This window comes from Hemitrygon akajei, chromosome 6 (genome assembly GCF_048418815.1).
Source record: "Hemitrygon akajei chromosome 6, sHemAka1.3, whole genome shotgun sequence".
In the NCBI taxonomy this organism is placed as follows: domain Eukaryota; kingdom Metazoa; phylum Chordata; class Chondrichthyes; order Myliobatiformes; family Dasyatidae; genus Hemitrygon; species Hemitrygon akajei.
The window spans coordinates 97,981,227-98,198,713 of NC_133129.1; the positions used below are offsets into that span (position 1 = coordinate 97,981,227).

Below are 217,487 nucleotides of genomic sequence, written 5' to 3' on the forward strand. Positions count from 1 at the left end.
GCCTTCATAAACATTATTTTAGAGAATATGTGAAAAGCTAATAAAAAGAGGGTATTTGTCCATGGGTTTCTTAATAGTTTTGATAACGTTATATGGAAAATTATAGACTATGAATTTTGAAGAATCTGACTGAGGCTGTGGGAAACTGGCTGTTTGGTGTCAGCGTTAGATCTCAGTTAAAGCTGATGAAATGTATCCATTTTCCTTCCACAAGCCAAATTAATCCAAAGGGAAAAATTCAGCCAGTTTGTAGCCATTGGACAATGGACTGCCTGCCATTCACTTAGCAGTTTTTCTAATGAATTGAGTCCTTCATATTAAGTAACATATGCCCTTTGTTGTAAAGGATCAATGTACCAACTCTACATGATGTGGCCTCTGTGCAGGTGATTTAATTACTTTAATGACAGCCATTATACTGTGTATACAAGAATATAATGAGGTGAGTTTCCTGTACTATAAACATCTGGCATACATCCCACTCCTGTTAATTGGACAGTGTGTGCTATATTCACAGCCAGTTACACAACCTGTTGTAGTTTTTCAAATCATGGAATCTTGCAGTAGTCATAAACACAATATTTTGTAGATGCCAGAAATCTTGAGCAACACACACAAAATGCTGGATGAACTCAGCAGGTCAGGCAGCATCTACAGAGAGGAATAAACAATTGATATTTTGGGTCAAGATCTTTTATCAGAACTGGAAAGGAAATGGGAAGAAACCAGAATGAGAAAGTAGAGGGAGGGGAAGGAGTACAAGCTGGCAGGTGAGTGCCTAGTCAAATTCAGGGAGCAGTAAGAGAGGGTCTCACTGAACTTGCATTGAAGAGAAGTTTACACTTTTTCCAGATAGGCATATCTCAAAGATACTTTGCAGAAGAGCAGCAAATCAAAAACATGAGATTTTGCAGATGGTGGCAATCTTGAGCAAAACACAAAATGTGAGAGGATCAAGTTGCATCTATGGAGAGGAATAAACGGTTGATGTTTTGGGTTGAGATGCTTCATCAGGACTGGAAAGGAAGGGGGAAGAAGCCAAAATTTAAAAAAAGGTGGGAGGAAAAGTATACACGCTGGCAAGTGAATGGGATGATTGGGGTGTTGGAATATCCCACTGCAAGATTACCATTTGGAAAACCGTGTACCTCACTAGGTAACGATCATGATGAAGAGATTGTGGAGGTATTAGTAATGATCTTTCAAGAATCATTGGACTCAGGCATGGTTTTGAAGGATGGGAATATTGTAAATGTCACTCCACTCTTCAAGAAAGGAGGGAGACAGAATAAAGGAAATTATAGGCCAGTTAGTCTGACCTCAGTGGTTGGGAAGATATTGGAGTTGATTGTTGAGGATGTTGGTTTCATGGTAATTGGAGGGACATGATAAAATAGACCAAAGTCAGCAAGGTAAGAGGCTATGTGGAAATATACAGGAAATATACTAGCATGGGTAGAGTATTGGCTAATTGGCGGAAGGTAAAGAGTGGGAATAAAGGGAGCCTTTTCTGATTGGCTGCTGGTGACTAGTGGTTTTCCGCAGGGGTCAGTGTTGGGACCACTTCTTTTTACCTTGCATGTCAATGATTTGGATAATGGAATTGATGGCTTTGTAGCCAAGTTTGTGGACAATATGAAGATACACGGAAGGCCAGGTTGGGTTAAGGAAGCAGGGGGACTGCAAGGGGACAAGACAGATTAGGGAAATGGACAAAGAAGTGGCAAATGGAATACAGTTTCAGGAAGTGTATGGTTATGCACTTTGATAGAAGGAATAAAAGTACAGACTACTTTCTAAACAGGGATAAAATTCAATAACCCAAGATGCAAAGAGACTTTGGAATCTTTGTTCAGGATTCCCTAAATATTAGTGCATGGGTTGAGTCTGTGGTGAGGAAAGCAGAAGCAATGTTAGCATTCATTTCAAAAGGACTAGAATATAAAACTAAGGATGTAATGCTGAGGCTTTACAAGGCACTGGTGAGCCTCACGGAGTATTTTGAGCAGTTTTAGGCCCTTATTTAAGAAAGGATGTGCTAAAATTGGAGAAGGTTCACAAGAATGATTCCAGGAATGAAAGGCTTATCGTATGAGGAGCATTTGATAGCTCTGGGCCTTTACTTGCTAGAATTTAGAAGAAGGGGAGGGGTGGAATCTCATTCAAACCTATCAAAAGACCTAGATAGAGTGGATGTGGAGAGGATGTTTCCTATGGTGGGGGACTCTAGGTCCAGAGGGCACAACCTTAAAATAGAGGGCCATCCTTTTAGAGTGGAGGTGAGGAGAAATTTCTTAACCAGAGCATGATAAATGTGTGGAATTCATTGCCACAGGCAGTTGTGGAGGCCAGGTTATTGGGTATACAATGCAGAGGTTGAGGCTGAATCAAAGATGGTGATGAATCAGCATGTAGGAGGGAGAGTGAAATTCATAACAACAACCTCTCACTCAATGTCATCAAGACCAAGGAGCTGATTATAGGATTGAGGAGAAGGAAGCCAGAAGTCCATGAGCCAGTCCTCATCAGAAGATCAAAGGTGGAGAGAGTTAGCAACTTTAAATTCCTAGATGTCATTATTTCAGAGACATGTCCCGGGCTCAGCACGTAAGTGCAATTATGATGAAAGCACAATTGTGCCTCTACTTTCTTAGGAGTTTGCCATTTACCACATCTACATGAAACACTGTCACAAGAAAGTAGCTTCCATCATCAGGAACTCCCACCACCCAGACATGCTCTCTTGCTGCTGCAACTAGAAAGGAGGTACAAGAGTCTCTGGACTTATGCCACCAGATTCAGGAACAGTTATTTCCCCTCGACCATCAAGTTCTTGAACCAAAGGGGGTAACTTCACTCAACTTCCGAGGACTCATCAACTCATTTTCTCAATATTTATTGCCTATTTATTTACTATTATTGTTTCTTCTTTTTGTATTTGCTGCAAAAAAACAAATTTCATGACATATGTGAGTGATGATAAACCTGATTCTGATATGTTTCTCTATTGTGGACCGAGAGTGGGAAAGGGGCAGGGGGAGAGGAATAATGGTTAGGAAAAGGGAAAAGGAGAGGGGAGGAAGTGGGAAGCATCAGAAAGACATTCTGTTGATCAATACACCAATTGTTTGGAATCAAATTGACTTAACTATGAGTCCCAGGGCTGGGTGTGTCTGCACCTGGGACCCACACGGTGCCCCTGGCACTCCTCCTCCTCTGCCACCTGTCCCACACCCCTCTTGTAGTGCTTCACCCTTGCTATTCCCAATATCCTTTACTCCTGCCAGGTTTACAAACTCACTGTCAACTCCATATTGACAAATACTGCACTGTGCAAAAGTCTTAGGCATCCAAGCTTTCTATCTGTCTATGTGTGTGTGTGTATATATACACACACACACACTCTCTCTCTCACACACACACACACACACACACACACACACACACACACACACACACACACACACATTTATATTGTGTGTGTGTGTGCCTAAGACTTTTCACAGTTCTATAAGTTTGCTGACACCACTGGGTTCAGAAACAGTTATTACCCCTCAACTATTAAGCTCCTGAACATGTGTGGTATAACTTCACTGACCTGAACACTGAATTGATCACTAAACATAACCTATGGACTTGCTTTCAAGGAGTCTACAACTCGTGTTATTTATTTATTTTTGTATTTGCAGTTTGCCGCCTTTTGCACATTGGTTGCTTGTCAGTCTTCATGTGTAGTTTTTCACTGATTCTATTGTATTTCTTTGTTCTGCTGTGAATGCCTGAAAGAAAGGCCTATAGTACAATACACAAACTTGAATAATACATTTACTTTGAACTTTGATTAGGGGAGAGTTAAGGGAAAGGAAGTTACACAATGGTGGGAATTGCTGTTCATGTCAATGGTTGAGGCAGATTAAAATTAAATCTAAACAAATGGTAATCCATGCACAGAGCCAAAAGAGATGGGAGAGACCGTAAATAGATGTTTTCCACCTGTATTTATTTGGAATATAGACACAGTGTCTATTGAAATGAGGCAAAGGAACAGTGAGGTTTATGAATACAGATTACAGAGAAGTAGGTGTTGCTGTCTTGAGGGTACTTAGGGTGGATAAATGCCCAGGGCCTGACAAGGGGTTCCCTCAAACCCTATGGGAGGCAAGTGCAGAGACTGCAGGGGCCCTAGCAGAGATATTTAACTCATCCTTAGTGACTGGTGAGGTACTGGAGGATAGCTAATGTTGTTCCACTGTGCAGAAAGTCTATAAAAAAGCCCCAGAAACTATAGGCCGGCGACACTGTCATTAGTAGTGGGAACATTATTGGAAGGTTTTCTGAGGGGCCTGATGTATGAGTATTTGGACAGACATTGACTGATTAGAGATAGTCAGCATAGCTTTCTGCATGGTAGGTTGACTCTATACAATTTTCTAAAGTTTTTCTGAAGAAGGTGCCAGGAAAATTGATTAAGGCAGGATAGTGGATATTGTCTACCTGGACTTTAGTAAGGCATTTGACAAGATTCCTGCATGGGAGGTTGATCAAGAAGGTTCAGTCGCTCAGCATTCAAGATGAGGTAGTAAATTGAATTAGACGTTGACTTTGTGGGATAAGCCAGAAAGTGGTAGTAGGTGGTTATCTTTCTGACTGGAGGCCACAGGGATTGGTGCTGGGTCCTTGTTGTTTGTCATCTATATCAATGATCTGGATGATAATGTGGTTAACTGGATCAGCAAATTTGCAGATGACACCAAGATAATGGGTGTAGTGGACAGTGAGGAAGGGTATCATGGCTTGCAATGAGATCTGGACCAGCTGGAAAAATGGGCTGAAAATGGGCAGATGGAATTTAATGCAGACAAGTGTGAGGTGTTGCACATCAGTTGGACTAACCAGGGTAGGTCTTACACAGTGAATGGTAGGACACTGAGGAATGTAGTAAAACAAAGGGATCTGGGAATACAGATCCATAATTCATTGAAAGTGGTGTCACAGGTAGATAGGGTCATAAATAAAGTTTTTAGCACATTGGCCTTCATAAATCAAGTATTGAGCACAGGAGATGGGATGTTATGTTGAAGTTGTATAAGACATTGGTGAGGCCTAACTTTAAGTATCGTGTGCAGTTTTGAACACCTACTTAAATCTTGCAACACAGAAGATTGAGGGGTGATTTGATAGAGATATATATAGACTGGTATAGATAGGATAGATAGGGTAAGTACGAGCAGGCTTTTTTCACTAAGGTTGGGTGAGACTACAACTAGAGGTCATGAATTAAGGGGGAAAGGCAAAAAGTTTAAGGAGAACATGTGGGGAAACCTCTTCACTCAATGAGTCGTGAAAGTGTGGAACGAGCTGCCAGCGCAAGTGGTGCACACATACTCAATTTTGGGTAGGTACATGGATGGCAGAGGTATGGAGGGCTATGGTCCAGGTGCAGGTTGATGGGACTAGGCATTTTAAATGGTTCGACATAGTCTAGATAAGTCAAAGGGCATATTTCTATGCTGTGCTTTTCTATGAATCTAAATGCTTGAAGAGTTGTAACCTATAGGATTACAACAAAAGCAGGGATGTGAAATTCTATGACTGGGGTATGTTATCTAATTGATTGTGCCTTATCACACCTTGGATTTCACTGGTTAGTACACCTGACCATGGAAGTTATTGTACCAATAGAAGTTGAGAAATATGTTATACTCCCTTAGCACATTCAAAACAATTGTATTTTATAATTTTTAAAAATTTGAGATACAGTGCAGAACAGGTCCTTCTGGCTCAATGACCTATTTAACACTAGCACAGGACAACTTACAATGGCCAATTAACCTACTAACCAGTACATCTTTGGAAAGAAACTATAGCACCTGGAGGAAACCCACATGGTCACGGAGAGAACGTACAAACTCCTTATGGAGTCCTTCCTTACAGAAACTCCTTCTTTGGTGCTGGAATTGAACTGCAGAATGCCCTGAGCTTGTACTAACCACTGTGCTACCCCGGCACCTTCTGTTGTTTGAGATTACATGGTGTAATTGTTATAGAGAGTGGATTCATTATTTTGAATGAACATTACTTTATTTGGCTATTATTGGTGAATGTCACTGGGGATACACCAGTTCCCCTTTACGCTGCTAACTTTCCAAGCCCACATGGTCATGCACCTGGGTCTGCTTAGTCACTATGATACTTGAACTTTGCAATTTGTTTAAATTCAAGTCACACCAGCTTTATTTTTTCTCAACAGCTGCAATTTTGGAATTTCAGAACTTAAATATTTTTAACTGATGAAAATAATCTGTAGGTGGCCTTCCTTGCTCAAAAATCTATTTTAATAATAAGTTTCTGACAAATTTGTTGATAATTGTCAAAATATGTGAATGAAATAGCTAAATACTTTTTCTTTCATAAACTAAGAAGTTAATTTAAAACTAATCATAATGGAAGAGTGTACAATATATTACTTCACATAAACACAAGAGATGAAGGGCCTCAGCCTGAAACGCCCTCCATATTTACCTCAAACGGTTTAAATTGTTTAAAAAGTTTTACTATTTTGTGTCATTGCATGGTACACTTTTGGTGGCAGGGTGGAGATAAGTTTCTACCAAAGGAGGTGTAAGATGCTCCTTCCTTCCGTTAGCCTGCAGGTCACCCTTGGGCGAGGTGTAACATCTGCTTAGCTCCCTGATTAGGGTCACATAAGGCCATGGGAGCAGCCGGTGCAGATCACAAGTCCTGGTTATGTGACCACTAACGCCAGGCAGAGAATCTCTGAAGGGTATTAATAATGGCTGGGGTCACCCGTCTTAGAAAGACACTGCCCAGAAGGCAATGGCAGACCACTTCAGCAGAAAAATTTGCCAAGAACAATCATGGTCATCATTATGCCTACATCATACAGCATGGCACATGATGATGATGCTTTCCTGACTGTGAAAGTTGTCGGCCTGAATTCTAATTCAGACTCTTGAACAACAACATGGATTTTGGCGTTCCCAGTGAAGCACTGAGGGAATTCTGCACCATCTGAAATATCTTTACATGAAATAAGCCCTTGTAATTTATTATTGTCACATATAGTAAGAACTTTGTTTTGCATGTTGTCCATTGAGGTAGTACAATGGAAAAGTAAAACAGAATGCAGAATATAGTATCACAGTTAGAGGAAGTGCAGACAGACATTAAAGTGTAAGGGCCATGATGAAGTAGATTGTGAGGTTCAAAGTCCATCTTATCATACAAGGGTCTAACAATAGAAGCTGTTCTTGAACCTGGTAGTACATGCTTTCAAGCTTTTGTATATTTTGCCAATAGGAGAGGAGAGAAGACAAAATGTCTGGGGTGCATGGGTTTTTTTATAAGGGTGGCTGTTTTACTAAGGCAGTGAGAAGTGTCTACCCAGTTCATAGAGGGGAGAGTGGTTTTTGTGATATGCTGAGCTGTGTCCACAACTCACTGCAGTTCCTTCACAATTATATAACAATTATAAATAAATCTCAGCATATTTTGTAAAAACAATATATAAGTCCTAACTAATGTCAACCCCTCCCCTAACAACAGTTATTGCTACAACAGAAAAGGTCAGAATCAGGCCAGGCCATTTGGCCCATTGAGTCTGCTCCACCTGTTCATCATGGCTGTTTTACTTTCCCTTTCAACTCCTTTCTCCCTGTAACCTTTGATGCTCTTACTAATCAAGACCCTATCAACCTCCGCCTTTAATATACCAAATGACTTCGCCTCTAGCTGTCCATGGCTATGAATTCCAGACTCAACACTCTCTGGCTAAAGAAATTCCTCCTCACCTGTGTTCTTCTATTCTGAGGCACTGCTCTCTGGTCCTAGACTCCCCCACTATAGGAACCATCCTCTCTATGTCCACTCCATCTAGGCCTTCCAATATTTGTTAAGTTTCAATGGGATTCCCCCTCATTCTTCTAAATACTAGTGAGTACAGGCCAAGAGTCATCACATTAATCCTTTCTTTCCCAGGTTCATTCTTGTGGATCTCATCTGAGCCATCTCCTATGCCAGCACGTCCTTTCTTAGATATGGGACACAAAACTGCTCTCAATATAAGTTTCATTATACAGCCTTTTGTTTGATTTTTCTATTTTAAAAATCAGTTAATTCGAAGTAGAAAGTATGGCTTGTGGATATTTTCAGATATTATTTGGAGTTGAGAAAATTGCACAATTGACAATGCTTCATTTGTGGGTGATGAGCCATGACAGTGTTTTCAGGATTGGGCAGAAGCAGTGTTTAGATTTTCAGTGAAGTGTATTTTACACAGAGCAGTACAGCATTGGGCAGGCTATTTGGCCCACAATGTTGTGCCCATCTTGATACCAATTTATACTAAATGCCTTCTTCCTGTGTATCATCCATAGCTCTCCATTGCCCTCATATTCATGTGCTTATCTAAAAGCCTCTTTAACTCCACCAAACTACCTGGAGTCAGGGCTTTATGCTTTGGCTCTTGTTAAGGTCACCCATACCAAACAGGTCAAGGGTAGAAGCCAGACTAAGAGTGGTCCACTGGTCCTCTAGGTTTGGGGGTTCAGTTCAGGGCTAACAACCCTGACTGGTCAAAATTTAAATTGTTACAGAAACGGCAATGACGAATCCTTCCACATTTGTGCATGACTGACCCTAAAGCACACCCGGGGTACAACAGAGATAGAGAAAATTCATTGTTGCCTTAAACACCAGCGGTGTTAACGGGCAAAAAGTACGTACCCTTGAGCCAGTGCAGATTTCAACCACTATATGGTAGTAGTGGGATTTCAACTCCAATCATTCTCCTTAGAACCATTGTAGTGGCAACATCCACCTTTGGCATGTTCCATACCTCAGAACACTGCAGGACCCAGTCTTGGATAATACCTTACTCTGGAATAATAGTGAGTTTTGAACCATTTATCTTTTTTTTTGTACATTGCATATTGGCGTTTGTCAGTCTTTGATTGTTAAGTATATTTTTCCATAAAATTATTATTATGAAACCATTCAACACATCTAAACAGAGCATTTTCACAGAAGCAGCACCCATCATCAGGGACCCCTATCAGCCAAGACATGCTCTCTTCTTGCTGCTGCCATCAGGAAGAAGGTACAGGATCTTCAGGATTCACATTACCAGGTTCAAGATTTCTTTTTTATTCCTGTATTTGCCAGCAAGAAAATGATTTTCAAGTGGTATATGTTAACATTTACATATGTACATTAATAATAAATCTACTTTGAATCTTCTACTAAAAATTAGCCTTATTTGTCACATGTACATTGAAACATGCAGTGAAATGTGCCATATTTTGCCAGCACAGCCCAAGGGGGCAGCCTGCAAGAGTAGCCATATTTCTAGTACCATTATAGCATAGCCACACCTTACTAACACTGACTTGGACTATGGGAGGAAACTGGAGCACCTGGAGGAAACCCAGACAGCCATAGGAGAATGTACAAAGTCCTTAAAGACAGTGGTGAGAATTGAACCCAGATTGACGATCATGGGCACTGTCAAGCAAATGCCCTATCCCTACATTACCATGACTTCCAATGAGTTTATAGTTTTCCAAGTATCTGAGCGTGCCTTACCTGACTTTTTTAGTAGAGGCACTCTCAGGAAGGGTAGAGGGATTGTGGTAGTACAGGTGACATCAGATAGTGTGCAGAGCAGCAAATTTACCACATGCAGTTAAGGAGGGTCTTTCATACCATCAGTTAAGCATGGTGCTTATTTGATGGCTTTCAAAGTTCAAAGTAAATTCATTATCAAAATACATACGTCACCATATACAACCAAGATTCATTTTTTGTGAGCATACTCTGTAAATCTATAGAATAGTTACCATAATGGAATCAGTGAACAACTGCCATACTAGAGTGTTCAGAGTGCAGAATACATAAACTGCACAAATGCAAAACAAAAGAGAAACAATAATATAAATAAGCAATAAATGTAGAGAACATGAGATGAAGAGTTTTTGAAAGTGAGTCCATAGGTTGTGGGAACATTTTAATGATAGGGCAAGTGAAGTTAACTCCTTTGGTTTGATGGATGGTTGAGGGGATGTAACTGCGATGGTGCGAGACCTGAGGCTCCAGTACCACCTTCCTGAAGACAGCAGTGAGAAGAGAGCATGGCCTGAGTGGTGGGGGTCCCTGTTGGTCAAATGCTGCTTTCCTTTGACAATCCTTAGTGTAGATGCGCTCAATGGTTGGGAGGGCACTACCTGCGATGGACTGAGCCATATCCACTACTTTTTGTCGAATTTTCTGTTCAAGGGCATTGGTGTTTCCATACCAGGCTGTGATGTAGCCAGTCAATATACTCTCTTTAGTGATCAGACAATCGCTGTTAACTACCAGTCAGCGCCATACCGCTATCTCCTGTGGAAATCCAATGACATTTTGGGTTGACCGCTGTTGGATTTATCTCAAAGCTACTTTCTTTTAGATAACATATTTTACAAGTCAGGTTAAGAGAATGCAGATGATGTAAACCTCGATGAAGGGTCTCGGCCCGAAATATTGTCTATTCATAGGAGATGGGTGACACCACCTTCCCTGAGTGAATGAATGGCTCACGCATCCAACTCCTGTTGTCAAGTGAACAAAGATTGTTGACGTTGTTCCTCCTTTGCAAAGATGACACCTGGCTGCATGAAAAAAAATCAACATCACAGAACACCAATGGGATATGTGACTTGGTGTTCCGCCAATTTCTTATTTTGGTTCGATTCTCCCGTCAGCTCCGCGGCTGCGCCAAACGGCTGTTGAGGTTTCCCGCGCCTTTTTTTTGATGCCTTTCCCCCGCGCGCGCAGAATATATATATATAAAGCATATAAAATAAAAAATACGACCTGCCGACAGTTAACGTTGCCAGGCAGAGAATAGTTAACGAAAAAAAAATAAAGTGTTTGTTGAGGGGAGGGGTGGGCGGGAGTTGTTGTACGGTTGCTATGGTGTCTGGCGCGCCGCTCGAACGGTTGGCGGGCGGTTTGGACGCGAGAGGTTATTGGCGCTCACGTGGTGCTGAGTGCCCGGCTCTAACGGTTGGCCGGTGGTTTGGGCGCCATTTTCAAACCCGGGGTTTGGTGGTGGTAGTTGGGGGGTGAGGGGTAGGGAGAGGGGAGGGAGTCGGTTGTTGTTGTTGTTTCTGCTGCCATTTTCAGTCTAGGGTGTGAGGAGGGGAGGTGATGGTCAGTTGTTGACGTGGGTGTTGCTGTCGCGCCATTTTCCAGCGCGGGGTGAGGGGAGGTGCTTGCTGTTGTTGGGGGCCGCCGACTCCCATGATGCAGAGCGCGCGGCTCTAACGGTTGGCTGGCGGTTTGGGCGCCATTTTCAAGCGGAGGGAGGAGGTGAGTGAGAGGATTTTTCACCGAATATTTTTTAATGATTTTTTTTCTCTCTCCCTTCTTCTTCTTCCTCCTCCCGTCCTTTTCCCCTCCCGCTCTCTTCCTCTTCTCTTTGGTCTCCCAACAAATTCCACCTCCTCTTTCTTTTAATCCGTTTTCTGAAGCCCCAGAAGACAAATGACCATATAATAATCTCAAATATTGAAATTAAACGTCTCCTGACCCTCTGTCTCTCCCCTTCTTTCGTTTAAGGAATTCTGGTATTTTGAGTTTAATTACATTCTTCTAAACGAACTTACTCTGAATAGGAGGCTGGGGTTTTTTTCTTTAGTTATAAGTTTAGATTAAGTTTCACATCCAGGATTTTTCCCCCATAAATGTTGCGATACTAAACTAAGATTTGGTGTGAGGAGGAGGATTATTGAAGGGAATTGAATGGATGGCGTTGTGTGCCTTTTGATTTTAATCTTTTTGACTGCACACACGGTATATAGAATTCAATGTTTAGTTTGCAAGTAGATCTTTTGAAGGAAAGAATTGTCAATATTTCACCGACGGCAGGATGGGGCAAAGTAAATTGGGAAACTTTAGACCCGCACATAATTTTACAGCGGATTCGCAGTTAATTCCCACTGTTATATCCTGACAGGCAGAAAGTCCAGCCATTAGTGAAAGATATTCCACAAATCGGTAGTTATTTAAAAGCTCTGCGTGAGAGCGGCATTTGTATGGCTGATCTACCTATTAAAATATCCTAATTCTTTAATGTGATGGATTTTATAACCGGATCTTTTATTTACAATTGATGCTTAGTTCGCGGGTGAAATTGAATTCGTTACATTTCTTTGTAATACAATCCAAAACATTTTGTTTTTTTTTAATATCGTTCAGCGATTAAAAAAAACATAAAATATTGCCGCCAATTTTGTGTATTCTTGTACCAGAGTCCTGACGTTCCCCAAAAGAATTGGAGGGAAGAATTAACTCGATTTTTTTTAGTTGATCTTGAGCATACGTTACATTTAACTCAAATAGTTATTTTAAACCTAATTGAGTAATCAACATTAAATACTAAACACAATGTAGAACAATTTTTCAAAGAATAATAAATATATTTATTTACAAATTAATTTTCTTCAGAACTGGGGAGCAAAACAGTTGCTTTTAAAACTGATATTTAATTGAATTCCTTTAGATAAAATTATGCAGTTTTGAAAATGTGCAAAGATCTATTTTATAATTGTATTTATAACTGGTATCTAAATTACAGAACTTGGAATCAAAATTGGTGCATTATCAAAACTTTATGGGTTTATAATTTGGGTTAGTTATGCGAACCTTTTAAAATTTGGAATAAGAAGTAAAAGAAATTTGTAAATGTAGACAGTGAAAGTCAGATTCAGGTTTGTTTTCACTGATATTTTGTGAAATTTGTAGTTTTGTGGCAGCAGCTTAGTTAAAAAAGACATTACTAAATGAATAAGTAAATTTTTTGGCAAGGGAAGAATAGTGAGGCAGTGTTCATGGATCGTTGAGAAATCTGATGGCAGAGGGGAAGAAGTTGATCCTGAATCATTGTCAGTCTTGTGTACCTCCCCCCTCGGTAGTAATGACAGGAGGGCGTGTGCCCGGTGGGATACCGCCTTCTTGAGGCACCTCCTTTTGAAGATGCCTTCGATGGTGGAGAGTGATGTGACCATTGCATAAATTTTTAAACCGATTTTAAAATGGTGCTTTGTTTTGTATTTTTGTCTAATTTAGAATAAATTGCATTTGGTGATTGGGTCAGCAAAACGTGTGTTAATTTCTCTGCAGCAATCTACATGATGTTGTTTGTGAATGTCGTGACAAATAATTGAATTTTTTAGTTCACTTTTATTTTTTAAATTTATGAGCAATTACGTTTTCAGGAATGTAATGAAATGGTAGGTAGGTTACTTTAAAAAAAAGTGCATGAAATTGTAAAGTAGATATAGATTAATTAGCTTGCCGGTAGTGAAGATTATGTATGTTTTAAGTTTTTTGTTACTAAACTACAATTAAGATTGAGCAGCACATTCACAAATTGTCGCAAATTGCTCGGCTTCCAGTCTGATCAGTACACTGACAAAACGTTACCGAACAATTTTTGAGGCTATATACAATCTATTCATACTGTACAGAGGGTATGTTTTAAGTATTGACAAGTCCTGATTAAAGGAAAATTATTGGTTTCTGAACCCATATCTTCCCTGTATGACTTAGTACTTATGAGCTATTGCACACTGTACCAAACATTTGTTAGTATTTTCTGTTAATCTGATTAAAAAATGAAGGGTTTTATTCAAATACCAAAAGAAGCCTTTCATATCAGCATTTTTTAAATAATGGCATTTTGTGTGAAATTTTAATCACGATGCACTTTCTCATTTTCAGGCTTTTTACTCCCATGCAAAATTAGTCTCTTTACATAGGAATCAATGGGTTTATGGATTGAAAATTATCAACTTTCAAGAGCACCAAGTACAGATAAATTGATGAAAATTATTTATTACCTATAGTGTGTGTTGATTTTAGATACAAAAGTTAAGTATGGCAAGTCTGATATTGGAAGTTCTGTGCATACAGTGTATGAACCTAGAGCAGTATAATACAACACAGGAACAGATCCTTCAGCCCACAATGTCTGTGCTAAGCATGATGCCAAATTAAACTAATCCATTCTGCCTGTAAGTGATCCATAATAGCCCCATTCTCTGAATTTGCATGAGTATTTAAAAAATCTCTTGAACATCATTATTGTAACTGCATCTATTACTACTTCTGGCAGCTCCCAGTTTAAAAAAAATACCCCGCGCATCTCCTTTAAACTTTTCCCCTCAACTTAAAGCAATGCACTCTAGTATTTGACCTTTCTATCCTAAGAGGAAAAAAAAAGATTTTTGACTGTTTACCCTATCTATGCCTCTCATCAACTTTTATCAGGTCTCCCCTCAGCCTCTGCCAGTCCTAAACAATCCTAGTTTATACAATTTCTCCTTGTAGCTCATATCCTCTAATCCAGGTAGCACCCCACTAAACTTCTTCTGCCCCCCCTCCCCACCCTCCAAACTGTATTAGGGCAACCAGAACTGTATTCCAAATATGGCCTAATCAAAACTTTTTACAATAGCATCATGACTTCCTGATTCTTGTACTCTACGCCACGTGTGATGAAGGTAAGCATGCGATACATCTTTACCACTCTATCCTCTTGCGGGGAGGGGGCTATAGACCCAGACCCCAAGAGTGGGGATAAAGGGATCCTATTCTGGCTGGCTGCTGGTTACCAGTGGAGTTTCAAGGTGGTCGGCATTGGAACCGCTGCTTTTTACGATGTATGTTAATGATGTGGACTATGGGATTAATGGATTTGCAGCTAAATTTGTCGATGATACAAAGATAGGTGGAGGAGCGGGTAGTGTTGAGGGAACAAAGAGCCTGCAGAGAGACTTAGATATTTTAGGGGAATGAGCAAAGAAGTGGCAAATGAAATGCAATGTTGGCTAGTGTATGGTCATGCACTTTGGTGGAAGAAATAAATAGGTAGACTATTTAGATGGTGAGAGAATTCAAAATGCAGAGATGCAAAGGGACTTGGGAGTCCTTGTGTAGGGTGCCCTAAAGGTTAACCGCCAGGTTGAGTCATGGTGAAAAAGGCAAATGCAATGTTGGCATTCATTTCTAGAGGTATAGAATATAAGAGCAGGGATGTGATGTTGAGTCTCTATGAGGCACTTGTGAGACCACACTTGTGTGCAGCTTTGGGCTCTTTATTTTAGAAAGGACATACTGACATTGGAGAGGGCTCAGAGAAGATTCATGAGAATGATTCCAGGAATGAAAGGGTTACAGTATGAGGAATGTCTGGCAGCTCTTGGGCTATATTTCCTGGAGTTCAGGAGAATGAGAGGGAGATCTCATAGAAACTTTCCGAACATTAAAATGCCTGAACAAATTAGATGTGGCAAAGTTATTTCCCATGATATGGGAGTCTAGGACAAGAGGGCATGACTTAAGGTTTGAAGAATGTCCATTTAGAACAGAGATGCGGAGAAATTACTTTAGTCAGAGGATGATAAATCTGTGGAATTTGTTGCCACGAGTGGCTGTGGAGGCCAAATCATTGGGTGCATTTAAGGCAGAGATAGGTTCTTGATTAGCCATCAAAGGGTATGGAGAAGGCAGGGATGTGGGGTGACAGGAAGAATTGGATCAGCCCATGATTGAATGACAGAGTAGACTCGATGGGCTGAGTGGCCTACTGCTAATATATCTTATGGTCTTATGATTCATCTGTACATGTTTGTGTTTGTTAAGGTTCGGACAGGCGAAAAGAGATGCATCATTTTACATCAGCTGTTGCCAGAGGAATATGTTACATTTTTTAAAAATTAGTTTCTTTTGTTTAAATTATTCCAGTGATATTCAGTTGGTTGTCTGCAGTACCAAAGATTGTGTAATCAACTATTGCAGTGCAGGTCCTTAAGTGTAGTTGAGTACTTGGAATCTGTGTTGCTAAGAAGAGGGTGCAGTCACTGTGATTTGAGCTGCCTTGGTGTGTCATTTGACCTATAGTACACGGAGAATGATCTGATGGGTGTTTGTAAACAGCATCTGTTGCTGGATTATGCATGCTGGAGTAATATAAAAATAAACGTTTGCATCTTTATATTACAAAAGACTGTAGGTCTGATCGTCACATTATAGGAAAGACGATTATACTGGAGAGTTAGAGAAACTTTGCCAGTATGTTGTCTGGAATGGATCATTTCATCTGTGAGGAGGGACTGGATAGGCAGGGTTTGCTTTGTGGCAGAGTAGTGTGGCTGAAGTTCTGATTGTCATAGAGTGATACACGGAAGCAGGCACTTCAGCCCAACTGTTCATGCTGACCACACCTCTCTACACATCCACTCTACGTAGGCCTTCCAATCTTTGATAAATTTCAATGCGATTTCCACACACCACCCCCAAAATTCTTCTAAACACCAGTGAACCGTCAAATGTTCCTGAAGAAGGGTCTTGGCCCAAAACATGGACTGTGTATATTCACTTTCATAGATGCTGCCTGACTTGAGTTTCTCCAGTATTTTGTGTGTGTTGCTTATTATATGTTGACCCTTTCATTCTCATGAACTTCTCTAGGCTTTCCCCAATGCCATTGCATTTTTTCTTAGTAAGGGGCCCAAAACTGCTCACAATACTCCAAGTGAGGCCTAACCAGTGCCTCAGAATTACATCCTTTTTTATTCTAGTACTTTTGAAACAAATGTGAACATTGTATTTTCTTTGCCTGGCATTGACTCAACCTGCAAATTAACCTTTAAGGAATCCTTCACTAGGACTCCCAAATCCCAGCCATCACCCTCTGCTTATCATTGAGCCAGTTCTGAATACGTCTTGCTAGTACCCCCCTGAAACCCATGCAACCTAATCTTCCACATCCTCCTGCCATGCAGGACCTTGTCAAAGGCCTTACTAAAGTCTATGAAGGTATACACGGCCCTAACTTTATCTCTACCCTTCAGAAAAACTCTAAAAGCTTGTCAGACAGGACCTCTCCAGCACAAAACCATACTATTTATTCCTGATCTGGTCTTGATGATTCAAGTGATTCATTCCAGTAACCTTCCTACAACTGAGGTCAAGCTCACTGGCCCATCCTGTCCTTGCTATCTGTGGTGAACTACATATACCTGTCTGGACACGCCCCCTGATGACTGCTCCTGTGGCTCCTCCCACAGACCCCTGTATAAAGGTGATGGAGGTCTGAGCCCGGCCTCTCAGTCTCCAGGATGTAGTATGGTGGTCACTCACTGCTCGTTCCTTCTTCCAGTCAATAAAAGCCGATACCTCGCTTTTATGTCTCAGAGTGAGATATTGATGGTGCATCACTATCCTTATGCACCGAAGCATTCGGGCTCTCACGACCAGACTATAACAGTTTCTTCCCCCAAGCTATCAGACGCCTCAACACCCAGAGCCTGGACTGACACCTTACTGCCCTATTGTCCTGTTTATTATTTATTGTAATGCCTGCACTGTTTTGTGCACTTTATGCAGTCCTGGGTAGGTCTGTAGTCTAGTGTAGTTGTGTGTTGTTTTTTTCTCTGTGTTGTTTTTTACGTAGTTCAGTCTAGTTTTTGCACTGTCATGTAACACCATGGTCCTGAAAAATGTTGTCACATTTTTACTATGTACTGTACACAGCGGTTATGGTCGAAATGACAATAAAAGTGACTTGATTTGAATAATGGAAGAACATTAGTCTTCTGAACTTCACCGGTGGCTAACGATGAAGCCAATATCTCTACAAAGGCCTCTGCAATTTCTTCCTTGGCTTCTTGTCACATAGTGTTGGGGGGTGCACTTGATCAGGTCCTGGGAATAGACATATGCAAAGTTATGACATATATACACTCAGTGGTCTTTCTATTAGGTGGTCATTAATGCAGATATTTAATCAGTTAATTATGTGGCAGCTATTCAATGTATAAAAGCATGCAGACATGGTCAAGAGGTTCAGTTGTTGTTCAGACCAAACATCAGACTGAAGAAGTGATGTTGGTACCAGATGGTGTGGTTTGAGTATCTTGGAAACTGCTGATCTCCTGGGATTTTCATGCAGTCTCTAGAGTTTACAGAGAATGGTCTGAAAAATTTAAAAAAACATCCTGTGAGCAGTATTTCTGTGGGCAAAAATGCTTTGTTAATGAGAGAGGTCAGAGAAGATTGGCCAGACTGGTTCAAGCTGATTGGAAGGTGACTAACTCAAATGACCTTGCACTACAACAGTGGTGTGCAGAAGAGCATCTCAGAACGTACAGCACGTCGTACCTTGAAGTGGATGGGCTACAGCAGCAGAAGACCACATCGGATTTCATTCCTGTACCTACTGAGTATATATGCAAATATTAGTAGAAAGTAATATTTTTTTCCCATGACATTGTTGTCCAAGACCAGAAGGCATCAATTTAAGCTGAGACACAAGATGGGATCTGATTAAAAAAGTGTTCACTTGGAGGGTGGTTGCAATCTGGAAAGTATGGTGGCAGTTCTCAAAAGACTTAAGAACTGGATAAACACTTAAACTGCTGGGGCTCAAGTACTGGAATAGTTTAGATATGTATGTATTTTCTGATACTTGTTTTGTGCCCCAATTCTGGGACTGAGTGAAAACTGCCCATGACCGATCACATAAAATATTTTCAGTTTCCATAAAGCTTGTGTATATTTCAGATCACTTTGCTTTCTGTTTGAGAAATCATAAGTGTTTTGACTTTACTAACAGTTGGAAAATGTATGCCATTGCTTAAGGAGGCAATTTAGCAGCATCCATGAAAATCATTGTATTGGTAACTGATTAAATAGATCTAGTTTGGTTTATTTCTTTGGATTACATATGGCACATTTGGTCCACTTGCCCATTAGCTATGTCTCTTGAGTGGGAAGCTGTTCATTTGCAAATGGCCACAAATGCACTTTGCTCGCTAATTTGCATTGAGGAATAAATAGCAGGTTTTAAAATTTACTTTAGTATGAATTTGTATCAAAATCATAGGTATTTTATTTCCTTGATTGCTTTAACTTCTAGAACTAAAGTTTTTATGTAGTTCTACAGTTTGGACCGGTTCTAGTGGGTTTATGTACACATGATTTTAGAAATCAAACTGGATACATCTAATAATTTGAGTGATGTCTCTTCCTGGTCTTGTACATATCCTACAGATTACCCCCACTCCCCTGTAGGGGTCATTGCACTTTAGTTTGCTGAAGTTGCAAAGTGAGAGTATTTTTCTACTATCCACCTGTGTTCATTTTACATTGAGTGTAATGCTACTTTGTTGTAACTCAGGAAAATGCTGCAGAGACTAGGTTTATAATTTCTTTTCTTTTTCAATCTTTATTATTATTAATATCAACATAATAAGATTAATACATAGATAATGGGATTACAAACATACACATTTCAACTGAACATGAAAGAATACATAAGCAATAGTTACAATATAAATGAGTATTCCCAAATCATGGACGATACAAGTAACATATAAACAAAGCAAACCTAGGTATATCATAATATATATATTAAAAAAAACAAAAAAGAGAAAAAGAAAAAAAAATTATGCAAGAAAAACTAATCTAACAATCTAATAACTAATAAGGAAAAAAACGAAAAAAGAAAAAAGGGGAAAAAAAGAAAAAAACAGGGCTGTTTATAATATCTAACAAGAATACAAAATCATCAGTGTCGTCAACTCCGATCCTCTCAATATATATAAAGTCAAAACTGGAAAAACAAATAGGCTTGGAACAGGGTCACATTACATCATATGAAAATATTGAATAAATGGTCTCCATATCTTTTCAAATTTAATAGAAGTATCAAATACAACACTTCTAATTTTTTCTAAATTTAGACATAACATAGTTTGAGAAAACCAATGAAATACGGTAGGAGGATTAATTTCTTTCCAATTCAACAAAATAGATCTAGCCATTAATGTAAGAAATGCAATCATTCGACAAGCAGAAGAGGATAAATGGACTGAGTCCATCATTGGTAAACCAAAAATTGCAGTAATTGGATGAGGTTGTAAATCAATGTTCAATACCGTGGAAATAATATCAAAAATGTCTTTCCAATATTTTTAAAAAAGCGGACAAGACCAAAACATATGAGTTAAAGACGCTATCTCAGAATGACATCTGTCACAAATAGGATTTATATAGGAGGTTTATAATGTTTTTAACTGCTGTTCTAGCAGTCAGGAATTGGACTGGTTAGGATCAGACCAAACCATGACAAAAATACCACAAGATTTGCGCACAGAAATAAGTTGATATTTATATCAGAACGGGAGAAAATTGTGAATTTGAGGCATTTATGTACTTTAAATATTGAAGTATAAGTAGAGCAGTAGAATGTAATAATTTTAAGATAATCAGTGTTGTTAGAAATCTTGATTGAAGCTGACTTCCAAACTAATTAGTTGAATGCCTGTGAAACTGCTTTGCATTGTTTATTCTTTGTATCTCTTAATTTTCATTTCTTTTGATCTGTATGATATTTGCCATTGTTGATAAAGGACTGCTTGTTAAGATCATTCACCAGGGTCAAACTGGCTAATACAAAATAGAATCGAACCTGCAGATTTTGAAATTTTATCATTTTCTATCCAATTATCTTGCAGCGTCCACTTTTTCTATAGTTCTCAGCTTTTAACAGTGTCCAGGGTTGAACCATGCCACACTACGCCCATTTAAATATTTTATTGAAGTATGGGAACTGACTGGAAATGCCCATCCATCTAGACAGGATGTACTCATCACATTCTTTGAGGTATGGTCATTGTTCATCATACACTGAGATTCTCACAACCAAGTTATGTTGCTTTTCCATTGTTATTTGTCAACTGATAGGTACATCTTGTTAGCACAGATGCAGGACATTACTTTCTGCTACAAATAAGCTTTTATCTTTTTGAGACACTTATTACATTTTTGTTGAGCAGTCTCAAAATGTTTGTGAGTATTGTTCCTAAAGATTATGTTGTTTACAAACATTGCTTCACACAAAGCTGGGATGGTCAAATTCAAATTTTGTAGTGTAAGCATGCATAACTACAGGCACTCAAATTCAACTGTTTAAATGCTTTCTTATTTAGCTTACCACCCTACTTCGAATCAGTCCAATATCTTGTTATCCTATCTTATCTCCCTATTTACATTAGCTTCCTGTACTCCACCCAATAAGAGATAATTGGTGGATTAATTTGCCATTGTAAATAGATGCTGGCCTGTTTCTGTTGTGTATAACTTGAATCCTAATGCAGCATTTGAAAAAGAAAGTTAATATTTTACAGTTATTCATTTAAAATGTGCTTAATTTGAAGTGGACAAATCTAGTGGTTTTCTTTTAACGTAAGTAGTACAGTAGTATGGCTGATCCTGTGCCTCTTTATTTTGCTGTACGATCTTCTGGTTTCCTCATTTTTATACTGCTTAAAAAACCTACCTTGGCCTTGAATATGGCTGAACATCCACAGTTAGAGAACTGCAGCATCTCTGAAGTGGTTGACTCCTTTCTCCTGACTCTAAATCTCTAATTTTTGATTCTTCGATCACTGAAAGCTGTTGTCTATTTTTGAGTCTCCAAATCAAGCTGCTTGTTACCAGCCTCCATCTAATGACTGCATGATATTTTCTGTCACAGTAATTGGTCTTTATAGTATTTTCTGTCTTCTGGGATGATTAATGATTGTGAGTACAATGCATCATACTTGACATTGCCTTTCAGGGTTAATGATCATGGATTCTTCAAACTATATAAAGCAGAGTGTAGATTTCTAATTCCATTCTCTTCTATCGCCCCTCACTTTTTAAGCTCTGTTTCAGGGAATTAAAACCACCTGAAGTCCAGAGTGATGTCATAACCTTTGCATGACTGCATTGGGAAATGTGGAAAATCAAAGTCTGACACCAGCCATGTATATATTTGATGCATTAACATTTATATGTAGGTTATATTGTCATAGGAAACTTTCACTATTGATTTCCAAAGTTAGACAATAGAAAGTAGGTGCAGGAGTAGGCCATTCAGTCCTTCTAGCCAGCACCGCCAAGTTAAAATGTTAGCAGCCACATTTCTCTGTTACAGCTGTAGGAGGCATTTGGGTTTTCTATTTTAATCTGAGCAATGAGACATCATAGTCCTTATTGCTCTGCCTTGTGGTTTTGTATTATACTTCTGAAAATTGACAATTTTCAAGGACTAAAATATTGTTGCTCTAGGTAAGGTTTTAAATCAAACAAAATTGTTTTATAATATTCAATGTCAGAATGTCTTTGTTACCTTAGTTTATTTCTTTGTGAGTTAAATGGCTTTTGTTATTATTAGGCAGAAGTGTAATTCATTTAGCTGGTATTGGATTTTGAGGATTCAACAGCACTGTTTTCAGGTGAAGTATAGGAATTATTTTCAAGCTTCCAGAAATTCATGCTTAATATTTTCACAATAATTTGCAGGAAAACCTTGTCCAGGGTAAAAGAGTGTGAAGAAACAAGTTTATTTTTTGTTTTTTTTAATCTTGTCGGAACATGTTTCATATATCTTGCTTTTTAGAAATGATGAATCTAAGGGTGAATAAAGTCATTCACTTTTTAAACTTTTTTGTAAATAAACAGAACCTCCTGAAATAAGTTCTAAGTCTGTACTTTTGGCATATAAGGATTTTCATTATCAACTCCAGCAATGATTTGATTTGGCAAGTTATGTGGATTATAATTTTGAGTTTTTAAAAAAGATTATTTTGCAAAGAAATAGTCTCAAAGACAGTTTTGTTTTCTTGATTTATAGAATAATTCTTGAGAGATTTCAAGTGCACAGTTGGTTGAAAATGGCATCACATGTAGACAGGGTGGTGAAAAAGGCAATTGGCATGCTGAACTTTATCAGTAAAGTCAGTGTAGGAGTTGGGACGTTATGTTGCAGTTGTACAGGGTTTTCAGTGAGGCTGCACTTGGAGTCGTGTACAATTTTGATTATGGGAAAGATGGTTAAATTGGAAAGAGTGCAGAAAAGATTTGCGAGGATGTTGCCAGACTAGAGGGTCTGAGTTATAGGGGGAGATTGGCCAGGCTTCCTTGGAAAGTAGGGATGTGAGTGGTGTCCTTATGGGAAATGCTTAAAATTAAGAGGTAGATGGTAACAATCTTTTCGCTAGGGTAGGGGAGATCAAAACTAAGGAGCATATATTTAGGTGAGAAGGGAAAGATTTAAAAGGCAACCTTTTCATGCGGAGGTTGGTGTGTACATGGGCCGAGAAGTAATTAAGACAGTACAATAGTATTAGGAAGCGCTGGAAGGGTATACAGAAGGGCAGGGCTTTGAGGGATACATGTATGAAATTGGAACTAGCTGGGTGGGCACTGTGCTTAGCATTGACTTGTTGGGTCGAAGTGCCTGTATTCATGTTGTATTGCTCTATGACTAAAGCTAATGTCCTCCATAAAACCTGACAAATGGTGTCTCAACTGCAGAAAAATATTCCAAGTTGTTTCAGTGGACTGAGTGTGGAAGGCTGTCATAGATTAGAGCTTGTTAACTTGGAGTTTAAGTGGGATCTTAAAAGATGAGGGAAGGCAGTAAGGTTTTTGGGTCAAATAGGTTCATGCCACTAAAGGAGAGGAAAAAAGGGGATACTAAAGAGCTCATTTTCACTTATGCTTCCATTATATTTTCACCCATTTGTGGTCAGGATATGTGAAGGTCCTGAAAGCAAGAGGGTAGAATTATAAATGACTGTACAATAAATGTGGTTTGGTGGTGAAATTGCTGAAGATTATGGAGATGCTAGTTTGGAGATTCAGCTTCAGATTAAGTGGGAAGCCAAGGTGATGTATTATCCAGTTTAACTTGTGCTATTTACCAGTGAGGAGATGGAATTGACAGGAGTTTATTTTAAAAGCAAATATGGTTGAAGTTTAGCTCAATCGTGTGTGAATTTTTGACCATTTTATTGCAAGTGCATGCTGTGTCAGAGGAAGCGTTTATGGTATTTCAAAAGATCTTGCTATTTCTGAATAACCAATTGCTTGATAGTATGTATTTCACAGCTGTGCTAAAACAACTTGACTTATGAGCAGAAAAATGACATTTCTAGAAGCAGGTGACAACTAATTATTGTATTTTTCCTTTGTTTCTGAGCTGATCAGATGGAGGTGAGTGACATTAGAAGCACTGAAATCATAAATTGGACAGCTAGGAAAAATGATTTTTGACAATTGTAATTTAGCCATGCAGTATATCTCCACTTGAGAATTTTAGTAGGTAGTTACTGAGTGATGCCAGAACAAGATTGCGTAGTCAGCTTGCTGAGTGATGATTTTGGAAGCTCTGTCAGCTCTTTTCAGTTCTTTACAACTGGAGAATATTTGGTTTCTTGTACACTCCATGTCAGTAACTGGACAGCTAAGAACACACTTAGTCCTTTTAGTAACTTAACCATAATTCTTCATTTGTTGCATTAATCTTTGTATTATGCTGTTGAACTGTATCTATTACCTACTTGCCCATTTTACCTCCTGTAATTTCATTTACACGTGAGAGGGCTTTTTAGTTTCCTATCAGAAATGCTTATGTCTTGATTGTGCCATGTTCTATTTCTGGCATAAATCTATTTTAAATTGTAATTTTTATTTTAGTTTGTCGATTTTGTAGCCCATGAAAATCAGAAGTTTCATATTTATTTTGTGGAAACATTTGGTATGTTATGAAATAGTATTGTAACTATAGGTCTTGTGAGATACAATTTTAATGGAATTGCTTTTAACTAGAATTTCAATTGAAAATGTGAGTGGGAGAATTTTTCATGGATTTATCATGAAACACAACTGTAGGACAATTTGATTATTGAAATCAGATGTAGATTTTTTTTGAGTTAAAACAGTGATACTTCCTTTAATTTTCATTAGTTTGACCAGAACAATTTGAACAAAGAATCATACTTGTATAGAAATAGTGTTCATGATATTGGGCATGGTAGCAAGCTGAGACATCAGTTTCTTTACTTTTTTGTGCTATTTGCTTCTCACTACTATATTAATAGTCTTGTTGAGTAGGAAAGTGTGGTTGAGGTGTTGGGGTGCTTAGGGAGAGAAAGAAATGTTATGCTTCACTATCTCTGATGTAAAAAGACATGTAGCTTAAATTGTTTGCCAAATTGAAAATGTCAAATTTCTAATCTTAAGTAATATTTAGAAGCTTAAAATGGTAATATTTAATTTGCTTAATTTGGCTTGATCCTTGTCGGAAGATGATGCTAATCTTTGCAGTGACTTTGACTTTCCATGAGATATTCAATGGATCTGAGATTGTCTGATGTTACTACAGATTTAATATGATGCTGATAATTTGGATTCATGAATTGCTGCAGGGAGGGACATATTTGGTATAATTGAACAATGGCAAGGTCCTCTTTGAGCTACGAGGCGGGTAGACTGATCCATTTCAAACGGTATTCGTATCCCACAATGATAGATAAAACACAGGACCTGATCCTGGTCACATAATGTCTGGTAGCTAATGAGATGATTCTCTTAGTGCTGCATCTAAAAAGCACGATTGTCCGTAAGGAGTTGTTTGGAAATGATTTCCTAAGAGCGCCTTTTTTGGTATCTTTTGTACAAAATTAGCACATGGTCCACATGATCAAAAATATGACCAAGCTAACATGAAAAGTAGTTTCAGTCAAGTTAACAAAATGCTTTGGGTATACAAAGGTATTAAAGATATTCCTTTAATACATTTTGTTAACTTGACTGAACCTACTTTCAGTTCAAAGTTGCAAGTAAAATTACCTTGATATTCATTTTCCTGCGGGCATTTACAGGAAAATAAAGAAATGCAGTAGAATATATGAAAAACTACATAAACAAAGATCGGAAAATGGAAAAGTAGTTGCATTCAAGTTAACAAAATGCTTTAAGTTTTTAGAGTTCACTTGTCAGATTCATTAAAATCTCAGTGGAAATTTAATCTAATATCTCCTATTTCACTCCCATGTCATCTTGCCTTTTTATGGATAACTGGGTATATTTTCTATTTTTTTGAGGCACTTGGTACATCATCTAAACTCCCGCAATATTGGTATTAAGACGTGGAATGAATGAGATCCCAACCTTGATTATTATTTTATTTTGGCCTAATTTTCTATGTAATATAACAGTTCTTGATTATCACTTCTGAATTTCAAGCTGAAATTATAGTTTTTGTTTGCATCATTGTTTTATTCTTCAACTCAACTAAACTAGAGCAAGTGAACCTAATTTTACTGTAAATGCAAAATGCTGGAGGAATTAAGGAGTTCAGGCAGCATAAGCCCGATTAAGAAGTTGGGAGGGCAAGTGAGGGGGTGGGAGTACAAGATGGTACATGAATGTGACCATTTTATATTCTATGGAACCTCACCCTCTCACACTTGCTGTCTCGCCTGCCCCTCTCACTCAATTGGAGGATCTAGTTGTAGAGGGAGGTGCAGAGGCCTGGGTTCTGTAGCTTTTCAAAATGTTTTTGAATACTCCCACCAGTTGGTTGGCAAAGTTTTTCAGAACTTTACCAGGTACTCCATCCTGCTGCCTTGTGAGGGTTCACCCTCTCTAAAGGGGAAGAAGCTGTTCCTGAATCACTGTGTGTGTGCTTTCAGGCTTTTGTATCTCCTTATTGACAGTAACAGAAGAGGACATGGCCTGAGTGGTGGGGATCCTTAATGATGGACGCTGTCTTCCTAAGGCACCGCTCCTTGAAGATTTCTTGGATACTGTGGATCCTGATACCCATGATAGAGCTGACTAATTTTAAAGTTTCTACAACTTATTTTGATCTTGTGCAGTAGCTTCCAACCCCCCCCCCCCCACCCCCAATACCAGATGGCAACGTAGCCAGTCAGAATGCTCTCCGTGGTACATTTGTAGAAGTTTTCGAGTGTTTTAGTTGACAAGCCAAATCTCCTTAAACTCCTAATGAAATATAGTCGCTGTCTTGACTTCTTTACAGTTGCATCAATATCTTGAGTCCAGGTTAAGTCCTCAGAGATACTGACACCTAGGAACTTAAAATTGCTCTTTCTCTCCACTTCTGATCCCTCTGAGGATTGGTTTCTGTCCCTTGTGTTGCCTTTCCTGAAATCCCCAATCAGCTCTTTGGTCTTGCTGATGTTAAGTGCAAGGTTGTTGCTGCGATGTCACTCAACTAACTGGTGTATGTTGCTCCTGTACGCCCTTTCGTCACTATCTGAAATTCTACCATCAATGGTTGTATCATCAGAAATTTATAAATACTGTTAGAGCCACACAGTCAAGGGTGTGGAGAGAGTAGAGCAGTGGGCTAAGCACATATCCCTGTGGAGTGCCATTGTTTATTGTCAGTGAGGTGGAGATCTTATTTTCAATCTGCACAGATTGTGGACTTATGGTTAGGAAGTTGAGGATCCAGTTGCAGAGGGTGGTACAGAGACCTAGGTTCTGTAGCTTTTCGAAGTGTCTTTGAATACTCCTGCCAGTTGGTTGGCAAAGCGTTTCAGAGCCTTGGGTACTCCACTGAGTCCTGCTGCCTTGCAAGGGTTCACCCTTTGACAGCCTCTGAGACAGATCACAGGGTCATCGAATGCTGCAGGGATCCTCATAGCTTTGGTTTTATTCTACCTTTCAAAGCGAGTATAAAAGGAGCTTGTCTGGTAGTGAAGCATCACTGCCAGTCATGATGTTGGATTTTGCTTTATAGGAAGTAATGGCCTGCAAACCCTGCCAGAGTTGACGTGCATTTGATGTTGCCTCTAACCTCTACCGGAATTCTTGGCTCTTGAAATAGCCCTCTGCAAGTCATACCTGGTTTTCTAATACAGATCTGGATTGCCACACTTAAATGCCACAGATCTAGCCCTCAGCAGACTACAAACCTCTTGGTTCATCCATGGCTTTTGGTTTGAAATGTACAGCAAGTTTTCGCAGGCACGCACTCATCAACACAGGTTTTAATGAAGTCGGTGACAACTGTAGCGTACTCATCCAGGCTCAAAAATGACTTCCTAAACACAGTCCAGTCCACTTATTCAAAGCAGTCCTATAAGCACTCCTGTGCCTCCCTGGTCCACATCTTACTAGTCCTCAGTACTGCTGCTGCAGTCTTCTGTCTTTGCCTGTACTCAGGGAGTACAAGTGCAGCCAGAGGTGATCAGGCTTGCTAAAGTGTGGGATAGCATGGAAGACACTCTTGAACTTGGTGTAACAGTGGTCCAGTGTGTTATTTCCTTTGGTATTATAGAAGATTTGTTGTTAATTATTTATTGACTTTATCAAGCTGGCCTGGTTAAAATCATGATGAGGAAGGTATCGGAATGTGCTGTTTCTTGCCTGTTGATTACAGTGTTCAGTTCGTCTAGAGCCTGTTTGACATTAGCCTGAAGTGGAATGTACACCACTAACAAAAAGATCGCTGAAATCTCGTGGCAGGTAGAATGGCCGGCACTTAATTGTGAGGTGTTCTAGGTCCTGTGAGCTATATTAGGATATTGCCAACACATTAGTATGCCACAAGGAGTTGATCATGAGGCATACAACTCCACCCCTGCTTTTGAGAGACTTGACCAACCTACCTTGATGGTGTATTGTGAACCCGTCTATTTGAATTTTGCGTCTGGCACGGAAGGGGTTAACCAAGATTCTGTAAAACAAAGGATGCATGTGTTCCTAATTTCCCTGTGATATAGCACCTTAGCTCTAAGATCGTCAGTTTTATTTACCAGTGACTACGTTTGCCAGCAAGATTGGGAGTTGAAAACCTCTTTTTATTTTAGACACACCATCAGATCAGCACACTGACCCTTCTTTCGCTAGTGTCTTCTTAAAGGGGCAGTGTGCCAGCCACAGTCCAGACTATTTCCATTGCTTTTAAGCAGCGACAGATTGTTCAATCGCATTAGAACTTCACTGACTGTACACATCGTAAATTCAGTTATGGTTCTCAGCCGTAGGAGACTACAGGAGAATATTTGATGTTATCCATCATTCTCAATGAGACCTTTCAATGTTAGGGTTGTCCCTAATAGTGGCCTATAAAATTGAGGTGAACAATCGGGTAGCTAGTAAGAAATCTTTCCTCAAGGTGGGGGTGTCTAAGACTAGGTTAAAGGTGTGAATTAAATGTTTAGAGGGGTTCGAGGAAGACTTCCACCCAAAGATTAAAAGGACAGAAGATTGTGGAGGCAGGTAACCTCACAACTCTTAAGTAGTATCTGAAGAGCATTGTATCACTGAGGTATAGTAGACTACTAATTGATGAAAATGGCATTCATACAGACATACTTGATAGTCAATATAGACAAAGGACCAGTTTGAGTTGTATGACACTAGCTTTATGTGCATTTGTCCACGTATCAGTGTAATATTTGTAAATACAGAGATTTGCTTTGTCATATGTATACTGAAACATGCAGTGAAATGCATTGTTTGTGTCAACAACCAACACAGTCGGAGATGTGCTGGTGTCTGCCTGCAAGTGTTGCCATGCTTATGGCAGCAGCATAGCATACCCACAACTTACTAACCCTACCATGTATGTCTTTGGGGAAAATGGGAGGAAATCAAAGCACCCAGAGGAAACTCATGTAATCACAGACAGAACATACTGTTATAGCCAATAATTCCTAAACTACTTGAAAGAAAAACATGGGAGAGCCCAGGATAACTTGTGTATGTTTAGTTTTACTTAGTGAGGCGCACATCTGTGATGATGGTGGTGGAATGACTTATGCCATTCACGTACTCTTATGTTTAACCCATAACGAATTGCACTGGACAACAGATTTGGCTGCCTAAATACTTTTGGCTGTATCTTATGGATTTTGGGGTGCTGAAAATCACCATGAAACTTCCCTCTCACACATCAGTTTTTTTAAAAAAAAAATTGCCTATATTTGTTATTTAAATTCATTATTCAAGTTAATTAAAATGTTGCCCACAATGTAAGCTGAAAAGTTTTCTATCTTGTCCAGACATGCCTGGGCGTGCTTAGGCAGGACAGATTTTAGAAAGGTTGCAGAAACATTGCACATACACTGTTGTCTTGCATTGCGTTTACATGTATATTTGCAACCATGTTGATGTGCATATACGTGTACCATATTGTGTGTACTTATTATAATAAAGTAATTATATTTTCAGGAGTATTTGTGATAGTAAAATAATCTTGCAATATTACAACAGCTGTGATACTTCCTGTTGTGTCTGTAGCAAGTATACACTTGTCCAATCCCAAAGATTGAGCATGAATCCTCTTATTAAGAAAGCCTATAGGCTCTACTTTGGGTGTAAATTTGATGACCAAGAGAAAGCCTGGACTCCTTGTATTTGTTACAGGACATGCGCTGTTGATCTTAGAAGTTGACTCAGAGGTACTTGGATTCAATGCTGTTCCCAGTCCCGATGACATGGCGAGAGCAGAAGAATGCTACTTATGTCTGACCAATGTGTTTGGTTTCTCCACTAAAAAATAAATCCACTGAATACCCCAGTCTTCCTTCAGGCATGAGGCCTGTGCTATATGACGATAGTCTTCTAGTACTGAAGCCACCAGAGACATTGAGTCTAGAGGAGGCGGACGAAGATGTCATGATGCACAAGCCAAGAAAGGGAAACAACACTGATACAGATATTGAACCCTTTATGTCGAGTGAGACTCATCTGACAACTCACTCTGAGTTAAATGACCTTATCAGAGACTTGGGTTTGTCAAAAGCATAAACTGAATTACTGGGTTCAAGACTAGGATGGAATCTACTGTCACCAGGCAGAAAACCTTTCATGAAAGAGTTTGATATATGAGACAGATGTTTCTCAGAATAACTGATGCCAAGATTTAGGAAAGTATTTTTGTTGCTCCACAATTCAAGCAGGTCATCAATGACAGGCAATTCGAAGAATTTATCGTGGGACTGGAGAAAATCGCGAGGAAGGCATGCGAGGATGCTGTTGAAAATTTTCTTGGCAACAACAAGAGCACCAAGCTACATGCCCCTGGTTGACAACATGCTTCAAGCATACAAAACCAACACACAATCACTGAGGTTTCATTTTCTGTATTCTCATTTAGACTTCTTCCCTGCAAATCTTGCCGCTTGTCAGAGACAAGCAAGCTGAAAGGTTTCTCCAGGACACTGGAGACTCCAGACATGGAGAAATGGTATCAGGGCAACTGAAATCCATCAGTGCTGGCTGATTGTTGGACACTTAAGAAGCTTCAGTCACTGAGTATAAACGAAAATCGTTGACGAAGCGTTTTTAGCTTGGTTGAACGATTGCAAAGCATCAGCACTGTTATGCAGTTAAGTACATTATATTCAATAAAAGTTAATTTCTTACTTCTCCAAATTCTTGCATGATACAAGTAGTCTGAAATTATATTTGTGTTCAGCTTCAAGTGGTCTGTTAGAACCAAAAAAAATTCTGAGCAAGAAACACTTTCTAAAAACATTGCTGACCAGTGTAAGTGGGCAATGAATACTTCAAACAATATATTTACCATATCCCTCAAATATTACTAAAATATGAAATACACAACGTAGCTATAAATACCCTGCTTAGCTATAAACTCCAACTCAACTTACACTGCTGTATATAATGCAACTACTATATGGACATCCATATACAGTAGCATAGTAAATTTTAGACTGTCCCATTCAAGCCTAAAGATTTTAGAACATAAGACCATGAGATAGGAGCAGAATTAGGCTATTTGGCCCATTGAGTCTGCTCTGCCATTTCATCATGACAGATCTATTTTCCCTCTCAACCCCATTCTCCTGCCTTCTGCTCATAGACGTTCATGCCCTGACTAATCAAAAACCTGTCAACCTCTACTTTAAATACACCCAATTATCTGGCCTCCACAGCTGCCATTGGCAACAACTTCCACAGATTTTCCACCTTCTGGCTAAAATTCCTCCTCATCGCCGCTCTAAATGGGCATTTCTCTTTTATGAGACTGTATCCTCTTGTCCAAGACTACCCACTATAGGAACTATTCTCCATATCCACTCTATCTAGACCTTTCGTCATTTGATAGGTTTCAGTGACATTCTCTCCCTCATTCCTCTAAATTCCAACGAGTACAGTCCCAGAGCCATCAAATGTTCCTCATAAGATAACCCTTTCATTCCTGGAATCATTCTGATGAACATCCTCAGAACCATCTCCAATGTCAGCACCTCCCTTCTTAGATAATGGGCTCAAAATACTCCCAATTGAGGCCTCACCAGTACCTTACAAAGCCTCAGCATTACATCCTTGCTTTTATATTCTAGTTCTCTTGAAACAAATGCTAACATTGCATTTGTCTTCCTCACTACTGACTCAACCTGCAAGTTAACCTGTAGGGAATCCTGCACAAGGACTCTGGTCCCTTTGCACTTATGAGTTGTTAAATTTTCTGCCTGATTAGAAAATGCTTTTATTTTTTCTACCACTTTGCATGACCATACACTTCCCTACATTGTATCCAATCTTCCTGTTCTTTACCCATTCTCTTAATCTGTCCTGGTACGTCGACTGTACGTTTTTCTACAGATGCTGTCTGGCTTGCTGGGTTCCTTCAGCATTTTGTGTGTGTTGCTTGGATTTCCAGCATCTGCAAATTTTCTTTTGTAAGTACTTCTATAGCCTCCTTGCTTCCTCAACACTACCTTTCCCTCCACCAATCTTTGTATTGTCTGCAACTTAGCCCCAAAACCATCAATTCTGTCATCCGAATCATTGACATACAATGTAAAAAGAAACTGTTCCAACACTGACCCCTGTGGAACACCACTAGTCAATGGCAGTCAACCAGAAAAGGCTCCTTTTATTCCCACTCTTCAGCTCCTGCCAATCAGCCAACCCTCTATCCACGGTAGTATCTTTCCTATAATATCATGGGCACTTATCTTGTTAAGCAGCCTCAAGTGCAGCACCATGTCAAAGGCCTTCTGAAAATCCAAGTACACAAAAACACTTAATTTCCTTTGACTATCCTGGTTGTTATTTCTTCAAAGAATTACAACAGATTTGTCAGGCAAGACTTTACTTCAAACAATCCATGCTGACTAGGCATATTTTTTATCATGTGCCTCCAAGTACCCCGAAACCTCAACTCCAACATCTTCCCCAGCACTGAGGTCAGGCTAACTGGCATTATAATTTCCCTTCTCCCTCCTTCCTTCTTGAAGAGTGGAGTAATATTTGCAATGTACAGAACTCTGGAACTATGCCAGAATCTATTGATTCTTGAAAGATCATTACTAATGCCTTCACTGTCTCTTTACCTACCTCTTTCTGAACCCTGAGGTATACTCCATCTGAACCAGGTGACTCACCTACCTTCAGACCTTTCAGCTTCCCAAGCACATTCTCCCTAGTAACAGCAATTGCACTCACCTTCTGCTATTCTCAAACTTCCAGTATACTGCTAGTGTCTTCCACAGTGATTAGTGATGACTGATGCAAAATACTTATTTAGTTTGTCTGCCATTTCCTTGACCCCCTCTCTATCTCTCCAGAGTCATTTTCCAGAGGTCTTGTCTCTCTTTTACTCTTCATATATCTGAACAAACTTTTGGCATCCTCTTTGATATTATTGGCTAACTTACATATTTCTTTTCCCTCTTTATGCCTATTATAGCTGTCTTCTGTTGGCTTTAAAAAGCTTCACAATCCTCTATGTTCCCACTAATTTTTTTCCCTATTATATGCCCTCTTTTTTCCTTTTATTATGTTTTTGACTTCCCTTGTCAGGCATGCCTTTGGAATACTACTTCCTTAGGATGTATCTATCTGGGTCTTATGAATTTCTTCCAGAAGCTCCAGCCGTTGTTGTTCTGCCACCGTCCTTTTAGTGTCCCCTTGCAATCAACTTCAGTCAGCTTCTCTGTCATGTCTCTAAAATGTTACTTTACTCCACTGTAATATTGACACATCTGACTTTGGCCTCTCTCTTTCAAATTGCATGGTAAATTCTATCATGATTCCTGTCTCCTAAGGGTTCCTTTACCTTAAGCTCCCTAATCAAATCTGGTTAATTACACAGCACTCAATCTAAATGTGCCTTTTCACCAGTGGGCTCAACCATTAGAGGTTCTAAAAAGCCATCTCTTAGGCATTCTAGAAATTGTCTCTCAGGATTTAGCACCAACCTGATTTTCCCAATCTACCTACATATTGAAGTCCTCCATGACTATTGTAACATTTTCCTTTTGTCATGCATGTTCTATTTTCTGCTGTAATTTGTGGCTCACATCAGAATCAGGTTTATTATCACCAACATGTGATGTGAAATTTGTTAACTTAGCAACAGCAGCTTAATGCGATACATTATCTAGCAGAGAGAGAATAATAAATAAAATAAAACATAATAGCAAATAAATAAGTAAATCAATTATGTATATTGAATAGATTTTTTAAAAATGTGCAAAAACAGAAATACTGTACCTGGCTACTGTTTGGAGGCCTGCATATAACTCCCATCAGAGTCCTTTTTTCTTAACTCTACCTGCAAGAATTCTACATCTTCTGATCTTATTGCACCTCTTTCAAAGGTACATTTAATACCAAAGAGATGTATACAATATACATCCTGAAATACTTTTTCTTCGTAACCATCCACGAAAACAGAGGTGCCCCCAAAGAATGGACGACAGTTAAATGTTAAAACCCCAACCTCCCCTCCCAGCTCCTCTCCCTCTTGTGCGTAAGCAGCAGCAAGCAACAATCCCCCTTCCCACCCGCCATCACCCCCACCGGCAAAAAAAAAAAAGCATTGACACCCGCCATTGAGCACTCAAGCGTGAGCAAGGCAACAGCAAAGGCACAGACTTGCAGTACTCCAAAGACTACATTGTTCACCCGGCATTTGATCTACCACAGGCGCTCTCTCTCCCTAATAAGGGAGAAAGAGATGTCTCAGTTTCACAGCGAGAGGGGAGACATAACAAACAACTTGCTGGTTTATGATGTTAAAAGTCCGTTGCATTGCTTTATCCGAGCTCTGTGCCCAAAGATCTTGGGTCTCTGGGCACACAGCCAGATATCTTCTGTCTCCAACGACACACTGATCCTCTGCAGAGGCACCAACCTCAAGTTTCCCTCCTGTCTCCAGAGCCATGAGATCCCAGGCCTCCGAAAGCAAGCGGAGCTGTTAGGCCGAGCCCCTGGCGTGCTGAACAATGGCTAGTTGTGAAGCGCTGAGAGGGGTCCCATTCCTGCAAAAAACCGTAGTCAGCATGTAACTCTGGGTCAGGGTCTTCAAAGGAACTCTGAAAGGGAAATATAGAGATATTGAAGATGGAAATAGAGCTGTTTCTGAAGCTGCAAGCAAAGGTGTCGCCATTAGGCACCATTAACCTGCCTGAGCTTCACCTTTTCAGGATTTCTAAGGATTTGATTTCATTTATTAGCAACAGAGCCACTCTATCCCCTCTGCCGACCCGCTTGTCCTTTCAATACTTCATGTATCCTTGGATGTTAAACTCCCAACTACAATCTTCTTCTATCCAAGACTCAGTGATTCCCATAACATCATACGTAGCAGTCTCAAGCTGTGCTACAAGATCTACCTCATTCCGACTATTGCGTGAATTCAAACATAACATCTTCAGTCCTGTATGTGTCACCTTTTCAATTTTTGTCCCCATCTTACATTGCAACTGATCCCATGGACTACAATTTTGCTTTATCATCTGCCTGTTCTTCCTGACGTCTCACAGCACGTTGCATCTAATTGTATACTAACTGCCCCATTTTCAGCTCTATCACTCTGGTTCCCACCCCCCCCCCCCCGCCCACAGTCAAATTAGTTTCAACCCTCCCCAACAGCTCTAGCAAAAGTGCCCATAATGGTATTGGTTCCCCTTATGTTCAGGTGGAACCCATCCCTTTTGTACAGGTCATACCTTCCGCAGAACAAATCCCAATGATTCAGAAATCTGAACATAACATCAAGAGTAGGAGTAGGCCATCTGGCCCATCAAACCTGTTCCGCCATTCAATAAGATCTTTTGCTGATCTGACCATGGACTCATCTCCACCTACCTGCCTTTTCCCCATAACTCTTAATTCCTCTACTATGCAAAAATCTATCCAAACTTGTTTTAAATTTACTGAGGTAGCCTCTACTGCTTCATTGGGCAGAGAATTCCACAGATTCACCATTCTCTGGGACAAGCAATTCCTTCTCATCTCTGTCCTAAATTTACATCCCCCAACCTTGAAGCTATGCCCCTAGTTCTAGTCTCACCTACCGGTGGAAACAACTTCACTGCCTCTATCTGATATATTCCTTTCATAATTTTATATGTTTCTATAAAATCTCCTCTAATCCTTTCTAATTCCAGTGAGTACAGTCCCAGGTGACTCAATCTTCTCATAGTCTAACCCCCTCATCTCTGGAATCAACCTAATGAACCTCCTCTGCACCGCCTCCAAGCCAGTATATCCTTCCTCCAGTAAGGAGACCAGAACAGCACACAGTACCCCAGATGTGGCGTCACAAGTACCCTATACAGTTGCAGCATAACCTCCCTGTTGTTAAGTTCAATCCCTCTAGCAATGAAGGCCAACATTCCATTTGCCTTCTTGATAGGCTGCTGCACCTGCAAACCAGCCTTTTGTGATTCATGCAGAAGCACTCCCAAGTCCTTATGCACAGCAGCAAGCTGCAATCTTTTACCATTTAAATAATAATCTGATTTTCCATTTTTTCTTCCTAAGTGGATGACCTTGCATTTACCAACATTGTACTCCATCTGTCAGACTCTTGCTCACTCACTTAATCTATCTATATCTCTCTGAAGACTCTCTGTATCCTCTGCACAATTTGCTTTTCCACTCAATTTAGTGTCATCAGCAAACTTAGATACACTGCACTCAGCCCACTTTTCCAGATCATTAATGTATATCATGAAGGGATGAGGCAAGAACTAGCAAGAGTAAATTGGAAACAGATGTTCAAGGGTGCAAGCACAGAAGTAATGTGGAGGAAGTTTAGGGACCACTTGTGCTGGGTTCAGGATAGGTTTGTCCCACTGAGACGAGGAAAAAATGGTAGGAAAAGGGAACAGTGGCTGATGAACCATGTGAGGCAACTTGTCAAGAGAAAGAAGGAAGCATATGTTAGATATAAAAAGCAGGAGGGGCTCATGAGAAATATAGGGTAGCCAGGAAGGAGCTTAAGAAAGGACTTAGGAGAGCTCAAAGGGGACATGAGAAGGTCTTGGAATGTAGGATTAAGGAGAACCCCAAGGCGTTCTATGCGTATGTGAGGAACAGAAGGATGACAAGAATGAAGGTGGGGCCACTAAAGGATAAAGAAGGCAACATGTGCCTGGAGGTGGAGGAGGTTGGGGAGGTCCTAAATGAATACTTTGCTTCAGTATTCACAAGTGACAAAGACCTTGATCAGGGTGAGGTTGAAATAGAACAGGCCTGTGTGATGGAAAATGTGGAGATTAAGGGAGAAGTAGTGTTGGATCTTCTTAAAAACATTTAAGATTGATAAGTCCCCAGGGCCTGATGTGATGTACCCCAATGAGAAGTGAGAGAAGAGATTGCTGGAGCAGCAGCTATGATCTTTGAATCCTCTTTGGCTGCAGGGAAGGTGCCAATGGATTGGAGAATGGCAAATGTAGTTCCCTTGTTTAAAAAAGATAATAGGGAGAATCCTGGGAACTATAGACTGGTGAGTCTTACGTCGGTGGTCTGCAAATTATTGGAAAGGATTCTTAAGGAAAGGATCTAAGCATTTGGAGAAGTACAGTCTACTCAAGGATAATCAGCATGGCTTTGTGAAGGGAAGGTCGTGCCTCACGAGCCTAATTGAGTTTTTTGAAGAGGTGACAAAAGGAATTGATGAGGATAGGGCAGTAGATGTGGTCTACTTGGATTTTAGCAAGGCATTTGACAAGGTACCCCATGAGAGACTCATCCAGAAAGTCGTGAGGCATTGGATCAATGGAACCTTGGCTGTTTGGTTAAAAAATTGGCTTACAGGAAGAAAGATGAGGGTAGTAGTGGAAGGGAAGTATTCCGCCTGGAGGTTGGTGACTAGTGGAGTGCCGCAAGGATCTGTCCTGGGACCACTGCTCTTTGTGATTTTTATAAATGACCTGGATGAAGAGGCGGAAAGATGGGTGAGTAAGTTTACGGATGACACGAAAATTGGAGGAGTTGTGAATGGAGCTGTAGGTTGTCGAAGGTTTCAAGAGGATATAGACAGGATGCCGAGTTGGGCAGAAAAGTGGCAGATGGAGTTCAATCCGAAAGTATGAGGTGATGCATTTTGGAAGGACAAACCAGAAGGCTGAGCACAGGGTTAATGGTCAGTTACTTAAGAGTGTGGATGAACAGAGGGACCTTGGGGTTCAAATCCATACATCCCTCGAGATCGCTGCACGGGTTGATAGGGTAGTTAAGAAGGCCTATGGGACGCTAGGCTTCATTAACGGGGGATTGAGTTCAAGTGTAGAGAGGTCATGTTGCAACTCTACAAATCTCTGGTGCGACCGCACTTATAGAGTATTGTGTTCAGTTCTGGTCACCTCATTATAGGAAGGATGTAGAAGCTATGGAGAGGGTGTAGAGGAGATTTACCAGGATGTTGCCTGGTTTGGAAAACAAGTCTTATGAGGCAAGGTTAGCAGAGCTGGGACTTTTCTCTTTGGTCGTAGAAGGATGAGAGGGGACTTGATAGAGGTCTACAAGATTATGAGAGGTATAGATAGGGTGAATAGTCAGTACCTGTTTCCCAGGGCACGAATACAAACACCAGAGGGCATATGTACAAAGTTAAGGGAGGGAAGTTTAGGGGAGACATCAGGGGTAAGTTTTTACACAGAGGGTTGTGGGTGCCTAGAATGACTTGCTAGGATGGTGGTGGAGGCTAAAACATTAGGGGTATTTAAGAGCCTCTTGGACAGGCACATGGATGAAAGAAAAATAGAGGGTTATGGGGTAGTGTGGGTTTAGTACTTTTTTTAAGGAATATATGGGTCGGCACAACATCGAGGGCTAAGGGCCTGTACTGTGCTGTAGTATTCTAGTGTCATGTCCAGTCCCTATACATCTCCATTCCCATCAGGAAGGCCTCAAAGCTCTCTGTTTCTTTCTGGACGCCAAACCCAACCAGTTCCCCTCTACCACTGCTCTCCTCCGCCTAGCGGATCTTGTCCTCACTCTAAATAATTTCTCCTTTGGCTCCTCCACTTCCCTCAAACAAAAGGTGTAGCCATGGGCACTCGCATGGGTTGCTTGTCCTCTTCCTCCAAAGGAAAGGGCTACCTTTCCTCCACTGTCAACACTGCCTTCAACTGCAACTCTTCCATTTCACGCTCGCCTGCTCTCACCCCATTCTCCCGTGCCCCCCCAAACCAGTGAAAGGGTTCCTCTTGTCCTCACCTACCATTCCACCAGCCTCCGCGTCCAGCACAAAATTCTCTGCAGCTTCTGCCATCTCCAATGTGATCCCATCACCAAGCACATCTTTCCCTTACCCTCACTTTCTGCTTTCTGCAGGGATCTCTCCCTATGCGACTCCCTTGTCCATTCATCCCTCCCCAAGCAGAGCAAGTGCTACACCTGCCCCTACATTTCCTTCCTGATTTCCATTCAGGGCCTCAAACGATCCTTCCAGGTGAAGCGACACTTCACCTGTGAGTCTGTTGGGTTCAAATGCTGTATGCTCCTAGTATGGCCTCCTTTATATCAGTGCAATGAGATGTAGGTAGGGAGACCATTTCACCAATCACCTATGCTCTGTCTGCTAGAAAAAGCAGGATCTTCCAGAGCCCACCCATTTTAGTTCCACTTCTCATTCCCACTCCGATATGCCTGTCCATGGTCTTCTCCACTGATGTGATGAGACACGGTTAGGTTGGAGGAACAACACCTCATGTTCTGTCTGGTAGCTTTCAATCTGATAGCATGAATATTGATCTCTTAAACTTCTGGTAATGTCTGTACCCATCTCTTTTTCCCTCTCTCACCTTATCTCCTTGCCCTGCCCATCACCTCCCTCTGGTACTCCTCCCTCCTTTCTTCCATAACCTTCTGTCCTCTTCCATCAGACTGTCCCTTCTCCAGCCCTGTATCTCTTTCACCAATCAACTTCCCAGCTCTTGACTTCGTCCCTCCCCTTCCTGGTTTCACCTATCACCTTGCGTTTCTCTCTCCCCTTCTCTCTTTCCCTCCTCCCCCATCTTTTAAATCTACTCAGGTTTTTTTTTTCCAGTCCTGCTGAATGATCTCAGCCTGAAATGTTGACTGGATGCTACCTGGTCTGCTGAGTTCCTCCAGCATCTTGTGTGTGTTCCAGCATCTGCAGATTTTCTCTTGTTTGTGATCATGAACGGTTACAGACCCAGTACTGACCCCTGTGGCAAGCCGCTCACCACTCACTGATTGCCAACCAGAGAAACACCCATGTACCCCAATTCTCCGTTTTCTATAGGTTAATCAATTCTCTATACATGTTAATACATCACCCCCCAACTCTTGTCTTATGGATAAATCTTTTATGTGGCACCTTATCAAATACCTTCTGGAAATCCATGTAAGTAACATCCCTCTATCCACTGCATTTATTATATCCTCAAAGAACTCCAGTAAGTTTGTCAAACAGGACATGCCTTTGCTGAATCCATGCTGCATCTGCCTGATGGATCGACAGACGCCTTGCTATTTCTTCCTTAATGATAGCTTCAAGCATTTTCCCAACTACAGATGTTAAACTAATTGAGCATAAAAAGAGAGCATAAAATTTTGGCATATAGTTACATCCTTTTTTTGAACAGTGGTGTGACATTCACCTTCCAATCTGCCAGGATCTACTCAGAGTCCAGAGAATTTGGAAAATTATCACCAAAGCCTCAACTATAACCTCTGTTATTTTTCTCAGTACCCTGGGATGAATTACATCAGGACCAGGCCCACAAGTTTGCTCAGCACTGCCTCCTTAGTGATAGCTATTGTATCAAGGTCCTCACCTCCCATCGCATCCATAATAACTCTTTTCAGTATGTTAGACGTGTCCACCACCATGAAAACTGACACAAAATAGCCATTCAAAGCGTCAGCTATTTCCTCATTACCCAATTTCAACCCCACTTCTTGTCCTCCAAGGGACCTACGTTCACTGTGGCCACCCTTTCCTGCTTTATATAATTATAAAAACTTATGATCCATTTTTATATTTTGTAATATATCTTTTCATAATATATCTTCCCTTTCTTTATTGCTCGCTTAGTGGTTCTTTGTTGCTTTTTAAAGTTTCCACAATCTTCTAGTTTCCCACTACTCTTGGCAACTTTGTACGCATAGCTTTTAGTTTGATGCCTTCTTTATTTCCTTAGTTATCCATGTCTGGCTCTCCCTACCCTTATTGTCCTTTTAACTGAAATATACTCTTGTTGAGCACCATTAAAAATCTCTTTGGAAGTCTTGCACTGTTCCTCACTAGTCCCACTATATATCTGTGTTCCCAGTCTACCCTATCCAATTTCTCCTTCATCCTGTTGTCTCCCTTGTTTAGGCATAATACACTGGTTTCAGATCGAACTAAAGATAAAGCTCTGCCCCCTGCACCAGTTCCTCAGCCGCGTATTCATCTGCCAAATCATCCAATTCTTATTCTCATTGGCGGGTGACACTGGGAACTATCCAGCGATTACTACCCCGCAGTTCCTGCTTTTCAGCTTTTTACTTAACTCCCTAAATTCTTTTCAGGACCTCCTCCCTTTTCCTACCTATGTCATTGGTACCAATATGAACCAAGACTGCTCACCCTCTCCCTTTAGAATGCCATGGACTCGATCTGAGATGTCCCTGGTTCCGGCACCTGGGAAGCAATATGCCTTCTGGGTGTCTCTTTCATGCCAATGGAACCTCATGCCTACTCCTCTAACTATGGAATTCCTTATCATTACTGCTGTCCTCTTCTCTCCCCTTCCCTTCTGAGCCATAGTGCTAGACTCAGTGCCAGAGACCTGGTCACTACAGCTTCCCCTGGTAGGTCAAACCACCCCCCCCCCCCCCCCCCCCCCCCCCCCCCACCAAACAGAATCTAAAACCATATTACTAGTTATTGAGGGGAATGGCTACAGGGGTATTTTGCACTGGCTACCCATTTCTTCCTCTCCTGACAGTCACCCAGGTAGCTGCCTCCTGCAATAGAATATTCCTGTAGCTCCTACCTATCACCACCTCAATTTTCCATATGAGCTAAAGGTCATTGAGCAGCAGCTTGGTGCACCTGGTGCAGATGTGGTTTTCTAGGAAGCTGGATTTCTCCCAGAACTCCCACATCTCACACAAAGAATGTAACACAGTCCCTGGAGCCATTTTCACTGACTAACTGATGAATGAATAATCAGTAACTTACCTCGCCAAAGCCTCTCCGCTCTAACTCTGATCTATTCCAACAATCCAATCACCGTGGAGGATTTCTTACTCTTGTGGGATAACATCTTTCCTGACAAGGGGGTCACTCTGCTGGGTAGGAGAGACTTGTGGCAGTGAAATCTCGGGGTCTAAGGTCTCGTCCATGGAGGTTGTAGGAGTGGACTCTGGGACTGCAGGAAGCGGTTCTGACAGCTCTGGACACATTTTATCTGTAACAATTGACTACTGTCCTCATCTAATTCATGTGTCATCTCTGATCACATCAAATGCAATCCCCACCATGTAGGAGGATTGTCCAATTCTGTCCGTAATGTTTCGGAGTACCCAATTTTGATCACCTCTGTAGGCTTTTGCCAGGGCTGCTTGTCCAGGGGTGAAACATCTAACCTAGTTTGAGGAGCCCTCCATTTGCCTCAGCTGTTACTCCTGCATACTCCTGAGATTGAGTTTGAGGAGACCCAAGTGTGAATGCAAGGGATGACCCAGGAACAGCATAACTGGTGAGTTGGTTGTGGTATGTGCTGTACTGCAATTTGCAAGGAAGAAATTGGCCAGCTTTTAATTCGTGTGTTCTGCTGACATTACTCACAGTACTTTCTTTTGACTGGACAAACCTTTCCGCCAAGCCATTTGTAGTTGGGTGGTATGGTGCAGATGTAATATGCCTTATCCATTCATGTTCAGGAATGACAAACTATTCCGCAACAAACTGGTCCATTGTCACTGACTAAGTGTTCTGGAACACCAGTCCTTGAAAAGAGGCTTCTCACCACATTAACAGGGTGCAAGGCTGTAGTGGATGGTATTGGGAGCACTTTTGGCCACTTTGTAGCTGCATCCATCCACTACTACCAAAAAAATTTGTGTCTGGGAATGGTCTGGCAAAATCCACATCAATCCTCTGCCAAGGCAATGCAGACCAATGCTTAGAGAGGTGCTGTTCTTGGCATCTTCTGGATGTTTTAGCATCCCAAACGTTCAAGTTTTGAGCCAACACTTTGATTTTGACTATGCCTAGATGACCAGCAAGGAGCTCCTTCAACACTTTAACTTTCAACTTGGATGGTACAACTCTCAAACTCCACATAAGACTTCAGGAGAGCACGGAGTTACCACTCTCTGCTGAACATCTCTACATCTCCTAGGAGATCATTAAGAGCACCAAATTTATTGGTGTTCACCTGGCGGAGAGTCTCATCTGGTCCCTCAACACCAGCTCCATAGCCAAGAAAGCCCAGCAGCATCTCTACTTTCTGCGAAGGCTGAGAAAAGTCCTTCTCCCACCCCCGCCCCCCCCCCCCATCCTCATCACGTTTTATAGAGGATGTATCGAGAGTATCCTGAGCAGCTGCATTACTGCCTGGTTCAGAAATTGCACCCTCAGATCGTAAGACCCTGTAGCGGATAGTGAGGTCAGCCGAAGGGATCATCGAGGTCTCTCTTCCCGCCATTACGGATGTTTACACCATACGCTGCACCCGCAAAGCTAACAGCATTGTGAAGGACCCCATGCACCCCTCATACAAACTCTTCTCCCTCCTGCCATCTGGCAAAAGGTACCGAAGCATTCGGGCTCTCACGACCAGGCTGTGTAACAGTTTCTTGCCCCAAGCCATTAGACTCCTCAATTCCCAGAGTCTAGTCTAGTCTTGTCTATCTGTCTGTCTCTCTCGCTCTCTCTCCCTCTCCCCCTTTCTTTCTCTCTCCCCCTCTCACTCTCTCACACCCCTACCTCCACTCCACTCCCTTTGCAATTTTTGCTCATTTCTTTCTCAATTCCTGCTAAAACATTGTTTACATTTACATCATTTATTATATTGTAAATTGCTCTTTACTGTGCCTGTTGTCTTGTTTATTAGTTATTGTACTTTCTTGCACTGTTTTATGCACTTTATGTAGTCCCGTGTAGGTCTCAAGTCTAATGTCGTTTTGTGTTGTTTCATGTAACACCATGGTCCTGGAGGAGCATTGTTTCATTTTTACTGTGTACCATAACCAGCAGTTATGGTTGAAATGACAATAAAAGCGACTTGACTGGACTTGATAAGTCAATCCCTGTCAAGGGCAAGTTCATCTTGGCATTGGTAAGAATGAGTGAATTGAAATTTCAGCTATGCATTGCAGCCATTTTGTGTGGCCATATAGACCTGAGACTGTAGGGTTCCCTGTATTAGATAGACTTCCTATTTACATTAGGGAAAATGTGTCACGAATGTCCTCATTTGTAAATTTTTTGGGTACTTCCTTTTCCAAGTGTAAATGAGACAATCAGCATTTCCATGATTAATTGTCCTCTTGAATTTGATCTTAATTGTGTCCCCCAACAAATAGAACTTATCTCTGCATTCCGTGGTGCTTTTGATGGAACACCTTTCTGTGGGTTGAAAATGAACACGTGGCTGATAATCAGTAATGAGGTTAAACTCTCATCTATACCAGTTGAAACATTTTCACCCCAAACCAGACTCAAGGCCTCTGTCAATTGGTCCATAATTTTTCTCTACATCGGTAAGGGAACGTGATGCAAAGGCTATAGGGTGTTCACTGTATCATTCATAACATGTGACATGACTGCACCTATACCAAGGGTGAGGCATCACAGGCAAGCTTCACTGGACAATGTGGATCATAATGTGTGAGTACAGTGCCTAATGTCATCATTTGCTTTACCTCTTGGAAAGCCACCTCACATTGCTTGTGTTTCCTCAGCACACTTGTGTAATCCTTGTGCATCAATGGTGTGACCACTTGTTACGTTGTGGTTTGAACCTATCTTCTAATTTTTTTTTAACGTAGCTTTGAGATTTTGGAGATGTTCCTTATCATCCTTACAGCTAACACTGAGTGCCTGGGCAACCATGCAGCATCTGGTCCATAACTTTCTGCTGGAGTGCAGGTGCAGATGCTACTCCCAAAAATAAGCCTATGATAGCAAAAAAGCCGTTTGTGAGTGTTTATGGTGAGAAACACTTTGGACTCTTATTTCGTCTCCATCTGTAGGTAGGCCTCAGCTAAGTCCACTTTGCTGAAGTGTTTTTCCCCCCCAGAAAGGTTTGGAAAGATAATCCTCTATCCTGGGCAGACGGTATCCTGGCTTGCTAGTGACCTTAAGATCACCAAAGATCCTGACAGATCTATTCTTGGCTACTGGTACCCCTGATGTTTCCCATGGGCTCCACTAAACACTGGAATGATTTCCTTCAACTTCCATGCAGCTTAGCTCGCTGGCTACTTTATCATTTATGGTATAAAGAACCAGATGGGCTTTTGTAAAACTTGGGTGTGGTATTTTCAGTTAACCATATTTTTTTCACTTGATATATTTGTATTTTCCAATGACATCCTTGCTGTGGTTATCATCCAATACCTTAATTTGTTTTAGTCGGCTCTATTGCAGGGGATGAGGCATGCAAATTGTGGATGGATCTTCAATCAAGTTGTAGTTGTCTCAGTCAATCACTGCCCCACACAATGCCCTCTTGTTTTTACCACATACAAACCCAATGTGGCTTGTTGTTGTATTTCACTCTTATAAATGTCATTCCCACAGCAGTTATCTTTTCTCCTGTATAAGTTCTTAGTTGGATATACCAGGATCACCAGTAGCCAAGGAGAATGGATCAGGACATATGAAGGGTCTCATCCAGAAACGTTGACTATAGATGCTGCCTGGACTGCTGAGTTCCTCCAGCATTTTGTGTGTTGCTTGTTTTGTGTTAGTTTTTTATTGTAAACCTCAAGGCTATAAGGCTGTGTCACTCTTATCATTATCAGAGTTTTCATCAATAGCATGCAGATTAGAGCTCTTTTTGAAACTAGAACTTGACTTTTTATCTTTATCTCTTCCTTGTGCAGACCATTTTGTCTGCCTGACATGTTCTTAGTATATGTCCTACTTTGCATTCTTTGAAAATTTCACCTTTAAACCTGCATTGGTCTGGTGTATGGGAGTCCTGCCACAATGGTAACACAATTTGTTTTTCTAGGCAGGTTTTTGTTTAGATGTTACAATTTTGTTCATGCTTACTTCCATTCCTGACTGCAGCTCTATTGCATCTCTGGTTTTGGTTTCCTTTGAAACAACAATTTTAACTACTTTTTTAAATGTGAGATGTGCTTTAGTTAGTAGTTTTTTAATGTCTCCCTTCAAGATTATAAAAACTAAATGACCTTTCTGTGCATCATTAAGCCCATCACTGAACTGACAATGCTTAGACAATTTCTTCAATTCAGCCACAAATGCTGAAATGAACTCCCTTTCCTTTTGGTTTCGCTTATGAAACCTAGAACATTCTGCAATCAACAATGGTTTTGGTTCTAAATGTTCCTGCATCATGTTCATGATATCACCAAAGCTAATTTCAGCTGGTTTATTTATAGCAGTCAAACTTCTAAGCAAGCTATATGCTCTTCCACCAACTGCACTTACCAAAACTTGCACTTGTTTCTCATTGGCTATTTCATTTGCTTAAAAATACTGTTCAATTCGTTCAGTATACATCAGCCTGTTATCTTTTGTGCAATTGAATGTGTCTATCTGTCTGATGTAGCCAGCCATTTTTACATTTTAAATGTATCATGATTGCCTGGTACTCACTGTTTATGAAGCAGTGAATTTTGTCTATTTTCTGCTATATTTTTTAACTCTACCATCTTCACTGCGCTTCAACAGGGTAGGTAGTCATCTCGGTTTTGTTTTAAGAATTCCTCGTTGCACTGTTCTGTTTTGCAACGCCAAAACTAATCGAAAGAAAAACACAGGAGTGCTTGGGATAACTTGTGCAAGTTTAGTTTTACTTTGTGTGGTGCTTAAATATGGCATGGTGGCGTAATGACACATGCCATTTACGTGCGTATAGCCCATAATGAATTATTTAAATAAAGAATGCTTAAACATTTACAATATTACTTGAATATTACTGAAATATTAAATACACAACATGTACAGACTCCTTTCTGCCATTGACATAACTTGCAACTGGATAACATGTGAGAGATGCACAAACAACTAAATTTTAAATCAGTTATCCTTGTATGAGTTGTTCTGATCAAAAAAGTTTTATTTGCTCTATGAACGAATGTCTGACGACATAATCTGAAAGTGATTCGCTGTGAGTAGTTAAGATATATTGTTAGGATGTACTCAGTTCCTACAATCTTGTTCATCATTATTACAAAAATGTTGATTATGTGCCAGTAGTGTGGTTGTAGGTGCTGTTATTTAAATAGGCAGGTTTGGTGGCCTTTAATTGCCTTCAGTTACAGTACATTCTTTGACACTCTCTGATGGAACTGGAGGTGAGTTGAGAGTCCTCTACAGTCCAACCTTTTATGGTCAGAAATGTGGTATAAATTTTTACATTTAAGTTTCAAAATTTTTCATAAAGTTATTTTCAAAATTAGAACCCTATTGTAAAATTTCCTTACTTATTCTGCAGGACATGTTGACAAATTAGAAGCTATCAGCCCACCATTGTTTAGAAGATAATGTGTTTGATAAGGTATGCTAAATAGTTGTCACTACTTTCAGGTTGCCTGCCTGTCTGGATGCATTAAACTGGAGAAAGAGCAAATAAAAAGCAAAGGAATAATTAATTTTTTTATAGTTGTAGATTGTGGGTTAGAATGAGAATTAAAAAAAATATATATTAGCAAAGTATGCTTCTGTAATCCTGGTTGATTAATTTAAAAACTTTATCAAAGTTTATTTTGACATTTTGCTTGGAGATTTATTCTTATCATTATGATCTATAAAATAGCCATTTTACAGTTCAAATGGTGAACTGATTGGCATTGTAGTTTAAACTGTACAGAACAATGTGTTGTTTTGCAGGGCTGTGTTCTGAAATCGTGAATTAGCACCAAGACTAAAACAGGCCTGCAAAAATATTTCTATTTGAGTCCTTCTGGTATTGAGTAACTGTGCTTTGGTGCTTTAAAGTGGTGGCTAGCTAAGAAGAAATTCAGGAAAGTAAGTGACTTCTCAAGTTGAGTAGTAGTTTTTACTTTTGTCTTGTGGCACTGAGAGCTTGGAGCTCATTTGTTATCAAAAATTTAACATCAAGTATGTTTATTTTACTTCCCACATTGTCAAAGTCATACTGTAACAGCAATTAGTAAGATTAAAGAAAAGTACTAATACACTGTGGTGTCAATTCTCTGAATATATGGATAGTCATTAACATTGCTATATTTCAATGAGTTACAAATCATATTTGTATGATTTCATCAAATTTGCCTTCCAGTTTATGCAGAATTAGATATTTGGATGCTACCTGAGGTAAGAATATTGATCTGAACTTCAGGAAGTATTCAATGTTCCTTGAATTTTTTGCTACAAACTTCTTTATGGAGCTGATGAGAGCTCTGGTTACTGATTTAGCCAAATGCTTCTGTGATGTGTGAAACCCTCTCACTGGGCTTGTATGCTAACTCTGCTAACAGTCACGTGACTCAGCAGTGAGAAGTCCACGTTTCACAAACAGTATACATCTAGGGTCGGTATGATTTGGGGTTCAACCAAACAGGAAAGTTGGGATGTTCCAATTAACAGTACCTCAATTTGAATGAATGCCGTGTAATTCTGTATAGGCAGTATTTACTAGTCGCCAAGAAATGACGCCATAAAATTATAAAGAAAGTACATTTACCAATCAACTTTATCAAACAGTTATTAAGAGAAAGAAAAAAAATAAACAAAAGGGCTCGTTACAGTTAGACCTGTCTAAATATGCACATGACCATTGGAGCTCATCTCTTCCAAACATTGGGTATAACCGTTACTCACTGTGCTGCATTCTCATCACCAATCACTGGTAGAGCTTTCCATCTTGGACTTTGTCTCCTTGCAATCGCATCTTTCCGTTGGAATGAATCCTACGGGTGTCTCTCCCGTTTTTTTTCCCCTTTATTGTAACTCCCGCCAAAAGGTCAAGAACCCCACAACTGTCTGTCATAAATTTCTCTCCATCCAGCTCTCTAGAATTTTCTCCCAATCCCACTATCCTGATTGGTAGACACAACATTCCTAAGTTGAACAAGATGGCCCTTTATATTTAGTCGAAACCAAAGCATTCTACCAGTAGGAGACATTGTTTTTACAGACACCTTCTAAAATGAAATACCTCACAGCATAGCAGTAGAAATCTTAACAAGGGCATTAGATGTGTTAATAAGAAAATGCTTATAATGAAAACATAAGAAGGTCATCAATTTTAGTTGTTAACTCTGTTTCCTTCTCCCCAAGAACTGCCTGACTTGCTGTGCATAAATAACATTTTCTGTTTTATTTCAGATTCATAATCTCTGCAATATTTTAGTATTGGAATTCGCTGTTGGATTATGTTTTCCTGGAGTGGGGCTTGAATCCAGTCTGATTTGGAATACAGTGGATTCCGGTTAATTGGGACACATCAAGACCAGTACATTTTGGCCCAACTGAACAGCTGCCCCAAATAGCTAAAGTTTCATGGAAATAGTTAAAAAGGTATATATAAAAAAAACTACCAGTTAACTGAGTAACAAATTATGTATTTAAATGAAATACTGTACGAATTGGAACATTATCAATACTGCTACAGTCCTATAAAACTGTATTAGATCCTAATGGTTATTGATGGAGGAATTGAGCATACGCTGCTGCGTTCTTTTGATTAACTGTAAATGAATAAAATCAGTGCAGATACTTCATCTAGATAATGGACTATCTTCATACAGTGCTCTGAGTAATTTTGTTCTGCAAATCTTCATTTTCATTGTTGATACCTTCAGATACTACATAGTTCCTAACTTGTTGAAATAGCAAAATAGTTTCATTTTTACTCCTGGCTGTTTCTGGCATCCTGAAGCCTGAATGCTTGAAACCACAGTGAGCAAAATAGTTCTGAATTGTCTTGCTGCATATTCCCCGCCAACTATCAGTGACGAAAATAACTGCTACTTGAACACAAGCAACTGATGGTATTGAAAAGCAGTTTGCTCTAGGCATGGTGTAGTAAGGACCACACTAATGCACACATCTGATGCTAGACGGAAACTGACAACAGTCTCTTGCCTCAATTAGGTGGCAGTGTCCCAAATAAAGGGAATCCCTGCTATTTTCTCGATTTGTTTTTGTTCTTTATAAGTTATCCCAAATAAACGGCTGCTCTAATTAACCCATGCCTAATTAACAGGAATCCACTGTTACTTTGCATTTGTTAGAAGAGGTGACTTTACTTTGGTGTGACTAACACATTTTTTAATGCTTTGGGTCTGTATTTTCATATAATGAATCCTGGTTATATTGAAAGGGGGCTTTTAAAGAATTGATGCCAAAAACCTATGGGTGGAAAGTGCAATTTGTTCAGATGTCAATGACATTCTGAATGTAGGGTTCAACAGTGGCAACAGTACCAATAATTCTGTACTTACTGCATTTGAGGCATGTACTTTTTCTCTATTGAACTACAGTTAACGGCCAGTGGGGCAGTTACAGGAACGTTGAGTGAGTGCTCTCACCAAGCACAGGATTTAGCTTCTGTGTTGGGCATTGGGTCAAAATGAAGTAAGAGATTTTTAAAGAAGAAACTGAGATATTGTTTCCAAATTGGTGCAAAACATGTTCTTTTAAACATTTCCTGAAAGGAGCTCTGAATATGAAATTGTGCAATTATTCTTGTTCTCAAATTCACAGGCAATGAGTTTTGGGTTGAAGCTGTGTTGGTAGTGTTCAGGCTGGCCGTTGTTGAACATTTACACTGTTCAATCTGTTCCACAAAACAAGACTATCTGCTTTTTGTTAGTGTAATTGAAAAGTTTCTTCATTCTCCAAAATCCACCAATACTGATTACTTTTGTGAATGTAGGGAAAACTTCAATTAGCCATAAGTGCCTTCACATTGAGCAGAGCTTTCATAATCCTGTATTAAATTGGTGGGGGCCTGTTATGCTGGTTTCCAGCTGGCACATGTCAGTGATAATAAACCTGATTCTGATTCTGATGGATGCTGCTTTCTTGTGGCAGTACAGTACTCTTTTTAAATGTACTTGATGGTGGGGAGAGCTTGGGGTTTTCCTTAATCGTATTTGGCAAGGCCTTCTTATGTCCCTTTACAGTTTTTCTAAATTCTTTCTTAAGCTCCTTCTTGGATGACCTTGATAGAGCTGCCCTATGTTGCTCTTTCCATCTACCATCAGATCTTTAGAACCATAGAACATTACAACACAGAAACAGGCCTTTTGGTCCTTCTTGGCTGTGCCGAACCATTTTTCTGCCTAGTCCCACTGACCTGCACCTGGGCCATATCCCTCCAAACCCCTCTCATCCATATATATACCTGTCCAAGTTTTTCTTAAATGTCAAAAGTGAGCCCGCATTCACCACTTCATCTGGCAGCTTATTCCACACTCCCACCACTCTTTGCGTGAAGAAGCCCCCCCAATGTTCCCTTTAAACTTTTCCCCCTTCACCCTTAACCCATGACCTCTGGTTTTTTTCTCCCCTAGCCTCAGTGGAAAAAGCCTGCTTGCATTCACTCTATCTATACCCATCATAATTTTATACACCTCTATCAAATCACCCCTCATTCTCCTACGCTCCAGGGAATAAAGTGCTAACCTATTCAACCTTTCTCTGTAACTCACTTTCTCAAGTCCCGGCAATGTCCTTGTAAACCTTCTCTGCACTCTTTCAACCTTATTACCTTCCTGTAATTAGGTGACCAAAATTGCACACAATACTCCAAATTCAGTCTCACCAATGTCTTATACAACCTCACCATTACATTCCAACTCTAATACTCAATACTTTGATTTATAAAGGCCAATGTACCAAAAGCTTTCTTTACAACCCTATCTACTTGTGAAGCCACTTTTAGGGAATTATGTACCTGTACTCCCAGATCCCTCTGTTCTACTGCACTCCTCAGTGTCCTACCATTTACCTTGTATGTTCTACCTTGGTTTGACCTTCTGAAGTGCAATAACTCACACTTGTCCGCATTAAACTCCATCTGCCATTTTTCAGCCCATTCCTCCAACTGGTCCAAATCCCTCTGCAAGCTTTGAAAACCTTCCTCACTGTCCACTACACCTCCAATCTTTGTATCATCAGCATATTTGCTGATCCAATTTACCACATTATCATCCAGATCATTGATATAGATGACAAATAACAATGGACCCAGCACTGATCCCTGTGGCACACCACTAGTCACTGGCCTCCACTCAGAGTAGCAATCCTCCACTACCACTCTCTGGCTTCTTCCATTGAGCCAATGTCTAATCCAATTTACTACCTCTCTATGTATACCTAGCGACTGAATCTTTCTAACTAACCTCCCATACGGGACCTTGTCAAAGGCCTTACTGAAGTCCATGTATACAACATCCACTGCCTTCCCTTCATCCACTTTCCTGGTAACTTCCTCGAAAAACTCTAATAGATTGGTCAAACATGACCTGCCATGCACAAAGCCATGCTGACTTTTTCTAATAAGTCCCTGTCTATCCAAATACTTGTAGATCCTATCTCTTAGTATTCCTTCCAATAATTTACCTACTACTGATGTCAAACTTACCAGCCTATAATTTCCTGGCTTACTTTTTGAGCCTTTTTTAAACAACAGAACTACATGAGCTATCCTCCAATCCTCTGGCACCTGACCCATGGATATCGACATTTTAAATATTTCTGCCAGGGCCCCTGCAATTTCAACACTAGTCTCTTTCAAGGTCCAAGGGAATACCCTGTCAGGTCCTGGGGATTTATTTACTCTGATTTGCCTCAAGACAGCAAGCACCTCCTCCTCTTTAATCTGTGTAAGTTCCATGACCTCCGTACTTGTTTGCCTTGTTTCCATAGACTCCATTCCAGTTTTCTTAGTAAATACAGAATCAAAAAACCCATTTAATATCTCTCCCATTTCTTTTGGTTCCATACATAGCCGACCACTCTGATCTTCAAGAGGACCAATTTTATCCCTTACTATCCTTTTGCTCTTAACATACCTGTAGAAGCTCTTAGGATTATCCTTCACCCTGACTGCCAAAGCAACCTCATGTCTTCTTTTAGCCCTCCTGATTTCTTTCTTAAGTATTTTCTTACTCTTTTTATACTCCTCAAGCATCTTATTTCCTCCCTGTTGCCTATACATCTCTCTCTTCTTCATCAGAGTTCCAATATCCCTCGAGAACCAAGGTTCCTTATTCTTTTTCATTTTGCCTTTAACCCTGACCGTAACATGCAAACTCTGCACTCTCAAAATTTCTCCTTTGAAGGCCTCCCATTTAGGTTATGGATCTTCTGCTGGACTTGAAGCAGTTCCAAAGCAGCTGAAGGATTTTTTTCCCTAGAGGCAAGGTGGATTTTAAAACAAAGAACACTATTTATTTTATTAGTCCTACTGGAAAATACCTTCATAGATGTTAATTATATTAAACACCTGGTAGGTAGAGTTGGGAGTGGAATTGTAATCTGGAAAAGTGGGAGGGGAAAAGAAAGGTGTGAAATTGAAGAAGTTACAATGAGGGATGAGGGAAGCCCCTCCAAGTAGCTGCCTCTCTTGACTACTTCTTCACACCCATGATTTGTTATAATTCCTCATGACTATTACCATCAGCATGGCTGGTCAGTAAGGAAATGCCCAGCAAAGATAGATTGGCTTTTGTCATCAGAACTGAGATCACATAGATGACTTGGATGTGAGGAGGGTGCTGTAAAGGTATGGAAAACAGACGGCATAGAGGACCAGAGGAGTGGAAAGGGCTTGGGGTTCATGGGCTAGTCAATATAACTGTTTCAGCACAAGATGTTCCTGTACCTCCACATCGTTTTAGATGAAATAGAAAGCAATACAGTGAGAAAGTAAAGACAGCTGCATCCTGCTCAGAATGTTAAAGAACATGCCTTTATCAAATCGTTCTCAGTTCACTGACAATACAGCAATCTTAACTTGAAATCTAGCAGAACATAACCAGTTAATGCTTATTAAAGTTGGAGCAGAGTACTTTTGATGTACTATATTGAACTCCATTGTCAGATAAATCTCATCTCTTCAGATAATGCATTGAGATTGTTACATCCATCTGAGAGAACAGATGGAACCTTCAATTAATATTTGAAACTTGGCACTCAGTCCTAGAGTATCAGCCAAGATTGTGCTGGGGTGGGGCTTGAACAAGTAACAATTGATTTTAAAATACTATCACTACATCATAGGCTAACACCTTTGAAAGACAAGTTACCTGTTTTGCTGAAGCCTTTTGCTTTGCCCTCAGGGTACAAAAATAGAAATTAAAGTTTGTATGTGTTTAACTTTTGGTTGTATCTTGGAAGTTTTGCTGCTGTAATAATCTGTTAAAATCTTCATTTTGGGGTTTAAAAGTTTACACCACATAGTTTTGTCCTTGGCAAGAACAATCCTGTTACACTGATTTCTCCTAGTCAGCTTTGTCAAAAGTGGGAAATATTACTTTTGAGATGCAGGCAATGCTTCAACAGCTTTCTAACAAAATAGTTGCTAATGCTTGCTTGTTTTGCTTCTGAAGGTGACAACTGGCGACTGGATATAAAATAGTTTCCGTAATGGATATGTATCAGCATGTCTGTTCTCAAGTCCAATACTGTTAGATCCTCTCTGCACTGCCTAAAATGCATCCGCTGTAAATTCAGAACACTTCTGAATTCATCAGTGCACCAGCCATCTCGTGGCAATGAATTTGTCATTTAATGGTGAAATTGGACTAGATTTGCACTGAATCTGACTGAGTCTGAAATGGTCTTTTCACAAAGAATTCTTCAAAGCAGATGACAGATGAGGTTTAGGAACTTATTATAATACAGAAAGAGCATTTTAATTAGTTCAGCCCCCCAGTTTTTCCCTCCATTGCACCATAGAATTTTCTTTTTCAAGTGTTAATTCAATTCCTCTTTGAAAGTTAAGACGGAATCTTCCAATTCCTGCAATGCATTTTAATATAATCACTCACTGTATCAGCAAAACCCAGTTTCATGTTAACCTACGGGCGATCATCATATTGTCCTCTAATTTATAATGTTCTTTCCTGTGTAAACAGGTTCTGCTTACTTGCTCCAGTTCAGGGTGGCAAATCTTTTTGAGAGTGTGAGCCCGAATTGGCAATAATCTTCTAAAGAATTTTCTCTTGTGCTATGGTAATTTTAAGTAGAGATCATCATCGATTGATGAACTAGTAACAATAATTATGGACTTAAAAGAAAAAAAGATGAGAATCCTCTGCATTTGTATGCATTTATTATTAAAGTATGAGACTGAAATAAATGAAACATTTTAGAAAAGTAGTTCAAAATTATTAATATTAATCTTTTAAAAATACAATTGAAAAATAAAATCATTTCTGTCTTGTTATTGTAACTGTTTCCTGTCCAAATACTGATGTGTATACCAGGTCTATGAGGATTTCGAAACTTATCATCCATGTTTTCTCTCAACCACCTAGCTGGCACCAAGCCGGTGTGAGACGTTTCCTGTGAAATCATCTCACTCTCTCTTGTGTTGTAAAAGATCATTTGGCAGTAAAGTTAATCATTATATATCTTTTCATTATGAGTGGCATTTAGCGAATCAAGTGGTAGCATTGCATGATGTGTGCCAAGAAATTTTTTTGCATGTGCTATGGATTCGCCAAGCATGTTACTCTCATAAATCTGAAGACCTCTCCATCATTCTGTATTGGTGTTGAACCACATAGTACAAGATCAAATCTATCTGAAGTATTAGTGAAATTCACTTGGTTAGCCACTTCCCTTACCCTGATCCACTGTAGGTTCTGTCTCCATTTCTTCCATAGCTTTACTTAAAGCTAACAATAAGTATTTATAAACACAGGAGATTCTGCAGATGCTGGAAATACAGAGCAACACACACAAAAGGCTGGAGGAACTCAGCAGATCAGGCAGCATATATGGAAATGAATAAACAGACAATGTTTCAGGCCAAGACCCTTCTTTAGGACTGGGAAGGACCATGGCGAAAGGGAAGAAGGAGGGGCACTCGGAGTGGTGATAGGCAGGTGAGGAGAAGAGATAAGAGGCCAGAGTGGGGAACAGAAAAAGAGAAGGGGAGGCAAAAAAAATTACTGGAAGAAGAAATTGATGTTAATGCCATTAGGTTGGAGGCTACTCAGATGGAATATGAGGTGTAGATGGGTGGGTGTAGCACTTTGCTTGCATGGATATATGCCAGGAGGAAGATTAGTGGGGAGAGATGTATTGATAAGGGAGTTCTGGAACAAGTGATCCCTGTGGAGAGTGGGGAGGGAAGGTAAAGATGTGTTTGTTGGTAGGATCTATAGAGTTGGCAGAAGTTGCAGAAAATAATGTGTTGAATGTGGAGGCTCATGGGGTGGTAGATAAGTGCAAGGAATTCTCTCCCTGTTAAGGTAGCAAGAAGATGGGGTTAGTGCGGATGTTTGGGAAGTGGAAGAGATATGGGGGAAGGCAGTGTCAATGGTGAAGGATGCAAAACCCCGTTCTTCGAAGGAGGACATCTCCTATGTCCTGGAATGGGAACGGATGCAGCGGAGACAAAGGAACTGGGAAAAGGGACATTTTTATATTTTTACAGGGACACGGTGGGAAGAGGTATAGTAAAGATGGCCATTTGATGTTGGTAAATAGTTTGTCTCCAAAGTGGGAGGTAGAGAGATCGAGAAAGGGGAGGGAGTTGTCAGAAATGGACCAAGTGAATTTGAGGGCAGAGTGGAAGTTGGAGACAGTTGATAAAATTGAACTCTGCATGGGTGCATGAATCAGCACCAATGCAGTTTGTGAATGTAACGCAGGAAGAATTGGAGAGCATTACTATCGAAGACTCGGAACATGGGCTCTTCTATATAGCCAACGGAAAAACAGTTATAGCTGGGACCCATGTGGGTCAGAAGAAATTGTTGAAGGTGAGGACCACTTCTGCAAGATGGAGGAGGGTGGTAGTGGATGGTAACTAGCTGGGTCTTTTGTTGAGAAAGAAGTGGAGAGCTGGGAGTTAGAAGTGTATAGGGACTGGTCATCCATGATGAAAATGAGGACGTCTAGGCCAGGGAATTGAATATCACTGAGGTGATTGAGGGCATGTGAAGTGTTCAGATGTACATGGGAAGGGACTGAACAAAAGGGAATAGAATGGAGTCTAGGTATGCAGACATGAGTTCAATGGGACAGGAGCAGGCAGAAACAATGGATAGTCAGGTTTGTGTATATTGAGTTGGAGGTAGAAAAGTAGTTGCAGGGTAAGGGAGCTATGAGTTTGGTGGCAGTGGATGGGAGTTCTCTAGAATTGATGAGGTTAATAATAGTGTCAGAGATAATTTTCTGATGGTCTGGAGTGCGGTTCTTTTCAAGGGGTAGGTAAGAGATTAGTCCGCCACAGTGACTATTTGCAGAATAAGAAATGGAATATGAGGCACTTGTTTGACGGTGATGTTCCATTTAGGGCCGTGACTTCCGCTGTTTAGAAGCTGGGTATAGTTTCATTGATGGGTATCAAGCAAAGTAATATTGGAGAGTATTTGTAACAGGCATTTCATCAGTTTAATCAGGTTGTGTAAAACATCCTTGGTGACACTGGAAAGCCATCATACACCACATAGTGTAGTTAAAGGTAGTGTGTAGTAAATTATCTTATCTCAACAGTTGTATTTTCAAAAACATTTGTGATAAGAGACTTGCAAGTCTAATTTTAAAATATAATCAAAAAGCAATTAACAGAGTGGAATATTTGTACAATGGTTTGATTTTCTTTGTAAGTTCAGATTGCACCCTGGCAGGTGGAGATGCCCTACCTACACTTCACCTTAAGTGCTTGTCTCTTCTCACCACTAAATACAGAAGCAATGACAGTTGGGCTTTGGATTTAGATGCACAGTTGAGTTAACACATGTAACAAAGAAGAAGAAAATGATATATCTTTAAAATATGCTGCTCCTAAAAATTTAGGTGGTCTTACCGGAACTTTAGTCAGAGTGGTGTTATGACATGTTATGCCATAAATCAAAGAGCAGATCATACAAGATGACTTTGTGTGATGCCACATTTCAAAATAGGGGTGGGGGAAACACATTTGTCATTTTCTACTAACCTTGCAATTTCTATGCATTGTTCATTCATCTCCTTCACCTTATTATGCCTTACTTCACTTGTTTGGTCCACTCACCTTAGTCCTGATGAAGGGTCTTGGCCTGAAATGTCAATTGTTTATTTTTCCTGTAGATGCTGCTCCTGCTGAGTTCCTCCATTTATACTACTACTGCTCAATTCCTGGGTAGTGATCCAGGTGTTAATATTGTCCAAAGCATCAATTACTCTAATTTTGTGTTCTATTTCCTGAAAATGGGAAAGGTAACTGAACCAGTCAGCATTGCCTCATGGTGCCATTTCTGTTTTTGTACATTTTTTGGGACACTACATTAATTTGATACCAATGGCAACTGGCAATTGTTTTGCTTTCCAGTTCTATTGGCAAGCTAGGTTGTCAAGCACTAGCACTCTTTCCTGAATTAATTTTACTGAGTCAACAATGGAAAGTTCATGAAGCTACTTCTATTCTGTTTTGAATACCAGGCCTGTCAATAAGTGCCTTGGTGGTTGGGGGGTGGGGGAGAAGGGACATGTATACAACAAATTATTCTTTTAATGGTCTCAGTAGAATAACTTTGATGTGAAGTTGAAAGCTATCCATTTGGCCATTTTTTTTTACACAAAGCATAAATGCAAATAAAATGACAAAGTTCAGATGATTTTTTTTCACCATATTTCATTTTAACCTATGAACACCAACAGATAGCCATCTGCTAATAAACAGATAACTTTATTAGGTGGACTATTTTGGACCCATTTTTCCCCTAAATGTGCACAAATTTACCATATTTTAATCATTCAGATGAAGGTAAAGGGGTGGCATTTAGCAGTTGGAGTGCAATGCCTTATAGTGCGAGAGATAACCAGATGGGCTTTAATTCCCGCTGCTGTCTGTAGCACTGTGATCATCTGTTGCCAGAAAGATTGTGTTTGAAGTATAGAAGTTGTATAGGAATTAATGAGACCACCTCTGCAGTATGTCAACAGGTCTAATCTTATTTAAGGAAGGATATTAATGCATTGGCAGCAGTTCAAAGTATGTTTACCTAATTAACACCTGAAATTATGGGATGTGATTTGAGGAAAGATGGGACAAATTGGGCTTGCATGTGCTTGATTTTGGAAGAGTGGTGGCTTGATTGAAAGTACAAATTCTGAGAGAATCTTGACAGAGGATGTTGGATATGGAGAGGATTTTTGTCTTCTGGAAGTATTTAGAACAGGAGAACTTGGTGGGGTGGTGTGGAAATGGTGGAGAGGTCATTATTTATAAGTAATTGATGACCCATTTAAAACAGGAGATATTTTTCTGAGTGTTGTAAGTCTTTAGAACTCTGTTCCTCAAAGAGCAGTCTGAGTGTTTTAAGGCAGAGGTAGACAGTTTCATGAGTAAGCAGTTGAAATGTGAGCTCAAATGGAGGAGAATGTGTAATTGAGGTTGCATTGAGATCAACATTGGAGATATTAAATCAGTGGTACAAGTTTGTGGGGTTGCGTGGCTGCACTTGCTTCTAATTTCGATGTGGATATATTTGAGATGATCCTGTTTCCTGTATGGACAGGCAGTTATTCAATACTCGGTGAAATGCAAGTTATTGAAAAGAGAGACTGCAGCTTAGATTTTCAGCTTTAACATATTGAATAAGTCTTAATCAAAATGACAGTAGTCTGTTGCATTAACAAATTGGCAACTGCTGTACTTAATGTAGCTGTAAATGTTTTGCATAGTACACTATCAAAACCTGTGCAACACACACAAAATGCTGGTGGAACGCTGCAGACCAGGCAGCAGGGTCTCAGCCCGAAAAGTTGACTGTACTTATTCCTATAGATGCTGCCTGGTCTGCTGCGTTCCACCAGCATTTTGTGTGTATTGCTTGAATTTCCAGCATCTGTAGATTTCCTCGTGTTTGTGTACCAAAACCTTTAGTATACTTGGGCTATTAGAAGTAAAGGCCTTGTTTAAGTTTGCACATATATTGTCAGCAATTGATGGCGATGTGGTAGGAACTATGAATAAAACATGAGAGCAAAACACATTGTCCTTTAAAGGTTCATCAGCTGTGTTGTAAGTTTGACATCTATTGGGGTGTCACTGCAGCAGATCCCGAATCATTGCTTTGCAGAGTTTTTACAGTTTTATATTTTGCTTGAAGATAGTTGCAGAATTTGTATGTTGGGGTCCAATGACAATAATGCAATATTTACAAAAACATCTTTTTGAGGTATTATTTACTGGACTTGAATTTTGCATTTTGTTTGAAACAATTTTCTGTTATGCAATTTTGAGCTTTGCTTCTATGACTTGTTTGTTTTCAGTCAAAGGAGATTAGCAGCTTGAAATATTAATTCAACTTCTGTCACCAGATGCTGCTTGACCTGCTTTTGAGTGTTTTCTATTTTTATTTCAAATTCGCAGCATCTGCAATATTTCGTGTTTATCATTAGATTTTCTGTCAGAAATTATCTGTTTCTTCTTTCATTGAATAACCTAAGCTTCATCCCAAACTTATGAAGTGGAAAACTTAACTTTCATTTTAGCCTTGTGAATCAAGTAACCCAACAACACGCATATAGAAAACCATCAATTTATATGGAATGTGCAAAATCTGTTTGAAAATACTAAGAATCCTCCACCTAGTAGCCATTAGGTCTTTGGCAATTTAATCTGTGTGCAAACCTTAGTCATTAGCATTTCACTTTGTCCTTGGCTATCCTTTGTGACACAAAAGTGGTTTCTTTTGTGCCTAATTTCAACAAGCTTTACTTGCATATCAAAGTAGTGTTAGTTCTTACCGAAATGTCCCATGGGCTGAAGTTTCTGTTCTTAGTAAAGATCACCTCTTGAAATTTTCCTTCATTTCATTTGGTATGATTGAGATGCATCCAATTTCAACATGCATTTTTTGGAGAAGATATAGGAGCAATGTTTCCTGTTGTTACTCCTACAATTGTTTTTGGATGATTAAAACAGTGAAGGAGATGGTAATTTTGAAATTTTGGTACATGGTGAATGTAGGATATTTAGAAATAATGGTGCAAGTTGGTAAGTTACAGAAAAAATCTACAGCACCTTGTTTGCCTGTTGAATAGTTGGGTTTGTTTTATCTTAATTTCTGTTCCTCTTCTCTTCTTACACGGTCCCTCAGAATTGAGGATGACTTGCTTCCACTCCAGTTCTGGGGGTTCTGAGGTGGCATATGAGGCAGACTACTGCAGATGGGCAGGTGGTACTTGAAGAGATGAGTGGGTGGATGTTGTAGTGCCTTGCTGTTTATATTCAGCTTTGGTGTACTCCTGACAGGCAAACATGAAGTTTTCAGTACAAAACCAAATGCCACTCTTCCACTCTGAACTTTCATGATGGGGCAGGGATTCCTAGGATTCAGTAGAGATGTTGTATTGTTTCAGAGAGGTTTTGAGGACACCTTTGATTTTTATTTCACTATCATCTGCTTGGTAATCTATTTTCAAGATAGATTTCAGAATAGATCTCAGGGACTGCTATCTGATGTGCAAGCATTGAGTCTGTTAAGTGTAATTAAAGCTGCATTGCTGGGAATATTTACCTCGGAGAGGAAGCTCTAAATTTTACATCCTTTCGTGGATTTGGAGGATTTTTCAGAGATAACGTTAGTGATGTCTTTCAGGATCAGCGCAACTTTAATGTACCATTATGCTAAGTTCCTGTTTTTTTTTAGAAACTAAAACCTACAGCACAAAACAGGCCCTTTGGCCCACAAAGCTGCGCTGAACATGTCCTTACTTTGAAATTACCTAAGGTTACCCATAGCCCTCTGTTTTTCTGAGCTCCATGTACCAACTCTTTTTAAGGAAGACAGACAGGAACTTTTCCTTGGATAACTAAATGTGTAAATATAAGTAAAGCTGCTGGCAGTAAAGCAAAGACTGCAGTGAAATGTAGCTATCAAACTCTTGGTGGATCGATCAGAGCTACAAGTTACAGCTTGTCAAACCACACAAAATCTGGACCCAAGGTCTGTCTTCCCACCCAGCTAGATCCACACACTGGCTGCAGATGGACCATGTTCCTGACCCATGCTTTGGGCACATACTGACTGTTGATATTTTACTATTTGACAGCACAAGATGTCAAATGCAATCCATCTAATGGCAAACCGGAGTCACTGGGCATTATAGGGGAGACCTTAGGAGCAATACACTATATTTAGCATGATTCCCAGTAGTACACTGCCAAACTCAAATTCACGATGGTAAGCCAGCAGAGTAGAAGGACTTGCTGTAAATGTTACAATATAATGCTTCACTCCAGAAGGAAATTCACCACTTCTACACTATTAGATTCCACTATTTTGTCTGCATTCATACTTAACTGGCAGGTTGTTGTATGTTCCCGAGATGTTAACCTTGAAAGCTTGAGAGATTTTTTTGTGTAAGTTATTATTACTTGCCATTCATTTGTCATGTTATGTAGTGCAGTATGGTGGAAGGTAGATTATCATAGTTTGGACTATCTTGCTAAGAATGAAATGTAGATGACGACCTAGATTGTTGAAATGTCTGGAGAAGAAATACTTCAATGGTTTCAAGTTGTTTTTATGTTATTGCATTTGAAGTTTGTTTCTTGTAATTCAATTTCTAAAGTGAAAAACTACTGTGAGTGGAGTTCATCATGCCAAGCAATAGTTATCATCTGTAGGGGTTGCCTTGACATTCAAGAGGGATTTTGTTTCACTATCTCACCTAAAGCAAAAGAAACGTTTACACATGATCACTTGTCAACTTTCCCTTTTCTGTTGTTTTCCACCTTAAGTCAGCTAATTGCCTTTAATTTGCTGAGGTGGGCCTTAATTTTCAAGCACAATTGATTTTATGGGGATTATTCCTGTGGGATTTTAAAGAATCCCCTGATTCTGTAATTGCTAAATTTACAATGTAAGACCACTTCAAATGCTTCCATCTTGCGCAAAGGCAACTTCAGTTGGTTTACCAATTCTTCCAGCACTTAAAATATTAAAACATATTTTAGATTTAGTATACCATGAGGTAGTGGATAAGTAGTCTATTTACAAAACTTGTCTATTATCCCACTCTTGAAAGTTTTCCTTCTCTATTCCTGCTTTCATAAAATATCCATCATTTGTTTTCTCTACTGTGGTTTCCAAGCAAATGCAGCCAACATATTTTTCTTTACAATGCAGTTTTTGTTCTGAAACAGGCTAGAAAACTAACTTTTCAAAATTGAATTTGCTTTCCTTTCATTAGGTAAAGCTTTAAGTTTGTTGTGTAACAAATAGCCTTTTAACCTGTTAAGGGCAAACTGATGGTTTGTTCAACTTGGGACTGTATTAATATGTTCTTCAGATGGCTGAAACATACCTGCTCAATGTGATGCCACTGATCAAAGTTCATTCTGAAGCTAGTTACACTTGAGGTTGTCGCACCTAGATAGAAGGCAGACTGTGAGAATAAATAAATAATTAACAGTTCCCATTTAACACCTGTTATCCTCCATGAGAGGAATTGACTTCAATTTCAACATATTTTTGTATACTACATGATCTTGTGTATACTGCACAAGATCATGGCTGAACCATATAATTTTGAAAAGATATTCTGGTTATCTGAAGGTGAAGGTAGACAATGCTTCTCTGAACCAAATGTAGAGAGTGTACCTTTAACAAAGTTAGTTCTTCATTTTTCTTTTTTCTGAAGTGTATTCCATAGCTAACCATTCAGCAAAGAAGAGGGAGGCCTGTTTCTGAAATGTCCTTTCACACTAAGTTGCACGCCATATATGCTACAATAACTATGTCATTTGAAGCAGTTTGCCTTGAAAGAAGAAACTTGTTTGTAATCATCTTCGGTCACTCACTTCACTTATCATTCTCTGGCAAGGGTTGATCATTTTTAGTGTGTTTAGATGGTCACAACATATTGCTTTTGTTTGCAGGAGCATTTTAGACCACACTAGGTGTCCAGAAAGATTTGGTTCAGATGGGCAAAGTCATCTGTGAAAGTGGCAATAGAGAATATGGCTGAGATTTGTCGACTAGATGCAGGATTATCTTAGATGAAGTTTTTAAATTGTTTTTGGAGTTTGGAAGTTGACAACTGAATTCAGAATGGTAGAATTCCTTAAACTAATTTTAATATTCACCATTGTTAAGATGAGAGTGTAGAGAAATGGAGAGTTGAGATTACTCATTCCTTTACTCCCTGGAGAAACCAAGATCTCAAGGTCAGGTTGACTTTTGCAGTTCCAAATGACCACTGACAGAATGATACTGGCAGTGGTTTCAGACCAGCTCAGTTCCTGCTCCCCTTTCCCTATCAGCTGGTGTCAACTAAATTGGTTGCATGAAACCAATACTGAATAAGAAAAATTGGATTTATGTTGTTTTTCTAGAAAACTCTCGCGTTGGACGAGCTTTCACAATGAAAACCATGCTTTTTTGTTAAACAAAAATGAAGTTAACTGATGACAGAAGGTGGCATCCTAGCAGAAATGTTGCAACATGTTTGAACAGAACTGATAACCAGAATCAAATTTGGAAATGCAGCATTTGTTTGTTTTGTAAAATGGTGGGTGTATGTTCAGAGCTCAGTCCTATCACTGGCTATTCTCTGTCTTGACTTCATTTGATTTCAAAAGTAGGCTTGCGGAGCTGATTGTGATCTGGTGTTCCCAGTTTCTTTGTTAGTTTTTGGTCTGTTTGCTTTTGGTTGAACATAAAGGTGCTCGGCTCAGTTCTAGTCCATATTTCTGGGGTTGTTCCTTGGTGTACTAAAAACAAATGCATATAGTTCTGGTGTTGGAGAGCTTTTAAAATGACCATGTTCCATTGCATTTTTCCCTGTTGCATTAGTTTATGATTGTATAGGAAGAGCACTGTTTTCTTTTGAACGTAGAAAGCCCTTAGTGTTAGGCACCTTCTGGTGGTTTTGTGTTGTGCTAATTTGTTTGTCAATGTTTGGGTAAAAAGGGGTAGGGTGTGCAGTCAACCGACTCTGTCTCCCCTTGATTCAGGGGAAAAAAGTAGTTTTGCATTGGCAGCAGCAGATTCACCAAGCAGCATGGTGCCACTGCTTATTTTAACACCATTTTACAGGGGGGGAGAATTAGAAAAAATAAAACAAAAGCAATAAAGTAAGCATTTGATTGCACATATTTTCTAAATATGGTGAGAAAAAAGAAAGCAGATGTTTAAAAATTGACCCTGTGCCAAGGAGCTACAGAGGAAGAAAATCTAGGTCGGCAGTTTGCTGTACTAACCAGGATAGCAGCCACTTGGCAAGGTTACAAGGCAGTCAGAGACGTTAGCTTTGGCGCAATTTTAAAACATGCAAATACAAATTTTTTATTCTTTAACAACAAATCCCCCAGACTTGAGATTTTGCACATGTTTTCATTAAGCATAGAGGCTTGCACAGAATTTTTTTCAGATTTTTCCTTGCTCTAGAAAATGTGCAATTTGAGTGTAGAAAGTTGCGCAGGGGGAACTGAGCAGTCTTTTTTTTCACCCTTTACAATTGCTCAGAGGTTGAGCTAAGGATTTTAGGTAGGAAGGTTTCTGGGGGGCGAATCAGGAACAAAAAAAGGTTCGAATTTGCCAGGTAGACTTTTCCGAGGTGGGGAAAATGCTTTTCAATGATTTTTGGCTTTGAAATGTTGGAGCTCGACGAGGTTACAGGCAGAGTGAGTTGTTTTTTATATCAGAGTCTTTTGGTAGTGGTCACAGTGCATGCTCAGGGCCATCCGCATCAGGCTTTTAGAAAGGGGTAAAAAGGCTATTTTCGGGTTCGAAAATAATTTATTTTTGTCATGTTTATAATTTTTGAAGCTTAAAGTAGATTATCTGTACAAAAAGAAGTATAATTTTTCACCAATTTATAATTTTTCAGGCTTTTTCGAATCCTCACTGTTTTTGCACCCTTACTGTGCAGCCTGATGCAACTCACTAGCTCCATGGCTGCTGACGTTTGAGGATTTTTTTCCCGAAAATATTCAGAATAATTCATAGGGGGTTTATTGTAGCAGAATGATAAAACATAGCATTTGGAAGGGGAAAGTATACTTTTTAATGTAGAATTTCTTTCTAAGGACTCCTTCAGGGGAAGAAAGCTTTATTAGTGAAAAAACGTGTTTAATTTTCGTTCAATTAAATTATAATGAAAATACCTTTTAGGTGTATTAATAAAATCAGTTAGAATCGTAACCTTAATAAAGGCCTAAACTGGAGTTTTTTTTAAAAATGAGAATAATTGGGAACTGACTAATACAAGGCATAAATAAGTGGGAAAAATTTTAGATTTGTATGTAAGGGAAGTGAAAGTTTAAGATTGATTATTAAATATCACTTTTTTGAAAAGTAGATTAACATTAGACATCAGCTAAAAATTAGAGAAATTACTTTGGGGCGTGGCAGTTCTTTAGATACTGCATTATAACTTAGAATTGTGTTGCAGGTTAATTTTAATGAGTATTTTTGTCCGAATTACTTGCGTAATTTAAATATTAGCTGTTTTTGGGAATAACTGAAAGTTTTTTTCCCTTCGATTTAGTATATTTGTCTGTCCTCTCCAGAAAGACTTGTTTTCAGTGCATTTTTCGTATTTAATTTTAACCAACAATATAAAAACGAATGAATATTTATAGTCGCCTGGCCAATTGTAACTTAACGTTCTTTTTTGAGGCGTTTATTTGAGGCTATGTTTTTGGCTTGAGTGTTGGATGCATAAAGTGACTTATGATAAGGCAGACATTTGCTGAACCGCCATTTTGTCTGAAGCAGCAGATCTGCCAGGTTCAGCAGACCTCTGGCTCTACCCTGTTAGTGCACAAGATTAGTACGTTGTTTTAAAAAGTCGTATTTTTAAATTTATAAATTTTTTGCCAATTTTTTTTAATCCTCTAAGTTGCTCGTGTCTTTTTCCTCCTTGTTTCGTTATTGGGGTATTTTTCATATTAATGCAATTTGTTTTGAATAGAAAAATTGTTCGATTGATCGATTAGTGTTGTTAAATAACTATGTTAAATCTATTTGCTTTTTTATTACTCTGTTTCAGTAGCTGACGTGGTATTTGTGTGGCTGGTTTGTATTGTCAACTAATGCACAATGTTTAAACTTTATTTTAACCTTAATTTCGGACTTCTGAATTTTAAATCGCATTTGGGTGACAAGATGACTGAAAATTAATAGCTGCTTTTCTTTCTTCTTCTTAGTATTCTTCCTCATACTTCAGTGTATTTGAAAATGCAGGTGGGTTCCTTCTATCTTTCTCTTATTAGTAATTTGAAATTAAATTGCAAAATATTTAACAATTTTCAAAACTACCTTTTTTATATTTGCTTTTATTATAAAACTCGTTTTGTTATCATTGTAAGTCCTGGATCATTCTCCAGTGCAATTTTCCCTTTAGAATTGACATCTATTGTTGCTCCTATATGTTAATTACTTAAGTAATAATTGCTTAATCCCAAACCTGTTGCTAAACTTGATCAATTATATCTTTCTTTTGATTTCAATCTGTGATTCATAAATTTTAACTGAGTGCTCATCTAAACCGAAAGCTTTAAGTCCATATGAATATTCATCCACTGTTCTCTTTGGACACTTAAAGAATTTAAAAGCAGACTTTTAAACTACATCCTAAAAACAACTTTCTGGGGAGACAAAAGTCCAGAGCTTCTGATAACTGTCCTGCTCCTGAAGGGTGGTGCTTGAAGCAATGGTTTCATCAGTTGATACTGCATTTGACAAATAATTGTCTGCATTTAAAAGAATTCATGAAGTCTAGACTTTCATTGAAATGCCTGAAGTGTATCTGAAAGAGTTGTTCTCTCAGAAATCAATTTATCTGAATGCAACAGATACTAGGAGCATTATTTGGGTCTCAAGACCACTGAAAAAGAACAGCACCTTCCACCTGATAATAAGAATCTGTCATTACCCATTGATTTATTTTGGATGAATCCTATTCACTAATCATTAGAGTTCTGAGTTTGATGAGATGTTGACATTTGCTTAATGACAGCCTTCGATCCCAATCGTTGACATCTCATTACTAGCACAAGCATTGCTCAATCTCTCACTCTGCATCAAAAGGGCATTTTGTATGGTGTATGCATCATAAAATGTGTGCCTGCATGCATCACTCTGTTCTTTTACAGTCCTTCAGCATGAGTGTGACAACTCTTGGGCTCTCAGCTTCATCAACTATTGATTGCTGTACAGGGAGCAGGCAGGTTCATCTGCAAGGTGGAGGATTTTGGATTACTTTGAATCAATGCCCCTCCATGTAATTTGACCTTTGCTTAAATTGTAGCATTTTAGAGTGTAGAAATTCTGAAGGGTATTGTATTCACAATTTGTTTTCTCTCTATTATGTTACATCTTAGATGAAAACCCCTAAAACAACCCACAGAGGGGGAAAATATGAACCAAAGTCCTACCTGGTAAAGCTGGCAGTTGGGAATGGAAAGTAATCAGAGTACAAGAGAAATAGGGTGATTTTCTGAACTGCAGAGTATTTGGGAATGTTCGGATAAGGACATTCCTAGTATAGTGAAGATATGCGGAATGTGAGATTGATAATTTTCTCAACAGTGCTTTTGCAATAATGTTTTAAGCAGTTATTCAAGTATTCATATCTCCTCCCGTTTGACCATGTAGTACCTGTAGCAGTTCGCACAGTATCTGATTCCTTTTGAGTGAATCTTCAAAATTTGTAACATTTACTTTGTTGCTTAAATTGTGTTTCTGGAAGCCAAATAATTCATATTAAGTTGTTATGTCTCTTTAAAAAGACAATGTTGTTCTTCCCATTAATTAAACTCTCTCTGGATCAGTTGTGGAAGGTTTATCGGCATTCAGCATCCTGATCACACGGAAATTTCGTTGCCAAGATCTTGCGGCCAAGATACAAGTAGCTTCCATCAAAGTATCCATGTTGGGGTTATGTACTCTTCATCAAATGGTGAAGAACTTGTTTTATGGTCAACATTTAGATGCTGTTCTAAGGAAGCTTCACAAGACTTATGATGTTTGTATATTTTAAATGCTATACAATTTAGGTCTGTGCTTATAGATGCCAGCTTAAATCCCCTGAACTAGATTTTATTCTAATTTTCTGTTGAAAGATATCAACACTTCAAATTTGTTTCCTTTTGATTTAAGTCAGACAAGCAGTTTGACACTCTTGCCAGTTGTCACGAAGTTTATTCAAGAGGGATCATTTTAACAAAATGGGCTTACATAATCATATCTTCAGTGAGCAAAAAATTCAAGATCTGAATTGATCTTCATGATAATAAATCACCTTACCTGAAATCTGACTGTTCAGTCACTAAATCATCTTACCTGAAATCTGAGTGTTCAGTCACTGCAAAATCATCTTACCTGAAATCTGAGTGTTCCATCACTACTAAATCATCTTACCTGAAATCTGACTGTTCAGTCACTATTAAATCACTTTATCTGAAATCGGAGTGTTATGTTATTATACTAAATCTATGGAATTGGGTAGCCATTGATGGTTTACTGTAGTTGCCACGAGTGAACATCTTGGGTACATACTGATATTTTTAATATATACTCTTAAACATACTCTAAATACATAGAGCTCATCTGGTTCTGGAGTAAGAACTTATTTGCTCTGTCTATTTCACCTTCTAATTCTTTTGGTACTGTTGTTAGTTTACCGAGCAAATGAGCCAATTGAAGTTTTCTTGGCTACAATGACATGAGCATTACAAACATAGACTGACTTTTCCTTAGATTTTGTTCTTATTTTTCTTATCCTCAACTCCAGTCCCTACTGGTGTTTTGTATATCTTATCCAAAACACACAATTGAGTTTTAAATGTCTTTACATTGATAACTGCTAGGATTGGTAACAGTCATGAATCTCTATAGTGAGGCATATCAAAGTACTACCACCTTGTACACTCTGTACTTTTCTGTGGAGCTGAATTTAAATTAAATGAATCACTTATCCAAAAAAGTTAATTCCACATCTGTATGTCAATAATTGTGCTTTCTTTATAACCTGTGGAATGTCTTTAAAGGAGATGGATTTTTTTAGGAACAGGAAAATAACAGTTATTAAGTCAAGCAACATCGCCATTGATGAACCTGCTTTCATAATAGTTTCTCTTACTTACCCTGGGAAGTAACATGATTGTCTCTAACATTGTCCATATTATCATTTGTTTCCATGGATTTTTCCCAAGTTATAACAGGCAGCATAAGATGAGGTAGTCCACCGTCTGCAGTGAAAGAAGAATCATACTTCGACACCCCATCTCTTCCTTTTCACTCCTATCCTTAAATCTGCATGGGATCTGCTTGGAGGATTGCTGTTGCTTTAGAATATTGAGCTTTGGGTGAACATGAGAAAATGAGACTTGGTCATTTTTACCTTGTGTGCCTCGTTTATTTCAACTATTTGCTCAGGTTAGGTTTATCCCTCCCTTCAAATGCTTGACAGCTGCATTCTACTAAATTACAGTAAATCAAAAGTAATAATTATTACTGAAGAGTTTACATTTGCAGTCTCTCCTTTTCATTAGAGAACAAGTTGTGTAGCAAAAAAATTCTTTCTTGTGTTAGAATGAGTTCCTGATCTCTTGAATAGAGTCTTGTGGTAAACCACTATTCATCAAATGGCAATTCAATCCACTTTCAACTGCAAGAGTGTTTCAGGGTAAGTAAATGTTTATTTTTTAAAGACTATGTTAAATCCAGCCCATTAGGTCTACTTTCTCAGTAAAAAAAAAATGCACAACTTTTTTTGGCATAACTGACAGATTTATTTCAGATCATTTTTCTCTTTAAACAGTCAAGTTCAGTTTTCTACACATAGCATACCTACAGTACATGGTCATTTGATTCCTGAAATTATCGTCTTTTTCAACACAAGAAAATAGGGAAGAACTTTTTCCAGGTGACCCTGTGCACTTAATGAATTTCTGAATATAGATCCAAGTTATTTCGTTATTAAATTTTTATACTAAGTTTTGTAGTGGAAATTTATTTATCTATGTTCGAAGCCACTTCCCTCATTTTGCCATCTGCGTGTGGCCAAAATCCTTGAGACTGTATGTACAGATTTGAGGAAATGTGATTATTTGAAATATTTTTTGATATGTCTCTAGCCATCGGTGGTTTAGTAAATCCACCCAGTCTTTTTATTTGGAAGTTGTGCAGCCACATCAAGGAGGAGGTGAAGAAGGAACCAGGTTATACTTTTGTGGTATGTGTATATCCTGTATAAAGATGGTTGAGTCACTGTTTGTTAAGACTCAGGACTAGAAGAACATTATTTTGGCTGTTGTGTAAATCTTATATCTGAAAACTGAAACTCAACTTTGCAAATAAATGAGTATGTCCTCCTTTTCCTCAGCTTCAGGGTGAGAATTCTAGTCGTAGATGAAAGATTTCCTTTTCAGGTGTCCATGGATCTGCTGTTCTGAAATGCAGTGCCAGAAGAAGGAATATTATTGTTATACAGTCAACTGACCAGAGATTGGGGCTAACGAATCATTAAAAGATACCAGTCTAAAACTTGGTCAAAAATTTTCTTGTAGATTATGAGAGCTGGGCCCTGAGGATCATAGCTCTAAGTAAAATGTCTGCATTGAATTAATTGGAATTCACATTTTAAGGTAACATTTGCCAATCTAAAAACATTGCAATGGTTTGCTTGATTTTCAAGTTTTTATTTTGCAAATTTGAACCATATCTGTGCTTTGGCTTCAGTGTAGCAATTTATTACACTTTTAGGTCTTTACCAGACACTTCACTTTGCTTCATTTTGAAGAGTCTTTGAACCCTTTCTCCTGAAGATTTAAAATGTTACTGACAATATTTATTATAACACAATGTCCTTTGAACTGACACAATTTTCATTGTGTTTATTGATTGGTCAGTGAGCCTCAAGCACTGTATGAAACAACTTGTATTGAGAAAAAAATATTTTTGTAGAATATAAATTTTTTTAAAGAGAAAATCCATTTGGTGGTTTTAACTTGATCATAGAACTTTTAACAAGCTTCATTCCTTGCTATTATATGGGCTGAAGCAAGAATTTATACATCTATCTCTGGTATCATTTCTTCATGGACTGCAAAGTTACTAGAATAGCAGCCCCATGTTGCAGAGCGAACATGAAAGAGAACATAAGGTATTGGTTCCTTTTCTTTCCTCTAGTGCAGTTCTTCACAATCCAGGGCAAGACACAAACTGTGAGAGACATTAATGTCATACGTGCACATATTGGATGTTCCATGTGTAAGCTTCCTCTTCTCCTTTCCCAGACTCTCCTACTAATTTCACAATCAAGCATAAACATTTCACAAAATGCTGTGAATACTTAACACCTTCTACTGAGGGAGGAACAGATATTCGTCAATAATTTCTCCTTGATAGTGTCTGGTCATTTTTTAGCTAATTAATTGCAATAGTAGCAAAGTTATCATCTTCACATTCTCTCTTCCTAAGTTCCTTAGACTGTTTAACTATTGTGCTTGCTATTTTCTCTTCATGTCTATCTTTTGCTGCAGTTAATGAGTTATTGTCTGTATTAAAATCTTACTGCTTTTCTCCATGACTTGAATTTGTATGGCGACTTAACCTTCTGTATTAACTGAATCCTTCAGTGTATTCTTCACTTTCATCTATTATACAGGATTAGTGGAAATTTACTTGCATTCTTCTTTCCTATTTTCCCATTTTCTTCATACCAACTAAACTTCATTTTCCACTCAGGAGTGAAACTTTTTTCACCTTGATACAAATTCCATTACATCTCTTTGTTTGCCTGCTGTTCTGAATGATGTTTAGAGCTACAATTGCCTCCTATAAGTTTCCCGACTCCCACTAATTATATCTAACCTGGTAAAATTAATTTGAAATCTGCAGGTAAAATGTCTGATGGATCTTGAATTTGTGTACTTTGGTAATTGGCTACCAGATCTTTGAAACATTTATTCTCTTTCCAAATTAAGTTTCCTAATGTACAAAAAATTACCTGATAAACTTGAAATTACTAAATTCCCAGTTGTATCATGTTCTCCACATGACATTCCTATTATATAGACTTCTGCATTTGTTTCTTTCCTCTGCTGCCTTCAATGATGTGGCTGATAATGTTATAGTATATCAATCACTGAAAACTCAGCCCTCTCCCCACGCCTTGGTTTTGAGGTTGATTGGATCATCACTCTGCATTTTACTATGTTAAAAGTGCAATCAGGTGAAGCAAGTGGTTAGGAAGGCAAAGGATGTATTGCCCTTTCTTGAAAGGGTTTGGAAATTACAAATGGGGAAGTATTGTTACAATTGTACTGGGTGTTGGTGAGGGTACATTTGAGTAGTGTGTGCAGTTTTGGTCTCAATAGTTAAGGAAGTAGGATAGGAGACAGAACAAGAGTGATTCAATAGGCTAATTTATGTGCCGAGTGTGTTCTATTACAAGTGGTATATAAAAACAAAGTATTTTGAACTTTGAACAGGTGGCTAAAAATAATTGAATCTGTGTGCTACAAGAAGAAAGAGAGGTTATGTTATTGAAACATAGGATTTTGAAGGAACATGACAAGGCACATATATGGAAATGTTTCCCACTAGTCCCACTAGTGGAAACTAGTGAATTCCAAGATGAGGATGTGATCAGAGATTTTGTCACAATATGAATGGTAGATCCCTGGAACTCTCTATCCCAGAAGTTTGAAGGCTAGATCATTGGAGACATTTAAAAAGACAGGTACATAAAAACAGCAGAGAACTGGGGGCTGTGGGGAAATGACACCAAACAAGAGTTGAGATCTGGGACAGATGGGTTATGATTGTATTGAATGGCAGGGCTGGTGTAAGGGTCTGGATGGCCAACACCACCTCCCTACTTTTAGAGAAAATAAGTATAGTATAAACAAGGTCAGCCTTTTAATTCCAACCACTTTCCTGAATATCATAGCAGATTCTTTGATTATTGCTTGATGATAAGCTGAACATTCTCCATTCTTGCTTCAATAGCATATTTGTAATTCTTCTTGCCTCTGTCCCACTCTTCCTGCAGCTTGATCAGAAGCTTGATCCCTGGCAGACCTCCAGTTTCCCACTAGTCCTATCACTGGGGATGCACCCACCTACATCTAATCTATTTTATCTAAAACCTTGCTTATCTCTATTAGCTAGCTATCGGCAACAAATCCATTTCAATATACAGTAGTTATCTTCATACCAGTATGACCTTTAACAAAGCTGTAATGCCAGACAGTTTCCTGGACTCAACATTCAGCTTTTCTAAATAAAAGTGTGATTCTGTTAATTAACTACTGATTACTATCACTTTGAACATTTGACTGTAACAGCTTTTTCCTATAGTGTCAGCTTTTCTACCCCCCCCCCCCCCCCAATCTGCTTTCCTTACTGTTGAATTCTGTTTCTTTGTATGAATTTGTTTCTAAATGACCTGTAGGTCTCATGATGCAATTTTTTAAGGCATTGTTAATAATTTATGATCTCTTTTCCATCTTCTCTCCTTCTGTACTTCATACAAATTTTTCTACTTTGTTTAGCAGCCATTTTGGGGTCCTGGCAGTCTCCTTAGCAATGCATTCCAGGCAGAGCTTTTTCTTTACTCATTTCCTGTTCAACTGTACCTTCATTTCATGAAAACTTACTGTTGCCTTCATTGTCGAACAAGGTCTGTTTGGTGACTGACGGTCATTAAAAAGGAGAACATAAACCATCTCTCAAGAAGGGTGGTTTATGGTTGCAGTAGTTGTTGAGATTTAGTTTGTATTACTTCAGTTATCCTTTTAAATGCAGAGTGCCTTCCAGATTGTGCTGTAGGGTGTGACCAGCTCATGTCTGGAAGCAACTTCCACTTGCAAGGATGTCAAAAATTACTTCTTTTTGACTTGGAAAGGCTTGATGATCCACCTTCCATACACTATAATCCAGTCCATGGGGAGTGGTTTGTAGGAAGGCAGCAATCTGAACACCATTCTTTTAATTTGTAGTTATTCTCAAAATACTGATGAAGTGTCTGAAACTAATGAAATTTATTTCACCAATGACCAGATGTTTGGTTTGGAACTTGAGCAATTTGTGCTCAGGCACTGTTTCACTGGAAATTGCCTGTTCACTGGAAATACTCAGGTCACTGTTTTAATTCTCCAAAGAGTATTCTATCTGAGGCAAAGCAAAGGGAATTTTACAACCTGATAATGTCTACCTCTGCTTCAGTGATTGATTTTGCCCTTTTTGGTTGAAGCTGTTGTGCGTCACTGTTGATCTTAAGACAATTGAGATTTATGTTTTGAACATGTAGCATAGATAATCAGTGAAGACTTGGCCTAAAATATGTTCATCCTCCAAATACTTTTAGCTGACTCTTTTATGGCCAGCAGTGACCTGGAATTAAAGTATAAAATTATGACAGTATAGATGAGGTAGAAACGGGGGAACTAATTCCCACGGCACAGGTTCTAAAGCTAGTGGTTCAGGTTTAGGGTAAAGGGTAAGAGTTTAGAGGGAATCAAAGGAAGAACTTTTTCCATCCAGGATATGGTTGGAAACTGGTGCACACTCCCTCAGTAGGTGGTGAACATTTGAAATGAATGAATTATGAAGGTATAGAAGACCTGGTGATGGGATAGATGTAAATGAGTGTTTGCTGGTCAGTATGGACATGGTCCTCTGTAGGGCCTTTCTCTGGCCTCCTCCTTTGACTATGACTCTAAACTTTGGGGAAACATGTTGTTATTGTCTGTTTTGTTCCCTTTTGCCTCAGCACTGAAAATGTCAATCATACTATTGAATTCTTTTTATTTGCCATTCAATATATCTTTGACAAAGAGCATATTTTAGATGGCTTTTAACATGGGTAAAAATAGGGTAATCTAGAATTTGGAAAGTCCATCTAAGTCTCTGCTGTTTCCAGAGTCTCCTGAGAAAAGTGAAATGGTGATTTAAAGGGATCCTTCTTAATGGAGAGGAGTAAAGTGAGAATAGTGCAATGGATTCTAATCACTCAGATTTTTGCCACTTGTGGAACATTGATCTTTTTTTTGTACATAGCAAAAATTGTTGTTCATACTTCACCCATTGGTGATGACATAATTAAAGTTTGATGCAGTTGTGTCTGATTATTTCCTCCTTTAAAAATGCTTGCTGAGATGCTGGTGATTCTCTGGGTCCAAATGTTTGAAACAAATTTCACCCAAGTTTGAAATGTTGGAATTTAGCTTAAGGTGGTCTGTTGATGCACAAGCAGCGAGGTTTGTATATTTTGCCTTGGATTCTCCTCAACGTTGATCTTTTTAGGCTCAAAATTGATTATTTTAACTACTCAGATTTTGGATTGCCCCCTTTCCCTCTTTCAATCTAAGAAAATAGAACACCTAGCTCATGTTTGTTGGGAATATGGGAGAACTGAAAACTGTTCGTGTCCTTGATTGCTTCATATTTTACAGAGGGCTTGAATGAGAAGCAAAGCAAAGTGGATTGAAGTTTATATTCCTTTCAAAGGATTTGTTAATTGTTCTCATGAATAACATGCTTATTGTAACCAGTTTGATTCCCTGAATATATTCTTGGATTTTTGATTAAAAATTTCTATCCAATATATCATTCATTGACAAAGAGCATCTCATACATGGCATTTAACTTAAGTAAAGGGAAGAATCATTGAGAATTTGGAAAGATAATGGTTTTCTTTGGAGTCGCGTATATGGCATTAAGCACAGTGAGTAGTGTGTTCTCTTTTCCCTGTATGTTCCTAGAAAGATCCTGCAGTTACTGCTGCTACAGATCCATGGACAATTCTGTTCATGCTATAGACAAAGCTCTAGTGCTTGCTCGTTCAAATTAATCTAAAGGTGCATATCATCAACCAAAACATTACAGATATCCTTTTTCCTGGGTGAAAATAGTTAATATGAAGGGGAATAATTTTAAGGTGATTGGAAGAAAGTATTGGGGGGGGGGGGGTCGCTGTCAAAGGGGATTTATTTATTTATTTACACAGTGGTAGGTGTGTGGAATACATAGCCAGGGCTAGATACGTTAGGGACATTTAAGAAACTCTTAGCTAGGCAGATGGATGAAAGGAAAATGGAAGGCCATTTTTCTGCATCTATATTTATTTGGAAGAAAGAAACAATAACTATAGCACTGAGACAAATAAGTAGTGAAAACATGGGCTGTATCTGAATTATGGAAGAGGAAGTGTGGATGTGACAAGGTGTCACCTCGGAACTTGTCAGAGGCTAGTGCAGAAACTGCAGCAGCCTTATCAGAGATATTTAAGTCTGGCAAGTGAGGTACTGATGAACATAGTTCTGTTCAAGAAAGGATCTAAGAATAAGATTGGAAATTATAGGACAGTGATCTTAATATCAGTCAGAGTTAAGTTATTGGAAGATTTTCTAAGGGACAGGATAGGACTGGGCCTGATTAACAATAGTCAATGAGGCTTTGTGCATGGTAGGTAACGTCTAACAATCTTAGAGAGGAGGTTACCAAGAAGGTTGATGAAGCAGTAGATGTTTTTTATGTAGACTTGAGCAAGGCCCTTGATAAAAGTCCCACGTGAGAGGGTGGTCCAGAAGATTAAGTCACTTGACATTCAGGATGAAGATGTCAGAGTGATAGTAGATGGTTGCCTCTGACTAGACTAGTAGTGTGTCGCAGGGACCAGTGCTGAGTTCGTTAGTGTTTATCATCAATGTTAATGATTTAGACAGTGAACAGTAGGGCACTGAGGACTGCAGTAGACAGAGGGATCTGGAAATATAGACCCAAAGTTTCTTGAAAGTGGCATCACTTGTAGGTAGTAGGTAAAGAGAGCTTTTAGCACATTGGATTTCATAAATCAAAGTACTGAGTACAGGAGCTGGGATGTTTTGTTGAAGTTGTCATAAGATGTTGGTGAGGCTTAATCTGGAATATTGTATTGTCACTTACCTACTGGAAAGAGATCAATCAGCTTGAATGAGTGCAGAGAAAATTTACAAGGATATTTCCCGAGTTGCAGGTGAAAGTTGACTAGATTAGAACTTTACTCCCTAGAGTGCAGGAGAATGAAGGGAGATCTTATAGAGGTGTACAGAATTATGAAGGGTATAGATAGGATGAATGCAAGCAGGCTTTTCCCCTCGATGGGTGAGACTAGAACTAGAGGTTAAGCGTGAAATATTTAAGAAGGACCTGAGGGGGGGTCTTTTTCACTCAGAGGGTAGTGTGACTGTTGAACAAGCTGTCAACCGAAGTGGTGGATGCCGGCTCAGTTGGGAAGCTTGGATAGGTACATCGATAAGAGGGGAATAGAAAGTTAGGGTCTGGGTGAGGTAGATGGGACTGAGCAGAGGACCAGATTGACATGCACTGGATAGCTGAAGGCCTTGTCTGTGCTGTAGTACTCTGTGACTCTCTGATAAAATGTATTATACTGTATATCCAGAATCTTCCTCAAAACAGTGGCCGAGTGCAAAACATTGGAAAGGGAATGGGGGTTGGTGGGGAATAAAGGGCGAATGTGTATCAGAGATAGTTCACTTTGAGTTTAGGGAGAAATGATGGGATTGACACATGTCCTAAATGAAAATAGTCTCATGGAAGGAGCAGAAAGTATTATTGGTCTATTTCTTAAAAAGTTCCATTGAAATGAGAATAGGGAGCTCAAGTAAGGCTCAAACTTGTCCATGCTACAGACTTATAACAAGGTTCCTGGAAATGATGTTGAGAATGTGAGCTGCTATTTACTGAAAATAAAAATACCACAAAGTGTAGTGTAAGTCACTTCAGAGTGCACTTGTTCTATATTTTATGTATAGCATGCTTCAGCTTTGTAGCTAGTAATTTAAGTAAATATAACTTTCTGATAAATTGCTGCCTCCAGGCCTCAATTAATCAGACACAATACTGAGAGGTTTACAGTGTTCCATCGCTGTTATGAATTGTTTCCAATATTATTTGCAAATACAACACTTAACTTCAATTCCTATTGCAGAAAAGGGTACAAATATTAAGTCCCTTTCTTCTGATATGAGCAGTATCAAGGTGTTGTGTTACATGTTCATCTGGGTGACAGTGTAATTCTGAGCTCAAAGTATACACCTCGTGGTGTGCAAGTAATAACTAAAAGGATTGTGTACTTTTCTATTTTCTGTGTTTCACAATCTGGTATCAAGGAACATGTTTGTATGTTTACAAAAAAGTCCACTTTAGTATTTTCAGAATACCTGGTACAACTTTTAAATCTTGGTTGTTAAGATGAGCTATCTCTGGTCAGTCTCATGTTTGTCCTGAGCATGATCTTTTATTTAAAATCTTTCTTTTAAGACACTGCAGCTTTTTGCCAGGGCATCCTATTGTAGGTCTGTTCTACTACAGGGTCTTTATTAATTCTAAGTTGTAACTTGTTTGAAGTTACAATGTTTTCAGTTTGAAGTGCGTAACTATGGCTCAGTATACACGATAGATTAAGTCGCCAGGTCCCTCAAATTTCACATTTGTTGGGGATAATAAACCTAGTTCTAATTCTTATTCCTTGCTCTTCTGTATGTTCATTGCCTCAGTTTCTCATGGATCCTCATAAATTAATCAACCGTTAACTACTTGTAATCTTACCAGCAGCCTGGTTCTGGATGTTCAGCTCTTTACCTCCTGGCTACAGGATGTTATGTCCACTGTGTTTTCCAGTGATTCTATAACTTTGTAATTTTCCATGAGCTATTCAGACCATCCCAATCATCTTTGGTATTCACGTTCTTATATGGTAGGTTGATGGGACTGTGGGCAAGGTAGTGAACTCTATCTAATGGAATTTCGCCTGAGTTTGCATCAGTAAATCGATCAGTATTTTTTTTAATGCCAATTTGCTTTTCATTTATAATCACCCCAGTAGAATTAGAATGGCTGATGTTACCTGTAGGCCAAACAAAATAACCCAAAGATGAATATGTGGCTTAGATAAGAGATGTAATTGAGTTTAATTTGGAAGACTGAAAGGGACGTCAACTGTACAATAATGAATTGCATCAGATAATGTTTTCATTTTTTATTTAGAACTACCTGGGCTTATCAAAGCCCTCTAATTTTCTGAGCTACATGTGGCTGTCAGGAGTCTCTTAAAAGACCCTATCGTATCCACCTCCACCACCGTCACCGGCAGCCCATTCCAAACACTCACCACTCTGTGTAAAAAAAAAACAAACAAAAAAAAAACACCCCTGACATCTCCTCTGTACCTACTTCCACGCACCTTAAATCTGTACCCTCTCATGCTAGCCGTTTCAGCCCTAGGGAAAAAGCCTCTGACTATCCACTTGATCAATGCCTCTCATCATCTTGTACACCTCTATCAGGTCACTTCTCGTCATCCTTTGCTCCAAGGACAAAAGGCCGCGTTCACTCGACCTATTCTCATAAGGCATACTCCCCAATCCAGGCAATATCCTTGTAAGTCTCCTCCGCACCCTTTCTATCGTTTCCACGTCCTTCCTGTAGTGAGGCGAACAGAAGTGAGAAGAGTACTCCAAGTGGGGTCTGACTAGGGTCTTATATAGCTTGTAACATTACCTCTCAGCTCTTAAACTCAATCCCACGATTGATGAAGGCCAATGCACCGTATGCTTTCTTAACCACAGAGTCAATCTGCGTAGCAGCTTTGAATGTCCTATGGACTCGGTCCCCAAGATCCCACTGATCCTCTAGATAGCCAAGAGTCTTACCATTAATACTATATTCTGCCATCATATTTGACCAACCAAAATTAACCACCTCACACTTATCTGGGTTGAACTCCATCTGCCACTTCACAGCCCAGTTTTGCATCCTATCAATGTCCCGCTGTAACCTCTGATAGCCCTCCACAACACCCCCAACCTTTGTGTCATCAGCAAATTTGCTAACCCATCCCTAATCCAGGTCATTTATAAAGATCACAAAGAGTAGGGGTCCCAGAACAGATCCCTGAGGCACACCACTGGTCACCAACCTCCATGCAAAATAAGACCCATCTACAACTACTCCCTGCCTTTAGGCAAGCCAATTCTGGATCCCCAAAGCAATGTCCCCTTGGATCCCATGCCTCCTTACTTTCTCAATAAGGCTTGCATGGAGTACCTTGTCAAATGCCGTGTTGAACTCTTGCTGATTTTTTGTTTCACGATGGACCTCAGTGCTGATATTTCTGGTCTGTAAATTGAATAAACAGTACTGGAGAATGGTTTATCAATTTTCAGAATAACATTAACAAATCTCAGCTTCAGTTCTGAATATAGTGCAGAAAGTTTCTGAAGGGTAGGCGTAAGTTTTGTTAAATCCAGGTAGTTCTCCTTTCATGGTTGCTTGTTGCAATTGATAGAACCATGGGTTGTTCACCACCCCAACTCACTACATTAGAATAATTAATTTTTTTTTGTACCATTGCTATTTGGAGCAATAAAATTTCGGCTTCTCAAGAACTCAGAATTGCAAAGATATTACAGAGACTGGCATGACTCTAGAGGGTTCTGAATACAAAACCTTTGCCAACTTAAGTGCCCAAGTAGATCAGCAAACAACTGTGCTGTATGTGCACTAGCTCACACAGAAAGTAAAAAGTCATAAGACAGTGAAAAACTTTTCAGCAGCAAACGGACTGAGCTAGAAGCAAACTTGGGCAATGATAAAGAGCAAACGAAGCCATGATATGGAGAATATCCGCTGCATCATTTTTAATTGTCATGGGTGGAAGGTTGGAAATATATCCTTGGGTCAGATACACTGCTGAGATTGCAGTCTACTTAAACATCATAGTTGCTAGAGGCAGAGATGATCAATTGGTGATCAAGGAATGGGTTTGCAGTGAGAACACAAAAACGATGGCTTTGAACTTAATATTTGGCCTGAAGTGAGCTTATTAGTAGTGTATGTTGGACAGCTGCTACAGAAGGATGGTGATGAATTAGAGAAGTGTGCCATCTCTGCGTGTGTACAAGTATATGCTCTGATTTTGTGATGAGGTAAGAAATTGTGGAGAGGCTGAGGATTGATCTTTAGAAATAATGATCAAGTGAACAGATCAACCACTGGAGGGAATCCTCTGGATTGAACTATAGTGATTCCATTACTGTTGATGAAATTAATTGTTACAGAGGTCGTCCAAGTTGTGAATGTCAGTGCTAAGACAATGAGATGCCCACGTTAAGGAAACTGGAGGGCAACATTGTAGAAGCTGTTTAGAAAATAGCCATAAAGTATGAATATATGGTGTATAGTATCACATAGTTTGCAAAGTAACATTGAAGAGTTCATATGAACAGTCTATTTTTTCTGTAATGTTCTATGATATTGATACGCAGCAGCCCCTCCGGACACTGGATTGAGGATTACCAAACGTTATGTGGTTTTTCTTGTGTGGTCTGTTTTGTCGTGTGCTTTTTTTGTGATATCATTCCAGAGAACGTTGTCTTATTTTTTAACTGCATTGCATTTGTGGTTTCTAAATGACAATAATCTGAATCTGAATCTGATTCCTCCACAGAAAGATCACAAGGTCATAACCTCAGTAACAATTTAAAGTAGGTTGTGCAAAGCTTTTAAGAAATTGTCCAAATGACCTGTGCTGTTTAGTAAAATGATTGCTGACTTGGATGATTTCAGCTTTGGATACTTTCTGTAAATCCTTGATCTCCCTACAGGCCAAAAATTTATCCTGATCTTATCTACATGGTGTACTTGAATGAAAATTTCAAAGGTTCATTAACATTTGAGAGAAGAATTTCCTCATCCGTCTTAAATTAATGAACCCTTGTTTTGAAACTACACCCCACAGTTCTAGATGTTCTCCTCCTCTCAAGTTATTTGTCAAACACTCAAATCTCAAGTGTTTCTCTAAGGTAGCATCTCATATTAAATTCCATTGTTTAGAGTTCCAATGGTGTTTGCCATCACCTTCCTCCAATGACATTCTCTGCACTGCCTTTTTGGCAAGTGCATTCTTCCTTAAATAAATTAAGATCTGATTGGATAGTTGGTAACTAATCATAAAGAATCAATATTATTGGACATGATAACTGATAATATTTTCTCTATACTGGAATATAGAGCAAACTGTCCACTGCTGCATTTATTGTTGCATTTTTCCACATCAACTAGACTGTGCTGCCTGAAGCTGGGACCTTGTGTACCTTGTGGATTCTGACTTGCTGACATCCAGAACTTCCTGTGACATTAGGAAGCTCTTTAGATGGATACTACTACTATGTGATTTGACAACCTTATCTGAACTGATGAGAAATACTGGAGGGATTGCAGTGTACTCTAAAGTCGCAGCTCACATAATATTAAAACAAGTAGTTTGTTGATTCATTTCATTCCTGTCACTGATTTCTAAGCAGTAACAGGAATGGTTCAGGAATTGCACTGTCTTGGATCGCAAGACCTTGCAGTGGATAGCGAGGTCAGCTGAGAAGATCATCGGGATCTCTTTTCCTGCTATTACAGACATTTATACCACACACTGCACCCGCAAAGCCAACAGTATTGTGAAGTACCCCACGCACCCCTCACACAAACTCTTCTTTCTCCTGCCATCTGGCGAAAGGTACCGAAGCATTCGTGCTCTCATGACCAGACTGTGCAACAGTTTCTTCCCCCAAGCCATCAGACTCCTCAATACTCAGAGTCTAGACTGACATCTACATCATTTATTATTATATTGTAATTTGTCCTCTACTGTGCCTATTGTCTTGTTTATTAATTATTGTACTGTTCTGCACTGTTTTGTGCACTTTATGTAGTCCTGTGCAGGTCTGTAGTCTAGTGCAGTTTTTATGTTGTTTTACATAACATAGAAATATAGAAAACCTACAGCACAATACAGGCCCTTCGGCCCACAAGGTTGTGCCGAACATGTCTCTACCCTAGAAATTACTAGTCTTACCTATAGCCCTCTATTTTTCTAAGCTCCATGTACCTATCCAAAAGTCTTTTAAGAGTCTAGTGTAGTCTTGTGCTGTCTCACATAGTCTAGTGTAGTTTTGTATTGTTTCATGTAGCACCAGGGTCCTGGAGGAACGTTGTTTCGTTTTTACTGTGTACTGTACCAGCAGTTTATGGTCGAAATAACAATAAACTTGACTAACCCAATGCCAAACATCCCTACTACTTTCCATTGTGCGGTGAAGGTAGTCTTCTCTTCAACTCTTGCCAGCTGTGAGTATTGTGGCTCCATCAGGTTTTTTTATGTTGTGCTTGATGAACTTGTCAGCAAATGCAAAAGGCATATTGTCTTTTTGCCTGCTATCAGATACTGAAGGCAGATGTATTCCCTGTGGCTGTCTAGACAGTCATTGTGTTCCAACCCCATCAGTTTAATACACTAGGCAAGTCTTCCAGCCAGCCTTCAAGATCTCTGTGAACATTGTCTTGTGTTTAATTTGTATTGTATTTAAGATTAATCTTCAATATTATTTGGGCAAAGGGTCAAAAATTAATAATTTCACTAAGTTTATATCAAGTCTTGAGTGTATGTGGAAAATTACTGAAACGTGGGACAGATTTTATAATAGTGCTGTTGTCAAAATTGTTGAATTATTTGTCACACTTTTCATTCTGTTCTGCCTGCATTTTAGCATTGAGCTCACCAGATTACCACCAGTAAATCTGATTTTGATTATTTTGCATTTATCCCAAATATTTTGAAAATTGTAGCATATTTATTTGCTGTTTCTATTTTAAATGTACTCAAATAGAACATCTGTGGAAGAAGTTTGTTTTTGCCCCTTTTCATTTGGCTGCTCTTAACCCTCTTAACCACTATAAACAAATGAGATACTTTCCTGTGTTACTACCAACCAGCTGTCAGGGGTTGGGGTAACTCACCATATGTTTTTGTGTGTGTCATGTGAGAACTGTCTTGGGTAGAGTTATCCAATCATCATGAAACAAATGCACTAAGGCTGCTGTTTAAGTTCTCTCACACTGAGGTAAACTTTGTACTACCCAAAATCTGTCTATAGATAGGCTTTCATCAGTCTTACCCGACCTGTGCACGACAATACATTAAACACCTGAATTCCTGTTCATCAGTACAGCTTGCACAAGTACACCCTCCAACAATCATTGTATCCATTGCTAGCACCCTTACTCCCCAACCCTCCTTTAATTGGAGCAGCCACTGTTTCTCAGGTTAAGTGTCAACTAAATGTTGTTTAGGGTTTGAAATGGCATAGTACCAAGACAAATGTGTGAAATTAAAACTTCAAGTACAGATTGGTAATGTTCTAGTGGAATGGCAAGGTAGGATAAAGAGCTTAATGCTATTCCTATCATATTGCTTGTAACACATTCTGCACTCAACCCTCAGCTTACCTTACTACACCCTGGGAGATGCTACCATTAGCTTCCTTAAGTAAATGAAGACCTGAAGATGCTGAAATCTAAAACAAAGATGGTACACTAGCAGAGCAGTTAAATTCAATTTAACTGTTCAATTAATTAAATTCCCCCACTGTCTGTAGGGAGTTTGTATGTTCTCCCTGTGATTGTGGGGATTTCCTCCAGTTTCCTCCCACTTTGGGTTAGTTGATCATTTAGTCACATAGGTGTAATTGGGTGGCATGTGCTTGTTAAGCTGGATGGGCCTGTTGCCCTGCTGTATCTCTAAATAACTGAAAAGATTCACATTGCTGGAAAGGCCACACCTATGGGAAGAGAAAGAGAGTTGTGTTTTGGGTCTGAGACCCTTTGTCAGAACACTCTGTGATGCTCTTCCCACAGATGTGGCCTGACCTGTTGACTATTTGCTACATTTTCAGTTTCTGTGTTACCTTCTTCAACCTGAGAGAAATTTGGTTAACAATTCAGATTTTAACTCTGTGTAGTAGCCCCTGCTTCCTATACGTGGAAAGCATTGCTCCTTTGACTCCAGATTTTAAATATAATTGAAAAGAAAATACTGTGATATTTGGCTATCTGATCTGGAGCAATGTTCTTTGACTACAAACCAGAATGAATTGCGATGAACTCAACAGTTGCCAGTAAGGACCACATCTGTCTTCCATCAACACACCCTGAAATAGTTGTCCCAATCATCTGCAGGCCTCATATCTTTGAACCCAAGATAGATTCCCACGGCCTCATATCTAAGAAAGGATTGTTTTGTCATTGGAGAATGTTCAAAGGAGGTTTACGGGAATGATGGCAGGAATGAAAGGCTTAACATATGAAGAGAGTTTGATCCAGAATTTAGAAGAAAAGGGGGATATTTCCCTGAAACCTACTGAATCGATGGAGTGGATGTGGAGAATATGTTTCTAATGATGGGAGAGTCTAGGACTGGAGAGCGCAACCTCAAAATAGAATGTCCCTTCAACCAGGGCTGTCTGAGTCAGAGCAAGATGCTGTTGAGTGGTGTTATATAGGCAATATGTGGTTGTTGGTCCACAGCCATTGGTGAGGAGAGCACGTTTGCAGCCAGGAGTTATTCTTTTTGATTCTGTCTTAGGGAAGCTCAGCAGAGATGGAGTTAGACTTTTATAATTTAAAGTGTGCCTTTCAAATTATGTCGTTGGTTTAATATGAGCTATTTGGGTAATAGAGAAGAGGCTCACTGTCTGCTTGTATGTCGTGATGCAGTGTATTTGAATACATTATTCAAAGGTGTGAGTATTGCCTGCAAGGCCAAAATTTATGCCCGCCTTTAATTGCAAATGAAATTAAACATTTGCAACTGTCAGTGAGCATCTCCACTTCTGATGCAGCAGAAAACTTCAGTAGTGATGCCCTGAAGTTGGAATGAGTGACCGACCGCTGACAACAGCAATTTTCCACTGTTCAAGGTATAATTCCAGCCACAGTGTTTTCTCCCACATGACTAGTTTTATCTCACTTTGCCTCTGGAATTCATCTCTCTAGTCTATGTTGAACTAATTTTTAACTTTTCTTTTGCTGCTTTAGAAAGGCTTTGAGTAAGTTCATGATCACCACGTCTTCATAGATAAACCAAGGTGATTTGCCTGTCAACCCAGGTCACCTCTGGGTGGATTGGAGTTTCATCTGGCAGAAGACTTGATGTCATTCAACACTTTCATCCTTCAGGGCGCACTGTGATGCTTATTGATAATACTGCAAACAAAAATAATTAAAAGACTGCATTCTATATTGACTTAACTGTTCCATATAATGGTGACGGCAAAACTTGAAAAACATGGTAAAAGATTTCAGTTTCTTTGTTTTGCACTGGAGTTTGGGAATTGTTTGTGGCACCTGAATAAAATGTGTAGACACCTTAAGAAAGTTAGGATGGCTCATTGATAATTGGCTTGTACAAAGTGGAGGCTGCACAGTCTGTTTCTGTATTGTATTGCTGAATTCATCTATCTTAAACTGCAGGCCATTCCATCTCATGAGGTGATGACTGCAATTTCATTTCCATCATTTCAACTAATAGTACTTCTTGAAATAAGATATGGAGAAACCTGTTCAAAGAAAATTTGTATGACATTAATGGTGTGTGTGCCTGGAGTGAACCCTTTACGAAGCTACTGAGCTCATTTAAATACCTGGTACAGCTGTACCTGTAGTGATGGTTTTATTGGTGAAGACTGCTAGATTTTATTCAACCCCCTTACAACGTGTGTATTACTCTGAAATATGCCATTCACACATGCAGATCTATGAATTCAATAACCAGGGTTCCAGATTGGCTTATTTTTAATATTTGTCCTTAATATAGTTAAGGTAACCCTTGATTAATATGGCCACTTTATCAAATTCTGTAGGCAAATGTTCAGCACTGATGAGCTTTTAAATGGAAACTATTCATGCAGCATTCTTTCTGGCTAGCATTACAGACTTGTGTAATGCTGCAGTTAGTACTTAGAGGGTTTGGAAACCTTTACAAGTAGGCAGATCAGTCTAGTTTTTGTACTGTGTCATGTAACATCATGGTCCTGAAAAACGTCTCATTTTTACTATGTACTGTACCAGCAATTATGATCAAAATGACAATAAAAGTGACAACTTCATTAATCTGTCTGTGGATGGTTTACATGCTGGTGAAAGCATTTGAACTTGTATCATCCCAGATCCTTTGAAGGGAGGATTGGTTGGAGGAGGAAAGTGGAAATTCTAATGAACCAGTTGGCCAAATTTATTTCACTGTTGTCTGCTCAACATCACAGCCATGTTCATAAAAGAATCTAAACAAGATTCCCTATAGAGTGCCGAAATTCATATACATGCTGCGATCAACTGTCACTGATATCTTCTTTGGGTCATGAAGAACCTTACTCCATGGCCGCCAGGTTGGTGTAGCGGTTGATGCAATGCTATTACAGCTCAGTGTCAGAATTTTGACTTCAATTCCTGCGTCATCTGTAATCCGATCCCCATGGAATGTGTGGGTTTTTCCAGGTGCTCCAGTTTTTTCCCACAGTCCAAAGACGTACCAGATAGCAGGATAATTGGTTGTTGAAAATTGTTCCTTGATCGAGCTAGGATTAAATTGGTGATTGCTGGAAGGGCCTACTCTGCACTGTATCTCTAAAATAAAAATGACAGAAAATCAATGGTTTCCTGTTGGCAGATACCCTGGTGGCTTTGGAATTTCTGGGTGGAAGAGATTTCACAGAAAGTTATGGTATTCTTATTTAAAGAACATAAATTTAACTTGTTGATCCATAATAGTCTAAAGGTTCACATTATGTTCTTTTTTGAAGTTTTTGTGTTGCCGTAAGAAACCTGTACAGCTCTTGAGCCTGTTTATGTAATTGTAAGCTTATGCATGCAAGTATACATTTAATGAATACTTACTGTTAAACTTGAGATGTGCTGTCATGCCTTCTGTGCTCTGGTGCACTTCTAATCCTCTATCAGGTTGGATTAATTTGTCATCATTTCAATTACGTGATAATATTTTATAGAAACAAGATAGCTATGGAGTAGTTGACAGAAGTAGCAAGATCCAGACCTACTCACTTCCTGTTCTATTAGAGACTGTATAATCTCAGTATGATATAGAACTACTTAATTCTATGTGTAAAATAAAATCTTGGAATTTCACCCATTAATCTAATTTGCACTCTTATTCCTCTATGGTGAAAATACATCTTAATCTAGATCTGTGATCATGTTGCTAAATTGTATGCCAGTGGACCAAGTGATCTCTCCAGCCTTTCATAAGTTCTCCAAACTGTCTGCTTGTTTTATACCTGGAAGTCCACTGTACAGAATGAATGTGTTGTATTATGTATTTCCTAACGCTTCCTTGTCACTGGCTCAAAGCAGGAAATTAGAGCAATGGAGGTAAAGTGAAAGCAATTAGAACTGTGAGGGACTAGAAGGGGCTTGAAAATGTATCACCAGTCTTCACCCAACCATTCTGATTAACCTAACAGACCTTTTTTTAAGGATAATTATTTTGATGCTATCTTCTTGTGATGGAAATGAATAATTTCCTTCCCGTGTTTGTTTTCCAGGTTGGTGGTGTCGGTGCAGGGACTGAGCTAACCTCTTCTCATGAAGGGTTTGAAGCTGCTTTCCAGATTAGTGGGGACATTCTGCTCAACTGCAGTAAGTAAAGTATAAATGACTTTCATATCCAGGTGGTCAAAATTTGTAGGCAGTAGTCAGCAAATCACAGGCACACTGTTTTCATTTTGAGATTGTATAGACAGAGTTGTTCCTTTCCCAATTCTGGTCAAATTATATCATGACTTTTCTTCCTGTTTTCTGAGAATGTCTGCATTTCTCACTATTGAGAGATAGAGAAAGGAACAGAAACACCTGAGGTAAAGAAAAAGGCATGTCATGCAACAGTCTGTTCTTGTACAATTTGCTTCCTGGTTCACAACTTCTAGACTCTTGATACCACCTTGAGATCCTTTGCAGTGTCCTTATTGCTGATTTGAGAACAGACCAGAAAATTAATTTGTAAGCACAAAGAATGGAATATTTGAAGGTGGGTTGGTTAACCAAACAAATTGGCTAAGAAGCTATATAAATTGCTGAGCTGCACTGTTCCCTCATTACAGTTACTCCAGATTACTGCCAGTAAACAGATCTCCCGTCCAGATTGGGTGTGGGTCAGTCAGGCAGGGTCCTAGCATTTCCTTGTTTCAGATTCCCTCATTTCTCATGGGAATTTAACAGAGTCCCTCTCCATTTCAGGTAATGAATTTTGTAGAATACAGACTGTATTGTAACCCATTTCAAAATAAAATTACTAATGTAGACTGATGCCTCTGCCATAATTTGTGAAATAGGATTATAAAATAAAATGATAAGAAAAATTAGCATTATAAGATTAGTTTTATGTGTCACATATACATTGAAACATCTTGTTTGTGTTAATGACCAACATGGTGTGAGGATGTGCTGGGGTGCCATGCTTCTGGCACCAACATAGCATGCCCATAACTTACTAACCCTAACCTGCCTTTGTAATGTGGGAGGAAACCAGAGCACACAGAGGAAACCCACATGTTCACAGGGAGAACACTAATGGCTATGCAGCAGTGCTTTCCTTAAATCATCTACTCAAATTTTTCCTGCAATTCCTGCTGCGGGTGTTGAAAGTAATGTTCATTTGTGCCTGGGATTGACAAATACACTGCTGATTTAAATTATTAAACTTATGTTTAAAGTTGAGGGAAGGGGTTATATCAGAGCAGTAGTATTTTTTTAATTGGGCCTGCTAATTTGCTATAAAGAAGTTAGGCAGCACAAATAACAGCACTCTTGACTTGTAATAGACATCTCCCAGCTACATAGAGGTTAATGAGAAATAATTATCATTCAGTGAACTGTTACTAAATGTTATTTTCCCTCTTAATTTCAGAGTGATCCGCTTGTAAAGCGAATTTCTGGATTCTCAGTCTCTGCATATCCTTCATCCTAAAGTACCTGCATTCATCACAGCAGCACATCATGGTTTGCATGCTTGTACTAAATATCCAAACCATTGTGTGCTGTTATGGGGAGTGCAGGAAAATCTGTTGAAGAGTGGGGCTAAAAGGCAGTTTTGGGGGTTTGTACAGACTGGCTATGCTTACCATCTTACAAATGTCTCTTCCTAATTTTCTTACTACCTAGTTTTAAAAAAAAGACTTCCCAGTTATAAACGTTATGAATTACGCTGCTCAGGAATCTACATCACATTGAATTTTCTCTCACGTTTAGACTTCCTTTCTCCCTCATTCCACATTTCCCTCTTAATTTTTAACCTTTTAGTATCACCAGCAAATTTATTTGCTGCTTCTTACACTTACTTTGTTCTCCTTTACACTCGTATACTAAAAATAACATTAAATCTTGAATCTAAATTAAATAATGTTGAATCTTGGCACCTTTTAATTATTGTTAAATTCTTCTTGTATTGACAGTAAAAATCTGTACAAACATTTATTCTTTAACTCATTCTTTATTAGCATTTCATCTCCACGGACTGCCTTCATTTTTGTCATGTTTTCAGAACCCATAAATAACATTAAACATAATCTTTGTGTCTTCTATCTGTGCTAGATTTAAAAATAATTGGATCTCTAATTTAGCCAGAATAATTTCTAATCAATCTTGATTCTCACTGCAATCTTTGATAATTTGGCAAGCTCCATATTCTAGTTTCTATGCCTCCGTTGTACTATTCCAGTAAAATTTCTCTGGGAGTGCAATAATGAAAGGCCATTATAATTGTAATCCACATAGGGAATGAAACACTGGAATTCACGAGGCATGATTTTACCTTTGAATCTGACAGTGCCTGTATTGATGCTGTCTCTGGTAACACAAGAGAGCAGCTGTTTCTTGTAGTAGAAGAGTTTGTTCATCCTCAACCCTGTCCTCAATCCCTCTCCTGCTGGTCCTGTGTTACTGAGTGTGTTCAGTGCACTCATGGTGTGCGATTTGCATTTAGTCAATAAATTATTCTCTAATCTCACCTTTAATTTTGAGATGACTAGAATGTGATTTGCTTGTGTCTCGTCATTCTGTCAGAAAATGATTTTCAATATATGTGTCATAAAATTTGCAAAAAGGCAGAGTATACCCAACTGCATGTATGCGTTTCCTGCTCCTTAACCCTTTGGCCATTTTCTGTGATGTGCTCAACAACTGGAGTCAGAAGTTCGAAACTACGAGCACAAGCCCCACTGTTTTCACAGTAACAATCTGTGAGCTCCTAGTCAAAGCCTTAGGAGAAGGGTTAAGAATAAAGGACTATTTGTTGAAAATGAAAGGGGAAGGATGGTTTCACTTGACAAATCAAGTGCTTGCAGTATAAATTTGTCCCACGACTGTTTTGAAGTTACTGGCTAGAAATAGCTTCAGTGCCCATGTGAAAAATTTACATGATTCTGTGAGTAGGACTACAGTACACTGGACAGTTATATCGCTGTCTGTATTATTTGCTTCTCCTCCCATTCCATCTGAGTCTTTGTATGAAAATGATGTACAAGAGAATAAAACTGGCAAGTACTTTCACCCGTCATATTTTCAACAAAGTCATGGTGTGCAGAAGTGTGAAAAAAACCCAGTGAGATATTAGAAAGGGCCACCCAGAGTTAGAAGGTGCACGTCATGCATGAGATCCGTCTGCCCACAGAAAGTAACCACTGTCTTCTACCACATTCTGCCTAACAGTTGGTCAATCATAGATTTTGTAAACTGCCTGTGGAAGGATAATTCTCTTTGAAAGTTTTGCTCTGCTCTTAGAGGTAGTGCTGCTGGGTGTGGAGTTGTAGTGCACTTAATGTGGTTGGTGTGTATCATCTGCAGTGCTATATATAAATACACACCTTCCATCGTCTATGCAGCATGTGCTGCTCTCATTTTAATTTCACTCTGAAGAGCTTCCAGATCTGCACAACATTATAAACACAAGCTAATGCCAAGATGGAGACACAGAGCTACAGGATACAATATGTAAGTAAATTTTTAGGTTTATGTAGTGCCCACTGACTTGTGTGACTTTCATAAGAGATGTCTTAAGTTTGCAACTTGGCTCTCATGTGAGTGATGTGTGGTTTTTGCTATACTGCAATTAGCTTAAAACTTTGACCAGGTATCTGATCTGCAGTCGAAAACAACAAATTACTTAACAGCTTCAAACATCACTAGAGTGGCTGTGCAGTCAACAATGCAGGAGGTGAGAGATGGCTTTATCACTAAGTTGGATCTCAAGGTGATTGGCAATTAAAAGAGAATACAACTTTTCCTGGTATACTTTATCAGAAAATTGTGATGCAAAATATTCCAATATTTTAGCACAATTGCCATTTGCAAAGAGATAATTTTCAGTCTTGAATTAATCATTTTGCTCCTTCTTTACTAGTCAAAACCCATCAAATACAAGTGTGTGTGTCTGTCTATATTAACACAAGGTAGACTGGAACTTGTGGTTCAAGTGAGATCTTTAATTTTATGCACACACGGACATGCACGTGTGTATACACACACACACCCCATCCCCCACCTCCATCCCACACTTCATAAATGAACTGCTCACATCCAGACTGCAGTTTTAGTTCGCATCTGATTTCTAATTGTTTGGAAAGTTGAGGAGAAATCCAATGTGATATATTTTAGACTAAGTAAGCTGTGTGCTCATAAATTTTAATGACTTACTGATTGGTTACATTCAGAGTAACGAATCCAGTGCAATTCCCTGTTTTTTTTAATGTGGTGAACATTTTAATGTGTGTGTATAATACACTTGAACAAATGATTTTAAAGTTTCAAGCTTATGCAGTGACCTCTGTGGTCAGATCTTTGGGTGTGGGATTCCGAGGTGCTGGATAAAGGAATGTACTGTCGACTCTGCTTTAGCAGCACATAAATATTGGTAGGTTCCAACCATTTTGCCAATATTGTGTGTGCTGCTCCAATATGGTCTGACGCAAGCAGCAGATCGCCTGGTGAATGTGACAACACTACTTGCCTCCTCAGTGTTGCTGTAAGATTCTTTTCATGTGAAAAATATAAACTGTAATGAGCTTGATATGAAAAATAAAAGCCTTTAATAAGAATGATGATCCTGGTTTTCATTTGGGTTGATTTACAGTTCTTCAAATTCTTTGTGCTTGCTTTGAGACCTGTCAGAGCAGTGCACTGGTTATTTTAGGGACTTTGGCATCAATGCAGATGAGATTTTAAAAAAGTACTATTAGCATTTATCATTTCTGAGTGTCTCACATTATTGCCTTTCAATACACACTCACCTAGACACATCTATTTCCTGCCAGCTTCTGCCATCTTCCTTTCCAATCCTGATCAACGATCTTGACCTGAAATGTTAACTTCATCCCCCTCCATAGATGCTGCCTAACCTGCTGAGTTCCTCCAGCATTTTGTGTGTGTTGCTCAAATTTCTAGCATCTGCAGAATCACCACTATTAATTTAGAGGTTAAGAGTTTGAATGTCCACTGGCCTTAGAAAAATGTGACCTAGAAATCTTGATTAAGTTGAATGTCTGAAACCTGCCATCCAGTTTGTTACACAACCACTGAGACACACATGCAAATTACCTTCCCCATCCTGACCACTCACTCCTTCATGTCATTTCAGAAAATCCAAAGGAAATGATGCCTCTTGAATAGACAGATACTCACTACTGCCATTGGGAAATTACTGTGATGCTGGGATCCATTGATCCTGCAACTTCCTGCAGTGTCTGTCCACTGAGTCTGCGTCAGCTCCAGTGGACAGCAATGGTCCTAATGAATTTCAGGTTTTTAAAAAATTGAGTTATTTTTAATATATTGATCTGCACTGTTTTAAATGTTATAGTGTTAAGTATGGTTATTTTTAATAGCTCTTTGATTTTTTTTTAACAATTCTGTATGACATTCAAATCTCTCCAGCAGTATATCTGGGTTGTGTCTAACTGGCAGTCAAAGTATTCTGATGGTGGAGATTTTCAGCAGGAAAGCCCTTTACAGAACAGGGCCTCACAATCATGTCAGTGTTGCTGGTAAGTGTGGGCAAAAGAGGGAATGAACTGAGCTCCCCCTTAAGACAAAATGTACTGAATAATCCCACTAAAAAGTATTAGCCATGTGTTGTACTTTGTCATAACTTTCCTTCAAGCTTTTATGGCACTGAACTGTATCTCCTTATTTACCTTCAAAGCCCTTGATGATGTTGAGTTCATCATATTGCTTCAGCTTCTCTATTTTGATGGAAGTTTTCCTACAATACTAATACATATTCTGATAAGCAACATACACAAAATGCTGGTGGAACACAGCAGGCCAGGCAGCATCCATAGGGAGAAGCACTGTCGACGTTTCGGGCCGAGACCCTTCGTCAGGACTAACAGAAAGGAAAGATAGTAAGAGATTTGAAAGTAGGAGGGGGAGGGGAAAATGTGAAATGGTAGAAGACCGGAAGGGGTGTGGGAGGAAATGAGTACACCCAGTGAAAGTTGTGGAGAGAATGCGCAAATTCCACACGGGCAGCACCTGATATATGGATTGAACAAACCTGCGTTTCCGAGACATTAATGCCTGCTGTAAAACTACTGCTCCATAGGAGAATTTCCACTGGGTTTTGGTGAAGGAGCATCTAATTTATATATTCTGGCCTCATCCCTGTCTTTCTGTCCTCACCTGTAAGGTGTCTGCATCTTTCCATTTCAGGACTCTTTAATTATCCGTTAACTGTTCCAGCACAGTGTCCAATTTCAAAAATCCCTCCCTGCACCTCTTATTTCCTACCCCACCTTAAACCTCAGGTTTACCACTATAGTTTGTCGGCTGCTGGGAAATAGCTTGGGAGGCATTGCTTGTTAAGTATGCAGTGTAAATAAAATATTAGCCTCTGACTGTACATGTATACAGCCAAACAGAAATATATTCCTCCAAATTACAAAACATATCATGCATGGCACATAAATCAAAATATTACCACTAATGAGTTAATAAAACACAACTCAAAATGCATGTAGTGCACTGCACAGGCAAACAGCTTGCTGCCCTAGTGACGAGCCTTCAGTGGTGGCTGGATATTTGTTAGCTTTGTCCTTCAGCCTGTAAGACTGTTAACCAGTCTGGCAGCCCTAGTCCTGATGCTTTTATACCTCCTTCCTGAGGTAATGGGTCAAAGAAATTATGAAATGGGTGGTAGGGATCCTCAAAGATGTTTCAGGCTCTTTGTCTGCAACACTCATGGTAAACATAATAAATAAGCATAGAGGAGAGAGAATCCAATGATCCTCTCAGCTGACTTTACTATCCTCTAAGGTGTTTTGCATCCTCTGTACCACACAATGCTGGAGCCATATAGGACACTTGCTGCGATGGTGCCCCTGAATTGATAAGAGTGGGAGCAATGAGACTTGCAAGCCTCAATCTTCTCAAAGTGTAGATGCTGCAGTGCCTTCTTGACTAGTGAGGAGCTGTGGGTTCAGGTCCACACCAAGGTAACTTGCTCTTCATGGCAGAGCCATTGATGAGAAGTGGAGAGTGGTCAATCTGAGCCTTTCTGAAATTCACAATGAGTTAGATTGATCCTGGAGTAGGTTAAGTGGTCAGCACAACATTGTGGGCTGAAGGGCCTGTACTGTGCTGCAATGTTCTATGTAAGCTCTATCTCTTTTGGATTGTTGTTCCCACACCATTTGGCAAGCTGCTCTACCTCCTCTCTGTATGCTGACTCATTGTTGCGATGAGGCCCATCGCTGTAGTATCATTAAAGAACCTGATGGTGGCTTTAACTGAATCTGGCATGCAGGTCTGAGTTGGCAGCAGGCTGAGCACTCAGTCCTGTGGGCTACCAGGCACTCAGTGTGATGGAGCTTGAAATGTTGCTGTCAGCTTAGACTAAATGGGGTCTTAACCATCAAGAAGTCCAAGATCCAGTTATAGAGAAGGTTGTTGAGTCCCAATGGGGACAGTTTACCCACTGGCCCCTGAGGGATGATCGTATTAAATGTCCAACTGAAGTTGATGAATAATGCCTGGTATATAAGGCATTGATTTCGATGTGGGGCAGGATGGAATGGAAGGTTGAGGCTATGGCATCAATGGACCAGTTTGAGAGAAAGGTGAACAGTAAAGAGTCTAGTGTAGCTGAAAGGTGGGATTTTATAAAATCCATTACTGTACTAGCCACTCAAAGCACTTTATGGTTGTTGTAGTCAATGCTGCTGGGCAGTAATCGTTTAGACCAGTTACCATAGCTCTCTTGGGCACTAGAATGATGGAGGCTGTCCTGAACCCTGCAAGGACAGTGGATTGTTTCATGTTAAAGATGTCCATTAAGACCTCTGTTGACTGGGCTGTACAATCCCTCAGCACCTGATCAGGTATGTTGTGTGGCCCTGCAGCTTTGTGTGGATTTACCCTAGCTAAGGTCCTCCACCTTGGCTTCAGCCAGACAGAGTGCCTGTTCCTCAGGGGGTGAAGGGGCTTTCCTCAACATCACATCATTCAATGTGTCAAATCATGCAAAGAAGGCATTCAGCCTATCTGGAAGACTGCTCTGCTTTGCTCTGGTATTTTCAGACCTGTCATGTAGACCAGGGGTTCCCAATCTGGGTCCACAGACCCTTTGGTTAATACTAAGGCTCCATGAAATAAAAAAAAAGTTGGGAACCCCTGGCCCACATACTTTCCTGCAACACTTTGAAAACTACATTTAGTTCACATTTCTTCATTGTTATCCAATCACCTTGCCCGTATTTCAGTATCACCTCAAAAATTTGAAAACCTGAATATGAAAGTGACTTCTGAGGTACCAGCGTCCTGCTCTAAAGAAGCAACCATTATCACTTTTTGCCTTGTAGACAACTCCTTTGGTGTTGGTAAGCAGGCAAGAGAATGACATGATCATGGTTATTTCCATTCTCGCAGTTCCTGTCAAAACTTGTGCTTATTTTTAGCTCTTTGATGTACTGCAGAGAAAGTTATTGATCAGGCAACACTGGTGCTATGAAAAATCACAACATTGAATCCATAGCACAGACCTATTGTACACTGAGATTGTAAACTGATCTACTCTTGGCATTTTCCCTAAATTGCAGTCCTGAGAGAGGTTGCTGAAGAGGTAACGGATGCATCTTTGAAGAATCACTTGATTTTGGCATGGTCCCAGAAGACTGGAAGATTGCTAATGTCATTCCACTCTTTAAGAAGGGAGGAAGGCAAAAGAAAGGAAATTATAGGCCAGTTAGCCTAACCTCAGTGGTTGGGAATGTGTTGGAGTCTATTATTCAGGATGAGGTTTCAGGGTACTTGGAGACTAATGATAAAACAAGTCAAAGTCAGCATTGTTTTTGTAAAGGGTAATCTTGCCTGACAAATCTATTGGAGTTCTTTGAGGAAGCAACAAGCAGGGTGGACAAAGCAGAGGCAGTAGATTTCATTTACTTGGGATTTTCAGAAGGCTTTTGATAAGGTGCCACACAAGGCTGCTTTACAAAATAAAATCGTATGAAGTTACAGGATACTGGCATGGATAGGGGAATGGCTGACAGGAGGCAGCAAGTGGGAATAAAAGGGGTCTTTTCTGGTTGACTGCTGGTGGCTAGTGGTGTTCCTCAGGGGTCAGTATTGGGACCGTTGCTTTTCATACTGTTTGTCAATGATTTAGATAACGGAATTGATGGCTGTGGCAAAGTTTGCAGATGATACAAAGATAGGCGGAGGGGTAAGTAATGCTGAGGAAGCAATGCAATTGCAGCAGGACTAAGGCAAATTGGAAGAATGGGCAAAAAAGTGGCAGATAGAATACGGTGTTGGAAAATGTATAAGGAACAATAGTGTGCACTATTACCTAAATGGGTAGAAGGTTCAAACATCAGAGGTGCAGAGAAACTTGGGAGTCATCGTGCAAGACTCTTGGAAGGTTAATTTACAGGTTGTGTCTGTGGTAAAGAGGGCAAATGCAATGTTGCCATTTATTTCAAGAGGAATTATATATAAAAGCAAGGAGATAATGCTGAGCCTTTATAAGACACTAGTCAGGCCACACTTATTGTCACATTTTGGATGTGTTATTGGAGTCAGTCCAGATGAGGTTCACAAGGATGATTCTGGGAATGAACAGGTTAACATACGAGGAGTGTACTCGCTGGAATTTAGAAAAATATGCGGGGATCTCATTGAAACCTATTGAATTTGAAAGGTGGATGTAGAGGATGTAGAGAGGATATTTCCTATGGTGGGGGTATCCAGAACTAGAGGGCACAGCCTCAAAATTGAGGGATGACCCTTTAGAACTTTTTTTAGCCAGAGCATAGTAAATTTGTGGAATGCTCTGCCACAGTCTGTGCTGGAGGCCAAGTCTGTGGGTATGCTTAAGGTGGATGTTGATAATTTAATGATTGGTCAAGGCATTAAAGGATATGGTGAAGAAGGCAGTATGGGGATGAGTGGGATCTGGGATCAGCCATAATAGAATGGGGGAAGCACACTGAACACTGGAGTAACAAACATTTACCTGTTGTCGTAGGCTCAATATTCATGTGGGCGTTCCTGTTGAGCTCCCCCCAAAATAACCAAATACAGAGCAAACAAGCTGAACAAGGTGCTTAAGCTAGAAGTGGGCAATACACACAAAATATTGGAGGGACTCAGTGTCCGAGTGTGTGTGAGAGCTGTATACTGGGAGGTACATTGTGTTTGTAATGGCTTCTGTACAACCGAGTTGGCGAGACCCAGGACAGCAAAACATTGAAATACATGGGCTTCCAGATAATGTAGTCACTGTTAATTGCTCCTGGTGTTGAGGTACATGATAGTTGATGGGAATATGGTACGAGTAAAATGATATTTGTGTAAATGGGTTGTTGATGTGGCCTCTGCTTCCATGCTGTAAATCTGGCACTAATCAGTAAAATTACCTGGGTGACATCTCCCCAATAGGCACATCCACAATACAGTCGCTGCAGGCCTGAGCTCTCCAAAAATGATTTTAACATTCAATTGGAGACAATAAAACCAGCAAAAAAAGGGATGTCTGACAGCAGTTCCTGCACTGTGGGAATTGCAATATGTAACGTCAACAGAAAGGGGAGTATTGGTAAGAGATGTTACAGATGGAGAATTCCAATTGAGGAAAGACTTTAGTTCAATTGTTTCTGAAAGTTTGGAGACAAAAGAGAGGTTTAATCTTGATGCCTAACTCATGAAATTGAGGAAAGATGAAAAGGGAGGCCAGTGACTTTGAGGAAGTAACTTAGGGAATGATTAAAGAGAAATTAACATTTTTTTTCCACCCATTGAGTAGCAGGGTCCGACAGAAAGCCTAACACTTTAAAAAAAAAAATCCCCATATATACAGTGCCTATAAAAAGTATCCACTCCCTTTGCAAGTTTTAATGTTTTACAACATTGAATCACAGTGGATCTAATTTGGCTTTTTTTGATACTGATCAACAGAAAAAGACTCTTCCATGTCAAAGTAAAATCTCTAAAGTGATCTAAATTAATTATACAAAATTAATATTATATTAATATTATTTTATAAATTATTATTATACAAAATAATTGATTGCATAAGTATTCACCCCCTCTCATATGACACCTCAAATCATCGCTTGTGCAGGTAATTGGTTTTAAAAGTCACATAATTAGTTAAATGGGAATCTGGGAGACCTATGTTCTGTCAATGTGCTTCAAGTTATTGTATTCAAGATACACCTGTATCTGGAAAGTCCAACTGCTGGTGAGTCAGTATCCTGGCAAAAACTACATCACGAAGACAAAAGAACACTCCAAGCAACTCTGCGAAAAGATTATTGAAAAGCACAAGTTGGAGATGATACAAGAAAATTTCCAGGTCACTGAATATCCCTTATTCCTTGTTAAATCAATCATCAAGAAATGGGGAAAAAAATGGTACAGCTGTAAATCTGCCTAGAGCAGGCTGTCCTCAAAAACTGAGTGGCCATGCAAGATGGTGACTAGTGAGGGAGGTCACCAAGAGACCTATGACAACTGTGGAGGAGTTACAAGCTTCAGTGGCTGAGATGGGGGAGACTGTGCATACAACTATTACCCGGGTGTTTCATCAGTGGCAGCTTTATAGAAGAATGGCTAAGAGAAAGCCACTGTCGGAAAAAAAATGCACATGAAATCTCGGCTAGAGTTTGCCAGAAGGCACGTGGGAAACTCTGAAGTCAGCTGGAACAAGATTCTATGGTCTAATGAAACCAAAATTGAGCCTTTTAGCCATCAGACTAAACACTATGTTTGGCATATGCCAAGCTCTACACATCATCAAAAACACCCCATCCTTGCCATGAAGCATGGTGGCAGCTGAATTGTGTTGTGGGGATGCAGCAGGCCCTGGAAAACTTGTGAAGGTAGAGGGTAAAATGAATGCAGCAAAATACAGGGAAATAATGGAAGAAAACTTGATGCAGTCTGCAAGAGAACTGCACCTTGGAAGAAGATTTGTTTTCCAGCAAGGTAACAACCCCAAGCATAAATCCAAAGCTACATAGGAATAAAAACAACAAAGTTAATGTACTGGAATGGCCAAGTCAGAGTCCAGACCTCAATCCAATTGAGAATTTGTGGTTCACTCATGATCCCCATGCAATCTGACAGAGCTTGAACAGTTTTGTAAAGAACAGGGAATAATTGCAGTGTCCAAATGAGCAAAGCTGATAGAGACCTATCCACACAGACTCAAGGCTGTAATTGCCATGAAAAGTGCATCTACTAAATACTGCCTTGAAGGGGTAAGTAATTACACAGTCATTTTGTGTTTAATAATAGTAATAAATTTAGACCGATTTGTAGAAATTTTTCACTTTGACTGTTAATCAGTGTAAAAAAAAAAGCCATATTAAATCCACTGTGATTCAATGTTGTAAAACATGAAAACTTACAATGGGAGGAGTGAATACTTTTTATAGGCACTGTAAGTATTTGAGTTGTGATCTACAGCTGTTGAGAAGTGGGCCCTTACTCAATGGGAGATTGTTTGTCCAAATTTCCTAAATTTGAGCTAAACATGTTTTAATGTACAACTGTTCTGTCCCATTCTTGCTCCCTGCCAAACTTCAGAGAGATTAAACTTTCTTTTCATATAATTTTCCTTTCCTAAATTGCCTCTAGAATACAAAGAATAAATAGATAAATATCAAGTTCACATTTACCATCAAACTCAAAACTTTTCCATGAAGGCAAATTCATATAGTGTCCACTTTATTAGGCACCTCACGTACCTTAAAAAAGAAGTTGCCATGGAAGTATGTTCATGGTTTTTACTCTGTGGCTATCCACGTTCCAGGTTGTCTGTTCAGAGATGCTCTTCTGCACACCACTGTTGTACCAAATGGTTATTTGAGTTACTATCATCTTCCTGTCACCTTGAACCAGTCTGGCCATTCTCCTCTGACTTCTCTCATTAACTAGGCTTTTTTGTCCACAGAACTGCAGCTCACTGGATTTTTTTTTTGTTTCTTGTATGTATCATTGCTGATAAACTCCAGAAACTGTTGTGCATGGAAATCCCATGAGAGCAGCAGTTTCTGAAATACTTAAACCACCCTGACTGGCACCAACAATTATTTTGTGGTCAAAATCACATAGATCACATTTCTTTCCCATTCTGATATTCGGTCTGAACAAGTGAACCTCTTTGACCATGTCTGTGTGCTTTAATGCATTGAGTTGCTGCCACCTGATTGTAGCTCGAGTTTTGTTGAGTAGCTCAGCTGCACCTGCAATAAGTGGTGCTCAGAGGCCAACCATTTTAATTCCTATCCCCAGTCCCATTCTGACATGTTGGCCCATAACCACCCCTTCTGCCAGTGTAAGGCTGACCTCAGGTTGGAAGAGCAACACCTCATATTCGGACTGGGTAGCCTCCAACCTGATGGCATGATCATCAATTTCTTCAACTTCTAGTAATTTTTTCCCTCCCCTTCCCTCTTATTCAATTCCTCACTCTAGCCTCTTTCCCCTGATCAGTCTCCTCCTCCTTTCTTCCAAGGTCCATTCTCTCCTATCAGATTTCTCTTTCTTCAGCCCTTTGCCTTTGCCATCTAACATTCTCCAAGCTTCTTATTTCATTCCCCTACCCACCCACCTGGCTTCACCTATTACCTTCCAGCTTGTCCTCCTTCTCCCTACCCCCCATCTTATTCTGGCATCTCCCCCCTTCCTTTCCAGCCCTGATGAATTCTCTCTGCCTGAAATGTCAACAGTTTATATATTTCCATAGATGATGCCTGACCTGCTGAGTTCCTCAATGACTTCCACAGAATCTCTTGTGTTCACGAAAATGTTGCTCAAACTGAAAGCCTTGTGTCATAAGGAAAAGCTGAATAAACTGGGATATGGACCAAATACAGGTAAATGGGACTAGCTCAGGAGGGGACGTTGGTTGGTAGGCCATATAACTATGTCAATGTGTGTCTTCCCAGTTTACCATGGGAAACTTGGTAGGAATATGTTGTGCACAGTAGTTCCATACAGCAGCCTTAGGTTCACAGACTCCCAAAAATACTAGAGGAACTTAGCATGTTAGGCAGCACCTGTGGAAGGAATTCTACAGTTGAAATGTTAGGTCTCGCCCCCTTCAGAGATATAAAGAGGTGGGAATAACAGAAGAGGTTGGGAGGTGATAGGTAAATGTTGTAAATGGTAGAATCTGACAGGAGAGGAAGCTGAGGCAAGCAACCAAGTGAGGGAGATGGGGAGGGCAGATGAAATGGGTGAAGGAGGGAAAGAAATGAGGTAATGTTGGCATGGGAGAGAGGTGGAGTGGGTTACCTGAAATTGGAGAACTTAAGTGTTTGGTTGTACAATATCCAGATAGAATTTGAGGTGCTGTTCCTTTAGTGCTCACCCTAGCAGTGGAGGAGGCTGAGAACAATTAGGTCAGTATGTGGATGGGGTTTCCTCCTCATCTCTATTTCCAGCAGTCCTGACAAGTTTGTATACTGTGCATGGGTGGAATGTGGAAGGTCTGGTATTGCAATGGGATACTCCTCAACTTCTAGCTGCACTTCAGTTCTGCACTCCTGATTTTTGGGAGGGGAAGACCTGGTCAAGAACAATGCCCCCCCCCCCCCCCCCAAGTCAGTCAACAACTGGGCCAGGGGAAAGTAGGTATTCACTGGTACAGGGGATAGTGGGGATTCCTGTCCTACTTGTTTACCTCTCTGCAGATTGGAGAGGAACAGAACCATCTATTGTGATCAGTGGGCACTGCAGAGGCTGTGCTATGTCCAGGTTACTACAGTCATTTTAATTTTGCCCTTGAAACAAAATCCACACAAAACAGAAGTCTTGGAATAAAGGTCAAAAACTGATCAGATATAGAAAAACCTTTCTGTATCATTACACAATTGTGGTACTAATGCAATGCTGTGATGGTCCCACTCTGAGTACTAATGCAATGCTGTGATGGGAGCAGGTGTGCCCATCCCTGTGTAATGCTCCCATGGGCAAATATAGTAAGGGTAACCTGCACTGACTCTGCAGTGGTGACCTCAGCCACCACATCTCCCTTTACGGCCAATGGTGCTGATTCATCTGTACAGTAGGACCCACCGCAGCTAGGGTACCTGTGCTTGCTGGCTGATTTCCTGAGCACAACTTCTGTAACAAAAAAAATCTTTAATGATGACAGTGATACAGTTCCACAGGAACAAAAACACATTTTTCTCTTTTCATAAAAGCAGAACGAAAGGTGCATAAAAAGAATTTTAAATAATGCAGTAAGTCATAACTGTATTCATTGTGATACCGCTGGCATTAAGGAGGGGGAGAAATAGAAAAGACCTAACTGGTCAGAGAGCGTGGTGTTGGACATAGGCACGATTGAGAGCAACTTCAACTCGGACGCCTCCTTGGCTGCAGATATCGAGGACAAAGATGAAAAGCATCTTCTCCAGGCCGGCCACAGGTCTGAGAATGTCACCTGTCAAAGTGCAAATGAAGAATTTGGACTTCAAATAAAAACTGTCAAGACTCCTTTCCACTTGATGTGTCATTTGGATTTTACAAAGTGTTCCCTGAATTAAGAACTTAAAGACTCTCACCAGAAACTTCACATACTACCCTCTGGCAATTTAGCCAGTCTTGCTTTTGTGCAAATTACTTTGTTTTCTACCTGGGTATGTTGAAGCCAAATGTACACTCTGGCAACAATAACCTGTATTTTATACCGAACCTTTACTCTGTTTGAGCGTTTGCAAATCCACACAAGGAAATAGGAGCGCAGGTGATCAGGTTTTACGGATCATCCCAAAGGAGGAGAAGGTGCAGACAATTAGGGAGGGGTTGCCTGGGTTGAGTCATTTTGTGTCTAGGCTAACAAACCTGGAATTGTTAAACTTGGGGGCGGTTGAGAAGCCAGAACAGGAGTGGTGTTGGAATTAGAAAATGGGGTATTCCTAGTGAAATTGAAAACTGGAGATTTCTTTAATTTTTTTACCTTTCTGGGATGGGAGACAGTACAAATTAGTCAATACAGCCAGTAAAGTAGAACAGCTAGCATGCTTGGGATTTTGGTGCCAGACCATTGGATGGTACTCCCTATTAATACATCAATATACTTTGCCCTGCATCTAGTAACATTGAAATCAATATTATAATAACTCTTCTAGCTGAACTGGGGCCTCAGAATGTGTGTAGACAGGGATCAAGGGAACCATGACTCTGAGCTGAAATTCTGGCACCAATGACCCATTTTCTAGTCTTCAATTACCCGCCCCCCCGAACTCCCCAGACACCCTGCTCTGGATCGTTTGTTTCATTGCCAACTGCCAATGAGACATTGACTTGACTTCACTACTCCTCTAATTCCAACCTGACTCAGTTTTATCCCCCCCACACCCCGGTTCAGTCGCTCTTGATCTTTTCAATGAATTCAAGTTCCCTGGTTCACTAAGGATGTCCAGTCCTTATACACCTTCACCCACCACGAAGACCTCAAAGCTTTCTGTTTCTTTCTGGACACCAGACCCAACCAGCGCCCCTCCACCACCACTCACCTCAGTCTAGCAGAACTTATCCTCACTCTCAATAATTTTTCCTTTGGTTCCTCCCACTTTGTTCAAACAAAAGGTGTAGCCGTGGACATTCGCGTGGGTCCCAGCTATGCCTGCCTGTTTCTTGGCTATGTGGAACAGTCTATGTTCAAAGCCTACACTGGTGTCACTCCCCCACTTTTCCTACACTACATCAACAACTGCATTGGTGCTGCTTCCTGCACCCATGCTGAGCTCTTCAATTTCAAGTTTGCCTCCAACTTCCGCCCTGCCCTCAAATTTACCTGGTCCATTTCTGACACCTCCCCTTTCTCAATCTCTCTCTCTCTCTCTTCCCCACCCCCCCACCCCCTGCCCTATCTCTGGAGACAGCTTATCTGCTGATGTCTATTTTAAACCCACTTTGACTCACACAGCTACCTGGACTATACCTCTTTCCACCCTGTTGCTTGTAAAGACGCCTTCCCCTTCTCTCAATTCCTCTGCCTCCACCACATCGCTCTCAGGATGAGGCTTTTCATTCCAGAATGAAGGAGATGACTTTCTTCAAAGAAAGGGGCCTCCATTCCTGCATCATCAATGCTGCCCTCAACTACATCTCTTCCATTTCATACATGTCTACCCTCACCCCATCCTCCCACCACCCTACCAGGGATAGGGTTCCTCTTGTCCTCACCTACCACCCTACCAGCCTTTCTGTCCAGCACATAAATCTCCATAACTTCTGCCACCTCTAATGGCATCCCACCTCCAAACACATCTTTCCCTTCCTCCCACTTTCAGCGTTCCACAGAGATCAGAATCAGAATCAGACTTTAATCGCCAAGTACCTATGCGCATACAAGGAATTTACTTCCGGCAGATGTTGTTTCTCTGCTCATAACAATAATAATGATAAATATAAATGAAAAAATAGATTATACATACAAGTAGTGCAATCCAAGTAATAGTTAGCCGACAGTTAACTCCCTAACAGATCACTCCCTAAGTGACTCCCATGTCTATTCATCCATCCCCACTGATCTCCCTCCTGGCACTTAAAATTGCAAGTGGAACAAGTGCTTCATCTGCCCCTACACCTCCTCCCTTACTACCATTCAGGGCCCTAAACAGTCCTTCTAGGTGAGGCAACACTTCACTTGAGAGTCTGCTGGGATCATCTACCGTATCTGGAGCTCCCATTGTGGCCTCCTGTGTATTGGTGAAACCCGACATAGATTGGGAGACTGCCTCATCGAGCACCTTTGCTCCATCTGCCAGAAAAAGCAGGATCTCCCAGTGGCCACCCATTTGAATTCCACTTCCCAATCCCATACTGACATGTCAGTCTGTGGTGTCCTCTACTGTCACGGTGAGGCCACACTCAGGTTGGAGGAGCAACACCTTATATTCTGTCTAGGTTGCCTCCAACCTGATGGCATGAATATCAATTTATCGAACTTCTGGTATACCTCTCTCCCTCCCCCCCCCCCCCACCCCTTTCACCATACTCCATCCCCTTCTCCCTCAATCACTTTATCATCTTGCTTGCCCATTGCCTCCCTCTGGTGCTCCTCACCTCTTTTCTTTCTTTCATGGCCTTCTGTCCACTCCAATTCAATTCCACCTTCCCCAGCCCTGTATCTCTCTACTAATCAATTTCCCAGCTCTTCATCCTTTGCCCATCTAGGTTTCACCCATCACCTTATGCTTCTTTCTCCCTTCCCCCCACCTTCTAACTCTGACTCCTCATTGTTTTTTTTCTAGTCCTGCTGAAGGGCCTCAGCTTGAAATGTCGACTGTACTCTTTTTAATTGATGCTGAATTCCTCCGGCATTTTGTGTGTGTTGCTTAAACTGAACTGCAGTCTGCTTGGTAAGTCAATGCAACAAACAGCGCAAGGCTGCCCTCGTCTGGTCACAAAGTACAGTGGCAAATATCAGACCTCCTGCTGCTCTCAGTTCGAGTTGTAACTGTATAGACTCGGTTGCCTCAGGAAAAAAACACTACCACCACAGAAAACTACAAGATTATTCAGTTGCCCAGACTGACGCACAGAAGAATTTTGCATCTGCAGGCGCATCTGAAAGTCAGGACCAGTAACTAAAAATGACAAACAAACTTGGCAAATTCATAAATTTGGAGGAGGAAGAAACGAAAAGCTTAGTTGTACAGGATTTTTGAGGCAAATATTGGAGGGGGATTTCAGGGGAAAGGACAGAGGAGTAGGAGGATACAGTGATGGAGAAAGATGAAAAGAGGGAGGAGTCTCACAGAGCAGAAACTCCATGCAAACTCTCATTTCTGTGTGGTTAATTTTCTTAATGTTCTTAGCTCCCAAATGTAGGGACTGGGACAAAGTTTTGGTGAGTAGTTGGGGTTGTATTTAAGAAGGGTAAGTGCTTCCTGAAAGGAAGATGAGAGCTGGAGGAAAAATTTACCTGGAGGCTGCGAGGAGCTCTCTTCACTGTCTGTGTCGATACATCCAGACGGTATCCCTCCATGAGCTAAAGCAGAGATAAGAGTTTTGTCATGCTTGGCACTGCACATGTCTTGGTGGTCTAATCCGGGAACGGTGGAGAGAAAGACCGCATCTAAAGACAGCTCTCGATTTAGTCCTGGAAGGTGATAGAAAGAAAAAAAAGCCATGAGATTTCTATTCAGCTTTCCAATTCCTCATTTCATGTTGTCTTAAGATAAGAATCTGCCTGTTGACAAGATTCTACAGGGGATCTGAGTAGGGTTCCCCATAGGAAAGATACAGAGATTGGCTCAGTTACTGTTTTCTCGATCCTTCAGTGAGAGCATCAGGAACTGTTGGGATGGTGATTATGTCCCTACAGTTAAAATGTCTTCCAGCACGTACCCAGTAAATGAAATCTGTAGAGCTGCTCCAAGGTACTAGAAAAAGTTAACTGTCTGTCCAAACAGTTTGACAAATAGACCTGACTCACTTGTTCAACAACTGAACTATTCAGATAGGCACCATCCAATGATGTGAACCGAGGGAAAAACATCAGATAGCAGGGAAGCGAGCTACCCTGAACTGAATGACTTCACCCCAGAGTACTGGGGAATTCATAGAGAAAGCCATCATGTAAAGGCCTCTTGGTCCCTGAAGCCTGCCTGCCATTCAGTATCATCATAGCTGACGTATTCTAGACCATTGCTCATGTGCCAGTTGCTACAGTCCTAAATTCCCCAATCTTTCAAAATGATGACTTCTTTAAATACCTGAAAGGTCCAGCTTCTACAACCATCTGGGACAGAGAATTCCAGAGATTCACCTCCTAATCTCATAAAACAATGAACAGCACAGCAAAGGCCCTTTGGCCCATGATGTTGTACCAACCTGTATAAACCATAATCAATCTAAATCTACCCTCCTACAAAGCCCATAACCCTCCATTTTTTTATATCCCTATGCCTATCTAAAAGGCTCTTAATGTTATAGCCTCTACAACCAGTCATGGTGGTGTGATCCAGGCACTCACCACTCTAAAAAAAAACACCTTCCTGATGTTTCCCCTAAACTTACCTCCATACAGCTTAAACAGATATCCTCCGGTATTAGCCTTTGCACCCAGGGAAAATGGTGCTGGCTGTCCATTCTATCTATGCTTCTCCTAATCTTATACACCTCTATTAAGTTTCCTATCAGCCTCCTTCACTCCAAAAAATCCCTAGCTCGCTCAACCTTTACTTATAAGACATGTTCTCTAATTCAGGCAACATCATTTGAAAATCTCTTAAGCACCATCTTTAGAAGCCTTAGAGCTTCCACATCCTTCCTATTATGAGGCAATCAGAACTTAGCACAATACTCTAAATGAGGTCCAACCAAAGTTTTATAGATCTGTAACATTACCTCGCGCCTGTTGAACTCAATCCTCTCCCTCAATGTTGCAAAAACAAAGGAGCTGGTTGTGCATTACAGGAGGATCTCACAAGATCTGTACACACCAGTTGTGTGGTAAAAAAGGCACAACAGCGCCTCTTTTACCTCATTTGGTATGGGTCCCCAAATCCTAAGAACTTTCTATAGGGGCACAATTGAAAGCATCCTGACTAGCTGCATCACTGCCTGGTATGGGAACTGTACCTCTCTTATTCGCAAGACTTTGCAGAACAGCCTGGTGCATCTGTAGTTGTGAACTTCCCATGTTTCAGGACATTTACAAAGACGGGTGTGAAAAAAGGGCCCGGAGGATCATTGGGGACCCGAGTCACCTCAACCACAATCTATTCCATCTGCTACCAACTGGGAAACGGTGCCGCAGCATAAAAGCCAGGACCAACAGGCTCCAGGACAGCTTCTTCCACCAGGTCGTCAGACTGATTAACTCATGCTGATTTGAGTGTATTTTTATGTTACATTGACTGTTCAATTTATTATAAATTACTATGATTGCACTTTGAGATGGAGATGTAACAAAGATTTTTACTCATGTATGTGAAGGTTGTAAGAAACAACATCATTTCATTCATTCATCCCCCCCCCAACTAATGAAGGCCAACACTCATTAAGTACTTGTGTAGCAATTTGAGGTCTCTATGGACGTGGACCCCAATGTCTCTCTGTTCCTCCACACTAAGTATCCTGTGATTAACCTTGCACTCTGCCTTCAAGTTCAATCTTCTGAAGCATATCACAACACACTTCTCTGTCCAACTCTGCTTTCTAGATCCTGTGACGACCTTTTACAGTATCCACAACCTCTAACTCATCCTCTACTTCCCCATCCAAGTCATTTATACAAATCACAAAGAGTAGGGTCCCAGAACAGATCCCTGCAGAAGTGATCCCTTTAGTCACCGACTTCCAAGCAGAATATGCTCCATCTGGTACCACCTTCTACCTCTGTGAGCAAGTCCACAGAGTTTCCATGGATCCCATGCCACTTGACTTTCTGATGAATAGTCCATCGTTCTACCTTCATCAATTTGTTTTGTCACTTCCTCAAAAAACTCAATTAGGCTCTTGAGGCACAACCTACCCCTCAAAGAGCCTTTCAGACTATGCTTCTTCAAATGCTCATAAATCCTATCTCTAAGAATCCTCTCTGTTAGTTTGCCCCCACTGATGTAAGACTCATTAGTATATACTTCCTAGGGTTATCCCTATTTATCTTTCTTGAATAACAGAACAACATTTGCCAATCTCTAGTCTTTTGGTACTACTACTGTGGCCAGGGAGGACACAAAGGTTATTGTCAACACCACTGTGATCTCTTCCCTTGTTTTCCGTAGTAACCTGATGTATACTCTGCCTAGTTCCAGGGACTTATCTATCCTGATGTTTTTTCAGAAGCTTTAACACTGGTTCTTTCATAACCTCCACATGCTTTAGCACGTTAGCCTTTTCTTTGCTGTGCTCACACTCACCAAAGTCCCACTCCCTGGTGAATACTGACGCAAAGTATTCACTTAGGATCTTCCCTACCTCCTCTGACCCTTTTATTCCTGATCAGTCCTACCCTCACTCTAATCACCTTCCTGTTTTTCATGTATGTGTAGAACATCTTGGAGTTTTCCTTAATCCCACTTGTGCCTTTTCATGTGTCTTTCCAGTTCTCCTTAAGTTCCTTCCTGGCTACCTTATAATGCTCAAGAAACCTGTCTGATTTTTAAATTTCTAAACCTTCAGTGTGATTGCTTCTTCTTTCTCTCGTCTACCATGGTTCTTTCATCCTACCATCCTTCTCTGTTCAACGGGTCAAACCTATCCAGAACCCCATGCAAGTGCTCCCTAAACATCCATACTTCTTTGGTGCATTTCTTTATGCCTCCTTGTCCAAGAGTTTCCAACTAGTGGAACTATCCTGTCATGCTTCCCCTAAGGATCATGAATGTTGCAATACAATTGTCCATCATTCTTCTAAACTCCAAAGAATACAAATCTCATTTCTTCAGTTGTTCCTTAATAGTGTAACTCTCAACCGAGGAGGCTGTCTTATCCTGTGCACTAGCGTTTTGTTGTGAGGTGTGTTATCTAATGCCTTCTGAAAACCCATATAACATCACTACTCCTCATTTCTGCCCCATCCACTGCCCTATTCCTCACTATCCTATGAAAATCCCACTCTAAATGCATTGTTCTACTTTTCACAGAGTCTCATTTTCTCTGCCACAACTTGTACTCTCAAGTTAGGCACTAACAAAATAGACACTACGCTTGGTCCTCCCATTCTCCGTACCAATCCAAACCAACAAACTCTGTGGGAGGAACTCCGCTGGTAATGCAGCATCTATGGGAAGAAACGAGCTCTTGAGGTTTACGGACTGAGGCAGGGTTTTGCCACACAACACTGGCAGTTCCTTTCTGTCCACAGGCATGCTGAGTTCCTTCAGGAGATAGTTTGTTGCTCCAGATTCTGGCAACTTATGCCTCCAATCACAGCCTGATCTCAATGGAGCCCAAAACAACACCTCTGCATGCTCTTTCCTAACACTTATGTACATCTGGGACATATTCTCTTCTCATTACCACCACCAGGGAGGAGGTAGAGGAGTCCACACAACATTTTAGGAACAGGTTCTTCCTCTCTCCAATCAGATTTCTATACACTCTATGAACCCATTAACACTCTCATTATTCTTCTCTCTTTTCACACTACTTAAAAAATTCTATTATGCCTTAATTATGTCTTGCACTGTACTGCTGCAGCAAAACAACAACATTCATGACATATGCCAGTGATAATAAACCTGATTCTGACTGTGGACTTGTTAGTGTTAGCATTGAAGCTTTATAAGGCACTGGCGAGGCCTCAATGGGAGTATTGTAAGAAGTTTTGGACCCCTTATCTAAAAAAGGACGTGCTGACATTGGAGAGGGTTCAAAGGATTCCGGGAATGGTAGGCTTATCATATGAGGAGCACTCAATGGAATTTGGAAGAATGAGGGGGGATCTCATTGAAACCTATCAAATATTGAAAGGCCCCAATAGAATGTGGAGAGGATGTTTCTTATGGTGTGGGAGTCTAAGACCAGAGGACACTGCCTCATAATAGAGATATGCCCATTTGGAACGGAGATGAGGAGCAATTTCTTTTAGTGCTAATTTGTGGAACTTGTTGCCACAGATGGCTACAGAAGCCAAATAATGGGTATATTTAAGGTGGAGGTTGATAGATTCTTGATTAGTCAGGGTATGAAGGATTACAGGGAGGAGGCAGGAGAATGGGGTGGAGAGTGAAATGGATCAGTCATGATGAAATGGTGGAGCTGACTTGATGGTCTAATTCTGCTCCTATATCTTATGGTTTATGCTCTCAAAATATTGTCAAACCCCAAAGTTTTCCAGATGTCATCTCCGAAGTTGCTTTACCTAAAATGGTCACAGTGTAGTAACCATGACAACACGCCAGCTCACATTGTGCCAGCTTCTTTCCAAGATTAGCCTGCACTCCAGTGAATTTGGCCGGCTGAAGAGCAAAGGTATGCAGAAGCAAGGTCTTGTCCCTGAGGCGGAAGTTTCGAGCCACCATCTGTGCGACATCCCCGGTGTGGGCAAGATGCTCCAGTTGCCATGGACCACCGATCTGAGACGAGCTGGGCACTACATCACTGGATGTCACCCGTATCTCATCAGAGTCTGTGTAGAACTCCTGGCAAGCCCTGAGAAAACTAACCTCTGTAAGAAAGGAAAGCAGATAGTAGTTATGTTGGTGTCACTCATTTCAAGTTCAAGAATACTGTCAGCTGATTATAGATATATATGTTCTTTCTGACCACAGTGCACCCACAATACATGTATCACACACAGCACATAAAACACAATATTACCACAAATAAGTAATAAAATATAATTCAAATAGCTCACTTTCCTAGTGATGAGACCTTGGTGGTGGCAGGGTATTTGTCAGTCTCACAACCTGAGAGAAGTCTGGCAGTCTGATCCCTCTGTACCTCCTTCCTCATGGTATTGGGTCCAAGAGATTATGGGATGGATGGTAGGGATCCTCAACAGTCCTGGTAAATATCACAAATAGAGCTAGGGGAGAGGGAGATCTTGGTGATCTTCTCGGCAGTTTTTACTATACTCTGTCGGGTCTTGCAGCCTATATATCACAAAATGACGCAGCCAGACAGGACACTCTTGATGATGCTCCTATAGAAAGTTGTTAGAATTCCAGTAATGCCCACCCCACCTCCCACCATTCCCATTCTCCTCTTTCACCTTATCTCCTTACTTCCCATTGCCTTCCTCTTGGTGCTCCTCCCCCTTTACTTTCTTCCATGGCCTTCTGTGCTCTCCTATCAGATACCCCCTTCTCCAGACCTGTATCTCTTTCACAATTCAACTTCCCAACTTTTAGTTCACTCTTCCCCATCTCCCATCACCCTGTGGTTCTTCTTTCTCTCCCCCCACCTTCTTATTCCGACTCATCTTTTTCTCCAGCCCTGCTGAAGGGTTTCAGCCTGAAACATCCACTGTACTCTTTTCCATAGATGCTGCCTGGCCTGCTGAATTCCTCAAGCATATTGTGTGTTTCCTCAAAAGATAATTGGCAGGTCAGCTTTTTTGAACTTTGCTCCTAAATTATGGAACTCAATACCTAAACCTATAATATAATAATAAGTACTTTATTGATCCCAAGTGCGAAATTATTGTTACAGCAACATTTAAAAACACACTAAGCAGTGTGCAGACTTAACGAAAAATAATGTGAATAATAATATACACAATAATTTCACAAAATAATAAAGCAGAGACTATTGTACTATAACGTCTGTTCTGTCACACAGAGGTGAACTGTTGTGTATGCTGATTGCATTTGGTAGGAAAGATTTTCTGTAACGATCCTTGTGACAGCGGAGCTGAATGAGTCTGTTCGAAAGGGGGCTCTGCTGCTTATTCAGTAGGTCGTGGAGAGGATGTGCCTGATTGTCCATGATGGATAACAGTTTGTTCAGTGACTCCTCTCCACCACTAACCCAAAAGAGTCCGGGTTGTAGCCAAGGAAGGATCCAGCCTTATTAATGAGTTTATTTTGCATTTTGCTTCCCCAGAACTAATGCTGCTCCCCCAACATAAAGCCGTAAAGAAGACTGCACCCGCTACATCAGACAGGTAAAAGATCTCCAACTTCCTGCTGCACACATTGAAGGATCTCATCTTCCTGAGAAAATAGAGTCAGCTCATCCCCTTCTTGTAAACAGCCTTGGTGTTGGTTTTCCAGTCAAGTCTGGTGTCGAGGTGAACGGACAAGTATTTGTACTCCTCAACCTGGGAGCAACCTCTTCTCCCAGAATGTATAGAAGACTCGTCACAGTCCTCATCCTCCTAAAACCAATCACCATATCCCTGGTTTTGGCCACATTCAGGAGCAGGTGATTCCTCCCGCACCACTCCACAAACTTGTCCACCAGCCCTCTGTACTCCAACTCCTGCCTGTCTCTGATACACTGCAAGGTCATCAGAGAACCTCTGCAAGTGACAAGACTCAGAGTTGTACCGAAAGTCTGAGTGTTCAGTGTGAACAGGAACAGAGACAGGACAGTCTGACACTTTTAAATGCTACTCAAAACCAATTTAACCTTGCTTTTAACTAATATCTTTTTTGTCTTTTATTTTCATGTTTGCACTTTATCCAATTGTAAAGCAATTTGAACTACATAGTTTGTATGAAAATGCTCTATAAATAAATAATATTTATTATTGATTTAAATGGAGAATGGTCAGCCTGTGCCTTCCTGAAGTCCACAATTTTCTCTCGTCTTGTCCACATTGAGACTTAGGTGGTTGTTCTTGCACCATCTGACAAGCCTCTCTACCTCCTCTCTGTATGAGGCCAACCACTGTTGAATCATCAGTGAACTTGATGCACTTTGAGCTGGATCCGGCAGTACAGTCATGAGCTAGCAGTGAGCTGAGTACACAACACCGGGGCCACAGTGCTCAGTGTGATGGAGCTTCAGATATTGCTGCCAACTCAGACTGACTGGAGTCTTTCTGTCAGCAAGTCCAAAGTCCAGTGACAGAGAGGGGTACTGTCCCATTTTACCCACCAGCCTCTGAGGGATGATTGTGTTAAATCGTGGTGTCTGAGGCATCGTTTTCTAGGTGGGACAGGGCAGAATGAGGCTGAGGCTAGGGCATCATCAGTGGCTTCAGCAGTAGGCAAACTGGAAAGACTCCCATGTAGGTGGGATTTTACATGATCCATTACCAGCTGCTCAAAGCACATCACGCTCGTTGGTATCAGTGCCACTGGGCAGTAATCATTTAGACAAGTTACTGTTGCTCTCTTGGGCACCAGAATGATGGTGGCTACCTTGAAGGCTGCAGGGACTGTGGACTGATGCAAAGAGATACTAAAGATGTCTGTTAAGACCTCTGTTAGCTGGGCCGTACAATCCCTCAGCAGTGGCCAGACAGGGTTCCTGTTCCTCAGGATGTCACATCATTCAAGTGGTCAAACCATACATAGAAAGCATTCAGCCTATCAGGAAAGGAGGTATCACTGTCGTTGACACACAGGGTGGACTTGTAATCAGTAATGGTTTGTATGCTTAGCAACATGTGCCATGCGTCTCTGGTGTCACAAAGATGTTTGTGAATTTTCTGTAAGTACTTTCGCTTTGCTTTCCTGATGGCACAGGAGAGTTCAGCTCGTTGACCTCAGAGTCACCTTATCCCCTGATCAGAAGGCAGCACCCCAATCCTTAAACAATGCATGGAACTCTACAGTCAGCCATGGTTTCTGATTTGCCCTGGCAGTGTCGTGTTTAATCACAGTAATGTCCTTACTACATTTTCCTATGTAGTCACCGATCCTGCATATTCATCATTGCTGATCTAATGAGAGTAGGTAGCAGCTTCCCTAAATATGCTCCAGTTTGTGCTTTTGAAACAAGTCCTGCAGAGCTGAGGTGGCATCTGCTGCTGGGTCCTGATCTCACTGTAAATGGGTGGTCTGTATGCAGGGGTTAGCAAAATGGACATGTGGTCTGAGTATCCCAGGTGAAAGTCAGGGGCAGCCTTGCGGGCTCCATGAATGCTGGTGTATATATACAGACCAGGTCTAATATTTTCTCTCCTCTGGTTGGCATGATGGTAGAACTTTGGCAGGACTGTTTTTAAGTTGACATGACTGAAGTCACCAGCAACAATGAAGAAACCACTGGGGTGATTAGTTTGGATGTCACAGCTCCTGTAGCATTAGTACAGGGTGGGGTTGGGGTGGGGAAGAAGGTTGGAATCACATTCTGGAGCATGCTTTGATCAGCATGTCCTTGGCATCAGATACTGTGGTATGAACAATCATTCCTTGGAGCACCAAGGTAAAGGTGTCATTAATCTGCAACTGGAAGGAATGCCATACAGTTGAACAGGAAAATGCTCTCCATGTCAAATTGAACCTTGCAACCTTTGAAAGAAAAATGGAGGGCAATGTGGGAGGGAAGGGTTAGATTGAACTTGGAGCGGGTTAAAGGGTCAGCACAACATCCTGGGCCGAATGTACTGTTCTATGTTCTAAACAGGCAGTGGAAAGGTTTAGTGTACTTATGACATGGTCATCTCCATATTGATTAGGCGACTGCTTTGGAGAACACAGCCATTTACTCTGCAATGGCAGCCAAACCTTTTGGTGTCTGCCACTTTAATTCTCCATAATGCACATAAAACGCTGGAGGAACTCAGCAGGTCAGGCAGCATATATAGAGAGAAATTTCAGGCCAAGCCCCTCCCTGCCTCACAGTTTCTAGGATTTTCTGGCCTTTTTGTGTTCAAGATTTAACATATGAGAAGCCCTGGGGACTGTGTAATTGACTACACAGAGTCATGGAGTTATGCAGCACAGAAACATGCCCTAGGGCCCAAGTAATCTGTCTGAGCCAGTCTCATTTGCCCCCTAGCCAATTCTGTGTACTTGTTCATGTAACTGTAACCACCTCTACATGTGGTGAAGGGTGGGGCTACAGAGCAGCTGCAGTCAGAGGGGATGAGCTTAATTTGGTATAATGGCTGGCACAGACACAGAGTGCCAAGGGACCTGTTCCTACACTGTACTGTTCACTGGGTGCGGTGACCAGTTAGCTGTGTGTATACAAACCTTGGTCAGGGCTTACACGGCCTTCTGTGATTTTCACGCCTGTGCGTGTTAGAGAAGCAGGCTCTTCTTCGCTGCTTGATTCTGTGCCTTTTACGAGCCTAGATTAAAAGCAGAACAATCATACCAGGGCCACGGGAGACAGTGGGTCACAGTCAGGAGGGGGGAAGAGTCAGGTACTAGAGAGTACCTCTGTGACTGTACCCCTTGACAATAAATACTCCTGTTTGAGTACTGTTTGGGGGGGTGGGTAACAGCCTACCTGGGGGAAGCTGCAGTGGCCGTACCTCTGGCACAGAGTCTGGCCCTGTGGCTCAGAAGGGTAGGGAAGGGAAGAGGAAGGCAGTAGTGATAGGGGACTCTATAGTTAGGGGGTCAGACAGGCAATTCTGTGGACGCAGGAAAGAAATTTGGATGATTGTTTGTCTCCTAGGTGCCAGGGTCCGGAATGTTTTGGACCGCATCCAAGATATCCTGCGGTGGGAGGGAGAAAAGCCTGAGGCCACGGTACATATTGGTACCAATGACATAGGTAGGAAAAGGGAAGAAGTCCTGAAAAAAAATCTCAGGATTACTGCCTGTGCCGTGCAACAGTGAGAATAGGAATAGGATGATGTGGAGGATAAATGCGTGGCTGAGGGATTGGAGCAGGGGTCAGGGATTCAGATTTCTGGATCATTGGGACCTCTTTTGGGGCAGGTGTGACCTGTATAAAAAGGATGGGTTGCACTTGAATCCCAGGGGGACCAATATCCTGGCGGGGAGGTTTGCAAAGGCTGTTGGGGAGAGTTTAAACTAGAATTGTTGGGGGGGTGAGAACCGAACTGAAGAGACTGGAGAAGAGGAGGTTAGCTCACAAATAGAGAAAGCCTGTAGACAGTGCGAGAGGGAGGATAGGCAGGTGATAGAGAAGGGACTGAAGGTTTGAGATACATCTATTTTAACACAAGGAGTGTTGTCAACAAAGCGGATGAGCTTAGAGCGTGAATCAGTACTTGGAGATATGATGTGGTGGCCATTACAGAGACGTGGATGGCTCAGGGACAGGAATGGTTACTTTAAGTGCTGGGTTTTAGATGTTTCAGAAAGAACAGGGAGGGAAGCAAAAGAGGCACTGTTGATCAGAGATAGTGTCACAGCTGCAGAAAAGGTGGACGCCATGGAGGGATTGTCTACAGAGTCTCTGGTGGAGGTTAGGAACAGGAAGGGGTCAATAACTTTACTGGGTGTTTTTTATAAGCCGCCCAATAGTAACAGGGATATTGAGGAGCAGATAGGGAAACAGATCCTGGAAAGGTGTAATAATAAGAGTTGTCATGATGAGAGATTTGAATTTCCCAAATATCAATTGGCATCTCCCTAGAGCAAGGAGTTTAGATGGGGTGGAGTTTGTTAAGTGTGTTCAGGAAGGTTTCCTGACACAATATGTAGATAAGCCTACAAGAGGAGAATCTGTACTTGATCTGGTATTGGGAAATGAACCTGGTCAGGTGTCAGATCTCTCAGTGGGAGAGCATTTTGGAGATAGTGATCACAATTCTGTCTCCTTTACAAAAGCATTGGAGAGAGATAGAAACAGACAAGTTAGAAAAGTGTTTAATTGGAGTAAGGGGGAATTATGAGGCTATCAGGCAGGAAAATGGAGGCTTAAATTGCAAACAGAAGTTCTCAGGGAAAAGTACATAAGAAATGTGGCAAATATTCAGGGGATATTTGTGTGGAGTTCTGCATAGGTACATTCCAATGAGACAGGAAAGTTACGGTAGGGTACAGGAACCGTGGTGTACAAAAGCTGTAATAAATCTAGACAAGAAGAAAAGCATACAAAAGGTTTAGAGAGCTAGATAATGTTAGAGATCTAGAAGATTATAAGGCTAATAGAAAGGAGCTTAAGAAGGAAATTAGGAGAGCCAGAAGGGGCCATTAGACGGCCTTGGCGGGCGTGATTAAGGCAAACCCCATGGCATTCTACAAGTACGTGAAGAGCAAGAGGATAAGACGTGAAAGAATAGACCTATCAAGTGTGACAGTGGGATAGTGTGTATGGAACCAGAGGAAATAGCAGAGGTACTTAATGAATATTTTACTTCAGTATTCACTATGGAAAAGGATCCTAGTGATTGTAGTGATGATTTGCAGCAGACTGAAAAGCTTGAGCATGTAGATATTAAGAAAGAGGATGTGCTGGAGCTTTTGGAAGGCATCAATTTGGATAAGTCGCTGGGACCGGATGAGATGTACCCCAGGCTACTGTGGGAGGCGAGGAAGGAGATTGCTGAGCCTCTGGCGATGATCTTTGCATCATCAATGGGGATGGGAGAGTTTCTGGAGGATTGGAGGGTTGCAAATGTTGTTCCTTTATTCAAGAAAGGGAGTAGAGATAGCCCAGGAAATTATAGACCAGTGAGTCTTACCTCAGTGGTTGGTAAGTTGATGGAGAAGATCCTGAGAGGCAGGATTTATGAATGTTTGGAGAGATATAATATGATTAGGAGTAGCCAGCATGGCTTTGTCAAGGGCAGGTCATGCCTTACGAGCCTGACTGAATTTTTTGAGGATGTGACTAAATATATTAATGAAGGAAGAGCAGTAGATGTACTGTATATGAATTTCAGCAAGGCATTTGATAAAGTACCCCATGCAAGGCTTATTGAGAAAGTAAAGAGGCATGGGATCCAAGGGGACATTGCTTTGAGGATCCAGAACTGGCTTGCCCACAGAAGGCAAAGAGTGGTTGTAGATGGGTCATATTCTGCATGGAGGTCGGTCACCAGTGGGATGCCTCAGGGATCTGTTCTGGGACCCTTACTCTTCATGATTTTTATAAATGACCTGGATGAGGAAGTGGAGGGATGGATTAGTAAGTTTGCTGATGACACAAAGGTTGGAGGTGTTGTGGATAGTGTGGAGGGCTGTCAGAGGTTACAGCGGGATATTGATAGGATGCAAAACTGGGCTGAGAAGTGGCAGATGGAGTTCAACACAGATAAGTGTGAAGTGGTTCATTTTGGTAGGTCAAGTATGATGGCAGAATATAGTATTAATGGTAAGACTCTTGGCAGTTTGGAGGATCAGAGGGATCTTGGGGTCTGAGTCTATAGGACACTCAAAGCAGCTGCGCAGGTTGACAGTGTGGTTAAGAAGGTGTATGGGGTATTGGTCTTCATCAATTGTGGAATTGAATTTAAGAGCCGAGAGGTAATGTTACAGCTATATAGGACACTGGCCAGACCCCACTTGGAGTACTGTGCTCAGTTCTGGTTGCCTCACTATAGGAAGGATGTGAAAACTGTAGAAAGGGTGCAGAGGAGATTTACAAGGATTTTGCCTGGACTGGGGAGCATGCCTTATGAAAATAGGTTGAGTGAACTCAGCCTTTTCTCCTTGGAGCAACAGAGGATGAGAGGTGACCTGATAGAGGTGTACAAGATGATGAGAGGCATTGATAGTCAGAGCCTTTTTCCCAGGGTTGAAATGGTTGCCACATGAGGACACAGGTTTAATATGCTGGGGAGTAGGTACAGAGGAGATGTCAGGGGTAAGTTTTTTACTCAGAGAGTGGTGAGTGCATGGAATGGGCTGCCGGCAATGGTGGTGGAGGCAGATAGGACAGGGTCTTTTAAGAGAGGTACATGGAGCTTAGAAAAATAGAGGGCTATAGGTAAGCCTAGTAATTTCTAAGGTAGGGACATGCTAGGCACAACTTTGTGGGCCGAAGGGCCTGTATTGTGCTGTAGGTTTTCTATGTTTCTAATTACGTGACACCAGACAGCGATTGTTCACAGGGAGGGGTGCAAGGACCTGAATCACGTGGCGAGACTTCCAGGGAACAATACAGCACAGGAGAGGGCCTTGAACCCGTTATGTCTTTATTACAAAGGGAATTGAGTACAAGAGCAAGGAAATCCTCTTGCATTTGTACAGAGCCCTGGTGAGACCACACCTGGAGTATTGTGTACAGTTTTGGTCTCCAGGGTTAAGGAAGGACATCCTGGCTGTAGAGGAAGTGCAGCGTAGATTCACGAGGTTAATTCCTGGGATGTCTGGACTGCCTTACGCAGAGAGGTTAGAGAGACTGGGCTTGTACACACTGGAATTAAGGAGATTGAGAGGGGATTTGATTGAAACATATAAGATTATTAAGGGATTGGACAAGATAGAGGCAGGAAATATGTTCCAGATGCTGGGAGAGTCCAGTACCAGAGGGCATGGTTTGAGAATAAGGGGTAGGTCATTTAGACAATAGACAATAGGTCCAGAAGTAGACTATTTGGCCCTTCGAGCCTGCACCGCCATTTTGAGATCATGGCTGATCAACTACTATCAATACCCAGTTCCTGCCTTGTCCCCATATCCCTTGATTCCCCTATCCATAAGATACCTATCTAGCTCCTTCTTGAAAGCATCCAGAGAATTGGCCTCCACTACCTTCCGAGGCAGTGCATTCCAGACCCCCACAACTCTCTGGGAGAAGAAGTTTTTCCTTAACTCTATCCTAAATGACCTACCCCTTATTCTCAAACCATGCCCTCTGGTACTGGACTCCCCCAGCATCTGGAACATATTTCCTGCCTCTATCTTGTCCAATCCCTTAATAATCTTATATGTTTCAATCAAATCCCCTCTCAATCTCCTTAATTCCAGCGTGTACAAGCCCAGTCTCTCTAACCTCTCTGCGTAAGACAGTCCAGACATCCCAGGAATTAACCTCGTGAATCTACGCTGCACTTCCTCTACAGCCAGGATGTCCTTCCTTAACCCTGGAGACCAAAACTGTACACAATACTCCAGGTGTGGTCTCACCAGGGCTCTGTACAAATGCAAGAGGATTTCCTTGCTCTTGTACTCAATTCCCTTTGTAATAAAGGCCAACATTCCATTAGCCTTCTTCACTGCCTGTTGCACTTGCTCATTCACCTTCAGTGACTGATGAACAAGGACTCCTAGATCTCTTTGTATTTCTCCCTTACCTAACTCTACACCGTTCAGATAATAATCTGCCTTCCTGTTCTTACTCCCAAAGTGGATAACCTCACACTTATTCACATTAAACGTCATCAGCCAAGTATCTGCCCACTCACCCAGCCTATCCAAGTCACCCTGAATTCTCCTAACATCCTCATCACATGTCACAGTGCCCCCCAGCTTAGTATCATCAGCAAACTTGCTGATGTTATTCTCAATGCCTTCATCTAAATTGTTGACAGAGTTAAGGAAAAAACTTCTTCTCCCAGAGAGTTGTGGGGGTCTGGAATGCACTGTCTTGGAAGGTAGTAGAGGCCAATTCTCTGGATGCTTTCAAGAAGGAGCTAGATAGGTATCTTATGGATAAGGGAATCAAGGGATATGGGGACAAGGCAGGAACCGGGTATTGATAGTAGTTGATCAGCCATGATCTCAAAATGGCGGTGCAGGCTCGAAGGGCCGAATGGTCTACTTCTGCACCTATTGTCTATTGTCTCCCACTATCCCACCAAATCCCTACTGACCTGCCCAGCACATCACACAAACCACTCCTGATTCCAGATGAATGGTCTCTTCCCAAAACATAAACTCTTTACTCTCCTCCATACATACTGCTTGACTTGCTGAGTACCTCCAGTATTTTGTGTGTGCTACACAAACCAGCCTCCCATCCTTCGACTCCATCTACACATCTCACTGCCTCAGGAAAGCAGCCAACATAAACAAGGACCCCTCCCACACTGGACATTCTCTCTTCTTCCCCCTCCCATCGGGCAGAAGATGCAAAAGTCTGAAAGCCTGTTTGCCATTCAATAAGATAGTGGCTGATCTCACCGTGGACTCAGTTTCACCTACCTGACTTTCCCCCATAAACCTTAATTCCCCTGCTATGCAAAAATCTATCTGTGTCTTAGCTCTCTACTGTTTCCCTGGGTAGAGAGTTCCACTGATCCACTACTCTGTGGGAAAAGCAGTTCCTCATCTCCATCCTATATCTACTCCCTTGAATCTTGAGGTTACGTCCCCAAATTCTGGTCTCGCCTACCAAAAGGAAAAAACCTTCCTGCCTTTGTCTTTTTGATTCCTTTCATAATTTTAAATATTTCTATAAGATCCCTCTCATTCTTCTACATTGCAGCAAGTATTGTCCCAGATGACTCAATATCTCCTCATAGGCTAACTCCCTCATTCTTGGAATCAATCTCATAAACTTGCTCAGCAGCACCTCCAAAGCCAGTTTATCTTTTCTCAAATAAGGAAACCAAAACTGCACAGAGTACTTTAGGTGTAGCCTCACCACAACTTGTACAGTTGAAGCATAATCCCCCAGCTCTTATATTCAATCCCTCTAGCAATGAAGGCCAACATTCCAGTTCCCCTTTTTGATAACTTATTGTACCTGCAAACCAGCCTTTTGTGATTCATGCACAAACACTCCCAAGTCCCTCTGCACAACAACATGTGACAATTTTTCACTGTTTACATAATCTGAACTATTTTTCCTTCCAAAGTGGATGACCTCACATTTACCGACATTGTACTCCATCTGCCTGACCCTTGCCCACTCACTTAACCTATCTATGTCTTCTCATGCTCTGCACAATCTACCATTCCTTTCCATGCTTTTTGATTGTTCTTTTTTGTCTTGTGTTACGGAAAATGATCTAGCACTCTACTGTGTCCAGAGAGCTGTCTCGTGGAGAAGACCAGAGATGGGACGCGGGGTCATGAACGACCTTATTTCGAAGCATCGAAGAATGTAGAGGGGGGGGGGGGGGGGGGTCAGCGATCGCTCTCAATGGAGGCCACAGTTAGTAGCTGGGTCAGCAGCATTCAGATCGAGTGTGGTGGTTGCTCTTCATGGAAGGACTGAGTTTGTGCAGCTGCTCTCTTCGAATGCTGACGGGAAGATGTCTTCGATATTCTGAGATTTATGTGATTATTGTGATCGTTGCACCATACTTTATATTGGTCTCCTCATTCTTTTTGGCATTTTCTTTCTTGTGGCCAATACGTTAGTTTTTGTGAGAAGGAGAGGCTGAAGATTTGGGGTCTGTTCTTGTTGGTGTTATTCTGTATGGGTTTCTTTTCTTGGGGTTGGGATTTGATGTTATTGTCAGTTTTTTTCTGTAGGGAGGGGTGGGAATTGATGTCTTTTCTTTCAACAACTTTTTGTATTTCGTGGCTATCTGGAGAAGACGAATATCAGAGTTGTATTGTACATGCATACTTTGACAATAAAATGAACCTCTGAATCTTTGAATTTAGTCAACATCAAACTTCGATATGCTACACTTGTTCCCCTCTTCCAAATCATTAAAGTATATCGTAAACAGTTGTGGGCTCAGCACCAGCACCTGCGGCACTCCGTTCACTACTGATTGCCAACCAGAGAAACATACACTTATCCCACTCTGTCTTCTGATTGGTTAACCAATCCTCTATCCATGTTCAAACATCACCACCCATTCCATGCATCCTGATCTTGTGGATAAGTCTTTTATGTGGCATCTTATTGAAAACCTTCTGAAAATCCAAGTATACATTATCTATACACTGCGCTCACTATATCCTCACATAACTCCAGTAAGTTTGTGAAGCAGGACCTGCCCTTTCTGAATTCATGCTGTGCCTGCTTGATAAAGACCACTTTTGCAACTACTAACAATAAATTAACTTTTTGCCCATATCTTTTTTTCAACAGTGATGTAACTTTCCCTGTCTTTGAATCTGCAGGGACCTGCCCAGAATCCTCTACTATAACTTCTACCATTTCTTTCTGATGGAATGCATTCCATCAGGGCCAGGAGTCTTGTCTATCTTTAGGCCCACTGGTTCAATCAGCATTGCCTCTTTCCTGTTAGCAGATGCATCGAAGTCCTCACCTCTCGTAACAGATCCATTAACACCACTCTTTGGTATGTTAGACGTGTCCTCGACAGGGAAACTGATACATAATAGTCATTCAAAGCCTCAGCCATTTCCACATGACCCCTTCTCATCTTCCAAGGAAACCACATCTACTTTAGCCATGTTTCTCCTCTTAATATTGTTACAAGAAGTTTTATTATCTGTTTTTATACTTTGTGTTGGCCTACTTTCATAATCTATCTTCCCTTTCCTTATTGCTTGCTTTTCAAAGATTTCCGAATCTTCCAGTTTCCCACTGCTCCTGGCAACTTTGTATGCATGTGCTTTTGGTTTGATTCCTTCCTTTATTTCCTTAGTTATTCAAAACTGCTCTCCCCACCCCTGCTGCCTTTTGCTTTTAACTGGAATATACTTTTGTTGAGCAGTGTGAAATTTCTTTGTAAGTCTTCCACTGCTCCTCAAATGTCTCACCATATAGCCTGTGTTCCCAGTCTACACTGGCCAGCTTCTCACTCATCCCATTGTAGTCTCCCTTATTTAAGCATAATGCACTGGTTTTAGATTGAACTGGTGGACCCTCCATTTGTATGAGAAGTTCAGTCATACCATGACCACTCTACAAGATTATTTATTTAAACTGTCTCATTGCGCAGGACCAGACCTAAGGTAGCATTTTCCCTTGCAGATTCACTAATATGCTGTTCAAGAAAGCTATCATAGATACGCTCTATGAAGTCTTCCTCGAGACTGCCCCGACCAATTTAATTCACCCAATCTATGTGCAAGTTAAAGTCCCCATGACAACTGCGGGTTCATTTTCATGAGCATCAGAATCAGGTTTAATATCACTGACATAATGTCAAAATTTGCTTTTTGTGGCAACACTGTAGTACATGATAATAAAAACTATAAATTACAATAAGTATACATAATAAAATACAATTAAATTCAATTAAGTAGTGCAAGAGAGAGGAGAAAAAATACTGAGGGAGTGTTCATGGGTTCGTTGTCCATTCAGAAATCTGGTGGCAGAGAGGAAGAAGCTGTTCCTGAAATTGTTTGTGTCTTCAGACTCCTAAATTCTTGGTTTGTTACCTGTGGCTTATAGAGAACTCCCAACAATCTTTTTTACTTAACTATTCCTAATCTCTACCCAGATGGATTCAGCATTCTGCTCCTTAGATCTTATATCATCTCACAATCGCCCTGATTCAATCCTTAAGAGCACTACCCCATCTCTCTAATCTTCCTGCCTATCTGATATCCCATATTATCTGATACACTTGGATATTTAACTCCCAATCATCCCGACCAGCAATGTTTCTGTAACGAGCACTAAATCATATCCTCTACACAGTTTTATGCCAAAAGTTCGCTGAGCTTATTTCAGATTCAATGGACCTTCACATCAAGTGCACTTACACTCATTGTCCCTTTAAAACCTAGTAATATTTGTGTCCTTTGCATTTGACTTTTCTGTACTCCACTTTTTTTTCCTAACTTTTGCTTTGGTCTCTGCATTGCTTCTGTCTTTCTTTCTGCCTAGATTCCCATTCCCCTGCCATATTAGTTTAAACCCTCCCCAACAGCATGAGCAAGCAATCCCCAAGGAAATTAATCCCAGTCTTGCCCCAGGTGTAGACTATCTAGTTTGTATCGGTCCCACCTCCCCCAGAACCGGTTCTAATGTCCCAACAATATGAAACCCTCCCTCTTGCACCACTGCTCAACACACATATTCACGGGATTCAGTAAAGCCCTTCCAACCATTGAGCACCATTCCTGCAATGCTGTTGCAGGAAGCCATCACCAAAGATCCCCATCACCCAGGCCACGTTCTCTTCTCACTGGTCCCATCAGGTAGAAGGTACAAGAGCCTCAGGACTTGCCACCACAAACTGTTAATACTTCTCAACCATCAGGCTCTTGATCAACAGGGGATAACTGCACTCAATTGCCCCATCATTGAAATGTCCCCACAACTAACGATCTCACTTTTAGGGACTCTTTTTTATCTTATGTTCTTGTTATTTATCGCTTTTTAATTACATTTGCATTTGAACAGTTTGTAATCTTCTGCACTCTGGTTGATCTTTCATTGATCAATAGTTGAGGTTACTATTCAATGGATTTGCTGAGAATGCCCGCAGGAAAATGAATCTCAGGGTTGTATGTGGTTATATTTATATATATATATATATTTTTTTTTTCAAGTAAAATTTATTATCAGAGTACGTACATGTCACCTCATACAACCCTGAGATTCTTTTCCTGTGGGCATACTTAGCAAATCTATAGAACAGCAACTGTAAACAAACCGTGCAAATGTAGATATAAGTAAATAGCAATAAATAATGAGCATGAAATAACAATATAAGAGAGTCCTTAAATGAGTGTAGCTATACCCTTTTGTTGAAAAGCATGATGGTTGAGAGGTACTAAGTGCTTGAACCTGGTGGAGTGAGTCCTGAGGCTCTTGTACCTTCTACCTGATGGCAGCAGTGAGAAAAGAGCATGGCCTGGGTGGTGAGGATCCTCGATGATGGGTGCTGCTTTTCTACGGCGATGTTTCATGTAGATGTGCTCAATGGTTGGGAGGGTTTTATCCGTGATGTACTGGGCCGAATCCACTACCTTTTGTAGGATTTTCCGTTCAAAGGCATTGGTGCTCCCATACCAGGCCATAATGCAGCCAGTCAGCACACTTCCCACCCTATAGAAGTTTGCCAAGGGTTTTGATGACATGCCAAATCTCTGCAGACTCCTGAGGAAGTAGAAGCGCAGTTGTGCTTTCTTTGCAATTATATTTATATGATGGGTCCAGGACAGGACTTCTGAGATAGTGACTCCCAGGAATTTAAAGTTACTGGCCCTCTCCACCTCTGATGATTACTGGCTCATGGACCCCTAGATTCCCTCTCCTGAAGTTTACAATCAGTTCCTCGTTCTTAATGACATTGAGTGGTTGTTATTATACCACTCAGCCAAGTTTTCAATCACTCTCTTGTATGCTGATTCATCACCCCATTTGTTATAGTCCACAACAGTGGTGTCACCAGCAAACTTGTAAATGGTGTTGGAGCTGTACTTAGCCACACAGTCTCAGTCTCGGTGTAAAGTAAGTAGAGCAGGGGGCTAAGCACACATTCCTATGGTGCTCCTGTGCTGATGGAGATTGTGGAGATGTTTTGCCAATCTGAACTGACTGGGGCCTACAAGTGAGGAAATCCAGGATCCAATTGCACAAGTGGGTATTGAGGGCTAAGTCTTGGAGCTTACCGATTCGTTTTGAGCGGGTGATTGTGCTAAATGCCACGCTGTAAGCAATAAAGAGCATTCTGTTGTATGCACCTTTGCCGTCTAGATGTTCTAGGGTTGTGTGAAGAGCCAACAAGATAACATCTGCTGTAGACCTATTGCTTCTGTAGGCAAATTGGAGTGGATCCAAGTCGCCACTCAGACAGGAGCTGAAATGCTTCATTATCAGCCTCTCAAAAGACTTCATCACTGTGGATGTAAGGGCCATTGGACACTCGTCATTTAGACAGGTTACCCCAGGCTCTTCTTGGGCACCTGTATGATTGAAGGGGGTACCGCACACTGCCAGAGCAAGAGATTGAAGATATCTGTGAATACACTAGCCAGTTGGTCGGCACAGGCCTTCAGTACTCGGCCAGGTACTCTGTCCGGCCTGGTTGCTTTCCTTGGATTTACTCTCTTGAAGGCAGCCTGCATGTCATCTTCAGATACTGAGACCAACTGAACATCGGGAGATATGGGAGTACTCAATGGTTCTGCCTTGTTCTAGTGATCAAAGTGAGCATAGAAGGAATTGAGCTCATCAGGAAGTGAAACTCTGCTGCCCCCATATCACAAAATTTAACTTTGTAGGAGGTTATGGCATTCAAACCCTACCACAGCTGTTGAGCATCCCTCGTTGATTCTAGAGTCTAGTCCAGGATCTCCACTTCGCCTGTGAGATGGCTTTCTGGAGATCATACCTGCACCTCTTGTAACATTCTTGATCTCTAGGCTTCAATGCCTCTGATCTAGCTCTCAGCAGATCCCAGATTTCATTGTTCATCCAGGGCTCCTGACTGGGGAAATCTCACAAAGACACACTCATCCACAGCTGTTTTAATAAAATCTGCCATGACCCTGGTGTATTCATTCAGGACCTCAGATGACTTCTTGAACACGGCTCAGTCCACTGGCTCAAGGTAATCCTGTAACCGTTCCTCTGCCTCCCGTGACCACCTCTTAGCTGTCCTCATCTCTGGAGCCTTGCTCTTCAGGCTGTTTGTATACAGGTAGTAGAAGTACAGCCAAATGATCCGACTTACCAAAATGTGGTTTCAAGAAGAATGATAGGCATTCCTTATCATAGTGTAGCAGTGGACTAGAGTGTTGGGATCTCTGGTGCAACAGGTTACCTGGTGGTGATAATTGGGCAGGGTTATTTTCAGACAGGCCTGGTTAAATTTGACCATAATTTGAAATGCGTTGGGATGAGGTGTTTCTTGTTTACCACAACATTGTGCACTTTTGTGAGTGCTTGCTTATAATCGGCAGCCGGTGGTACGTAAACCGCAGTCAGGAACGTGGATGAGAACTCCGGAGGCAAGTAGAATGGTCTACATTTAGTCGTTAGTTGTTCTAAGTTAGGGGAACAAGAAGTTGACAGAACCCCAGTGTCTGGGCACCAATGAGAATTGACTAAAAAGCATACACTGCCAGTCTTTCCTTACCAGAGATCATGGGTCGATCCATTCTGAAAATCGTAAAACCTTCTGGCTGTATCACTGCTTCCAGTGTACCTGCATTTAACCAAGTTTCAGAGCAACAAACAATTGAGATTTGTTTCATCTGCCTCAAATACAGCAGCCTTGCCCTGAGATCATCAATCTTGCTTTCCACCGACTACATACTCACCAACAGGATACTAAGTAGGGGAGGCCTCATCCCTCTGCGCTTCAGCCTGGTTTGAATTCTGCCTCTGCTGTGTTTTCAGCCACGGCATTGACCCTTACAGGCGGCATGCTTAACTGCTCTGCAGTTAACTGTTGAATGTGAGATCTGAAGATCAGTGATGTAAATTCGTAGTCCATTGTTAAGAGGAAATTTACATGCTACAGACTGCAGTGAAAGTAATTCAAAAGGTGTATATTTAAGCAAAGTGGAAAACTGATACAATTTCTTGTAGCCCACAGAAAGTCGCCGATGTACACTGGCACCATCTTGCAACTTTGTACTTCGATAATAAAATTTACTTTTAACTTTAAATGCTAACTGTGCTCCTATTCCTACTCTGACTAGCCCATGGTAAAGGTAGCAATCCTAAGATTATTACCTTTGAGGTCAATTTATCTCCTACCTCTCTAAACTCTGCTTACAGAAACTCATCCTGCTTTTTTCCTACATCACTGGTACCTACATGTGTCGAGAATCGGCTGATCGCCACCCTGCAGCCACTCCAAAATTCCAACTCTTACAACCAGGAATCAAACACCGTATGACCCCTGAACTGCACTTTCTCTGTAACACGATATTCTTCTTTCTATTTTCCTTCTTTATCACCTCAATGGATGTATGTAAGGCAATAAAAGGATCCTTTTCTGGTTGGCTGCCAGTGACTAGTGGTGTTCTGCAGGGATCAATTTTGGAAGTGCTTCTTTTTATGCTGGATATCAATGATTGAGATAATGGAATAGATGACTTGTTGCCAACTTTGCAGATGATGTGAAGATTGTTGGAGGGGCAAGAAGTGTTGAGGGAACAAATAGGATGCAGTAGGACTTAAACAGATTAGGAGAGTAGGCAAGAATATGGCAAATGAAATACAATGTTGGAAAATGCACTTTGGTAGAAGAAATACATACGCAGACTATTTTCTAAATGGGAAGAAAATCCAAAATACTGAGATGAAAAGGGACTTAAGAGTCCTTGTGCAGAACACCCTGAAGGTTAACTTGCAAGTTGAGTTGGTGGTGAGAAAGGGAAATGCAATGTTAGCATTCATTTCAAGTCGTCTAGAATACAAGAGCAAGGGTGTGATGCTGAGGCACTAGTGAGGCCGCATCTTGAATATTGTGAACATTTCTAGGCTCCTCATCTAAGAAAAGATGTACTAGCATTGGAGAGGGTTCAGAGGAGGTACACAGGATGATTCTGGGAATGAAAGGGTTATCAAACATTTGATAACTCTGGCTCTGTACTCGCTGGAATATAGAAGGATGAGGTGGGATCTCATTGAAACCTTTTGAATGTTGAAAGGCCTAGACAGAGTAGATGTGGAAAGGATATTCCCCATGGCACGGGAGTCTAGGACAGGAGTCATTTAAAACAGAGATGAGGGAAAATTTCTTTAGCAGGAGGGTGGTGAATTTGTGGAATTTATTACTGCAGGCAGTTGTGGAGACCAGGTTGTTGGGTGTATTTAAGGCAGAGCTTTATAGATTCTTGATTGGACACGGCATCAAAGATTATAGAAGGCCAGGGAGTGGGGCTGAGGAGGGAAAAAGAAGGATCAACCATCAACAGATTCTACTCCAATGTCTAATGACCTTATAATCTGTTTGGACGGCAGGCAAACAAAAGTTTTTCACTATGCCTCCTTATCAGTGACAATAATAAACCAATTACCAAAATTTTCCATTACAAGAAGGTATCTAATCCAGCGAATGCTTGGCTGACCTGACCTAGGATATTTTTACCTTAGCAAAGATTCTACACCCTCTAGAGCTGGGGTCCATGGACTCCTTGCTTAATGGTATTGGTTCATGGTATCTCTGCTCTGGAGAGATGGGAGTTCATTTCCTCAAGGCAGTGACAGAGAGGGACAGCTAAAAGGGGAAGTGGATGCCCAGGATGCCATGGAGGGAGTAGAGGCTGATACAAAGAATGAGGCTGTGGGGAAGTTAACGTTACCTTGGTCGAGCTTGTCTTTTCCTGCGGGTTACTCTTTTCCTTGTTTTTCTTTTTCGCAGTGGTGAGGCCACTCTTTTTCTCTGCGAAGTTCTGGTTAAACAAAAACTTCAGATTATTAATGTGGTTTCACTTACAACACTTGTACTGGACAATCCTCCCTGCTTCATTATACTGCAATACATTCCCATTCAGTATCTCAGATATCTGCCCCTTCTCTGTCCATGCATCTCCCGCCACCCAAAACCATGCAATGCTTTACCTTCCCAGAGGCTTGATGTCACCGATAACACTCCTTATCCAAGGCTTGTCGGAAAATTGCCAGTGAACAGTTGTTCTGTGACAGCACAGTTGCTTAGGGAACGATGGGGCTTCTAGGATCTAATCCCTTGTTTGTCAATGGTATTAGTCCCGGCAAAGTGAAGGGCTCAGGGCAAATGGTGGATATTTTACCCCCAATCTTCTCCAGTGATTACCATCTCCCACTCTGTCCCAAGGGGTTCATGTCAGCCTAGGCTGAGATGTCTACTACAGACAAACAGGCTTCCAACTCTCAAGCATAAGAAATGACCTGTTGTGATCAGGTGAGTTGATCCCAAGAAAACACAGAAGGTCTCCCGACAACACGCACAAAATGCTGGAGGAGCTCAGCAGACCAGGCAGCATCTGTGGAAAAGAGTCAACAGTCGACGTTTCGGGCTGAGACCCTTCATTAGAACTGGAGAAAAAAGATGAGAAGTCAGAGTAAGAAGGTAAAGGGAGGGGAGGAAGAAGAACAAGGCAGTAGGTGAAGGTGAAAGGGCGAGAGGGAGGGGTGAAGTGAAGAGTAAGGAAGTTAATTGGTGATAAAGGGCTGGAGAAGGGGGAATCTGTTAGGAGAGGAGAGAAGACCATGAAAGAAAGGGAAGGAGGAGAAGCATCAGACGGAAGTGATGGGCAGGAAAGGGAACGGGAAGTGGAATTAAAATGGGTGGTCACTAGGAGATCGGGCTTTTACTGGCGGATGGAGTGTAGGTGCTTGGGTATACCTCAGGTCTCACCAATATACAGAAAGCCACACCGACAGCGCTGAATACAGTGCCACCTCACCTGAAGGACTGTTTGGGGTCCTGAATGGTAGTGAGGGAAGAGGTGTAGGGGCAGGTGTAGCACTTATTCTGCTTGCAAGAATAAGTGGCAGGAGGGAGATCAATGTGGAGGAACAAATGGATAAGGGAATCGCATAGGGAGCGATCCCTGTGGAAAGCAGAGTGGGGGCAGGGAGTGGAAAAGACGTGCATGATGGTGGGACCCCAACGACAGAGCGAGAAGCTGCTCCTCTGACCGACAATTGGACTTTATATGGACGTTGAATGAAAAATCTCCCAGCACCTCCCACAAATCAGCTCCTGTGGCTTTCCTCTGGAAGCTCTAGACTCTTTTCAAACCTCAAAGATATGTGGGGTCAGAGGGCAAATTGCCCCTATTGTGTGGGTGAGGGGTAGGACCTGTGTGGAGTCGGTGGGAAATGTGGAGAGAGTAACAAGATAGTTGTCAAGGCTTTGGAGAGGACACAGAGGAGTTTTACCTGGATGCTCCTGGATTACAGGAGGAAATTTTGGACAGGAGGAAAGTTTGGACAAGCTTGGTTTGTTTTCTCTGGAGCAGCAGTGGCTAGAGGTTTATAACATGAAGACACAGAAGTGTGTTTTATCCCAGGCATTTAATATGAGAGAGGGATAAGTTTTTTTTAGTGGTGGGTCTGTGGATTGTGCTGCCTGGAGCAGTGGCAAAGGCAAATTCAATCGGGGTGTTTAAAAGGCTCTTAGTAGATACATGAACATGAAGTAAACAGAAGGATATGGACATTGAGTAGACAGAAAGAATCAGCTTAGTTGGGTATTTGATTACTAATTTGAATAGTTTGACATGACAATGAGGTCCTTGTTCCTGTGCCATACTGTTCTGTGTTCTAACAGACATTAACGTAAGATTAGTGTAAGTGGGTTGATGTGGACTCCTATGACTTTATGAGTAAGAACAGGTACTGACATCTAACTTGTAACATTCAGCAACACACACAAAATGCTGGAGGAACTCGGCAAGTCAGGCAGCATCTATGGAGGAAGTAAAACAGTTGACGTTTTAAGCCAAGACCCTATGTTAGGACTGGAAGGGAAGGGGGCAAAAACCAGAGTAAGAAGATGGGGGGAGGGGAAGGAGTACAACCTGGTAGGTGATAGGTGAGACCAACTGAAGGGAAGGTGAATAATAACAACATGAGACATTGGGGCAGAATTAGGTCATTTGGCTCATAGAGTCTGGTCCATCATTTCATCATGACAGATCCATTTCCCTCTCAGCCCCAACTCCTGCTTTCTCCTCCCACAAATCCCTTCATGCACTGACCAATCAAGAATCTCTCAACCTTTGCCTTAAATATATGTAAAGATCTGGCCTCCACAGCTGTCTGTGGCAAAGAATTCCACAGATTCACCACTCCCTGGCTAAAGAAATTCCTCCTCATTTTCTTTCTACTCTACTCTGGTCTTAGACTACCCCACCAAAGAAAACAACCTCTGCAGATCCACTCTATCAAGGCCTTTCACTATTTGATATGTTTCAATGAGGTCATCTGATTCTTCTGAATTCCAGTGAATACAGGCCCCAGAGCCATCTTCATATGACAAGCTATTCAATCCCGGAATCATTTTTGTGAACCTCCTTTGAACCCTCTCCAGTTTCAGCACATACTTTCTAAGATAAGGGGCCCAAAGCTGCACACAATACTCCAGTGAGGCCTCACCAGTGCTTTATAAGGTCTCAACATTACATCCTTGCTTTTATATCCTAGTCCTCTTGAAATGAATGCTAACATTGCATTTGCTTTCCTCACCACAGACTCAATCTGTAAATTAACATTTAGGGAATCCTGCATAAGGACTCCAAAGTCCCTCTGTGCCTCAGTTTTTTGAAAATTTTCTCTCCATGTAAAAAATAGTCAACCTTTTCATTTCTTCTACCAAAGTGCATGACCGCACACTTCCTGACTGTATTCCATCTGCCATTTTTTTGCCCATCCTTCTAATCTAAGTCCTTCTGTAGCCTCTCTACTTCCTCAAAACTACCTGCCTCTCCAGTTATCTTCATGTCGTCTGCAAACTTTACAATTAAGCCATCAATTCCATCATCCAAATCACTGACATATAACATAAAAAGAATTGGTCCCAACACACACTCCTGTGGAACACCACTAGTCACCAGCAGCCAACCAGAAAAGGCTCCTGTTATTCCCACCCTTTGCCTCCTGCCAATCAGCCACTGTTTTATCCATGCTAGAATCTTCTCTGTAATACCATAGGCTCATAGCTTGTTAAGCTACCTCATTCTGAAAATCCACAATATCAACTGATACTCCTGCTTGCTATTTCTTCAAAGAATTTCAAAAGATTTGTCCACGCTGACTACAGCCTATTTTACCATGTGCCTCCAAGTACCCTGAGAGCTCATCCTTAATAATCAACTCCAACATCTTCCCAACCACTAAGGTCAAACTAAATGGCCTATAGCTTTTCTTTCTTCTGCCCCTCTCCCTTCTTGAAGAGTGGAGTGACATTTGCAATTTTCTTGTCTTCTGGAACCATTCCAGAATCCAATGATTCTTGAAAGATCATTACTAATACCTCCACAATCTCTTCAGCCACCTTTAGAACCCTGGGGTGGACACCATCTGGCCCAGGTGACTTATCTGTCTTCAGACCTTTCAGTTTCCCAAGAACCTTCTCTCTAGATATGATAACTTCACACAATTCATGATCCCTGACATCTGGAACTTCCAACAACTACTAGTGTTTTCCACAGTGAAGACTGATGCAAAATACTTACTCAATTCATCCACAATTTTATTGTCCCCCATTATACCTCTCCAGCATCATTTTCCAACAGTCCAATATTCACTCTCACCTCTCTTTTACACTTTAAATATTTGAAGAAACTTTTGGTATCCTCTTTAATATTGGCTACCTTTCTTTTGTATTCCATCTTTAACTTCTTATTGACCTTTTTAGTTGTCTTTTGAAAGCTTCCCAATCCTCTAACTTCCCACTAATTTTTGTTTTATTATAGACAATAGACAATAGGTGCAGAAGTAGACCATTCGGCCCTTCGAGCCTGCACCGCCATTTTGAGATCATGGCTGATCAACTACTATCAATACCCGGTTCCTGCCTTGTCCCCATATCCCTTGATTCCCCTATCCATAAGATACCTATCTAGCTCCTTCTTGAAAGCATCCAGAGAATTGGCCTCCACTACCTTCCGAGGCAGTGCATTCCAGACCCCCACAACTCTCTGGGAGAAGAAGTTTTTCCTTAACTCTATCCTAAATGACCTACCCCTTATTCTCAAACCATGCCCTCTGGTACTGGACTCCCCCAGCATCTGGAACATATTTCCTGCCTCTATCTTGTCCAATCCCTTAATAATCTTATATGTTTCAATCAGATCCCCTCTCAATCTCCTTAATTCCAGCATGTACAAGCCCAGTCTCTCTAACCTCTCTGCGTAAGACAGTCCAGACATCCCAGGAATTAACCTCGTGAATCTACGCTACACTTCCTCTACAGCCAGGATGTCCTTCCTTAATCCTGGAGACCAAAACTGTACACAGTACTCCAGGTGTGGTCTCATCAGGGCTCTGTACAAATGCAAGAGGATTTCCTTGCTCTTGTACTCAATTCCCTTTGTAATAAAGGCCAACATTCCATTAGCCTTCTTCACTGCCTGCTGCACTTGCTCATTCACCTTCAGTGACTGATGAACAAGGACTCCTAGATCTCTTTGTATTTCTCCCTTACCTAACTCTACACCATTCAGATAATAATCTGCCTTCCTGTTCTTACTCCCAAAGTGGATAACCTCACACTTATGCACATTAAACGTCATCTGCCAAGTATCTGCCCACTCACCCAGCCTATCCAAGTCACCCTGAATTCTCCTAACATCCTCATCACATGTCACACTGCCACCCAGCTTAGTATCATCAGCAAATTTGCTGATGTTATTTTCAATGCCTTCATCCAAATCGTTGACGTAAATTGTAAACAGCTGTGGTCCCAATACTGAGCCCTGTGGCACCCCACTAGTCACCACCTGCCATTCCGAGAAACACCCATTCACTGCTACCCTTTGCTTTCTATCTGCCAACCAATTTGCTATCCATGTCAATGTCTTCCCCCCGATGCCCTGAGCTTTGATTTTACCCACCAATCTCCTATGTGGGACCTTCTGAAAATCGAGGTACACTACATCCACTGGATCTCCCCCGTCTAACTTCCTGGTTACATCCTCGAAAAACTCCAACAGATTAGTCAAGCATGATTTACCCTTGGTAAATCCATGCTGGCTCGGCCCAATCCTATCACTGCTATCTAGATATGCCACTATTTCATCCTTAATAATGGACTCTAGCATCTTCCCCACCACCGATGTCAGGCTGACAGGTCGATAGTTCTGTTTTCTCCCTCCCTCCTTTCTTAAAAAGTGGGATAACATTAGCCATTCTCCAATCCTCAGGAACTGATCCTGAATCTAAGGAACATTGGAAAATGATTACCAATGCATCCGCAATTTCCAGGGCCACCTCCTTTAGTACCCCAGGATGCAGACCATCTGGACCTGGGGATTTGTCAGCCTTCAGTCCCATCAGTCTACTCATCACTGTTTCCTTCCTAGTGTCAATCTGTTTCATTTCCTCTGTTACCCTATGTCCTTGGCCCATCCATACATCTGGGAGATTGCTTGTGTCTTCCTTAGTGAAAACAGATCTAAAGTACTCAATAAATTCTTCTGCCATTTCTCTGTTTCCCATAACAATTTCACCCAATTCATTCTTCAAGGGCCCAACATTGTTCTTAACTATCTTCTTTCTCTTCACATACCTAAAAAAGCTTTTGCTATCTTCCTTTATATTCCTGGCTAGCTTGCGTTCGTACCTCATTTTTTCTCCCTGTATTGTCTTTTTAGTTAAGTTCTGTTGTTCCTTAAAAACTTCCCAATCATCTGTCCTCCCACTCACCTTAGCTCTGTCATACTTCCTTTTTTTTTAATGCTATGCAATCTCTGACTTCCTTTGTCAACCACTGTGGCCCCTTTCCCCCCTTTGAATTCTTCCTTCTTTGGGGGATGAACTGATTTTGCACCTTGTGCATTATTCCCAAGATTATTATATACCCTCTTTTTGGTACTTATGTTGGCTTTGACCTCTCTTGTTAGCCACAGTTGTGTCATCTTTCCTTTAGAATACTTCTTCCTCTTTGGAATGTACATATCCTGTGCCTTCTGATTGCTTCCATAAATTCCAGCTGTTGCTGCTCTGCCGTATACCTGCCAATACTCTTTTCCAATCAATGCTGGCCAACTCCTCTCCTGCGCCTCTGTAATTCCCTTTAGTCCACTGTAATACTGATATATCTAGCTTTAGCTTCTCCTTCTCAACTTTGAGCGTGAATCCAATCATACCATGATCACTTGCCCCAAACGGTTCCTTTACCTTAAAGTCTCCAATCAATTCTTGTTCATTGCACAACAGCCAATCCAGAATAGCTGATCCCCTAGCTGCTCTAAAAGGCCATCTCATAGGTCCTCTAGAAATTCCAGCACCAACCTGATTTTACTTGCATATTGAAGTCCCCCATGACTATTGTAACACTGCCCTTTTCGCATGCATTTTCTATCTCCTGTTGTAATTTGTAGGCCACATCCTTACTACTGTTTGGGGTCTGTATACAATTCCCATCAGGGTCCTTTTAACCTTGCAGTTCCTTAACTCTATCCACAAATGATTCATCACCTTCCAACCTTATGTCACTTCTTTCTAATGATTTGATTTCATTTTTTACCAACAGAGCAATGCTGTCCCCTCTGCATTCCCGCCTGTCCTTTCAATATAATGTGTATCCTTGGACATTAAGGTCCCAGCTATAATCTTTCAGCCATTATTCAGTGATGCCTATAACACCATACATGTCAATCTGTAACTGTGCTGCAAGTTTATGTGAGATACGGCTTGACTTGCCAAGTTCCTCCAGCATTTTCTGTGTGCTGCTCAAGGTTTCCAGCATCTGCAGAATCTCTTGTTTATGAAAAGTAACACTAACTCTCTTTAGGCATCTCTCCAGAAATGAAAGCTCACCTTATGACAGGGATCACAGGGCTGTGGCTCCTTCCAGTGCTCTGGAAGGAAAGGTTGCCTTCGACTGAATTGCCAGTATAGGCCCTCTCCCTTGTACTGCTGGTTTCATCGGGGTTGAAGACAAGAACCTCCTGAAAGCAAGAACCGGACAAGCTGGCAGTTACAAACAAACTTCACATAAACACGTACCTGGAATGAGTTATTTGAGCCACACCAGATCTGGACAATTTGGAGCTTCTAGATCTTTCACATTCATTTACTTAGAGCAGTGATTATGAACGGGGGCATTAAGGGAAATAGAAGTCGTTGGGGGGTGCTCAAGATTCTTTGTAGGGTGGGGGTAAGCAGCACTCTTACTTGAGGCATGAAACCTGATTGATTGTTTGTAGAGCAGGCCGTCCAAAAAAAGGATGAGGTACTGGACGAACCATAGCTCTGCAGGTGGTGAGCACTCATCGTCACAACGTGTCTGAAACAGCAATCTCATCCAACCTCACTGACCAAACAGACATTGGGGATGCATCAATTAGCAACCAGGGTGCCCAACAGTTCCCCTTGACTCGCGGCATGGAACAAGTCAGTGCAATTTAACAGTTGGTAAGTCAAGTACACCCTCTCAACTTTATCTACAGATCTATGGAAAACAGGTCGTGCAATGATACAGCGATGGCCGAAACCAAATGGTGAAATAAAGCCAATCAGTGAACCTGCCGATCCCAAGGATTCCTTTTGAGGTGTTCAAAGTGACCTCGGCTTCATATCTGCGGTCAAGAACTATCTTTGGGGACAATGAGATTTAACGTGCTTGGTCAATTGCGCCAACTGGAATAGTATAAAGGTAGCTTGCTCTATCCCGACTAGCATTCAGATTCCAATCTGAATCACTGTCAACATCAACTTCGCTGTTGTGATTGTCTTCATCTTTGCATCAGTGTTCCTTTGCATGCCGCTACCATTGTTGCATCTGTGTCAACTTGCTGCCGTCATCATCATCTGTTAGGCACTACCAGTTGATTCTTTTTAAAAATTTTAATTTAGCCCTGTTACTGATGACGTGATCTCTATGTGTCCGAAAGGCAGTGAAGCCTTGAGTTCTAATCGTGCTAAGGAACTACAAAAAGTGTGTCAATACAATGTTACACACCTGGTTTTATCCTGTTCGCGTCAGATCAGCGATACCCATTGTGTCTGATCTGTAATACTGTACTGTCTAATGAAGCCATGAAACCATCAGAATTGCAGGAACACTTCAGTAAAAACCACCCTGAAAAGGCTATTTATGGTATTACTCGGTTCCAGAAGATGAAAGAAGCATTTGAAAAGCGTTGCACACTTGAGTCATTTGCCAGGAAAGCTAAAAATGACCTTGACAGTGGTCTCATTGCTTCTTATATTTCCAAAATGATAGCAAAGTAAGACAAATTTCATTCTATTTATGGAAGATTAATAATACCTGCTGTTTCAAAAGTGCTCACCACTGTTCTCAAAATGGGTACCAGGTATTTTAAAATTAATTCCTTTGGTAATAACTTTGTAGCTCATCAACTTGACAGAATGACTATCAACAATGCACAGAGCTACAAAAAATAGAATTTAGGATACAACTGGATGAGTCAGCTGTGCAAGACAAGAGGGCATTGCTAATGGAATATGTATGGTTTAGCAAAAAGGGAAATGTTTATGAAAAGATTCTCTTTTGTAAAATATTAAAAACAAGTATCAATGGAGAATCAATGACAAGCTCAAAACGTATATTGAAGATAAAAGTATTGTGATTAGGAACATCATTTCTTGCGCAACAGATGGAGCGCCATATATGACAGGTCGCCATACTGGTTTAGATGAATTTATGAAAAAGAAATTCCAAGTCTGTTTGCAATCCATTGTGTAATTCATCATCAACATCTCGCAGCCAAAAACCTGGCCTTTGTAGAAGACTGCTCTTCATTGTATTTCTATCCTCCTACCTTGTTGAAAGAGGCTTCAGTGCAGAGAACCACATACTCACAAAAAACAGAAACCACTTGGACATTGTTACGCATGAGGACTTGAGGCTTTTGCCGTCACAACTTCACCCAGATATTTCAACACTTGCTAAAGACCATCAAGCTCAAGCATTACTTTGATATCGAAGCTGCAGTACAATGCACAGGTACTGAGCAAGCTGAGTTTAAAGGCAAATAAAAATTGAAAACAGAATCACTTTTCTCATGTTAACATATGTTAGACGTATTTTTACACTACGGAAAGTATACTGTGCCTAAGAGGGGTGTTGGTAAGTATGAGGGTACTTTGGGGGGCGTGGCTAAAAGAGGTGGGTAAACACCGATTTAGAGACACAGACGGTTTTTGGAATATGGGAGGAAACTGGAGCCTTTCTGTCCCAATGAGCCCACACCACCTGATTAACCCATTTGACCAATTACCCTATACGTCTTTGGAATATGGGAGCAAACTGGAGCACCCGCAGGAATCCTACAGGGTCGCAGGGAGAACCTATGAACTCTTTACAGACAGTGGCGGGAATTGAACCTGCATTGCTGGTTCTGGAATAGCGTTAAGCTAACTGCTATGCTACTGTTTTGCCCTATTTGTCACCGTGTGTGACAGGACCGCTCTGGATGTACTTTTATAAAAAACAGACACAGTGAAGTTTTATGACCAAAATACAGTTACTGCAACATGGCAGACAATGAATGCACAGGCAAATCCCTTAAAGAACAAAGTCATTGGGTCTCCAATGATGTTATTAAACAATAAAAATTAATCTGAACTCTAGTATGAATTATTTCTCTGGGGTCTTACACATGCTTAGGGAGCAGAGGACACCTGGGTTTAAAGTCTTGCCTGTTATCCTCTTCAGCTCGTCGGATGATTGCATTTGTTACATTAATGGCTAGAAGATCCATTTTATTGAATTAGAAAGTGATTAATCCTCCTACTACATTCCAATGGTTTTCCCAAACTATATCTTGTTTAAACTTAGAAAAAATCAGAAGTGTCACTTTTGGCCCTTTGGTTAAATTCGAAGAAACTTGGAGACCATTTATTCAACCCTTTCATATGATCTAACTTGACCTTTTCCAAATCCTTTTTATTAACCTTAAATATTTGGATAGAGGAGTGGAGTTATTGACATTATTGATATAATAGCTCATATGTAATATAATAGCTCAGCTTTGTTTAGTTTAGTTTAGTTTTTTTTGTTTTCTAATTTGGGGTTTTTTTCGACATGTTTTCATTTTCTTCTAGCATGTTTAATTACATTAAGAGTTTGGGAGGCTTAGTACATTTGTGTTATCGATAGCTTTTACTCGTATATACTGTTTACCAACAATGTAATCCCAATCTCTCTACTGCTATTGTTGTTATACTTAAGTATTTGAAAATTAATAAAAAGATTTAAAAAGAAAGAAAGTCTTGCCTGAAATATGGCACCTGTGGTAGTACAGCTTACTTCTCAGCACCAGATTACAGGCTAAAAAGGGTCTGAAGGGCAACTAACGTCGCCATCAGTCAGGGTCGATTATGAATGTTGCATCTTAGCTGTCTAGATATGCAAGTCAGGGCAGTACAATATAGAGAACAAGCTGTTGCCCCTGTAGCAAGCTCCCCCTCTCCACACATCTGATGAACCCAAAGGAATGGCAGAGGTCAATAAAGTTCAGCACCAGCAGTATCCCAGGAGTTGCCAGTCAGCGTTGAACTCAATGCAGGACTGCCTTAGGGACTCCATCTCTGGATTTTTCCCTCAGGGTTCACTCCCAAAGCCTTCCCCATGAGTAGATATAGCTGCAAGGCAGCGGAGGTTTGAGATCAGAGTTTTCCTTCCCCGAGATGAACTGCTGACTACAGCTGACGAGCCCTATCTGCCTGAAGCAATGGGTTTTAAGGCGCCAATAACCTGCCTTTGTTCCTAATCCTGTCAATAGAATTGGTTCCACTAGGCTTAGTAGCTAAGACATGTGAAGGCCAGGAGCTAGACGGTTGTCAGAGGCTCTTTGAGATGCACGCCATTGGGAGCACTTAATAGGTAGTTGGAGCCTGTTCCCATTACCACTCCTGGCTATAACAACCTTAAGGAACCAGAAGGGGAATTAGACGCTCAACATACAGACTCAAGGGGTGGAAAGAATTGCAACTTTAGAGCCTGGGAGAGGACGCTGTGCATTTCCTTCCTAATGATACCACTATACTTTTACTCTCACACACACACTCATATGTTGAGAGATAAATGCACACACTCACATAACTTTTCAAACATAAGGACACATTGAATGAGCTACCAGGATCTGTACTGATACTATTCACTGTCCCCAACACTAACTCCGGTGCCAAGGAGCCATTTGCCCAGCTTCGTTACCTCTCCATCTTCAGCGTTCAGTGGCTTGTACTTCACAGAGCTGATGTGCCCTTGGACAGTGACCCTCCTGTATTCTCTGTACTCCAGCTGATCCAGGAGCTGTTTCAGTTCTGACATGGTGGTCAAGGCTGATCCACCTGAGGAAAAAAATTCATGAACTTCCTGAGGTTGTTTGTAGCAGAGTACTTCACCCCCTGAAATTTCCTCAGTTGCGTACTGCAGGCAGAGCCGTTCCCTCGGTATAGCTGCCACAGACTACGTCAGATGAGAATTAATCCTTGCACTCTGTGAACGTGCTACACGTAGAGAAGTTGACACAGAGACAGCCAGACGGAATTGATTTATTCACAGAAGGAAGGGGAAGTAAGTTTATTTAATCGGCCATTCCAAACAGATGTTGAGTTCTGCCTGTGATCTAAATATGATTACTTGGTCTCCTGAGAGTACTTGGCAGATAAAAGATTGGTCAGGACAGAATCAGAATCAGGTTTAATATCACATATCACTGACATGTCATGAAATTTGTTGTTTTGCAGCAGCAGTACAGTGCAAATACATAAATACTATTAAGTTATGATAAGAAATATTTATGTGTATATATGTACATACACCCACAGATATATATAAACGCCGCTGGTGTTTACGGCACAATGAAGGTCCTTCATCTCTCTGAATAGAAGGATTCTTCATTAATGTTTCTATAACAATTTTTTTAACCAGTCAGGGTTGATAGCCCTGAGCTGAACCCTGAAGTGGAAGGACTGGTAGACCATTCTTTTCTGGCCTGTACTCTTTGATCGATTTGGCATACAGGTGACCCTTCCAAGAGCTAAAGCATAAGGTCCTGACCCTAGCTCTCCAGGGCATCGAGGCATGCAAGCCTCTAAACCCTACGTCAAGGTTGTGGTCCTCTTGGAGGGGAGGAGAAGAAGCTGTTCCTAAAATGTTGAGTGTGTGCCTTCAGGCTCCTGTACCTCTTCCTTGATGGTAGCAAAGAGAAGGGAGTTCTTTGAGGATATAACAAGCGCAGTGGATAGAGGGGAATAGATGAAAGTTATTTACCTAGATTTCCAGAAGGCATTCGATAAGGTGCCACGTAAAAGAGTTATCCATAAGGAGGAATAGAGTGGGGGTGATGTATTACAATGGACAGAGGGTTAGCTAACTAACAGAAAGCAGAGAGTTAGTATACATGGCTGTTACTCTGGTTGGCAATCAGTGGTGAGTAGCGTGCCACAGGGTCGGTGCTGGGCCCACAAATGTTCATGATATACATTAACAATCTGGAAGAGGAGACCGAGTGTAGTGTATCTAAGTTTGCTGATACTAAATTGAGTGGAAAAGCAAATTGTGCAGAAGATATGGAGAGTTAGATAGATAGATAGATAGATAGATACTTTATTCATCCCCATGGGGAAATTCAACTTTTTTCCAATGTCCCATACACTTGTTGTAGCAAAACTAATAACATACAATACTTAACTCAGTAAAAAATATGATATGCATCTAAATCACTATCTCAAAAAGCATTAATAATAGCTTTTAAAAAGTTCTTAAGTCCTGGCGGTAGAATTGTAAAGCCTAATGGCATTGGGGAGTATTGACCTCTTCATCCTGTCTGAGGAGCATTGCATCGATAGTAACCTGTCGCTGAAACTGCTTCTCTGTCTCTGGATGGTGCTATGTAGAGGATGTTCAGAGTTTTCCATAATTGACCGTAGCCTACTGTTACGTACATGTGACACGTGACAGTGGTACCCTTGTCACGTGACTGGGGTTGAAGTTATACTGGACATGAGGTAATGGTGGAGTGATGTCATTTTCCCGCCAGTAGAGGTCATGTGACAGGTTTTTTCTACAGGGTATAAAAGGAAGACCCACCCTGTCAGGTGGGGCAGTTCGTGGCTGGATTTGCCAAGATGACTTCATATCACTGTGTGATTTAATGTGATGACGCAGTTTAGTTAAAAATGAAGTTTTATATAATGCCTAAAGTTTAAAAGGTCAGAGCCAACGGTTTCTTTGCTAAGGGAGAGTGAAGTTTGGAAAATGGAGATCGAGAAAAATCGATTTTCGATGGATTGACTTCGACCTTGTGTGATCCTCATTCGGAAGGATTTCGTTTACTATTCTCATGATAGTCTCCGCTGGAAAAAGCGGGAGATTGAGAATATTGTGGAAGGAAGGTCAGTCACTTTAAGCTGTTATATTTAATAAAATTCGACGTGGGAGTTCGACGCTGGGAATCGAAGGACATCGACGTGGAAGAGAATTTACATCGCTTTAAAAAGTCTCTCCTTTTAAAAGTACCGTGAGCTTTTGAACTGTCGGCATATCGTTTTAAAATACTGCTTTCTTTCGGCATATCGCTTTAAAAAAACTGAGTTCTTTTCAATACTGCTTTAAAGACTGTTTGGGACTGCAACGCTATTAAGGACTGTTTGAGCAGCTGAGCTCGGATCATTGTTTGGGTTTGTTTACATTTGAAGGGGGTTTGTTATCAGTGTTTAATAAACGTGTTATTTGTTATAAAACCCTTCGTCTAACTCATCTATAATTATTGTTGCCTGAATACGTAACACTACTCAGCGCCCTTCGCTCAGCTACCGATGTTAAACTCTCCAGTACTTTGCCCACGACAGAGCCCGCCTTCCTTACCAGCTTATTAAGACGTGAGGCGTCCCTCTTCTTAATGCTTCCTCCCCAACACGCCACCACAAAGAAGAGGGCGCTCTCCACAATTGACCTATAGAACATCTTCAGCATCTCACTACAGACATAGATATAGATAAGATATCTAGATTTTGCAGAGAGATGTAGATAAGTTAAGTGAGCGGGCGAGGGTCTGGCAGATGGAGCACAATGTTGGTAAATGTGAGGTCATCCACTTTGGAAGGAAAAATCGAAGAACTGTGCAGAGGGACTTGGGAGTGCTTGTGCATGAATCACAAAAGGTTGGTTTGCAGATGCAGCAGGTTATCAAGAAGGCAAATGGGATGTTGGCCTTCATTGCTATTGGGATTGAATTTAAGAGCAGGGAGGTTATGCTGCAACTATACGGGGTACTGGTGAGGCTGCACCTGGAGTACTGTGTGCAGTTCTGGTCTCCATACTGGAGGAAGGATATACTGGCTTTGGAGATCGTGCAGAGGAGGTTCACCAGGTTGATTCCAGAGATCAGGGGGTTAGACTGTGAGGAGAGTCTCCTGGGACTGTACTCACTGGAATTCAGAAGGATTAGAGGAGATCTTATAGAAACATATAAAATTATGGAAGGGATAGATAAGATAGAGGCAGGAAAGTTGTTTCAACTGGTAGGTGAGACTAGAACTAGGGGACATAGCCTTAAAATTCAGGGGAGTAGATTTAGGACAGAGATGAGGAGGAACTGCTTTTCCCAGGGAGTGGTGAATCTGTGGAATTCTCTGCCAATGAAGCAGTGGAGGCTACCTCAGTTAATATGTTTAAGACAAGTTTGGATAGATTTTTGCATAGTAGGGGAATTAAGGGTTATGGGGAATAGGCAGGTAGGTGGAGATGAGTCCATGATCAGATCAGCCATGATCTTATTGAATGGCGGAGCAGGCTCGACAGGCCAGATGGTCTACTCCTGCTCCTATTTCTTATATTCTAAGGGGGCAAGTCCTAGATGCAGAGAAGTTATTCAAAACAATGACTTTCTCCATCCACCTGCCTGTCAGAATGGACTCCCTCAACTCTGCCCTTTGTGGTGCAGCATTCCCACAGAATAGTCCTGACAAAGTGGCACTCTCTCAGTGCCACCACTTCTAAAAATGTGGCACTCTCTCTGCATTGGCCTTCTGAAAATCTACTGGAGGAACTCAGTGAATTCAGCATTGTCCTTTGGGGACAGTTGAGGGGAATGGTCGATGTTTCAGATCAAAAGCCCACATCAGAGCTTCTGGAGCAACAGACTGTCTGCAGCAGGAACTCAGCAGAATGACCTGAAACGTCGACAGTTCCTCTCCCCCTACAGAAGCCGCTCGACCCTCTAAGTTCCATTAGCAGATTGTTGGCGTTCTGGATTCCAACATGTGCAGTCCGTTGTGTCTTAATAGAAAAAGAGCTCTCTCAGTACAATTCCTTTCAGCATTACAGTATCATTGAACACACTTCTACCCCAAAGCATGGTCTTCCTTCAGTCCTGGTGCCAGCAGTGTGAGGCCCCAGCAGTACTATTCTATCTAAGTGCCCCCTCAGTATTGTCCCTCCAGTACTCCAACTGTTCAGAGTTCCCTCAGTATAGTTCATATAGTACAAACCACCCTCATACTCTTGACTGTACTGCACCCTCCATCAGTACAAAGTTCTCTCAGTATGGTTCTCGACTATACAGCAATACCTTACTTTGATCCTTTCATCACCCTCAGCACTGCCCCTCTGATACTCTAGCGTGTCCTCAGTGCTCCCTGGGTATTGCCTAGACACTCTCTCTTTCTCTGACTGTACAGTGAGTTCTCACTACTGTTAGTCTGGATGCCATGCTCACAACCCTGCAATGTGACCACGGTAAGGGAGAATGCATGCACAACAGGAGTTATGAAAGAGTGTGGCTCACCAAGCACTTCTTGCCGATAATCCCGTTCGCTGCAGGGCAGGGGAGGAAAGGTGTAATACCCGCCGATTCGAGAGTGACTCAGCCTCTCCCTGTACTTATCCTTGGCAGTTTGTACCCACTGAATAAACTCCTTCACTTTGGGGTTCTTCACGTAAGGTTTTCCTTGATGGTAGCCTAAAGGAGAAATAGAAGGTTTAAAACAGCAGGCCGGAAAGATATTAATAAAAAGATTCTGCAAATGTTGGAAATCCAGAGCAACACACACACATTGTTACTGCAGGCGTGAATGATCTCTGCTTGCCTGGAGTATTATTCATAAACATTGACGCACATCCAGTAGCTCCCCCCAGTGGCTGCATTGAGAACGATACTGCCTAATCTGGTTCTCATTCCTCTACACTCCAGATTCACTGGGAGGTTGACTGCAAATTATTAGCTGAACCAGCCTGATAAAGAACATGGAGACGAATGGAAAACTGGGACAACAGACAAAGGAGCTGGTGGATCCAGAATTCCAGCATCCACAATTCCTCTTGTCTCCAGTTTGGAAAATGGACCCATCTCAAAGTTCAAAGTACATAAATGTCACCATGTACAATCCTGAAATTCATTTTCTTGCCAAGCATAGACAGTAAATCCAAGAAACATAATAGAATCAATGAAAGATCATACCCAACAGGACGGAGAAACAACCAAAATGGAAAGGACAACAAACTAATGAAAAGGACAGAACTAATAATAAATAAATAAGCAATAAGTATTGAGAACATGAGATGAAGAGTCCTTGAAAGTGAGTCCATGAGTTGTGGGAACAATTTAGTGATAGAATAAGTGAAGTTGATTGTATATCCCCATTGGTTCAAAAGCCAGATGGTTGAGAGGTAGTAGTTGTTTCTGAACTTGGAATGGATCCTGAAACTCCTGTACCTTCCTGATGGTCTAGGAGGTGGTGGGGTCCTTGACGATTGATTCTACTTTCCTGTGACAGCGCTCAGTGTAGCTGTGCTCAATGGTGGGGAGGGCTTTACCCATGATGGACTGAGCCATATCCACTAAACCTGTAAAATTTATTCTGCAGCAGCAGCACAGTGCTAAGACATTGGGTTACTATAAATTACTTAATTAAATAAATAGTTAAAAGATAACTAGGCAGTTTTCATCGGTTCATGGACTATTTAGAAGTTTAATATTGGAGGGGAAGAAGCTATTTCTGAATCCTTAAGTGTGGGTCTTCAGGCACCTGTATCACCTCCCTGATGGTCGACTGACAAGGTAGGGATGGGATGCTGGGTGAAGTGATGGTGACACAGGAAAAGGAGAAAGTCATTCCGTCACTTGAACTTGATCCAGTATTTAGTTTGCCCAATTCATCTACCTAACCCATATTCCTCACCCTTTAAAAATCTGTCAGTTATTTGGCTTTTTATATTTTTATGTACAATACTTTTCTTCTGCTAGAACCAACCAGTACCATTACCACTGACTGGGTCAGGTAGGCATTCTTTAAACACTCATGTTGTACACCCCCACCCCTCCTGACCCGGTACAACTCATGTTCTCAGTATTATTTATTTACTTATTATAATTATTTTTGGATTTGCATAGTTTGTCTTGTTTGCACATTGATCGCTTGTCAGTCTTTGTTCAAAGTTAATTTTATTATCTAAGTACATATTTGTTACCATATATAACACTGAGATTCATTTTTCTGTGGGCGTAATCAGCAAATCTATTGAACAGTAACTATAACAGGATCAATGAAAGATCAACCAGAGTACAAACTGTGCAAGTGCAAATGTAAATAAATATCAATAAATAACAAGAACATGAGATAATCAGATAAAGAGTCCTTAAAGTGAGTTGGTTGTGGGAACATTTCAATGATGGTGCAAGAGAGTGTAGTTATCGTCCTTTATTCATAAGCCTGATGGTTGGGGGTAGTACTGACCTTGAACTTGGTGGTATGAGGCTCTTGTACCTTTTACCCAATGGCAGCAGGAAGAAGAGAGCACATCCTGGGCGGTGGGGATCTCTGATGGGGATGCTGCTTTCCTATGACATGTAGACGTTCTCTGTGGCTGGAAGGGCTGGGCTGAATCCCCTTCCTTTTGTAGGACTTTCCATTCAAAGGCATTGGTGTTTTCATACTAGGGCATGCAGCAGCCAGTCAATACGCTGTCCACTATACATCTATAGAAATTTATCATTGATTCTTCTGTATTTCTTTGGTCTACTGTGAACATCTGCTAGAAAATGAATCTCAGGGTTGTAAATGGCGACACATACGTACTTTAATAATAAATTTACTTTGAACTTTGATCTAGTTGCTGCCCCACCACACATATCTACTAGTTCCATATACATACCGTTTACATACACCTGAGTGTACTCGGTGGTGAGGAGGTAAGGGAATGTTGTCGGTCCATTGGGATCGGTCACTTTGCTTTCCACCCTGACATTGGTACACACAAGAAAGGTCACTTAAATGAAAAAGAAAGGAACACTTGAGAGGTATTTCTCTACATTTTAGTTTAATCACTATCTCAGTCTTAACTGGCTATAAACTTGAGAACATACATGTTGGCTGGTTTGGGACCAACAGCAGGTCAGAGATATTTAGCGAAAAGCTGGTCCTGTCTCTTTAAGAATGTGCGCAACCATTCCATGAAGGGTTAGCATTGAGAGAAAGCAAATCCCAGTAATTTTGCAACCACCTGCAATGCGTGGAATCAGCTGGAAAAAATCTCTAATGACCATGACTTCCAGTCACCTAGGACCGCCTAAACCTATTTGCAAACTGGCTCTGCATTTTTCATGTATGTCAGGCAAGGAGCATGTTTTCTGGTCCTGATGACAAGTCTTCATGCCAAGTGGTGTGTAGTGAGATGAGCTGTTATCCACATTCAACCACCCTTAAACTACATGATTTACATAGAACATGGAACAATCAGCTCACAATGTTGTGTTGATCTTTTAACCTATTCTAAGATCAATGTAGTCCTTCCTTCCCACTTAGATATCCATTTTTCTCTCACCCATGTGCCGATCTACGAGTCTCTTAATGTTCCTAACGTATCTGCCTCTACCACTAACCCTGGCAGTGCATTCCTGGGTCTGCACAGTAGCGTAGTGGTTAGCACAACACTTTATAGTACAGCTGATCCGGGTTCAATTCTGATGTTTGTACGTACTCTCTGTGACACATGGATTTCCTCCGGGTGCTCTGGTTTCCTTCCACAGTCCAAAGGTGTACCAGTTGGTAGGTTAATTAGTTATTGTAAATTGTCCCATGGTTAGGCTAGGGTCAAATCGGGGGTTGCTGGGTGGCATGGCTGGAAGGGCCTATTCCGTGTTGTATCTCAATAAAAAAAATTGAAAAAATTTTTACATCCCTGTGTAAAAAAAACGTAACCTCTGACACCCCACATATACGTTTCTCCATTTTGCTGGGATATCTAAGAGGATTATTGAGGACATTGTTGGAGATCCAGATTCACACATGAACTGGACTGAAGTGGGTCTTGTTGGAGGGACAGTACTGGCAGGGGGCCCACTGTTGGGAGGGCTGTACAGAATGGGCACAGTATTGCTGTAGAGGACGGTAACGAGACAGTGTCACACTACTGAGAGAACAATGTACTGCTGGAGGAGCAATACTGACTCAGTAATAATAATGGTTTAACTCTACATTTTAAAAGTGTCTGAATTTAATTACCCAGCTGCTGTTGTAGGATTTCAACTTCTGTGTCTTTGTTCAGTGCTCAAGGGATGGCACAGTAACACAACAGTTAATACAACACTTTACAGCACCAGGGATCACCAATTAGGGCCCCATTCCCGCTGCTGTCTGTAAGGAGTTTGTACATTCTGCCTGTGTCCACATGGCTTTCCTCCCACATTCCAAGGACATACAGGTTAGGGTTAGTAAGTTGCGGGAATGCTACGTTGTCGCCAGAAACTTGGAGACACTTGCAGGCTGCCTCCAGCACAATCCTCAGACTGTGTTGGTCTTTGAAGTAAACCACACATTTCACTGTCTATTTCAACGTACATGTGCCAAATAAAGAAAGCAGATCTTTAAGAACACTAGTCCAGAAACATAACCGCTCTCATAACCATTCCCACAGTTCACAGTCTGTCATGTATGAAACAGTCCTTTGGCTGAGTTACGAGTTTGTAACTAACTGCTGAAGCTAGAGCAGGTTTAACTCTGCAGTTTTACGGTAAAGACTCTGATAGTGTGCTAACCTGAGACCCCTGAGTCGTAAACCCATGCCTTAGCTCAAAAACAAGGGGTGGTTTTGCAAAGCTTTAGATAATAGCAGATAACAAAAATATTCATCACAACCTTGCTGTGATTTGAAGGCATGCGTGCCTCAATGACCTAGAGAGCAATGTTGGCTGGAGTCGGGGCTTTATGCTTTGGCTCTTAGTAGGGTCACCCATACCAAACAGGTCAAAGGGTAGAGGACAGACTAAGAGTGGTGCACCGGTCCTCCAGGTTCAGAAGTTCAGCTCAGGGCTAACAATCCTGACTGTTGTTACTGAAAATTGTTGCGAAAACAGCAATGAAGCATCCTCCTACATCTGAGTGTGATGGGATTCCCAAGTCTCCATCTGGGATTTGCATGAGTGACAGTAGTGGGAACCAAGAGGAAGCTACTAACATGACGAAGGAAGCCCTGAACACCACCAGAGATAGAGGATCTTCATTGCTGCCCGAAACACCAGCAGCGTAACAGTTCAAACCTTCACCTTATGACCTACTCTAAGATCAATCTACCCCTTCCCTCCCACATAGCCTTCTGTTCTTTTCTTTCATCCATGTGCCTATCCAAGAGGTTCTTAAATGCCCCTAATGTATCTGCCTCATCAGTACCCCGGCAGTGCTTTCAACACACCCACCACTCCCTGTGTAAAAAAACTTACCCCTGACATTCCACTATATTTCCACCAATCACTTTAACACTGTGCCCCAGGTACCAGACAATAAGAAGATTCAAAAACACTACTTGAAGCACTTGACAGGTCGGGCAGTATTGGAGGGGGCAGGCGGCGGAGACAGAGTTGACTTTTTCAGGTCAGAGAACCTTCATCAGAACTGGGAAATGGAGGGCACAGTGTGAGGGAAGGGTTAGATTGATCTTAGAGTAGGTTAAAAGGTCAACACAACATTGTGCGCCAAAGGGCCTGTATTGTGCTGCGCTGTTCTTTGCTCCTGAACTGGGAAGCTGAAATGAAGAATGCAGGAACCGGAGTAAAAGGCAAAACCTTCCCACCATTTAATATGACCTTGGCTGAGGCAGAGGAATAGATTTAAACTTAAGTCTTTGGGTGGATGCAAATGATCTCATGACTAGTTTTTGAAGAACCAATTTGTTAGCCTTACATCAGTATTTGAGTAAATGCAGGGACCTGTAATAATCTCTCTCTTATGTTTTTCTTCTCTTTTCAAGGTGGTGGTGGTTCTGTTGTGATCTACAGTTCTTTGTAAGTGGTGGGTTTTCAGACCAATTGTCCAGATAAGTGCTTTGCTATCTCCAGGAATGGACTGAAAGATGTGCACCCTTGGGGCTGAGAGGGTGGAAGTCAGGGAGCGGTCCTACCAACTGGATCGTCGTGGGAGACTGAAACATTAAAACTGGAACACCGGGGCAGTAGGTGTGTGCTTGCTGATTGGCAGCTGTCTTCGGAAGAAGGCCCCTGTACTCAAGTGATCACTATCTTTCTCTCTCTTTCGATGGAGAGCCTGAAGGACCCCGAGATGGGTGGAGGCTTGGAGAAGCAATGCGGAAGTTTGTAACATCGGAGCAGCAAGTTGCTGGTCTCTGCTCTCGTTGTTGCAGGAGCAATCTCTCTCTCTCCCTCACTGGACACAGGGCCCCTGTCTGAGATACCAAACTGCTGGTATGTGGACTGTAGTTTTGATGGATTCTGGATCAAGGATTCTGCTGTTGCTTGCATGGTAGGAGGGTGGTGTGAGGTTGGTGCTTCTTGCTGGCACGGATGGGGTTGATGGTTTTGCTAGTGCTTGTGCAAAGAGAGGGGGCGGGGGGGGGCTTCGGAGCTTTGATGTTTCTAACGTTCCATGTGGTTTCTTTGTTTCATGGATGTCTGTGAAGAGGACAAATTTCAGATTGTATACTGTATACATTCTCTGATATTAAATGTACCTTTGAATATTTAGTATCTAGAGACTTAAAAAGTAATAGTGATTGAGCATTGTTCACAGAGATTTAGGGAAACCCTACTTGTCTGGTCTGCTGGACTTCTTTGAGTATGTACCTAGCCCAGTTGATGAGAGATAAGCAGTGAATGTGGCATATTGGCATTTTCAGGCGGCTTTTGATAAGGTCCCACACAGATGGTTGTGAATAAGGTTAGACATACAGAGTTGAGGGCAACACACAACTGTGGATTGAGAGTTGGCTAACAGATAGGAAAGACAAATAAAATAAACAGGTCAGGTTTGAAGGGTAACAGGATACTGTAAATATAAAAACTTATGCTGAATTACTTCTCTTAGCAGGCCAAGGTAATAGTTTTAAGTTTGCTGGCGACAGAAGAAAGTGGTAGTCCTAATGAAAAAATAAATGAAGATCACAAACTAACTAACTAAGTATGCAACAAGGTAGATGGAGTATAATGTAGAAAAGTGTGAAGATTGAAAGTTTATGTATAAAATGCTATAGGATTCTCTTTAATCCTTCTTGCCAAGGACAACTGGGGGCCCCTTTTAGCCTTTCTAATTCTTCTTTTCTTATACCATTCCATCATGGCTGATTTAGTTTCTCTCTCAACCCCATTCTCCTGCCTTCTCCCTGTAACCTTTGACACCTTTACTAATCAAGAGCTTAACAACTCTGCTTTAAATACAGCCAATGACTTGGCCTCCACCGCTGTCCATGGCAATAAATTCCAGATTCACCATTCCCTGGCTAAAGAAATTTCTCCTAATCTCTGTTATGAAGGGAGATACTTTGCTTGAGGCTGTCCCTAAACTGGTCTGGTCCTAAACTCTCTCACTATTGGAAACATCCTCTCCACGTCCACGTCCACTTTATAATCAGGAGGTTTCAATGAGATCCCCCTCATTCTTCCAAACTCCAGTGAGTAGATGCCCAGAGCCATTGAATGCTCCTCATACATTAACCCTTTTATTCCTGGGTTAATTGTCATTGAATTGAATGAATTGACTTCATTTCTTACATTCTTTACATGTATGAGTAAAAATCTTTACGTTACATCTAAATGTGTAATGTGCAATCATAGTAATTTATAATAAATTGAACAGTCAATGTGACATAGAAACACACTCAAATCCGCGTGAGTTAATCAGTCTGATGGCCTGGTGGAAGAAGTTGTCCTGGAGCCTGTTGGTCCTGGCTTTTATGCTGCGGTACTGTTTCCCAGATAGCAGTAGCTGGAATAGATTGTGGCTGGGGTGACTCGGGTCCCCAGTGATCCTTCTGGCCCTTTTTTCATATCTTTCTTTGTAAATGTCCTGAATCCTGTGAAGTTCAGAACTATAGATGCTTTGGGCAGCCCGCACTGTCTCCAGAATCCGGCGATTAAGGGAGGTACAGTTTCAATACCAGGCAGTGATGCAGCCAGTCAGGATGCTCTCAATTATGCCACTGTAGAAAGTTCTTAAGGTTTGGGGGCCACTCCAAACTTCAACTGTCTGAGGTGAAAGAGGCTCTGTTGTGCCTTTTTCACCACACAGCTGGTGTGTACAGACCACGTGAGGTCCTCGGTGATGTGGATGCTGAGGAACTTAAAGCTGTTTACTCTCTCAACCCCAGATCCATTGATGTCAATAGGTGTTAGCCTGTCTCCATTCCTTCCCAGCTTCTTTGTTTTTGTGACACTGAGGGAGAGGTTGTTTTCTTGACACCACTGTGTCAGAGAGATTACTTCTTCCCTGCAGGCCACCTCGTTATTGTTTGAGATTAAACTGGATGTCGGCAAATTTAATTAGCAGATTAGAGCTGTGGGTGGTGACATAGTCATAGGTATACAGGGAGTAAAGGAGGGGATTTAGTACACAGCCCTGAAGGGCTCCTGTGTTGAGAGTCAGAGGGGTGGAGGTGAGGGAGCCCACTCTTACCACCTGCCAGCGATCTGACAGTAAGTCCAGAATCCAGCTGCACAAGGCCGAGGTCTCTGAGCTTCCTGTCGAGCCTGGATGGAATTATGGTGTTGAACGCTGAACTGTAATCCAAGAACAGCATTCTCACACAACATCTTTCTCTCCAGATGTGTAAGGACGGTATGTACAGCAGTGGCTATTGCATTGTCTGTCGATCGGTTGTGGTGGTAGGCAAATTGTAGGGGGTGCAGTTTGGGTGGTAGCATACTGCAGATGTAGTCCTTGACCAGCCACTCAAAGCATTTGTTTATTATTGGTGAGTGCGACAGGATGCCATTCGTTTAGATTGGTCTTTTTTGATACAGGGACAATTTGAAGCAGGAGGGCACTCTACACTGAGAGCGGGAGAGATTAAAAATATCTGTAAACACACCTGCCAGCTGTGCTGTGCACATCCTGAGTACTCGCCCTGGGGTGTCGTCCAGTCCTGCAGCTTTGTGACTGCCGTTGGAAACACCTGCATACTTCAGCCTCAGAGGTGGCCAGGTTGCGGGTTGTAGCGGTGGCTTTCCTTGGAGGCTCAGAGTTAGCAACATCGAACTGAGCGTAAAAGTGATTGAGTTCATCTAGGAGAGAGGGCGCAACGTTGGCAGCACCACTATGTTTAGCTTTGAAGTTTGCGATGGTATGCAACCTTCACCATAAGTCACGTTTGCTATTTGTTGTGAATCTTGACTCAATCTTGTCCCTGCATTGTTGTTTCACAGCCTTGATAGTTTTGCGCAGATTGTAGCTGCTTTTCTTGAGCTCTTGCTGATTGCCGGCAGCGTAAGCTGTGTGTCACACAGTAAGTGCTGCTCGCATGGAACTACTGATCCAGAGTTTCAGGTTCAGGAAGACCCTGACTGACTTCTGGGGGACAACATTGTTGATGCACTTCTGGATGAAGCACGTCACTCCATCTGTGAACTCAGAGACATCCTCATCATGGAAGACATTCCAGTCAATGTCATCCAAGCAGTCCCGCAGCATGGAGACCGATTGGTCGGACCAACAGTGGACGGTTTTAACTATGGCTGTCTCTTGTTTTAGCTTCTACCCATACATCGACAAAAGCAGGATTGAAGAGTGATCTGATTTTCCAAAGGCTCGGCAAAGGAGAGCTTTGTAAGCTCCTCTGGACTCTTTCCAATGCCAGTAGATCCTTCCTGAGATATGAGACTCAAAATTGCTCTGACCAATGCCTTAAAAAGCCTCAGCATAACTTTCTTGCTTTTATATTTTAGTCCTCTGGAAATGAATGCTAACATTTAGGGGGCAAAAGTTTAGGGGTAACACGAGGGGGAATTTCTTTACTCAGAGAGAGGTAGCTGTGTGGAACGAACTTCCAGTAGAAGTGGTAGAGGCAGGCTCGATATTGTCATTTAAAGTAAAATTGGATAGCTATATGGACAGGAAAGGAATGGAGGGTTATGGGCTGAGTGCAGGTAGGTGGGACTAGGTGAGAGTAAGCGTTCAGCACGGACTAGAAGGGCTGAGATGGCCTGTTTCCGTGCTGTAATTGTTATTTGGTTATATTTAACTTGCTTTCCCTAATATCAACTCAACCTGCAAGTTAATACAGTTAAGACTATAAGACCATGATATAGGAGCATCGACTATTTCTTCATGGCCGATCCATTTCCCTCTCAGCCCCAACCTCCTGCCTTTTCTATGTAACCTTTAATTTCCCGACTAATCAATAATCTATCAAGTTCTGCCTTAGGTATACAGTCGGCCCTCCTTATCCGTGGGGGATTGGTTCTGGGACCCCCCGCAGATACCAAAAAATGCGGATGCTCAAGTCAGTGAACTTTAGGACCCGGTGGAACTCCGGAGCTTATTTAACCTGTCTCAGTGCGGTGGACTTTAGGACCTGGTAGAGCTCAGGACCAGCTGCCCACAGTGTTTCTGTTCTGGAAAACGATCACGATTGGAAATAAAGTGGAAATAATAAAGCGATCAGAAAGAGGTGAAATGCCATCGGCCACTGGAAAAGCGGTAGACTACTGTCAGTCAACGATCAGAACAATTTTAAAGGATAAAGTGAGAATAATGGAGCATGTGAAGGCCCTGCCCCGATGAAAGCTACAATTATTACTGTAACGCTCAGCTATATTGGCTTGTACGCACCTAGGGGAGATCCCATCCCCCGTCTCCCGGTTGCGTTGGTTGCTGTGCAATGCCACCTGATACGGCCTCAAACATCAATCATCAGCCAGCACACAATGTACATTTTACGAATTACATTTTATAAATCGTACTAGAACAAGGTAATTAATAGCGATACAATATATATGAAAGAAAAGAAAGAAAAGGCACCAAAACTTATCAGAGTTCAGTCAATTCATGCACAACTGTTGGAGCTCAACTATCGAAGTCTTCGGTCCACTATTCAATCTTCTCCAACCTCCTCGACCTGCCGCCTGGGACCAACCTCGGTGGTCGACCAGAGCGCATCCAGCACGTCCTCCTTTCTCGCGATCTCCCCCCAAAAGCCCGCACAACACTAGCTTACAAACCCACAAGAAAGAATAACATCTATCCCAATTGGTTAACAAATGAATACAATTCTCGTTATCAGTATTTATAACCCAAACAAATTGCGAGAGAAAGCACTCTCTCACCAGTTACATAACAAAGAAGCATTCTTACTTTTAAAATAAAAAAGCATTTTGATTAACATTCGCAGTAACATAAAGAAGAAACTCCTTACACTCTCCCCCCACTAACAAAAGTCATGCCCTCATGACGTTAACAGAGTTCCCCAATGCTCCTTGCGAGACACAAAACCCAACCCAGGTGCATAAAGCAGTGACATAACTTCTCGGGGCGGTAGAGATCACACTCGGTTCTCCCAGCGCTGCATAGGCTAACTGCTCCGGGGGGCGGGGGTGCCTACTTCTCTGAGACCTCCGTACCTCCTCGGCCGACGCTTCCGGCTCAGACACCACTGGGGACACCCTGGGTCTACCTGTCGGACCCTCACCCTCTCCCTCACTGGGATCCCTCATCACCTCAGAGCCCTCTGGTGTCTGGGTTCCACCCTCTCTCCCCCCAATGCCGGCTGTATCTCAGTCTGCCACTCAACACCCTCCCTCCTCCCACCTAACTCAGCCGGGGAAGGGCCAGGATCTTCTTCTTCCGGTACTGGGGAATTAGCGAACAGAAACAGGTGCCACACATCCGAATCGTCGTCTTCCGAAGCAGTATCCCTTTCCAGAGTGAGGACCGGTCCCGTTTCTTCCACAGCGGGCTCTTCCCTCGCAGAGTCCTCGTACTAGGCGTAACCTCCCACTCAGACTCTTGATCCACCTGCACTTCTTGACCTAGGGGCAACAGGTGGTTCCAATGGAGCACCTTGACAGACCCCTTCCCATCCTCTGGTCTCACCCAGTAAACAGGTAGATTTGGCATCTGGTTCTCTACCACATAGGGGGTGGCCGCCCAGCGATCCGCCAACTTGTGCTTACCAGGCAGTCCTAAATTCCGTATAAGGACCCGGTCTCCCGGCAATAGTTGAGTGAATTTCACTTTCTGATCATACCTCCTCTTATTCCTCTGATACTGCTTGGTGGCCGCCGCCTCAGCCAACTCATATGCCCTTTTCAACTCTCTCCTCATATCGGACACATACTTCAGATATGGCTTCGAAGGTAATTCACCTGCCTCAGTCCCAAAACAAGTCAATGGGCAACCTCGCTTCCCGCCCAAACATTAGATAATAAGGTGAGTACCCTGTAGTGTCATTGTGAGTACAATTGTAACAGTGAACCAATGCCAAATGTGCTGACTCCTTACTTTTCTGACCAATCTCCAGAGACCTGAGCGTATCCAACAGGGTCCGGTTAAACCTCTCGGGCTGAGGATCACCCTGTGGGTGATAGGGTGTGATCCTGGATTTCTCAACCCCAATCATACCCAGTAATTCATGGATAAGCCGGCCCTCGAAGTCCCGTCCCTGATCACTATGGATCCGCCTGGGAAGGCCATAATGAACAAAGTACTTCTCCCATAACACCTTCGCCACTGTAGTCACTTTCTGGTCCTTAGTGGGAAATGCCTGAGCATATCGAGTGTAGTGATCCATGATGACTAAGACATTCGTGGTGTTGCTGGTGTCTGGCTCAAAAGACCAGAAATCCATACACACCAGGTCCAAGGGTCCCACACTCTGCAAGTGTGACAAAGGAGCCGCCTGCGCAGGCAGGGTCTTCCTCCTGATGCAGCGACTACACTTCTTAAAGTATTCTTCAACCTTCCCCCTCATCTGGGGCCAGTAAAACTGGTCCTTGAGTAATCCATAGGTCTTTTCCACCCCCAAGTACCCAGAATCATCATGCAGTGCCTGGAGCACAGTCTTCCGATATTTCTCAGGCATGACCAGCTACCAATGCCGGGGGTGGTCTGGGGGCGACGTGACCCGGTTCTTCAACTTTAATCGAGGCCACTCCTTCAGTAGTAAGGGCACGGAGGCATGCTTCGCCTTCTCCACCTGGGCCATTTCCCCCTTTCTGACTGCGTACCAGATAGTGCCAATGCTCGGGTCGTCACACTGTGCCGCCCCCACTTCTTGGGGGCTCACCTCCAGCAGCTGACTGTTCCTCAGAGCAGTCAAATCACAGTACACAGTGGTTAGAGCGTCTTTATCAGCCCCCAATTGATCTACTGCCCGATCCGGCCCCATCGGGACTCCTGCTTCAGCGTCGCTCGCAAAGTGACACATGGCTTTCACTCCCGGGGCAGGGACACTCTCCCACTCCTCATCCGTGCCTGACCCTTCATGCGCCCGACGAGATAAAGCATCTGCATTGATGTTCCGACTTCCCGGCCAGTAGTTCAGGCTGAACTCATAGACAGACAAGGCCGCCAACCACTGATGCCCAGTAGCGTACAGTTTTGCCGAGGTCAGAATATAAGTGAGAGGATTGTCATCCGTTCTCACCTCAAACTTGGCCCCATATAGATAGTCGCTCAACTTGTCCACCACCGCCCATTTCAGCGCCAGGAACTCCAACTTGTGAGTGGGATAGTTTCTCTCAGATGGCAACAAACTTCGGCTGACAAATGCCACCGGCCTCAATGCTTTGCCATGCTCCTGGTACAGGACAGCCCCGAGACCCTCTTGGCTGGCATCAGTGTGCAGCACATACGGCTTCTGGGGATCGGCAAAAGCCAACACCAGGGCCTGTGTCAGCGCCCTCTTCGGAGATTGGAACGCCTCTTCACATTGATCATCCCATCTCGATCCAAAAGGCTCTGCCGGGTTCCAGTATCCTCCTGCTTCCTGCTCTCGGTCCCCCTTCCTTTTCTTCCCCACAGGTGGATAGCCACACAATAGCTGGTTCAACAGGTGACTCATTTTAGCGTATCCTTTCATGAATCGCCGGTAATACCCACAGAACCCCAAAAGCGAGTGTAGGGCGCTCACCTTCTGGGGTCTCAGCCAGGTGGTCACTGCGTCTATCTTAGCCGGATCAGTAGCTACTCCTTCTTGTGAAATTATGTGGCCAACATAGCCGAATGACGACTTACAGAACTGGCATTTGTCCAGGGAAAGTTTCAATCCTTCCTCTTTAAGCCGGCTTAAAACCTTCAGCAGCCTCTCCTCATGTTCCTCCAAAGTAGATCCAAACACTATCAGATCATCCAGATACACCAACACCTTGAGCAGGCATATATCCCCCACAGTCCTCTCCATGAGCCTCTGGAAGGTGTCTGGGGCCCCTGATATGTCTTGGGGCATTCGTTCGAAATGAAAGAATCCCGGGGGCAGATAAAGGCCATTTTCTCTTTATTGGCCTCACTCATTGGAATCTGGTAATACCCACTCTGCAAATCCAAAACAGTAAACCACTGCGCACCGCTCAGACAGGCCAATGCGTCTTCAACCCCCGGAACCGTATACTGATCGGGGACAGTGCACCGGTTCAGAGTCCTATAGTCCATGCACATGCATACCTTCCCGTTTTTCTTCCTAGCCACGACTATGAGGGACGCATAGGGGCTCCAGGACTCCTCGATAATCCCTGCATCCTTCAACTGCCGCAAGTGCTGCCGCACATCTTCCACATCTGCTGGGGCCAACCTTTCTCTAAATGGGGTGTCATTTGTCACCCGGATAGTGTGACAAGTGCTCTTGGAACAGCCCACATCAAACTCGCCCTGAGAAAAGACATCCCCTAGCTTCAGCATCTTCTCCACTAGCCTGCTCTTATACTCCAGCGGTACGGGGGAGTTCTTAAAATTAAAGGCCTCCTCGGTCAGCCACCCCCAGTTCTCCAATAGTTTTCCTCCAGTGGGCCTCATGGGGGCGCTAGACATCACCGTCACCGGGAACAAGTGCGCAAGAGGCATCCCATGCTTAAAGGTGATCTCTCTCTCAGTTGTGTTCCTTACAATCACCCCTATCCGGCGTGCCTGTAGAACCGAGGGCCTCTGCAATTCAGGTTTCACCAGCACCCCAGCCGGGAACCGGGACTCCCCCTCAAGATCTTCCGGAGCGTCTAAAACAGGGCTTCACCTGCCGGCACTCCGGGGAATCTGGGGGTCCCCATCACTAGTGCCACCTCCCCTGGCCGTATCACTTTTGGCCTCGCCTGAGTACACCACACTCTTGTTTGCACTCAGGATCCAGCCCTTGGGGGTCACCCACTTCTTCGAACACCGCTCGAAACACTGGGTGTACCGAGAGGGTCTCCAGAAAGTTCTCCCCCGCCTTCTCCTTACAGGCTCCCAGGAGCCGTCGCACAAGAGGGGAGTTAGTACCCACCAGAAGGGCAGCGCCACCAGATTCCACCGGGTTCGGACAAACCAACACCGATGTCTCAAGAGCTTCAGACACTCCCACATCGCCCTCCGAGAACTCCAGTCTCACTGACAGGTACTCATTGTACGGATATTCACCCTCACTTACACCCCAAATCTCCAGTGCATTAAATGGGGTTACTGGCAAGTGCTTTAGATATTTGTTGTAGAATGACCGGTACAATAAGGTAACCTGCGATCCCGTGTCGAGGATGGCTTTCGCATAAACTTCCTCTATCCGTAGGCACACGCTGGAACGGGGTCCCACCAGCCCGGCCGGACTAAAGGCTTGGGCTTTCAGTGGACCCCTGGCTGATTTCTGGGAATGTGTTCCTCCAGAGACTCCAGTCTGTTCCCTCAATGAGTCTTTCCTAAGTTTCCCGACACCTCTCCCTTCTTAGTCGCCTGGGGGCTTGCCCTCCTCGGGACATCTTGTCTCTCACAATCCCACCAAAAGTGTCCCTCCTCCCCACAGCTGTAGCACACCCCTGGCCGCTCACATTCCCACCAGAAATGCCCTTCTTTCCCACAGTTACAGCACACACTACCCGCCGCCCCTCCTCTCACGGGACACCTGCCACTCCCAGCCCACTGCGTGGGTCGTCCCCCGAAGGGGGTACTCTCTGTCTATCCCCTCAAACGGGGGGGGGGTTGTCCCTACTCCCCGAGACCCCTTGGGTTTCTCAGTCCTCAACCCGGCCACCACTTCCTGTACCGCAGAGGATCGACCCCAGTGGCCCGAGCCCCTTTTTCGGCCCAGCGCGTTTTCTTCCTCCCGCACCTCTCTAATCAGCTGCCCGAATGATGGGGGGGGGGGGGGGGGCTCTTTTTATAGGACTGCCGGAGACTTCAAGCCACCTTGTCCTCCTCCAGGGAACCACTAAATATCTGATTCATCCTCACTCTTGCCACTTCGTCTGCCTTCACTACCCCCGGCGCCACAACCCAGTAAGCATTCTCTCCAGCCGAAATATGTATTCTGAGAGCTTTTCCCCTCTCTACCCTGCCCCATGTGGGGAAACTCCGCTAAAAGCTCCCAGAGTTCCCCTGACATTCCAAATACTCCCTCCAAAGCTTCTAAATACTCCGCCAGTGAAGCCAAGGGCTGTTCAGCTTTCAGCTCCCGGACAACTCCTGCCGCCCTGCCCCTCAAACTTCCCACCAATCACTGTCTCTTTTCCTCATCCGAACCTGGCCACGCCAGGGATGTGCTTTCGATCCAGGTATCGTAGTCATGCTCCCCTTCCGGGGTAGGCGTGGCTCCTAAGAAAATTACCAGCTTCGGCCATGGCCCCTCGGCCCTTCTCACCAGGGAGGTAAGGGCAACTGCTAGCTGGGAGGTCTCACCTCTAGCTGGGGGGGGGGGCCTGGCCAAGCCTTCCCACTCTGACCCCCCCCCCCCCCATTGGTTACTGGCACCTCCCCTGGGGTCACATCTAGCTCCTCCTCCGGTGTCTCCTCACTTTCGTCCTCTGGGAGGGTGTGGAGGCCCCACGGCCCCGCCTCCCCCGGGACGCTGACCGTCGCTGGCAATTCCAAAGTCATGACGTCAGCACTCGTACAAACCAACACCCAGCTAGACTCCACTTCTTTACCGCACCTTCTAGCTACCAGTTCTACCTGCCCCATACCTTTGACCAAACTCAATCCCCGCACTAACGCATCTCCAGAAATGTGGAAATCCACCCCGCTTAACACACATGCACGATTCACCGGTACGTCCTCTAACTCACACCAGTTTGCAATCTTATCTCTGTACTAGTTAACGTGGTATTTACACAGCTTACCGAAAATTCAATCTTGGACTTCAGTCCCCACAATGTAACGCTCAGCTATATTGGCTTGTACGCATCTAGGGTTTAATTATTGAACTACCTACGTTTCTTAAGTGTTTTATATGCATAGAAAGGTAAAATATATACTATATACTAAGACGTTTGACTAACTGACACTAAATAATACCGGATGTACCTATTCCGACTTCTGTTTTTTATTTCGATTCCTGATTCGCAGTAACCTAAGCACATCCTCCCGCATACTTTAAATCATCTCTAGATTACTTAAAATACCTAAAACAATGTAAATGCTATGTAAATAGTTGTTATACTGTATTGTTTAGAGAATAATGACAAGAAAAAAAAGTCTGTTCATGCTCAAACAACAAGTGCTGGAGAGGGAACTTGCGGGTTTTCCCGATCCGTGGTTGGCTGAATCCGCGCTTGCTGAACCAGTGGATAAGGAGGGCCGAGTGTACTCCATGACTTAGTCTCCACAGCCGCCTGTGGCAACAAATTCCACAGGCTCACCAGTCTCTGGCTAAAGATACTTCAGGATAACCTACACTATCTCCTAAATATTCCTTTCCCTGTCCAACTTTAAATGCTTCCTTTTCCCGTTTGCCTAAGTTTATAAATCTCTTGTCATTCAAGTTTTCTGAACTCTGCCATCTGGAAAATTTCATCCTAAAAGGAGCATGCTGGTTTCTAAAAGACTCCCATATGTCAAAAGTGGATTTACCCTCAAAGAGCTGCCCCCAATCTATTTACTCCAGTTCCTGACAATACGTTTGTGATTAGTTTACCCAATTTAGTGCTTTCACCTGAGGACCAGTCTTACCCTTATCCATAATTAACCTCTATCTTCTCCTCAATCACCCACTTGCCAACCTAGCAATCTGATTTTCCATTCACCACAGTATGTAAACCTTCCCAAGTGTTGCTATCAAACCTTCCTGCAAGGACCCTCCTCTTTAGTTGCATCCATACTTCTTGTTGTGTGGAAGGGATCCCAATGATCCATGTATCTGAAGTGTTCCCTACCCAACACCGGAGCTTCTTCTTAACTTCCTGCTTGATTCCCTAGAGCTTTATGCAGGACTTCATCTATCTTCCTGCATTGTCATTAGTACCAACAGGGACTCATTCTCTCCTTTCAGAATATCCTGCACCGTTCAGACACATCCTCTGGCACCAGGTAGACATCCCGGAGTTTTGGTTGTGACCTTAGGATCACCTGAATGTGCCCTGTATCACTACTGCCCGCCTGGACTTTGACCGTCTCCACTGTACATCACAGACCAGTTGCTATTGATTTGGCTGTATCCTGAGAGGCTATTCTCCCCAACAGTATCCAAAACAGTAGAGAGGGGACAGCCACAGGGGACTCCTGCACCACCTGCTACCCACCTGATAGTCACCCAACTATCTCGCTGAAGCTGTGGTGTGACCAGCTTCCTGAAATTCCCATTTATGAGATTTGCAATTGGAATTGGAATTGGTTTATTATTGTCACATGTAGTGAGACACAGTGAAAAGCTTGTCTTATGTACTGTTCATACAGATCAGCTCATTACACAGTGCCTCGAGGTAGTACCAGGTAAAATAACAGAATGCAGAAGGAAACATAAACAGCTACACACAAGTGCAGTGTATGTAGACAGTAAAGAGCAAGATCATAGCAAGGCATACTGTGAGGTCAACAGTCCATTTTATCATACCAGGAAACTATTCAAATAGTCTTATAACAGCTATTCCTGAACCTGGTGGTATGTGTTTTCAGGCTTTTAATCTTCTGCCGATGAAATGAGGGGAGAAGAGAGAATCTCTGGGGAGCGTCTTTGATTATGTTTGGCTACTTTACTGAGAGGCAGGAAGAGCTATAGACAGAATAGACAGGCAGGGGAGGCTGGTTTCCAATATGTGCTGAGCTGTGTCTACACCTCACTACAATTTCTTGCTGTTATGGGCAAAGCAGTTGCTATACCAAACCATCATGTATCCAGAGAGGATTTCTGGATATTTAAGAAAAGTCAAGGAATATGGATATAGGACAGGACGATAATCTGAGGTAGATCAGCCGTGATCTTGTTGAATGATGAAGATGGCTACTCCTAATCCTATTTCTTAAATCATTATGAATCCAGACCCCCAAGCAACATCACAAAATAAAAAGCTGATCATCTGGTTATTCCAGGATCGAACCGTCCACATTTTGTATACTACAGCAGTGGCTTCAATGCAGATATTCCCTTGTTGGTAATCAAAGTAAAAGCAGAAGTGTCGGAACATGCAAGTCTTCTATCCAGGAACAGAACAAACAAGAGACACTTTGCTTCGAAGAAAAGCCGCTAACAGCAGGAAGATGCAAAATCTCTCACCGGCATTGTCCAAAATGCTGCATGGATAAATTTTGGTCTGGATCTCTGGTTGGCAAGTGGAGAAAAGCTTCAACACAAAAGGCTCACAGGCTGTCCCATCAATCAGGTGGACCCAGCGGTAAACCAAAAATTCGTCAGCGTGCTCTGTAAGATGAAATGGACAAATGAGTGCATCATTGCAACAAATGAGGTTTGAGAAATGATGTATAGCAGAGTGGTAGGTGTAGTTCCAAGCTCAAGACAACTTTGTAGAAACACTAATCTATAATGCTCGAATCTACTTGCTTTAAAGTCTTAAGGACAGAAAGCATCTGTCCTTACTTTCTTCTTGATTTGTTTATGATGATTTGGTGATTCACATCTTTTTATTAAGAATTAGTTCCTCCAACTCCAAGGCAAGCTCTTAGACCATAAGACCATATGACATAGGAGCAGAATTAGGCTATTCAGCTCATTGAGTCTTCGCCGCCACTCTGTCATGGCTGATTTATTTTCCTTCTGCCTTCTCCTCGTAACCTTTGATGCCCTTACTTATCAAGAATTTATCAAATTCCATCATTAGCCCTCACTATTCTTTCCCCTGCAACACTTGCAGACAAAAAAACTTCTGAAGTATAGATCTACAAATGATTGAAAATCCACTGAACATTTACAAAAGGGTGATTATACAAACGTGCAAGCAAGCATAAGTTAAACTACTTTAAGAGGAAGATCAGACCCTTTCCCTCTGTCATGTTAACAATGCAAGCAATCATTATCGCGTCCAGTTACTTTGATTTAATCTACAAAATCTCTTTGAGCTATCTAACTCTGTACTTACTCCATTGCTCTGCAAATTTTTTTATTGCTCATATTCATTAAATTCCCTTTTGAAATCTGAGTTTGTAAATTCAATTAAAGAAACAATAGAGATGTTGGATGATTACTTGTATTTTCCTCCCTATTCCAGATCATTAAATGATTGAGGAACCAGAACCGATCTCTGTTACATGCCTCTAGCCTGAATATGACACATTTATTCTAACTCCATTTTCTTGGTGACAGCCATTTCTCAATCCACACAAACACACTTCCTCTTATACTTTGGGCTCCATTAGCTAAAGGCATCAGGTCTACAGAGTAAGGTCATAAAGCTTAACCAGGATCCAATGGAATGGAGGAACAGGCCCGCTTCTGTCATTGTAAAATTCCCATGGAATTTGCTTCCACCTTCTCTTCAAGCAGTTCACACCAGTCATAGCTACTCACTGCATAAAAATATCTCATCCTCCTCCCTTGAAGCTGTTGGAATCAATTGTTTTTTTTATGCTTTAATAAGGTTTTTTGGAAGGTTGCACTAGTAGTTTTTACTAACACAAAATTTGTATTTTTAACAACATGCAGTGTTAGACGCCACCAACTGGTGATGAAGTGATATAACAGTAACCTCAGGGTTTATCTGCTTTTCATTCTTCATTGGCTAAGTGTTACATGCTACGTCTGTGTCTTTGCTTATCTCAGGAATATGGTCTCATTTCAGTATAGAAGTGTCAGTCTCTGCAAAAATCACCATCTTGTTCTTAGTTCTTGTCTTTGTCTTTCCCTGGGGTTCTTTCCTTCCGTTTCATATGCTCTGTGTCTGTTACTTTGTTTACACTTGAAATAAATAATCATGAAGCTACAAGTTTTCATTCATTCTAGGACTTCTAAAAGAACCTGTGAAAAATCATCAGATTTCAGAAAGCTTTTACCAATTAGCTTGAAGTTAGAAACACAAGAGACTCTGCAGATACTGGAAATCCAGAACAACACACACAAAATGCTGGAAGAACTCACCAAGTCAGGCAGTATATTTAGAAGGGAAAAACAGTTGAGGTTTTGGGCTGAGGCCTTCATCAGCGTAAAGTTAGTCATTGTGTCTCAGCAGGAGTGGGATAAGGTGAATAGCAGATCTCTGGCAGAAGTGCACAGGAAATGACAAGAGGCTGGAATGAGGTACAGAAAGTCTAGAAAATGGTGTCCTATTCAGGATTAAAATGCAGTCACAGACATCTAGATAAAAGATGCAGAGAGTGACAAGTAACTTTTTAATGTGGTGAAGGGAAATAGTTGACTGGAAGTGACAGAGACAGGGAGTGACAGGTAATGGGAGTGAGATACAGGGAGTGACAAGTACAGGGAGTAATAGGTATTGAGAGTGATAGGTACAGGGAGTGATATGTACTGGCAGTGATGGACAGGGAGAGAAAGTTACTGGGAGTGAGGTACTGGGATAGGTACAGGGAATGAGGCACAAGGACACTCAGGTACTGGGAGTGAAGCACAAGGAGTGACAGGTAAAGGCAGTGGAAGTGACAAGCACTGGGACAGACAGGTGCTGGGGTTGACAGATACAAGAGGGACAGGTACAGGGAGTGACAGGAACTTGGGGTGAGTGGCCAATACTGAGCATAAGGCACAGGGAATGACAGGTACTGAGAGTGTCAGGAATAGGATGTGACAGACACAGGGAGTGACACATATTTGGTGTGATAGGTACAGGGAGTGACAGGTACTGGGCCTGACTGGTACAGGGAGCGACGTACGGGAACTGGAGGTGTCTATGGATGAAAGTGTGTGGAAGAATCAGGATTATATACCTTTGATTCGAATGCGTTCTTGTCTCCCAACAAATGTAACGAGGCCAATAATGTCACATTGATCTCCGGGACGAAGATTTGACAATTCCTTCCTGTTCAAACAATCAAACAGGATCCAATTACAAACCGACCAGTAAGAACTAATAAGGTTGTGTATAAAGAATGCTATGGTTTTACTTTGCACATGTTTCAAACTGGGAGATCTGGATATCGACTCCAGTTTTTGCATTCAGTGGATTATCAACCCTTCACTAGGGAAGGACTGAAGGAAGATTAAAATGAGCCAGGGCTCCAGCTCCAGACTACAGCATGGACTGAATCGTGGTGGATGTTGTTCATGGGGTAGAAGAACAGGATGGTGGTCACCAAGTGCTGGGTTACCACAGGCTCAGACTTGACTTTGATACTTGTACATTGGCCAATTAACCTTCCAAGACATGCTGTTTTGATGCACTCAGGAAAGAGGCTGTGTGAATGAACGGTTGGAGTGTTGCTCCAAACTGTCTGTTTCTGAAACCACCAGCCACGTCTTTGTTATCTCTACTCCAACAGCCTCCTGGTCAGACTCCCTCAGTACACTCAAGGGATAAAACCTGTTCACCCATCACCAGTGTGCCCTCTGCCTTCCTCTGGATTTTGGATAATGTGCCAAGAATTTAAAAAAATTCCCTCCTCTCAGGCTTGTCCTAGTCTCTCTCTATCTGCAACTTCTTCAAGTCCTACACTCCTATTCTGACTTCTTGATTGTTGCCAGCTTTAATTGTAGTTGTACCTTCGTGCACTAAAGATTAAAGATTAGCTTTGTCACATGTACATTGAAACATACAGTGAGATGTGCCAATGACACAGGCCTAGGATGTTATAGGGACAGACACCAAGTGTTAACATGCCCACAACTCACTAACCCTAAACCGTACGTCTTTGGAATGTGGGAGGAAACCAGAGCAGCTGAAGGAAGTCCATGCAGTCATGGACAGATTCCTTACAGAGCAGCAGGAATTGAACTCTGATCGGTGATGTTAACGCTACTGTGCCATCCATACTGTACAGATGAAAGGTTATCATCCTGGAATAGTCTCTCCTTTCATGGATGCTGCCTGCTGGTGAGGTTAAATGCAAACTGGACAAATTTCCCTTCCTTCCCCTCCTCCACCCACTGCATCTTTCCATCACCCACACACTCCTCCCCACTGCTCCAATCTACCCTCCCCACCATCTCTCTTATTTAGTTCCATTCTGCACCTTCCTCTCCTGGTATGGGGTGGGGGAGTGGGTGCTACTGCACAGAATCAAGAGAGTTATAAACTTAGTCAGCTCATCATGACTAGCCTCCATAGCATCCAGGACATCTTCAATGAGCGATATCTCAGAAAGGTGGTATCTATCATTAAGAATGCCTTGTTCTGATTGTTACCATCAGGAAGTACAGAAGCCTGAAGGTACACATTCAACAATTCAGGAACAGCTTCTTCCCCTCTGCCATCCGATTTTTGAATGGACAATGAACCCATAAACACTACCTCACAACTTCTTTAAAATTTTTGCATACTTATTTAATTTATCTATTTTATATATATTTACTTACTGTAATTTCAGTTTTTTATTATTAGGTATTACATTGTACTGCTGCTGCAAAGACAACAAATTTCATGACATATGCCGGTGATATTAAACTTGATTTTGGTTAGATTCCATCATCGGCAGACCCTTTGTTACCTCCACCTCTCACCTTCCAGTCTCTGTCACCATTTCTACTCTCTCCCCCTCCTTCTGTCTGTTATCCCTTTACCTGGATCCAATCACCTGCATTACCTCGCTCTTGCCCATTCCTTCACCTCTTTACCCTTCTTTCTCCCCTCTATTCCTCAGTTCAGATCAAGAGACCCAGCTGTCTGGGTCTTGGCCCTAAACATCGACTGCATGCTTCTCTCCACATATCCTGCCTGACCAACTGGATTCTTCTAGCATTTTGTTCTTTTTGCTGCTGCCTGCTTTTTGTTTTATTTCAGGCTTCCAGTATATGCAATATTTTACTTTTGAAAAAAAAATTCAGTTTTCAATTTTCAACTGACCTCATACCTCATGATTACCCCAGCCCTGACAGCTCCAGATTTTCACTTCACTTCCCCTGACAACATAGATCCATGTCCACAGATCCCTCAAAGTTGCCACACGTTTATCAGATAGTTGGAGGTCGATAGGGAAAAGGAGAATGAGAGGTGACTTGATAAGAGGTGTACAAGGTGATAACAGGCACCTTGAATGGATTGAGTTAGAGAACTTTTCGCAGGGTGGAAATGACTAATACAAGATGGCATAAATCTCAGATGATTGGACGAATTTATGGAGGGGATATCGGAGGTATTTTTGGTGAGTGCTTGGAACATTCTGCCAGGGTGGTGATAAAGGCAGTTAATTAGGTACACTTAAGAGATTCTTGGATGGGCACAATGATGGAAGGAATATGAAGGACTACGAGAGAGAGAAGGGCTTCACTGATTTTTGAGTAGGTTAAAAGGTCGGCACAATATCACAGCAAAAGTCTGTGCCCCACTGTTCTATATTCTAAGTCATACTTGAGTTGGCTTATGGCAAGAACAATTTGGTGTCTGTCTCAACACCTGTTTCTGTCAGTTTTTAGCAATTCTCATTTTATATTCCCATCAGAGTAGAACAGAGAATTTAGGATCAAGGCACATTGTTAGGGTAAAGTACAGGGCACGTTAACCACAGACACAGTGGATGCAGTTGCTGTTGATGCTTGGCGAAGGTAGCTTGTGAGATAATTTATTTCATTTTTATTAGCGTCAGGAGGGCATGGGTGAGTTGTCTAAATCCAAGCTTCATCCAAGTTATTTAACTATTTAGATTAAATACTGTAGAAGCTGGAAGACTGCAATAAAGTTTAAAACACTCAACCACAGAAAGAACAAAATGATGGAGGAACTCGGTGGGTCAGGCAGAATCTGTGGAAGGAAATGGACAGTTGCTGTTTAAGGCTGAGACCATTGAATGGACTGAGGGATAGAAGGGATAAAAGCAAGTGTAAAAGTAAAGGGAAGAGCTGGAGCAAGAGCTAGCAGGTGATTGGTAGATCCAGGTGGGGGGTAGGTAGCAGGAAAGGGCAGCACGGTAACATAGCAGTTAGCGTAATGCTATTACATCACCGGTGACCTGGGTTCAATTCTGCTGCTGTCTGTATGGAGTTTGTACATTCTCACCATGAACGTGTGGGTTTCCTCACACATCCCAAAGGCATACGGGTTAGTAGCTTCATTGGTCTCCTGGGTGTAACTGGGCGACACAGGCTCATTGAGCTGAAAGAGCTTATTACCATGTATTAGGGTTAGGCTACTCCTTACGTTAATAAAAATAATCTAACCAACTACCTTTGCTGAGCATCAATAGCAATTGTATCCTCTGCATCTGTGTTTCCGTAGAACCATAGAACATTACGGCACAGAAAGGCCTTTTGGCCCTTCTTGGCTGTGCCAAACCATTTTTCTGCCTAGTCCCACTGACCTGCATCTGGGCCATATCCCTCCATACTCCTCTCATCCATATACCTGTCCAAGTTTTTCTTAAATGTCAAAAGTGAGCCCGCTTTCACCACTTCATCTGGCAGCTCATTCCACACTCCCATCACTCTCTGCGTGAAGAAGCCCCCCCCAATGTTCCCTCCAAACTCTTCCCCCTTCACCCTTAACCCATGACCTCTGGTTTTTTTCTCCCCTGTCCTCAGTGGAAAAAACCTGCTTGCATTCACTCTCTCTATACCCATCATAATTTTATACACCTCTATCAAATCGCCCCTCATTCTCCAATGCTCCAGGGAATAAAGTCCTAACCTATTCAACCTTTCTCTGTAACTCAGTTTCTCAAGTCCTAGCAACATCCTTGTAAACCTTCTCTGCACTCTTTCAACCTTATTAATATCCTTCCTGTAATTAGGTGACCAAAACCGCACACAATACTCCAAATTCAGTCTCACCAATGTCTTATACAACCTTACCATTACATTCCAACTCTTATACTCAATACTTTGATTTATAAAGGCCAATGTACCAAAAGCTCTCTTTACGACCCTATCTAATTTTGACGCCACTTTTAGGGAATTATGTATCTGTACTCCCAGATCCCTCTGTTCTACTGCACTCCTCATTGTCCTACCATTTACCTTGTATGTTCTACCTTGGTTTGACCTTCCGAAGTGCAATAACTCATACTTGTCCGCATTAAACTCCATCTGCCATTTTTCAGCCCATTCCTCCAACTGGTCCAAATCCCTCTGCAAGCTTTGAAAACCTTCCATACTGTCCACTACACCTCCAATCTTTGTATCATCAGCAAATTTGCTGATCCAATTTGCCACATTATCATCCAGATCATTGATATAGATGACAAATAACAATGGAACCAGCACTGATCCCTGTGGCACACCACTTGTCACAGGCCTCCACTCAGAGTAGCAATCCTCCACTACCACTCTCTGGCTTCTTCCATTGAGCCAATGTCTAATCCAATTTACTACCTCTCCATGTATACCTAGCGACTGAATCTTACTAACCTCCCATGCTGGACCTTGTCAAAGGCCTTACTGAAGTCCATGTATACAACATCCACTGCCTTCCCTTCATCCACTTTCCTGGTAACTTCCTCGAAAAACTCTAATAGATTGGTTAAACATGACCTTCAACGCACAAAGCCATGCTGACTTTTTCTAGTAAGTCCCTGTCTACCCAAATACTAGTAGATCCTATCTCTCAGTATTCCTTCCAATAATGTACCTACTACCGATGTCAAACTTACCGGCCTATAATTTCCCAGCTTACTTTTTGAGCCTTTTTTAAACAATGGAACTACATGAATTATCCTCCAATCCTCCGGCACCTGACCCGTGGATATCGACATTTCAAATATTTCTGCCAGGGCCCCTGCAATTTCAACACTAGCACCTCCTCCTCTTTAATCTGTATAAGTTCCATGACCTCCCTACTTGTTTGCCTTGTTTCCATAGACTTCATTCAAGTTTCCTCAGTAAATACAGATGCAAAAAACCCATTTAATGTCTCTCCCATTTCTTTTGGTTTCATACATAGCCGACTACTCTGATCTTCAAGAGGACCAATTTTATCCCTTACTATCCTTTTGCTCTTAACATACCTGTAGAAGCTCTTAGGATTAACCTTCACCCTGACTGCCAAAGCAACCTCATGTCTTCTTTTAGCTCTCCTAATTTCTTTCTTGTATTTTCTTACTCTTTTTATACTCCTCAAGCATCTTATTTCCTCCCTGTTGCCTATACATCTCTCTCTTCATCAGAGTTCCAATATCCCTTGAGAACCAAGGTTCCTTATTCTTTTTCATTTTGCCTTTAACCCTGACCAGAACATACAAACTCTGCACTCTCAAAATTTCTCCTTTGAAGGCCTCCCACTTACCTATCACATCCCTGCCAGAGAACAACCTGTCCCAATCTACGCTTCTTAGATCCTTTCTCATTTCTTCGAATTTGGCCTTTTTCCAGTTTAGAACTTCAACCCAGATAGATATATTTTATTGATCCCGAGGGGAAATTGGGTTTCGTTACAGCCACACCAACCAAGAATAGTTAAGAAATATAGCAATATAAAACAATAAATAATTAAATAATAAGTTAATCATGCCAAGTGGAAATAAGTCCAGGACCAGCCTATTGGCTCAGGGTGTCTGACACTCCGAGGGAGGAGTTGTAAAGTTTGATGGCCACAGGTAGGAATGACTTCCTATGACGCTCAGTGTTACATCTTGGTGGAATGAGTCTCTGGCTGAATGTATTCCTGTGCCTAACCAGTACATTATGGAGTGGATAGGAGTCATTGTCCAAGATGGCATGCAACTTGGACAGCATCCTCTTTTCAGACACCACCGTCAGAGACCCGAGTACCAGATCTATCTTTATCCATGATCAAGTTGAAACTAATGACGTTATGATCACTGGAACCAAAGTGTTCCCCTACATACACTTCTGTCACCTGCCCTAACTCATTTCCTAATAGGAGATCTAATATTGCATCCTCCCCAGTTGATATATCTATATATTGATTTAGAAAACTTTCCTGAACACATTTCACAAACTCTAACCCATCTAGACCTTTAACAATATGGGAGTCCTACAATCACAACTTTCTGTCTCCTGCAGTTATCTGTTATCTCTCTGCAGATTTGCTCCTCCAATTCTCACTGACTATTGGGTGGTCTATAATACAACCCTATTAATGTGGTCATACCTTTCCTGTTTCTCAGCTCCACCCATATGGCCTCAGTAGACAAGCCCTCTAATCTGTCCTGCCAAAGCACTGCTGTAATATTTTCCCTGACTAACAAAGCCACCCTCCACCCTTCATCCCTCTGCCTCTATCACGTCTGAAACATCGGAACCCTGGAACATTGAGCTGCCAGTCCTGCCCCTCCTGTAGCCAAGTTTCAGTAATGGCTATGATGTCATAATTCCACGTGTCAATCCAGGCCCTCAGCTGCCTTTCCCACAATACTCCTTGCATTGAAATATACACACCTCAGAAGATTATTACCACCACACACAACCTTACTATTTGTGCCTTTGAATGAACTATACTAACATCATTTATTTTTACCCCCATTCCACTATCTACTCTAGCACTCTGGTTCCCATCCCCCTGCAAATCTAGTTTAAACCCTCCCCAATAACACTAGCAAACCTCCCTGCAAGAATATTGGTCCCCTTGTAGTTCAGGTGTAACCCGCCTCTCTTGTACAGGTCCCACCTGCCTCAGAAGAGGTCCCAATGATCTAGAAATCTGAAATCCTGCCCCCTACACCAGTTTCTCAGCCACATGTTCATCTGCCAGAGCATCCTACTCTTACCTCTTACCCTCACTGGCACGTGGCAAAGGCAGCAATCCGGAGATTACTACCCTTATGTTTCATATGTCTTTATGACACAGGAGGCCAGTTTGGCCCATCCAGTCTATGTTGGCTCACAGTGTAAACTTATACCCCTATACCCCATTCTTCCATCAACTGCCCCACAGATACTACCACATACCCACACACTGGTGGCATTTCATAGCGGCCAATTAACCCACCAATCTGCCTGGAAACTGGAGCACTCGGAGGAAACCCCTATGGTTGCTGTTAGGGTGTATTCTGGAGTTATGAACTATAGCAAATATCAACTTCAACAACAATTCAAGTCTGAATGTCGATTGTAGATTGGGTTGAAAACAATGTTGTTCCCTGGAGCTGGGGTCGATTGCAAACACTCATTGACCTGAGATGTCTGCATACGCATGAATGCAGCTCAGTCAGTGGTGATTAACACTCATTCTGGGTGTCTGGAGGGTGGGTGTGTAGATGTTGGGGTTTGAAAACTATATGTAATTCAAAGGAAGCAATGTAGATACATTGTAACTATAGAATTGTCCTGCTGTTACCTTTGATCTTTAGCATATGTCATGTAATATTGTGTCTGGAGGCCTCTTCTTCCTAAAGTGTCTCCATTATGATGCCTGTTGGCTGATAAAAAGACTTCTATATTTACCAGCTTCAGTGTCTCTCTGGTGATTTGGTTCAGAGACAACACAGTTGCACACGCGCACACACACTCACACACACACCCACCCACCCACCAAGGTCAAGGTCAGGACTGAACCAGGTCTCTGGTCTCTGGAGTTAAAAGACAGCAGCTGCACAAGCTACCGGCCATTTGATCATGACTAGGATTTCACCATACCCCTTGCTATCCCAATCCTGTCTGAAAACTGGAGGGTGGCTATAGCAATCCCTTCAGCGACTTCCCAGCACACTGTGAAATGGCAACTGGGGGCATTACACATATCGCACTAAAGCTGCATCAGTGAATGGTTTAATTGAATCCTGTAGGTTTATCGAACAAGGTCAAAATGCTTGCCAGTTGTTGGAAACTGGGGAAGGTCGATGTGCATACAGAAGAGAAGAAGGGGGAGCTACCTGGTGGCAAAGGAGTACTGCAGTGGTGGTAACTGCCACTCTTCACTCACAGACCCGGCACTGACCACGGTGATTTCAGCTGCCGGATTCCTTGGGTTTAAATTCAACTCTGCAAAGTATAATGGTTAAAAAGCAAAGATCAAAATGCAATACAATACATGCCGTTCTTTTCATCCCTTTTTAAAACAAAACAGAAATAGAAACTATAAACACAAGAGATTCTGCAGAAGCTGGAAATCCAGAACAATTACACACAAAATGATGGAGGAACTCAGCAGGCCAGGCAGCATCTATGGAATGAATAAAATATGATATTTTGGGTTGACTGTAAAGTATAAGCTATCCCTTCTGAAGGCAGAAAAGCAAAATACTAGATTCTAGAACCTACATTGCAAAGGAACTGGTGCAAATACTTGGCAGCAACTGTGATCTGAGAAACATTTGCGTTAATTCTCTTTTAACAAATGCTAACTGACTGACTGGTCAGCTATTTTATGGTTTTATCCCCCATGAATAGAAGGGAGAAAGCCAACAACAAGGATACTCTTTAAACAAAACAGGATAAAAATATAACTGGACCAGAGATGATGTGATTGGGTGGTGATTTTAATGTTGCATACACTTTATTAAAACATTATCAGAGATCCTCACCACCCAGGCCATGCTCTTTTCTCACTGTTGCCATCAGGTAGAAGGTTCAAGTGCCTCAGGACTCACATCACCAGGTTCAAGAACAGTTACATCCCTCAAAAATCAGGCTCTTGAACAAAAGGCGATAACTACACTAATTTATCTTTTATCTTGTTATTTATTATCTGCATTTACACTGTTTGTTTAGTTACTGTTCTATAGAAAAAGTGCCTGCAACTAAAGAATCTCAGGGCTGTATGTGGTGATATGTATGTACTCTGGTAATAAATTTTCCTTTGAACTTTGAACATTACATTACTATTTAAGATTAAGAGTCAATGGGTGGTTACAGCATGGAAAGGAACAATTGAATTGGTACAACTTTGTATTAGTAATCCAGTGATTCCTGCCCTCCCCTTCTTTCCCCACAGCCTTGATAGTCTCATTTCAATATTATAACATTGTTCAATTCTGAATGCCTGCAAGAAAATGAATCTCAGGGTAGTATATGGTGATATATATGTAATCTGATAATAAATTTACTTTGAACTTTAAATAATGCGATCTATTCCGATCATTAACCCTGATTGCAGATCTTTATCATTTATTGAGGGAAAAAAAGACTTCCCTTCATATCTCTTTTGGCACTTGGTTCTTGATCCCTCTAACATAGAAAATAGCTCAGGGATCCTAACACCAAACATATCTTTATCTCCCCACCTCCCCGCCTTCCGCAGGGATCGCTCTCTCCATGATTCCCTTGTCACTTGTCCCTCCCTCCCGGCACTCATTCCTGCCAGTGACCAAAGTGACACACCTGACCATTCACTTCCTTCCTCACGCCCATTCAGGGTTCTAAACAGTCCTTCCAGGTGAGGCAACACTTGACCTGTGAATCTGCTGGGATCATCTATTTTGTCCAGTGCAGCCCCCTTTACATCAGTAAGACCCATTGTAAACTGGGGGACCGCTTTGTCGAGCACCTCCACTCCATCCGCCAAAAGTGGAAATTCCCGGTGGCCAAACTTTTTAATTCTGATTCCCGTTTCGACATGTTGGCACATGGCTTCTTCTTGTGCCAAGATGAGGCCATCCTCAGAGCAGAGGAGCAAAATTTTACATTCTGTTTGGGTAGCCTCCAACCTGATGGCTCCTTCCAGTAAATAAATTTCCCCCAGCCCCTTCCTCCATTCCCCACTCTGACCTTTACCTCTTCTTACCTGCCTATTATCTCCCCATGGGTCCCCTCCTCCTTCCCTTTCTCCTATGGCCCATTCTCCTTTCCTACCAGATACCTTCCTCTCTGTCCCTTGACCATTCCCACTCATCCAGCTTCACCGATCACCTTCTAGCTGTCCTCCTTCCCCTCACGCCACCTTTTTATTCTGGTGTCTTCCCCTTCCTTCTCAGTCTTGATTAAGGGTGTCAGCCCAAAGTGTCAACTGCTTATTCATTTCCATGGATGCTGCCTGACCTGCTGAGTTCCTCCAGCAAACGTGTGTGTTGCTTCCCTCCATCTATTCTGTGTGTACCTTTCCTGATTTTACAGAACGCTTTGCAACCTCCTTTGTTGAAAGAACTCCAACCTTTATGCTCTTCATATAACTAAGGCCTTTAATCTTGGAATCATAATGGTAAATATATTCTGTGTCCTCACCAATGTCTTCATATCTCTCTTGAAGTACAATACCCAGAACTGGACAAAATACTCCAGTTATGGCTGAACCAGTATTCTCTTCAGATTCAGCATTGTGCTCTCTGCCTCCATTTATAAATCAAAAATTCATTTTTTAATCACTTTCTCAGCCTACCCTAATGAACAATGGAAATATAATCTTCAATCCTTCTGTTCTTGTAGCTCCTCTAGAACAGTGTGCTCTTGTTTATACCACCACAATTATTATACTATTTAGGATACCAACAAGGAGAATATGTAAAAACTGAGGTATGACTCCAGACAGAGAGTGTACAAATACAAGCAGATTGACATAAATAGCTTCACCAAGGGCATCACCTGCTGGGTGAAACTTCAACAAACCATCAACTGGACAAAAGAGGTTCGTTGGCCAATCTTTCAAAGGACAACAGAGATGTTCTCCCAAGGGTGCAAGCCAACACCATTCAGATATCTTGTCAGATTTGCTACGTATACTTTTAACCATATTACCACAGTTCAAAACTAACTCCTGAAGAGGTGAAATGTGGTCAGCAATTAAAAATCCATTTCTTATGTAATTACAGAAATTTATCAATGAAGTTCTATCTATTTTTGGACTGTAGGAGCCAGATATCTATTTTCTGTCTGATTGTATATTGTGGCATGTTTATTATGGTAATCTGTCATCTGGGTTGGGGTGTGGTTGAAGTAAACGAGTATAGTTACGTATTCATGCTTTGTTTTAGTTAGTTGTTAGCCCGAGGAAGTGAGCCGCAGGGAATGGTATTTGTTTGTCGACCACGTGAATATGCTAACCGCTAATTGGAATGTGAAGAAAAAGAATTTCAGGATGCACATTATATACATTTCTCTGACATTAAAAGTACCTGTCGAAACTTATTGAATTTAGTTTGGCCACTAATTTTGCTTAGTATTGCTAAAGTTATATTGCTAATTAGACTGCTTAGTTACACTGATATGAACACTTAAGAAATCTAAATCGCTAACTTAGTTTCATTAATTTATTATCACTACAAGATTTATTTTTATTTATTGAGATACCACATGGAACAGGCCTTTCCGGCCTTTGAGCCGCACTGCCCAGCAACTGACGATTTAACCCCAGCTTAATCACGGGACAATTTACAATGACCAACTAACCTACCAACCTGTATGTCTTTGGGTTGTGGGAAGAAACCAGGGCACCAGAGGAAACCCACACAGTCATGGGGAGAATGTACAAATTCCTTGCAGGCAGCAGCAGCGGGAATTAAACCCGGGTCACCTGCACTGTAAAGCGTTGTGCTAACCACTACGCCATTGTGTTGCCCTTGTTCATCTTTGCTTATTTCATAATAAAGGATCGAACATACCTTTCTTGATTTGGAAATTCGTTATCTGGAAGCTCATCATACAGTGCTATTTACCATGGCTTAGCCTCTCAGCAGTTCTGGTCTGTCTTCAAATAACCACTACAGAAATTATAATTTAAAAAACTGCCAAAATGATAGTAGAAAGGGCAGATGTACAACTTTTAATCTACCTACAGTAGTTATTGTTTAGCTTACTCACTGGTTTCTTGCTCATATGAGCATTATAGAAGTATCATGAGCAAAGCAAATTCACATCACAAGCTACATGAGGGTAAATGCAAGCAGGCTTGGGTGGGACTACAACTAGAGGTCATGAGTTAAGGGTGAAAGGTGAAAGTTTAAGAGGAACATGAGGGGAAACTTCTTGACTCACAGGATCATGAGAGTGTGGAATGATCTGGCAGCACAAGTGGTGTATGTGAGCTCGATTTCAAACTTTAAGAGAAGTTTGGATAGGTACATAGATGGGAGGGGCATGGAGGGCTACGGTTCTGGTTCAGGTCAATGGATGTAGGCAGTTTAAATGGTTTGGCACTGACTAGATGGACCGAATGGCCATTTTCTGTGCTAAACACTCTGTTTCTATGACTCTACACTCATGTTTTCCTATACACTCTGTGTACACTCTATAGCACACTCATGTGCTATACACTCTGTTTCTATGACTCTACACTCATGTTTTCCTATATACTCTGTGTACACTCTATAGCACACTCATGTGCTATACACTCTGTTTCTATGACTCTACACTCATGTTTTCCTATACACTCTGTGTACACTCTATAGCACACTCATGTGCTATACACTCTGTTTCTATGACTCTACACTCATGTTTTCCTATACACTCTGTGTACACTCTATAGCACACTCATGTGCTATACACTCTGTTTCTATGACTCTACACTCATGTTTTCCTATACACTCTGTGTACACTCTATAGCACACTCATGTGCTATACACTCTGTTTCTATGACTCTACACTCATGTTTTCCTATACACTCTGTGTACACTCTATAGCACACTCATGTGCTATACACTCTGTTTCTATGACTCTACACTCATGTTTTCCTATACAATGTGTACACTCTATAGCACACTCATGTGCTATACACTCTGTTTCTATGACTCTACACTCATGTTTTCCTATACACTCTGTGTACACTCTATAGCACACTCATGTGCTATACACTCTGTTTCTATGACTCTACACTCATGTTTTCCTATACACTCTGTGTACACTCTATAGCACACTCATGTGCTATACACTCTGTTTCTATGACTCTACACTCATGTTTTCCTATACACTCTGTGTACACTCTATAGCACACTCATGTGCTATACACTCTGTTTCTATGACTCTACACTCATGTTTTCCTATACACTCTGTGTACACTCTATAGCACACTCATGTGCTATACACTCTGTTTCTATGACTCTACACTCATGTTTTCCTATACACTCTGTGTACACTCTATAGCACACTCATGTGCTATACACTCTGTTTCTATGACTCTACACTCATGTTTTCCGATAGAGAACACTCCATGGCAGCATCCTGACTGCAGTGACAAGATATAATGGATTAGAATCAAATCAAGTCTAAATTAGTATCAGCAGCATTTAATCTGATAGCCAGGATGAGTTTGACACACTCTGGCTGAGATTCAAGCCCAAGAAATGCAACTTAATGGTATAAATTTTCCAAGATTCAGGACTAAATACCATTCTCAACTTGAATGTTCACAAAGATGGCAGAAACAAAGGATTAAACCATAATTATGAGCACTTTTGCACATTTTTTGAGGAGAGCACTGAGGCAAAATTATTGGAGAAAGTACAGCCTTAATAGTATCCAGAGTGGGCTCTCTCTGATAGGATACTGAGGAAGATAATCCTTCCCCAGGAGTGCGTGAAGGGACCGTGCAGGGGTTCCCAACCTGGGGTCCACTTTTACTGGTATTGGTCCATGGTATAAAAAAAGTGGGAACCCCTGATAGAGGGAACTTAACTCTGTATTGAACATATGTTGTCTCTGTATTTGTGCAGGGGGAGCTTTAGAATCACAGCACATAATAGGTCCTCGGCACATCTGATCAGTGCTGGCCTGCCTTTCTGCATAGACTCATCTACTGGAACCCGGACCTTAGATCCCTCCCCCCATAATCCTCTCATCAATGTACCTATCCAACCTTCTCTTAAACTGAACCCACATCTCCCACTTCCACTGGCAGCTTGTTCCACACTCACTCCACCTTCTGAGTGAAGAACTCCCTCAGATTCCCTTTAAGAATTTCACCTTTCACCCTAAACCTATGACTTCCTGTTCTTGTTTCACCCCCCCCCCCCCCCCGAAGGGAGAGCGCCTGCATGCATTCACCCAATCTATACCTAAAAGGAAAAACAGCGTACAAATCCTCACAGCGGTGCCTTACTGCATCATTACGGTACCTAGGGCTGGTTCCTTTGAAACTCCGGGGTCTAGCCCCATCCGTGTTGCATAACTTTTCTTCACAACATAGTTGTGCAGTTGGATTACCATCCCTGGTTCCAGATATCTGTACCAATCCATGCACAGGGAGTTCCACAACACTAATGTGACTAAGCCTGATTTATCGGCTGCTAGGAATTTGGCCTGTGGGAAGAAATCACAAACAAAATTAGAACATAAAACAGTACAGTACAGTACAGCACAGGCCTTTTGGCCCACAATGTCATGCTGATCTGCTAACCTACTCTACAATCAATTTAACCCAGGGGTTCCCAACCTAGGGTCCATGGACCCCTTGGTTTAAGATAGGGGGCCATGACAAAAAAATGGTTGGGAACTTCTGAACCCTTCCCTCCCACATAACCCTCCAGTTTTCTTTCATCCATTTATCTAAAGGTCTCTAAAATGTCCTTAATGTACTGGCCTCTACCAACCACCCCTAGAGGCACATTCTATGATCTTAAAAGAATGCTGTTCAAGTTTAAGGTATTGCAGGGAAATCTGATGACTTCAGATTATAATCCCCCTGCCCTTCTCTCTTAAGAGCTTCAGTTATGAATTCTGGCTCAGTTTCATCAAATAATTGCCCCCAAGGAACAACAGAAGGAAAATAGGAATTATACTGTAATCTATAAAGCGGTGAATCTCACATCAGTGGTAGGGAAGATGCTACAGAGCATCCTTGGGGATAGGATGTATGAGCATTTGAAAAGCCATGGCCTAATTACAGACAATCAGCATAGCTTTATTTGGGGCAATCTAGTCTTACTAACTAGGTGGAATTTTTTGAGGAGGTGACGAAGATAATTGACGAAGGTAGAACTGTGTCTGCATGGATTTAAGTAAGGTGTTTGACAAGGCCCTTCCTGGGAGGCTCATCCAGAAGATTCCAGAAGGAATCCAAGGTAACTTAGTCATTTGGATTCAGAATTAGATTGCCCCATAGAACACAGAGAGTCGTGACTGATTGAACCTATTCTGGTTAGAAGTCTGTGACCACTGGGGTACCGCAGAGAACATGGCTGGGATTTCTGCTGCTTGTGATATATAGATAACCTGGATGAAAACGTGGATGCACAGTAATTATGTTTGCAGACAAAATGAGGATTTGCATCAGCACAGATGACTGGCAAAGATTCAGTGGGATATAGATCAGATATGGGTAGAAAAACAGCAGATGGAGCTTAACCTGGTCAACAGTGTAGTGTATAGGATCCTAGGGTCTGAGTTCTTAGCTACACAGGTTGATAGGGTGGTTAAGGAGGCATATGGCATGCTTGCCTGTATTGGCCAAGGACTTAAGAAGTTACGCTGCAGCTTTATAAAATCAGTTAGGCCACAGGTGGAGTATTGCATTCATTTTGGTCACCCCTCTATAGGAAGGATGTGGATGGGAGGGAGGATGCTGTCTGGTTTAGAGGGCACGTGCTATATGGAGAGATTGGACAAACATGGGTTGTTTTTTCTGGAGTGATGGAGGCTTGGGGGGAGCTCTGATAGAGATTTCTAATATTATGAGAGGCATAGATAGAGATCCAATATTTTTTCCCCAATGTTGAAATATCTAAAACTAGATGGCATGCAATTTAAGATGAAAAGGGGTAAAAATTCAAAGGAGATTAGCGGGGCAAGTTGTTTTTCACACAAAGAATGGTGGGTGCCTGGAATGGGCTTACTGGGGTGGTATGAGACACAGGCATTTAGATAGGCACATAAATGTGCAGACGATGGAAGGCTATGGATAGTGTCTAAGCAGATGAGATTAGTTTCGTGGGCACTTGACTACTAATTTATTTAGTTCGGCACAATATTGTGGGCCAAAGGGCCTGTTCTGTGCTGCACTGTTCTAATATGCACTGGGCACTGTTGATGTCTTAAAGTACATAGAAGGCAATGGGGTTTCTGCTGAACTAGAAAGCTGAGCCAGAGAGAAGGCCATTAGCGACTGAAAGATCACAATGAATGGGATTTTATAGGGCAATATCAAACTGTGGGTAAAGGCACTAGTTGAAGAGTCAAGCCCAGAAGTAGGCAAAGAACAAATATCAAATAGTTGTTAAAGATGCAAAACACAGCAACTGTGACACTGAGTCACAATTAATATAAGGATGTCCCTTTAACCATATAACCGTATAACAATTACAGCATGGAAACAGGCCATCTCGGCCCTTCTAGTCCATGCCGAATGCTTACCTAGTCCCACTGACCTGTACTCCATTCCTTTCCTGTCCACATACCTATACAATTTTACTTTAAATGACAATATCGAACCTGCCTCTACCACTTCTACTGGAAGCTCGTTCCACACAGCTACCACGCTCTGAGTAAAGAAATTCTCCCTCATGTTACCCCTAAACTTTTGCCCCTTAACTCTCAACTCATGTCCTCTTGTTTGAATCTCCCCTACTCTAAATGGAAAAAGCCTATCAACGTCAACTCTATCTATCCCCTTCATAATATTAAATACCTCTATCAAGTCCCCCCTCAACCTTCTACGCTCCAAAGAATAAAGACCTAACTTGTTCAACCTTTCTCTGTAACTTAGGTGCTGAAACCCAGGTAACATTCTAGTAAATCTCCTCTGTACTCTCTCTATTTTTTTGACATCGTTCCTATAATTTGGTGACCAGAACTGTACACAATACTCCAAATTTGGCCTTGTACAATTTTAACATTACATCCCAACTCCAATACTCAATGCTCTGATTTATAAAGGCCAGCATACCAAAAGCTTTCTTCACCACCCTATCCACATGAGATTCCACCTTCAGTGAACTATGCACCATTATTCCTAGATCACTCTGTTCTACGGCATTCTTCAATGCCCTACCATTTACCATGTATGTCCTATTTTGATTATTCCTACCAAAATGTAGCACCTCACACTTATCAACATTAAACTCCATCTGCCATCTTTCAGCCCACTCTTCTAACTGGCTTAAATCTCTGCAAACTTTGAAAACCTACTTCATTATCCACAACGTCACCTATCTTAGTATCATCTGCATACTTACTGATCCAATTTACCACCCCATCATCCAGATCATTAATGTATATGACAAGCAACATTGGACCCAGTACAGATTCCTAAGGCACATCACTAGTCACCGGCCTCCAACCTGACAAACAGTTATCTACCACTACTCTCTGGCATCTCCCATCCAGCCACTGTTGAATCCATTTTACTACTTCAATATTAACACCTAAAGATTGAACCTTCCTAACTAACCTTCCGTGTGGAACCTTGTCAGAGGCCTTACTGAACAGAAATGGCCTTTAGAACAGAAATGAGGAGGAATTTCTTTAACAAGAGGGTGGTGAATCGGTGGAATTCATTGCCACAGACTACTGTGGAGGCCAAGTCACTGGGTATACTTAAAGCAGTGGTTGATAGATTCTTGATTAGTCAGGGCAACATTACGGGGAAAGGGCAGGAGAAAGGAGTTGAGAGATAAGATAAATCAGCCCATATTCAAATGGTGGAGCAGACTTGATTCAGCGTGGAACAGGCCCTTCTGGCACTTTGAGCCACACTGCCCAGGAACCACTAATTTATCCCTTGCCTAACGGCTAGGGACACAGAACAATTTACAATGACTAATCAACCTACTAACCGGTACGTCTTTGGACTGTGGGAGGAGACTGGGAGATGGGAGATGCAAGATTCAAGATTCAAAAACTTTATTGTCATGCCAACCATACATCAGCTCTGCAGAGCAGAATGAGACAGCGTTTCCCAGGGGCAAGTGCAATCATAACATAACAAATGCAACACTAAATAGTAAACACTACAATAAATAGTAAAACACAACAGCCACATGTCAGTTAAAATCAAGTTATAAGTGTCCAGTGCAAGTTAAAAGTATCCAAAACAGAGTCAGGTAGAGCAGCTATTTAGCAGTCTGACTGCCTGTGGGAGGAAGCTGTTTAGTAACCTTGTGGTTTTAGTTTTGATGCTCCTGTAATGTTTACCTGATGGCAGAAGAACAAGCAGTTTATGGAGAGGGTGTGAGGGGTCTTTAATGATGTACCTTGTCTTCTGGAGGCATCGACTCTGAAAGAGGTCTTGGACAGAAGGTAGGGAGACCCCAATAACCTTCTCTGCTCCCCTAACCACCCTCTGCAAGGCTTTTTTGTCGGCAGCACTGCAGCTGGAGTACCAGGTTGTGATGCAAAAGGTCAGCACACTCTCAACCATGCCTCTGTAGAAGGTAGTTAAGATGTTAGTGGGGAGTGATGCTTGTTTAAGTTTCCTCAGAAAGTGCAATCTCTGCTGGGCCCGTTTCACAATCCCAGTGGTGTTCCTGGACCACGTGAGATTGTCTGAGATCTGCACCCCAAGGAACTTGATGTTTTCCACTCTCTCCACTGTGGAGCCGCTGACGCTGAGGGGTGTGTGCTCAGGCTGAGACCGTCTGAAATCGACGATCCTTCCTTGGTTTTGGTGACATTAAGCATCAAGTTGTCACTGCACCAGCTCTCTAGGTGTTTGACCTCCTCTCTGTACATTGTTTCATCATTTTTGCTGATGAGCCCCACCACTGTGGTATCATCAGCAAATTTAATGATCAGGTTCCCCTTGAATCTGGCTGCACAGTCATGTGTTAGCAGTGTAAACAGCAGTGGGCTAAGCACACAGCCTAGTGGGGATCCAGTGCTCAGTATGATGGAGTCAGAGATGTTCCTGCCAACACAGACTGACTGTGATCTCTCTGGAAAGAAATCCAGAATCCAGCGACACATGGCAGTGTTAAGGCCAAGCAGCGACAGTTTCTCCACTAGTCTCTGCAGGATGATGGTATTGAATGCTGAACTGAAATCAACGTACAGGATTCTGGCATGTGTCTTTATTGTCCAAGTGAGAGAGAACTGTGTGCAGTGTGGTGGATATTACGTCCTCCGTAGAGCGGTTGGGACGATAAGCAAACTGTAGAGGATCCAGCGATGAGGGGAAGTTGGCTGTGATATGAGGCTTGACAAGCCATTCAAAACATTTCATCACTATGGGGGTCAGGGCGACGGGACAGTAATCATTCAGACAGGCTACAACTGATTTCTTTTTTTTAGTTTTAAATGACTGTATTATAACTTTGAGTGTTTATACATGTATTTTAATTTATAATTTTGTTTAAAATCATGCCATTTACAGTGAAATAGAAAGCAAAAACTGTACTTTAGGAGAGGAAGATGAGAGCCACAAGACAGTTGCACCTGCCGGTAGTCCTTTACACCTCTGGGCAGAAACAAACATGGATTTATTTCTGCTTTAATCCATGATTTAACCATACAAAATGAAATGCAGATCAAAGATAGTAACTAATGGTTAGATAAAAACACAAAATGCTGGCAGAACTCAGCAGGCCAGACAGCATCTATGGGAGGAGGTAGTGACGACGTTTCAGACCGAAACCCTTCATCAGGACGTTTTGGCTCGAAACATTGTCACTACCTCCTCCCATAGATGCTGTCTGGCCTGCTGAGTTCTGCCAGCATTTTGTGTTTTTATTTATTTCCAGCATCTGCAGATTCACTTGTGTTGCCAACTAACAGTTAGTATTCATTTCCAGTATGACAACTTGGAGATCCAAACTTTGCTGTTAGTCCACATGTTCAGGGGGAACTAAGATCCTTGGATTCTCTTCGTTTCCTTGGGCTCCTCCTTTACTGAATCTTTCTGTCCAGTAGCAGCTTCATTCTGTTGTTTCAAGTATTGCCCTAGCAAAGTCGTGAGGAGCACGGGACCATTGTTCAGGAGCTGATACGTCTATGATGTCATCTGAGTCAGCCCACTTACAACCTCCCCACAGATGACCTGCAGTCCTGGGAGCGTGGAATATTTAACAACTCCCTGTTTGCTAAAGAGGGCATCTTCGATACAGGCACCTAGTAAGGTGATCTGAGGTGTGCTGCGCACAATATGGAGTAGCTCTTTTGTTTTGGGCTCCTTACTCACAGCAATGATATTGTGTCCAATAAACAAAGGTAGCAGGTTCACATATTTGGTCTCTGTTACATATGTTTGCAGGACCCAATTAGGGAAAAACTTCATGCGAATATCATGTTTTAGCATTCGATGCCGAAGTAGCCTTAGTTCCTCAGAATTAATGGAGTTGTTCTGAAAACCGGCAATGAAGAACTCATTGAGGTCTCAAGATGGCGCTCATGGAGTAAACCGCTTCTAGGCTTTGCTCCAAACCTTTTACGTCTTTTTAACCTACAAACACTCCTTAAAGGATCTTCTTATACTTATTCTAAAGGGGTCTAAACATACAGAATTTTTCTTTTTAACTATTTGAATTATTCTCAACTTGCTGAAATGTCTAGAGCAAAAGAATCGAAACAGACGAAAGAACCGATAACTTTAGAAACAATTGTGAAGCTTATAGAAGACAAATTTGAAGAACTGGAGAGAAAAATAACCGTAAAGCTTTTTCAGTTTGATGAGCGTTTGAAGCTGGTCGACGAAAAACTCCAGACACTTACACTGGAATCACAAAAACAACAAGCAAGTATTTTGGCTCTTGAAGAAGCCGCTCACAAGAAAGATCGTATAATTGAAAAAATACAAGAAGAGCAAACTTCGACTTCTCAACAGATGGATCATTATAAAGTTAAAATTACTGATTTGGAAAATCGCTCTCGAAGACAAAATCTTCAGTTAATTGGGATTCCGGAAAAATTTGAGAGCGGTGATCTTACCGTTTTCTTCTCTAAATTTCTAATGGATGTCTTGGGTCCAGAGGTACTGGACTCTCTCCCGGTAATCGATCGGGCACACCGTGTCTCCCGTTTTCGGTCTGATTCAAGTTTGAAACCACGACATGTAATTCTCCGGATCCATTACCCTCATACCAAAGAGCGTTTGATTCGGGCGGCTCGGAAAAAGGGTATGATCAGCTTTCAAGAGTTTAAATTTCGCATTCTGGAAGATTATAGCCCTGAAGTCTTAAGGGCAAGAATGGCTTTTAGATCGGTTATGTCGAAATTTCACCAGAAAGGCTGCAAGCAAGCGCTGTTATTTCCAGCACACTTGAGAGTCACTCTTGAAGACGGAACTTTTCGGCTGTTTAAATCTCCAGCGGATGCTCAAAGTTTTCTGGAACAATGACATTCTAGCGGGCTGACTAATGTAATTTAGTCTATAGATTTGGATCTGTTACAGAATGATGTTTGGTTTTTTTTGGGTATGGCTTACATGTATTTTTTATATACGGTTAAAGCTCTTTTTGCTGGGCTTATTTTGACTTTATTATTTTTCCATATTATTAATCTATTAGCGTTGAAAATAACTTATTAGGGTTTTTTTTCCTTTTTGTTTTTCTTTTTAAGTTGATATACGCTTTATTATACTCTTAACATTTAAATATTAAGATTTTTAAAAAAAATAAAATGTTGTTTCTTCTTCCCGACAGACTTTAGTGCTTGGAACGTCATATCTGTTTTGATGTGTTTGAAAGTTTTAAACTTTCATTTCAAATACCAATCCAGTATTAGTCATTTATGGGTTTTATCGTTTTAATTCTTTTTTAACCCTTTTGTTTATATACATTTATAAATTTTAACTTTTGTTACACCAACCTTCTCTTATAATGTGGGTTGTTTGTATTTTTTTTTAACTTTGTTGTGTCTGAGTTGCCGTCTTGAGACACGGGGGTAATTTTAGTATTAGATTGCTTGCTTGCCTCTTTCTGGCTTTTTTCCTGGGGTTTTGAGGGTGGAAGGAGGGGGATTTTTCTTTTTTCTTTTCTTTTTGCTTGCTTTCTGCTTAGTTTTATTTAATGGGCTTATATGAAACTACAAAAATGGTTGCAGTGCCATGACTTCCGGTTTCTCCTTGAACTTACTTCCTTCTTCCGGGTTCATGAGTTCACTTTTTTTTCAAACTTATGTGTTAACTGTAATAAATATTGTCAATATGGATAGGACTATTAACTTTGTTTCTTGGAATACTAATGGTTTAAATCATCCGATCAAATGGAAAAAAACATTCAAAGTATTCCATAGAATGAATGCTAATGTTATTTTTGTACAAGAGACTCATGTAAGGAAGGTGGATAGTCAACGGTTGTTTAGGTTTTGGAAAGGCCAACAGTATCACTCAAATTCGCACGCCAAAGTAAGAGGTGTTTCCATTTTTATAGATACATCAACTTCTTTTATACATCATGAAACAATTTCAGATCCGCAAGGTAGATTTTTGATTATTACTGGTCTACTTTTTAATCAAAAAGTTGTTTTAGTTAATGTTTATGCTCCAAATATTGATTGTCCTGAATTTTTTAAATGTTTATTTACATCCTTTCCTAATTTGAATCAATATAGATTGATAATGGGCGGGGATTTTAACTGTTGTTTAAACCCTTTGATGGATAGATCCAAGCCCACCCAAACTCTTCCGAATAAATCGGCTTCTCTCATTAACTCTTTTATGATTGACTCAGCTATTTGTGAAATTTGGCGTTTTTTACACCCTAATGACAAAGAGTTTTCATACTTTTCCCATGTTTACCATAATTACTCAAGAATTGATTACTTTTTCATTGATCACCATTTACTTACAGATGTTATGGATTGTAAATATGACTCTATTACCATATCTGATCACGCACCTTTGAAGTTATCTATTAAGATGACGGATTCATATATTAATACTAAAGGTTGGAGGTTTAATCCTGTTTTATTGCAGGATTCTGACTTTGTTAACTTTATTAAACAGCAAATTGATTTGTTTTTCTCAACAAATTCTACAGCAGACATCTCTAGTGGAACTTTATGGGATACTTTTAAGGCATATATTCGTGGACAGATTATTTCATATTCTGCTGGAGTTAGGAAACGAACTAATTCTAAAATATTAACACTAGTTGATAAAATCAAAGCAATTGACAAGATTTATTCAATGACCCCTAGCAAAGAACTTTATAAAGAAAGAGTGGAACTTCAAATGGAGCATAGCTTATTATTATCCTCCTCGATTGAAAGTCAGTTAATTAAATCAAAAGCCCAGTTCTATATATATGGAGATAAGTCTGGTAAATTACTAGCTAACCAATTGAAAATTGCTTCGGATAAACGACAGATTACTAGGATTCGTAAACAAGATGGTACTTTGACGATTGATCACAAAGAGATAAATAAAGCCTTTCAAGATTTTTATAATTCCTTATATCAATCAGAATGTACTAAGGACTCTTCTATAATAAATGAATTTTTAAGGAAATTGAATATTCCAAAAGTAACAGTTGAGGATAGTGTATTTTTGGATACACCTATTACGGAGTCTTAAATAGAAAAGGCTATTTTTTCAATGAATTCGGGTAAAGCTTCTGGTCCAGATGGTTTTTCTACAGAATTTTTAAAATCTTTTTCTTCCATACTTTCTCCTTGGCTTTGTAAAAATTTTAAAGATGCATTAAGTATAGGCAAATTACCACAATCTTTTTATGAAGCTTCTATTTCTTTAATTCTTAAAAAAGATAAAGACCCTACTGAATGCGCATCCTATCGGCCTATATCCTTGTTGAATACGGATTTTAAGTTTTTTAGTAAAATTTTGGCTATTAGATTAGAAAATATATTACCTCGAATTATTTCTGAAGATCAGACTGGATTTATTAAAAATCGCTATTCATCTTTTAACATTAGAAAATTAATTAATATTATTTATACCTCTTCATCTAAAATACCAGAATGTGTCATTTCTTTAGATGCCGAAAAAGCATTTGATAGAGTCGAATGGCCATATTTATTTAATACAATGCAACATTTTAATTTTAGTTCAAAATTTTTATCATGGATTAAATTACCGTAGATTCCGGACTACAGAGCGCACCTGATTAAAAGCCGCTGGCTCTAATTTTAGAAATAAAATCAATTTTTTACTTGTACAGGCCGCACCGGATTTTAGGCCGCACCGGATTTTCGGCCGCAGGTGTCCCACGTTGTAATATGAGATATTTACACAGAAAGATATTACACGTGAGGATTTTTTAACTTTTAATTAAATCCATATGGTAACATAAACAAATACATATTGCAAATGCTTTTTTTCGAACCGTGCCTGTAACGCGGCTACTTTTAAATATACGTTGCGTATACTTCTTTACTGAACAACATTCCAATATCTCCTAATGACTGGTAAAAAATATATATACTGCAGCCTACCAGGAAAAGTTATTGATCGCCTTTAACTTAAAAGCAGCGTTTTCGCTCCGCCGCTCGCCCCCCTCCTTCCCGTTTATCGCAAACCGGTATCCCACAAGACGCGGCGAAACCGGGTGTGACGTCATAGCATCCCGCGATGTAGTACAGAAAACAAATATAGTTAAAACAGTTCTAACTTTAACTAACAAATGAATTACTAAGCGAAAATATTATAAACTAAATAACTGCCATAAAGGCAGCACAATGCTTTTCTTCGAGTGTTTTCCATGTTGATGAGGGTGAGTACAAATGACTGATTTACAATAATTTAATTGTGAAAGTGCGCTTGATTTATCGTACAATTTCATTGGACCTCTGTGAACTACTCATCAATTTTATTGGTCTACTGTTACGAGGCAAAATGTTTTTGGCGGCGTGAAAAAAAAAATGCATTAGCCGCTCCGTATTAAAGGCCGCAGAGTTCAAAGCTGTTCAAAATGTGGGAAAAAAGTAGCGGCTTAAAATCCGGAATCTACGGTAATATACCATAAACCCTTAGCTTCGGTTTTTACCAATAATCAAAGATCCCCTTTTTTTCAGCTATTTCGTGGTACAAGGCAAGGTTGTCCTTTAAGTCCTTTATTATTTGACATTGCTTTAGAACCCTTGGCTATAGCTATTCGTGAATCACCCAATATTTTCGGAATTACCCGTGGGGAGACGACGTATAAGGTATCATTATATGCGGATGATTTGTTATTATATATATCTGACCCTGAAAGATCTATTCCTGCTATTTCTTCTTTGCTCGCTCAATTTAGTAACTTTTCTGGTTATAAATTGAATTTTAATAAGAGTGAACTATTTCCATTAAATATGCATGTTCCAATTTATAATCATGTACCATATAGAATTGTTACAGATTATTTTACTTATTTAGGTATTAAAATTACTAAAAAACATAAAGATTTATTTAAAACTAATTTTCTATCTTTAATCGATCAAATTAAGCAACTTGCTAATAGGTGGTCTCCACTATCTTTGTCTTTGGTAGGCAGAGTTAATGCCATTAAGATGATGATACTACCTAAATTTTTATATTTATTTCAAGCATTACCAATTTTTATTCCTAAATCTTTTTTTGATATGGTTGACTCTAAAATATCTTCTTATTTGTGGCAGAACAAAAATCCTAGACTAGGCAAAAAATATTTACAGAAGCCTAAGAAGGAGGGCGGCTTGACTCTACCAAACTTAAGATTTTACTATTGGGCAGTTAATATACGGTATTTAATATTCTGGACACAAGAATCGACTACCGCTGCTTGCCCACAATGGGTAAATTTGGAATGTAAATCTGTGCAAGATTTTTCACTGATTTCAATCTTAGGATCTTCACTTCTTTTTTCGTTATTCAAAATGAATAAACAGATAACTAATCCCATAGTCAAGTATACATTACGAATTTGGTTTTAATTTCGTAAATTTTTTGGCTTGAATAAGTTTATGCTGTCATGTCCTATAATATCTAACTACTTCTTTCGGCCTTCATCTATAGATCAAGCGTTTCTTTTATGGAAAACAAAAGGTATAACATGTTTTCGTGATCTGTTTTTGGATGATAACATTATGTCCTTTGAACAGCTATCTAATATAATTTACCTAAAACCCATTTTTTTAGATATTTGCAAGTCAGAAATTTTTTGTATAATGAATTAAAGTCTTTTTCGAAAGAATGTCCATTGGACATTACAGAAAGAATTTTAGCCCTCAATCCTTGTCAAAAGGGTTTAGTAGCTATCATTTATAATATGATTATGAGTGTACAGCCAGATGTATCAGAAAAAATTAAGAAGGAATGGCAAGAAGAATTGTATTGTCCTATATCTACTGAGCAATGGGAAAATTTTTTATCATTGGTAAATTCGTCCTCTATTTGTGCTAAACATGCCCTAATACAATTTAAGGTTGTACATAGAGCTCACATGTCTAAAGATAAACTTGCTCGATTTTATTCTTATGTTAATTCAACCTGTGACAGATGTCATTCTGATGTTGCTTCATTGACTCATATGTTCTGGTCTTGTCCTTGTTTACAAAATTATTGGAAAGATATTTTTAATATTATTTCAAGAGTTTTAAATATCAATTTCCAACCGCATCCTTTTACTGCAATTTTTGGTTTACCAATGATAGATAATGATCGTCTATCCGCTTCATCTCAACGAATGATTGCATTTGTTACATTAATGGCTAGAAGATCTATTTTACTCAATTGGAAAGAAATTAACCCTCCAACTGTATTTCAGTGGTTTTCTCAAACTATTTCTTGTTTGAGTTTAGAAAAAATTAGAAGCGTGGTTTTTGATTCTTCAGTTAAATTTGAGGAAACTTGGAGACCATTTATTCAACATTTTCATATGAGTTAAATGGTCTGATCCTAAACCTTACTGTTATTATCCTTAATTATTTGGATGGAGGTTCGGAGTTATCGGCACTACTGTATGTATTTAACATTATGCAATTGCCCATGTTGGTTAGTTTTTAAAAAAAAGTTTTCTTTTAGTTTTTTTTTGGGTTTTTATTTTTCTCTTTTTCGATTCTTTTACATTAATACTATGAGTTTGGGAGGCCTTATATATTGATTATTATATATCTGATTGTCTATTTAAACTATTAATTATGTACTCTCAAACGTTTTGTATTCATATTTCACTTATGTTTTTCTTAAAATTAATAAAAAGATTTAAAAAGAAAGAAAGAAGAACTCATTGAATGCTTTTTCCACATCACGCTGTATCAGCTTCTCTAAGGCAGATGGCTCTTGAACCTCTTGCCGCCTGGGTTTGATGCACCTTTCTGGGATAGCAGGCTTTGGTGGGATATATTCTGTGACAGCCAACAGCTTCTGGCGCAGTATGTGCATGGGCTTGCGGTGTCGTGTAACTGCTTTAGATCTATGGCGTACAATAAGTTGGAAAGGAAGCCACCCTCTGCTGTTCAGCAATCGTCCGCTCACTGCTACCATATTTGCCGGGACCTACAACTGATTTCTTTGCTATAGGGATGATTGTAGAGGTTTTGAAGCATCTGGGGACAATGGCTTGACTAAGGGAGATGTTGAAAATGTCTGTCAGGACATCTGCTAATTCATCAGCACATTCCTTGAGCACACGTCCAGGGATGTTGTCGGGACCTCCCGCTTTTCGTGGGTTGACCCTGGCAAGGGTCCTCTGTGTCTGCTCTGAATCAATGATTGGAGCCGGCTGATCAGATGGTAAGAAGGGATTGGCTCTCCCCCTTGCTGTAGTGTTTGATGCCTCAAAGCGTGCAAAGAAATTGTTGAGCCTGTCTGGAAGAGAGGCGTCGCTGTCATCAGTTTTCTGCCTGATTCTGTAGTCTGTCAGAGCTTGAATTCCCTGCCACATCCGTCTGGAGTCACCTGTGTCACAGAAGTGTCCATGTATTTTGCCCGTGTAGGCCCTTTTCGCTTTCCTGATCCGTAGTGAAAGTGCACTCCTGGCTGAGCAAAGCGCACTCCTGTCCCCCGATCTGTAGGCTGTGTCACGGGCCTTCAGTAGCGAACGCACCTCTGTTGTCATCCATGGCTTTTGACTACCACGTGCGGTGAAGGTTTTCATCACAGTGACATCCTCCGTGCATTTGGCTATGTAGCTGATTACTGCCTCCGCATACTCCTCAATGTCTGTATGGTCAGCATAGGAGGCTGCATTTTTGAATATGTCCCAGTCTGTGTGCAAGAAACAGTCTTGTAGTGCTGAGGCTGCTCCTTTTGGCCAGACCCTTATCTGTCTTTGCTCTCACACATTTAAGCAGTGGTTTATATGCTGGTGTTAACATGACAGATATGTGGTCAGAGTGGCCAAGATGGGGGCAGGGGGCTGCTTTGTATGCCTGTGGGGTGTTGGTATAAACCAAGTCCAGTGTGTTGTCTCCCCTGGTTTTAAAATCTACATATTGCAGGAATTTGGGGAACACAGTCTGTTAAGTTGGTGTGGTTAAAGTCCCCAGCAATCACCACAAAGCTGTCAGGATGTGTAGTCAGTAGCTCACTGATGGCTTCATGTAGGCCTTCCAGTGCTTCATTAGCATTAGCCTTAGCATTTGCACTGGGAGCTACGTAAACAACTCCTACAAGCATGATGCTGAATTCCCTCGGCAGATAGAACGGCCGGCATTTCACAATGAGAGATTCAGCCAGAGGTGAGCAGTGTTTAGCAGCTACTGTAACGTTCACACACCAGTCTTTATTGATGTAGATACACAGACCCCACTCCCCGGCTCTTACCAGAGCTAACTGCCTCTCTGTCCGCAAGAAACGATGTCATTCCCTCTAGCTGTATCGCCGCATCTGGTGTGTTGTCGTGGAGCCAGGATTCCGTGAAAACATACACACAGCAGTCTTTAAACTCCCTGTGTGTTTCTCTTAGCAGACGTAGCTCATGCAGCTTGTTGTTGATGGAACGGACATTTGAGAGCAGGAGGGACGGTACCGCTGGCCTGGTGGGGTTAGCTTTTAGCCTAGCATGGATGCTGGCCCTCTTACCCCTCCCGTCTTCTCTCACAGCGCTTTTGCTTCGTCCTCCCTTGGGAAGCAGTGGCTTGGTAGCAGGTAGTGGCCCGTAGCGGCGTAAACTGTCCATGTCACACCAGAACTCATCAGTTTTTCTACCAGTTTGCCCTGATGTTTACAAGCATATTCCAAATGTATGTTATGCGTCTAGGACAAACAGAACAAACACTAGATACACTTATCGCTTCCTGAGGGGCTGCTGCGTCCATGCGTGCCACCATCTTCCTTCATCTTCGGATTCGGAGAAAACCCACACATTCCACAGGAAGGAAGTACTGATTCCTTACAGATGATGTTGGAACTGAACTTACCCCGAGCTATAATAGTGTCGTGCTAACTGCTACACTACTGTGATGCCCCATCAGTACAGCCCTTCATATTAATGGGCCAAGTGGCCTAATTCTGCCGTCTTGTGATTTATTCATAAAGAACAGCATTATTTGTCACATGTACATCAATACGGATAGTGAAATGCATTGAGGACACACTGGGGGAAGCTCATACGTGTTGGCATGCTTCCGGCAGCAACAAGCACGCCCATAACTTACTAGATATTTTGTCTAGTAGAAAGTTAAGTATGTACACTGGAACAATTTGAGCAGGACATTTCATGGAGCAGAAACATATAAAGCATATGTTATCAGGATGCAGGGAAAGGAGCCGAGAATTAAGGGTGGAAGTGAGGCACATTGAATCAGACTTTACGGGGATGGGGCTGGTGGCTGCTGAAGCCGAAAAGAAGGAGGCCATGAACTGGCTTGTAAAGAGGATCAAGGACCTGAAAGCAAATTGCTAGAGATCAGGAGCAAATGGTGAAAGTCAGCTAGAAATGAAGGGAAAATGTGATGGCAGCAAGTAAAAAGATGCAAAAATCCACCAATGAAGTACTTGACTGAGCTTGAGGCAGTGGAATGGGTTTCTGCACTGTAGTTCCTCTGTCACCTAGCCTGTTGTCACATTATCCAGGCACCCACACAATTATAACCATTAGATCAAAATATCAAGTAGTGTGCGTGCCTATCAAATCATATTCCAACAAGAGTGAACAAGGAACGATCATTTGTTACTTACTTGGAATGGGCTTTCTGCACATCTGTCAGGTTGTCCAAAATGGTAAAGCCGGCACTTGCGAAGGATACGAACGACCACCGGTGGGTTGTCTTTTCTCTTTTGTAAGATAGATTTCTCTAGTTGGCTCAGAAAAATGCTCCCAGATCCTGTGACTATCCAAGAAAAACAAGTCAAATGTCAGGTGGGTATCCATTTACCACAACCAACATCCCCTTGCTTCACCTAGCTCCTCCCCTGTCACATGCTCAATAGAACATACTCTTGATGGGCATGTCACCTTTTGTATTCTCCACTGGCCTGCAATTCATTTTTTTAAAGTATGTATCCCTTTCATAATTATTTTTTCATGCAGTATATTCTAAATTCCTCCAATTTCCCACACTGAGTAGACAATTTTTTTTGCTAATAAATCCTTTCCTCTGTACCCCCGGCTCCTCCTCTCTTCTTGCCGTGCTTGTTCAGTTCTCCTTCTACATATTTCACGATATTTTACTTCAAATTGTACTGTAGGACAGAGGGATTTGGGAATACAGATCCAAACTTCCTCGAAGGTGGCGTCATAGGTAGATGGGGTCATACGGAAAGCTTTTTGCAAATTGGCCTTCATAAATCAAAGTTTTAAGTATAGCAATTGGGTTATTATGTTGAAGTTGTGTAAGATATTTGGAGTATTGTGTGCAATTCTGGTCACTAATCTATAGGAAAGATATCAATAAGATAGAAAGACTACAGAGGATATTTACAAGGATGTTATAGGGAAAGGTTGAATAGGTTAGGACTTTACTCCCTGGAATGTAGGAGAATGAGAAGAGATTATAAGTTTAAAGAGAAATAAAATTAGTAGGGGTATTGATAGGGTGAACGTAAGCAGGCCTTTTCCACTGAGGTTGGGTGAAACTAGAATAAGAGGTCATTAGGTTAAGAGCGAAAGGTGAACTGTTTAAGGGAACATGAGGTAGAACTTCCCTCAGAGGGCTGTGCAAGTGTGGAACGAGCTCCCAGTGGAAGTGGTGGATGAAGGTTCAATTGCAATGTTTAATGGAAGTTTGGATATGCACATGGACGGAGTAGAATGGAGGGCTATGGTCCAATTGTAGGTTGATGGGTCTTGGCAGAGTAACAGTTTCACATGGATTAGATGGGCTGAATGGCCTGTTTCTGTGCTGTATGACTCCATTCACTGCTATTGGAAGTTTTCTTATTTACCAAACCTACAAACGATTTTGAACATCTATATTACATTTCCTTTTAGGCACCTCAAGCCTAAAGAAAATAATCTCTCAACTAGGAAGATTAACATTCATCCAGTATCCTGATTGTGTGACTCTGCAATCAGCAACTTTCATGAACACTTACAGAAATACAACTTATTGTTAATGTATTATTCGTAATTCAATACCTGCACATTTATTGCCTTCTTCTTGTCCTGATAGGAAGCGATTGCTTTTCTGATAGAAACGCTCATAAACTGACTTTAGAGGACAATAAAGAGCTTACCATACTTTGTCAACCAAAATACTATGGAAGGCAATACTCTGGCAAAGAATGGCTATTTTCCTTCCTAAAGCCAGTAAATCTTTACAATACACTTCTCTGACACCTGTCACAGACTATTAAAATGCAGAGATTTAAAATCAATCTCAGGATTTCTCAAATACACAGTACAATTCCACTCAGTACAAGGTGCTAAATCATAAACTGAGCTAATAAACTTCATCAACTGATTATTTTGCTTCATACTGCACAGGGGCGGGAAGACTCATGGTGAACACAAACCCCTACTAAGCTCGGTATTGTATACAGTGGATTCTGGTTAATTGCGACAGCTGCTTATTTTGGACAACTCTTTAAGGACAAAAACTAATTGAGGAAGTATCTAGGATTCCCTTTATTTATTTGGGACACTATGCTCCTTAATTGGACAAGAGAATACTACCAACAGTTTCTAAGTAGTGTCAGATATGCACTTGTGTCCCCTTACACTACACTGTGTTAGAACAGTTTTTAAATAGCATCAGTTGCATGTGTTTGTGTTCAAAAGGCAGTGACTTTTGTCACTGATACTTGGTGAGAAGTGGTAAGACAATTTAAAACTGTTTTGCTTGCTGCAGTTTCAAGAATTCAGACTTGGAGATGCCTGAAATGCCCAGGAATTAAATGAAATGATTTCTCTACTTCAACAAGTTAAGAACTATGAAGAATTTGAAGGTTTCGACAATCATCTTGCATGTTACAATGATAATGAAGATTTGGAGGATACAATCTATAGCATTGTACGAAGGCAGTCAGTCGGTTATCTGCACTCGGTGCCTGCGCTGATTTTGTTCATTGCGTACACTGGATGAATTCCTTTATTGATAACCATTACGAACTAATACATAGTTTTATAATACTGTTAGTGTTCTAATTCATTCTGAATTTTATTTAAATAAATCATTTGTTACTCAGCTAGTCTTTTTTATACATTTTTAACTATTTCCATGAAACTTCAGCTAATTGGGCAGTCGCTTAATTGGATAAAATGTACTTGGTCTGTTGTGTCCCAATTAACTGGAATCCACTGCTCTTGCTTGACCACCTACTCTGCCAAATTATTAGTACAGCAATCAGTTACTTTTTCTTTAATATCCATTTTATAGAGCAAAGTTGTGTACACCACATTGGAATGTCTAGATCTATTCCTTTAAGTTTTTGGGGCTACAGAGAGGCTCTATTTCTAACTGAAATTTAAGTTGTCCTAACTGGGACTTCAATAAGTTATATAGTCAAATTGGAGTTTCCCTCCATTTCATTCAAACATTACACTCAATGCCTGGTCCTTTCAAATGTCACTTTTGAATGCACATAATCCAGAATGATATTCCCAATACGGAACAGAGTACCGTCATTTTGGCAGTGCCACATTTTGGATATACAAGATCAACATATTGTTGAAACTGGATGTAAAAGACTTGAGATAATTTTTCAAAAGAAGGCAGGAGATTTCTTCCCAGCGACATGGGGGCCACATACTATCCCAAAAGTCAACAGATCTTATTGGGTACGTTTTACATCAACTAATGCAGCCAAACGTTATGTCACCAGCTGCAAGGTGCTTCAGGATGACATGTGGTCTTTCTTTCATCTAAAACTTTGACAAACTTCTATAGATGTGTAGTGAAGAGTGTATTAACCAGCTGCATCGAGAACATTAACGCCTTTGAATGGAAAATCCTACAAGAGGTAGTGGATTTGGCCCAGTACATCACAGGAAAAGCTCTCCCAACCTGTGAGCACATCTCCATGAAATGCTGTTGTAGGAAAGCTGCATCCTTCACCAAAGATCCTCACCACCAGACCATGCTCATTTCTCACTGCTGCCATCAGGTAGAAATGTACAAGAGCCTCAGGACTGACACTACCAGGTTCAAGAACAATTACTACCCCTCAACCATCAGGCTTTGAACAGAAGTATGTAACTACACTCACTTACCCATCCAAGACCAACTTTAACAACTCTTTATCTCATGTTCTTGTTATTTATTTATATTTGCATCTGGAATGTGTTGTCTATTGCACTCTGGGTGATCTTTCATTGATCCTGTATTAGTTACTATTTTTTTGATTTGCTGAATATGCCCACAGGAAAACGAATCTCAAAGTTGTATATGATAACATATGTGTGCTTCAATAATAAAATTTACTTTGAATCTGGCAAGCCTGGTTAAAAGTAAATTACAGTGAAAATCTCAGTAAAATGGGAAGGGACCGCTTCACCTCGGCGTCTTTGCGAAGTTTCCACGGGATGGTCAGCAGGTCGTAGGTGCCAAACATCTCCATAGTAGTCGAGGGAGTCCCACAGGGGGAGATAGCACCGTCTCCGGGCTTTGAGTGGCAGCTCTGGCCCCGCCCGACGTTCGCCCCCCTCCCCCAGCACCGGCAGCTGCGTGCAGCACTTTCCCTTTACGAGGGGCGAGGGAGCGCCATTAGCAGTCACTACCACCTGGGCCTCCATGACAACGAAGTTCCTGCCGCCCGCCCCGGCCCGCCTCTCGTCGTACTCTACCGCGAAGCGGAGCCCGCGCAGTTCGCAGCCGCTGTGCAGCTGGTTGCGGCGGACCAGGTAGTTGAGAGCGGGCCGCAGGGTGGCTCGGAGACGGTAGTGGCCGTCGCTCAGGCTCACGTCGTACAAGTCGGGACCCGCTCCCTCCAGCAAGCTCCCACCGCTCCCTGGGTCCCGCCGGTATCTCTCCACCGAGAGCACGGCTATCGGACCCGCGCATGGCAGCCACCGGCAGGCGGTGCCGTCGGCCAGATCGCGGAGCATGGGCCCGAAACAGCCACTGGACAACCCGTCCTCCGCCATCTTGGTGCGGGTTAAAGCGGCCTGCGTGCCCTGCTGTTTCGTCATCACGTTGCTTCTGACGCAAGCGCAATGACTCCGTGGCCAAGTTTGGCATTGTCTGGCGTAGGTAAATGAATCTCGGTTATCAGACCTGTTTCACAACCAGCGTCGTTGTGAGTTAAAATACCATCCTCCAGATCCAATATCATTCTCCTTGTGCAATATCGAGAAGCCTCAACCACCAGGCTCTTGAACCAAAAGGGATAACTTCACTTGCCCTATCAATGAAATGTTACCACAACCATGGACTCACTTCATGGCATGTTCTAGATATTTATTGTTCATTTATTTATTATTTATTATTTTTATATTTGCACAATTTGTTGTCTTCTGCACTCTAGTTGAGAAGACGTAATGATACATGGAGTGTGCTCACAAGAAAGAAGAATCCTAGGGTTGTATATGGTGACATATACATATTTTGACAATAAATTTACTTTGAATTTTGAGTCACAGAATGGTACAGCATAGAGACTCTTCTGCCCAACTGGCCCATGCCAACCAAGGTTGCCCATCTAAGGCGTTTGGCCCACTTCCTTCTAAGTATTGTTGTACCTGCTTCAACAACTTCCTCTGGCTGCTCATTCCACATTCATACCACCTTTTGTGTAAAATCAATGCCCATGAAGGCCAAGGTTGTTTATGACCGATGAAGTGTCTCAGTCTGAATTGTTTGTTTGCCTCCAATTATGCTGCTTGACTTGCTGAGTTCCTCCTGCATTCTGTGTGTGCTGGATGTCATATGACAATGAGAAGATGGACTCTTGAATCAGGACTGGGTTTAATGTCACTGGATTTTGTTTAATGTCAGTGGCTTCTGTGCTGGAAGGTCCACAGAGATTTTCTCTCTCTGTCAACTGCAGGAGAAGTGCAGAGACAAAAGAAACCCCTCTACCTTGTATTTATTGATCTCACCAAGGGCATTTGACTTGGTTAGCAGAGACGGGCTCTTTCAGATCTTCTCTAAGGTAGGATCCTACCAAGACTACAAAGCATGGTCAAATCCTTCCACGGCAACAAGAAGGGGGCTGTGTAGTACAATGGCAGCTCTTCAGAGCCCTTTGGCATAAGCAGCAAGGCTGTGTTCTCACCCCAACACTCTTCGGGATCTTCTTTGCCCTTCTCCTGAGGCACGCATTCGTCACTGCAACAGAGGAGATCTACTCCCCACTAGAACCGATGGCAGGCTTTTCAACCTCGCCCACCTAAGAGCCAAAACCAAAATACTAGGATCAGAGAATTCCAGTCTACTGATTATGCAACTGTCGCAACCTGCCCTCCACAGAACCCCCAGAGCTTGATGGATCACTTCTCCCAGGCCTGCAAGGATTTGGTCTGACCATCAAGCCTGAAAAAGACAAAACTTCTTGGGACAAGAAGCCCCTCTAGTCATTACCATTGGACAGCATCCAGCATCCAGTTGGACAGCATCCTTGGAAACAAGCAGTCAACGTTTCGGTCCTGACGAAGGGTCTTGGCCCGAAATGTTGACTGCTCATTTCCATGGATGCTGTCCGACCTGCTGAGTTCCTCCAGCATGTTGTACGTGTTGCTGTAACAACTCTTGCTGCCTCACCACACGAGTCTGGGAGAACTCCAAGCTCGCAGTCAAAGCAAAGATGTCAGTGTACAACACTTGTGTCACCAGCACACTGCTGTACAACAGCAAGAAATGGACAAGATACGTTAAGCAGGGGCAAAGGCTCGACACCTTCTATTTAAAGTGCCTTTGTCACATTTTGGGCTTCTCCTGGAGTGACAGAGTACTTGATGCTGAGGTCCTCTCTCATGCTGGCCTCCCTACTGTGTACACCTTGCTCAGGCAGAGTACGCTGCGCTGGTGGGCCATGTCTGCCGCAGGCAGGATGGCCACGTCCCAAAAGACATCCTCTATGGTGAGCTAGCTTCAGGCAAGAGAATCGCTGGCCGTCCGCAACTACACTACAAGGATGTCGGCAAGCGGGACATGACAGCGCTGGACATCAACACTGAGACCTGGGAGGAACTTGTAGCCGACCACACCAGGGTGAAGAAGACCCTGAAACAAGTCGGGCAAGGAAAGATTTCTGAAAGAGGCAGAAGGCAAATGGGCCCATAGGAAGGAACACTGCATCTCCAACAGAGCTGAGACCATTTCTAGATGAGACTTTTGTAACAGAGACTGCCACACGCACATTGGTCTTGTCAGGCGCAGACGGTGCTGCATCAACAGCATAGATAGCTAGGGTGCAATCTCAATCAATGGAGGTGGGGGGGCACCAGATTAGAACTGAGGGGATGAAAATATACAAGATGGCGGCGCGACGCAGCTTGCAGCGGCCACTCTGGAGCTGATTATCTGCTATTTGTGAAGTGGGGTGCCATGCACAATCATAATCGATTGAAAACGGACGTGGGAGCACGGAGGAACATCTGGAAATCTCCTGGAAGACCTTCTTCGTTGCTGCTGCTGCTGTGAGGTCCGGGACTCTGCTGGGAAGAACAGGCCCCCAGTCCTCGGGGTCACGTTGCCGATGGCCGTTGGCGGGGCCATCTTAATACACTTGGCAGAGGATGGTGCTCGGAGAAGCTGTGCCGGAGGGGATGGTCGTCGGCTCGGAGGTTCGACGGACTTGGAGTCTGTGGAAACTGTGTGGTGATTTCTTTTGAACTCATAGTCCTTTGACATCTTTGGACTATTTTTACTGTGCCCATGGTCTGTTTTTTTTTATCAATTATGCTATTGTTTGCACTGTTGTAACTATGTGGTTTTGTGCAGGTCTTGTAGCTTTAGTTTTTGGTCTTGTTTGTTGGGTGGATTTGGAGCTCCTTTCTGGGGAACACGCTAAGACGGTAGTGCGATATTAATACACAGCAGCCTCTCTGGACTCTGGATTGGGGATTGCCAAACGTTATGTGGATTTTCTGGTGTAGTCTGTTTTGTCATGTGCTTTTGTGATATCATTCTGGAGGAACGTTGTCTCATTTTTTAACTGCATTGAATTTGTGGTTTCTAAATGACAATAAACTGAATCTGAATATGTTGAATGCTGAGCTATAATCAATAAACAGCAGTCTGATATAGGTATTTCTGTTCCCTAGGTAAGCCAAGGCTGAGTGAAGTGCCAGTGAGATGGAATCTATTGTGATGGTAGGCAAGTTGCAGCAGGTCCACATCCTTGCTGAGGCAGGAGTTGATTCTGGATGTGAACAACCACTTAAAGCACTTTATCACAGTAGATGTGAGTGCAACTGAGCAATACTTCTGCACTTCTTGGGCACTGGTATGATTGTCACCCTTTTGAAGCAGGTGGGAACCTCTGATTGTAGGAGTGAGAGATTGAAGATGTCCTTGTACACTCCTGCCAGTTGGTTGGCACAACTTTTCAGTGCCCTGGCTGACGCTTTGGAAGATGTTCTGACGTAGGAGTCTGAGACAGAGATCACATGGCCACCAGTTGCTGCAGGGATCCACACGGGTGTCATTTTAGTGTGCATAAAAGGTGTTGAGCTCAACTGGGAGTGAAGCATCACAGACATTCATGATGTTAGGTTTCTCCCTGTAGGAAGTAAAGGCCTGCAAACCCTGCTATCGCTGACAAGCATCCGATTCTGTCTCTAACTTCAATTGGCATTTTTTCACTCTTAAAGTCTGGACTCCTTGTATAGTTCTGAATCACGGATGCCACAGATTCGGCCCTCAGCAGACTATGAATCTCTTGGTAAATCCACAGCTTTTGGTTCGAGTATGTCTGGTATGTTCTCAGAGGCACACACTCATCCACACAGGTCTTGATGAAATTGGTGACAACTGTGGCGTATTCATTCAGATTCGGAGATGAGTTCCTGGATAGTCCACTGACTCAAAGCAGTCCTGTAAGTACTCCTCCACCCCCCTTGGCCATACCTTCTTAGTCCTCACCTCTGGTGCTGCAGTGTGTGGTGTCTGCCTATACACTGAGTAGAAGTACAGCCAGGTGATCGGACTTTTCCAAAGGTCAGGCATGGGATAGCACTGTAAGAATTCATGATGGTGGTGTAACAGTGCTCAAGTGTGTTGGCTCCCCTGATTCCACAGCTGATAGTTGTTCAGAGGCTTCTTCAAGATGGCCTGATTGAAATCCCCTACATTGTCAGGGAAGGCTTCCGGGTGTGCTGTTTCGTAACTGCTGATCACGGTGCTTGGCTCCTCCAGTGCCTGCTTGGCATTGGCCTGAGGGGAAATGTACACTGCTACCAGGATGATGGTGGAAAACTCTCTCAGCAGGTAAAATTCATTTGACCACTAGATTTTCCATGTTTTGTGAGCAGGACCTAGACAGAACTGCCAAATCTGTGAACCACAATGAGTTCATCGTAAAGCATTCTCCACCTCCTCTACCTTTAAAAGACTGAGCTGTCCTGTCGTTGTGGAGAATGGTGAAGCCATCAGGCTACAGCACTGTGCATGGGTGTGAGCCATGTTTTTGTAAAGCAAAGTGCACAGCAGTCTCTGATGTCCCTCTGGTACTGCAAATCTTGCTCTGAGATCTTCAGTTTATCCAGAGACCATACATTCACCAGCAGGATAGTCGGGAGAAGGGGTCTAAGGTCTCTGCGTTTCAATTGTACATGCTGACCAGCTCATCTTCCGTGCTGCTATTTTCTCAAAGAAATCTCAAAAGTCTGCTGTCTGGGATCAGCCAGTACCTCTAGATTTGAGTACACCGGACAACAAAGAATTTGTTTCCTGAATACCTTTAGGCGTATCTTATGAAGTTTGGGCTACTGATCATGAAAATCACCATTAAATTTCCCTATCATGCACCATTTTAAAAATAAACTTATGTTTATTATTTCAATTCATAATTCAAGTCAATTAAAATGTTACCTACAATGTAAGCTGGAAAGTTTCCTATCTTGTCCAGGCATGCTTGGGTATGCTTAGGCTGCTGCATGGCAGGACAGGTTTTAGTAATAACTATTGGGTTCAGGATTGTAAGGATGGAATTTGCTATCACCAGGCACAAAAATTTCTATGAAGGATTTTGATATTTGAGACAGATGCTTCCCAGAATAACTGATGCCAAGATTAAGGAAAGTGTTACGTACCCTGTAACTGGGTGTCTAACCAGCAGAGAAAGAAGAATCCGTTGGAGTCTGGTGGTACCAAACTAAAGGTGTTTATTAATAAAAATAAGCAAAACCATATCAATAATGCAAATATACACATAAAACAAGTTAACAGTTATAAACTTAGAAGTGTAGGAATGATAATAATCAATAATAAACAAGCTCTATCAATGTCTAGGGGTAAATGAATTGTCATAGAAAAGTATAAAGTTCAGTTCAGTTCATGAGTGGTGATGTAGTTATGATTGTTGTATTGTAATCTTTGGGGGGAGAGAGAGAGAGCGAGTGAGATGTAACAGCTACAGTCAGGCAAACCTTCCTTTGCTTTCTTAATCCGTCGTATCGGAGTGGTCATTCAGTTATGACCTCTCCGTCCTTCTGCTAGACCGTTCTTCTGTGGTGGACTCGTCACTCTGGCATGAGTGGACACACACACAAGTCCCCACCGGCCCTGCTTTTACACTGATAGCCTTAATGACTGACCTCCTGAATCGGTCTTCGAAGCCCCCACCTTTCTTGTGGGTTCCAACACTCAATCAGTGTCCACTGGCGTGTCTGGAGGGTGTCTCTCCAGACCTGTCTTTTTATCCCTACCAACGGGGACTCAGCTATCCATCACTCCTGAATGACTGTGTCCATCAAATAAGGCCACTCCTTCAGTCCACTGAGGAATGTTTATGAGCAAACTATTGTCCTTGCAGCGAAACAGTAAATAATTCAAAAGGAATCACAATACAGTTAATCAGCGATTTCCCCCTCTCTCTTATCTGTCGCAGATGTTCTTGCCTGTTTTTCGTCTCTTTCTCATGGTCAGCATAGCAACAGTAATAGTTTGTGTTTCTCAGCGGGGGATGGTTAACTCTTCACCCCATTGTCCATCAGGTCTGTTCATCACTCATGCTGGTTGGTCCACAAATCTGAAGAATTTCTAGTGAGACCGGAGAAAATCACATGGAAGGCATTCAAGGAAGTTGTTGAAATTTTTCTCCGCATCTACAGAGCACCAAGCTACACACGGCTGGTTGAAAGCATGCTTCAAGCATATAAAACCATGAAATGCAACATGTCACCTAAAATTCATTTTCTGCATTCCCATTTAGACCTCTTCCCTGCAAATCTTGGTGCTGTTAATGACGAGCATGGTGAAAGGTTTCACTTATTTGGGACACTATGCTGGTTAACTGGATCTGAAGACTTGCCAGACAGTTTCTGACTAGTGTCAGACGTGCACTTTTGTGGCAGTGACACTACACCATGCTTAGAGTGAAAGCTTTTAACATCAGTTCTGTGTGTTTGTGTAAAAGCAAAACAGTGATTTTTGTCACTGATAGTTGGTGAGGAATAAGTAGTAAGACTTATATTTATAACTGGCACATTTATTGCTTTTTTTTTGTCCTGATAAGATACGATTGATCTTCTGATAGAAACGCTCATAAACTTACTTTAGAGGATGATAAACAGCTTACTATACTTTGTAAACCAAAAGGCAATGCTCTGGAAAAGAAGAACTACTTTTCTTCCAGTGAATTTTTACAACATACTTATCTGATACCTGTCCACAGACTAATAAAATGCAGAGATTTAAAATCAATCTCAGGATTACTCTTAAATACACAGTATGATTCCACTCAGTACAAGGTGCTAAGTCATAAACTGAGCTAATAAACTTCATCAACTGATTATTTCGCTTCATACTGCACAGGGGCGGAAAGACTCATGGTGAACACAAACCCCTACTAAGCTCAGTATTGTATACAGTGGATTCTGGTTAATTGCGACAGCTGCTTATTTTGGACAACTGTTTAAGAACAAAAACTAATTAAGGAAGTATCTAGGATTCCCTTTATTTATTTGGGACACTATGCTCCTTAATTGGACAAGAGAATACTACCAACAGTTTCTAAATAGTGTCAGACGTGCACTTGTGTCCCCTTACACTACACTGTGTTAGAACAGTTTTTAAATAGCATCAGTTGCATATGTTTGTGTTCAAAAGGCAGTGAGTTTTGTCACTGATAGTTGGTGAGAAGTAAGTGGTAAGACAATTCAAAACTGTTTCGCTTGCTGTGATTTCAATCATTCAGACTTCGAGATGCCAGAAATGCCCAGGAGTGAAAATGAAACGATCTCTCTACTTCAACATGTTAGGAACTACAGAGAATTTGAAGGTATTGACATCATCTTGAATGTTACAATGAAATTGAAGATTTGGATGATGCAATCATTGAGCATTGTATGAAGGCAGTCCCTTATCTACATTAGGTGTCTGCACTGATTTTGTTCATTTACAGTTAATCAAAAGAACACACAAAATCAGTACACTGGATGAATTCCTCTGTGGATAACTGTGGGGAGCTAATGTACAGTTTTATAGTACAGTACTGTAAGAGTGTTGATAGTGTTCTAATTTGTTCTGTGTTTCATTTAAATACACAATTTGTTATTCAGTTAAACGGTAGTTTGTCTTTTTTTATATACCTTTTTAATTATTTCCATAAAACTTTGACTAATTGGGGCAGCCACTTAATTGGGTCAAAATGAACTGGTCCAATGTGTCCCAATTAACTGACCACCATATTAAAATAAAAATAAAATTAGCTGAGTGGTAAAAGGCAAAAAGTGGGAATAAGGGGGTCCTTTTAAGGAAAAAGGGGCTGACACGGCAGTGCAGCGGTTAGCGTAATGCTTTACAGTGTCAGCATCAGATGTTCAATTCCCACTGATATGTGTAAGGAAGGTAGAACACAAGAAATAGGAGCAGAGATAGGCCACCTGTCCTGTCAAGCCTGCTCTGCCATTCAGTAAGGTCATGGCTGAGCTGACCATGAACTCATCTCCACCTACCTGCCTTTCCCCCATAACCCTTAATTCCCCTACTATGCAAAGATTTATCCAACCTTGTCTTAAATATATTTACTGAGGTAGCCTCCACTGCTTCACTGGGCAGAGAATAACCACAGATTCACCACTCTCTGGGAAAAGCAGTTCCTCCTCATCTCTGCCCTAAATTTACTACCTGAATCTTGAGTCTATGTCCCCTAGTTCTAGTCTATGCAGTACACCAGGTGTGGCCTCACCAGTACCCCGTATAGTTGCAGCATTTTGTGATTCATACACAAGCATTCCCAAGTTCCTCTGCGCAGCAGCATGCTGCAATTTTTTTTTACCATTTAAATAATAATCTGCTCTTTCATTTTTCCTTCCAAAGTGGATGACCTCACACTTACCAACATTGTACTCCATCTGCCAGAGCTAGACCCTTGCCCACTCACTTAACCTATCTATAACTCTCTGCAGATTCTGCCAACCAGAGCAACACCCATATATCCCAACTTTCTGCCTTCTATTAGTTAACCAATCCTTTATCCATGGTAATACATCAGCCCCAACCTTAGGCATCCTTATGGATAAGTCTTTTATGCGGCACCTTATCGAACACCTTCTGGAAATCCAAATAAATAACGTTCAACTGTTCCCCTCTATCCACTGTGCTCATTCAAAGAACTCCAGTAAATTTGTCAAATAGAACCTGCCTTTGCTGAATCCATGCCGCATCTGCCTGATGGATCAATTTCTTTTCAGATGCCTCCCTATTTCTTCTTTAATGATAGCTTCAAGCATTTTCCCAACTACAGATGTTAAACTAATAGTTACCTTCCTTTTGCCTACATCCTTTGATGTGACAATGGTGTGACATTCACTGTCTTCCAATCTGCTGGGACCTGCCTAGAGTCCAGAGAATTTTGGTAAATTATCAACAAAGCCATTCTTCTGCCATTTCTTTCAGTATCCTCGGATGCATTCCATCAGGACCAGGGTACTCGTCTATCTTTAGGCCCACAAGTTTGCTCAATACTACCTCTTTAGTGATGGCTATTGTATGGAGGTTCTCACCTCCCATCGCATCTATATCATTTCTCTTTGGCATGTTAGGCATGTTCTCCATCATGAAAACCGACACAAAATAGTCCCTCAAAGCCTCAGTCATTTCCTTATTACCCAATATCAATTCCCCCTTCTTGTCCTCCAAGGGACCTATGTCCACTTCAGCCACCCTTTTCCACTTTATATAATTATAAAAACTTCTACTATCAGTTTTTATATTTTGTGCTAGTTTATTTTCAGAACTTAGCATCCCTTTCTTTATTGCTCAATTAGTGGTTCTTTGTTGCTCTTTAAAGTTTTCCCAATCTTCCAGTTTCCCACTAATCTCGGTGACTTTGTATGCATAAGCTTTTAGTTTGATGCCATCTTTTATTTCCTCAGTTACCCAAGTCTGGCTCTCCCCACACTTACTATCCTTGCTTTCTTCTGTTGAGCACTGTGAAAAATCTCCTTGAAAGTCTTCCACTGTTCCTCATCTGTCCTTCTGAATAGCCTGTGATCCTAGTCTATAGTAGCCAAATTCTCCCACATCCCATTATAGTCTCCATTGTTTAGGCATAATACAGTGGTTTTAGATTGAACTATTGCACCTCCATTTGTATGAGAAACTCAATCATACTGTGATCCCTCTTTCCAAGAGGATCCCTAACTACAAGATCACTAATTTTACCTGTCTCATTTCACAGGACCTGATCTAAGATAGCAATTTCCCTTGTAGGTTCAGTAGCATGCTGTTCAAGAAAGCCATCATGGATGCGTTCTATGAAGTCCTCCGCAAGACTGCCCTGACTAACTTGATTCACCCAATCTATGTGCAAATTAAAGTCCCCCACGATAACTGCTGTACCATTCTTACGTACCTCAGATATTTCTCTGTTTATTGTCTCTGCCACTGTAATGTTACTATTCAGTGGCCAATAGACAACTCCCACCAGTGATTTTTTCCCCTTTACTATCTCTAATCTCTACCCAGATGGACTGAACATTCTGGTCCTTAGATCTTATATCAGCTAATTAAACTTGCTGACTGTACTACACTGATTGGCCTTATCTCAAAAAATAATGAGGCAGCCTACAAAGAAGAGGTCATTACCCTGACACAGTGGTGTAAAGAAAACCTCTTCCTCTCCCTCAACATCGCAAAACCAAAGGAGCTGGTTGTGGACTACAGAGGGAATGGGGACAGGCTAACCCCTATTGACATCAGTGGATCTGGGATTGAGAAAGTGAACAGTTTTAAGTTCCTCGGCAAATGCATCACCAAGGATCTCACGTGGTCTGTACATACCGGTTGTGTGGTGTAAAAGGCATAATAGCGCCTCTTTCACCTCAGTCAGTTGAAGAAATTTGGTATGGGGTCCCAAATCTGAAGAACTTTCTACAAGGGCACAATTGAGAACATCCTGGCTGGCTGTATCACTGCCTGGATTGGGAACTGTACTTTCCACAATCGCAAGTCTCTGCAGAGAGTGGTGCGGACAGCTCAGTGCATCTGTAGTTGTGAACTTCCCACTATTCAGGACATTTACAAAGGCAGGTATGTAAAAAGGGCTCGAAGGATCATTGGGGACTTGAGTCACCCCAACCACAAACTGTTCCAGCTGCTACCATCTGGGAAACGGTACCGCAGCATAAAAGCTAGGAGCAACTGGCTCAGGGACGGCTTCTTCTACCAGGCCATCAGACTGATTAATTTGTGCTGATACAATTGTATTTATATGTTATATTGACTGTCCTGTTGTACAGTCAATAAATTACTATAAATTACACATTGCCCATTTAGATGGAGAGGTAACATAAAGAATTTTACTCCTTATGTTTATGGATATAAGTAATAAAGTCAATTCAATTCAATTCATCTTTCACTATTGCCCTGATCCCACCTTCCTTACCTTTCTGCCTATCCTTCCATATTATCTGATATCCTTGGATATTTAATTCCCAATCCTCTCCACCCTGTAACTATGTTTCTGTAATGGCCACTAAATTATACCCCCTTGTACTGATTTGTGCCATTTCACTGACCTTGTTTCGAATACTACGAGCATTCAAATAAAGTGCCCTTACACTCATTGTGCTTTTAAAATCTTGTAAGCTTTTACACTTGACTTTTCTTTACTCCACTTTTACTTTTTTCTTTTTTATCTTTTGCTTTTTCTTTATCTTTATCCACACTTTTCTTTTTTTACTTCTCCAATCTGTTGAATCCACCACTATTTAGTTTAAAGCCCTATCCATCATCCTAGTTAGATAATTTGCTAGGATCCAGGTCCCATCACAGTTCAGGTGGAGCCCATCCCATTGGAACAGCTCCTTTCTACCCCAGTACTGATTCCTATTTCCCATGAATTCAAACCCACTTCTCCCACACCAATCCTTGAGCCACATATTTAACTCTCTAATCTTCTTGACCCTATGCCAATTTGCACATGGCTCAGCTAGTAATCCAGAGATTACTACTTTTTTGGTTCTGCTTTTTAATTTAGTCCCTAGTTGCTCAAATTCACTTAGCAGAATCTCCTTCCTCATCCTACCCATGTCATTGGTACACACATGGACCACGACAACTGGATCTTTCCCCTCCCACTGCAAATTCCTCTGCAGGTCAGATAAGATGTCCCAAACCCGGGCACCAGGCAGGCAACACAGCCTTCGGGATACTCTATCCTCACAACAGAGAACGCTGTCTATTCCCTTGACTATACCATTCACAATTACCACCACATTTCTCTTCTCTCCCCCCTTTTGAATGGCTCCCTGAACTATGGTTGCTCATCCTTCCTGCAGCCCCCACCCTCATCCACACAGGGAGCAAGAATCTCCGACCTGTTGGACAAGCTCAAGGGCTGAGGCTCCTCCAGCACTGTCTCTTGTATCCCACTGCCTGCTTCACTCACAGTCACACCCTCTTGTTCCTGACCACAGACCGAATTTGAGGCAGCTAATCTAACAGCTGTGACTACCCCTGAAGCAGAGAATCCAGGTAACTCTGCCCCTCCCTGATGTGTTTGAAGCTCAGATTCCAGGTCAGCAACTTTGAGCCTGAGTTCCTCGAGCAGCCAACACTTGCTGCAGATGTGGTCACCAGGAACCACAATGGGGTCCACCAGCTCCCACATCATGCAGCTACAGCACATCACCTAATCCTGCACATCACCTCATCCCTT

General features: G+C 41.5%; 1 protein-coding gene, 2 long non-coding RNA genes and 1 pseudogene across 5 annotated transcripts; 2 read left to right on the forward strand and 2 right to left on the reverse strand.

Moving 5' to 3' along the window:
• The first annotated feature begins 20,638 nt into the window (after window positions 1-20,638).
• LOC140729339 (uncharacterized) lies at window positions 20,639-90,180 on the forward strand. The gene is made up of 6 exons (XR_012099309.1): window positions 20,639-20,731; window positions 47,802-47,864; window positions 48,197-48,334; window positions 49,658-49,849; window positions 67,665-67,701; window positions 89,919-90,180. It is a non-coding gene; the product is annotated as an uncharacterized lncRNA (long non-coding RNA).
• Window positions 90,181-93,287: 3,107 nt separating this feature from the next.
• Window positions 93,288-125,246, forward strand: LOC140729338 (uncharacterized). Its single transcript, XR_012099308.1, has 3 exons — window positions 93,288-93,360; window positions 115,387-115,447; window positions 125,064-125,246. It is a non-coding gene; the product is annotated as an uncharacterized lncRNA (long non-coding RNA).
• On the reverse strand, window positions 102,280-205,342 carry LOC140729337 (RPA-related protein RADX-like). Of its 3 annotated transcripts, XM_073048979.1 has the most exons (17): window positions 204,717-205,342; window positions 200,961-201,112; window positions 185,113-185,296; window positions 179,005-179,113; window positions 171,016-171,107; window positions 168,398-168,541; window positions 151,670-151,783; window positions 149,304-149,477; window positions 144,725-144,861; window positions 140,362-140,492; window positions 133,762-133,908; window positions 133,194-133,283; window positions 118,434-118,531; window positions 113,702-114,007; window positions 108,812-108,988; window positions 105,186-105,319; window positions 102,280-104,997 (listed from the first exon to the last, which is right to left on the reverse strand). In XM_073048979.1, exons 1-16 carry the CDS (start codon window positions 205,303-205,305, stop codon window positions 105,189-105,191), a joined length of 2,775 nt encoding a protein of 924 aa, XP_072905080.1. In that variant the 5' UTR covers window positions 205,306-205,342; the 3' UTR covers window positions 102,280-104,997; window positions 105,186-105,188. The 3 variants fall into 3 exon arrangements, with proteins under 3 accessions (XP_072905080.1, XP_072905079.1, XP_072905081.1); XM_073048978.1 differs by lacking the exon at window positions 102,280-104,997 and having other exon boundaries at window positions 105,007-105,319; XM_073048980.1 differs by lacking the exons at window positions 102,280-104,997; window positions 133,762-133,908 and having other exon boundaries at window positions 105,007-105,319.
• LOC140729336 (large ribosomal subunit protein uL10m-like) lies at window positions 190,729-198,976 on the reverse strand (annotated as a pseudogene).
• Window positions 205,343-217,487: the final 12,145 nt, after the last annotated feature.

Excerpts from the sequence above, each read along its gene's own strand:
- LOC140729337 (XM_073048979.1), bottom strand. The coding sequence starts at position 205,305 with ATGGCGGAGGACGGGTTGTCCAGTGGCTGTTTCGGGCCCATGCTCCGC. Across the intron at positions 168,542-171,015 it reads AGAACGCATTCGAATCAAAG|AGCACGCTGACGAATTTTTG; the intron begins GTATATAATCCT and ends TTCATCTTACAG. Across the intron at positions 108,989-113,701 it reads CTACACTGTGACCATTTTAG|GACTAAATCGAGAGCTGTCT; the intron begins GTAAAGCAACTT and ends ATCACCTTCCAG.